Consider the following 288358-nt stretch of genomic DNA (forward strand, 5'->3'; position numbering starts at 1 on the left):
AACTCAACAATAAGAAAATGAACAACCCAATTTAAAAATAGGCAAAAGACATGAACAGACACCTCACCAAAGAAGATATATAGGTGGCAAGTAAGAATATAAAAAGATACTCAACATCATATGTCATTAGGATATTGTAAATTAAAATGATATACCACTACACACCTATCAAAATAGCCAAAATTCGATTCTCTAACAACATATGCTGGAAGGATGTGGAACAACAGGAACTCTTATTCATTGCTTGTGGGAATGAAAAATGGTACAGCCACTTTGAAAAAGTTTGTCAGTTTCCTATAAAACGGAACATCCTCTTACCATACAATTCAGCAATTACATTCCTTGGTATTTACATAAATAATTAAAACATGTCCACACAAAAACCTACACACGGAAGTTTACAGCAGCTTTATTGATAACTGTCAAAACTTAGAAACAAGATGTCTTTCAGTAAGAGAATGGAAAACCATGATACAGACAGACTATGGGATATTTCTCAGCACTAAAAAGAAATGAGCTATCAAACCATGAAAAGGTATAAAGGAATAAGCCTTAAATGCATAATATTAAGTGAAAAAAGCCAATCTGAAAAAGCTAAATACTATGAATTCAACTATATGATACTCTGGAAAAGGAAAAACTATGGAAACAGTAAAAAGATCCATGGTTGCCAGGGGTTGGGAGAAGAGAGTGATGAATAGGCAGAGAATAAGAATGTTTAGGGCAGTAAAACTATTCTGTATCATACTAACATATGGATACATGTCACTAAACATTTGTCAAAATGCACAGAATGTACAACACCAAGAAAGAACCTTTAAGGTAAACTATGGACTTAGGGTGATACTGATATGTCAAGGTATGTTCATCAGTTGTGAAAAATGTAATACTGTGGATGTTGTCAGGAAGACCAAGCAAGGGTGGGAATGGGCAGGGGAACTCTGTACTTTCCACTCAGTTTTGCTGTGAACCTAAGACTGCTTTTTTTAAAAAATAAAGTTTATTAATTAATAGAAAAATCATTATATTATTTGCAGGGAAGGTTTAAGATATTATTAAAATGCTACAGTAAAGACTGAGAGAGAGAAATATACAAAGTCATTAGCATTCCTATAGAAAAGCAATATAACTTCTTAGGAAAGAAACTTTAAAAAGTTGCTTAAGAATACATTCAACAACAGGGGTACAGAGATTTTACAAAGAAAATTCAAAATCTTGAGAAGCTGTACAGGTAACTCCTAAAAGTGTACTTTAACTCAGTATCAGTATCACGGGAGCTTGTTAAAAATGTAAATTCTTGAGTTCTACTCCACACCTAATGACTCAAAATTTCTGGAGAGGGGCCTGGAAGTATGTTTTAAAACAATCCAGAGGACTAAAATTTGAGAAGCACTGTGATCTCTCTCTTAAGATCTAGAATATGATATTCAGTTGCCTACTGAATTTATATACTTGAGTATCCCAAAGATCCAAAATTTAGTAAGTTACAAATTGATATAATCTTTCTTTTTTCAAACTTGCTCATCCTTTTTTTCTTCCAAGAAATAATACCACCAGCATAAAAAGTGATGTCAATCACAATTCCCCCGTCATCGTCATGTCATTTATCTAGTCAATCACCAGGTCTTTCTGAGTTCACGTCCTTACTTTGTTGCCATTTGTATACCTTCTTCCATTCCCTGGACACCTCCATGGTTCAGGTGATGATTACATCTAGATTAGGTTATGGAAACAACTCTTAAATGGCTATCCTGTTTCCTAGGCTTGCTTCCAATAAATCTGTTTCCCAGACTTCAGCCAGAAGGATGTCACTGAAGTGCTCGCCAGCCTAACATCTTTGGATGACTCCCTGTTAGCCTAGGGATGAACTCTAAGTTCATTAATACGGCCTGTAAGATACCTGCATGATCTGACCAGTGCTTCCCAGAACCATCCTTAATTCTCACCATTTTCCTCCTACACTTTATACTTTTGCTCAATCTAAACGGAACCTCATCTTCTCACTTTATTAGCATGATCTTTATGCATGCTGTAACTCTGAGGGTTTTTTTTTCCCCTTCACTTGTAAAATATGCATGGCTCCCAGCGTGTACACATGGAGTAAGTACACTCTGACTGCTCTCCCACTAAGTACAAGTGAAAACCATCAACAGTGCATAAAGGAGCTAGCTGAGCACTCTAAAAGGGTAAATGGTAGCAAGCTGACTGCAGAAGGAAGTCAGAACACAAAGTAACACAACTGGTGGTGAGTTTCTTGTATTTTTTCCCATCTCCACTCTCTCCAGGCCTAAAGTTAAATGCAACCTGAAAGCAAGAACTGGGCAACAGGTAAAGAGCTCCAAGAGAAGCCTCTATTTCTGTCTTATAAATGGGAAAGGGGGTCCATACAGAGAAATCTTATTGTTTGTTCATTTCCCATTCTCTTCTGCTCAAACTCAAAGCATGCTGCAGCAGGGATGGCCATATAGGCAATTAACACTCCAAGGCAGGGTAACATTTCCTCCCTCAGCAGAAACACCTATGGTCCTAAGAGTACAGGGGTAATACCCCTCACCCTGTTTTTTCTCTCCATCCCCTTGTTGCATGGCTACAGAGGCAGACAAAGTTACAGAAGTGCAAAGAGGAACCTAAAGGTCTACTTTCTATCCAGAAGACCTGAAAGAGGGGGCCCTGGGAGCCAAAAAGGAAAGGGGAGATTGTGAAAAAAGGAGCTCAAGAAAGTGATCTCATAAAGTTGTGTATGAAATTTTGGGCTCATCCTTGAGCTGTGCATGCATGGATCTAACCCTAAATAGCATACCTAAAGCTGAACCTACTGTCTAAGTTCCAGAAAGGCCACTAAGAGGTGCTTATGGGGACAAATAAAATAGACCTGCAAAGGCTTTGAAAACCAGACTGTCGTTGGAACCATGTACAGAGAAAACAGGTTAGAACTTATCCATATTGACAGCCTGCTTAAATAAAGTTAATATCTCAACTGGATTTAAATAAGACCCAAAGTCTTAATATTTAAAAAAAAGTTACAACTCAGAGTTACAGGACATAGAGGAATATTTCATCATCCCACAAGGAAAAGATAATCCAGTTATAAACACATTTATGAGTCATTTATATATGGATAGTGCATTAAAACAAAATTAGGGAAAACTGTTATTCTGATGTGAAAATATTCCAATTGTATAGAAAATATCTCTATACTTTATACATGATAATGAAGTACTATATAGTGAAGTGTCAAGATGTCTGTAAATGACATTATTCAGCAAAAAAAGGAATGAGGTGAGGCAAATACAATCAAATGTTATCCAGTATTAAATCCATAACTGACTGTATTGATTTATGCAAAGATAGAAAAATAGAAAAAAAAATAGGGAACCCAGAAACATACACAAAAACTTAACTTTCTGAAGACTGCTTTGGCTATTCGAGGTCTTTTGTGTTTCCATATGAATTGTGAAATTTTTTGTTCTAGTTCTGTGAAAAATGCCATTGGTAATTTGGTAGGGATTGCATCAAATCTGTAGATTGCATTTGGTAGTATAGTCATATTCACAATATTGATTCTTCCTACCCAGGACACAAAAACTTAATTTATGAGTAACCAGTGAAGGAAAGGACAGACATATCAGTAAATGGTACCTTGAGAAATGGAAGACAACAAAGAAGACACCAAAATTGACCACTAAGTCATGTGACACACAAAAATAAATCCAAAGTGAACCATGGATCTAAATGTGAATGGCAAAACGACTAGGCTTTTAAAAAAGAAAATCTAGGAAAACATCATCATGACCTCATGGTAGGGAAATATTTCTTAAACACATCCAAAAAAAAAAACCTCATAAAGGGAAAGACTGATGAATCTGACCACACTAGATTTAAGATTTCTGTTCATTAAAAGAGGATTTAAGGGGAAAAGTAAGTCACATGTAAGAGAAGATATTTGAAGTGAATAGAATTGCAAAGGATTTGTATCCAAAATTTGTAACTCCTACAAAACAAGAAAGGAATACAATAAATGAGCAAAAACTAAGAGGCACTTCATAAATGAGGGTAAATTTATAAAAATTTTAATTTATAAATTATTTTATAATTTTATACTTATTTTTTAAATTTATAAAAATACTCAATAAACATATGAAAAGGTGCTCAACTTCATCAGTAATTGTAGAATGCACATTTAAACTATATTAAGCTCCCACTGCACACACTCCTGACAGGTGTGCTATCTCCTGACAGGTGTGAAGATTGATATCTAATAGTACATGGTGTTGGTAAACATGGGGAGCAAGAGGAACTCACTTATGGTGTCTGTGGGAGTGCAAAGTCAGTAAAAACACTTTGGAAAACATTTTGGCATCATCTAATGATGTGAAAGAGGTACATTATCCTCTGGCTTAGCAATTCCAGTTCTAGATATAAACCACAGGAACCCTGTGCCAGGATGTGCCAGGACCCAAGGACAACAGCAATGTTACTTACAACAGCCCTAAACTGCAAATAACCCAAGAAGCTGTCAATAACAGAATGGATAAACTGGGTTGTATCTACTTGTACAATGAAACAAACTCCTAGATCAATATGCAAAATACCTGAATACTATAATAATTTTGAGAGAAATAAATAAGAACATACATATTATGATTATCTGTATAAAAAGTTCACAAACAGTTTACAGACGTAAACTAGTGACTAGAGACACAAACAGTTGAAAAAGCTATAAAGAAAACCAAGGAAGTTACTATCATTAAAGAAAATTAATTACCTTTGCAGGGGGTGCAGTGGGGGGTGACTGGGATGAGCACCCAAAGAGCTCTTAGGGACTCAGGACTTCTGTGTTTACTGACCTGAGTGGTAGTTACATGGGTGTCTTATAATAATTTAAGCTGCATGTTTATGTTTTATGCCTTATTTCTGTGAGCTGTTTTACCTTTCAAAAAAGTTATGGGGGAACAGTTCCTCAGAACTATTTGAGGTGCTGTCTCCCGGGCTGCAGTGCTCATTTTGCCCCAAATAAAATTTAACTCGCCAAAAAAAGGGGTACTGGAAGGAGCACACAAAAATTTCAAGAGCTATATTAAAGTAGTGGTATTCGAGGCTTTTTATTCAACTCATTCTTTGATGAGGAAGTTTCTGGGCACTTGTCCCACCTTGTGACTTTCAGCCATACGGGACTCTCTTTCCATGTCCTTATTCCTGAAAGTCTTGCTCTCAAAGTCAGAACTCTGTTTTCAAGGCATCTTCTGTCCTGTCACTAGTCCTTCCATTAGCTTCTTCTCTTTAAATGTAAATGTTCACCTGTTATCTCCAGAGGACCACTCTCTAAAGGCCAGTATATTTCCAATAGAGGTCGGCTTCAGAATCAACTACAGAACTTATGCAAATTGTCATAAATACATACAATTTAGGCTCCAAAGGTCGTCTATGTCAGAATCTTAAATGGCGGAGCATGGCCATATTGATTTTTAAAGAGCTTCACCAGCAATTTTATTTCAACGTAACATGAAGAAGGCTTTCAAAGCCCTTCTCAATCAATCTCATTGCTTCTATTTTTTCCTTCTTAATACAAGATTCCCACTTTTACATTCCTAATTTGAATTCTTTTCTAAGACATATTCCAGTAGTCTGTTGCACCTCTCTACTTGGAAATACCGTCCTCTACTCACACCATGCATATCTCAAACTAATTCACCACATTTTCTCAAAAACTGACACTTTTTCTGTCTTTTCTATTTCTGTTATTACTATCCCTATTTGAATTACCCAGGTTTTTAACACCAACTGGAAATTCCTTTCTTCTCATTGTTGAACTGCCAACTTGAGGACCTCTAACCAAGTTATTTACAGACCCACTATCTCACTATGCCATGCCTTCTACTCTCTGAGGCATACTACCTAAGAGAAAGTCTTAATGAGATTAAAAAATAAATATTGTTAATATATTAGTGAAGGAATAAACCCATTAATTAACCAAAGCATAATGAATCACTTAAGAGGGTTAGAACAGCAATATAAAGGAAAAAATATACACCTTTTAACTTAAGACAATAAAAGCACATATGCCAATTTTTGAAAAGAAAGAGAAGAGAAATAAAGTGAGAAAAAGGATGAGAAGAGAACTGAAGGCAGACAGGTAGGTAGGTGTGAAGTGATCCCCTTGCATGGGCAAGACCTCACAGTCCCCTCCCGTATCTCTGGTACCTTTCAAGGAAAACTTTCTATCCAACATACAAAAAAAGTACTGCTTTCTCACTGACTGGTTGGGTTGTTATTTTAAAAAACTTCATTACCAGCTTCTCACTCACTCACCTGGAAACAGCTCTCTGCTTACATCTCCATTCCCCAGCCAGGGCTCTTTCCCTTGCTCCAATAAGGAAACCACATCTGGCTTAGACATGTTAAGACCTGCTTGTGGAAAATGAAATACATTCAAAATTAGTCCTTGAATCCTTACCAAAAAAGAGGCCATTATTAGAAATGCCAGATATAAATATGAAAGATGTCAAAATGCTGGGAGCTGGCATATTGCATATTGAGTGCAGCACTTTCCACAGCATCATCTTTCAGGATCTGGAATAGCTCAACTAGAATTCTATCACTGCTGGGAGCCAGCATGAGGAACTCCGCCCATGGCAAAGGTCATGAGGAAGGAGGCTCGGCATACGCAAAGGTGGGATCGAGCCTCAGGAGTCCCCCTGGAAATTCTCGAGCATCTACCCCCAAAACCAGAGTCTGCCTACTTTCTGCTTTGCCCTCTCACCTACACCTCTGACTTTATAGGGGGCTGTCCCCCACTACCTCTCTTTGAAAAAAGAGTTAGCTTACAGCTCCAGTTAATAATTCCTGGGTGTGACAGTGTTTCAACCTACAAACTCCTTTGGAAGTCCTCTAGCCTGCCTGAATAGGTTTTTCCGGCCACATGTGATTGTTCAGAGCCTCCCAACTGTGAGAGGCAGGAGATGTTCTAAACTGTCTAAACACAGATTCCTTTGAGTAGTTAAAAGATTGATTAGAAATTGTATTGGTGAAGGGTTTTTCACTTGTTGGGCCAATATTTGCTGCTAAGTCTCCATATCCCTTACCTACTGTGTCCTTGGCAGTGTATTGATTGATATAATGGGTGTATAGAAATGTAAGTAGTAGCCTCAATGTTTGTAACCTTGGACCCTTGAGTTAATTCTTTTCTTGATTGAGCCCACCTCACCTTTGCCCTATAGGAATGCAACTTTATCCAATGCTTTTTTGGAGGCTGGTGCCTGACTTTAGAAAAATCACCTTTAGAGAAAAATAAGTTTCTTAAAATGTTAACAGGCCTCCTGGCCAGAAGATGATGTAAATCACCTAAACTTTTGCATATGATAAGTTTGAAAGCCTGGCTTCGATTAGGATCAGGAACTGTTGTCCTTGCATGACTCTACCCCTTCCCCCATTATCCTTTATGCACAACTTAAGGTATAAAACTACTTTGGAAAATAAAGTACGCCCTTTTGTTCACCGAAATTTGGTCTCCCCATGTCGTTCTTTCTTTAACCTTCTAGCTGAAATTTTCCTCTGAGGCGGGGAAGCTCGTCAAGCCTACTAATTTTGCCTGGGCTTCTAAGATCTGACCGGGGAGGCCTTCGTGTCTCCTCTCCTTCGGGAGAATGGGAGGACGCCTGTGGCCTTCGTAGGTGACATAAATTCCCTGCTTTGGAATTTTATTCAGCCTCTTTTCTTCACTGAATTTCTTCGCTGAGCTATCCTTATTTCACCACTCTTTATATCCTTAATAAACGTTTAATTAAGCAGTTGTTTTCTGATCTCGCCGACGCCGTCCCCACTTCGAATTCCCTGGATCCACCGGGGCTGGACCCCGGCATCACAACACTAGTTGAAGTTATAATCCTCCTCTTGGAAGAAAAAACAAAAAACAAAAAAAAATTTCATTCCTTTGGAATATTCAGTCAGATAATCAAGATTCACAACAGTCATCCTAAAGGTCAAGTTCTGCATGAGAGGAGATGAGAGGAAATACCTACCCAGTGACACCAGGTGGCCATAGTTCTCCAACATTACATGTCTGTACAAATCTCTCTGAGCAGGCTGGAGCCATTCCCACTCCTCCCGGGAGAAGTCTATGGACACATCTCTGAATGTCACTGACCCCTGAAATGACATACATACATCTGTACAACCAGCATCTATGCTCCCAAAGGCCCTGATCAAGGAGTGAAATGAGTCCACTGTGGAGGGTGGACAGTGTACGTAAGTAGTGCAGTGACAGTTTTCAGTATTCTGAGTTATTATTAAGAATATAAGTAAGAGCTTAGCTGTTTTGTTTTATTGTATAGTTGAAGAAAAAAAAATATGCTTTGTCCTGAGATAATTTATAATTTTGTGACTGTACATGTGAACAACATGTAAACATTCTTAAGATCTCACAACATTTTATGAATAATGAAGACAATCCCTTTATGTTTAATAGGGGATGTATATTTTCCTTAATACCAGCCTACTTTAGCGGGGGCTTCCCTGATGGCTCAGCGGTAAAGAATCCGCCTGCCAATGTGGGAGGCACAGGCCACATGGCTTCGGTCCCCAGGTCGGGAGGATCCCCTGGAGAAGGAAATGACAATCCACTCCACTAATCTTGCCTGGGGAAATCCTATGGACAGAGGAGCCTGGCAGGCTACAGTCCATGGGGTTGCATAGAGTTGGACATGCATTAGTGACTAAACCAACAACAACATTTTAAAATGATTTGACAAAAATTTCTTCATAGTCACTACTGGCTGTAGCATACAGCAGCAGCACCTGTTTAAGGGACACACACCCAGGTTTATCCCAGGAATCCCCATTTCTGAGAAATAGCTGTGAAACTTGGAGACAATTTCAGCAAAGTCACGGAACAAGAGAAAAAAGACTAAAGTATAAGGACATTCCAGGGTGGAACCTAAAGCTTTTTCCCTCAGGGTTGGGGGAATAATAAGCCCCTGCTTTGCAACACTGGAGTGATCCACATAGCCATTAGGCATGAACGGGATTTTTAAAAGTCCCAAACTAGTAACAGTTCCAGAGGTATGACAGTTATATTTTACAGTTAAAAACAAAAATTCAAGTCCCTATAACTTGTTATAGATTATTGGCTAATAAAGGAAGCTGTTTCCTAATATAATATACTGCACTGGGATCTGCAGTACAGAAGGAAACTGGACTCCCAGCAAAAGTTGGAGAGCCTCTGGATTTGGAGACAAGCATGAAAACAAAGCAGGACAGAGAAATGAAACTGCATCCAGACGGAATAATTTGGACTGGCTGGCCTTCTTGTCCCCCACCTCTGTGAAGCACAACTGCCTGCCAAGCATTTAGCCTCAACGAAAACAATCAATAAAATAATAACAATAAAATAATCAATAAAAACAGGACGAATAAGTGAAAGAACGGCAGCGGGAGAGAGAAGCCTAAAGCACTCCTCATTCCACCCAATTTGTTTGGCAAAAGGAGAACGGGACAGCCAGGTCTACGTTCAGACCCCGCCCACATCGGGACAGCGCCCCCAGCGCCGCGCCCTCAGCGAACCCTCTCACGTCCTCTCAAGCACAAGAGAGGGAGGCAGGGCAGGTACAGGGGTAGGGGTTACAGGAGAAGGAAAGCCTGTGTAAACACGGCTGCACTTAGAAGAAAGGAAACACAATTTACCTGCGACATGGCTCAGGGTAGGGCCGGCTGAGAACGCAGCGTGGAGGGCGGAGCTGGCGGGGAGAGAAAGAAGCTGAGGCACTGCCCGCGGCGCCGTGCGGGCGAACCGGGCCGGGCTGGGGGCCAGTCGCTCCGCAACCACCGCCCTCGTCACGCAGGATCAGGGGCGTCCACGACAGCTCCCTCCCCGCCGCGGCAGGGGCACCCAGCCTGGGCCGGACCCGAGGCTGCAGCGCCGCAGCCTTTAACGGGGCCGCAGCTGGGGCATCTCCTCCGCGCTGCCGGCTGGGCAGCCACGACTTCCAGAGCTCGGGATAAGGCCACTGCCCTTGGTCACCTCAGCCCCGGCGGGTGCCGGCTCGGGCAGGGCGGGCCCTTCTTCTACCTCGGTCAGTACAGGACAGTTCTTGTCTCTGCAACGGGGGCCCCGAGCCAGAGTCCCGCAAACTGCCCCTTCCGGAGCCTCAGCCACCGACCGCGACCAGGCCGAGGCCTCAAACAGCTCTGCTTCCCAGCACCCACCGCGGCCTCCGCGCCTCGCGGGCAGAGAGCCCCCCACACGACAACTCCCAGTACGCCCCGCGCCCACAAGGTGAACGGGGCCTCAAACAACTACACTTCCCAGGGTCCACTGCGGCTTCAGCCTGAGTCCAAGCCATCCACGCTTGGACTACTGTTCCCAGAATCGACTGCAGCCCTTGCCTTTGCTTCCAAGACGTACAGTCCAGACGGCGGCAGTGGCAGGACCCTCCTACCTGAGGGACTCTGACTCCCAAACCCTGGAGTCCGGTGTGGCAGCTCAACCACCGCGGTCGGGGCGGCCATCGGCGATCGTCCCCAAGCCGAGCCCAGATTGGCGAGCTGTCCGCGTGAGCAGAGGCGGCAGCCGGGCTTCTACCCTGAAGCTCCAGAGGGAGCCCCGAAAGCTCTGTTCCTCCCCATGCTGACAGCTCGGTCCCGAGCACACACACAGGACTAAGCTCTGACAGAGCTCCGGGCTGAGGGGATGGGAGGTAGGGCGAGAAGCTTTGTATTGAGATGGGAAGGTTAGGAGAGATTAGGCCCACTGAATCAGGGAACCTTATGCTAGGTGGAGCTGAACAGTTTATGAAAAAAGATTAGAGACAAGAAAGAAAAATGATCTGTTAGCAAACTAAACTTGGATTGGCTCAGCCATCCACAGTACAACCAATCCACGGGAACAGGTTTGTAGTGACAGAAAGTGGTGCTTAAAAGACTCGAACTCCCTGAAGGTTTTCAGTAAGTTTTTAAAGACACGATGAGACAGAGGGTTTGTGGGGTGCATCAGGTTGTGGACATTCTGAATTGCTGGCGGTGAGGTAATTGGGAGTCAGCAGCATCATGGCATCCGGTCCCATCACTTCATGGGAAATAGATGGGGAAACAGTGGAAACAGTGTCAGACTTTATTTTTTGGGGCTCCAAAATCACTGCAGATGGTGACTGCAGCCATGAAATTAAAAGACGCTTACTCCTTAGCTAGCTGAGGAGTAAGCAGAGACATTACTTTGCCAACAAAGGTCCGTCTGGTCAAGGCTATGGTTTTTCCTATGGTCATGTATGGATGTGAGAGTTGGACTGTGAAGAAGGCTGAGCACCGAAGAATTGATGCTTTTGAACTGTGGTGTTGGAGAAGACTCTTGAGAGTCCCTTGGACTGCAAGGAGATCCAACCAGTCCATTCTGAAGGACATCAGCCCTGGGATTTCTCTGGAAGGAATGATGCTAAAGCTGAAACTCCAGTACTTTGGCCACCTCATGCGAAGAGTTGACTCATTGGAAAAGACTCTGATGCTGGGAGGGATTGGGAGCAGGAGGAGAAGGGGACGACAGAGGATGAGATGGCTGGATGGCATCACTGAGTCGATGGATGTGAGTCTGAGTGAACTCCGGGAGTTGGTGATGGACAGGGAAGCCTGGCGTGCTGTGATTCATGGGGTTGCAAAGAGTCGGACATGACTCAGCGACTGAACTGAACTGAACTGATCCCCAACCTTCTGTTTCTAACTGGTCTGGGGTCTAGTACTAGTGGGCACCTTACAGTTAACCTCTTCAACCTGGTGAGGGTTTTGGTATCTGCAAAACAGCTCAAAGGAAGAGGCTTATTAGCATGTTATCTATAGCCCTTGAGAAACTAAAGGTCTTTGACTTTGTTTAATGGCTAATCTATTATTTTTTCTTGCTTGACTGTTTTCCTTTCTGCATTTTCTCACTTCTCTGATTAAATTTGTTCTTTGGAACTTGAGGAAGGCCTAGGAGGCTAAAGTTTTCCTACATTTCTGAATGCATGAACAGGATGAGGGGTGGTGGGGGGAGTTATTCCCGGAAGGCCCTATAAGGTCCTGCTCTGTTAACATTTTACTGCTTTTCTTGGATACTCCTCAGTCTTGAGGGGGAACAGGTGTGGAATAAGAGAGGGGATAAAGTTTAGGATTGAGAGGTTAATTTGAAACTCGGCAGAGGAGCTCAGTTTTAGTTTCCATTTCTGTTTTAATTTTCCCCAACTCTTTGAGCAAATGTGAAACAGCCACTGTGGCTATTTCCTACTAAAGTGCCCTGTAGTCCTGCCTCAATTTGGGGAAATTGGACACAAAGTTGGAAATAGTCTATTTCCCAAGCTTAGCATCAATATTTTGTATTATGAATACATTACTTCTCTCTTTGATTGTTTTGTTATAGCACCAGGACAAACATTTGACAATTAGACAATTACAATAAGGATAATGACTAAAATGCACCCTTGTAGTATTCCTGAAAAGAGCCCTCCTATTATATATGGCAACTGGGAAAATAAGTTTTGGAGTGTTTTTATTTTTTGCCAAAATATAATTTAAAGAAATTTTACTAATGAATACAATTCTGCCTTTTGCTGATAGGCTATAGCTTGAGCTCTTTTGCCACTACTATTTCTTAAGTAGGAGAAAGATTTCATAGTTGTGAGGAGACATTAAGACCATGAGGTTCTGATTGGCAGCTGCTAGCAGATATAATAGCTTTTGATATTTTATTTCAGATATTGTGACTAAGGTCAGAAGTTATGCTAACAGGGAAACATTTCATAGGCTAGGCATTTTGTCATCCATACCCAGTTGTCACAGAAGCATTGTACATGTTCTTTCATCAGTAGACTTTAATGTTTGGATGTTTTGTTAAATGTTTGGTTTTAGTGTTTTGATAAAATGGCTGATGATGTCCTTAAGTCTGATAACGTTTAGCTAACTCAAGTTCTCAGTAATATAGGACTGTGTCTGAACCTACATCCACAATGGCCACCCAGCTCCATTTTGATGTATGAACCACAGTTACTTCATTCTGATTTTTAAATGTATTTTTCCTTACTGGCTAAAGCAGATATTCAGTGCATGTTTAGGCCACAAATAGACTGTTTTGTTTAGCCTAAAGTTAAAATTAAATCATATATAAGCCAGAGTCACTTTCCCATACCTCAACATATGAAAATTTTTTCCATCATTTTCCCCTTTTGATTGCAAATCTTTCAATAGAAAGCATTGATATAATCAACATATCTATCACTCTATACCATGGTGGGTCAGCTGCCTGTCCCAGGTGCCGATCGTCTCCCTTGGTGCTGTGTGTTAGTCGCTCAGTCGTGTCTGACTCTTTGCGACCCCATGGTTCCCTGTCCATCACCAGCTCCTGGAGCTTACTCAAACTCATGTCCATCAAGTTGGTAATGCCATCCAACCATCTCGTCCTCTGTCGTCCCCTTCTCCTCCCGCCTTCAATCTTTCCCAGCATCAGGGTCTTTTCCAGTGAGTCAGTTCTTCGAATCAGGTAGCCAAAGTATTGGAGTTTCAGCTTCAGCATCAGTCCTTCCAATGAATATTCAGGACCGATTTCCTTTAGGATGGACTGGTTGGATCTCCTTGCAGTCCAAGGGACTCTCAAGAGTCTTCTCCAACACCACAGTTCAAAAGCATCAATTCTTCAGAGGTCAGCTTTCTTTATAGGGAAACAATGGGGAAACAATGTTTCACATTGGGAAAACAATGGAAACAGTGACAGACTTTGTTTTTTCCAGCTCCAAAATCACTGCAGATGGTGACTGCAGCCATGAAATTAAAAGATGCTTGCTCCTTGAAAGAAAAGTTGTGACCAACCTAGACAGCATATTAAAAAGTAGAGACATTACTTTGCCAACAGAGGTCCATCTAGTCAAAGCTATGGTTTTTCCAGTAATTTCCACATTAGGGGGAAACTAATCAGATATTGTGACTAAGGTCAGAAGTTATGCTAACAGGGAAACATTTCATAGGCTAGGCATTTTGTCATCCATACCCAGTTGTCACAGAAGCATTGTACATGTTCTTTCATCAGTAGACTTTAAATAGTGCTACACATCATGAGTAGTTATGCTCTGTGAAAACTCCATTAAGAAATCCTTTTTCTATGCTAAACATGCAGGACAACAATGTGGTTAAAAGTGAAATAATAACTTTAACCGTTGATAGGGAGATAAACATTGAGTAAATATCTCAAAGTAGTGTGACTGGTCTTACAGGCCTGATTTGGATTCTTGGGTCCGCTGCCTACCATTGCTGTTGTCTTTTTATCCTTGTATGAATGTTGTTTGAGGTCAGCAAGTCAGCAGTCCTTTCTGTAGACTAGTCCAATGCGGAGGCCCTTCTTAAATGGGAAATAAGAATTTGAGTAAATTCCCTTCAGTTTCTTTGTGCATGGGGTACTTAAGAATACCTGGCAAGAGTATTCTTTCATCTAGGTTGGAGACAGCCCTTTAAATAATGCTTTTTCTAGTATGCATAATCCCCTGTTTATAGGTCAGGGAGCATCTGATTTTCATCTAAAGATAGATTACAGTGATCTTCAAAAACAAGTTTAGAGTATCTTCTTAGTAACTCAGACTTTTCAATAATGTAGCATAGCAACAAAGTTCTTTTTGGGAAGTAAGTTTTAAACAGTAAAAATTGACCTCAATTAACAAAACTTGAATTTAGTATCTATTACAACATAATATTTTTCTTTCTAAATTACCTTCATTTTTACCAAATATAGCCAAATTAAGATCAATTTGTTTGCAAAATGTCTGGTTAATTATTCACAAGGCTTTTTTTTTTTGTTTGTTTTTTTCTTCTCCTTTATCATTTTGTTGTTGTCAATTTTTGTTTTTTTCAAACCCTTGTGTTGAGAGCTGACTTTGGGTAGATTGCAGCAAGGGAGCTGCTCTAATACACAGGAAAACCCCAACCCAGAAGCAGGTCGCCTAGGAAAGGTTTAGCACCAGGTTCCTCACGAACGTGCGGTGCGTGATGGGCAAGGGGGCGGTCACCTTTCCAGATGCACCCCGTTTCCCAGGATGAAGGGCTTTCCTCACCGGACCTGGTCCCGACGCAAGGCGGGGTGGGCCATGCTCGGAGGGACATGGGTAGCAGCCCGCCGGTGGGGACAGCAGGAGACCGGCTATCCAAGGCCTATAGAGGCTCCGGTGGCACTGCCATATGGTTTCACTTGGGCAGGATTCTGACTTAGAGGCCTTCAGTCATAATCCCACAGATGGTAGCTTCGTCCCCTTGGCTCCTCAGTCAAGCACATACACCAAACACAAAGGCTTTTTAAAATTGACCGTGCTGTAACTTTTCTTCAGAAATCTCAGACTGAATTTTTAAAAGGCCTCTCAAGGTTGGGAAAGCCACAGCAAGGCTTTGTCACAGATTCCATCTGTAGATTTAGGTGAATTCTTCTCTCTTAAGGTCCACAAAATATTTTGAGATTCTTCAGTTGTTAAGAGATTACCTTCCTTATTCATCTGATAAAGCTTCTGGGAACCTGAGAGATTCTAATTTCTGGAGGGGTCAGGTAGATATAAAAGATGTATATTTCAATTCCATTTACAATGGTATAATTTACCAAGTTGTTATAAAGTATAATCAGCTTAAAGGGAAATGTTTCCTTATATCTCAGAGACAAAGATTAAAAACCAATTGTGTCAGACAAAATAAAATCATAAAAATAGAAAAGTCATAAGAAAGGCATAACATTATATTTATCAGTTCATTCAATCCAATGTACTTAATTTTTGTCCTGCTTGAGTTCATTTTTTCCCATGAATTTTGTGTACTTTACCTAATGACCAAGGATAATAGTGAGAGTGGTGATCTTCAAGAAGTATGTGAGATTTTGTTAAGGCTCATATGATTTGCCCAGTTGAAGTAGGTACCTTGATCACTAGAGACTGTAGAAGTATACCCCAAGTGAAAAATGGATTTTATAACCATTCATTTTTTCATTTTGAGTGTATCAGCCTTGCAACAAGGGAAGATTTTAACTCATCAAATAAAAAATGAGATTTGCCAGGGAGCCAGGAAGAGTCAAGCAGCTGTCTTGTGCTTCCCATAGCCCAGTTGTTTAAATTCACAACTATTGTTAACAATCTTAATTTCTCTGATTTATGAGCAGATTTTTGCCATGCTGTTAGGACATCAGGATGGCAAAAGTCTGACAATGAAGGGTTAATTTTTTGTGGGAACAGAATGGACTTTATCTACATGTGCCACAGGCTTTACAGATTCTGTGTTTGCCTTTACATGAAAATCCATTAGGGCATTTCCCTAATTCTCAGGTTCAGTCTTTGTGAGCTTCAATTTTGATGACAGATAACATTTTATGTCAGGATATATATGATTTTCAGGAATTTCCTATGATTTCTGGAACACTTAAAACATACATTTTTATAGATATACCATAAAGAAGGTTTAATGTTATGTTTTATTTTACAATTCTACACTTCTTCTGTAATTTAATCTACCAAATAATCCTACTTAAACATTTTTCTGAGATGCCTCAGGGGCCCTTTGGAATACTGAAAGTTAGCTAGAGAAAGAAGATTACAATCTGTTATCAAAGGCAGCTCAATATATCAGGAAAATTTTGTTCTAACACAGACAGAAAAACAAATTCCAGCTTACTGTTAATAATAAAATTCATTTATTTAATGGAATTTAATCTAATATTAATGTTGACAATGTACAAAATGATTTTCTCAAGGATCCTTTTCCACAAACCATTTATAATTTTCCAGATCCATATTTGTCCCTTATTTTTCCATTTCATAAACAAGCAATTCTAGGACAAAATTATTTTTTTTTGCCCAACAAATGTATTTCCAGTCTTTGTATCTTCTACCACCGACAACATAAATCCTGATTTCTTTACACACTGAAATGTTTCCCTTATTTTAGTAGCTTTAGTTACATTGCAATTTTTAACCCTTAAAAAACCTTAATCTCTAATGAAAATCAAGAAGCAAACAATTGTGTACTGTTTATCATATCAGTATTTCCTGATTAGAAAACTTAAGAAAATATTACATAACTTCTAAAAACATACATTTTTTCATAGCATAATTTCTCTTTTTAATGTGGTGTAAGATATGTGACTAATAAGCCCAAGCATCTTAGTTTTTTCTCTTACAAAAAGGAAAAAATACATAAACTTAGACTTCTATAGCAATCAATGATGTAGCATTTTATTCTAATTAAATATGACCTAGACCTCCAATGAATTTTTATCATTTAGGTTAATTTAGTGAAATTCTAACATTTGAAGTTTAGTAAGAATCTGGAAAAACTAAAATATAATTATTTCTACAGAGTTCACCTGAAAGCTCCTATACCATTTCTATTGTATTACTTGTGATAGTATCATCCTACCAAGTTAATTTTCTTGTTGACAAATTTGCAATAGATATAGTATGAACTTATTGACTTTTAGCAAATCTAGGTACAATAAAAGTACCTAGAATTTGATGATTCTAAAGACATGTCTGTATTAATCAACAAACTTAAACTAACTGTAATATCAGATTATTAATTTAATACTGAATATTTCCCAGATCAAGTGAACATGAAATTCATTTGGGTTATTCTCTATTGCATTTTAAAATGTTTGATTTGTAAACATTTACTTTTCTTTAAGCCAGGTAAATAGAGCTAATTTACAAAATAACCTCAGAATATTTTCCAAAGACAAAGACACAATCATGAGACATACTTATATCCAGACACACAGAGGCCTCATAGCCTATTTTAAAACTTATTCCTGAGTCAGTTATTTAAATACAAAACATATTCATTTATAATTAAAAAATATTTATTGGCTGTGTTGGCTCTTAGTTGTGGCACTCGAATCTCTATTGCATCGTGTAGGATCTTTCATTGCAGTGCACGGATTGGCTCATGGACTCCAGTCACAGCACAGGTGGGGCTCAGTAGTTGTGGAGCATGGATTTAGTTGCCCCTAGGCATGTGGGATCTTAATTCCCCCACCAGGGGGATTGTATTGCAAGGTACGTTCTTAAGCACTGGACCACCAGGTAAGTTCCCAATTAATTTATAATTTTTATCTTTTATCCTCTCTCTATTGTAAAACAGCTCTAATTGCACCATGGATGCATAATTTAGGGATCCATTAATGGACAACTTTGAATCTTGGGAGTATTTTAACCAAGCTGTATTACAAAGGAAAATCAACTTTTTATATTTCATTGGCTTGTAACTAAAAGTAGTTCAGTTCTGGAGAACGCACCTCAAGCGGCTGCATTCAGGAAACCAATTTGAGTTTCCCACAGCCAGCACACTTACACACAAGACAAATGCAAACATACACACAAAGAACAAAATTGAATTTCTGCAGGACAAATCCAAAGGGTGAAGTCCAACAGTTTTTTCCTAAATTTTTCCACACGAGGATCCCTCTTTTAAACAACACAACAGGCAAGCAGAAAGACAAGGAATCATGACCTCGTATGTAATGGTAATTCACCTGGCAAATGTAAAACCAAAAATAAATTTACTTATTTGAGTTTTAAAAAGCCTCTTTTCCATCCCGCACCCTTCCCCATGCCTTTGGTTTGAAGTTCTATTAATTAACCCAAGGCTGAAGTCTCAAGCAAAGTGGGCTGTTTTTATATTTCAAATATATGATAAGAGTTAACTTCAAACTTTGTCCTAGAAGTGTGTTTGTTCTTTTGGAGCCAGAATTCTGAAAAAATATTTTATCAAGTCAGCTTTCTATAACTTCATATATATAAACAAAAAAACAATTTGGGGATTTCAAAATAGTTTCATCTTAACTAATTTTCTCTGGAGCCTGAAGAGAGTGTTAAGTCATTCTTTTCCTTAGTCATAGGTTCATAGTGAAAGTGAAAGTCACTCAGTCGTGTCTGACTCTTTGCAACCACATGGACCGTATAGTCCATGGAATTCTCCAGGCCAGAATACTGGAGTGGGTAGCCTTTTCCTTCTCCAGGGGATCTTCCCAACCCAGGGATCGAACCTAGGTCTCCCACATTGCAGGCAGATTCTTTACCAGCTGAGCTATGAGGGAAGCCCCCATAGCTATAATAAAATAGGTTCATAGCTATAATCACTGCAAAATCACTGCAGATGGTGACTGCAGCCATGAAATTAAAAGACGCTTCCTCCTTGGAAGGAAAGTTATAACCAACCTAGATAGCATATTCAAAAGCAGAGACATTACTTTGCCAACAAAGGTCCATCTAGTCAAGGCTATGGTTTTTCCAGTGGTCATGTATGGATGTGAGAGTTGGACTGTGAAGAAGGCTGAGCGCCAAAGAATTGATGCTTTTGAACTGTGGTGTTGGAGAAGACTCTTGAGAGTCCCTTGGACTGCAAGGAGATCCAACCAAACCATTCTAAAGGAGATCAGCCCTGGGTGTTCTTTGGAAGGAACGATGCTAAAGCTGAAACTCCAGTACTTCGGCCACCTCATGCGAAGAGTTGACTCATTGGAAAAGACTCTCAGGCTGGGAGGGATTGGGGGCAGGAGGAGGAGGGGACGACAGAGGATGAGATGGCTGGATGGCATCACTGACTCGATGGACGTGAGTTTGGGTGAACTTTGGGAGTTGTTGATGGACAGGGAGGCCTGGCATGCTGTGATTCATGGGGTCACAAAGAGTCGGACACGACTGAGCAACTGAACTTTGAACTGATAGCTATAATAAAATCATTTCCCCAAAATGTACTCCAGAGGGCATTCTACCAAGACAACAACCAAACACAAGTGTCACCTCCAAAGCCAAATGCTTGCATTCAAAGAAACAAAGAACCGGTTCACAAATAGGGTAGAAGCCTAACAACTATTCCTGACTCCAGCAGGGTACCCCACACCAATACAAAACAAATGGGCTTATTCTGGAGAGGAAAAGCCCAGGGTGGAGAGGAAGGGAGTTTTTGGTTGTATGCACCAAAGTGACTTACCCTCCTACATTAAGTCTGTCAACCACTAAATTGTCAACTGTCAATTGTCTATTAGCAGAGAGACCAAAATCAAAGCCTTGTTTCCTTCATCACAGAATTGAAGGCACTGGGAGCCAGTGACACCTGGTCTGTGGGAGGCACTTGGGGCTGTGCCTGAGACAAAGGTGCTCAGGCAGCTGGGATCCAAGAGCCTCCATCAGCCTGGGACTGATGTGACACAGGGAAGATGCTCACTTGGGACTTCTGCCCCATTGTGGGTACCAAAATTGTTCCTGAAGCAAACCTGGGTCTGCTGGCCCATGACAAGTAAAGCCAATATACTGACACTGGGTTGTGGTGAAGGAAACTGCAGCGTTAATTTCAGGTGGCAAGCAACGAGTACAGTGCAACTAGTGTTTAAAAGGCCTGAACATCTTGAAGGATTTTAGGGAAAGATTTTTTAAAGACAAAAACATGAGGGAGAGGTTAAATGGGGACCATGATCAGCTCATGAACATTCTTCTGATTGCTTGATGGTGAGGTAATTTGGAGTCAACATCATCAACCTTCTGGGGTTAACATGCTTGGTGGGCAGCATAGGGTTAAATTCTACCTGGTGAGGCTTTCACTATCTGCAAAATAGCTCATAGGACTTGGCTCAGAACAGTATCTATAACCCTCATTCAGTTCAGTTCAGTTGTTCAGTTGTGTCTGACACTTTGTGACCCTATGGACTGCAGCACGCCAGGCTTCTCTGTGCATCACCAACTCCCAGAGCTTACTCAAACTCATGTCCATTGAATCAGTGATGCCATCCAACCATCTCATTCTCTGTTATCCCCTTCTCCTCCTGCCTTCAGTCTTTCCCAGCATTAGGGTCTTTTCCAATGAGTCAGTTCTTTGCATCAGGTGGCCAAAGTATTGGAGTTTCAGCTTCAGCATCAGTCCTTCCAATGAATATTCAGGATTGATTTCCTTTAGGATTGACTGGTTTGATCTCCTTGCAGTCCAAGGGAGTCTTCCTCAAAACCACAGTTCAACAGCATCAACTCTTCGGCGCTCAGCTTTCTTTATAGTCCAACTCTCACATCCATATACGACTACTGGAAAAACCATAGCTTTGACTAGATGGACCTTTGTTGGCAAAGTAATGTCTCTGTTTTTTAATATGCTGTCTAGGTTGGTATAGCTTTTCTTCCAAGGAGCAAGCATCTTTTAATTTCATGGCTGCAGTCACCATCTGCAGTGATTTTGGAGCCCCCCAAAATAAAGTCTGTCACTCTTTCCATTGTTTCCCCATTTATTTGCCATGAAGTGATGAGACCAAATGCCATGATCTTCATTTTCTGAATGTTGAGCTTTAAGCTTACTTTTTCACTCTCCTCTTTCACTTTCATCAAGAGGTTCTTTAGTTCTTTGCTTTCTGCCATAAGGGTGGTGTCATCTGAATATCTGAGTTTATTGATATTTCTCCCAGAAATCTTGATTCAAGCTTGTGCTTCCTCCAGCCCAGCATTTGGCATGATGCACTCTGCATATAAGTTAAATAAGCAGGGTGACAGTATACAGCCTTCACATACTCCTTTCCTGATTTGGAACCAGTCTGTTATTCTATGTCCAGTTCTAACTGTTGCTTCTTGAACTGCACACAGATTTCTCAGTATGCAGGTCAGGTGGTCTGGTATTTCCATCTCTTGAAGAATTTTACACAGTTTGTTGTGATCTACACAGTCAAAGGCTTTGGCATAGTCAGTAAAGCAAAAGTAGATGTTTTTCTGGAACTCTCTTGCTTTTTCGATGATCCAGCAGATGTTAGGGAATTGATCTCTGGTTCCTCTGCCTTTTCTAAAACCAGCTTGACCATCTGGAAGTTCACAGTTCATGTACTGTTGAAGCCTGGCTTGGAGCATTTTGTTGCATGTGAGATGAGTGCAATTGTGCAGTAGTTTAAACATTCTTTGGCATTGCCTTTCTTTAGGATTGGAATGAAAACTGGCCTTTTCCAGTCCTGTGGTCACTGCTGAGTTTTCCAAACATGCTGTCATATTGAGTGCCATACTTTCACAGCATCATCTTTTAGGATTTGCAATAGCTCCACTGGAATTCCATCACCTCCACTAGCTTTGTTCATAGTGATGCTGCCTAAGGCCCACTTGACTTCCCATTCCAGGATGTCTGGCTCTATGTGAGTGATCACACCATCATGGTTATCTGGGTCATCAAGACACTTTTTGTATAGTTCTTCTGTGTATTCTTTACCACCTCTTCTTAATATCTTCTGCTTTTGTTAGGTCCATACTGTTTCTGTCCTTTATTGTGACCATCTTTGCATGAAATGTTCCCTTGGTGTCTCTAATTTTCTTAAAGATATCTCTAATCTTTCCCATTCTATTGTTTTCCTCTGTTTCTTTACACTGATCACTTAGGTAGGCTTTCTTATGTCTCCTTGCTATTCTTTGGAACTCTGCATTCAAATGGGTACATCTTTCATTTTCTCCTTTGCCTTTCATGTCTCTTCTTTTCTCAGCTATTTGTAAGGCCTCCTCAGACAGCCATTTTGTCTTTTTGCATTTATTTTTCTTGGGGATGGTCTTGATCACTGCCTCCTGTACAATGTCACAAAGCTCCATCCATAGTTCTTCAGGTACTCTATCAGATCTAATCCCTTGAATCTATTTCTCACTTCCACTGTGTAATCATAAGGGATTTGATTTAGGTCATACCTGAATGGTCTAGTGGTTTTCCCTACTTTCTTCAATTTAGTCTGAATTTGACAGTAAGGAGTTCATGATCTGAGCCACAATCAGCTCCCGGTCTTGTTTTTGCTGACTGTATAGAGCTTCTCCATCTTTGGCTGCAAAGAATATAATCAATCTGCTTTTGGTATTGACCATCTGGTGATGTCCATGTGTAGAGTCTTCTCTCATGTTGTTGGAAGAAGGTGTTTGCTATGACTAGTGCGTTCTCTTGGTAAAACTGTATTAGCCTTTGACTTGCTTAATTTTGTACTCCAAGGCCAAATTTGCCTGTTACTCCAAGTATCTCTTGACTTCCTACTTTTGTATTAAGAAGGACCTAAAAGTCCTTGACTTTGTCTAATGGATAAGCCATTATTTTTTCTTGTTTGTTTTCCTTTCTGCATTTTCTCACTTTTCTGATTAAATTTGTTCTTTGGAACTTTGGGAAGGCCTAAGAGACTAAATTTTTTCTACAAACAAGAGGCAGGTGAAGAACATGGTAGTGGGACTATCCAGGGAGGTCCCTTAAGGTTTTATTTGGTTACAGTCCAGTATAAAAACTGGAAGAGAAAAGAGGAACCAAGAAATTCACTTGCCTGTTTAAAAGAGGGCAAAGGAGAGATAGTATGAAAAGAGAAGAGACTGAAAAAGTTAATCCTTCACAAGGACATGTGAAGGAACATGCATGCTGTGAATGAGAAGACAATGAAGAGTTCTGAAGAGGCTGTTACATCCCATGTACAGTGTGATGCTGAGTATCAACAGAAAAATGTCTTGATCCAGGAACAACAATGAAGGCAGTGATTCTGTATCCTGGAGATCAGGAGCTGGGGACTAAGGTAAACAGGGTCAAGAAAATATTTAAAGGAAGAACTTAAAGGACCTGGTAATGAATTGGACATGGCAGACTGGGGAGATGGAGGAAGTAGGTTTCTTACTTGGGTGAAATGTTTCCAGAAGTTCATTCTTTAAAACCTCTGCTACCACTGTTATCCATTCTTGTGACTTCAACTTCCACTTATACAACTTGCTCAGGTCTTTTAGTAAATCATCATATTTTACAAAGGTGATAAACACATGAAAAAAAAATTTAGGAGAGAAGAAATAGGTTTGTTTGGGAACATGTTGAGATTGACATGTCTATGTTTAATCTCAACTACCAATCTTGTCCAAACTATTATTTCTCACCCACAACCTTGCTATATCTTCACATCCATTTCCTCCAATTTTTTTCTTCATATAGAAGTCAGCCTGATGTTTATAAAAGCAATTCCAAATATATTCCTCTGGGGACTTTCTTGCTGGTTCAGTAGTTAAAAATCCACCTTGCAATGTAAGGGATGCCAGTTTGATCCCTTGTCAAGGAACTAAGATCCCACATGCAGTGGGACAGCTAAGCCTGTGCATCACAACTACTGAGACTGTGCACCCCAACCAGAGAGTCCCTGTGCCACAATGAAGGTTCCCACGTGCTACAACTAAGACCCAATGCAGCCAGATAAATAAAAATTTTAAAAATATATTCCTCTGTTTAACCTAATATGATGGCTTTTGCTTGCTCTAAAGACAATAGTCCTTAGCATAGTCCCCAGTTGTCTGCATGATCTTACCCCTGTCTTTTCAAGGGGACTTTTCTTAGGCCCCTCCTCTCTGAATGTGCTAACCTTCTTTCCCTGTATGACATGCATTGTAGGACCTTTGAGCACGTTAATTTTCTCTATCTCTGAAAAGGTTATCCTTTCATCAGATCAGATCAGATCAGATCAGTCCCTCAGTCGTGTCCGACTCTTTGTGACCCCATGAATCACAGCACGCCAGGCCTCCCTGTCCACCACCAACTCCCGGAGTTCACTCAGACTCATGTCCATCGAGTCAGTGATGCCATCCAGCCATCTCATCCTCTGTCGTCACCTTCTCCTCTTGCCCCCAATCCCTCCCAGCATCAGAGTCTTTTCCAATGAGTCAACTCTTCACATGAGGTGGCCAAAGTACTGGAGTTTCAGCTTTAGCATCATTCCTTCCAAAGAAATCCCAGGGCTGATCTCCTTCAGAATGGACTGGTTGGATCTCCTTGCAGTCCAAGGGACTCTCAAGCGTCTTCTCCAACACCACAGTTCAAAAGCATCAATTCTTCGGCGCTTAGCCTTCTTCACAGTCCAACTCTCACATCTATACATGACCATTGGAAAAACCATAGCCTTGACTAGATGGACCTTTGTCGGCAAAGTAATGTCTCTGCTTTTGCATATGCTATCTAGGTTGGTCATAACTTTCCTTCCAAGGAGGAAGCGTCTTTTAATTTCATGGCTGCAGTCACCATCTGCAGTGATTTTGGAGCCTCCCAAAATAAAGTCTGACACTGTTTCCACTGTTTCCCCATCTATTTCCCATGAAGTGATGGGACCGGATGCCATGATCTTTGTTTTCTGAATGTTGAGCTTTAAGCCAACTTTTACACTCTCCACTTTCACTTTCATCAAGAGGCTTTTTAGTTCCTCTTCACTTTCTGCCATAAGGGTGGTGTCATCTGAATATCTGAGGTTATTGATATTTCTCCCAGCAATCTTGATTCCAGCTTGTGTTTCTTCCAGTCCAGCGTTTCCCATAAGTTAATTGGTACATTTCAAGTTTATACTTCATATTGCAGCCCAAGAAACTCTTCCTCAGAATAGGTTCCTTTGATTGTAAACTCTCCTTGGATTCTATATGTAGTCTCTTTAAAATTTACAATAATTTGCAATTATATTTGTAATTACTTGTGTGTATTTGTGATTATTTTGTTAGTAATTATCTTTCTTACTAGACTAGAAGCACTATGAGTTATACCCATAACTATAGCACATTGCTTGGCACAGAGTGAGGGCTCAGTGAGTGGCAAAAGGATATCATCAAAACTTAATACTCATACGATGAGTTAAAATATCTTGTTTTAATTTACTTTTTTGGTGAGAATAAACAACTGTTTATTGACTAGTTCTTATTTATCTTTGAAATACCTGTTCATGTACTTTGCCTATTTTTCCATTAGTATCCCTGTATTTTTATTATAGATTTGCAGCTGTTCTTAGGGTTCCCCAGGTAGTGCTAGTGGTAAAGGATCCACTTGACAATGCAGGAAACACAAAAGATGCAGGTTCAATCCCTGAGTCCAGCAGATCTCTTGGAACAGGAAGTGCCAACCCACGCCAATATTCTTGCTTGGAAAATTACATAGCAGAGGAACCTGGAGGGCTACAGTCCATGGGTCCAAAAAGAGTCAGACATGACTGAGCACACACATAGGAGTTCTTAGGTGGCTAGATTTTATAACTTTCATATGTATGTTTCAGATACAGCATATTTGCATAAATCATTACTTGTATTTTCCCTTTGGAGTTGTGTGTGTGTGTGTGTGTGTGTGTATACATATGCATGCTGTACATTGAAATCTTTATGCATTCAGATTTATCAGTCTTTTCCCTTCTGACTTTGAATTCCTCTCATTTAGAAAGTGTTTCTGCACACCAAATTTGAAAATATACCCTACATTCTTCTAATACTAAATCCCCTTATATCTATGTCTCTTTCCTCTGTTTTGTCCTATTGATCTATTCCTCTATTCTTATACATATCATACTGTTTTAATTACTATAGCTTTTTGGGAGAGCATGTCCCCCTTTACTCTCTTTCCTGATTTTTCTAGGTTAGTCTTATGAGTTTGTATCTCTGGATAAACTTTAGAATAATCTGGCCTAATTCTCTATACTAATTCACTAGAAACTCAGTTGTGACTATTCAATTTGAAGAGAGAAAAAATATATTCCTTGTAGGGGAACTATTAAATAACATGGATTTCTCATCTGAAACATGGATTTCTCATCTGAAACCACAGAGACCAGAAGGAGATGGCACAGTAATTTTCAAGTGCTGGAAAAAAACCAAACCCAAACTGTAAACTCCTAATTCTGCATCTAGCAAAAATTCTCTTTAGAAATGAAGGGGAAATAAAGACCTCTAGATAATGAAGACCTTCAGATGAAGGAAAATGAAGAATTTGTCACCAGAAGGCCTAACCATAAAGACCAGCTAGAAGAAATTCTATGATTATAAAGGAACTGGTAAAAAGAAGAGGGTTAGAGCCTCAAAAGAAAAAAACAACAGTTTTCAGGGAATGTTTAACAGGAGGATTCCTACGTGCTGTTTCTCATAAATCCTCTGTTCCTTATCAGCTTCTGCCAGAGGCAAGTAGAATTGCATGCAGTTCTCAGGACTGAGGTCATTGTGTGATACAGGCTTGGGTCTCCTTTAGTAAACATTCTCTTTACAACAAAACTGCTTAGTCTTGGCCCCCTTTTCTTGAGATATAGATTGTCTCTTGACCTTGTGACCATTATTATCCCTTGTTCCCTTGGTAACTGTTACTGTACATTTGGTTTTCTGATCTTTATCATTGTCAAAAAAAATTTCTTGTAGTACAGCCTATATATACTCACAGAAAAATCATTAAAGCACCTTTGCTCCATCAGAGCTCAGGTCCCTGTGTCATTTTTGTTTCTTTCTCTCCCTCTCTCTCTATGGCTAATTCTCTGGAGTGTAGAGACACGTTGTGCTCACTTTTCTGTCCGGGCTTCTAAGACCCTCTCGAGAAGGCGCTCTGTGCCTTCACCCCCTCAAGAGGGCGCCTGGTGTCTTCATGAGCGACACAAGCTCTGTACCAAGAGCTTTATTGGTTTTCTGCATAAACCAAGAAATATCAGCCTCTTCCTCTCTTTCACTTTCTTATCGTCAACTCCGGACCACCAGGTTCTGGTCCATTAAAGGACCCCAACAAGTGGTGCCCGAACTGGGACTCTGATATACGTGACATTTCAGGCAGAGTGACTCCAGGAGGTCAGGGCCTATTGAGGTTGGTAAGTACTAAGACATGGGTCAAACGGCTGGAAAGCCCCATCATTTCTCTACTTTACTTCACCATTTGTTTAAAGTTCAGGGACTTCTGGTTTCACACCAACGAATAGAGGCTTGCCTTCAAACAGTAGTCGAACATAATCCCTGGTTCCCTGATAAAGACAGTTTTGATTTAGAAATTTGGCACTGGGTCAAAAAAAAATGTTGAATGAGCCACTGGACAAGGAAAAAATATTCCAATTGATTTCTGGCCTCTATGGGCTCTCATTAAAGCCATAATGTTGCCATTTCAAGATAATTCTAGCCCTCACGATATTCAATGATAGAACAATTATTGCATAAATATGAATTAGATGATAAAACTTTACAAAAGGCCCAATTAGAACAATATAAAATATGTCACCTTTTTCCTACTGGCCCTGCCCTGGCTGCTCCAATTCCTCCTCCTCTGCCAACAGCATGAATCCAAAAGTCTCTCCTTTGTTAAAACATAATGATTCTGACAACGACTCTCCTTAGACGTTTTTTGACACCAAAACTGACAATGCTCTTATAGACAATTATGATAAGTCCTTGACACAGACTCATATTTACAAAAAAGCAACACTCATTCACTCTCCTCCACAACAGAGGCTCTCTAAATTATTGGCTTTACAATCACAAGTTTCTGATGCTGATGGTTTTTCCGTCTTTCCAGTTTTAAAAAATTCTGACACTCAAAGATGCATAATACCTCAATATGACGGTATTAATCTTTTTCACATAAAACAAATAAAAAAGGCTGTAACTATGTATGGCCCACATTCGCCTTTTACTAGAAAGCTTCTAAATGTTGTGACATCTTCTACTAAAAACTTTATTCCCTATGATTGACAAACTTTAATAAAAACTCTCCTTAAACAGAAAAAATATCTTCAATAGACAATGTGGTTTCATGATATAGCCAAAGATCATGCTAACAAAAATGCTCGAGCTGACACGCCCCAAAACCAAATTACTTATAAAATGTTAACTGGCTCCAGACAATTTGATACCATAAAAGCTCAAATACAGTGCCCTCCCTTGTTACATAAACAATTAAAAACAGTGGCCCTTAAAGCTTGAGATCAAATTACTCCTCAAAGGGAAACTACAGGTAGTTACACTAAAATATTACAAAGACCTAATAAAAGTTATACTGATTTTTTAGCTAGATTAGAAACTGCTATTTCCCATACTGTAATAAAAAAAGGCCAAAAAACAGCTAAAAAAATTACTTGCTTATGAAAATACAAATCAAAAATGTCAAAGAGCTATTGCTTCAATTCATGAGACTGAGACTATTATTGATTATTTAAAGGCTTGTCACAATCTAAGATCAAAAACTCAAAAAATACAAATGCTAGTTGAGACAATGGCTGCTGACTTTAAAAAAGAAAATAAAAGATGCTTTACATGTAGAAATAAAAACCATTTAAAAAGAGACTGCCCTAAAAAGGCTAATAAAAAACCTCCAAAAATGTGCCCTCGTTGCCATAAAAAAATACATTGGGCCAAGGATTATAAATCTAAATTTGATACTGATGAAAAACCTATTCCAAAAAACTCCAAACAGGGGATCCCCCCCCACCTCAGGTCCCTTACCACAAAAACCAGAGACAAATTTTATCGTTTCCCTCAAACCCTCAACATCTGACAGTGCTGCCGTTGATATACCAGCCCTAAATGATTTTTTCCTTTACCCTCAAACAGTCCCTTCTAGAGTACCTACCAGACTTTTTGGACCCCTGCCCCCACAAACCTTCAGTCTTTTGCTTGGCCCATCTAGTTTGACTTCTAAAAAAATCACTGTTCACCCTGAAATAATTGATTCAGATTATAAAACTAAAATTCAAATTATGATGTCATCTCAGATTCTATGACAATTCAAAAAGAGAGACAAAATTGCTCAATTACTTCTTTTGCCTTACATTTCTATTAACTCCTCTAATAATGTACAGACAGACAGATTAGACAGTAAAAATCAAAAACAATCCTTATGGACATCATTGGTATCTAAATATGCCCGACCAAATATAAATATCAAAATTAATGGTAAAAGATTTTCTGGTTTCCTCGACACTGGATCTGATATTACTATTATTTCCAAACACTTATGGCCTAAATCCTGGCCCATACAAAAGGTCTTTTGCCAAATTGCAAAAATTTCTCAAACTAAAATACAAAAAGTCTATTAAAGTGTTCAGATATACCCATGTGAGAGACCAAAAGGCCAACCTACAACATTAAGACCTTATGTGATAAATGTCCCCCTTAATCTAATAAAAAGAGACTTATACAATGACAGACTCAGATATACATTCCACAGTTTTCCTAGGGGCCACTGCTCATTTAACAAACAAAACAATTATTAAAATAACTTTAAAAAATGATGAGCCTATTTAAACAGAGTAGTGGCCCCTTACCAAAAAAAAAAAAAAAATTACAGGCTGCTAAAAAACTTATAGACACACAATTAAAATTAAAACATATTGAAAAATCTTACTCTCCTTGAAACTCTCCTATTTTTGTTATATAAAAAAAAAATCTAACAAATGGTGCCTTTTGCTGCTGCTGCTGCTAAGTTGCTTCAGTCGTGTCCGACTCTGTGCGACCCCATAGACGGCAGCCCACCAGGCTCCTCCGTCCCTGGGATTCTCCAGGCAAGAACACTGGAGTGGGTTGCCATTTCCTTCTCCAATGCATGAAAGTGAAAAGTGAAAGTGAAGTCGCTCAGTCGTGTCTGACTCTTAGCGACCCCATGGACTGCAGCCTACCAGGCTCCTCCATCCATGGGATTTTCCAGGCAAGAGTACTGGAGTGGGGTGCCATTGCCTTCTCCGATGGTGCCTTTTAACAGACCTTAAAAAAGTTAATACATCTATAAAACCTATGGGTACATTACAACCAAAAATCCCATCACCTACTAGTATTCCTCAAAATTGACATATTATTATTATTGATTTACAAGATTGCTTCTTTAATATATCTTTACACCCTTTAGACCTAGAGAGATTTGCTTTCTCTCTCCCTTTTCCTAATCACATCGGGCCTCATAAGCAATATCAATAGAATGTGCTGCCTCAAAAAATGATAAACTCTCCCACCATGTGTCAATACTACGTGGCTAAAGCCCTTGAGCCTGTGAAAAAACAATTTCCTGACTTTCTTGTTGTTCATTATATAGATGACATATTGTTTTCGGCTCCATCTGTTTTAAAAATGCAACATATGTTTGATATAGCTCAACAATGCTTAAAAACTCTGGGTTAATCATTGCCCCTAAAAAAATTCAAACCTCTAGACCTCACCATTACTTAAGATTTATTGTTGATAGACAACATATTATTCCTCAATTAACTCAGATTCATACTGATAAATTATCAACTTTAAATAATTTTCAAAAACTCTTGGATGATATAAATTAGATTATACCCTCATTAGACATTGCTAATTATCAACTAACTAATCTATTTAATACTTTAAAAAGAGATCCTAATTTAGATAGCCCTCATTCACTTTCTAAATAAACACGATAAAAACTCTATTTATACAAAATAAATTACAAAAAAGTTTCTTACATGAGATTACATTTACCTCTAAAATTATTTGTACTCCCCTCTCTTCATTCTCCCACAAAACTTCTTGCCCAACAAAAACATCCAATAAAATAGATCTATACCCATTAAAAAAAAATAAAGTCACTTACACCTTACCTTGATTTAATTACTCTCATCATTATCAATAAAAAAACTAAAACTAAAACTCTAATTGGCTTTGATCCTCATAAAATTGTAATACCTATCAATAAATCTCAATTTAAAAGCACATTACAAACTTCCACCGATCTTCCAATAACCTTTCTAAAATATTTTGGAGAAATTTCATTCCATTATCTGTCTAACAAACTATGAAATTTCTTCAAAAATACTAAATTTATTATTTCCCATATCGTCAGCTCACAGCCTATACTACAAGCTAAAGTTTTCTATATAGATTGGACTAAAAACGCCAAAGCCTCATTCTGGTCTCTCAAAAAATAGAAAGTCTCTTACACTAAATTCCATTCTGCTCAACAAAATAAATTATATACTCTTATTCAAGTTATTTGCCTACATCCTTACCCCATTAATATAGTCTCTGATTCCTTATAGTCAGTTTTTGTATTAAAAAATAAAAACCTCTACTATAAACCCCAATCAACCTATTATTCAACAACTTAAAAAAAATTACAATCCACTGTTAAAAGCCATACTTCTCCCATTTATATTACCCATATTCAGACATATTCCTACCTTCCTGGTCCTATGACTCATGGTAATAAACAGACTGATAAACTTGTTTATTTTGCTACTCCTAAAAAATAACATGCTCTGTTACACAACAATGCTGGCTCCCTACACCAGCTATAAAAAATCCCATACCGCCAGGCTAAAAAAATTATTAATAATTGCTCTACTTGTAAACCCCTACATCTTCGACCCATTACACAAGATATTAATCCTCAAAGATTACAGCCTAATAAACTATGATAGATGAATGTAACTCATTGTCCTAAACTTTCTCCATCTTCCTTCCTACATGTCTGTATCTACACCAATTCTTCTTTTATATGAGCCGCACCTCTTCGTGGTAAATCTACACATCACTTTATAACTCACCTATTAGCCTGCTTTGCTATAATAAAAACTCCAAGTTCTATTAAAACAGATAATGGCCCTGCCTACACTTCAAGATATTTCAAACAATTTCTACAATCCTTTTCTATTAAACATATTCCAGACATTCCTTATAATCCACAGACACAAGACATAGTCAAACGAACACATCACACACTAAAATTATTAGTTTTAGTAATAAAAAATTACTAACTTACAAATAAAAAAATTAAAAAATACACAAAACACTGCTGTCTTCCTTATCTAAAACAGACTTTACTAAATCCAACATAAGATATTTTCTAAACCTACAACTATTGCTCAGTTCAGTTCAGTCGCTCAGTCGTGTCCGACTCCTTGCAACCCCATGAATCACAGCATGCCAGGCCTTCCCGTCCATCACCAACTCCCGGAGTTCACTCAAACTAATGTCCATTGAGTCAGTGATGCCATCCAGCCATCTCATCCTCTGTCATCCCCTTCTCCTCCTGCCCCCAATCCCTCCCAGCATCAGGGTCTTAACCAATCAGTCAGCTCTTTGCATGAGGTGGCCAAAGTATTGGAGTTTCAGCTTTAGCATCAGGCCCTCCAAAGAACACCCAGGACTGATCTCCTTTAAGATGGACTGGTTGGATCTCCTTGCAGTCCAAGGGACTCTCAAGAACCTTCTCCAACACCACAGTTCAAAAGCATCAATTATTCAGTGCTCAGCTTTCTCTAGAGTCCAACTCTAACATCCATACATGACCACTGGAAAAATAGACGGATCTTTGTTGGCAAAGTAATGACTCTACTTTTGAATATGCTATCTAGATTGGTCATAATTTTCCTTCCAAGGAGTAAGCATCTTTTAATTTCATGGCTGCAATCACCATCTGCAGTGATTTTGGAGTCCAAAAAAATAGTCTGACACTGTTTCCACATCTATATCCTGTGAAGTGATGGGACTAAATGCCATGATCTTAGTTTTCTGAATGTTGAACTTAAAGCCAACTTTTTCACTCTCCTCTTTCATTTTCATCAAGAGGCTTTTTAGTTCCTCTTCACTTTCTGCCATAAGGGTGGTGTCATCTGCATATCTGAGGTTTTTGACATTTCTCCAGGCAATCTTGATTCCAGCTTGTGCTTCTTCCAGCCCAGCGTTTCTCATGATGTACTCTGCATAGAAGTTAAATAAGCAGGGTGACAATATACAGCCTTAACGTACTCCTTTTCCTATTTGGAATCAGCCTGTTGTTCCATGTCCAGTTCTAACTGTTGCTTCCTGATCTGCATATAGGTTTCTCAAGAGGCAGGTCAGGTGGTCTGGTATTCCCATTTCTTTCAGAATTTTCCACAGTTTATTGTGATCCACACAGTCAAAGGCTTTGGCATAACAATAAAGCAGAAATAGATGTTTTTCTGGACCTCTCTTGCTTTTTCCATGATCCAGCGGATGTTGGCAATTTGATCTCTGGTTCCTTTGCCTTTTCTAAAACCAGCTTGAACATCTGGAAGTTCGCAGTTCATGTATTGCTGAAGCCTGGCTTGGAGAATTTTGAGCATTACTTTACTAGCGTGTGCTGCTGCTGCTGCTGCTGCTAAGTCGCTTCAGTCGTGCCTGACTCTGTGTGACCACAGAGACGGCAGCCCACCAGGCGCCCCTGTCTCTGGGATTCTCCAGGCAAGAACACTGGAGTGGGTTGCCATTTCCTTCTCCAGTGCGTGAAAGTGAAATGTGAAAGTGAAGTCGCTCAGTCGTGTCCGACTCTTAGCGACCCCATGGACTGCAGCATACCAGGTTCCTCCGTCCATGGGATTTGCCAGGCAAGAGTACTGAGATGAGTGCAATTGTGCAGTCGTTTGAGCATTCTTTGGGATTACCTTTCTTTGGGATTGGAATGAAAACTGACCTTTTCCAGTCCCGTGGCCACTGCCAAGTTTTCCAAATTTGCTGGCATATTGAGTGCAGCACTTTCATAGCATCATCTTTCAGGATTTGAAATAGCTCAACTGGAATTCCATCACCTCCACTAGCTTTGTTTGTAGTGATGCTTTCTAAGGCCCACTTGACTTCACATTCCAGGATGTCTGGCTCTAGGTGAGTGATCACACCATCGTGATTATCTGGGTCATGAAGCTGTTTTTTGTACAGTTCTTCTGTGTAATCTTGCCACCTCTTCTTAATATCTTCTGCTTCTGTTAGGTCCATACCATTGCTGTCCTTTAATGAGCCCATCTTTGCATGAAATGTTCCCTTGGTATCTCTAATTTTCTTGAAGAGATCTCTAGTCTTTCCCATTCTGTTGTTTTCTTCTATTTCTTTGCATCAATCACTGATGAAGGCTTTCTTATCTCTCCTTGCTATTCTTTGGAACTCTGCATTCAGATGCTTATATCTTTCCTTTTCTCCTTTGCTTTTTGCTTGTCTTCTTTTCACAGCTATTTGTAAGGCCTCCTCAGACAGCCATTTTGCTTTTTTGCATTTCTTTTCCATGGGGATAGTCTTGATCCCTGTCTTCTGTACAATGTCACAAACCTCTGTCGGTTCATCAGGCACTCTGTGTATCAGATCTAGTCCCTTAAATCTATTTCTCACTTCCACTGTATAATCATAAGGGATTTGATTTAGGTCATACCTGAATGGTCTAGTGGTTTTCCCCAATTTCTTCAATTTAAGTCTGAATTTGGCAATAAGGAGTTCATGATCTGAGCCACAGTCAGCTCCTGGTCTTGTTTTTGCATTAACAACTTGTTTTGTATTAACAACTATTGTTAATACAGGTTTATTTGTTTTAATTTTTTTAAACTTACCACAAGAAGATATCTTGACAAGAACAAAAAGAATTTCAAAAAATTAAAAGACTCGTCTCCTCCTCTGCCCATTTTATATCAAGACGGGTTAAATAAACAATGAAAATCTGAAAAATTAATCTTACAGAAAAAAGGGTATGCTATATTTCCCCAGATAGATCCAACAAACTTACATGGCTTCCTCTTCAAAAGATATGACCCAAGGGGTCCCTGGCTTTTGAGATAGAGACGAAACAACAACCACCCCTCAAAAAAAAAAAAAAATCCAATACGGGCCATGGTGGCTCTAAAGATCTCCAAAAAACACCACCCTTGGTGATATCAACCTTATAATCTCCCCTCTTGGAGACAAATAAAAACCCTTACTAATCAAACTAAAAATCTGGTTTCTCAACAAAAAATGCCTCAAAGTCCTAAAAGCCTCACTATGCTCACTTTGCTTGCTTGCGCCTCCTCTGCTCAAACTGAACCGATTAATCACACTTACTGGACTTACATACCCATCCCCCCTTTACTTCAGGTTGTAAAATAGACAGAAAAACTCCAATCATATTAGCCAATGACTCCATACATATGCCGTCACCCTAGAGCCTTAAAGGGCCCTCACACCCTATAAAAACAAACAAACAAACAAAAAACTAATTAATATCTCTCTAAGTTATAAAGTCCTTTTTTTGTGTATGAGCCCAACAAAATTATACATAAATGTTAGCAAACAAACTTGGGCTTTCGTCCTGTCTCCAAAAAAAAGACTTTCAGACACTACTTAGATTATTTACTGCCCTTTCTTTGTCCATAAACCATGTTTATACTACTAAAACTTTAGAAAAAAAGTTAGAAAAAACCCCTGAAAAACACTATACAAAAAGTTTACTAATAAAAACTTTAAATATATTCCTGTTCATTGGGACAAATGTCAGGCCAAATCAAAAAAATTAATGTTTGTGGCTAATCGTACAATTGTCGATTGGAGACCCCATGGTATGTGGTTATCTAACTGCTCAGATGATATTGACAAAACTATATATGATTATGTTACTCAAGTAACATAAAAGGTTACTAATACTACAATAAAACATTACCACGACAAAAGACTTCTTAGATGGCTTGACGGTAAAATGGCCCCCCCTCGTCCTCAAATCATTCTTGATAAACAGATTGGGCCTGAACAATGAGACATCTAAAAACCTGCTACAAACACTGAAAAACTTGAGACTTAGACCAGACATGTCACAAAAACTGCTGCTGCTGCTGCTAAGTCGCTTCAGTCGTGTCCGACTCTGTGTGACCCCATAGATGGCCGCCCACCAAGGCCCCGCCGTCCCTGGGATTCTCCAGGCAAGAACACTGGAGTGGGTTGCCATTTCCTTCTCCAATGCATGAAAGTGAAAAGTGAAAGTGAAAGTGAAAGTGAAGTCGCTCAGTCGTGTCTGACTCTTAGCGACCCCATGGACTGCAGCCTACAAGGCTCCTCCATCCATGGGATTTTCCAGGCAAGAGTACTAGTCATAGCCATAAAAATTATTTCTTTTGCTATAATCAATCATATTTTATACAAGCCTGTGTTTCACTTCCTTTTGTTATAGCTATAAAAATTTTACAATTCAATCTTTACTTTCTGTAACTTACATAAATTGTAAATTATATACTTGTCTTAACTCCTCTATTTCCTTAAAAAATGACTCCATTTTGATTCTTCAATCTCGACATAATCTGTTCTGTTCGGTTCAGTTCAGTTCAGTTCAGTTGCTCAGTTGTGTCCGACTCTCTGCGACCCCATGAATTGCAGCACGCCAGGCCTCCCTGTCCATCACCATCTCCCGGAGTTCACTCAAACTCACGTCTGAGTCGGTGATGCCATCCATCCATCTCATCCTCTGTCGTCTCCTTCTCCTCCTGCCCCCAATCCATCCCAGCATCAGAGTCTTTTCCAATGAGTCAACTCTTCACATGAGGTGGCCTAAGTACTGGAGTTTCAGCTTTAGCATCATTCCTTCCAAAGAAATCCCAGGGCTGATCTCCTTCAGAATGGACTGGTTGGATCTCCTTGCAGTCCAAGGGACTCTCAAGTGTCTTCTCCAACACCACAGTTCAAAAGCATCAATTCTTGTGCGCTCAGCTTTCTTCACAGTCTAACTCTTGCATCCATACATGACCACTGGAAAAACCATAGCCTTGACTAGACGGACCTTTGTTTTGGTTACCAATAAATCTCCAGCGGCCCTGATAAAAAGGTCCCATGGCTAGACTTGCTTTCTGGTTACTTACTAAATTGCTCTGATGATCTAAACAATTCATTAGATGGCCGATTTTGACATTTTGAAATTAATAGATATTTACACCACTGCTGCTGTCACTGGTGTTGTTTTACAAACCTCAATTCAAACACATAATTTTATTCAAAATTAGACTAAAGATGCTCATACTATGTGGGCCACTCAGGCTCAAATAAATAAAGATATTAAAAAAAACCAAAACTAAACTAAAAACAGCTATCAAATGGGTTAGTAATCAATTAACAGATATACAAAAACAGGTGATGCTAAAATGTGATTAAAATTCTACTCAATTTTGTGTTACTCCTATTCATTTCAATAATAGTGCCTACAACTGAAAACAAAGCAAATTTCATTTACAAAACATACATGATAATGCCTCTCTAAATATACAATTATTACAAAAAAAATTTAAAACCTTTTCTAATAATCTGCCCTCTTCCACTAATTTAAAAACTCTAACTAAACAACTAACTGATCAATTATCAGGGCCAGACCCACACAGATGGTTTCAAAACATTACTCACAACATCAAGTCTTAATTTTAGTGGTTGTCTTGACAATTATATTTCTTATCTACCGTTGCCTTCATACAAAGATTGTTAAAACTAAACAAACTCTTATAGCCAAAACTCTTTTTACACATATTATAAATAAATTTAAAAAATGGGTAGAAATGGGTAGAAGTAAGGGTAAATATGATGGACTATTCTCATGAGTTTTAAAAATCACATTTGATGGTTGAAACAAAAAATTACACCACCATCTGATATGGAAATCCAATGTATGCACTTCACTCAGATGGGAAAATGTCAAAAACCAGTAGACTATGTTAAGTAGGGTGTGTAATATCTAATGAAACCACTAACAAAAAAAAAAAAAGAAAGAAAGCTGCAAAGAGACACTCAAAAATACTTTCAATAATTAACAGTAGAATTCTAAAAAATATTCAAGTAACCCACAGAAAAGCATGAAAATTGGAAAAGAGGTATGATAAACAAGGAGCAAAAAATTTTAAAGTCCCAACTCATGTTTATGTACAAAACCAGTACACACTCATATTTAGCTATGATTATACTGTATTTTTGTTGCTATTTTTCTTCTGTTTCTCAAACATACTAAGATAATTCTTACCGATTTCTCTTTCCTCTGCCTACGACATTCTGTGGTCTCCACCCAAATTTATCTTCTCAAAAGGTTCTTTAAAACTACTCCATCCAAGAGCAGCTTCTCTCATACTCAAATTATTCTATATCATATTGACCTGTTTTGTTTTTAGCATAGCATTTATTTATACTAGATAACTTCTTCTGTTTTTAAAAATTCAATGATTATTGTCTATGTTCCTTCATTAGAATATCAGATCCTGAGAACAGAAACCTTTTCTGTCTTATTTGGACCTTTACCTCATTGCCTAGAACTGTGGTAAATGGTATGTATAGGCTCATAAATTTTTTTGCATAATTGAATATATTCAATAAGTATATTTTTGTAAATGTGCATTCCTTCAATGTATCAATTTACTGTAAATAGTCAAATAGATAAAAGATTTAAATGTTAAAAATAAAACCATAGTCAAGTAATAGAAGACAATTTTATAGCCTATAACATTGAATTTGTGAGGTGAAATCTATGCTTTATAATTGATCTCCTTAATATGCTTTAAAAATCTTTTTCATCCATAATATTATAAGTATCCATATGATTGTATATGATGCTTTTGTTGTGTCTTATATTGCAATTACAAATTACACCTTTTGGAATTGATGTTTTTTAGTGTAACGTAGGGGTGCAATGGGGCTTCCCAGGTGGCACAATGGTAAAGAATCCTCTTGCAATGTGGGAGACATGGGTTCTGTCTCTGGGTTACGAAGATCTCCTGGAGAAGGAAATAGCAACCCACTCCAGTATTCTTGCCTGGGAAATCCCATGGACAAAGGAGCCTGGTGGGCTACAGTCCATGGAGTGTAAGGGTTGGACATGAATTAGAGACTAGATAACAACAACAGCAAGGAATGTAATGCTATTATTTTGTCCAAAATGTTTGGCTGAAGGTCCCAACAACATATATTAATGAAACATCCTGCTCTTAATTTTTAAATTTACTTTTTAGTTGGAAGAAAATTGCTTTACAATGTTTTGTTGGTTTCTGCCATACTATTTAAATTTAAGTGACCCAGAGATTACATAAGGACAAATTAGAAGTCTTATGTTCACATGGGCTCCCAGACTCTGTCACATGAAGGTAAACTCCTGAACAGATTTTTAAGAATAAGAATGTATAGGTACACCCCCTCAGGTTTCTCCTTTTATTGACTTTTTCTTATCTTTGACCTTCAGATCATAGTTTCAGCAAAAGAAACCAGAAGCAAAGACAAATCAAACCTTCATTAAACTGATCTTATGAGCAGGGTATACAAGCTTTTATGGACATTTTCATTTCCCTTGGCCATATAGCTAAAAGGAGAATTGCTGAATCCTGTGGTCAGTTCATGTTAATTTTTTGAAGAAACTGCCAAACTGTTTTTGAAAGTGGTTGCATGTTGTTTTATATCCCCACCAGCTGTGTATGAGGGTTTTACTGTCTCACACCATTGCCAACACTTTGTCTTGGAGTCTTTTACGTCTGGCCGTTCTGAGTATCATGTTGCATCTTTGGTTAATTCTTAAGAGTTGAAAACATGAAACAGTCCAAATGTCCATCAATAGGTGAACGGATGGACTAACTGGTGTAACCATAGAATGAACTACTCAGCAATAAAATAACAGGCTACTGATGCCCACAAATTTCAAAAACATTCAGCTGACACAAAGGATTACTTATTGTATAATTCCATTCATATGAAATTCTAGAAAAGATAAAAATAATCCACAGGGTTGAATGTGAGATCAATGGTTGCGGTTAGCAGTAGGAGTGAGATCTGACTGGGAAGAGGCATAGGAAACATTTTGAGTGCTGGAAAGTTGTACATCTTGGTAGCAGTGGTGGTTATATAGACTCAGACATTTATCAAAATGCATGGAACTCAGGGCTTCATGTGTTCCAGTGGTTAGGATTCCATGCTTCTAGTCCATGCAAGGGGCACAGGTTTGATTCCTGGTTGAGAACTAAGATTCCACATGCTGTGTGGCGAGGTGCCTCCCCACCCCCCCAAAAGGCATGGAACTTGAACTTTATGTTAAAATAGATATATTTTATCAATAAAATTTATTTTTAAAATGTGGTTCTGAAGAAAGAATGAAGATAGGTAGACTAAAACTTGTTAAAGGAACAATTAAAAAAATTTTGATTTATTTTTGGCTGTGCTGGGTTTTCATTGCTGTGCAGGCTTTTCTCTAGCTACAGTGAGCAGGGCCTACTCTCTAGTTGCAGTGCATGTGCTTCTCATTGCAGTGGTTCCTCTTGTTGCAAAGTAGAGGCTCTAGGGCTCTCAGCCATCAGTAGTTGGGGCTCCTGGGCTCTAGAGCATAGGCTCAATAGTTGTGGCTCAGGGCTTAGCTGCTCCATGATATGCGGGATCTTCCTGAATCAGGGGTTGAACCTGTGTCTTCTGCATTGGCAGGCGGATTTTTTTTACCACTGAGCCTCCAGGGAAGCCCTTAAAGGAATAATTTTTAAAATAGCAGGTCTAGCCCCATTAAAAGCAGCAATTGATCAGAGCCTGGGCCCTGTGGAGGACAGCTCCATCACTATTTTGTAAGGGGTAGCAAATACAGATGCACTGGTAACACACATATGCCCCAGAGGTGTAAGGCAAACCCCACAAAGATTTAGAAGCCTGATATCAATGATGTTTTCAGAAGTTTAGTGAACTAGGAATGCTTAGACAGCCCTGTAAAGTAAGGGACAAGTTATTTAAATTCACACCTGACACCACAAAGAGGTATAACACTTAGTGGACCTCTCTGCATTAGGAAGGCATTTTGGAACACACTTGAAAATTCTACTGTGAACAGTTTCCAATTTTGAGTGAAGCTCAGATCAAGAGCTTGGCAGCAGGCCCAGCGTGGGTGCTAGATTTCCTCCAGATGAAACTGTGAGATGCTTCAGCTCTTGCTGTTAGGACAGGAGGGAGATGGGATACTGTGTGGAGTGGACTTCAGTCTCTAATAGATTTACAAAGGCCTCAGATTTGGGAGGAAGACCTTGACTTCTGTGGCAGAGAACTATTTCACTATATCACTGGAGAAATAGATTCTGTGGCAACACACTCTAATAGAGATCAACCTTGTCACCACCATGTGGTCCTTGACCAGTGACAGCCATCCTCAGATGAAGTATCAGGTTTGTTGACTGCTGCTGCATCTCATCATATTGTGGAAATGATCTATTTGGAATTGGGCCCTGGAAAGTCCATAAAGTAAAATGGATAAATGGGGAGTCCAGAGCCCTATGTCATTCATGGGGACCTCCCTATGACCACTGGCCGAGGAGGAGACAACTCAGGCCTGGTTCACAGATACATCAGCACCATATGAAAGGCACCACTGATACGTGGAGCCCCCATTTTGTGAAGACCTTCCTAGTGGTCAAAGCTATGAGCAAGATACTTGGAAATCTGCTTTATGTAGGAGGAGGGATGCCTGGGAACATGGATATGAATCAATTTCTTGGCAGAAGTAATTCACTTGTCTGGTTGTTAGAATCCCAACAGGACACAAAACTGGGACATCAGTGACAAGGAAGTGTGAAGGAAAGCCAATGTGGTTGAACTTGGTACTTTGGTCATGGACATAAAGTGTGTGGAGTTTTGTGTTTCACACTGATGCCTAAGAGACAGAGAAAGCAAACAGGACAGAGAGGCTCATTTTGTGCAAATGCAACAATATATTTTAAGGCAGAGAAAGTGTAGTGATGGAATCATGATCATGGGTAAGTCCACTAGTATTAACATTTATCTGCTACCTAGAAGCAGTTAGTCTGACACACAAGAAAGTGGCCCATTGACTGTTCCTAAATTTTACTGTATGTACTTGTGAACCAATGACAGGGTCGGTCCTCAATGACATCCAACTTCTATATTTTTGATATTACAAAGATAAGTCCTTCATAAGTTGTCCCTCTATTTTGGTCCTTAAGATCCCATGATCAATTAACCACTTCCAAAGACTTCTGTAGGTCAAGCAATTCTGATTACCACAATGACCTTGAGCCCACTGTAGTTGTAACGGATGAGGTAGGCGGACGGCCACCGGAACATGATCATTACCACAAGTCCCTTAAGGAGGGACCATTAACCCAGCAGTTAGAAGTCCTACTAGGTCAATAGTCAGACTTGCAGGGGTCCTGGGTCAGAGAGTTTGGTGAGAGATGGATTGGTGGCCTTCTCCCTGGGGCCCTTCAGACTTTCTGGCCTTGGGACAATGGGTGAACTGGGGAGCCCAGGGACAAGTTTGGGGCCAGCTGGGTCCTGGATACCTGGCTCCTTCAGTGATGATTGCTGGACAAAGCCTGGGGACCTGACCCTGAGGGCCCTTCCAGCTGAGATCTGCCTCCTCAGTCAGGCATGGGCACTGGTGGGAGGACCCAGACTAGGTGCTGGACAAAAACTCTCAATTAGGGTCACCAGTCCACACAGGGAACCCCTGTTCTTAAGCAGGGCCTGGACCTCAGAGGGTGAAAGTCAAGGCTCAGGACCTTGAACAAATAAAGTGAGGGATAATGATGCTGCTTTGCTTACAGGGTTTGCCAAGTGTTAAAAGCTGCAAGGAGGAATGGAGACAGAACTAAATGCCTCCTCTTTTCTTTCTTCTTAACAGAAAATAACATTTAAAAACATATATTTATTTGTTTTTGGTTGCTCTGTCTTTTTTACTACGTGTGGGCTTTGTCTAGTTGAAGAAATCAGGGGCTACTGCCTAGTGGCAGTGTGTGGGCTTTCCATTTCGGTGGCTTCTCTTGTGGAGCACAGGCTCTATGATACATTGCCTCATGAGTTGCAGCTCACAGGCTCTAAAGCACAAGCTCAGTAATTGTGGTGCTCAGGCTTAGTTGTCCCAAAGCATGTGGAATCTTCCCTGACAAGGGATTGAACTGGTGTCCCCTGCATTGAAAGGGAGATTCTTAACCACTAGACCACCAGGGAGGCCCTAACATTTGTTTTGTTAGAGGTTTATAGGCTCATTGTGACCTGACCATGATCTGACCATGACCTGACCTCAATAACTCACATTTTCCTAGGATGCTGGGGATCCCATCACCCAGCAGTTTCTCAGGGCCCTGGCAGACGTGTCTTCTAGTCCCTCTTGGAGGTCAAAATTGGGGAAATTGGTGAGTAAATTACTCATGATAAATCTACATCAACAACCATATTTCCTTCAGTATTTATATTATGCCAGGGCATTTCTAGTATCTTAGTATTGGCCTCTGCCCAGTTCAGCTTTCAGCTAATTAACTAAACAGAAACAAAGGTACCGACAGATGAACAAAATCAAAATCTTGCTCACTGTAAAAGCTAATAGACATACTTCTGCCAAGATGGAATAAGAAAACAGAATTTATTGATTTTATTAATGAAAAATTCAACGTAAGCACAGAGAAGATTCCAGTTAGTAAGAAAATACCTATAACTTGATGTCAATACATCATATAAATTACTAGAAAACCAGCCTACTCAAACTTCCTGGATAATCTATGAAGCAGGGGCTTCCCTTGTGGCTCAGTGGTAAAGAATCTGCCTGCCAATGAAAGAGATACAGGTTCGACCCCTGATCCCATATGCTGTGGAGCAACTAAGCCCATACACTACAACTACTGAGCCCATGCTTAAGAGTAACTCTGAGCCTATTAGCCGAGGCTACTGAAGCCCACATGCCTAGATCTCATTCACCACGAGAGAGGCCACCTCAATGAGAAGCCTGTGCGCCGTAACTAGAGTAGCCCCTGATTGCCACAACTAGAGAAAGCCCATGCAGCATTGAAGACCCAGCACAGCCAAAAATAAACAAATGAAATTATTTTTAAAAAATTTAACAAAAATCTATAAAGCAGTGTGCAGAAATGTGAGTCCTATGGTATCTTCAGTGCTGCTACTGCTGCTAAGTCACTTCAGTCGTGTCTGACTCTGTGCGACCCCATAGATGGCAGCCCACCAAGAATGTCAATCCTGTCCAACAGCAGTATCTTCCACCAGGGCTGATTTGGCCACTACTGAACATCTAAAATAAGAGACGAAGACTGAGTCCCCAATATAGCACCATTACTAGGAGAGACCAACTAGCACTTGACTATTTTGGCCCTCAAAAGGCCAGTGTTTGTCCTCACAGGAAAATCTAATATTCCAGGCATGTGTTTTCTTTCCTGCCCCCAGGGCCTCAGCCGGCACCACTATCCAAAGGCTTACAAAATGTCTGGTCAGCCAGTATGCTATCCCACATACACTGCATCAGTCCAGAGGACCCACTTTGCATTAAAGGATGTGCAAGACTATGTCCAGCACAAAAGGACCCACTGCATGTACCAGAAGCTGCTTCTGCAAGAGAGCTTTGAAACAGCCTAGTGAAAGCACAGTTGAAGCCCCAGCTCAGAAGCAATATTTTGCCAGGACAGGGTGCTGCCCTTCAGAGTCCAGTCTACAAAATGGACAAAAGCCAGTGCTGTGTTCTCAAAGTGTAAGAACCCAGCAGTGAGGGTGGGCCTCACCAACCACCACTACCAAAGACCCTCCAGGGGCCCTTGTGCTTCCTGGACACTCCACTCCAGGCTGCAGAGTTAAGAGGTCTTGAACCCCACAGGAGACATACATTTCACCAGGGACAGAGCATTTTCCACTTAATTAATAAAGACAGAAACGACTTGAGGATTGTGCTCCTTGTAACCAGGGACCTGCAGGAAAGAGGAGCTGTTGTCTATGCAGGGTGTCTGATACATCATGGGGTGAATGGGCTGCTCTCATACACAGGACAGGGAATCTGAGTTGATGCGGGTAACCCACTGAGATCCTTCTTGGAGTTTCCTTGCCCACTTGTGATGGTAACTGGAGAAACACAGCAGCTTGGGTGTGTGAAGGGCATGGTGACCAGGGCCCAGAGCCCTTAGAAATGAGGATCTGGCTCATGCTGATGTCAGCAATGGTGGTAGCTATGAGAATCTGGAATGCACAACAGGTGAGAGCAAACAGTTGCAACAGGAGGGCTGTAGTTCTTCCTTATTTCCCTCTTCTTAGTCTCCCTCTAGACAAACCCAACCTTGGAAGGGATGCTGTGTGCAGTTGTGGAGCTGAACCACCCAGATCCCTCTTCCAGGAACAACCTGATGCCCAGAGGCAGGGACTCCCTCCACTTGCCAGCTTATCCAGAGTTGGTCTCAGGGGAAAAGGGCTGCTTCACCTGAGATCACTCTCTCCTCAGGGCAGCCTGCCTCTACTGACTCACAGCTCAGGATTGTAAGGGCCTGAATGTCATGGCCAAATATGAGACACTTTTACGAGTGATTCTCTTCAGAGCCTTTGCTGGTCTGGCCAAGGTCTCCACAACCTACAGTGCAGTTGTGATTTTCCTCTGACCAATCCATTCCTTTCTCTTCTTCCATTACTTCATGTTGATTCTCAAAAAACATCTTGCACCTCAAAGTTCACCTCTGCTGGGAGCCAGCATGAGGAAATCCGCCCGTGGCAAAGGTCATGAGGAAGGAGGCTCGACATACGCAAAGGCGGGATTGAGACTCAGGAGTCCCCCTGGAAATTCTCGAGCATCTACCCCCCAAACCAGAGTCTGCCTACTTTACTGCTTTGTGCTCTCATCTCTGACTTTACGGGGGGCTATCCCCCACCACCATCTCTCTCTCTGAAAAAGAGTTAACTTACAGCTCCAGTTGATAAAGTTCCTGGGCATGACAAGAGTGTTTTAGTTCACAAACCCCTCAGATGGCTCTCTAACTTGCCTGACAGGCTTACCCGGACTCCTGCAGCTATGCATACAATTGTTTACAGTCTCCCAGCCGCGAGAGGCACGGGAAGCTTAAGATATTCAAATAGTATAGAGCCTCTCGGAGAGTTAGAAATTGTTAGAATAGAACTAGTAGAAGATTTCATTGTTGAGCCAATGCTTGCTGCCAAGTTTCCACATCCCCTGTATTGTATCCTTGGAAATGTATTAATTAATATAGTTGGTATGTAGAAAAAATAAGTAGTGGCCTTGGTGTTAACAACTTTAGGCCCTTAAGGTAATAAATTCTTTCCTTTGTTGTAAACCCACTGCACTTCTGCCCTGTAGGAATCAACTTTATCTAACACCTTCAGAGGATGGCGCCAAACTTTAAAATAATTACTCTTAGAGAAAATAAGTCTTATGGTTGACAAACCTTTATCAGAGTCATAAAATGTTAACAGGCCTTCTGGCCAGAAGATGATGTAAATCACCTAAACTGTTTGTATACGATAAGTTTGCAGAAAAGAAACCCTGGTTTTGATAAGGATCAAAGACTGCTGACTTTGCATGATTTCACACCCCCTATTATCTTCTATGTGCAACTTAGGGTATAAAAGCCCTTGTTGAAAATAAAGCTACGGGCCTTGCTCACCGAAGCTTGGTCTCCTGGTGTTGTTCTTTCTTGTTTCCTTTTCCTCCTTTTCTCTTCTGTTCTTCCTTCATGCCAAAATAATTTGGAGCGTGGGGGTCCTCTGCAACCACTTATTTGCCTGGGCTTCTAAGACCCACTCGAGAAGGTCCCTAAGGGGGGGCATCTTCCGCTATTCGAGAGGGAGCCTGCAGCCTCTGTGGTCAGAGCAAGTTTGGTGTCACGAACTTTATTGATTTCCCGCGTAAACCGGTTATTATTGAGCATCTAATAAATCTCAGCCTTTGCTATCCCTTAATCGTCAATGCCGTCATCCTGAGGGAATCCCTGGATCCAACCAGGGCTGGACCCCGGCACACCTCAGTATCTGCTTCCAGAGGCCCCAACTTATGAGTCTGATCTTGCTGTCAGTGAGGAGCAGCACTTGGGTTGTAATAATGAACACAACTTGAACCAGCTGAAACAAACATGGGGATTTATTATAAGGATATTTAGGATATTTCACAGAAAAATCCAATAATCAAGGCAGGAAAATGGCAGAGATGAACCCAGACTTCAAGACAAGAACCAGATCCTGGAACCCAGCCAGGATGCTCATGACTTGGCTTCCATGGTGGCTTCACACTTCTCTCATTGCAGCTATGCCTCCTCATGTGGTAGAAAACACAGCCACTGACACCACTCACATTTATGTACCAAAGCTTCAGTTGTGAAAATTATATAGACAAACAAGAGAGTCCTAGCTTTCCAGAAGCTTCCTAATGGGAAAGATAAAACATGCAACGATTTTATCACCAGTGAAATACATGTACAGGTTCACATAGGTTGAATAGGTATTTAACAAGGAACAAAGGCATTTCAGTGGCAGTAGATCGACAAAAAAGCACACACACACAAAAGCATAAAATGAGAGATTGTAGAACTCTCAAATAGTTTAAGGACGCAAAAACAAAACAAAACCAAAACTGTAAGAGGAAAGATAAAGTATTCATAAATTATGAACAGGTATGGTTTTGTATAAAAGTCCTCATATACAATGAGGATATTACAGCTTAAGTCCACAATTGTGTGTGTGTGTGCATGCACACACATGTGCTCAGTCATGTCCAACTCTTTGCCACCTCATGGACTGTAGCTCACCAGGCTCCTCTGTCCATGGGATTTGCCAGGTAAGAATACTGGAGTGGATTGCCATTCCTTCTCCAGGTGGATCTTCCTGATCCAGAGACCAAAGCCATGTCTCCTGTGTCTCCTACATTGGCAGGTGGATTCTTTACTGCTCAGCCACCTGGGAAGCCAAGTCTTACAGTTAGCCACATGGTATTTCAATACAAGAGTGTATAGTCAGAATTGCATCTTAAAATAACTAGTATATATATAAGTGCAAAAAATGGACTGAAAGGACGAGAAGGGCAAAAAAATATGCATACAGCTGCAAAAGTCATGGCTGAATTACTTAACTGGCATGCAGGCCAGCACTAGGTGCTCAGCATCTGAAAACTTGTTGGTATCATGTTTGTAGGCTAACAAACTCAATGAAATTGACAATCTGGGCACATACTGGAGTAAATGACCAAATGACTGAGGTCTTGAGTGTAGAGTTCAAATGTCTATGGATGTATACTTTGCTATGTAATGCAGATATTGGTAGATATGTCTGGTATTCTTTGGGTTCATTTCATCTCAGGGTTCTACATGTGATCAAAATGTCACATGAAATCAAAATGTCAGGAACATATAGATTCATACAGATAATGGTGTCTGAAAATATCAGAGCCCACAAAGAAAAGCTGAACACAAGGCAATCCTTGTATAGGTCTCAGAATTCATAGATAGGACCTCCAGAAGATCCAGTACTTAGTGTAATGAATATAATAGAAAGTATGCCCTGCAGGATTGTTTCCACACCAATGGAGGAACCTGGGTGGTGAAAGAGGAAAGGGAAAGAGATGCTCCTCAATTATTGAGCTTCACAAAACCATAGGTAAATCCAGCCTAACTTTAAAATTGGCTTTCTTCTTGATGCAGCATTTGTAGTAGGAATCAGTGATGGGAAATATATTTTTGTGGTTTACCAAGGTGTCTTAAAAATGTAACACTAAGAATCTCTAATTTCAGAATCAGAGGCCTCTTGTGACCCTTCAGAAGACAGAATGCCAGGTGAGTTCTACACCACACACTTGGGATGTGGAACATCAGGTATTTTGATAAACAAAAGCCCTGCTGCCAGCCATCAGCCCTGGCACGGGATGACTGACATCAGACCGTTAGGAAACACATTCGCCCTTGGGATTCAATCAAAAGGCTGGTAAAATTTCATCATCTCATAAAGGAAGTTCTAAGACTAACTGCTTAATAGTTCAAAAATAATCTAGAACAGGAATGAGAAAAACTTGGAAGTTTTTAGACAACAGACTCCTGGGCCCAATCCAAGACCCAACAAGTCAATCATTGGGCTGAGGAAAGAGACCCAGGATAGATGGAAAAGAAAAAATGGAAAACAACAACAACAACCCACAAAGTAAAACACCACACTGTAACTACTTGTTCTTTTACAAAGGTCTGTTTCACCAACCTGGTAAAATGACCTAAGGTATTAGGGAGAAAAGTAGGAAGTCCATAAATTTATGTATGAATAAAAATTTGGGAAATAGGATTTTGTTGAAATTTTGGTACAATAGTTTATGAAATTACCCTTATTTATTTAATATTCCAATTTTCCAACAATGATGTAAAATTGTAGGTAAAAAAATGCTGCTAGAATCAAAGTTACCAAACACCACACTGTTAAAACGACTTGTGCATGAGAGAAGGCCTGATTTTTCCAAGTATGGAAACTAGACTAGACTTTTCTGAATTTCACCATCATACAAAAAACATAGTTGATTTTGTTGAACAACATTATAGAGAGATTACTACAAAAGTCTAAATAGACCTAGGCATGGGTCATGCATTTCCAGAAGGAACACCCTTATAAAATTGTAAGCACACATGGGAACTTTCTCTTGTGCATGATATGACAGTTGAAAGGCAAGTTAAACACAAATATTTCCAATGATAAAATAATAAAAAGCTTGTTTTCTGATACCTGTCTGGTAATCACAGAAATCTGCAGGAAGGCAAAATAGGCTTCCTGGGATACATAAAAAATATGGTTCTCACCACGAAATCTTCTGTATTTTATATTCTCTGGATAGTGACTCTCAAATAACTAGTTTCTTCATCTAATTTTTACAGGATATTTTACAAAACACCAAAAACATAATAGCAGCACACAATATTCATGACAATTCATCACAGTAAATTAAAATACAAGTTGTTCTTGGGTGACATAACACTTAAGATACACACACTGGATGCACGGAGGCACCTTGTTACACAAGGAGGGCATTCTTCTCCAAGTTAATGCCGCTGAGGAGTGCAGAGTCACAGTGCACACTCCTCACAATTCACACGTACCACTAGAATACTTATTAACCAAGTTTTATATAAACTGTTTTTCAGAGTCTAGGATCCAAAAGACTTTATATAATGTTGGCTTTTACTACTAAAGAGAAAGGTCACTGACAACAATAGAGCTTTTTATAAACTAACAAATCATAAGGAAATGTATTGATATTACATGCTACTTATTGAGCAGTAAGACATGTCCTATGAGTTACCATTTTTATAGTATTATTAAAATAGAAAAACCAGTGGCACATAGTATGTCTTGATAGACATCAGAGGCACTACAAGGCATGTGCATCTCATGCTCCCAATTACATTACCATCTGTAATTCCAAAATACAAAACACAGCCTGTGACACAGGAAAATAAGCCATAATTATATACCATGGAGAAATTTTGTATTCCAAAGACTCAATTTATTGACATTTTTAGAAACTTCATACTTGAGCCTTAATATAATTTAGAACCAGTTATTTTTGGTACCCATGTCTATAAAGAGTGCATGGCTTTCTATTATAGCATTATTTCAAGGGGCATGTATTTCTAATGTCTTTAAACTGTTAGGTATACCCACAGGATACAATATGGTGGGGTTACTTGCCGAAGATTGTCCTATATTTAGTATTTTCAAAGAATTCATTCCTGAGGGCATCTTCTTATGTACAATGAGCTGTTATTTCTTGATGAAAATATCACCTCACTTGCTGTATTCATGAAGTTTTCCTTAACTCACTGGAATAGGGTTCATTTTCAGTGGTAATTTTTCCAATGGCTAATGAAATTTGATCTCTGGAAAGCTTTCTGATAGTCACAGTATTCTTCTGTACTGTTAATTTTCTACTGTAAAAGGTTTGACTACGGTTTGAAAGCTTTTTGAAATCCACTGCAATTCATAGGGTCATTCTCCTTCTATGGATTCTAATATAATAAACACATTAGTCTGCTGAAAGCTTCCCTGACATAACCTATTTAGAGTTCCTAACTTAAAAGTGCATTCAGACATATAAAGTGATGTAACTATTATCTGAAAGATTTACCATAACTGATGAAGATCTCTGTCAAAGACTAACATTAACACCATTCTTAGGATTTCTTTACTGTATGAGTTCTCCGATGATTAATGAGCTGTGACTTTTGGGAGAAGGCTTTCCCACATTCACTGCATTGAAAAGGTTTCTCTCCTGTATGGATTCTCTGATGATTAACAAGCTGTGACTTCTGAGAGAAGGCCTTTCTACATTCACTGCAACTGTAGGGTCTCTCTCCCGTGTGTGTCCTCTGATGTGGTATGAGGTGTGACTTCCTAGAGAAGGCTTTGCCACAGTCGTTGCATTCAAAGGGTTTCTCTCCTGTATGTGTCCTCTGATGATTTATGAGACTTGACCTCTCCCTGAAGGCTTTCCTACATTCACTGCATTCATAAGGTTTTTCTCCTGTATGAGTTCTCTGATGTCTAATTAGTTCTGATTTTTCAAAGAAAGCTTTTTGACAAAGACTGCATCCGTACGGTTTCTCTCCTGTATGAATTCTCTGGTGAGTATTGAGCTGTGACTTCTGGGAGAAGGCTTTTTCACAGTCCCTGCATGCATAAGGTTTTTCTCCTGTATGGGTTCTCTGATGTGTTGCAAGGCTTGACTTTTCACCAAAAGCTTTCCCACATTCACTGCATTCATAGGGTTTCTCTCCTGTGTGTGTCCTCTGATGTGATATGAGATGTGACTTCTGACAAAAGGCTTTCCCACACTCACTGCACACATACGGTTTTTCTCCTGTATGAATTCTCTGGTGATTAGTGAGGCTTAATTTTTCACTGAAAGCTTTCCCACATTCGCTGCACTCATAGGGTTTTTCACCTGTATGAGTTCTCTGATGCCTGACAAGCTGGGATTTCCTACTGAAAGCCTTCCCACACTTAGTGCATACAAAAGGTTTCTCTCCTGTGTGTGTCATCTGATGTGATAAGAGGTGAGATTTCTGGGAAAAGGCTTTCCCACACTGGATGCATCCATGAGGCTTCTCTCCTGTATGGGTTCTCTGATGGTTAATAAGACTAGACCTCTCTCTGAAGGCTTTCCCACATTCACTGCATTCATAGGGTTTCTCTCCAGTATGAATTGTTTGATGTCTAATTAGCTCTGATTTCTCAAAGAAGGCTTTTCTACAGTTGCTACATCCATAGGGTTTTGTTCCTGTGTGGGTCCTGTGATGTGTGACAAGCTGTGACTTCCTGCTGAAGGCTTTTCCACATTCTCTGCATTCAAAAGGTTTTTCTCCTGTATGAATCCTTTGATGATTGATGAGATTTGACTTTTCACTAAAGGCCCTCCCACATTCAGTGCATCCATAGGGTTTCTCTCCTGTGTGTGTCCTCCAATGTGATATGAGATGTGACTTCCGGGAGAAGGCTTTCCCACACTCACCACATTCATATGGTTTCTCTCCTGTATGTGTCCTCTGATGGGATGTCAGCTGTGACTTTTGGGAGAAGGCTTTCCCACACTGGCTACAATGGTAAGGTTTCTCTCCTGTATGAGTTCTATGATGTGTAATAAACTGTGACTTCTGGGGGAAAGTCTTGCCACATTTACCACAGCCATAGGCTATTTCTCTTATATGTCTGCTCTGATGTTTAATGAGACTTGATTTCTTACTGAAGCGTTTCCTACATTCACTGCATTCATAGAGCTTCTCCCCTGAACGACTTCTGTGATATATGATGATCTGTGACTTCTTATAGCTAACTTTATCACATGCATAATATTTTAACCAAGTATCAGTTGCCTCAGTCTTGGTATGGAGAAATAATTTATCAAATATGTTTAAGTCAGCTGGTTCCATTCTTACATAGTTTGCTTTCGGAATAAGAAAATCTAAATGATGTTTTAAAATTAATCCATCTATGTCACCTTCTTTGTTTGATTTCCTTAAAGGAATAAAGTTCGTGCTCAGATTAAACTTTTTTCCAAGTGCATCACATTCATGATCTTGTTTCATATTTTTAAACTTCTTGTTATCCTTGTGCCAAGTCATGTGACCATTTACTTGAAAGACTTGATCTATGAAGGAAAAAAAAATCCCATAAGTCTTTCCATAGTCGTGTTTATTGAATAAAAACCTAGAAATGCTATTTGAGGGAATTAATGCCTTTTAATGTTTCGTTTCCTAGTATGACTGCAATGTCTAACCTCTAGGTATTGAAAAACACTTTAAACACTGTAAACAAGAACAGAAAGCAGACAGTAGATTAAGTTTAAATGAAACTGACCACCAATTTGGAGCAAAGGGAGTAACTGCTGAATAGGCTACATGGGCTCACTCCACAGGTCCTCAGTGTCATCTGCCCCTCTTCAGCCACACTCAGAGGACACTGCAGCTCAGGTCAATTGTGGGGCCCAACCAGCGTGCCCACATTGTTCCACCACGAGATGGAGAGATGGGCTGCAAGTGCATTCTTGGGCCATATTCAGGGATGCCAGATACTCTGGAGCCCTAATATTCCCTGGGGCAATACTCAGTCACTAAGAGACAGGAGGCAGAGGGTGGTACTAGCTTTCTGGTTCCTCAGAGGGTTCCCAGAAGCACACTGTTCATGCATTCCTCTCTCACCCCATCTCACTTCCCCTTCTCCCACTGACACTGTGGAAATCACAGTCCCACTAAGTATCTCAGGGTCTGCTTTTGAGGGACCTTGAATTAAGTCAGTGTCACACAATAGGAAATGAGGAGGAGGGCCCAGCTGATCAGAGCAGTGCTGGATGCTTGGTGGTGCCACGTAACTCACAAAAGAAGGTGAGAACCGGGATCTACACTAGCTAGTAATTTGGGAAGTTCAGACTAGCCTTAGTTTTAAGTGTGAATAGAGAAGTCTTTCAAAAGATGTTTTCCAAAGGTAAAAAACTTAGTAAAAAAAAAGGTAGAAAAGAGGTAATTCCATATACTCCATGTCTTAGCTACAGAAAAAGCACAACAGAACTTGACCAACTAGGGGAGAAGTGGACCAACAGTTTGGGAGGAATGATAATCCACTTTCTGACATAATAAGGCTGAACAGAGAGGGTTTCACATCAGAGACACCCAAAGCGAGGAAAAATAAAGCCCTGATAGTCAAGCACAGGTGTCTTTGACCACAGAGAGAAGGGAGGACAAAAGGAGATTAACCACATCAGGAGACAGAATACCTAACAAGAAGTCAAAGTCCCAGATGTGAAAGACTGGGAATAACGTCATGGGCCAAATCAGCTGGAAAGATTTCACTTCAAGCTACAAGCAAAGAAGCCATATGTACTTCAAGCTATGAGCAAAGAAGCCACATGTAATGTGATTTCACTTCAGTAGCTCGTGTTAACTGTTCTGAATCACTGTTAAAGGTTTGAGATTTTGAACAGAGCCCTCTAAGGCACATTTCAAGGATGCCAACCACCACCCCGCTGAGAATGACTTCCACCTTCTCTCCTCTGCCTGGTCTTCATACACTCACCTATTGAGTCTGAACTTGGAATTTCTCCATCTCCTGTCCATGGGTCTTCTCCTTGCTCCAATTTAAGGATGACACCAGGTTTCATAACTTCATACCCTGTTCAGGGAAAATCACAAAGACCTTGGCCTCTACTGCATGGCCTTTGAGGCCTCTGAAGAAGGAGCAAGGTTTGGAATTAGTTGACCCAGTGAAGCCACCCACATGAATACCAACAAAGTAAACAATCCTCAGAGGAATGGTAACAGTCTCCCCAGTGGATAATATGGTCTAAGAATCTTTGACTTCTATAACTCAAGTCCAAAACCATAAACCCTTCAGAGGCTCTGTAGTTGGTCTGCCCTGGTTCAAATTCAGGCTCTTTCATTTCCTAGCTGTCAGGCCTTGGGAAAAATACTTAACTTTTTTCTTTGTCTCAATTTCCTCATTAGAAGAAGAAGAAGAAAAAAAAAAAGAGTGCAACACATCTGCCACACAGGATTGCTCTTACAATTGAGTCAATATAAGAACAGTATGTGAAATTCGGTAAATTACATGTCTCAGGAGCTTTGTTGTTGTTCAGTCACTCAGTCATGTCCAACTCTTTGTGACCCCATGGACTGCAGTATGCCAGGCTTCCCTGTCCTTCACCATCTCCCAGAGCTTGCTCAAACTCATGTCCACTGAGTCAGTGATGCCATCCAACCATATTCAATCTTTCCCAGAATCAAGGTCTTTTCTAATGAGTTGGCTCTTCACATTAGGTGGCCAAAGTATTGGAGCTTCAGTTTCAGCATCAGTCCTTCCAATGAATATTCAGGATTGATTTCCTTTAGGATTAACTAGTTTGATCCTCTTGCAGTTCAAGTGACTCTCAAGAGTCTTCTCCAACACCACAGTTCAAAAGCATCAAATTTTCAACACTCAGCCTTTTTTATGGTCCAACTCTCACTCACATCCATATATGAAAACTAGAAAAACCATAGCTTTGACAATACAGACCTTTGTTGGCGAAGCCTCAGGAGCCTAATTACCACTATTACTATTAGCTTCAGAGGTGGCACAATGAAATTAAGACTTCATTATTGGAAAGTGAGGTTCAAATACTTTCCCTGGGACTGTCCTAGTCCAAGAACTTTGATCTCTAAAATTTAGGTCCAAAATCATTAAAAATTTTGCAAGTCCCAGAACTCTCAGAAACTAAAAAAGAACAAGCAAGGTACTAGATACAATATGAGGTCTTCTGGGAAGTTTTTCTTTTTTTGGCCATGCCACAAAGCTCTCAGGATCATAATTCCCTGACCAGGGATTGAACCCAGGCCCTCCTGAAGTAGAAGCACAGAGTTCTAACTGCTGGACTGCCAGGGAAATCCTGGGTAGCTTTTCTTACCTAGTGACACGAGACTGCTATAATTCTCCAACATGACATCCTTGTATAAGTCCTTCTGATGGGGGTCCAGTAGCTGCCATTCCTTCTGGGTGAAGTCCACAGATAAATCTTCAAATGAGAATGACCCCTGTAAGAGCACAATCCTAGTGAATCAGAAGCAGGAATCACTAGGTGATGTAGGAAACAAGTACCAGAGCTTAAACACATCATTCTTATCATGGCAAGTTACAGAATGTCTATTGGGTCCCAACTTTTGCACTCTATTTTGTGAGATAAAAAGCAATTACGCATTCTTTCATCCTCTCATTTACATGAGAACTGAAATACATGACTTTAAATTTTCCAAACCACCAACAAAGTTTTCACTGAATGTCAAATTTGGCACCAGAAGAGGCAGTGACAAAAGAAAGATAATAAAACAATATCCTCAAAAACTTCTTAGGTTGTAGACATACACAAATGTGTACACTTATAAATAAAGCAAGTTGCTTTAAGAGTTGAGGCAGAAAGGCCAGAGAGGGCATGACATGGGTCAGAGAGGGAGCCTAGCACTCCATCTATGGTCACATCAGTCTCTATTGAAGAGGTGATACATGAAATAAAGTTTTAGGAAATTAGTAGTGGTTTCCATAGAAAAGGGGGTACAAAAGCATTCTGAGTGACAGCAGGTCCAAAATGGGGACCCAAACTGCTAGGGGTAACACAGTATAAACAGTTCAGTCAGACAAGGTCACAGGGTACATTGTAGTGACTGGACTGCAGGCCACAGTGGGAGCAAGGCAGATGTGGTTACCACACCTTATCACTGCTGACAATTAGCCATTAGAGCTTTTACAGGATGGAAGTGATATAACTTAATTTAGGTTGCAGAAAGATATCCAGATATTTTAAAAATTAATTTTATTTATTTATTTTTATTTTTGACTGCTCTAGATCTTTGTTGCTGTGCTTGGCCTTTCGCTTGCTACAGTGTACAAGGTGCTCAGTGTGGTGGCTTCTCCTGTTGCAAAGCACAGGCTCTAGGGCACATGGGCTTTTGGTAGTTGTGGCATGCAGGCTCAGTAGTTGTGGCATGCAGGCTCTAGAGCAAGCAGGCTTAAGTAGTTGTGGCTCGCAGGCTCTGGAGTGTAGGCTCTGTAGTTGCATGGGCTCAGTTACCCCATGGCATGAGGAATCTTCCCAGATCGGGGATCGAACCCCTATCTCCTACATTAGCAGGCAGATTCTTAACCAATGGACCACTAGAGAAGTCGTGGTATCTGGATTTTAAATCAAGATGGATTTCTGTCCCAAAGTCTTCTAAGATGACAAGAAAGCATAAACATACTCTTTTAAAAATTCAAAATACCACCAGAAAATAAGAAACCTGACTGTAAACAGCACATCACACACTTTGAGAGTGATGAAAGGGAAAAATCTACAATCAAGAATACTTAGCCTATCATGGAATCTTGTTCAGATTTGACAGAAATCAAAAACTTTAAAGACTAAAGAAAACCTAAAAGAATTCAGCACCACCAAACCAGCTTTACAACAAATGACAAAGGAATGTCTCAAGGTGAAAAAGAAAATTAAGAAATGAGAAAGTCCACCAGTAAAGGCAAACACACAGTAAAGCTGGTAATCCACACATAAAGCTGGTAAGGTTAAAAGACAAAGCTAGTAAAATCATTTATCAATAAGCAGTTAAGGGATCATAAAATAGATGTAAAATATGGTAACAACAGTAATTGTGAGGGGAGGAGAACACAAATGCAGGCTTTAAAAAATGCATTTGAAATTAAAAAGATGAGCAACTTAATCACTTATATATATAGATTGCTATACAAAGACCTCATGGTAACCACAAATCAAAACATCTGTAATAGATATACACACCAGAAAAGAAAAAGGGATACAAGCCTAACATTAAAGAGAGTCATCAAATCACAAGAGAAGAGAACAAAAGACAGGAAAAAGGAGACCTACAGAAACAAATCCAGAACTTCTGTGTTACAAGACAAAAGAGGACACTATATAATAATTAAGGGGTCAATCCAAGAAGAAGATATAATAATTGTAAAAATATACACCTAACATAGCACCTCAATGTATAATGCAAATGTTAACAGACATAAAGGGAGAAACTGACAGTAACACAATAATGTGCTGTGCTGCTGTGTTCAGTCACTTCAGTCATATCCGACTCTTTGCAACCCTATGGACTGTAGCCCACCATGCTCCTCTGTTCACTGGATTCTTTAGACAAGAATACTGGAGTGGGTTGCCATTTCATTCTCCAGAGGATCTTCCTGACCCAGGGTTTGAACTTGCCATCTCCTGTGTCTCCTGCATTGCAGGTGGATTCTTTACTGCTGGGCCACTGGTTTTATATATTACACACACACACACACACAAACACATAAAATAGGGGACTTTAACACCTCACTTACATCAATGGACAGATCATGTAGACTAAAGAATCAGTAAGGAAACACTGGCCTTAAAGAACACATTAGACTAAACTGGTTAATATAAATATAGAGAACATTACACTCAAAATCAGCAGAATATACAATCTTTTCAAGAGCATGTGGAACATTCTCCAGATCACTGCAAAACAAGCCTACATAATTTTAATAAAACTAAAATCATATCAAGCATCTTTTGCAACCACAACATGGTTGAAGAAATCAACTGCAAAGAAAAAAAAAAAAACTGCAAAAAATACAAGCACATGGAGGCTGTAATATGCCAGTGATTCAATGGACCACTGAACAAATCAAGGAGGAAATAAAAAAAAATACCTAGAGACAAATGAAAATAAAAATATGATGACCCCAAACCTACGGGATGCAGCAAAAGCAGTTCTAAGAGAGAAGTTTATAGTGATACAAGCTTACTTCAGAAAACAAGAAAAATCTCAAATAAACAAGCCAACCTTACATGTGATGCAACTAAAGAAAGAAAAACAAAATCCAAAGTTAGTAGAAAGAAATCATACAGATCAGAAGAGAAATACCGAAATAGAGATAAGGAAAGAAAAAAAAAAAAGGAAAAGATCAATGAAACTAAAAATTGGTTTTTTGAAGAGATAAAACTGACAAACCTTTAGCCAGACTCATCAAGAAAAAAGGGGAGAGGGCCCAAATCAATAAACTCAGAAATGAAATTACAACCAACACTACAGAAATAGAAAGGCTCACAAGAGACCACTACAAGTAACTATATGCCAATAAAATGGTCAACTTGGAAGAAATGCAAGAAAAAGACATACAGAAAGGAAAAATGGTTGTCTGCGAAGGCCTTGCAGATAGCTGAGAAAAGAAGAGAAGCTAAAGGCAAAGGAGAAAAGGAAAGATATACCCATCTGAATGCAGAGTTCCAAAGAATAGCAAGGAGAGATAAGAAAGCCTTCCTCAGTGATCAGTGCAAAGAAATAGTGGAAAACGATGGAATGGGAAAGACTAGAGACCTTTTCAAGAAAATTAGAGATACCAAGGGAACACTTCAGGCAAAGATGGGTTCAATAAAAGACAGAAATGGTATGGAACTAATAGAAACAGAAGATATTAAGAAGAGGTGGCAAGAATATACAGAAGAACCATACAAAAAACATCTTCCTGACCCAGATAACCATGATGGTGTGACCACTCACAAAGAGCCAGACATCCTGGAATGCAAAGTCAAGCAGCCCTTAGGAAGCATTTCTACGAACAAAGCTAGGGGAGGTGATGGAATTCCAGTTGACCTATTTCAAATCCTGAAAGATGATGCTGTGAAAGTACTGCACTCAATATGCCAACAAATTTGGAAAAGTCAGCAGTGGCCACAGGACTAGAAAAGGTCAGTTTTCATTCCAATTCCAAAAAAGGGCAATGCCAAAGAATGCTCAAAGTACCACACAATTGCACTCGTCTCACACGCTAGCAAAGTAATGCTCAAAATTCTCCAAGCCAGGCTTCAGTAGTACGTGAACTGTGAACTTCAAAATGTTCAAGCTGGATTTAGAAAAGGCAGAGGAGCCAGAGATCAAATTGCCAACATCTGCTGGATCATTAAAAAAGCAAGAGAGTTCCAGAAAAACATCTACTTTTGCTTTATTGACTATGCCAAAGCCTTTGTGTAGATTACAACAAACTGCACAAAATTCTTCAAGAGATGGGAATACCAGACCACCTTATCTGCCTCCTGAGAAATCTGTATGCAGATCAAGAAGCAACAGTTAGAACCAGACATGGAACAACAGACTGGTTCCAAATTGGGAAAGGAGTATGTCAAGGCTGTATATTGTTACCCTGCTTATTTAACTTATATGCAGAGTACATCATGTGAAATGCTGGGCTGGATGAAGCACAAGCTGGAATCAAGATTGCAGAAAGAAATATCAATAACCTCAGATACGCAGATGACACCACCCTTATGGCAGAAAGTGGAGAGGAACGAAAGAGCCTCTTGATGAAAATGAACGAGGAGAGTGAACAAGTTAGCTTAAAACTCAACATTCAGAAAACTAAGATCATGGCATCTGGTCCCATCACTTCATGGCAAATAGATGGGGAAACAATGGAAACAGTGACAGACTTTATTTCAGTGGGCTCCAAAATCACTGCAGATAGTGACTGCAGCCATGAAATTAAAAGATGCTTGTTCCTTGAAAAGCATCTTTTCAAGAAAAGCTATGACCAACCTAGACAGCATATTAAAACGCAGAGACATTACTTTCCCAACAAAGGTCCATCTAGTCAAAGCTACGGTTTTTCCAGTAGTCATCTATGGATGTGAGAGTTGGACTATGAAGAAAGCTGAGCACCAAAGAATTGATGCTTTTGAACTGTGATGTTGGAGAAGACTCATGAGTGTCCCTTGGGCTGCAAGGAAATCAAGCCAGTCAATCCTAAAGGAAGTCAGTCCTGAATATTCATTGGAAGGACTGATGCTGAAGCTGAGGCTCTAGTACTTTGGCCACCTGATGCAAAGAACTGACATTAGAAAAGAGCCTGATGCTGGAAAGATTGAAGGCAGGAGGAAAAGGAGACAACAGAGGATGTGATGGTTGGATGGCATTACCAACTTGATGGACTTGAGATTGAGCAAGTTGCAGGAATTGGTGATGGACAGGGAAACCTGGCATGCTGCAGTCCATGGGGATGAAGAGTTGGACACGACTGAGTGACTGAACTGAACTGGAAGAAATGGACAAATTCTTAGAAAAGTATAATCTCTTAAGACTGAACCAGAAAGAAATAGAAAATATGAACAGATCAATTACCAGTAATGAAATTGAATTAGTAATTTAAAAACTACCAACAATAAAAGTCCAGGAGCAGATGACTTCACAGGTGAATTCTATCAACATTTAAAGAGTTAATACCTATCCTTATGAAACTATTCCAAAACTTGCAGAGGAACACTTCCAAACTCATTCTATGATGCCATCATCACCCTGATACTTAAACCAGACAAAGGTATCACACACAAATAAAGAGAATTACAGGCTGATATCACTGATAAACATAGATGCAAAAATCCTCATCAAAATACTAGCAATGTGAATCCAACAATATAGTAAAGGGATGGATCATACACCATCATCAAAAGGAGTTTATCTCAGGGAGAGAAGGATTTTTCAGTATCTGCAAATCAATCAACATGATATACCACATTAACAAACAATAGAATAAAAACCATATAATCATCCTAATAGATGCAAAAAAGGCTTTTGACAAAATTTAACACCCATTTATGATAAAAACTCCACAAAGTAAGCATAGGGGGAACATACCTCAACATAATAAAGGCCATATATGACAAACCCACAGCTACCATCATATTCCATGGTGAAAAGCTGAAAGTATCCCTTCTAAGATCAGGAACAAGACAAAGATGCCCACTCTTGCCACTTTTATTCAACAGTTTTGGAAGTCCTAGCCATGGCAATCAGAGAAGAAAAAGAAATAAAAGGAGTCCAAATCTGAAAAGAAGAAGTAAAATTATCAGTTTGCAGAAGATATAATACTATACATTGTTGTTTAGGTGCTCAGTCATATCTGACTCGTTTGCAACCCCATGGACTACAGCCCACCAGGCTCCTCTGTCTGGGATCCCATGGGATTTCCCAGACAAGAATACTGGAGTGGGTTGCCATTTCCTTCTCCAGAGTATCTTCCCAACCCAGGGATTGAACACTTGTCTACTGCCAAGTCTCCTGCAGTGCAGGCAGATTCTTCACTGCTGAGCCACTGGGGAAGTCCCTGATACTATACACAGAAAGTCTTAAAGATGCCACCAGAAAACTACTAGAACTCATCAATAAATTTGGTAAAGTTTCAGCATACAAAATAAATACACCAAAATCCATTGCATTTCTATATACTAATAATGAAATATCAGAAAGAGAAATTAAGAAAACAATCCCATTTACCACTGCATCAAAAAGAATAAAATACCTAGAAATAAACTTATCTAAGGAGGCAAAAGACCTGTGCTCTGAAAACTACAAGATGCTGATGAAAAAAATTAAAGGTGATACAAATAGATGGAAAGATACACTATGTTTTCTTGCATTGGAAGAATCAATACTGTTAAAATGACCATAATACCCAATCTACAGATTCAATGTAACCCCTATGAAATTAGGGCATTTTTCACAGAACTATTAATAGAACAAATAGTATTAAAATGTGTATAGAAACATAAAAGACCCCAAATAACCAGTAAAGAATCTTTAATAGAGCTGGATGAATCATACCCTCTGACTTCAGACTATACTACAAAGGTACAGTAATCAAAACATTATGGTACTGGCACAAAAGCAGACATATACATCAATGGAACTAGATAGAAAGCCCAGAAACAAACCCACACACTAGGGTCAATTAATCTACAACAAAGTAGGGCAAAACATACAACAAAGAAAAGATAATCTTGTCAATATGCAGTGCTAAGAAAACTGGGCAGTTACACGTAAATGAATGAAAGTAGAACCTTCTCTAACACCACATACGAAAATACACTCAAAATGGATTAAAGACCTAACTGTGAGACTGGATACTATAAAACTCCTTGAGGAAGACACAGGGAGAATACTTTTTGATATAAATCTCAAAAAATAGTTTTTTGGATCTGTCTCCTAGAGTAATGGAAATACAGCAAAAATAAACAAATTGAATCTAATTAAACATAAAAGCTTTTGCACAGCAAAGGAAACCAGAAACAACATTTAAAGACAACCTACAGAATGGAAGAAAATATTTGCAAATGATGTGACTGACAAGGTCTTAATTTCCAAAATATACAAACAGCTCATAAAGTTCAATATAAAAAAAAAAAAACAATCCAATCAAAAAATGGGGCAGAAGACATTAGTAGACATTTTTCCAAAGAAGACATATAGATGGTCCAAAAGCACATGAAAAGATGTCTAATTATTATTTTTTTTAAGTGCAAATCAAAACTACAATCAGGTATCACCTCACAGCAGACAGAATGGCCATCATCAAAAAGTCTAAAATAATAAATGCTGGAGAGGGCATGGAGCAAATGAAACCCTCCTACACTGTTGGTTGGAATGTAAATTTGTGTAGCCATTCTGGAAACCAGTATGGAGGCTCCTTAAGAAACTAATAATAGAGTTACCACAGATTTGGCAATCTCACTCCTGGACATATATCCAGAAAAGATGAAAACTCTTATTTGCAAAGATACATGCACCTCTTAAGTTCATAGCAGCACTATTTACAATAGCCAAGACATGGAAGTGACCTCAATGTCCATGGAAAAATGAATGGATAAAGATGTGGTACATATATACACAGTGGAATACCAGTCACAAAAAAGAATGAAATTATGCCATTTGCAGCAACATGGATGGACCTAGAGATTATCATGCTGAGAAGTAAGTCAGACAGAGAAGGACAAATATTATATGACATCACTTATAAGTGGAATCTAAAAAAGTAATACAAATGAACTTACTTATAAAACAGAAACAACTCACAAATATAGAAAACAAACTTATGGCTAACAAAAGGGAAAGGAGGGAAATGTGAAGCGATAAATTAGAAGTTTGGGATTAACATATATACACTACTATACATAAAATCCCATTGATAATCAACAAGGACCTGCACAGGGAGCTATATTCAATATCTATAATAACCCATAATGAAAAAGAATCTGAAAAAGAATATATATATGCATATAGATACAAATGCTATAACCTGAAAGTAACACAACATTGTAAATCATCTATACTTTGATTAATAAAATACTTATAAGTGATTGTTCATATTAGTACTACTTATAAAAATTATATTTATATAACAAATATACCAAAAAGTATAAATATTCCAAGTGTCCATCAAGTGGTGAATGGATAAATAAAAAATGATATATTCAACATAATGGAATACTATTCAACAATAAGAATGTGTTTCTGACATATACTAAAACATAGATGAACCTCAAAAATACTATGCTAATTGAAAGAAGCTAGAAACAAAAGATTTCACTTTTATAAAAATCCATTTATATGATATTTCCAAAAGGAAAACCTGCATAGACAGCAAGAAAATTAGTGGTTGCTTCAGGCTGGGGATGGGAGGAGGAACCGACTGCAAATGTCACAGAGATTCTCTTGGGATGATAAACCCTTCTAATACTGGACTGCAATGATGGTTATACAATATAAAGTTACTAAAAAAATTACTGAATTATACACTTGTCAGTGATGTCAGTGGATACTACTGACATAGTTCAATAAAGGTGTTAAAAAGATAACAATATTAATCAATTTATGCCAACATACATGACAACTTAGATAAAATAGATATATTTCTTCAAAGACAATGTACTCAAAAGTGACAGAAGAAAGAAGGTCTGAATTAGTCCTTTAACTATTACAGGAATTCACCCTTACAATTTAAAACCTTCCTTCAAAAAACCCACAAGTTTTAGATGGTTTCAGAGGTGAATTCTTCCCAACATTCAAGGAATAAATAAAATGATCTCATATAAATTCTTTCAGAGAATAAACAGTGCAAACTTCTCAATTCATTTTATAAGGCCAGCAGACCTCTAATCCCAAATCAGACATGAACACAACAAAAGAACATTACAAGCTCTTAGAGAATCAAAATTCCTAACAAAGTGTTAACAAATAGAATTTAGCCATGCAGAAAAGGGGCTTCCCTGGTGGCTCAGACAGTAAAAAAATCTGCCTGCAATGCAAGAGACCCAGGTCTGATCCCTGGGTTGGGAAGACCTCCTGAAGAAGGGAATGGCTATCCACTTCAGTATTCTTGCCTGGAGAATCCCATGGACAGAAGAGCCTGGAGGGCTACCATCCATGGGGTTGCAAAGAGTTGGACACGACTGAGCAACTAACACATTCACATGCATAAAAAGTATAATGTGGCCTGACCAAATGAGGTTTCTTTCAATTATGTAAGATATTGATTCTGAAATCACTATTATATTAACAGAATAAAGGAGAAAAGCCATTATCATTTCAAAATGCAGAAAAGGCATATTGTGAAAATCTGTTCATTGTAAAATACTATCAACAAACTAGAAATAGAAGGAAATTTAATCTGATAATCATAATCTATAAAATATGTACAGCTAGCATCATACTTAATGGTGAAACACTGAGTGCTTGGTCTCTGAGGACTAGAACAGCACTGTCCAACAGAATTTCTTTTGACGACAGAAATGCTCATATCTATACCATCCAATATAGTCACTGGCAGCCACCAGTGTCTACTGAATATGTCAAAGGTGACTAGAAACTGACTTTTCTATTTTACTTAATTTTAATTAAGCAGTGTGTGAAGCTAATGGCTATAGGTTATACAACTGGTTTTTGTGCCATTTTTTTGGGATGGCAGATTTCTGTGCTATTAGTGGTGGGTCCCTCCTGAGTTTATGGAACAAGGTAACTCATGGTGGGCTGCTGGAGTCTCCAGGTGGGCACTGGCCATGCTGGAAAACCAATCACTGGATTGGAGGGTTGGGGCTTTCAGAAAGATGCTATCAGTCCAACCTCCATGGAGCAGACAGGGCTGGAGGCTGAGTTCCATCAAATGGCCAGGGTTTAATCAATCACACCTACACAGTGAACACCCAATAAAAACTCTGGATATTTCTGCCTCAGGTTAGCTTTCTGGCTGGTAAGCAGACATAGGCCAGGAGGATGATGTATCCTGATTCCACCGGGAGAGGGCACAGCAGCTCTGTGTTTGGGACCCTGCCAGACCTCACTCTGTGTCTCTTCATTTGGCTGGTCCTAATTTGTGTCCTTGTAATAAAACTAGTTTTAGGTATAGCACTTTCCTAAGTCTTGTGAACTGTTCCATCGAACCTGAGGGGGTCATAGGAACCCCCCCAATTTGCAGCCAGTTGGACAGAAGTGTTGTGTGTGGCCTGAGGACTCTTGAACTTACAGCTATCAACTAAAGTGAAGGCACTCTTGTTGGGGATGGTGCTCTCACTCTGCAGAGTCTGTGCTAATTCCAGGTGGCTGGTGTCAGAAGTGAGCCCCTGTGATGTGCAATGTAGTGGACAGTGCAGGCCTGGGTGTTCCTAAGGAGACAAGGGTATTCCTAATGCCATCTCTAGTCCACAAAGTACTGCAGGAGGTCAGAACAATACAATGCGAGGAACAAGTATAAATATTGAAAACAACATGTAAAACTGTCATAGATGGCATGATTGCGTAAAGAAAATCCAAAAGACCCTACAACAACTAGAATTAGTTCATTGTGGACATTCTTCTTTGATATCACATCAAAACTAATCAACTGGTCTCACAAAAATGAGCTGCAATGTAGAATCTTCATTCATATTGGTGAACTTCTCACACGGTCACATTAAAATCTATTGTTTTATCTTGCTTCTTAAATGGATCATTTACTCATTAATGATTTTACAAATCATGCATTGGCCATGTGGAAAACTGGTTTCCTGAATTTAAATCTCACAAAAAAATGGCTTTACTAGTTAATTTTATAAACATTTAATGCTGAAGTAATTCCAATTTTACTAAACTCTTCTATAATGTGGAAGCAACTTTTGATAAACTTTTTGACACTTACATGATCTTGATAACAAAACTCAATAGGGATACTGCTAAGAAGGGAAAAGCAAAGGCCAAGTTACACATGAACACTGATTTGAAAATCCTAAACAACATCACCAAAGTACTATACTGAACAAAATATAAAGAAGAAAATATATCAAAAATAAGCTGGAGTTTATCCCCAAAATTCAAGGTTGATTTAATACTTAAAAAAAAATCATTGATATTTACTATATTAATAGATTAAGGAAAAACATATTATCATCTCAGTAGATACAGATAAAACATATCTGTAAGTGGAAGAATGTACATCACAAGAGCTACAAATAACAGAAAAATCTAACAGCTTTAAAAAAGCACATTTATGTTTTTCAAAAAGAAGGACTAGATTTCATAAGGGAGAATATAAAAGTATGAAAAAGAACAAACAGATGAAACAACACATCAAAAATTGAAAAATAATCAACATTTATTTGTTATAGAAAGTCTTAGCAAACTAGGAAGTCAGTGGAATTTCTTTTTATTAAAAAAAAAGTATTGCTGATATTTTTATAAACATGGAAATCTAACCAAATCTAAAGAAAAATTATTAGTTAGTTTAAATGGGCTTATGAAGTTCCTGAATACCAAGCCAATAAGCAAAAATATAGTATATTTCTATGTTTTGGCCATACTTTAAAAATTATAACAAAATTTTATGATAACTAAATTTTAAGCTACTAATTGTAGGGCAGAAGATGTATAAACTGAGCCTTGATGTATATTGTGGTACTAGAGAACAGGATTCTAGTTAGTAAATAAGAAAAATGTTACAAGGAGGGTGTTATCATTTTGCAGCTCCTAATGAAATGATCCATACAAGCAGTGATCATTTAAAGCCATAGCAAGACAAAGAGAGACCTGTGGGCATTGTGCAACTCCTGAAAGAAGCACGACAACAACTTCTGAAGCATTCTTGCCAAGAAGTCACACTTGAACCTGATCAAACCTCAGGGTGGAACTTGCTGTGATGATGGAAACGTTCTTTACCTGTGCTACCCAGTTCATGGCTGTCCAATCTGTGGCTACTAAGCACTTGAGCGGGGACAACTGTGACAAAAGGATTTAACTGAATTAACTTAAGTTCAGTCCTATGTGGCCGGTGGCTTCAGTACTGGACAGCACATCTCTGAATCTACCAATTTATAGGAAACACAGGTGACAACACACCAGTAACACCATGGGCATGTATTACCACCACATCACTTATTCAGAGCCTTCAGATAGTGAGAAACTACAGATCAATGGCCTGGCCTCTTCAACAAATGATTTGGATAGAAAAAAATACGCAGTGTCAAGATTAAGAGACAGATTAACTGCACTGTATGAACTTTACTTGAGTCTGATGCAAACAAATGACAATTTATGAATTTATGAGACTAATGGAAACTTGATAATGGCTGGATTTGATGGTATTAAGAAGCTGCCTTCAGGGACTTCCCTGATGGTCCAGTGGTTAAGAATCTGCCTTGCAATGCAGGGGACAAGGTTTGAGTCCTGGTTTGGGAACTAAGACCCTACATGCTGTGGAGTAACTAAGGCCACACAACGCAACTACTGAGCCCATGTGCCACAACCAGAAAGTCTGTGCACTGCAATGAAAGATCCTGAAAAGATGCAGGAAGAACCTGCATGCCACAACTAAACACCGACACAGCCAAATAAATAAACTTTTTTTTTTTTTAAAGCTTTGAAAAAAATAAACTGAGGAAATTGAATGTATATTTCTTAAAAAAAGAAGAAGCTACCTTCATTGAAGAGCTTGCAAACGCAATGAATCTCAGAAACAAATGAAAGTGAAAGTGAAAGAAGCAAAACACAAATGAGCATGCACAACAGCAGACAAAACCAACTGCAGTGTTTGCGGATAAACACTTAGGGGTAAAACTAAACAGACAAGCAAGGAAATGGTTACAGAAGCTAGAGTCCTGGTTCCCTCTGTCAGGAAGAAACTGTGATTGGGACTGAAATTGTGATTTCAATTTCTTGAAATGAAATGGTGGTTTCACGGGTATTCATTTGATAACACATTAAGCTGCACTTTAATATTTTATGAACTTTTCTCCATGTGAATTCTGCTTCACGACTAAAGAGGTAAATAAATAAATAATTATGGTGATTAAGTTTGGCTTTGGCATACTACCCTTGGGTCACATTCTGTGGAAAACCATGAAAAATGGCTACAATACTCTTGTATTTATTACCATGTTTCTCCTGAGGACATTACCACTATATCATTTATTTAAAGGCTTCCCCAAGGAGTGACCAATAAATACTTCCTTTCCATGAAGAATTTTGCTTTTTCCTTTAGATAATACAATTCATATATTTATTACACTTGTCGAGAATTTGAGAAGTTTATAGCTCATTCAATAATTATGTAGGACACTAAGGCTTATAAAAATTGAAACTTTAAGAACTTGTCAAGGCCCTATAGTTATTGCATCACTGCTTTGATTTTGTCCCAGTTTGGATCTTCCATTCTGAGGGTAATCTTCCCCTGACTTCTTAACAATGTAATATTTCCTTTTTCATTCTTACATACTCCTTCTAATCCCCTGGAAAAATAATGAGGAATAAACACAAACTCACCTGTAACACGGTCATTTCTGCAGCCTGTGTGAGATGATCAGCAAGTCTGAGTTTTGTTCAGTCCTGTGGCCTCTGCTTCTACCCTGAAGCTCTGGAGTGAGGTCTTTAACACCAGGAATGAATTTCTCTGCTGGGAATGCCTTTCTTGTCTCACACGAGCAGGCTTATTTGTGGGGAACCAGGATCTGTGAACCTGGGGACCAATGCACTTCAATTGGTATATTCACAGTGCACCTAAAATCCCTTCCTTTCTTGCTAGGAAATAGGAATTGATAATCATCTAATGCCAGAGTGTGTTTTCTGTATAACTGACACAGGACTACCAGGGATAGAAATAGAATGTGATACAAAAGAATGGCAGAAGTGTATGTCTCTACACACAGATAAAGATTACTCAGCAGAAGTAATCCTGAGATTCAGTTAATGTCCACTGAGGACACTGAGGGACAGTGCTGGGAAGCACAAGGCAGCTTTGTGTTAGACAGATAGACTTTTGGAAAGCTTATGTGATTTGTATTAAAACAGATCTAAGTTTTAATCAACTTTTTCCTTTTCCTGGCTTTGTGACTTTGGGTAAGAACAAATAGGAAACTAAGGTTTAAAATCTATAACCTCCCTAATTTATGTCTGCCAATCATATCAATTTCTAAAGGAAGTATGTTAAATTCTCCCAATACTATAGATTGGCCAGTTTTTCCTTGTACTTCTGTTGATGTTTTGATTATATGCTTAAAGTTATGTTGTTTGAAGCATAGAGATTATATATTTCTGGAGAATTAATCTTTAGTTGCTATGTAATGCCATGGGGATTCTGAGGAATAAATGAGATATTAAAGGGAAAGTGACTAGTTCCTGGCAATAACAATAGCTCTCACATCTGAGTGTTTTCAGTATATAAGACAAAATACTAAACACTTTATAACAACCCTCACAGACAACCCAAAAGGCATTTGACAGAAAAGCATTAAAAATCTCCATTTTATAGAACAAAAAATGAAACTTAGAGTATGCCAATGACTGAACAACTATTAAGTATCAGCAATGAATGCTATTCTCTTTTTTGCTATGTTCAGGGTTGTTGTCATTTAGTTGCTTAGTCGTGTCTGACCCTTTTTCAAATTCCATGGACTATAGCCCTCCAGGCTCCTCTGTCCGTTGGATTTCCCAGGCGAGAATACTAGAGTAGGTTGCCATTTCCTTCCCCAGGGATCTTCCTGACCCAGGGATCAAGCCTGCATCTCCTCAATTGTCAGGTGGATTCTTTTATGACTGAACCACCTGGGAAGCCCTACATTCAAGATATTTACTTCCAAAATCATAAAGTTATTGTGTGTATTCATGTATAGATATGTTCACACACTCACCATACATCCCAGAATTAGCTCTTATTTCCATGCACATATTCTGTCACCTTAGTTCCAGAGAAACACAAATGAAGAACAGCCTGCTCATCCCTATGACACACTAAAGCAGCACTTCAAACACCAACCTCTTCCCTTTCATGTCTTCCTGTGATTCAGCCCTTGGGGTCAACTCAGAAATATATATTGAAGTTCTTTCCAGTTACACAAGAAATGATTTCTTTATATACCCTAAATTGTGAAAATATATTCATTTTAGAACTGGAACTGGCACACATAAGAACTCAACAAAGAGAGACATAATTATTATTACAGAAGTAAAATATGATGACAAAACTTAGAAATGTATATAAACTAAATAAGAAAAATTTCTTTCTTGTGACCAAACATAACCACTCTTAAGAGGTGGTATAAACAAGCTGGATATTTTTAACAAAAATATAAGGTCACATTTAAAAACTGTTTTTGCTTTCTTCCCACTATGCAAACCATCTTTCCAGATCAACAGACAGTACTGTAATATCAACAGCCTTCTTATTTAAACAAATAAAAAGGTAGAAAAAAAATCTATGTATATCAGAAAAAATACATAAAATATAGAAATATACATGACAAGAAATGTACACAGTTCATAGGCTAAAGCAAACTAAAACCACCAATGGGGACTATAAAAATAGACTTCCTCACACACAAATTGGTCTTTCTAGGACAGAAAGACTTCATAATTCAGCCCTGAATGACTTATATTTTTAGTCAATTTCAATCACAATGTGAAAAAAATTTTTTTAACAAGCAATTCTAAAGTTCACCTGGAAGAAAAAAAGGTACAGGAACAGCTTTGGACATTTTGGGAAACACAAGATAATAAGTGTAAATAGGTCCATGTAATATTAACATATATTGTAAAATTACATTAAAAAAAAGTATTTCATACTGTCTCCACAAAAGATTTACAGCTAAATAAACCGTAACAGCCCAAATATGTAAATCTCTCATGCAATAAATGTGGCACTTCACACCCAAAGTAAAACCCGATTACTTAATGAATAGGAGAAGTGATTAACACTTGAAAGAAAATAAAGCCAGATATCTATCTCATATATTACAACAAACTACAGTTGACCCTTGAACAATTTGAGGGTTAGGGACACTAACCCCCCTCACCACCCATGCATTCAAAAATCCTCACATAATATTATAGTCAGCCCTCTATATCCACGGTTCATATCTGCAGATTCAACCAACCTCTGATCATACAGTACTGTGGTATTTATTGAAAAAAAAACTGCATATAAGTGGACCCACGCATTTCATACCCCTATTTTTCAAGGGTCAAATGTACTTTCAGAGGGATCAGAACTTAAAATAATGAAAACCATGATAGTGCCTAAAGAAACACAAGTGAGTATTTGTGTAGTTTGGGGGAAAATGTCCCTACACATGCTACGAAGGCAAAAGTAAAAAAATGTTACTTAAAAGCCAATAGATTTAACCATTAAAAAATGTAATAACCTCTGTGTGGTTCAAGAAAAGTCAATCATAATACAAACATACACACAAACCCCAGACAAGGATGATACACCTCTAGTAAATAAATAGGTCATTTCCTTTGTGTTACTCTTTCACTTTATTTCATGGAATAAAAATTAAGCAGACAGCCAAATTCACAATGTGATCTTTAAATTTCCTTTGTCAGAAACTACTTGGCAAAGTTTAGTTGGGTTTCAGAGAAAATTTATCAAGAGTAGAGAGAAATGTTGAAATGAGGCATAAGAATTTGAGGTGGAAAAAGTGTGATAAGCCATAAGTGTGGTAGTTTTTAAAAATTTGATGCTAACTGCTCAGCACAATAGATTCGACCTTATTTTCATTTAATTTAAACAAATATTTTTGCAGGTTGGCTCTTGAGAGAGCTCTCCCTGAGTGCTCTTCCCCTTGACTTCCATGTATTCCTTCAGCAAATGGAAGCCTACCCCTCCGCTATAAAATTTGACCCCTTTTAACTTCATGGGTTTGACTTTACCTCAGCAGTTTCCTGCACAGCACTGCAGTTCTCCCCATGACATGCTCACGTTCACCTGCAGGAGGAAGGGGCACCTTCATCATCATCCCGAAGTTCCCACTCAGCATCAAGTCCTGTGGAATTACAAGGGAAAAAGAACAACGAAAAGTGACATTTACTCACACCTATCATGTGCCAGGCTTCCCTGGTGGCTCAGTGGTGAAGAACTTGCATGCCAATGCAGGAGACACAGGTGGGATCCCTGGGTTGGGAAGATCCCCTAGAGAAGGAAATGGCAACCCACTCCAGTAATCTTGCCTAGGAAATCTTGAGGACAGAGAAGCCTTGCCCACCTGCAGTCCATGTGATCCCAAAAGAGTCAGACACAATGTAGCAAGTAAACAACTATGTGCCAGATGTTCCATATACCATGCTGTCTTTTTTGATGCATTCAGCATTCATTACAGAAGTAATACTGCACAAAAGTTCATGTGCCCCAAACAGATGATATATGCACGAATGGTAGATTGGGGCCACTGGTTTCATGCAGTCTACCCCAGGGCCTGTGACCAAAGATCCACAACAGCAGTAGAAAGAGGGATGGGCAAATGTCTTGGGCGTCCCTGTTTATATTCCCAGTATACGCATGATAGAGTCCCCTGTCCAGAGATGATGGCAGCAGGGCAGACTAAGGAGAAAAATAAGAGAAAGAAAAGATCTCAGGGGCAAGTTGAAAGAACTCCCCCAGAAAGGTCAAACTCCCCACTTGGGACAAAATATTTCAACTTAACATATTTGTGATAGATTGTAAGGGCTTTAAGCAGGATATGTAGCATATTCCCAATTTTGTTGTTTTTTTCTTAAAGGGAACAACTAAGATTATTAACAATATACACACATTTATTGACTAAAAGATGTACAAAACGTTAGCAGTGACTATTTCCTGTTGATGGGATCATGAATGATTTTCATTTGAATCTGTTTATCAATACTCTAAACTGACGACAGTGAACATATTTTAAAATCCTTAACCCAAGAAAACAGGCAAGCAAAGTAGTTTCAGTCCAGCACCATGTGGTTGAAACAAACAGTAAGGAATCAATAAGTAATCAATAAAATAATGTGTTTTAATGACTGCAAAAAGCTTCCAAGCTAGGGAAGAAAAGGTCATTTCTTGCCACTCCCTCGGTTTCAGATGAAAAGCCTGAGACCCAGGAACTGTGAGTTGACTGTTTCAAGTGGCAGTTGTGGGTCAAAGTCAGAGACAAGGCTTGAGGCCAACGCTGTCCTCACCGCATTAGCAACTGTCAAAGTTGTTTGGCTTTTTTGTTACTAGAGACGCCTCGGAAAAAAATCCTACTGATAAAAGCAGAGGCAAGCTGGGTGGAGCCGGGATGGAGGCGAACAATCGGGTCGCCCCGCGTACACGCCCAGGGTGCCCACACGACTGGCTGTGTGTCCCGAAGGTCGCGCGCGGCCGGGCACGCGCGTGGGAGACACCACCTGTACGAGCCGGTCTGGAAGGAAACGTCAAGGTGCTCAGCACTTGCAGCGGCGGAGGAAGGGCCTCCCCCCACCGCTAGAGCCCACCGGTGCCCACCGCAACCCAGCCACTGAGATCCAGGCCGAAATGAGGACGCCCACTTGCAGCCCTGGCACGACCCCCAACCCGGCCCCCACGAGCCCTCTCAGTCCCCGCCGCCCGCCCCACAGGGATCCAGCCCCGGAACCTGCAAAAAATGCCTCGGACCACGGACGCGCCGGACGGGGACCTGGACCCAAGTGACCGCCCCGCCCCCGGGCTTTGCGCGACCCGGGCAGATCCGCGGGATTCCCGACGGCCTGGAGCCTAGCCGGGGAACAGCGCGCGCACGAGCACGCGGACACTTGCACAGTGGCCTCTCGCGTGGTGGCGAAGGACAAAGAGAGGGGCCAAGCCGGCTGCAGAGGGTTGCGCGTGCGCGCGGGAAAGGCCCTGCCGAACTACACTTCCCAGGAGGCCTTGGGACACGCAGCGTCAGGAGTCGCTGGAACGCGGGTCGGTCTTGGAGAAAACAGAAAAATAATTTTAACACATTTATGGAAAACAGATAGTAAAGCACAAAAAAAGCGAAGTTAATATATAACTCAAGTGCAGTGGGGTAGGTTATAATTTTCACTATTTTTTTTTTAAAAGAGTGAAAGGTAGGATGAAAAAAGAAAATGCGGAGCCATAGACACTTAAGAGATTAAGAATCCACTCTGTATTAATAAATTCTAAATTCTTTATGGTTCTCAAGGAGTAGATGTGTCAGATTTGATCCGAGAAACGAGAAAACCTGGACGTGAATAAAAATGAAGGCAGTATCAGGGAATCTGTGCCGAAAAGTATCCATCATTGCGTTTCCAATGAATTCTTTCAAACATCCAGTGATCAGAGAACTCTTATATTTAAATAGTTTTAGAGGAATTAGAAGAAGGAAAAGTTTCTATTTATTTAATAGCATAAAGGTACCAAAATGGACAAATTATGATTTAAAAGGAAGCACAGACAGAACTTGATTATTGCTGCCCATGCAAAAATACTGAGAAGTTATTAACAGATAATTTTTTGTAGGGTATTTTGTTAATATTTTGTAGAAATAGAAATATTTTCGTAGACTGGAAACCAAGTGGATTCTACTCTAGAAATATAAGGGCAATCAGGGTATATATTGACATAAGTAAATAAGTTAAAGGGAAAAACTGATATTACCTCGACGAGATGAAAAAAATGTTTAACTGAAAAAATACATTATAGGTTTTAAAATATAAATTAAAAAAAATTGTTTCCTAATTTAGCCTGATAGAAAAAATATCCATTTCAACTATTAAACCACTATGCTGCTTAAAGGTGGAATATCATTAGGAGTTAGGAACAAGGGATCCATACTCAGGATTCAGATTTTTTTTAACCAGGCTAATACTGGTAATTTCCTGGTGCTCCAGTGATTAGAACTCCTTGCTTCCACTGCAGGGAGCTCGGGTTTGATCCCTGGTTGGGGAACTCACCAAGATCCCACAAGCCTGAGTGGCATGGCCAAAACAAAGCACCCACCTCCCGGAAAAATAATTAAATCACTATAATTTAATTATTTTATTCACGGAAAAACTAAACTAATACTTAAAATGCAGAACACAAGCGAGTCCAAGTTCATGCTGGCGGCTGCATGACAGGGCAGTAAATCCAGAGGTGAGTTGCTGGGGCGCTGAAGAGTGACTTTATTTGGAAGGTCAGTAGACAGAGAAGATGGTGGACTAGTGTCCCAAAGAACCATCTTGTTGTTGTTGTTCAGTGGCTAAATAATATCTGACTCTGTGACCCCCATGGACTGTAAAGCATACCAGGCTTCCCTATCCTTCACTATCTCCCGGAATTTGCTCAAACTCATGTCCATTGAGTTAGTGATGCTGTCTAACCATCTCATCCTCTGCCGTCCTCTTCTCCTTTTGCCTTCAATCTTTCCCAGCATCAGTTTTGTTTTTGTTTTTCCAGTGAGTCAGCTCTTCTTATCAGGTAACCAAATTTGGAGCTTCAGATTCAACATGAGCCCTTCCAATGAATATTCAGGGTTGATTTCCTTTAGGATTGACTGGTTTGATCTCCTTACAGTTCAAGGGACTCTCAAGAGTCTTCTCCAGCAGCACAATTCGAAAGCATCAATTCTCCGGTGCACAACCAAAGAGTCATGGTCCAACTCTCACATCTTTACATGACTACTGGGAAAACCCTAGCTTTGACTAACAGACCTTTGTCAGCAAAGTGATGTCTTTGCTTTTTAATATGCTGTCTAGGTTTGTCATAGTGTTCCTTCAAAGGAGCAAGTATCTTTTAATTTCATGGCTGCAGTCACCATCCACAGTGAATTTGGAGTCCAAGAAAATAAAGTTGGTTACTGGTTCTACTTTTCCCCCTTCTATTTGCCATAAAGTGATGGGACCAGATTTCATGATGTTAGGTTTTTGAATATTGAGTTTTATAAGAACCATCTTACCTGAGTCAGAATTCAGGCTTCTTTTATAATGAAAGGAGAGGGGGAGTGATTGGTTTTTTCAAACTTCTTAGTGTTGGAATCCTTTGTTCTCAGAGCTGTTCACGTAGGTCTGGTCAAATGTTCACTTAAACCTCCAATAAGAGAAATGTTATTCTTCTGCAACTTTTTATCTCTATGAATAGAAAAGTGTTATACCTTTAAAGGTCAGAGACTTGAGAATGGGTTATCCTGTAAATTTTAGACTATAGGCAACACTATTTTAGCAAAAGCAATAGAATACAAAGATTAAAGTAAAAGAAACAGATCAAATATGGAGTCAGATTTGTTCTTCCCTATTTTACAAGGATGTGTGTCAACAATCACTGGTGAAGCATACACATTTTTACACCACTTGAGGCTTTTATTCCATAAATTGTCAATTATCTTTGCCATTTTTCAATTGTGTTATCTGTTCATGGAGCTGAATGTATATTTTTACTAATCCTCAATATGCAATATATGTTTTAATTTTTTCTGTCAATATATGCTTGACTTTGTTTATAAAATTGTTGATCCCATAGGCTTTATCTTTGACATAAAATTTATCTAGCTTTTCCTTTATCATTTCATTTGTGGTTTACTTATGTGTTTTGTTAAGAAATCTTTCTCAATTCTGATATCATAAAGGATTTCCATGTATTATCTTTTAATAGTTTCAGTGTTTTGCTTTCACATTTAAATTGTATTCTGTCTGGAGTTGTATGTGTGCACATAGTATGAGATACTGTTCCAGTTTCATTTGTTTCCACATGGGAAGCCAATTTCCTCATCTCCAGTTTGTTTGGTTGCTAGAACCGCCATAACAAAATATCATAGATGGGTGGGATAAACATCAGAAATTTATTTTGTCACAATTCTGGAGACAGGATATCATGATTTTGTAGCTTTGGTTTCTTCTAAGGTCTCTGCTTGGCTTGCAGGTGGCTGTCTTCTTCCCATGCCCTCACATAGTCCTCCATCTGTGCATATCCTTGTCTTAGTCTCCTTTTTTTCATCAGTTGTATTGCTATATAACTGACGTTATTGACATATACAGCACAGTATGCATTTCAGCTTTCCTGGTGGCTCAGAGGGTAAAGAATCTGCCTGCAATGCAGGAGATGAGGGTTTGAACACATCTCTGGGTCGGGAAGGTCTCCTGGAGAAGAGAATGGCAACCCACTCCAGTATTCTTGTCTGGAGAATTCCATGGACAGAGGAGCCTGACGGGCTACAGTCCATGGGATCACAAAGAGTCAGACACAACTGAGCAACTAACACTTTCACTTTTTCACAATACACAGTTAAGGTGTATAGCATAATGATTTGATTTAAATACATCATAGAATGATTATGACAAGTTTAGTGAACATCCATCACCTCATATAGATACAAATTTAATGAAATAAAATATTTTTCATTGTGATGAGAATTCTTAGATTTACTCTCTTAAAAACTTTTATATATAGCATACATCAGTGTTGATTATATTTATCATGTTGTACATTACATCCCTGTCACGAAGCATTTAACAGGAGGCTTCCTGTGTGCTGTTTTGGATCTGTCATGAATCCTCTGTCCCTTATTAATTCCTGAATATTCAGGAATTAAGTGGGGGTAGCAAACTACTCCCAGGGGCTGAAGTATGCATGCATTTCCTTCGTTAGTTTTTCCATACGGCGATAAGTAACTATTTATGACCCTCTTCCTTTTTATGAACCATATGGTAAAAGTGATTATTTATAACCCTCTGTCTTTGATATGGATCACCTTATGATAATTTGTAAGTCTGGACTTTTGATTTTTATCTTTTCTGAAAATAGTTACCTTGTAAGACAGTATAAATACCCACACTATGTTGAAATATTGGAGAAGGACATGGCAACCCACTCCAGTGTTCTTGCCTGGAGAATCCCAGGGACGGGGGAGCCTGGTGGGCTGCCGTCTATGGGGTCGCACAGAGTCGGACACGACTGAAGTGACTTAGCATAGCATGTTGAAATAAACAACTTTGTTCCATCAGAGCTTGGGTCCCCATGTCTTTCTTTCTTTCTCTGTCTCTCTCGGGCTAATTCTCTGGAGTGCAGAAGCTCACTGAGCTCACTTTCTTGCCCGGGCTTCTAAGACCCTCTGGTGAAGGCACACTGTGCCTTCACCTCCTCGAGAGGGCTCCTGATGCCTACGTGTAGCAGTGCAAGCCTTGTGTCAAAGGCTTTATGGGCTTTCTGTGTAAACCAAGGAATATCAGCCTCTTTCTCTCTCTCTTTTAATTTCTTATTGTCGACTCTGGACCACCAGGTTCGGGTCCATTAAAGGACCTCAACACATCCCTAGTACTTGTTTGTCTTATAATTGCAAGTTACTTCCTGTTAAACAACATAATGACTCTGTTACCACCTTGGGTCCTTGGACTCTTTAATGGATAGAAATTGGTAAGTAACCAGATAAGGAGTTCAGACAAGGCTTTATCGGGACTCACACTGCAGAACAAGAAAAAAAGTGCCCTTGCTTGCTTTCTGAGATAGGGTAAGCTGGTCCCTTAAATGGGGTGAAGGTAGGGGTGGATCAGTGGGTTGGGCCAAATGGGTGGCTTAGGGTGGCCTACCCACCCACTTTGTTCAGGGATCATGCACAGTATCCTTCTTTTGCTCACTGCACCTAGAACTAGCAGTTATTTTTGGCCTTTATATGTCTTATTATTCATAATTTTTCCCAATTTCACATGTGTACAGTTATTTTTAGTCCTTTATAGTTTCTTTGTTTTCCGTTGTTCAAGGAGATCTTTGTCCATGTGCAAATGCTCCCGGGTGCCAGCCTATCTCAATTCAATATTTTTATACATTTAAAAATGATCACCACGTTGTTACCTTACAACAGGGGTCCCCACCCCCTGGACCACAAACCAGTGTCAGCTTGTGGTCTGTTAGGAACTGGGCTACATAGCAGGTGGTGAGCATCGCAAATGAGCAAAACTTCATCTGTAGTTACAGCTGCTCTAATGGCAGCATTAGATTCTCATAGGAGCTCTAACCCTACTATGAACTGCACTTGCAAAAGATGATTTGAAGTGAAGCTGAGGCAGTGATGTTAGTGCTGGGGAGCAGCTACAAATACAGATTATCATTAGTACAATAAATGTTGTACACTTGAATCATCCCAAAACCATTCCCCACCCCCACACCCCAGTGTGAGGAAAAATTGTTCTTCCATGAAACCAGTCCCTGGTGCCAGAAATTTTGGCAACCGCTGCCATACAGGATATTACATAATTATTGATAATATACTATACAGTGTATATTTCATACCCATGACTGATTTATCTTGTAACTTGAAGTTTGTACCCTCACCTATTTGTATCCTCCCACTCCCCCATTCTGTTTTTTCTGTCTGTTTATTTTGGCTATACTATGCAGCATGTGGGATCTTACCTGTGCCTCTTGCATTGGGAGCAACAGAGTCTTAATCACTGGACAGCCAAGGAAGTACCCCCTACCATGCTGTTCTAAAGAGAAAACTATTCGAACTAATAAATGAATTCAGTATAATTGCAGTAGAAGGTTGTAGATATCCTTTATCACCTTAAAAGAAAGTTACTTTCCATTTTGAATTTGTTAAGGACTTGATCCTGAAGAATGGCTGGAATATATTGAATATTCTTCTTTAGCTATATAGGTAAATAAATATGTATTTTATAATAACCTATTTCTGCTTTAAGATTAATATGATGAATATATTAATAAACTTCAATATTAAAGTATCTTGTGTCGGGAGCTGCTTTAGGCATTACTGACAAATGGAGGCATGGCCCCAACTCCCTCTCCTTGTCCCGCAGGCATGGACCCGGGATGAAGGAGTTAGGCCTTGTGATCCTGACTTGTTTTTTCCTCTCCTCAGCTGAGTTGACTGAAAAGAATATTAAGGTGCTTATTGTTCTTGAGAGGAGCATGAGAAGGCACAAAGCCTTCTGCAGCTGTGCTCAGAGAATAATTCATAAAGTTAATCTTTGACATTCATTCAAGGACCTTTACAAAAGAGTGTTCCATGATGAGCACGTAGACCGCAGCTTGAGGCCATGGGAGGGATTGCTATCTGAAACCTATTTGTAAGGGAAATGTTTATGGCAAAGGAGTTTGCTGAATTTAGGGCTTAGGAATAATTAAAATAGTTAGAAGCTAAAGATTTAAGGAATGTTGTAATGTTAGCATATTTTACTATAGCTTCTAGAGATTAGGAATTTTGGAGATATTAGTGGTTAGAAGCCTTTTAGAGAAAGTGAGCTCAGGATACTAGGGGCAAACAGGATTTAGAAAGATAAGAAATAAACTGAGGAATGTGGTATGCAGCCCAGACATTAGCATGAGTTACTATGTATTCACAAGGACACATGAGAAGAAGTAGATAAGAGAATCGCTGAGGCAGGAACTCCTTTTGAGGGGCAACAATGATTTATGGAGACAACAAATCTGGGTCAGGGGGAACTGAAAATGTCAAACCTCTGACCTAATGCTTTTGTAAAAGTATAAAAGAGAATCTTAAGCTTGAAATAAATATTCAGTCCAAGAAAACTGAGAGGCTGCATCGTTTCTCGTCGACACCACCCATCCCTTCAGGCCAATTCCCTGACTGCTGGAGCTGGACTCTGGCAATCTTGAACATATTATTTACTTATAAAGTTGAACAATACTGTCCTTTTGTGTGTTGGTCCAGTTGTTGTTCAGTCGCTATGTCCAACTCTTTGTGACCCCATGGATTGAAGCATACCAGGCTCTTCTGTCCTCCCTCCAGTATCTCCTGCAGTTTACTCAAATTCATGTCCATTGAGTCAGTGATGGCATGCAAACATGTCATCCTCTGCCACCCTCTTAAATCTTTCCCATCATTAGAGCTTTTCCCCCCAGTGAATTGGCTCTTATTGGAGCTTCAGACTCAGCATCAGTCCTTCCAATGAATATTCAGGGTTGATTTCCTTTAGGATTGACTGGTTTGATCTTATTGAAGTCCAAGGGACTCTCAGGAGCCTTCTCCAGTGCCACAGTTAGAAAGCATCAATTCTTCGCTGTTCGGCCTTCTTTATGGTCCAACTCTCACATTCGTACATGACGACTGGGAAAATCATAGCTTTGACTAATGAACCTTTGTCAGGAAAGTGATGTCTTTGCTTTTTAATATGCTATCTAGGTTTGTCATAGCTTTCCTTCCAAGGAGCAAACATCTTTTAATTTCATGGCACCTGTCACCATCCACACTGACTTTGCAGCCCAAGAAAATAAAATCTGTCTCTGCTTCCACTTTTTCTCCATCTATTTGCTATGAAGTGATGGGACTGGATGCAATGATCTTAGTTTTTTGAATTTTGAGTTTCAAGCCACCTTTTTTATTCTCCTCTTTCACCAAGAGGCTCTTTAGTTTCTCTTCACTTTCTGCCATTAGAGTGGTATCATCTGCACATCTGAGGTTGTCTATACTTCTTCCAGCAATCTTGATTCCAGCTTGTGATTCATCCAGCCCAGCATTTTGCATGATGTACTCTGCATATGTGTGTGCTCAGTCGCTCAGTTGTGTCCAACTCTTTGTGACCCCATGAACTGTAGCCTACCAGACTCCTCTGTCCATGGTATTTTCCAGGCAAGAATACTGGTTTGGGTTGCCATTTCCTTCTCCAGTGAGTACTCTGCCTCTAAGTTAAACAAGCATGGTGGCAATATACAGCCTTGTCATACTCCTTTCCCAAACTGGCATCAGTTTTTCCATGTCTGATTCTAACGGTCCAGTTACTCTTCTACATAATAGATCACATCACAATTTAGTGGCTTATTATATCTCACACTTTCCTGGGTCAGAAATTCAAGATAACCTCAGCTAGGCAATTTTTGTCTTGGGATCTTTCATGTGATTGCGATCAGTTGATAGCTGGAGCTAGAACAGCAGGTGCTGTAACACTTGGGGTGGTGTAGGCATCTCTCACTCTTCCAGTAGTCTCAGGCCTCTTTAGTTCATCTCTTTGTGTGGGCTTTTGCACCTCTTCATAGCACAGCAGCCTCAGGGCAGTTGGACTGCTTACCTGGTAGCTGAAATTCTTCATCAAGAAGAGCTTCTGTGAACAAGGTGGGAACTGCATCTCCTTTTATGACCTGGGCTTGGAAGTCTCACAGCTTCATTTCTGCTGCAATCTGCTGTCTATGAACAATTCACTAGCCCATCTGGATTCAAGAGGTAGGGGACACAGACCTCTCCTCCCCATGGAAAAAGTGACAAAATCATATTGTCACACTGAAAGAGGTTGCTGTGTAAGAGGTGCTCTTGTAGTCATCTTAGGGATACACAACTTACCACAGTCCTCTGGCTTTGACAGTTTTTATCTGCAAACTATAACTATCTTCTGTTCCAAGACTCCAAATGTCTCATTACATTGTGGCATCAGATTGATCAATCTCATTCTAGAAATCAGGCCCTGCTTGGGGTAAGGCTCTTCAGGACTTCTCCCTTGGATACAACTCTTACGTGCTATTTCTCTCAATCAAAGTACCTGTTATCTTCATCTTACACACATGTAATGCAATAGTAAGACACTACTATTCCAAACTGGGGACAACAGGAGTCCTCATACAGCAGTTGCTGGGGATAGAGCAGCCACTGATCCATAGAAATTCCAAATCATGCTAGGTATATGTTACCAGTTCACTGCTCATGTAGAGTTCTCCATACCTCTTAGCAGCACCTTAGATCTTGGTTCTGCTGAGTCATCCTTCTTTATTCATAAAATGTGATCCATGTTTGCCATTGAGTATCTTTTTCAGCCTCCTTCCTGTCCAAAAATGATTGGGAGCCCAAAGATCTCTTTTTTATTTTGTCCAGCATTTGTCTTTTTCAGTTCAAGGTAATATGGCTGTTTTTATTTAGTTTTCATTAAAAATTTTTTATTTAGTTAGTTATTGTTTTGGCTGTGCTGGGTATTTGTTGTTGCATGGGCTTTTCTCTAGTTGTGGTGAGTGGGGACTACTCTCTAGTTGTGGTGTACAGGTTTCTCATTGCAGTGGCTTCTCTTGCTGCAGAGCATGGGCTCTAGGGTCTGGGGGCTTCATTAATTGTGGCTCCTGGGCTTTAGGACACAGGCTCAATAGTTGTGTCACTAGGGCTTAGTTTCTCCACAGCATGTGAAAACTTCCCAGACCAGGGATTGAACATGTATGTGTCTTCTGCATTGGCAGGCTGATTTTTTATCACTGAGTCACCAGGGAAGCCCCAATATGGCTTTTTAAAAAAACTTTGTGGTGTATATGTATATATTTATACTATCTTTCTGTTTACAATTAGCTTTCACTTGTTCCTCTTCTTGCTGGGAACCCTACAATTAGCCATTGTTGTTTAGTCTCTAAGTTGTGTCTGACTCTTTGGGACCCCATGGACTATAGCCCACCAGATTCCTCTGTCCATGGGATTTCCATTACTTGTGGTTGGAGGCATGCTAACTAAAGGGATAAAATGAGTGTCTAATAAAGAAAAATGGTGAAATTGGAACTTGTTTGAGTAGAAAGAAAAATACAGGACAAAATTACATAAGTATGGCTAATTGTAGGGCTTCCCAGGTGGATGATTGGAAAAGAATCCACCTGCCAATGCAGGAGACACAGGTTGGATGCCTGAGTTGAGAAGATTCCCCTGGACAAGGAAATTACAACCCATTCCAGTATTCTTGCCTGGGAAATTCCAGAGGAAACTTGTGAGCTACAGTCCACTGGATCACAAAAGAGTCAGATATGACTGAGTGACTGAGCAGGCATGCATATATCCTCAAAATATTATTTTAGGGATAAGACTTTGTCTTAGGGATAAGTCTTTGTTATCCCATTCTTTGTCATGGAAGGTCTGTTTTTTTATGAGAAATTTCACAGAGGCTTTCTTGTAAGATCTTTTTTTTCCCTCTGAAGGGGTACATGAGGTACCCTCTGAGATTTTCCTGAAATCTTCCCTAAGGATCTTTTGATCCCTGCGGACCTTTCTTGCTTTAAGAATGCTTTCCTGGAATAAAAGACTGTACTGAGCCACTGATAATTCCTCATGGAGTGGTTCATTTTTCAGTTCCTCTCTCCACTCTCATATTATTATGAAAAGTGAAAGTATTTAGTCATTCAGTTGTGTCTGACTCTTTGTGACCCCATGGACTGTAGCCTGCCAAGCTCTTCTGTGGAATTCTTCAGGCAAGAATACTGGAGCAGGTAGCCATTCCCTTCTCCAGGGGATCTTACTGACCCAGGGATTGAACCCAGGTCTACCTGCATTGCAGACAGCATTCTTTGATGTCTGAGCCACCAGAGAAGTAGCATGAGAATAAGACAGGTAGCACAGTAACACTGTGCATAGAAAACTCTCAGCTCTACCATTAGAGGTCATTATGTTATTGAACCGAACTTGGGTCCACTTGCTACCACCCAGCAAAGCCAATCTACTGACACCAGGTTGTGGTGAAGGGAAGTGCAGTGTTTACAGCAGGTGCCCAATGTGGGGCCAAGCAAGGTGCATGGTTGGCTATTGCTTGATGGTTTTCAGGGAAAGTTTTTAAAGATAGGGTGAAGGAGAGGGATTACAAGGTTTGTGACCAGCCTGTGGACATTCTTCTGATTGGTTGGTGGTGAGGTAATTGGGGGTCAACATCATCAGTCTTCTGGTTCCAATCTGTCTGGGGCCTGCGTCCTGGTGTTCAGCATATACTTAACTTTTCCGTCTGCTGCAGGTTTCAGTATCTGCAAAACATTTCAAAGGATATAGCTCAGAACATTATCTATAGCCCCTGAAAGAAAGAAAGAAAGTGTAGTTGCTCAGTCGTTTCTGACTCTTGGTGATCCCATGGGCTTTAGCCTTCTGGGCTTTTCTGTCCATAGAATTCTCTAGGCAAGAGTACTGGAGTGGATTGCCATTTCCTTCTCCAAGGGATCTTCCTGACCTAGGGATCAAACCTGGGTCTCCAGCATTGCAGGCAGATTCTTTACTGTCTGAGCTACAAGGGAAGCCCCTGAGGAGGAACTAAAGGTCTTTGACTTTAGCAGCTAAACTATTATTATTTTGTCTTGCTTGACTGTTTTCCTTTCTTTCTGCATTTTCTTACTTCTCTGACTAAATTTCTTCTTTGGAACTTGGGGAAGGCCTAGGAGGCTAAGGGGCTTACCTTGTGGCTCACACGGTAAAGAATCGGTCTGCAATGTAGGAGAGTCAGGTTCAATCCCTGGGTTGGGAAGATCCCTTGGAGAAGGAAATGGCAATCCACTCCAGTATTCTTGCCTAGAGAATCCCATGGACAGAGGAGCCTGGGAGGCTACAGTCCATGGGGCTGCAAAGAGTAGGACACAACTGAGTAACTAACACACACACATACACTAAGAGGCTGAAGTTTTTGTACAGATAAGAGGCAGGGGGAGGACATGGATGGGAGTGGTGTTCTGTTTTGGGAAGACCCCATAGGGTCCTGCTCGATTCATTAAATGACAGTACTGAGAAACGTTATGTGGCTTATAACAAAACACCTTTTCCCCCATGTTCCCATAATGCTTTCCTCATATCCCTTTAAGCCTCCATCAACAACCTCCTTTAGGATCTTTAGGCTCTTCTAATACCCTTCCAAAGGGCCCTTCAGTCTTTCACTAATATTTGCCTCAGAAGTCTGCCACATTCTTCTCACCGCCCAGAGCCAAAACCAGTGGCAGATGTTTTAAGATTTTTGTTTCAGTAGTATCCCACTTCAAAGAACAAATTTCTATTCCAGTCAGTACTGCTGCCTAAAGTGTCACCCCAAACTATAGCATAGACAACAACAAAGGTGTTACATCTCTTGTGATTTCTGTGGATCAGGAGTTCAGGGAGGCTTCCTCATGCATTTGCTGTCCTTACGTGGCTGGAGCTGGGGAGGGTGGTGCTGGAGGATGTGGGGGATGAATGAGCATCTTTTCCTCTCCATGGAGCCTGAGCCCAGTCTCTCTCCCGGGATTCTCGGAGGTTTCTCCGTGATGGGCTGCTCACAGGGCCACATAAGCTTCAAGAACACGTGTTCCAGTGAGGAAAGCAGAAGCACTTTCTCCACGTTCTTTTAGCTACAGACTAATCACCAGCCAACAAGACTCTAAGTGGGAGGACTGGCACAATCACATTTTAGAAGAAGATGCAAGATGGGACATATTGTTACAGTTAACTTTGGAAAATAAAATTTGCCACATATGTCAAAAATGGTTCATTTTTGGTAATTTCATATAGTTCAACCTAATACAGACATGAACAAATGTGTGGGGAAAGAAACAAACTCGAATTCCATTTTATTCAGAAGTTTTAAATCTATTAGGTTGTCCTCTAATTTTTTTCTATTGTGTCTATCCAAGAAACATAATTTTCTATTGTGTCTATCTTTTGGTGTGAAGGTTATGGAGAATTGTAAAATGAATTTGAGAGTAATCTATTCTTTAAAAAATTTCTAGTACTGCTTGTATAACATAATGGTGATCAAGTGTTTCAATGTTTGGTAACAGTTTACTGTTCAATAATCTAAGCTTGTTACATTTCATTGAGGGAAGTTTTTGACTGCAATTCAGTTTCCTTATTTGCTATTGATTCATTGTTTTAGTTTTCTGCTTTGTCAATTATGGTAATGTATAATTTGCAAGAAAATTGAAAATTTTAATCTAAAATTTCATATTTAGTGGCCTGTGGTTATCCTTAGTATTTCCCTATTATTTTAAAAAATCTAAATTACCTGTATTTATGTCCCTTTTTATGTAATTTTAGTTAAAAGGCCTTCTCATGAATGTTCATGAATCTATCTGAGAAACAGAAAATTACAAATTATTAATATTTGGAATCTTTATTTGCAGTTCCTCCTTTTCAACTTACCTCTTCATCACAGAGGCAGACACTATCCTAAATATTTTAGTTATCATTATCTTGCTTTTTATTTCATCATCTTATCACTTACATATATGTGCCTAAGTAATATATAATTCCATTTCACTTTATTGGCCTTTAACTTTGGTGTTATGTTATACACAGCCATCTGAGAATGACTTTTCTCAATACTGTATATCTAGGACATAAACATATTGTTTATTCAATTGTAGTTTATTTCATAGTTATATAATATTCCATTGACTATTTCATTGACTGTACATAATAGTTTATTCATTCTCCTTTTACATCTTTATTAGATTTTGTTTTAATTGAAAATTTTATTGAGATAATTGCAAATTCACCTGCAGCATAAAAAACACAAAGAGATCTCTTATACAATTTGCCCAGTTTACTCCAATGTTAACATTTTGCAAAACTAGAGTATAATATCACAGCCAGAGTGTTGACAGTGATACAATCCACAAGACTTAACTGTTTTCCAGTTTTACTTAACACTCATTTGTGTGTGTATTAAGTTCTATTTTATCACCTGTGTGTTTATGTAGGGTTTCACAGGTAGCATGAGTGATAAAAGAACCCACCTGCAAGATGCAGGAGATGCAGGTTTGATCTCTGAGTTGGGAAAATCCCCTGAAGAAGGAAATGTTTATGTATTAATGACTACACTTAAGATACAGAGCAGTTCCAAAACTACAAAACTTATTTTGTATTTTGATACTTTTGAAAATGAATTCAGTGTATTAAATCCTATTTTATGAAAACTTTGTGGTGTGTAGAAGTATTAATAGAATTGATGTGGATAATCTGACATGACATCCAAAGATCTTGCTAAATTCATTTTTCTCTTCCTACCTGTATCATTTAAAAATAATTTCATGCTATTAAAAAGTTGAATAAATACTACAGAAACACAGAATTTAAAAAATTGTAAAGAATTCCTAAATACCTTTTATCTATATTTACACAACATTTACATTTGACCACATCTGCTTTCTCTATAAAAGAACATATTTTTCTTGAAAGGTATGCGCATGAGTTGCAGGTGTGAGTCCTCTACACTCCCCAAAGCTTCAGTGAGTGTCTCCAACAAGGTCGTTCTATTATCTAATGACAGTAAAATTATAAAATTGAGGAAATTAATACAAACACAGCACTATTATTTAGCATACAAAATTTATCCAGATTCCATCAGTTGCCCAAAAAATGTCCAAGAAACAATGTGGGTTCATTGTGCAGCGCCCTGTACCTTTAAGTGTTTAAACTGGAGCAGCCTTTCAGCCTCTGTCTTTTACATCCTCAATATTTTAAAAATTGCATGTCATTGTCATGGTAAATGGCCCAAACTTGGTGTTTGGTATTGCCTCATAATTTAGATTCAGGTTATGCATTTTGGGCTGGAATAATATATAAATGATGTTGTGCCCTCCTCTAAGAATCAGAGCAACCAATTCCCTGATATTTGATTGTACCAATAGTTGCAATATTAATTTTGTTTAATTAAGGTGGTAAATGCCAGATTTCTTGTTTTCCAACTATAAGCAGTAAGCATTTTGTGGAAAGATGTTCTGAAACTAATAAAACTGTCACCTAGTTTTAGCATTCATGGATGACTCTGGCCTTAAAGAATCACTGTGCTGGCTACCAAGCTGTAAGTTTCTAATCTGTCATTTCCTTTTGTATTTATTGATAGTCAATTTTTAAGTTTTCCCTTCTTCTCTAGTTGTTTATACATATACAATTATATATCAATGCAGATATATGCATTTTTATTTTATTCTTTTGAGTTGTAACCTGTTATTATTTGGTCCCAGTTTTGACCAAAGCCTTAGAGCTGTTTGTGATACCCTTTGGGGCTTGTTCTGTGGCCTAACGTGTGATCTGTGCTGCACAATATTTCACAGTATTTGGAGAGTATGCATTCTTCTGCAGTGGAGCAGAGTGGCTCACATGTCTGTTAGGTCCAGCTGGTTTAGAGTATTGTGCAAGTTGCCTGTTTCCCTGTCAAGTGTTATGGGTTCAGTTGTTTCACCGCAAAAGAGATATGTTGGCGTCTTCACCCCCCACCTCAGAATGTGACTTTAGAGACAGGGTCTTTATAGGGATAATCAAGTTCAAATGGTCATTAGGGTGGGCCCTAAACCAATTAAACTGGTGCATGCATGTGTGTGTTCAGTTGTGTACAACTCTTTGCAACCCTGTGGGCTGTAGCTCACCAGGCTCCTCTGTTCATGGAATTTTCCAGGCAGGAACTGGAGTGGGTTGCCATTTCCTTCCCTAATATGACTGGTATCCTTATAAAAAGAAAAAATTTAAAACAAGTTAGACACACATAGGAGAAAATGATGTGGAGAGACAAAGGGAAAAGATCAATATCCAGAAGTCAAAGAGAGGCTTGGAGCAGATTCTTCCCTCAGAATCTGCCAACTCTGTTGGCACCTTGACTTCAGATTTCTGGCCCCCAGAACTATGAAATATATGAAAAATAAATTTTTGTTGCTTAAACTACTTGTTTTGTAGTACCTTGTTACAGCAGTCTAGAAAATGTAAAAGATTTTGGTTGCAAAATAAGGTGTTGCTTTAGCAAATACATAAAAATTTGGAAGTGGCTTTGGAATTGGCAACTGATGGAAGAGTTTTGAGGTACTTGATAGAAAAAGCCCAGATTGCTTTGAGGGCATTATTGGTAGAAATACGAGAATGTTAAGGTACTACTGGTGAGATGTCAGATAAAAATGAAGGACATGTTATTGGAAATTGGAGAAAAGTGGAAGATAACTTGACTGACATGTGTTTCAGTGTTTACCAGAGGACAGAACTTGTGAGTGATGAATTGGGATATTTAGCTGCAGAGATTTCTAAGCTAGGTGTTGAAGTCATGACTTAACCTTTCCTTGATGTTGATAGTAAAACATGGGAGGACAGAGATAAACTGAGACTGTATTGTTAAGCAAAGGGAACTAGACTGCAAAGGTTTGGAAGACTCTCAGCTTACTCATATTGCAAAAAGCAAGAAAGCAAGCTCTGGAGAGAACACCAAGCATGTGGCCACTGTTTGCTCAAGAGATTATGGGTATGTGACTTATGAATCCAATCAATCATTTCGGTAGAAATGCTACCAACTTGGACTCAAAGGAATAGAAAAGTTAAAATGAAGGAACTTTGTCAAACTTCTGAGATTCTACAGGCAGGAAACAGGTTGATAGAGCTATCTAGCTGTGGACACAGACCGAGGGTGGGGCCACTTTCTTGGTTCCAGAGGGCGAAGCCTCCTTTTCAATTCCAGAGAGCTGCCCCACTATTCAGAATTGAAGATTCAGGGCCACCATCCTACTGGGCTTAGAGGACAGAGCATTTAGCCACAGATGATTATTCTCAGACCTTAACATCTAATGGAATTTACCCTGCTAGTTTTGGGGCTTCTCTGGGACTCATAACACCCCTTATCCTGACAATTTCTTCCTTTTGAAATGGGAATGTCTATCCCATGCCTATCTGATTATTGTATTTTGGTAGCAGTTAACTCTTTTGGTTTCATAGGTTCACAAATGGAGAGGAATATTGCCCCAGGATGAATCATATCCCAAATCTCACCCATATCTGATTTGGATGAGATTCTGGATTTAGAGTTGATGCTGGAGTGGATTAACATTGGGTGGGGAGGAAATGTTGGGCAGGGGTGAATGCACTTTGCATGTGAGAAGGACATGAATTTGGTGGGGTTGGGCAGGAGGGCTGACTGTTATGGATTGAATTGCATCCTGTCAAAAATACATTGAATTCCTAACCCCCAGTATCTCAGAATGTGGATTAGAGACAGGGCCTCTACAGAGATAATTAAGTTAAAATTAGGTCAATAGAATGAGACCTAAATCAATATGATCAATGTCCTTATAAAAAGAGTACATTTGGACACAGCTGGTAACTGAAACATGGGGTACTGGAAGAATAAGCTTCCTCCTACAAGGAATGGTCCACTTTTTCAGGGAAGGAAGGGCCTCTACATCAGGAGTTAGCAGGTTCTGGGGTAATACTGTATCTGCCACAACCACTCAACTCTACTACTGTAGTGTATAAGCAATCTACAGCCAGGTTATGGCTGGCTGTGTTCCAATGAAACTCGACTGATGGACACTGAAATTTTAATTAAATAATTTTGTCATTTCATAGTTTGGAAAAATTTTAAACCATTTAAAAATGTAAAAGCTTCTTAGCTTGCCATCCATAAAAGTATCATCAATCTGTATTTGGACCGTGGTCTGCAGTTTGCAAACTTCTAGGCTGTATCCCCGAGTGACAAGCATACAAAGTGTATCATGAGTTTGCTAGGTTGAGTCCTCAGATTCTTCACAGGATCCTCTACTCAAATGATTATCAAGAGACACTTTTTCTAACATGTATACATAAGGGATTGGTGCACTTAAGGTAGATGACTCTGTACTTCAGCAACTGTGTCTTTGATTTCCATCATCTCAACCCTACAACTCTTGAGTAAGCAATTATTTCCACAATGTCAGAGAGCTGCTGACAACACTCTGCACTGAGATGAGATTCAGGCCTTCAAGTCTGGCCTTGTGTTTAAGAGCTGATGGAACCAGAACTAGCCATTTCGTCTGATGTTCCAGATTTCTTCATAAATTTAAAAGTTTTCTAGGACAATAACTCCTGAGTGTTGTCAGAATCTTACCAACAGAGTCCACGAGGTTCTTGGTGTACATAAGCAACAACACTATTTCATACTATGAGCTAAAAAATCCACTTTGGAATATAAGTAGAAATCTGAAAGATTTTATTCTTGTTTTAGGAATAAACCTAATCCACAAACCCCACTTTTCTTTAACAGTTTACTAACCAACAGTTTACTAACAGTTTATTCCAGCAACACTATTTACCAATTAAAGACTTTCAGTTACAAGAAATAGAACTCATTATTCTTAACATTAGCAGAAAATAATATTTTTATTGCAAATATGAGGAAGCACACAGAACACCAGAAAACTAGGTTCAGAATATCCAAAGTTATCCTGAGAAATTGAAATAGCAGGAACTAATTGATGGTCTTAAAACTGTGGTACAAGAATGAATTCTGGTATTTCCCTTCTGGTTCATGTGAGACTGAATTAGAGACTCAAACTCCTGGAAAAGAGGTTATCATGACTCAACCGTGGCAGAATGCTCACCTATGGCTGGTGGGAAGGACACCCTGAGAGACACACCACAAGGATGTGCACAACATAGGAGGAGTATTTCTCCAGAGAATTCTAAGCCACTCTTATCAATAAATAGGGAGCAGACACCGAATTGCTAAATACAATCAATCTTCATTACCATGAGTGCCCTTGGAAAGCAGCCCTGTAATAATGGACAGACCCACTTACTGAATAAGTAAAATCATTTGGAGTAAGATAAAATCCTTTCATTTATTAAAATTAAAACTATTTTAGTTATATTGCTAAGAAATAAAGAGACAATACTGATACTTAGCATTTAATATAAAGAATATTGGAAGATGTTATTCCACAAATTATCAAATATAACAAGTTACATTTAAAAATAAAATACCAAAATTTAAAAAAATGCTATGCAGTATTACTCAGGAAAGTCACACTCCATGCCCCTGAACCTTCAAAATATGTTCTTTGCTATTTTCCTATTAGTTACATATTAAAAAATAAAACAAAACTACTTTATCCTCCACCAAGGACTTTCTTCACTCAAAAACAGCATCAAATCTGGAACATGACTCCCCATGTAACACATCTTCTATGGAAAAGTGCTTTCCTGATTTATTAAATTCATATGGACTTAATCTGCATTTCCCAAATTAAATCTTCATAATTATGGTACTGTATATGATACCATTACTGCTCTTTATTCCTTCAACCATTCTCCTGTGTATAAAGATTTGCATGACTTATTTCTGAAAGCTTTTGCATATTCATTCCAAATATGATTGGTCTCTCTCCCACATGACTAATTTGATTAGAATGTATTTTTAGGTGTTCCTACTTATATATCCTGCTTCTATTATCATCTGAATTCTCTTGAGGATCAACTTCTGTGAGTATGCATCCAAATCTATTCTGTTCTGATTTCTCACTTGTGAGTTTTTCGATGTATACGAAGCCCTGAATTCCAACAGAAGGATTTCCCACACTCAGAGCATTTCCATGGTTTCTCTCCTGTATGAACTCTTTGGTGTTCACTGAGAGATGACTTCTGAGTAAATGCTTTCCCGCACTCACTGCATTTAAACGGTTTTTCTCCTGAATGAGTTTTCTGGTGTATCTGAAGTGATGCCTTCCTGGGATAGGCTTTTTCACATTCGCTACATTCATAGGGCTTCTCTGTTGAGTGAGTTCTTTGATGTATAATTAGCTGTGACTTCCCACAAAAGGCTCTCTCACAGAAACTACATTCATAGGGTCTCTCTCCTGTGTGTGTTCGCCTGTGTATAACGAGGTATGATTTGCTGCTGAAAGCCTTCCCACACTCACTGCATCCATAAGGTTTCTCTCCTGCATGAGCTCTCAGATGTGCAGTGAGCTGTTCCTTCCTGCCAAAGGCTTTCCCACACTCACTGCATTGGTAAGGATTATTTCCTGTATGAATTCCCTGATGCACAACAAGTTGTGTCTTCATATTGAAGGCTTTGCCACAGTCACTGCATTGATAGGGTTTTTCTCCTGTGTGCATCCTAATGTGAACAAGGAGGTATGACTTACTCCTAAAGGCTTTCCCACATTCACTGCATTTATGGGGTTTCACTCCTGTATGAGTTCTCTGGTGCACAACAAATGGTGACTTCAAACTAAAGGCTTTCCCACATTCACTGCATTCATATGGTTTCACTCCTGTATGGCTTCTCTGGTGTAAAATCAGTTGTGATTTCCAGCTGTAGGCTTTCCCACATTCACTGCACCCGTAAGGTTTCCCTCCTGTGTGAATTTCCTGGTGGACAATGAGTTGTGACCTGAAAGAGAAGACTTTCCCACATTCGAGGCAAGAGTAGGGCTTTTCTCCTGTGTGGACTCTCTGATGAGCATTGAGGTTTGACTTGGCACTGAAGGCTCTTTCGCATTTAGTGCACTCATATGGTCTCTCTCCTGTATGAATTCTGAGATGTACAATGAGCTGTGATTTACAACGAAAAGCTTTCCCACATTCGTTACATACACAGTTTTTTTCTATACTATGAGTTCTTTGATGCTTAATAAAATATGATTCTTTATACCCATGAAATTGATCAGTATTCTTTCTTAGACAGCTTGTGCCTGAAGCTAAGTTTTGTGTCAAACTTTTTCCATGTGTTTTATATTTAAGGAGTCTTTGTCTTGAAGAAATGTGGGTTTTGCTCAGATGAAGTTTTCCAAATGCATTACAAGCATAGCTTCTCTGAACACTTTCAAATTCATTATGATTTTTCTGGTACCATTCTTCCCAACCGTCTAAGAAAAAAAAAAGCAACATTGTAATTTAAAAATCATAAATAAACCTGATATAGAATTAAAACACTTTAGAACTGCTATTTAATGAGTATTTTTCTTCTGGTCCAGGCCTCTGACAATGGTTCAAAAGAAAGAATGGCCAAGTGCACACACACCATATAACCAAGTGTGGGGGCAAGGGGAAGTGAATCAAACCACAATAAATCCCTCTACAGAAATGGGCAGCTGATAAGCAGTGATGAGAACTGTTTTTTATATAGAAGTTTAAAAAATTTAGCCTGCACTTACTGATAAAATCCATTGCCAACTATTTATGCCAATTTTATCATTTCAGTTTACTCAAAAGGTGAATTAACAGGGTACATAATAGCTAGGTATAACGTTTAAGATGGTACAATGAGATATTAAAACAGGGATTGAGCCATAAGAAAATTAAGGTAAAAACATTTTAGAAGCAAGAGAAACTCCTCGATTTGAGACTTGAGAAGCAGGAGGTACTGTTCTTTGAGACTGAAAACACTGGGAGAGAGACATGTTTGGAGAAAGACAAAGGACTTTGTTTTGGATCTTATTATACTGGAGATCTTCATTAAATATTCAAACACAGAAGCAGGTAGGCAGTTACACCTAAGTTCTGCTGCTGTTGCTGCTGCTAAGTTGCTTCAGTCGTGTCTGACTCTGTGCGACCCCACAGACGGCAGCCACCAGGCTCCGCCATCCCTGGGATTCTCCAGGCAAGAACACTGGAGTGGGTTGCCATTTCTTTCTCCAATGCATGAAAGTGAAAAGTGAAAGTGAAGTCACTCAGTCGTGCCCAACTCTTAGCGACCCCATGGACTGGAGCCTACCAGGCTCCTCCGTCCATGGAATTTTCCAGTCAAGAGTACTGGAGTGGGGTGCCATTGCCTTCTCTGCACCTAAGTTCAGTGCTCAGTAAAAATTAGGCATCAACAGCACATACAAGGTATTGAATGACACGAGGGAAAGAGCCCTGGAGAAGGTCACATTTAAGGTTGGACAAGAGATGTAGAGAAAATGGGAAAGTCTATCTGTGAAGCCTGAACACTGTGATGATGAGAGTTATAGAAAGGCAAGGTTAAAGGAAAGCAGCAAGAACAGGGCAAGGTCTCGACAGCACCCATCAGACACAAGCCTCAGTCACCCTAGGACATGACTGCTGTACTGGGGACCTCAGAAGCTGTCCTGTTTCCTCAGGACTGCTTGATAAACATTTTCTTCCCCAAAAAAGAAAATGGTGGGAAAACTGAAGAGGAAAAGCAATTTCAGAAGTGTCTTCCAATTTCTGCCACTGAGAATGCAGAATGGGAGCTCAAGAGCTCTGTCCTGAAGCATATAAAGCTGGAACCAGAGTGCAGGAAGAAGAGAGGAGGGGATGACAGCTCTGCTGTTACAACACTGGGAGAAAAAAGCTTCAATTTTCAGGATGGAAGAGTCCTTCCAGAGTTGCAATATAGAGGAGAAGCCCAAACTTGGACAACTTGAAAGGGAGAGGAAGAGTAATCAGGGAAACAAATATAAGGTGCTAAAAACCACTTAAGGCTAGGTTTCAGAATTCTTTTCAGAAAAGTGCCCAAGGGACTTCCCCAGTGTCTGGTGCTTAAGACTCCATGTTTCCACTGCAGGGGGTATGAGTTCTATCCCTGGTCAAGGAACTAAGATCCTGCAAGCCATGAGGTGTGGCAAAAAAGAAAAAGAAAGAAAAGTGCTCAAGAAGGTAAGACTTGTAATTTCCAAATGACTAGTGTGAGAAGAGTGAAGGAAGCAATGAAACCTCCTAAGATGGTCAAGAGGCGAGAAGGAGAAGACTGCAGGTAAAGTTGAGGGAATTAACTGCAAAGGCAAAAGGGAAAATAAGGCCCATGACCACAGTAAGGAATGTGCTTGAGGGAAGGAAACTAACCCAGAAAGCAACCTTTGAGCAGTGTGTAGAGAACAGCCCATCAGCCTCTTGGAGTCATGGGAGGAAAGTGATAGCCCTCACCTGAGGACTCTTGGGCTCATCTTGAGCTGCTCCAATGGTACAAGAGGTTAGAGAACAGTTCCCACACATGACACTGCCTGAATGCCAGCACGGTTTACTCCCCACCTCTCATCTTCATGGTATCTGCTTACCCACCTGGACAGCTCTGATGGGAAACCTCCAAGTTTATGATCCATGGCTCTTCTCCTTGCTCCAACTTGAAGATTAAATCAGGTTTGGTACCATGATACCCTGTTAAGGGAAAGTCATAGAGAATGTAGCCAGACTGCTGAGGACTAAGAGGTCAGGAGGGAGGAAAGAAAGCAGCTTGTTTGCACTTGGGGAAGATGACAGTGAGGAGCTGAGGGTTCAGTAGGGGCTAAAAACATGTGACCTCCAGAGGCTTCAGGGTAGATCAACAAAAGAAAAGGCAATGGTGACTTATGACTCATGATCTGGGCTTGTACAGGCTCATGAAGCTGTACTTACCTACAGACACCAGGTTACTATAGTTTTCCAGAGTCACATCCCGGTACAGGTGTTTCTGCACAGAATCAAGCAGCTGCCACTCTTCCCAGCTGAACTCCATAGATATATCCGTGAATGACAACAACTCCTGTAACAACACACACATTACTCAATAGGCTGCAATTACAGTTGGAGCATGGAGAAGATGTAGAGGACCCAGGAAAGGAGAATATCCTCCACAGTCTGCCTCCTGTGCCCAGGCCACCACTTCTTTTGAGAGGGAATTAAAAATACTACTAATAATTGAGCCTCCATGTGCCACATAATCTTTTGGGTTCTGAAGATTTCAGGATGAGTGAAACCCATTCTAGTCTCAAGAAGGTTTTAGTCTTGTAGAGGGAAACAAACATCTATGCTGGGGCTGGGGTGGGGGTGGGGGAAGCAGTCAACCAGGAGCCCTATTTTAAGCCTTTTACTATTTTTAAGCTTGATAAAAATAAAATACAAAAGAACTACTAAAATTTTTTTAATGGGACAAGCATAATCAAGAAATAAGGATAAGAAAATTATTATGACCAAGACTGTGTGCATAACTCTAGGATATAGAAGCGATTTTAAAATTTGCAAGCAATCACTATACAAAGGCAGTTCTGCTATAATGTGGTATGTATTTACAAAAAAAAAAAAAAAAAATCACCACTATGAAAAGTCTCAGGCTTATGGGAAGAACAGGGCTGGGGTGTAACACCTTTATCACCACACATGAAAAAAAGAAAATAAAAAATCTTAATAAAAACAGTAGAGTTTTATACATGTTTAATGGTTAAGAAATATATAAATACCACCACGAATATGGCACTGTACCTTATAAAAGACCTGATGTTTGTGTCAGAAGCCCTGTAGTTTATTATAAAATGGTGAAAATAGGCTTGCCTGAAATCAGAAAGCTCACAGCATTCCCTAACATATTGAAACAAATTTACATTTTTAAAGCAAACATGACAGCAGAATTGACTGTATTTATACATTTGTTCCAATAAATACGAAAACTTAGAAGAGATAGAAACTTTCCTAGAAAATGAAAGTAGTCAAAATTTTCCCAGAAAGAATTAGGAAGACCAGACTGATTAGTCCATGATCATAAAATACACTGAAATTGTAATCAGAGGTATACCCTCTCCATAAAGTAAACAGCCCCACACTATCTATAAAAGTAAGTTTTATCAATATCCAAGAAACAGAAAATTTCTCCCATAGATGTAGAGCCAGGAAATGATGGTAAACTCATTATACAAACTTGTATAATCTCACAGAGAAGGCAAGACAGCACAACTTGCACAATTTCATTTGTTAAAAATACCTAGGGCTTCTCTAGGCGTCCAGTGGTTAAGACTCTGCCTCCCTATGCAGTAGACACAAGTTCGATCCCTGGTCTGGGAAGATTGACATGCCACAGAGGAACTAAGCCCACGATCAATAACTACCGAACCCACGCTCTAGAGCCTGTGCTCTGCAACAAGAGAAGCCACCTCAGGGAGAAGCCCAAGCACTGCAACTAGAGAATAGCCCCCAATTAACACAACTAGAGAAAGCCCGAGAGTGGCAATGAAGACCTAGCACAACCAAAAATAAATGAATAAATAAATCCTAAAATAAAAACCCAAAACCTAACAGGGACTTCCCTGGTGACCTAGTGGTTAAGATTGTACTCCCAATACAGGGGCCCTTGGTTCAACTCCTGTTCAGGGAACTAGATCCCAGTGGTGCAGGGCTTCAGAGAACAGTTCCCACACATGACACTGTCTGAGTGCCAGTGCAGTCAAATAAGTAAAATGAATATTTTTTAAAAACCTAGATAAAAATACTAACAAATATTTAGATAAAAACATTAAAATGAATCCTATACGTGCATAAACAATAGTTTACAAAAGAAATTATTCCCCAAAATTAAAGGACAGTCCAAACTTTACAAAGAAACAAAACTGTAACAAAAAAATAAGTAACATTAGTACATTAATGGAAAACAATCATCTCAATGGAGAAACAAAGTACTATGATGAAACTTAACACCTTCAAAAATCAGAATTCAGTTCAGTACAGGTAAAAGTAATTTCCCTAAGCCTATAAAAAATATCATACTTTGTGTGAAACATTAGAAGTGTTCCCTCTAAAATCAGGAACAATTTGAAATTGTTCTTCAGAAACAAGTTGAAATCTTCATATCAACTCTACTAGCCAGTGCTGTCCAAGAAGACCCGGCACAGTGGGCACAAAGCAAAAAATACCAGTGATAAACATTAAGCAAGGAGGAAAAACTACTCTCATTGTCTAAAAACATGATTTTCTGACTAAAAAACCTAAGAGAAACAGCTGGCATAACATGAAAACCAATAAGACACATCAAGAGGGCAGCAATTTTTTAACAAAATCAACATGTAATAGCTATTTGAAACATCAACAGTAACCAACTTGAAAATGTAATAAGAAAAACAACAACACAAATTGACATAAAGTATTCAGGAATAAAACTTAAAAATAGAGAAAAACATAACCAAAAATATATGTGATAAAATACATAAATATAGAGAAAAAGAAAACACAATAGGGTACAAGATGGTGGAGGAGTAGGTGGATGTGGAATACATCTCTTTCCACGGATACATCAGGAATACACCTTCAGACACAGAAGTGCTTGCAGAACACCAGCGGAGAGCAGACAGGAGTACCTGACCACTGGAAAAGAATATAGAGAACCACGCAAAACTTCATAGGATGAAGGAACTAGGGGGAGAGACAGGTGTATTATCAGGACTGGACCTGCCCTCAGAGGGTGGGGGAACTGAAGCAGGGGTCCGATCTCCACATTGGGGCAACTGTCTGGGTCAGAGGAGAAACATTTAAGGCCAAGAGTGAAACAGCTGATCTGTGGCAGCTTAAATGGAATGAGAATCAGACAGTCCTTGCCACAGCCATATGTACCCTGGACAGGGACACAGGCCCCCTAGAAGGCACAGTGGCTGGGAGCTGGTGCATAGGATTGTGGAGCAATCCCAGGGCGAAGGCTGCTGTTGACTGCAGAGAGATGGACCGAGGGGATGTGAGGGAGGAGACTGTGGTGGGAAATACCTGTGGAGGAAAGATAGGCAGCCATGGAAGCAAGGCGATACTGCTGAGTCATGTGTAGTGGGTGGAGCCATCGCCATAGCCTCTCTCTCCCTACATGCTAGCATTGGCAGCTGAACCCATCAAGCTCCTGACACACTGAACTACAGAGTAGGACCCCACCCAGGGTGCTCCTTTAAGTGACTGATGTGCCAAACTACAGAGTAGGACCCCAGCCAGGGGGAACCCTCTATGTGCCTGACGTGCCCAACAACAGAGAAGGACCCTAGGAAAGGGAGCCTTGTAATGCCTGAACAGGTGGAGCTATAGAGAAAGACTAGCTAAAAGGCCTTCTGATAACCAGCTATCAAGGTCTTGAAAAAGACTCTGATAGGGCCAATAACTCCTGTGGCTGAGGCAGTCCGTGTCCCTGCACACTTGGCACCACCAGGGTACCCACTATCCAAACAGCTGCACCACCTTCACATTCAACCCTCCCCTGGGAAGAGCTGCGACAAGCGAAAAAGTCTTGCGTCTATGCACGTGAGGTCGCTTCGGCCATGTCCAACTATTTACGACCCTGTGGACTGTGGCCTGCCAGGCTTCTCTGTCAGTGGGATTCTTCAGGCAAGAATCAGATCAGATCAGTTGCTCAGTCGTGTCCAACTCTTTGCGACCGCATGAATCGCACCACGCCAGGCTTCCCTGTCCATCACCAACTCCCAGAGTTCACTCAGACTCACGTCCATCGAGTCAGTGATGCCATCCTGCCATCTCATCCTCTGTCGTCACCTTCTCCTCTTGCCCCCAATCCCTCCCAGCATCAGAGTCTTTTCCAATGAGTCAACTCTTTGCATGAGGTGGCCAAAGTACTGGAGTTTCAGCCTCAGCATCATTCCTTCCTAAGAAATCCCAGGGCTGATCTCCTTCAGAATGGACTGGTTGGATCTCCTTGCAGTCCAACGGACTCTCAAGAGTCTTCTCCAACATCACAGTTCAAAAGCATCAATTCTTCAGCGCTCAGCCTTCTTCACAGTCCAACTCTCAGATCCATACATGACCACAGGAAAAACCATAGCCTTGACTAGATGGACCTTTGTTGGCAAAGTAATGTCTCTGCTTTTGAATATGCTGTCTAGGTTGGTCATAACTTTCCTTCCAAGGAGTAAGTGCCTTTTAATTTCATGGCTGCAATCACCATCTGTAGTGATTTTGGAGCCCAGAAAAATAAAGTCTGACACTGTTTCCACTGTTTCCCCATCTATTTCCCATGAAGTGATGGGACCGGATGCCATGATCTTTGTTTTCTGAATGTTGAGCTTTAAGCCAACTTTTACACTCTCCACTTTCACTTTCATCAAGAGGCTTTTGAGTTCCTCTTCACTTTCTGCCATAAGGGTGGTGTCATCTGCATATCTGAGGTTATTTATATTTCTCCCAGCAATCTTCATTCCAGCTTGTGTTTCTTCCAGTCCAGCGTTTCTCATGATGTACTCTGCATATAAGTTAAATAAACAGGGTGAAAACATACAGCCTTGACGAACTCCTTTTCCTATTTGGAACCAGTCTGTTGTTCCATGTCCAGTTCTAACTGTTGCTTCCTGACCTGCATACAAATTTCTCAAGAGGCAGATCAGGTGGTCTGGTATTCCCATCTCTTTCAGAATTTTCCAGTTTATTGTGATCCACACAGTCAAAGGCTTTGGCATAGTCAATAAAGCAGAAATAGATGCTTTTCTAGAACTCTCTTGCTTTTTCCATGATCCAGTGGATGTTGGCAATTTGATCTCTGGTTCCTCTGCCTTTTCTAAAACCAGCTTGAACATCAGGAAGTTCGTGGTTCACATATTGCTGAAGCCTGGCTTGGAGAATTTTGAGCATTACTTTACTAGCGTGTGAGATGAGTGCAATTGTGCGGTAGTTTGAGCATTCTTTGGCATTGCCTTTCTTTGGGATTGGAATGAAAACTGACCTTTTCCAGTCCTGTGGCCACTGCTGAGTTTTCCATATGTGCTGGCATATTGAGTGCAGCACTTTCCAGCATCATCTTTCAGGATTTGGAATAGCTCAACTGGAATTGCATCACCTCCACTAGCTTTGTTCGTAGTGATGCTTTCTAAGGCCCACTTGACTTCACATTCCAGGATGTCTGGCTCTAGGTGAGTGGTCACACCATTGTGATTGTCTGGGTGGTCAAAATCTTTTTTGTACAGTTCTTCTGTGTATTCTTGCCACCTCTTCTTAATATCTTCTGCTTCTGTTAGGTCCATACCATTTCTGTCCTTTATCGAGCCCATCTTTGCATGAAATGTTCCTTTGGTATCTCTGATTTTTTGAAGAGATCTCTAGTCTTTCCCATTCTGTTGTTTTCCTCTATTTCTTTGCATTGATCGCTGAAGAAGGCTTTCTTATCTCTTCTTGCTATTCTTTGGAACTCTGCATTCAGATGTTTATATCTTTCCTTTTCTCCTTTGCTTTTTGCTTCTCTTCTTTTCACAGCTATTTGTAAGGCCTCCCCAGACAGCCATTTTGCTTTTTTGCATTTCTTTTCCATGGGAATGGTCTTGATCCCTGTCTCCTGTACAATGTCACAAACCTCATTCCATAGTTCCTCAGGCACTCTATCAGATCTAGGCCCTTAAATCTATTTCTCACTTCCACTGTATAATCATAAGGGATTTGATTTAGGTCATACCTGAATGGTCTAGTGGTTTTCCCTACTTTCTTCAATTTCAGTCTGAATTTGGCAACAAGGAGTTCATGGTCTGAGCCACAGTCAGCTCCTGGTCTTGTTTTTGCTGACTGTATAGAGCTTCTCCATCTTTGGCTGCAAAGAATATAATCAATCTGATTTCGGTGTTGACCATCTGGTGATGTCCATGTATAGAGTCTTCTCTTGTGTTGTTGGAAGAGGGTGTTTGTTATGACCAGTGCATTTTCTTGGCAAAACTCTATTAGTCTTTGCCCTGCTTCATTCCATATTCCAAGGCCAAATTTCCCTGTTATTGCAGATGTTTCTTGACTTCCTACTTTTGCACTCCAGTCCGCTATAATGAAAAGGACACCTTTTTTGAGTATTAGTTCTAAAAGGTCTTGTAGGTCTTCATAGAACCGTTCAACTTCAGGCAAGAATGATGGAGTGTATTGGCCAATACTGGTTGCAGTCCGTTTCTAGAGCACTATATTTCCTGCTGCCCTAGCTGCCAACCCCCCTGAGTACCTGATGCTTACAAAACCTCTGTGACTCAAGCAGCTGCCCTACTTCCACACCTGGCCCTCACTGGGGCAGACCCAAGTCCTCCAAGGCAGACTCAGGAGCAAACCCCAGTGGACAACCCACATGCAGAGGTGGTATTAAAACCACAAATGAAACCCAGGAGCAGTGTGGCTAAGGAAGAGGACCCAAAACCTTCCCACCAGCTGTACCAGCTGCAGATTAAATCCACATGATCAGCTAGGCAGACTCTGTATCTATGGAATATATAAAAGGACGTTGAGAGCTCCCACAAAAGAAAACACACTAGTTCTGATAGTTGTGGACACTAGAGACAATAACACAGAGGAGCAGGACCAGATTAGAGTCTGAGCTGCCCCCTACATCAGGTCCAGAAACCAGTGCAGTGTTGGAAGGTACCCTCGTGGGGCAAGGTGGACTGTGACTCCCAGCATGGGAAAGAATGCTGACAGCACTGACTCAAGAAAAATATTTACTATTCTTATATTTTTACTTGTTTGGTAGTTTCTTTTGGATTTCTTTCTTTTTCCCTCTGTTGTAGTTGCCAATTTTATTAGCCCTATGAAATCTAATTAAGCTTTTGAGATTTTTTTTTCAGTCACACTTTTTATTGTTGTTACAAAACTCTGCCTCTATGTTGGCCTTTTGCGGTTCTGTGGAGTTTTGCTTTTATTCTCTTTTTCTCTCTCTTTTTTTAGTTTTAATTTAAAAAATTAAGCCTGTTATTATTTTTTCTACATTTACTCACTGTTTGCTTTCCCTATTGTTCTTTTTCCCTTACAATTAATCTTTAATGTACATAAATCTTCTTTATCTACCTCTGTTTAACTTTACATATCTATTCTTTCTTTTTTTCCCTTTTTTCATATTTGTTAGTTTTGGTTTCACTGCTTTATTTCCCACTTGCACCTTGCATTAGTTTCATTTTCCAGTTTGTGGTTTAGTTAAGTTTTGTTAACTGGTAGATATCATTTTTGTTTTCTTTTGTTCACTAGGTCAATCTATTGTACTTTATTTTTGTTGGACTGTTTTGACTGTGCGTATAGGTGTGTTTGTATATTCCATTATTTTAATTATTATTTGCCTGATTTTGTAACTGTCATTTGTCTGGGGTTCATCTTTGGTTTCTTGTTTTCTGGTATTTGTTTTAATCTCACCTAATGCCATAACAAACCACCTATGGAATCTTCATTCCTGGCCAGAGATCAAACCCTAAGCCTTTGGAGTGGGAGCACTGACTCCAAGATCCTAGACTACCAGAGAACTCCTAACTCTAGGGAGTATCAAATAGTGAGGACTCACACAAAGGAAACCACTTGAATACAAGACCTGGCATCACCCAAACGCCAGTAGCACCCTGTGCAGGATGCCTCATTCAAACAAACAAGACAAAAATACAAACCCAATCACCAGCAGACAGGAGTACCACCTCACTCGCCCTCTGCACAAATCTCACCCTATACAAAGCTTACACAAACCACCTTACCTTAGGAGGTAAGGACCAACCTTAGGAGGGCAGAAACCAAAAGGAAGAAAGAATTCAACCTTGAAGCCTGGAAAAAGGAGACCTCAAACACAATAAGTTAAAATAAAAAAACACAATGAAAGGCAGAGAAGTACTACACAAATAAAGGAACAAACTAGAAACACAGAAGTTCAAATAAATGAAGAGAAAATAGGAAAAATACCTGAAAAAGAATTTGGAATAATGATAGTAAAGATTATCAAAATCCTCGAAAACAGAATTGAGAAAATGCAAGAAACAATTAACAAAGACCTAGAAGAATTAAAGAATAAACATACAGAGAAAAACAACACAATTACTGAAATTAAAAATACTCTAGAAGGAATCAGTAGAAGAATATCTGAAGCAGAAGAACGAATCAGTGAGCTGGAAGATAAAATGGTGGAAATAACTTCTGAAGAGCAGAATAAAGTAAAAAGAATGTAAAGAGTTGAAGACAGTCTCAGAGATCTCTGGGACAATATCAAACACACCAACATTTGAATTATAGGGCTCCCAGAAGAAGAGAAAAAGAAAATGTGTGAGAAAATTTTAAAAGAAATTATAGCTGAAAATTTTTCCAAGATGCAAAAGGAAATAGTCAATCAAATCCAAGAGGTGCAAAGAGTTCCATACAGAATACACCCAAGGAGAAACACGCCAAGACACATACTAATCAAACTAACAAAGATTAAACACAAAGAAAGAATATTAAAAGCAGCAAGGGAAAAGCAACAAGTAACATACAAAGGAAACCCCATACGTTTAACAGCTGATCTTTCAGCAGAAACTCTGCCAGCCAGAAGGGAATGGCAGCATATATTTAAAGTACTGAAAAGGAAAAGTCTACAACCAAGATTACTCTACCTGGCAAGTATCTCATTCAAAATTGATGGAGAAATCAAAAGCTTTTCAGACAAGCAAAAGTTAAAGAGAATTCAGGACCACCAAACCAGCTTTACAACAAATGTTAAATGGACTTATACAGTCAAGAAATACAACAGAAGAAAAAAGATCTATAAAATCAACCCCAAACAATTAGAAAATGGAAGTAGTAACATATATATCAGTAATTACTTTAAACATGAATGGATTAAATGCTCCAACAAAAGACAGACTAGCTGAATGGATACAAAAGCAAAATCCATATATATGCTGCCTACAAGAAATCCACTTCAGACCTCAAAACACATACAGACTGAAAGTGAGAGAATGGAAAAATATATTCCATGCAAATGGGAAGCGAAAGAAAGTTGGAGTAGCAATCCTCATATCAGACAAAGTAGACCTTAAAATAAAGAAGATTACAAGAGATAAGAAAGGTCACTATATAATAATCAAAGGATCAGTCCAAGAGGAAGACATAACAATTGTAAATATCTATGTACTCAACATAGGAGCACCTCAATACATAAGACAAACACTAACAGACATAAAAGGAAAAATTGACAGTAACACAATAATAGTAGGAGACTTTAACACCAATGGACAGATCATCAAAACAGAAAATTAATAAGGAAACACAAGTCTTAAAATGATACATTAGATGAGATGGATCTCATTATCTTCAGGACATTCCATCCAAATGCAGAAAAATACACCTTCTTTTCAAGTGCACATGGAACATTCTCCAGGATAGACCACATCTTGGGTCACAAATCAAACCTCAGTAAATTTAAGAAAATTGAAATCATATCAAACATCTTTTCTGGCCACAATGCTATGAGACTAGATATCAATTACAAGAAAAAAACTGTAAAAAACACAAGCACATGGAGATTAAACAATATGCTTCTAAGTAATGAACAGGTTACCGAAGAAATCTAAGAGCAAATAAAAAAATTCCTAGAAACAAATGACAATGAAAACGTGACAACTCAAAACCTATGGGATGCAGCAAAAGCAGTTCTAAGAGGGAAGTTTATAGCAATACAATCCAACCTCAAGAAACAAGAAAAACATTGAATAGACAACCTAACTTTATACCTAAAACAACTGGAAAAAGAAGAACAAAAAAACCCCAAAAAATCAGTAGAAGGAAAGAAATCATTAAGATCCAAGCAGAAATAAATGAAAAAGAAGTGAAAGAAACAATAGTAAAGATTAATAAAACTAAAAGCTGGCTCTTTGAGAAGATAAACAAAATTGACAAACCCTTAGCCAGACTCATCAAGAAAAAAAAGAGAGAAGAATCAAATCAACAAAATTAGAAATGAAAAAGGAGAGGTTACAATAGACAACGGAAAAATACAAAAGATTATAAGAGACTATTATGAACAACTTTATGGCAATAAAATGGATAACCTGGAAGAAATGGACAGATTCTTAGAAATGTTCAATCTTCCAACACTGAACCAGGAAGAAACAGAAACTATGAACAACTCAATTACAAGCACTGAAATTGAAACTGCAATAAAAAATCTCCCAAAAAAACAAAAGCCCAGTACCAGATGGCTTCACAGGAGAATTCTATCAAACATTTAGAGTAGAGCTAATGCCAATCCTTCTGAAACTCTTTCAAAAAATTGCAGAGGAAGGAACACTTCCAAACTCATTTAACAAGGCCATCACCCTGATACCAAAACCAAACAAAGACAACACACAAAAAAGAAAACTACAGGCCAATATCACTGATGAACACATGAAAAATCCTCAACAAAATTTTAGCAAACAGAATTCAACAACACATTAAAAAGGTCACACACCATGATCAAGCTGGGTTTATTCCAGGGATGCAAGAATTCTTCAATACATGCAAACCAATCAATGTGATACACCATATTAACAAACTGAAGGATAAAAACCATACAATAATCTCAACAGATGTAAAAAAAGCCTTTAACAAAATTCAGCACCCATTGATGATTAAAACTCTTCAAAAAAATGGGCACAGAAAGAACTTACCTCAAAATAGTAAAGTCCAAATATGATAAGCTCACAACAGACATTATTTTCAATGGTGAAAAACTGAAAGCATTCACCCTAAGATCAAGAGCAAGACATGGGTGTCCACTTTCACTGCTATTATTCAACATAGTTTTGGAAGTCCTAGCTACAGCAGTCAAAGAAGAAAAAGAAATAAAAGGAATCCAGATTGGAAAAGAAGAAGTAAAGCTTTCACTGTTTGCAGATGACATGATACTGTACATAGAAAACCTGAAAGAGACTATCAGTAAACTACTAGAGCTAATCAGTGAATATAGCAAAGTTGTAGGATACGAAATCAATACACATAAATCACTTGCATTCCTATATACTAACAATGAAAAATCAGAAAGAGAAATTGAGGACTCAATCCCATTCACCATTGCAACAAAAATAATTAAATATCTTAGAATAAACTTACCTAAGGAGACAAAAGAACTGTACACAGAAAATTATAAGACACTAATGAAAGAAATCAAAGATGACATAAACAGAAAACAGATGGAGAGATATTCTGGGTAGGAAAAATCAATATTGTGAAAATGACTATACTACCAAATGCAATCTACAGATTCAATGAGATCTCTATCAAATCACCAATGGTATTTTTCATAGAACTAGAACAAAAAGGGAGAAGGCAATGGCACCCCACTCCAGTACTGTTGCCTGGAAAATCCCATGGATGGAGGAGCCTGGTAGGCTGCAGTCCATGGGGTCACTAAGAGTCAGACACAACTGAGCAACTTCACTTTCACTTTCCACTTTCATGCACTGGAGAAGGAAATGGCAATCCACTCCAGTGTTCTTGCCTGGAGAATCCCATGGACGGAGAAGCCTGGTAGGCTGCAGTCCATGGGGTCGCACAGAGTCGGACACGACTGAAGCGACTTAGCAGCAGCAGCAGCAGAACAAAAAATGTCACAATTCATTTGGAAATACAAAAGACCCTGAATAGTCAAAGCAGTCTTGAGAAAAAAGAATGGAGGTGGAGGAATCAAGCTTCCTGACTTCACACTATACTACAAAGCTATAGTCATCAAGACAGTATGGTACTGCCACAAAAACAGAAATATAGACCAATGGAACAAGATAGAAAGCCCAGAAAGAAACCCTTGCACCTATGGGTACCTTATTTTTGACAAAGGAGGCAAGAATATACAATGGGGCAAAGATAGCCTCTTCAATAAAAGGTGCTGGGAAAACTGGACAGTTACATGTAAAAGAATGAAATTAGAACACTTCCTAACACCATACACAAAGATAAACTCAAAATGGATTAAAGACCTAAATGTAAGACCAGAAAATATAAAACTCTTAGAGGAAAACATAGGCAGAACACTTGATGACATAAATCAAGGCAAGATCTTCTATGACCTGCCTCTTAGAGTAATGGAAATAAAAACAAAAGTAAACAAGTGGGACCTTATTAAACTTAAAAGCTTTTGCACAGCAAAGGAAACTCTAAGCAAGGTGAAAAGGCAACCCTCAGAATGGGAGACAATAATAGTAAATGAAACAACTGACAAAGGATTAATTTCCAAAATACATAAGCAGCTCATACAACTCAATGCCAGAAAAACAAACAACCCAATCAAAAAGTGGGGAAAAGACCTAAACAGACATTTCTCCAAAGAAGATATACAGATGCTTAACAAACACATGAAAAGATGCTCAACATCGCTCATCATCAGAGAAGTGCAAATCAAAACTACAATGAGATATCATCTCACTCTGGTCAGAATGGCCCTCATTAGAAAGTCTACAAACAACAAATGCTGGAGAGGGTGTGGGGTAAAGGAACCATTCTGCATTGTTGGTGGTAATGTAAATTGATATAGCCATTATGGAAGACGGTATGGAGATTTCTCAGAAAGCTAAGAATAAAACCACGATATGACCCAGCAATCCCACTCCTAGGCATATACCCTAAGGAAACCAAAATTGAAAAGGACACTTGTATCCCATGGTTCACTGCAGCACTATTTATAATAGCTAGAACATGGAAGCAACTTAGATGTCCATCGACAGATGAATGGATGAAGTTGTGGTACAAAAACACAATGGAATATTACTTGGCCATAAAAAGGAATGTGTTTGAATCAGTTCTAATGAGGTGGATGAACGTAGAGCCTATTATACAGAGTGAAGTAAGTCAGAAAGAGAAAGATAAATATCATATACTAATGCATAAATATGGAATCTAGAAAGATGGTACCCCACTCCAGTAATCTTGCCTGGAAAATCCCATGGATGGAGGAGCCTGGTAGGCTCCAGTCCATGGGGTCGCTAAGAGTCAGGCACAACTGAGCGACTTCACTTTCACTTTTCACTTTCATGCATTGGAGAAGGAAATGGCAACCCACTCCAGTATTCTTGCCTGGAGAATCCCAGGGACAGAGGAGCCTAGTGGACTGCCGTCTATGGGGTCGCACAGAGTCGGACACGACTGAAGCGACTTAGCAGCAGCAGCAGCAGAAAGATGGTACTGAAGAATTTATTTGCAGGGCAGCAATGGAGAAACAGACATAGAAAACAGACTTATGGACATGGGGAGAGGGAAGGAGAGGGTGTGTATGGAGAGAATAACATGGAAACCTACATCACCATATATAAAATAGATAGCCAACAGGAATTTGCTATGTGTCTCAGGAAACTCAAACAGAGGCTCTGTATCAATCTAGAATGGTGGGATGGGGAGGGAAATAGGAGGGTGGTTCAAGAGGGAGGGGGTTGATTCATGTTGAGGTTTGACAGAAAACGACAAAATTCTGTAAAGCAATTATCCATCAATTAAAAAATAAAAAAAGAAAACACAATAGCCCAGATACAGGAAGCAATGTATCTACTGACAGATGAATGGATAAACATACAACACACAGACACACACACATACTAGAATATTACTCATCCATTAAAAGAAAACCCACAATCTTGCCATCTGTAACAACATGGCTAGAACTAGAAGGTATTATGCTAAGTGAAATAAATCAGACAGAAATACAAATACCATATGACCTTACATGTGGAATCTAAAAGATTAAATGAACAAATAAACAGAAGAAAAACAGACACATAAATACAGATACCAAAAAGGTGGTCGCCAGAGGTGGAAGGATGGTGAAACAGGTGAAAGGGATTAAGAGGTACAAATCTCTAGTTATAGAACAAATTAGCCACGGGGATTCAGCATAAGGAATATGGTCAATAATATTATATGGGGACAGATTACTAGACTTGGGGCAGAGATCATTTCATAATGTATGCAAATGTCAAATCACTATGTAGTACATCTGAAAATACCATAATATCGTGTATCAACTATATTTCAAATATATTCATATTTTTTTAAAAAAGAAAAAAGAAACCAAAGGACCTGAATAATTGAGTAACATTTATGATATATAGATTCAATATGGTATAAATATCTCAACAAATTAATTTATAATTTCAATGTATTATCAAAATACGAAGATATTGCACTTTATTTCATCTAATGGTAAGTATTTTCTAATACTCATTCACGATAAATAAAATTATACATTTGGACTACAGCTGCTACAACTAGAAAATTAATGGTAAATTACAATCCATGAACATCGAGACCCACGGATGAAAGGAGAACTAAATGAGCTAAATTCCAAAGAGGGGAGAGCTCTTCCAAGATAAGCTAAGAGTGCTCTGGCTGTTTACTTCGCTGAGGGCATTTGTCCAGCCTGCGAATAGGCAGGGTGGGCTCAGCTGAGATAGAGGATGACACCAAGAGAAAAAGAAACCAGTAGACCCTTCGTGCCCACCCTGGACAGCAGGCTCTTCCCACCGAGTGTTTGCTGAGTGTGGTCAGTGCAGGAACTGGGCAGGAAAGGCAGACTGATTCTCCCATGGTTTCAAGGCACCAAGGACACAAAGTACGCAAGGAAGGAGCCTGCGATCAGCACACCCCTTGAAAACAAGGTGATCCAAGTTCAACTAAAGCAGCAATCCAGTCCCAAACCAGCTTGATGCCTGTTTAGATGAAATGATCAGTCACTCCCCATCTGCACAACAAAGCAAAGGGGAAACACACTCTGGTAGAAAGTAACATTGAACTTCAGTCTCTGTGGTTCTTTTTATACCAATTCACATACACAAACACACACATACACAAGTAAAGAAAGAATAACAGAGCTAACTTGGCAAAATAACAATGGGGGAATCTGGGTGAAGAGTGGTTTTTTTTTTTTTTTAATATAATACAGGAGGTTATTTTATTCTACTTTTGCCACTTCTCTAGTTTTGAAATCATTTCAAAATAAAACATAAAATACAATAAACTCCTTGGGCTCTCCAGATGATCGTTTGCATACTTAAAGGGCCCTTCACAAGCTAGCCCTCCTCTCACATGCTCCCCATTCTGGCCATATGCCTTCTTTCCACTACACAATGCATCTGCTGGTTCTCACGGCAAGGCCACCAACTTGGCTGCCTCCAAAGCCTGGAATGCGTCATGTTCTGTGCCTTCATCTGCCCATGATCATCAAGTTGTCGTTCAGATTCTGCTTAAATGCTGCCCCAAGACAAGTAGCCACCCAGCCACTCTCATGTGCAGAAACACCCACAGTTTTGTTCATGATGTTCCTCTGATATGTCTTACCACCTCCCACACCCTCCATGGGGTTATGGGCCCTGTTAATCTTGTTCATCCCTACATATCCTAGAAAATTACCTGGCATAAGAGTCAATAAATGTTTGCTAAATACATGCACTCAAAAATAAGGAAATACAGTTTACGTTTGTCAAAGTCTCTTAGGTCCTAAGGGCAATAAGAGCACAGACTCTGAAGACATTCTGCGTGGGTCTAAATCTTAGCTCTGCCACCCTCGTCTCCTTGTTTCCCTTACTAGTTTGGGACTGTGGGCAGCCTCACCAGTTTCCTCAGCTGTACAATGGGGACATACTTGCCTCACAGGGCCCTGAGACTTTAATGACGTCACACACACAAAGTGCCTAGGCCAAGAGTGGTGTCTATTAATGTTATTCAATAGTTGTAAAGTCTTCTTTATTAATAGGTCCTGTACACTTATAACGGAGAAGGCAATGGCAACCTACTCCAGTACTCTTGCCTGGAAAATCCCATGGATGGAGGAGCCTGGTAGGCTACAGTCCATGGGATCGCTAGGAGTCAGACATGACTGAACGACTTCACTTTCACTTTTCACTTTCATGCACTGGAGAAAGAAATGGCAACCCACTCCAGTGTTCTTACCTGGAGAATTCCAAGGAAGGCGGAGCCTGGTGGGCTGCTGTCTATGGGGTTGCACAGAGCTGGACATGACTGAAGCGACTTAGCAGCAGCAGTACACTTATAATGTTCATTTATTTTATATTTCTTAATTGCTATCGCAAATACATTCTCTCATTGTACTTTCTGTATAATTATTGTTTAAAGACAAAAAGTTAATTGATTTTTGAGGTTAACTGTATCCCTCAGGCCACCTTAATGAAATCCTTTCCCCCTGACACCAAAACCCTTCCTGTCATACTTGATCACCTAAAAAAAAAATACTTTACTATACTATTACTAATTGCTTCTTTACATCCTGCTGTCCATGTGCTAAGTCGCTTCAGTCATGTCTGACTCATTCTGACCCCATGGACTCTGGCCCACCAGGCTCCTGTCCATGGGATTTTCCAGGCAAGAATACTGGCAAGGGTTGCCATTTCCTTTTCCAGGGGATCTTCCAGACCCAGGGATCAAACCTGCATCTCCTTTGTCTCTTGCAGTGGCACTCAGGTTCTTTACCATTAGTGCCACCTACACTCCTAAAGGAAATCAACCCTGCATATTCACTGGAAAGACTGATGCTGAAGCTGAAGCTCCAATACTTTGGCCACCTGATGTGAAAAGCCGACTCACTGGAAAAGACCCTGATGCTGGGAAAGACTGAGGGCAGGAGAAGGGGGTGACAGAGGATGAGATGGTTGGATGGCATCATGGACTCCATGGACATGAATTTGAGCAAATTCTGCGAGATAGTGAAGGACAGGGAAGCTTGGTGTGCTGTAATTCATGGGGTTGCAAACAGTCAGAAATGACTGAGTGACTGAACAACCAACACCACCTATACTATTACTAATCACTTCTTTACATCCTGCTGTCCACAGCCTAATGCAATTCCTTCACCTCTTAGGAGGTGAATATCTGTAGCACACCCGGTATTCTGTTTGCTCTGGAAAAAGTGCTTTAGACCTGTAAATTCTGAAATCCAAGAAGCACCTTTTGGCCTTATGAAATACTTTTAAGGAATTTCACATCATGGCTTCTAAGAAGTTCTCTTTTCTCAAGTTTGTAGGGGAAAAACCACTCTCCAAATGTTCTCTCACCTCTCCTGCACCCCAGCCCCTCTTTAATGCAGCCCTTGTCATTGTCCTGAGGCCTCTATTTGGTCCTTTTTGGTGCTCTACTCCTATACCTATAACTCCTATAGTTAAAGGCACTAACATAGGTGCCTTTAATCGGTACATGTTAGTTGAAAACTCCCACCTGAGCTACAGACTCGACTGTAGGCACCACATATTAAAATACCTACAAAGCTACACTCTGAGGTCTAGTGGTAAAGAATCCACCTGCCACTGTAGAGGACATGGGTTTGATTCCTGGTCCAGGAAGATCCCACATGCCTCGGAGCAACTAATCCCTTGCACCTCAACTACTGAGCTCCCGCTCTAGAGACCAGGGACCATAACTATTAAGCCCACATGTTGCAACTACTAAAGCCCGCTTGCCCCAGAGCCTGTGCACCACAAGAGAAGTCACCGCAATGAGAAGCCCAGACGCTGCAACTAGAGAGTAGCCCCCACTCACTGCAACTAGAGAAAGCCGGGGCAGCAAGGAAGACCTACCCCCGCCACCACCACCCCCAGCCACAGGCAAAGACAAATAAATCTTAAAAGAAGGAAAGGGAAAAATAAAAAAAGCTACATACACTCTGTCCCTGGATACTTCTTCCAACAGTGTTCTCAAGACCGGACACATCACCGGTGTACCAACAGCTCAGGATTTCAGCATTCGCTGTTAAGTCTCCCTCTGGTTCAGTCCTCCAACCACCTGCACGGTCCAGAGGGTCCACTGGCTCTCTCCTCTCACAACACTGCTCCTTCCCGCTTTGAATCCTTAAACTCCTTCCCCGCCATCCTGCCCAACGACTCTGTGCGCCAGACCACAGCTCCTCTAAAACAAAAAACGTACGTGATTTCTTTGCACTGCCAGCATCAATCTCTGGATCCAGCTCACGAGGGTACTCAGTATACAAACATCTGAACAAGCTAATGAAAAGGAGATAATTTCCCTGCTGATGCCCTGAAAATGTGGACGCGAAGACAACTCTATACTTGTGTGTGGAAAACCTGAAACGATAGAGGATCATTTCCTTCACAAGGGCCCCTCACTGCCCTCAGAATTCAGGGTCCGCTGTAGACAACAAAGCAGAGTAACTGCGCACGGACAGGGCACCGGACACCAAGTGCCAGAAGACAAGGAACGTTTATGGAGACTCAGGGGGATGGCGGGGAATATGTGAGTTCAGGCCCTGGTGTGACCGTGAAGGGATGAAGAGGTCCGCCCTCACGGCCGAGTCAGCTTTCTTAAGTGAAAAAGTCCCTACTTACCGAACACGAAGCTGTCGGGAACCTGGTGGCCATCCCGGGCTGTTTCGTGCAGGCTGCGGAGGAGAGAACCGAACTCAGGATATCCCTGCTGGTCCCACCCCGCCCACCAAGAGGGGGTCCGCGGGCACCAGGCACCTGCCCCTCCGGGGCTGAGTCCCTCTTAGGGAAGGGGCCTCCGGGCCCGGGCAGAGGGAACTTGGACAATGAGTTTGTACCGCTCTGTAGCCCTGATGCGGGAGGGACCGAGGCCGGGCTGGCTGCTTCTACGCCGGGATCGACCGTGGGGGCTCAGCTGATCAAGATCCTGTTTCGCACAGGACGTTTCTGGGCCAGGGTAACTTCGCGTCTCAGCTAGCTCCGCAGTCTCTGAAACAGAACGCCCCCGCCCCGCCCCTGAGCACAGAAGCCCTGACGGATACAGCCCTTTAGGCGCGTACTCCTTTACAGCCGCAGGGCGGCGCAGGCGGAAGTACGTCACGTGACGACCAGCGGCAGGCAGAAAACTACATCTCCCAGATTCCTCTGTGGAGGAAGAGGACCTGGATAGACGGGCGAGGCCTCATGGGAAAGGCGGGCGGGCTCTAAGAGAGTCGGTATAGGTCGTTTCCGCCGCTGCTCAGAGAAGAGCTAGCGTCTGGGCAGTGGCCGGTGGTTCGGTCTTGTGGCCAAACCAGGTAGAGTTCGTAGAGGAAGGCACAGCCGAGAACGACACCGTGTGAGACTATGAGATGCAGTGCACAGGGTTATAAAACAGTATGTCAGTGTTATACTGAATATCAGTGCACGAAATAATAGTTACCAACTTTATAGAGGAGAAAGTATAGTAGATGAGAAGTAGAAGGACATCAATATTGGGACACACAAACGTGCGGTTGTCCAAGACAGAGCAAACAATAGTCAACTGGAAAAAAATGCACAACCTGAAAGTTTAGTGTTCTGTTTTATTCTGTGGGCAAAACTGAGGACTTAAGTCTGGGACACAGCAGCTCAGATAACTCTGAGAAGGGACTGCTCTGAAGAGGCAAGGGGAAGTCAGGATAGGTAGGAGTTTTTGCAACAAAGATCTAGTCGTTGGAACATCAAAAGATTATTGATTAAAGAAAACTAGATAGCTCAAGTTAAGGGATTTACTGCTTTTCCATCTATGGGAAGATACAATAGTCTGTGCTCACTGAAATCATTCCTTTGATACGCTCCTCAGCTACCTGGGGCCAGTAGTCTGTGTTTTCTCATCCTGAGACCCCCTCAAGGCTCACAGTCAAGTAGCTGTAATGTGATGGCTTGAAGGCTGCAACATCCTTTGTTTACTGATATACTAGGCAGTATTTAACTATAAATTGAAAGCATAATTTAAAAAGGTCTTTCTGTCTGAAAAAAAAAATTGTTTTTAAAAAGTCTTATCTTCAACTGACAGCAAATGAAATAGGGAAATACAAAACTGTAGACAACACTATGCATTAATTTGTGGGAGAAACTAAGAGCAATGATGACAGGAAATTTCATAATCTTAAGTAATTATATGGAGTAGGAAATGGCAATCCACTCCAGTATTCTTGCCTAGAGAATCCCATGGCCAGAGGAGTCTGGTGGATTACGGTCCATGGGATCGCAAAGAGTTGGACACATCTGAGCGACTAAGCATAGCATAGCATAAGTAATTATAGTAGTTTAAACAGTAAAAACAAAACAATAAGAATTGAATTCTCAAAAAGCTAAAGAACAAAGTAAGCCTAGGGCTTCCCTAGTGGTCCAGTGGTTAAGAATCTGCCTTGCAATGCAGGGGACATAGGTTAGATCCTTGGTTTCAGGAAGAGCCCACATCCCTCGGGGCAACTGAGCCCAGGCGCCAGAACTATTGAGCCTGCACGCCAAAGGAGGTGAGCAGCAACTCCTGCCACCACTTGGGGAAACTACTGAAGCCCAGGCACCTACAGCCTGTGCTCTGCAACAAGAGAAGCTAGTGTAATGAGAAACCTGTGAACCACAACTAGAGAAAGCCCCACACAACAATGAAAACCTAGAGCAGGCAAAATAAATAAATATATATATATTAAAAAAAACCCCAAACAAGGTAAACCTAAAAAAGGCAAAGCAGAGGAAATAGTAAAGATAAAAGAAAAAAAATTATCCAAAATTAGCAAGGACAGAAAAAAAGTGAAATAATACTGTGAATCCACTCAAAGTAACTGACATATATAGAACACAGTAACTAAAGATATTAAATATACATAACTTTTACATGCACACGGGGCATTCTCCAAGATAGGTCCTATGTTGGATCACAAAATAAATCTCAATAAATTTGAAAAGGCTGCACCCATTAAAAGTATATTTTCTGACAATGGTAGAACTAAATTAGAAATAAACCCTAGAAAAATGTAGGAAGTCCCCAGGTTTTTTGAAATTAAAAAGCACAGTTTCAAGTAATTGCTAACTCAAAGAAGAAATCACAGGAAAATTAGAGAATATGTTGAACTGAGTTGAAGTGAAAATGCAATGTACTGTAAATGTCTACATCACTAGAAATCCAAATCCTGAGCTCTTTCTTTTATTCCACTTACCTTCAATTTAATCTTCCCTTTCTATCTGAACCCAGAACTGCTCAGTCGCTATTATGATCTCATAAAATTCCCAAACAAACTGTATTCTTAACAAATCCCTAATGCTCTATGCCCTGTTCTCTGATGGAAGGAAACTCAGCATTTAAGATCTTTCTTAGGCTGTTCTCCCATTTGAATTGTCATTTTATGTCATTTAAGTAAATTTAAATGAATAATCCCTAATCCTACTGTCTTTTGAGATCTTACCATATTAGACCTTAGTCTAATTCTAAGGGGAATTGGATTAATTCCCCTTATTCATAATTCTGAAACTTTTGTTATGATCTAAAACTGCTACTGCCTTAAAACAGTGCAGAACTATTTTTAGGGAAGAGGTCCTAGGATTGATATTGGTTTATAATGAAATGGCAGGAAGTCTTGGGAAAGTGTGTGACAGAAATAGACAGCTGTAAGAATAATTAATGACAGTGTATAGCAAAGAGGAAACTAAGGAGAACATTAGAGTGTGTAAGGTATGATAGAATACAACACAGAGATAACCATTCTGTTCATAGAAGATCAGGGACAGTGATAGGGGCAACTGCATGCAAAAAGGAAGTAAAGCTACAACAATGAATAAATGCATACCTATTTGTTTCTGTATTTTTCAGCGATTTAGCTTAGGTTTTTGTTATCGTTTGTTTTAATTGGCATGGGAATTGATGCTGGAAATGAAGTAGAAGGTAGATGGGCTACAGGGCTGAGCAGCTGGAATTTGTCAAGCTGAGTAAATTGAAGTTTTGTTTTCCTTGACACTAAAAAGGAAACAGTTTAAGGCAGGAGCCGAACTCTGCTGAAGAAAATAGATAAGATGACCACGTCTATCACTTTTGAGATCAAGGAGACCTGCCCTGACCGCGCATGCACAGAAAGGCTCCTCTGGGGTCAAAAAGGAAGGGTGTGCTATCCCATAATAGGCTAAAAGATGTACATGCATATTGGGGAGAGCTCTGGTCCAGGTCAGATGGGGAGAAGGAAGCGAGATAATTGGCCAGAGAAAAACAAAGACCCAGAAGAACTACCCTCGGATGGCACACTCCTTGTTAAGCAGGATGCCCGCCCTCTTCTCTGGGTGCATATTTCTGCCCTGTTTTTGTCTTAAATAAATAAAATGCTTCTCTGTGTGCTCTCTCACATGTTATGCTGTGTCCCTAGTAATAAATCTTGTGCCTGTTTTCAAGTTTTTGTCTCCCTGAAACACTTGTTTTCAACAGGGACAAGAGCCAGAGAAGCTTCAAATCTAGCCTCTAGCCTCTGGTGGTTAGAATTCCTGGTTTTCACCCCAGCTACCCCAGGTTCATTTCTTGGGCAGGGAACTAAGATTCTGGTTCAAACCACCACTCACTGTTGTCTCTGTGAGATCAGAAAAACCATGCTTAATTAATGCATTAAAATTTTTAAGATTCGTTTGGATGCAAATGCCAGAAATATAGCTCAGATTAGCTTAAACTAATAGAGAAAATGTATTAGCTCTCATATATTAATGTATATATATAATATATAAACGTATATGTAATGTATATAAATGTACTTTCTTTCCCCCTCACCACCTGGGAAGATATCATAAATGTATATAACATAGGTATTATATATCGCTCAGTCGGATCTGACTCTCTGCAACCCCATGGACTGTAACCCACCAGACTCTTCTGTCCATGGGATTTTCCAGGCAAGCTACTGGAGTGGGTTGCCATTTCCTTCTCCAATATAATGTGTAAATTATAAAATAAATTATAGGTTTTATATAATAACTGAAAGGAACAGGCAGTAGGCTTCAGGAATGACTTGACTCAAAACTTCAATCAGCATTACACTACTTTCTCCCTTTCTCCGTTCTTTCCGGTTGGCCTCATTTTCAGTCAAGCTTTCCTCATGAAGTAGCAGAGGAAAACTGACATTTCTTTCATCATAGTTCTGGAAAATATATGGGGATTGACTCTCACAGAGTCAGTCTCCTTTCCCTGAACAAGAGTCACAATGACCAATGATCTAGCCCTTGGCTTATTGTATAAAACCAATACTTCATTGTCTGGAGCTCCACTGAAACCACACAGATCAAGCATAGGAGAAAGCTTGTTTCCTAAAGAGAAATTGAGATAAATTATCAGAAGAAAAGGAATGGATGTAACGAAGGCAAAAATAAAATTTCTTAGGTCCTCTATTTCTAGAATTACTGATTCCCCTGATACGTGAATTCATCCTGGGACAGTCACAGCATGAGGAAGCACTGTGTGACATTTTCAATGCTCAAGTCATATTGCAAAGCCTCAAAATTCATTCTTGTCTGCCCCAGTGAATTTTGATCTCACCATATTTATGAACTGCAGTAGGACTTGTAATCTGAACCATGTAAATTATTCTTATGGCCTTTATAGCACGTCATTCTTTGTTTCCTCCTTGCATGTCTAATTTTTTTTTTCTACTTAAGTTCTAAGCTTTGGGTAAAAAAGTACTCCTATTTATTTTATTCCCAATCTTGAAAACAGATTATTTTAGATATTGAATTTGTTCATTGATTTATATGGAATATGCCTAGAAAAATTATTTCTCCATTTAAAAATTGTCTTTTTTATAACAATTTCTTCTCAGTCTCAGCTTCCCTGATCTTCCATTCTCTTTCTGTGGTTTTGAAATGGAACAGGACCCTAGAGTCCTTACCCACCATGTCCTCTGTCTGCCTTTTGTCTGTGGAAAACTTTAGTCAAAGAATAAGTTTAATTGGAGAAATGAGAAATGCAGAAACAAAGGAAAACAGTCAAAGGAGATCAAATAATAATAATATAGTCATTAAGCATAGTCAAGGACCTTCAGTTCTTTCTCAAGGGCTATAGATAATATTCTGAATCATATCCCGGGAGCAGTCTTATAGCTACGAAAAACACCAGGGTGAAAAAGTTAACTACATGATGACCAGACTGTACCCACAGCATAATGGGTCCTGTTGCCACAGTGCGGAGAATTGGCCTCAAAGAAATGGGAACAAATGTACCCTGGAACTGAAGATTAACTGTACCTAAAACAACCAATGGAGAAGGCAATGGCAACCCACTCCAGTACTCTTGCCTGGAAAATCCCACGGACGGAGGAGCCTGGTAGGCTGCGGTCCATGGGGTCGCTAAGAGCCGGACACAACTGAGCGACTTCACTTTCCCTTTTCACTTTCATGCATTGGAGAAAGAAATGGCAACCCACTCCAGTGTTCTTGCCTGGAGAATTCCATGGACGAAGGAACCTGGTAGGCTAAAGACCATGGGGTCACAAAGAGTCAGACATGACTGAAGCGTCTTAACACTTACGCATGATCAAAAATGAAAAGGACTGTGTGCAGATTATGAAGGAAGCGCCCCCTGTATCTTACAGCTCAGCCACAAAGCGTTTTGCAACAGGAAAGCGCACACCTGTCCCTCAGAGGGGCGCGCCGCAAGCCCCTCTGGGAAATGTAGTTCTAAAGCGAGTGGGACTCTGGGAAATGTAGTTCTGCGTGGACACTACCGAGGCCCAGCCGCGTCCGCCTCGGTTCTGTAGACCAGAGGGGTAAGGTTGTGGGGGGCTGGGGCTGGGGCTGGGGCGGGGACGGGGCTGCGGGCTGGTTGTGGCCTCTGCGTCCGACTGGGGCCGTGTGATGACCCCGGCGCGGACCGGCTTGGGGCGACGCCGGCGTGTGTACGAACCAGCTCCGGAGCCGGGAACTGGGGGAGGCTCGGAAGGATTTTCCTGCTGCGCAGGCTTCGATTCCGGTGCAGGTGCGGGGGTACGTTGCGGGTGAGGCTGTGGGGGAGGGGCATAGGGCTGCATGGGGGGCGGGGCGGCGCGGGGTAAGGGCTAGAGATGGCAGAGCAGCGCGGAGGCGGGAGGGAGCGGGATGAGGGGCAAGGTTTGGAGGACTGGGGTCTGTAGGGTTGGGTGTAGGTATCGGTGGTGTGGGAGTCTGGTGGGAGATTTGGGGGTCCGGGAGAGGCCTCCGGTGGTGGTGGGCGATGAAGGGACTGTGAAGCAGACCGTGAAGCTGATTAATTTGGGGGTCACTTGAGAGTTGAGATATTGGAATGTCTGTGGAAATCAATAATTTGGGGTTAGGGAGGGGTGAATTGTTGTGAAACCAGTGGAGGGAAGGATTTTTTTTGGGGGGGCGGGCGGGGGTGGCGACAGCAGGCGCTGGGAGAGAGGGAGCCCAGAGGTCACCCTCTGGAGTGAATGAAGGGCTGCTTGGTGTCATTGTGCACTGGGGAAGTGGATTGAGGGTTTGTAGGAATAGTTAAGGCTCTAGTGATCCATGATTTGGGTGCCTTGAATTGGGGACTGGACCCAAAGGGATGAATGATAAGGCCCTTGAGGGGAGTCTGTTTGGGCAATGTTGAGAGGGCTCCGAGTGGTTGAACTGAGGATTTCGTTGACAGGCCTTTTGGTTGCTGCAGTGTTAGACTTTGTTCCCTGTGCTCCTGGAAAACAGGAAGGTTAAGAAATGTTCCCCTTTCCAGGGTTCAAGGAAACCCCTCCTTCCAAGAACCCTGTTCCCCTCACAGGACTCCCTTGTTTACCTGTGACAAGGCCATAGATAAATATGATACCAACTCCTCTCATCCTTTACCTCATCAATGATTAGCTGAACCGTTTGTCCTCACACATCAAAGCAGTTGTTAACCAAACTTCTTTGGTTCAGCTTCTCTTTTTCCTGCAGTTTACTGAACTTTGGTGCACTGCAGCTTGAGCAGCCTTACAGCCCTGACACCCCGGCCCACCACCCCCGGCCGCCCGCCCATTGAGAAATGGCCAGCCTCTGGTGAAATGTCCTGTCATCTGCCATCTGGTCACCCTGCCCTTTGATCCGGCATCCTGACACCTTGCCGAGATGCTTCTACCTCTTAGGGCCACAGCGTTTTCCCTACTTCAGCACCCCGCACCACCCACGATAATAAATTCTTGGAGTGAAATATTTCTTTCCCAAGTCTGCATTTTTTAAAAGGTTCACTTATTTATTTTGGCTGTGCTGGGTCTTCGTTGCTGCATGCAGGCTTTCTCTAGTTGTTGCAAGTGGGAGCTGCTCTTCAGTTGTGCTCAGGCTTTTCCTTGTGGTGGCTTGTCTTGTTGTGGAGCCTGGGCTCTAGAGCGCATGCTTCATTAGTTGTGGTGTGTGGGCTTAGTTGCCATGAGGCATGTGGGATCTTCCCCGACCAGGGATTGAGCTGGTGTCCCCTAAATTGCAAGGCAGACTCTTTAACGACTGGACCCCCAGGGAAGCCCTGCATTTATTTTGGCCTGACAGTTTAGTGGTAGCTTTTTTAGTGGAGGGGAGTGACTAGGGTGGCCCAGGCTGGTGAGTGGTCTGAGTCTGTGTTTGGGGATCTGGTGACCGAGATGTCAGGTTGGGGGCTGTGTATCAGTGTTGGGGGTCTGCGCTTAAGTTGATAGGTGGCCTGTTGGGGGTTATGAGAGTGGAAAATGGGGGTGGTATTTGGCATTGTTGGAGGGGCTGGGGGTGTTGGTGTTTGTATGGCTCTGGAGGCCCTTGCAGAGTGATGAGCTGTGGGGATATCAGCAAGTGGTGGGTGAGCACAGGGTGGACTAGAGAGTGGATATCAAGGAGGTGAGTGGCTGGCAGCCCTATGTGATGAGGGGCTGGGGACCACTGGGGGGTTAGTGATGGGGGCTAGTTTAGGTGGTAGGTCGTGATGGGATTTAGCAAGCCTGCACCTGTGAAGGTGAGTGGGTGGGTACCCATAGAAGGGAGTGATGGGAGGTCTGCAGGTGTCCTTTGGGACTCAGCATGTGAGATTCCAGTGACAGTTTCTAGTCAACGAATAGCCTGGAGATTGTTGAGTGGAGTTTGGAGGAGCCAGTGATGGGGTTTCTTGGTGGCATTGAGAAACCTGTGGGAATTGGAGGTAAGGGGCTCTGGGGTTTTAGTCAACTGAGGGGTCTGTTGGGATACCTGTGGCTATGCGCAGGGCTGAGTGAGGGAGAGCCTGCTGTGACCAGGAGCAAACGGTTCTGTACTGTCTGATTGGGGATTGAGCTGTGGTGAGAGACTTTGGGATTCATTGATTCACATACTTCTGTGGATTGGTTTTGTCACTGGTGGTTGGTGATTGGGAGCTTTGCTAGAAGAGTGTTGGGGACCCACCGTGTGTGTAACTGATGGCCCAGACACCCTGGAGGGATGGTGGACACGTGGGGGTCAGTGGTTTGTGTTCAGTTATTGGGGCTGGGGAATTCTCAGGTGGTCAGTTAGTGTGATTGAGGTGGTCTTTGGAACGTGTGTTTGAGGGGCTGTGGGTGTTGGTGATTGCAGGGCCTGTGAGCGTGGTGTTTTGGGGTTTGAATGGATCATGTGTGGGCTCAGGCAAGACTCTCAGGTTGTGACCTCTGTTCAATAACTATGTTGTCTTTTGTTCTTTAGCCCCTCTCATCCAGCACCTGTGTGGCCTTGTTGGTGAGTGATGGCTCCTTTTACTTGAATGTTTTCTTAAGAATTCTCAGTGACCCCATTGACTCTGAATCCTCCCACTTGTGTCTGATGCACCTTCATGGGTGTGGTTGGCCTATGGCCTTCCAAAGGGCCTTGAATTTAGACTGAAACAGTGGGCCTTCCTCCACCTCCTCAGGGCTCAGCTGAGAGTCATCTCCAAGGAGTATCCTCCATCTACCCACTTGTCTGTCACATTTGAAGTTTCTTCTGAGCGCTCTGACAATCAGAAATTTTGTTGATGTTTGTATCCCACCCGAGAGGGCAGGGATCATCTGTCTTATTTTGTGGTCTCTCCCATGTGTCCAGAGCAGGGCCCAGTAGAAAGAGACCCTTAACAAATTGTTGCTTTCCTGAGCCATAAATGAGACTGTGAGTGTGTGTGTATGCACTGGGGTGTGTGTGTGTGAGACAGAGTGTGAGTATGAGTGTGTGAGTGAGAGAGATCTGGTGTGGATGTGAGAACAGAGTGCAGGAGTATGTTGGATCCTGGGGGAGAAACAGAGTGACTGTTTTGGGTGTTAGTACAGTCAGCACGTCCCCTTTTCCAGAGAAGCTGCAGGAGGGCTCCTGTGCATCAACCCAAAAGGGGTCCAGATGAGATAGACGCTTCCAGGGCAGGTGGGCCTGCATCTCAAGGACCCCAGGTTTGAAAAGCATTGACTCTGGAGTCTCTTCCCTCAGCCTCCTAGACCACTGGGACACGCCCTTGCCCAGGAGCCCCAAAGAGCTCCCTGCATGTCCCAGGAGGAGGTGCTTTTCCCTTGGGTGTCACTCTCTGCTCTCGAAGGATGTTTTTCTTGAGAGACCTGTTCTCAAGCACCACGCTTTTCACACTGGACTGAGGAGAGTCCAGTCTCATTGGGGGACATTGATCTTTGTGTCCGCTGCACCCACACGTGGGCAGAACCCATGGCATTACTCTCCCTTCCCACCAGTAGGAGTTCTTCCTGCCCTGGATGCCCTTGCTCTGCCCTCTACCACTGTTTCAGTCAAAATTCAAAATCCAGTCTGTCTTTCCAGCCTCGCTGGTTCTTGACTCACTGCAGGTCCTCTCTGTACCTGGTCCACACTGGGACCTGCCCTCCCTGCCTGGCCTGTGTCTTCTCTTGATTCTCTCAAGGCCCTCGATCGACGATGCTGGGAGCTGGTTTGTGGTCTGGCCGGCATTGAGCAGTGTTCCTGGGTTTCCTTTCTCTTTCCCTTGCTGACTGAGCAGTTTGGGGCTCCTAAGCAGGTGGTGATGAAAGCAGACTTCCTTTGTCTGATTACAGCCCTCAGCCCAACCCTGAGGGTGGCAGGAAGGACCTCAAAGGGGCCAGTGTTCTCTCCACTCTTGTTAGTGGCCCTGGAGCAAAACCTGGCAGTGTGCTGACACCCAGGCATAACTTTCTGCCCTCACTTGTGGAGGACGAGTCCACACATCTCTCTCTGTTCAACTGGGACACTTAGGATGCCTCCTTCCCCTTCCCGCCATTCTTAATAGAACAACAGGCTCCTGCGCTGGATCTCCTATAGGAATTATGTTCTCTTCTTTCTCAGTTTACTTTCTAGAAAAGTGTCCATTGATTGTCGATCACATCTGGTCTTCCTTGCAGCCTGTCAGCCTGTGGGGACCAAGCCAGGAGCACAAACATCTCAGGGGGCGCCCAGCAGTCACTCCCAGACCACAGGTTTGGACCACAGCACTGGACAGATCTCAGTAAGGAGATGGAGTTTGTCCCTCGTGTCCCCAGGTTTACCAGGAACTGTGTTTTTGGACACTTCCTTTCAGGTGTACCCTCATGAAGGAAATCACATCCCTGTGTGACCCCGCCCCTGTGGCGTCCTTGGCTCTGATCCGGTGTCTGGCTGATGTCAGTGACCTGGCTCATGAGTGGTGGAGAAATTGAAAGTGTAAGTATTTGTGTGCATGAATATGTAGTATTTTATTTGTGATCATGCTGATCTTAACTGTTGGTCCATCTGTTCCGATAATTCTGCCTAAGGTGATCTCTTTTTACAGTTTGTGATCTTTTAAAAAGTTTTTAAAGTAGTGGTTGTATTTATTTATGTGGTTATTTGATTCTATGTGGATATAGTTTAACAAACCAATCCAGAAAACTTCTCCACAAAAATAGAAGAGAAAGAATAGTTTTATTATTGAATAAAAATTAAACCAGAATGTGATGTCCACTTTAGACAATCTGCTAAAAATATTGCAAGAGACAGGAAGAGATGGTGTTCTTTTCTGTAGCCGCGCAGGTACAACCTGCTAGACAGACCTGCAACACAGTCTTAAGGGATCATCTGTCACACAGAGTTCATCCTAAACTTACCTGATAGTTGGAATGGCTACTGTTTTAGCTACTTGCCTTCACCCAAAGGAAAAATACACTTCTCATGTCTTTATGATGGGAGGTAATTTTCCAGCTTGGACCTGGGTGCCACAGTCAGGCCAGTCAGGCTGCTGTCCTCCTAGAGACCAGGAGATAGGGATGTGTCTACCTGGATGATTTCAGAGACACCTCCTAGGTCCATAAGAAAGACACTGATGAGTTGTTAAACTTAGTTTTAGAAAAGATTTACGTACATCCCAAAGGGGCAGAGAAAGATTTTGTAATTACACATTTTCTACAGTAAATGCTCTTGAAATAGGGATCTGAGGGGTCTTTTTCTTTTTGTTCACCCTCACAGGCTCTGAGCTGGATCACCCTAAAGGTATTATCTGTCTGCTCTCCTGCTCCAGTAATTGTATTAGAGAAGGGCTGAGACCAGGCCTTGGAAGCAGAGGGGAGGGAAGGGGCCCCAGGGCCAGCAGTGTTGACCTCAGAACCATTGGATAGCCCCATATCACCCCCTCTGCAAGCAGCTCTTCTGAGCAGGGACCAGAGACCTTAGAAAGAAGCAGGCTGTGGAGCAGTTCTCTAGGGTACATGGGAAGGTGGGAGATGCAAATGTGCCTGAAGGCAGCTGGGAGCCTTGCCAGTTCTGTGATGCCTAAACTCAGCAGGGATTTTGATCTGTCTCCTGTCACCCCTTGGGAGCCCATGGCCTGGGCTGTTGTGCTGGTTTCTGAGGGAGGAGCAGGCAGTGTTTGCCCGAGCGTGAGGTGAGAAAGAAAGGATGGTAAAGGTTCCTTTAGGCCTCTCTTCTTGTGGTGTCTGCTCTGGGTTGTAACCCTGTGGATCAGCTGCAAACCCACACCCAAGTGTCAGCTTCCCCAAGGCCTGTCTCCCCTGAGGTCTCACACCTTTTGGCCATTTCTTTTAGTTCCTCTGATCTATACTTTCCTTTGGCTCCAAGACTGATTTTGGAGTAGAGGGCCAGCACCCCAGGATGCTTCTCCATCTTGATCTAAAAGCCCTTTCCTGTCCCCTATCTTGCCTGGAAGTGAATTGCATTTTATTCTGTAGCACCAGTGCCAGGCATTTCATTTAAGTGCCCTCAGGAAAAGATGCTGCAGGGTCAGTGAGCCAGGACTGTCTTTCCAGACTTTATTGCTGCCTCTGCAGAATGGTTTGAGGTGTTAGGCTCCCCTGGAGCCTTTGGTTGAACCAACAAGGCAGGTGGCTCCCGTCAGGCATTCCCAGGTGGGAGCTGGGCTGCAGAGCACAAAGTGTGCTGCAGGCCTGGCCTGGCTGTGGTTGGCTCGATTGACATGTGCCAGTAGCTCACTCTCCATCTTGTTCCTTAGCGCTAGCAAATAGCCCGTCTGAGTTCCCAGTTATAGAGAACCAAGATTGAGGTCCCCAAATGAATGACATCATCTCAAATAAGATTCCCATTGCAACTCTAGGCCATGGGTCTCAGGATCAAGACTTGTGTGAGATAAGAAAGAAGAAGCCTCAGGACTTGGGGTGCATTCCCATCTTTGACCAGAGGTTCAGAGTATCAGGACAGAGAGAAGTCACAGAGAGAGCAGATTTTCCAGAACTGGGGAAGATGATGAAGTCACAGGTAAGTTGTTTGTCCTCCAGTCGTTTTATCTGTGGGTGGATGAGGCTTCCAGGCATTTCTTTCTTTTTTTTTATTTTTTATTTTTAAACTTTACAATATTGTATTGGTTTTGCCAAATATTGAAATGAATCCTCCACAGGTATACATGTGATCCCCATCCTGAACCCTCCTCCCTCCTCCCTCCCCATACCATCCCTCTGGGTCGTCCCAGTGCACCAGCCCCAAGCATCCAGTATCGTGCATCGAACCTGGACTGGCGACTCGTTTCAAACATGATATTATACATGTTTCAATGTCATTCTCCCACATCTTCCCACCCTCTCCCTCTCCTATAGAGTCCATAAGACTGTTCTATACATCAGTGTCTCTTTTGCTGTCTCGTACACAAGGTTATTGTTACCATCTTTCTAAATTCCATATATATGCGTTAGTATACTGTATTGGTGTTTTTCTTTCTGGCTTCTTTCACTCCTTATAATAGGCTCCAGTTTCATCCACCTCATTAGAACTGATTCAAATGTATTCTTTTTAATGGCTGAGTAATACTCCATTGTGTATATGTACCACAGCTTTCTTATCCATTCATCTGCTGATGGACATCTAGGTTGCTTCCATGTCCTGGCTATTATAAACAGTGCTGCGATGAACATTGGGGTACACGTGTCTCTTTCCCTTCTGGTTTCCTCAGTGTGTATGCCCAGCAGTGGGATTGCTGGATCATAAGGCAGTTCTATTTCCAGTTTTTTAAGGAATTTCCACACTGTTCTCCATAGTGGCTGTACTAGTTTGCATTCCCACCAACAGTGTAAGAGGGTTCCCTTTTCTCCACACCCTCTCCAGCATTTATTGCTTGTAGACTTTTGGATTGCAGTCATTCTGACTGGCGTGAAATGGTACCTCATAGTGGTTTTGATTTGCATTTCTCTGATAATGAGTGATATTGAGCATCTTTTCATGTGTTTGTTAGCCATCTGTATGTCTTCTTTGGAGAACTGTCTATTTAGTTCTTTGGCCCATTTTTTGATTGGGTCATTTATTTTTCTGGAATTGAGCTGTAGGAGTTGCTTGTATATTTTTGAGATTAGTTGTTTGTCAGTTGCTTCATTTGCTATTATTTTCTCCCATTCTGAAGGCTGTCTTTTCACCTTGCTAATAGTTTCCTTTGTTGTGCAGAAGCTTTTAAGTTTAATTAGGTCCCATTTGTTTATTTTTGCTTTTATTTCCAATATTCTGGGAGGTGGGTCATAGAGTATCCTGCTGTGATGTATGTCGAAGAGTGTTTTGCCTATGTTCTCCTCTAGGAGTTTTATAGTTTCTGGTCTTAACGTTTAGATCTTTAATCCATTTTGAGTTTATTTTTGTGTATGGTGTTAGAAAGTGTTCTAGTTTCATTCTTTTACAAGTGGTTGACCAGTTTTCCCAGCACCACTTGTTAAAGAGATTGTCTTTAATCCATTGTATATTCTTTCCTCCTTTGTCAAAGATAAGGTGTCCATATGTGCGTGGATTTATCTCCGGGCTTTCTATTTTGTTCCATTGATCTATATTTCTGTCTTTGTGCCAGTACCATACTGTCTTGATGACTGTGGCTTTGTAGTAGAGCCTGAAGTCAGGTAGGTTGATTCCTCCAGTTCCATTCTTCTTTCTCAAGATAGCTTTGGCTATTCGAGGTTTTTTGTATTTCCATACAAATTGTGAAATTATTTGTTCTAGCTCTGTGAAGAATACCGTTGGTAGCTTGATAGGGATTGCATTGAATCTATAGATTGCTTTGGGTAGTATACTCATTTTCACTATATTAATTCTTCCAATCCATGAACATGGTATATTTCTCCATCTGTTAGTGTCCTCTTTGATTTCTTTCACCAGTGTTTTATAGTTTTCTATATATAGGTCTTTAGTTTCTTTAGGTAGATATATTCCTAAGTATTTTATTCTTTCCGTTGCAATGGTGAATGGAATTGTTTCCTTAATTTCTCTTTCTGTTTTCTCATTATTAGTGTATAGGAATGCAAGGGATTTCTGTGTGTTGATTTTATATCCTGCAACTTTACTATAATCATTGATTAGTTCTAGTAATTTTCTGGTGGAGTCTTTAGGGTTTTCTATGTAGAGGATCATGTCATCTGCAAATAGTGAGAGTTTTACTTCTTCTTTTCCAATTTGGATTCCTTTTATTTCTTTTCCTGCTCTGATTGCTGTGGCCAAAACTTCCAAAACTATGTTGAATAGTAATGGTGAAAGTGGGCACCCTTGTCTTGTTCCTGACTTTAGAGGAAATGCTTTCAATTTTTCACCATTGAGGATAATGTTTGCTGTGGGTTTGTCATATATAGCTTTGATTATGTTGAGGTATGTTCCTTCTATTCCTGCTTTCTGGAGAGTTTTTATCATAAATGGATGTTGAATTTTGTCAAAGGCTTTCTCTGCATCTATTGAGATAATCATATGGCTTTTATTTTTCAATTTGTTAATGTGGTGTATTACATTGATTGATTTGCAGATATTGAGGAATCCTTGCATCCCTGGGATAAAGCCCACTTGGTCATGGTGTATGATCTTTTTAATGTGTTGTTGGATTCTGATTGCTAGAATTTTGTTAAGGATTTTTGCATCTATGTTCATCAGTGATATTGGCCTGTAGTTTTCTTTTTTTGTGGGATCTTTGTCAAGTTTTGGTATTAGGGTGATGGTGGCCTCATAGAATGAGTTTGGAAGTTTACCTTCCTCTGCAATTTTCTGGAAGAGTTTGAGTAGGATAGGTGTTAGCTCTTCTCTAAATTTTTGGTAGAATTCAGCTGTGAAGCCGTCTGGACCTGGGCTTTTGTTTGCTGGAAGATTTTTGATTACAGTTTCAATTTCCGTGCTTGTGATGGGTCTGTTAAGATTTTCTATTTGTTCCTGGTCCAGTTTTGGAAAGTTGTACTTTTCTAAGAATTTGTCCATTTCTTCCACATTGTCCATTTTGTTGGCATATAATTGTTGATAGTAGTCTCTTATGATTCTTTGTATTTCTGTGTTGTCTGTTGTGATCTCTCCATTTTCATTTCTAATTTTATTGATTTGATTTTTCTCCCTTTGTTTCTTGATGAGTCTGGCTAATGGTTTGTCAATTTTATTTATCCTTTCAAAGAACCAGCTTTTGGCTTTGTTGATTTTTGCTATGGTCTCTTTTGTTTCTTTTGCATTTATTTCTGCCCTAATTTTTAAGATTTCTTTCCTTCTACTAACCCTGAGGTTCTTCATTTCTTCCTTTTCTAGTTGCTTTAGGTGTAGAGTTAGGTTATTTATTTGACTTTTTTCTTGTTTCTTGAGGTATGCTTGTATTGCTATGAACTTTCCCCTTAGGACTGCTTTTAAAGTGTCCCACAGGTTTTGGGTTGTTGTGTTTTCATTTTCATTCATTTCTATGCAAATTTTGATTTCTTTTTTGATTTCTTCTGTGATTTGTTGGTTATTCAGCAGCGTGTTGTTCAGCCTCCATATGTTGGAATTTTTAATAGCTTTTCTTCTGTAATTGAGATCTAATCTTACTGCATTGTGGTCAGAGAAGACGCTTGGAATGATTTCTATTTTTTTGAATTTACCAAGGCTAGCTTTATGGCCCAGGATGTGATCTATTCTGGAGAAGGTTCCATGTGCACTTGAGAAAAAGGTGAAATTCATTATTTTGGGATGAAATGTCCTATAGATATCAATTAGGTCTAACTGGTCTATTGTATCGTTTAAAGTTTGTGTTTCCTTGTTAATTTTCTGTTTAGTTGATCTATCCATAGGTGTGAGTGGGGTATTAAAGTCTCCCACTATTATTGTGTTATTGTTAATTTCTCCTTTCATACTTGTTAGCATTTGTCTTACATATTGCAGTGCTCCCATGTTGGGTACATATATATTTATAATTGTTATATCTTCTTCTTGGATTGATCCTTTGATCATTATGTAGTGACCGTCTTTGTCTCTTTTCACAGCCTTTGTTTTAAAGTCTATTTTATCTGATATGAGTATTGCTACTCCTGCTTTCTTTTGGTCCCTATTTGCATGGGAAGTCTTTTTCCAGCCCTTCACTTTCAGTCTGTATGTGTCCCCTGTTTTGAGGTGGGTCTCTTGTAGACAACATATGTAGGGGTCTTGTTTTTGTATCCATTCAGCCAGTCTTTGTCTTTTGGTTGGGGCATTCAACCCATTTACGTTTAAGGTAATTACTGATAAATATGATCCCGTTGCCATTTACTTTATTGTTTTGGGTTCGAATATATACACCGTTTTTGTGTTTCCTGTCTAGAGAATATCCTTTAGTATTTGTTGGAGAGCTGGTTTGGTGGTGCTGAATTCTCTCAGCTTTTGCTTGTCTGTAAAGCTTTTGATTTCTCCTTCATATTTGAATGAGATCCTTGCTGGGTACAATAATCTGGGCTGTAGGTTATTTTCTTTCATCACTTTAAGTATGTCTTTGCATTCCCTCCTGGCTTGAAGAGTTTCTATTGAAAGATCAGCTGTTATCCTTGTGGGAATTCCTTTGTGTGTTATTTGTTGTTTTTCCCTTGCTGCTTTTAATATTTGTTCTTTGTGTTTGATCTTTGTTAATTTAATTAATATGTGTCTTGGGGTGTTTCGCCTTGGGTTTATCCTGTTTGGGACTCTCTGGGTTTCTTGGACTTGAGTGATTATTTCCTTCCCCATTTTAGGGAAGTTTTCAACTATTATCTCAAGTATTTTCTCATGGTCTTTCTTTTTGTCTTCTTCTTCTGGGACCCCTATGATTCGAATGTTGTAGCGTTTAATATTGTCCTGGAGGTCTCTGAGATTGTCCTCATTTCTTTTAATTCGTTTTTCTTTTTTCCTCTCTGATTCATTTATTTCTACCATTCTATCTTCTAATTCACTAATCCTGTCTTCTGCCTCTGTTATTCTACTATTTGTTGCCTCCAGAGTGTTTTTAATTTCATTTATTGCATTATTCATTATATATTGACTCTTTTTTATTTCTTCTAGGTCCTTGTTAAACCTTTCTTGCATCTTCTCAATCCTTGTCTCCAGGCTATTTATCTGTGATTCCATTTTGATTTCAAGATTTTGGATCAATTTCACTATCATTATTTGGAATTCTTTATCAGGTAGATTCCCTATCTCTTCCTTTTTTGTTTGGTTTGGTGGGCATTTATCCTGTTCCTTTATCTGCTGGGTATTCCTCTGTCTCTTCATCTTGTTTAAATTGCTGAGTTTGGGGTGTCCTTTCTGTATTCTGTCAGTTTGTGGAGTTCTCTTTATTGTGGCATTTCCTCGCTGTGTGTGGGTTTGTACAGGTGGCTTGTCAAGGTTTCTTGGTTAGGGAAGCTTGTGTCGGTGTTCTGGTGGGTGGAGCTGTGTTTCTTCTCTCTGGAGTGCAATGAAGTGTCCAGTAATAAGTTATGAGATGTCTGTGGTTTTGGGGTGACTTTGGGCAGCCTGTATCTTGGAGCTCAGGGCTGTGTTCCTTTGTTGCTGGAGAATTTGCTTGGTATGTCTTGCCCTGGAACTTGTTGGCCCTTGTGTGGTGCTTGGTTTCAGTGTAGGTATGGAGGCATTTGATGAGCTCCTGTCAATTAATGTTCCCTGGAGTCAGGAGTTCCCTGGAGTCAGGGTTTGGACTTAAGCCTCCTACTTCCAGTTATCGGTCCTATTTTTACAGTCGTTTCAAAACTTCTCCTTCTATACAGCACCACTGATAAAACATCTACGTTAAAGATGAAAAGTTTCTCCACCGTGAGGGTCACCCAGAGAGGTTCACAGCATTACATGGAGAAGAGAAGAGGGAGGAGGGAGTTAGAGGTGACCCGAATGAGATGAGGTGGAATCAATAGAGGAGAGAGTGGGCTAGCCAGTAATCACTTCCTTATGTGCACTCCACAACTGGACTGCTCAGAGATGTTCACGGAGTTATACAGAGAAGAGAAGAAGGAGGAAGGAGACAGAGATGGCCAGGAGGATAAAAGGGGGGAATGAAAAGGAGGGAGACAGATCCAGCCAGTAATCAGTTCCCTAAGTGTTCTCCACCGTCTGGAACACACAGAAGTTCACAGAGTTGGGTAGAGTAGAGAGGGGTTAGGAGACACAGGCGACCTGGTGGAGAAAAAGGAGAGTCCAGAGGGAGAGAGAGCAGTCAAGCCAGTAATCTCGCTCCCTAGTGAAAAATGAGTACTGAAGATTGGGTTCTTAAAGGTACAAAATTGGTAACAAATATGTAAAAGCAGAAATTAAAAATCTAGAGTAGAGTTTGGAATTTCAAAAATACAATGTTAAAGAAAAGAAGAAGGAAAAGAAAGAGAGGAAAAAAACAAACAAAAACAAAGTTGCAAAATTATAAAGAAAGTATAGGTACAAAATTGATAACAAATACCAAAAAGCATAAATTAAAAATCTAGAGTAGAGTTTGGAATTTCAGATATACAATGTTATATAAAAGAAGAGAAAGAAAGAGAGGAAAAAAAAGTCACAAAAATTATATATAAAAAAAAATATAGGTACAAAATTGATAACAAATACCAAAAAGCTAAAATTAAAAATCTAGAGTAGAGTTTGGAATTTCAAAAATGCAATGTTAAAGAAAAGAAGAAAAAAAAAAGTCAAAAAAATTATAAAAAAAATATATAAATGAAGTTTGCTTTAAAAAAATAGGGTCTTTTTTTTTTTTGCTAAGTAATAGTAGGTTATAAAAGTGAAAATTAAAGGAATAATAGAGGACTTAAAATTCTTTAAAAAATTAAAAAAAAAAGAATGATCATAAAAATAGTAAAAATATATTTAGGACTTTCTCTAGTTTTGTTGTGGGTATTGTGGGTTCAGTTCATTTTTGGCTAGTTCCTTGGTCCGACTTATATTTCTCAAGATCTATAGGCCCCTTCCTACATAGTCGGTACTAACCACAGGGTTTTAATCTATTGCCTGTAGCTTCCAAGGCGGTTCCCTCTGTTATAGATTCTTCTGTTTGCTGGTCTCTTCAGTGTCTGGTTTCCGCCCTGACACAAAGGGGACAGTGGAGGACACTTTTTTTTTTTAGGCTCACTTGTTCAGTCACGCTGTGGGGAGGGAGGGATGCTGAAAACAAATAACACTGGTGTGTGCTCGCAGTGCCTCACTGGGTCTGCCCCTGCTCACGGCGCGTGAGCCTCCCTGCCCACACTGCTCAGGCTCTAGGCTGCTCCGCCGGGAACCATCTGTGGCCGGCCCTGGGCTGCTTGCACCTCCCAGGTCCAAGCTGCTCAGGTTCAGGCACTCCGGTAGTCCTCAGAGGCGCAGACTCGGTTGGGCCTGCGTTTTGTGCCCTTCCCAGGTCCGAGCAGCTCAGGTGACGAGGTGTTTGGCAAGCACGATTGCTGTGACTTATCGCCTCCCCGCCGCTCAGTTATCTAGGTGTACAACTGGCGCACCTTCTCAGGCAGATGTTGACCGTCCAGACCCCCAAGAAGTTTTAGTTAGCAAAGAAGCCTGCTTACAGTTTTATAGATAATGTCTCTCTGGGGCTGCGAATGCCCCCTTCCGGCTCTGGCTGCCTGTCACAGGAGAGGGATGGTCTGTAGCCGGCTATCTCTGTTAAGTCCTTTGTTCTGTGTGCGGGCCTGAAGGTGTCTTAGGTTAGGGCTGGCTTTTTGCATGGTTAGATATCCCACAGTCTGGTTTGCTGGCCCAAATTATTTCGCTCAGATAGCGCTCGGGGTATTCAGGCCAGATCCTTACTCTAAGCGATGCAGTCCGCGCCGCGCCTCCCTGCCCAGCCCCCGCTTGCTAGTGGCGTGTGCAGGCGTCTGCGCTGCTTCTCCACTGGGGGAGTTACATAGGGCTCGTAATCTGTGGTTTTTAATTGTTTATATATTTTTCCTCCCTGTTATGTTGCCCTTTGTGCTTTCAAGGCCCGGCACAGATTCGGCAGCGAGAAGGTTTCCTGGTGTTTGGAAACTTCTCTCATTTTAAGACTCCCTTCCCGGGACGGAACTCTGTTCCTCCCTCTTTTGTCTCTTTTTTTGTCTTTTCTATTTTTTCCTTCCTCCTTTTGAAGACTTGGGTTGCTTTTCTGGGTGCCTTATGTCCTCTGCCGGCATTCAGAAGTTGTTTTGTGGAATTTACTCGGCGTTTAAATGTTCTTTTGATGAATTTGTGGAGGAGAAAGTGTTCTCCCCGTCCTACTCCTCCACCATCTTCCTTCCAGGCATTTCTACAACCAACAGGAAAGGTTTAAATACATTTAAATTATAGCCAGAGAAAACGTAAACTTGGAAAGGAAGGTGGTCAAAAGAAATACAAGGTGGACCATAGAATCATACAAAAATCTTGAAGTTGGGACACAGACATGTGAGAGGTAAGGCCCTGCACTGTTGGAATTGAGCCGCAAGCTTCCTTAGGTGTCCCCAAAAGCTGCCATAGAAAGAGAAACAGGAATAGCTGCGTGGTTTTCTCTGTCAGAAAGCAGACCATTACTGACTTAGCAGAAGCAAACATTTCCTGATGATTACATGTAAAGAAAATGCTTGGATAACTGTTTATGTAGATGGCATGGTGAATGATGTCCTGGAATGGGTGAACATATTTCCGAGGGCTATTCCTTGCGGGGATCCTCAGTGTAGGTGGAGGACATGGGAGTGGACAGCAGGCCTGGGCACACACCCTACTTCTGTTCTGCTTTTAGGGAAGAAAACCTGAATCATCTTGCAGAATTGGTTGTTACAAAACCTTAAAACGGCCTCCATAAATATTCTCTCAGTTGGAATTTCAATACATTAAAAAAAAATTTATTTATTTATTTTGGGCTGTGCTGGGTTTTCATTGCTGCACAGGCTTTTCTCTAGTTGCAGAGAGTGGGGGCTACTCTCTAGTTGTGATGAACAGGTCTCTTATTGCAGTAGCTTCTCTTGTTGAGGAGAAGTGGAGTGGCTACTGTATTAGCTTTTTGCCTTCACCCAAAGGAAAAATACACTTCTCATATCTTTATGATGGGAGGTAATTTTCCAGCTTGGAACTGGATGCCCCAGTCAGGCCAGTCAGGCTGCTGTTCTCCCAGAGAACAGGAGACAGGGATGTGTCTTCCTGGATGATTTCAGAGACACCTCCCAGGTCTGTAAGAAAGACATTCTTGAGTTATTTAACTTCGTTTAGAAAAGATTTGGTTGTTAACAAGAAAAAAGATCTGGGGCATGCGGGCTTCAGTAGTTGCGGCACATGGACTCATAGTTGTGGCTCCCAGGCTCTAGAGCACAGGCTCAGTAGTTGGGGCATATGGACTTAGCTGCTTCGCAGCATGTGGGATTTTTCCCGATCAGGGATCAAACCAATGTCTCTTGCGTTGGCAGGTGGATTCTTTACCACTGGGCCACCAGGGAATCCTTCAGTACATTTTAGCTAGGAGTTTTTTGGCTTCTGTTGGCAAAAGCTGGACAGGAAGATGTCTGCTTTTAGCTCCTTTTCCTGACTTTTTTTTGATCTACTACGTATAGGTGATTTACAGTGTTGTGTTAGTTTCTTCTATACACCAATGTGAGTCAGTTACACATTTATATATATGTGTGTGTATGTATGTATGTGTGCTAAGTTGCTTCAGTTGTGTCTGATTCTTTGTGACCCTGTGGACAGTTGCTTGCCAGTCTCCTTTGTCCATGGGATTCTCCAGGTAAGAATACTGGAGTGGGTTGCCATGCCCTCCTCCAGGGGATCTTCCTGATGCAGGGATCGAAACTGTGTCTCTTACATCTCCTGCATTGGCAGGCGGACACTTTACCACCAGTGCCACCTGGGAAGTGCATACACACATGCGCACACACACACATACACACACATAGTTTTCATATTCTTTTCGGTTATGGTTTATCACAGGATATTGAATATAGTTTTCTGTGCTATTCAGTAGAGCCTTGTGGTTTATCTATCCTATATGTGTGTGTGTGTATATATATATATATATATATATTATAGCTTGCATCTGCTAACCCCAGACTCTCAATTCATCCCTCCCCACCCCCTCTTCCTGACTTTGTTGACTCAAGAAACAGGACTGTAGTGTCCCTTCAAAGCGATTCCTATCCACCTAGCTAACCTCCATACTCTTTTCCTCCCTCCCTTTCTTTCTTTTAAAAATTCTGTTGTTTAAACTACTGTAGGCCTTTCCCTGTTCCTGCTGTGTTCTGAGTCAGGAGTTCAACAGAGCTGAGAGGGCTGAGCTGCTGATAACTGCAGCATCAGGGTGATGGTATCAAAGCCTCTAATCGCTGTGATGGCACAGGCGAGAACCAGATGCTGATGAAGGGGCTAACTTCCCGTTACCTTTTCCTGAGGAGTGAATGGTGCCTTGACCGTGTGTGGATAGCTCAGCACGGTTGTAGAGGTGTCTTGCCCTCACTGCCTGGGAGCCGTGAACAAAAGGTTCCGGCAGGTTTATGGACTTGGGGGTTAGAAGGAGGGGAAGAGGAGGTGGGAGTGGAAAGTACAGGATACTGGGTCAGAGTAGGGACAGTGTCTTCAGGTTCCCTGCCTGCCATCCCACTCTGTCCTGCCACCACAAGGGGATTTTAGTGAGGTACCCAAGAAAGGCCTGTGCCAGAAGCTCCAGGTAGACATAGTACACCCCTCACCCCTCGAGTCTCTGGGGAGAGCACAGGTTGTGCTTCAGGTCTGGGGGTGGAGGTGGGGGCAGCATCACCCAGGAGGCCTGGAGAAACCCCTTGTGGCTTGTGGTGAGACCTGAGGATTCACATGTAGGTTTTTAACCAGGAGCCAGACTCCTCTGTTCCACCGCTTGATTTTTTCAGGACCTGAGTGAGAAACAGGCTCCCCATCATGAACCTGAGCAGGTCAGACTTGGAGGGACTGAGACAGGAACCAGGGAATTAACCTGGGGCAGCAGCAGACAGGGCCCTGAGGAAGACCCTGGAGCAGGGTGATGAGGACTGCCTCCCAGGTGGTCTTAGCTGTTTCTGAATCAGGAAGGCTTGTCTCAGTCCATCAGGAGGCTTCTAGAGTTGCTTTGTGAGTCTTTTGTGATCTGGCACAGGACAGTGGTTCACTTAGCACAGCCCTGGAAGCAGGTAGAAGCTGGCTGGAATGCCTACCTGCCGGGGCTGAGACAGTGGGGTTCCCATAGCTGGGGCTACACACCGGGAGTGCAATCCCAGAGTCCCCAAGCAGGATACGTTTTCATTAGGCAGTGAGGTTAAGCAGGGCCTTTCTGTGGGCCTCCCAGGACATCAGCCTGGTCTGAATAATTTAGTTCAGTCCTTGGTTTGTGAGGGACTGCCTGGGGTGCTTAGTTCCAAACTGTTTGTCCAGGACCTCCCACCTCATGGGGTGGCAACAGCACCCAGGCGGTGGTGTCTGGGAAGTGCACGGGCCAAGGCCACCCTGTGCTTCTGGCCAGCAGCCCCATCAGGACAGGAAGACCAGAAAGGTGTCAGTCTGCATCCAGACAGAGCAACACAGGAGTCGTTTCTTTTGTTTCTTGTTTTTTTTTTTTTTTTTCCCCCAGAAGAAAGGGAAAGCTCTAGGAGCAAGTCTGAAAAACAAAGATCATTTATATCCTTCTCCCTCCCCTGTGCCTCTCCTGGTGCTGGGATTTATTTTCTTTTTTCTGTTATCATCACTGTATCCCATATGATAATCAAAACTTTGAAAGAAATCATCTTCTGTTTTTATCCAGACTCTGTCTGGAAAGACTCTTTGTCCCTACACAGAGGAGCAGATATTTTTATGTAATTTAAGTGGAGCGATCATGTTTAAGAATTGGTTAGCAGAAACTCCTGAGATTTTAAAAGATTTAAAAATGGTTTTACGTGGGCACTTCCCTGGCAGTCCAGGGGTTAAGACATCATGCTCCCAATGTAGGGGGCACAGGTTTGATGCCTGGTCAGGGAACTACTAAGATCCCACATACTGCACAGCATGGCGTAAATTTTTTAAATAATGTAAAATTAAAAAAAAAATTAAATAAAATGGTTTTACATTATCTCCCACTTGATGAGTCTTCAGGATGGCGTGGTAGGGAGTGGAAGGCTCTCACAGTGGCTCCCACAGAGTCTGAGGTATCAGCGACTGTGAAAGGAGGACTGTGATTGCAGACAGCCTTTCCAGGCATCCAGCACAGTGAGAAGGGCCCTCGTGGGAGCTGCTGCACTGGGTCCCAGGCTGCCTTTCTGGGCTCTGTGCTCCAGACTGGGGTTACCTTGACCTCTTATCAGCCCCTTAAGTCTCTCCTTAAACTGTTAATTAAGACACTCACTGAACCCCACAACAAATCTGGGGCTGTGATCAGATGCAGTGAATTCAAAACCCAAAAAGGGAGTAAATGTGGTCAGGTGGAGCCTGAGAGTGTGATTTGCATTGGGGGAACCCACGAGGATGGCCAGAGCAGACCCCAAGAAAGTGTCAGGGTCCAGTGAAACCCTTTAGATGGGATGAGAAGCCTAGCGAGGTCCACCTGTTGACATCCTGGAACAGGAGCCTGTCCTGGGGCAGTGTTTTCCACCTTGTCCAGCATCTGGAAGGTGGGACAGCTTTCCTCAATGTTTTGGCCCGTTCTGACAACATGGCAGCACACGCATATGTGCCCAGCCTGGGACAGTGTCAGTCTCCACAGCATCCTGTCCTGGATCCAGAAGGGATTGAACATGTCTCTTGCTTCGGACGGGGGCAGTTCCAGACTCTCTTTGGTGAGCATCCACACAGCTGACATCAGTCTTGTTAGGAACAGAACTTGGTTTCGTCCAAATGTGTTACCCCCACGGGGGGCTTGTTTTATGTGGGTTTGAAGTTTGCTGTGGGGTCAGCTGTAGCTCATGAGGCGAGAGACTCAGCGTCCCCAACATGCCTCTGTGTTCCAACCCTGACCGTGGCAGTCTCCACAGTCTCCATCACGGCTGGGGGTGGAGGCCAACAGGGGCACACAGATACTCCATCAGTGCCAGTTGCACACTCAGTAATGGGGCCCAGGATAGTTATCTTTGGAGCTGGTGGCGCCCTTAAGGCTGGGTGTCAGGTTTGGGGTGGGAGGGCAACTTCCCGCCCTACAACCTGTCAGGTAGAGCCTTTGTAATTGCTTGTGGTTAAGCCTGAAAAATTCTGAGCCGGAATTCTCATAAGTTTTAAAACATGTATAAATTCATGTAATTAACCTCACAGTCAGGACTCAGGATAGTTCTCTCTCTCCCAAAATTCCTGGGTGTCACCTTCCTGCATCCCTAACCTCTGGCAATAACTGATCTGTTCTCTGTCTCCATAGTCTTGCCTTTGCCAGAATGTTAGATAATGTAACCATGAGTGTATAACCTTTCATACTGACTTTTTTGCTCATTCTTCAGTAGTTTGTCCCTTTTTCAAAAGATGCAAACTCCCTGATGGATTTCAGGGAAGAGTTCTTTTTTTTTTCTTTTAGCTGTGCTGGGTCTTCATTGCTGCAAGGCTTTTCTCTAGTTGTGGAAAGTGGGGGCTACTCTCTAGTTGCAGTGCCAAGACTTCTTGTTGTGGTGGCTTCTCTTGTTGCAGAGCACAGGCTCTAGGCACACAGGCTTCAGCAGTTGCAGCTTCCAGGCTCTAGAGCACAGGCTCTATAGTTGTGGTGCACGAACTTAATTGCTTCTTGGCATATGGGATCTTCCTGGATCAGGGATTGAACCTGTGTCTCCTGCATTAGCAGGAGGATTCCTTACTGTTGATCCACCAGGGAAGCCCCAGTTGGTCCCCTTTCATTTGCCGAATGGCTTCATACAGTAGGTCCTATGTGTGGAGACACTGGTTTGCTTCTCTGTTTGCTGGTGCAGGACGTCCTGGTTGCCTCCAGTTCTTAATAGGCTGTGTTCATCTGCATATAGGTTTGAACATAAGTTTTTGGGTGAGCCTAAGTTTTTAGTTTATTTGGGTAAATACCTACGAATGGTCTTGCTGGGTAGGTGTATGTTCAACTTTATGAGAAGCTATGAAAGTGTCCAGAGTCCCTGCCCTGTGTTCCCACAGCGTGAACTGGAGTTGCTGTAGCTCTGCGTCCTCACTGTCATTTGTCAGTTCTGTTCTGTTACTTTTTCATTTTAGCCATTCTGATAGGGATGGCTAGGGATAGTAGCAACTCAATATTGTTTTAATTTGCATTTCCCTATTGACAGATGATATTGAACATTTTTTCATATATTTTCCATCTTACATCTTTTTTGGTGAAGCTTGTGGTAAGATCTTTTGCCCATTTTTTTAAAACGATGTTAGTTTTAGTGTTGTTAAGTCCCGTTAACATGCTTTCTCAGATAAGTGATTTGCAACTATTTTCACCTAGTATGTGCCTTGTCTTTTCTTTCTCTTAATGGTGCCTTTCATAGAGAAAAAAAAACTAATTTTGAAACAGTTCAGTTTTATTAATTATTTCTTAAATGGACCATGTGTATTCAGTGTTGTATCTAAAAACTCATTGCAAAATCCAGTCACCCAGGTTGTCTCTTGTTTTCTTCTAGAAATTTCATTGTTTTGTGTTTCACATTTAGGTCTGTGTTCCTTTTTTAAAAAAATCTGTTTATTTGTTTTGGGCTATGCTGGGTCTTTGTTGCCGTGCGGGCTTTTTTCTAATTGTGGTAAGTCGGGGCTACTCTGTAGTTATGGTGCATGGGCCTCTCATTGCGGTGGCTTCTCTTATGACTGAGCACAAGCCCTAGGGCTGGTAGGCTTCAGTAGTCTCAGTATGTGGGTTCAGTAGTTTCAGCTCCTGGGATCTAGAATACAGGCTTTATATTTGTGTCACACAGGCTTAGCTGCCCCATGGCATGTGGAATCTTCCTGGATCAGGGATTGAACCTGTGTCTCCTACATTGGCAGGCAGATTCTTTATCACTGAGCCACCAGGGAAGCCCTGTGATTCTTTTTGAGTTGATTTTTTGGTAAGGTGTAGTGTGTATCAAGGTTTGTTCTTTTGCTTGTGGGTATCCAGTTACTTTAGCTCATGTGCTGAAAACTCCCTGCTCCGAGGAATTGTATGTGCACCTCTCAAAAGCCAGGGAGGTTGCCTTTGGGGGTCCACTTCTGGGCTTTCCATTCTTTTCTGGTCACCAACATCTGTAACCTCTCACTGATACCACCTTGTTATCGTGTGCATTTATAGGAAGTCCTGAAACCAGGTAACGTGAGTCCTGCAATGTTGCTGTTCTGTTTCCAAATTGTTTTGGATATTCTGGTTCCTTTGCCTTTTATCCCCATACCCTGAATGTACTTGTATCATGGCCTCTGTAATGCCTTATTGCCTCTGGCCAGAAAAGACTGAAAAGTATAGGAGAATATGATGTTTTTCTACTCATCTTTATATTTCTAGCACCTGGCATAGTTCCAAGCCCCTTAATTGCTGGAAAAAACATGCGTTCTAAAGGATAGCTAGTTCCTACTTCAGACCAGTACTGTTCAAAGGGAGGAGAGTGTTCTAGAAAGGTAGATGTGGTTTTAGTTCTGACAGTGACTGAGAACCATTCCTGTCCCTTAGGCCTCACACTGCATGGGGCAGACGTGCCCAGCTAAGTGGTTTAGTCGCTCAGTCTTCTCCAACTCTTTGTGACCCCATGGACTGTAGCCCACCAGGCTCCTCTGTCCACTGCAGTTGCCATTTCCTTCTCCAGGTAATCTTCTCGACTCAGGGATTGAACCCACATCTCCTGTGTCTCCTGCACTGCAGGTGGATTCTTTACCCACTGAGCTCTCGGGGAAGCCCTTGCTCAGCTAAGAATTATTCCCAAATCCCAGTGGCACCTTCTTTGAGAAATACTGCTTGTTTAAAGACAGCCTATTCCAACTTCTTATCCTATGGATAGATGGGTGGATAAGTTTATGAATTCATAATGATGAATATTTTAATAACTCTTTTTTTTTCTGTCAAAGTATAATAATGCAAGATTAGGATATCATTTTACTGTGCAGAGAAAATTATCCCAAACCTCAGTGGCTGAAGTTTAAACATTTATCGCAGTTTCTGTGAGTTAGGAATCTGCCAGTGGCTCACCCATTTGGTTCTAGTGGAGAATCTCACACGACCCTGTCTTCAAAGTGTTGAGAATTGCTGGGGTATGAAGGTCACACCCTTCACGCTTACTCACATGGGTGTTGGCAGACCTCTGGTCCTTGCCATGTAGGCTTGTACACAGAGCTGCCTCACCATGTGGCCCTTGGACTTGCCCAAAGAGAGCAGGAGAGGGTTCCCAAGGTAGAAGTCACGTTCTCTTATAACCTGGTCTTGGAAGGGAGATTCCCTTACTTCTACCCTATTCCATTCAGTGGAAGTGAGTTGATAAATGCAGCCCATATTCAGGACGTGGGGCAGTGAGGGTTAAACAAAAGCACATTTCCAGGAGTTGGAGATCATGGGTCCAGCTTTCAGGCCACTTGTTACTGTAGAAAAGAAAGCCTACATTCAGCAAAGAGAATAACTTCAGATTTAACAGGGATTGTACTTTTTTAGATATCATTTGAAGATGTGGCTGTGAATTTCACATTGGAGGAGTGGCAGCTGCTTAATCCTACTCAGAAGACCTTGTACAGAGACGTGATGTTGGAGAACTATAGCAATCTAGTTTTATTGGGTAAGAACATTCTCATGTAGTACAGTGCACACCCAGTAACTGGATATGCACATACCTCTAAGATATTACTGACTTTGGATTTAAGTTTCAGATGTCAAAGAGTCTTTGATTTTGACACCCAAGTGAAAGGTTTTTATATGCTTTCTTTGTTTTATAGCCTCTGAGGTGAAATAGTCTTCATATTTAAGAGTCCCCTCAGCCCAAGCAATTGGGACTCTCTGTGTTTCCAATTGACAGGTTATCAAGTTATCAAACCTGAGATGATCTTCAAGCTGGAGCAAGAAAAGCCATGGTTATTAGATGAAGAAATCCTAAGTCAAAACTTCTCAGGTGAGAAATAATCAGTTTAGTGGCAGACAGTGAAAATTAAATCTCAGGTTTTTGATGATAGATTGGTACTTTTGAAATGTTATTTGTAAATAACTCCGGTTAAAGCTTCTCCATCTTTGGAGTTGACTCAGGACTCTGTGTCCTGGGCTCCACATCAGGATGTGTCCCCTTTGGAGCTGGTGATGAAATGTGCCTCTAGTGGCACAGTCACTTAGGACCTTGCATTCTTGATCAGACCCTTCTTTGAGTTTCCCCAGTTGACTTTTTCTTCTCTCCTGCCCCGGTCCCATCTGCAGAGGTAGGCTTCTTTTCTCCTCTTGAAGAATTCATAATTTTTTCCTGTTTTAGGTGATGCTGTTACCTTTGAATTTCCTTTATTATTTTGCTTTTCTCTCCCTAATTTATCAAATTTCTGTTTCAAACCCACATAGAGTAGACTGTGAGTCTATGGACAGAGGATAGAAGTCTAATGCCTAAAAGCATTCTTCTTGTCTCCTTGCATATAAGAACTTCAGGGTCAGCATCCAGGGCATCTTTCTGGTGCCTTTGATGTTTAGCTTCTAAAGCTTCTTGTTTATCCCTTCAAATGGTCTGTGGGGGTTTAAGACTTGCTATGTGATATTTTACCTCCATTTGAGTTGAGGACCCTCACAGTATGGCAGCATCTTACCTGTGAAATTTTTTCCGGTGCCCAGAGGTCACAGTTGACTCCAATTGAAGTAATTCCTTCCTTGTGTCTTTCACATATGTTTCTCTGCATGTGGGCTTTTGTGCACACTTTTTCAATTAGATACCCTCCCCCTCTTTAAGCTCTATTTTTTCACTTCCACAGTGTTTCTTAACTCCCAGCCTTTTCTGAAATCTCTACCTACTGAGCAGTATTGTAGGAACCTGGCTATGATCACACATTATCTAGAATTTCTTAACTAATTAGGTCTTGAGGTTTTTTCCCTACATAGAAAGATGGTAACTAACTTATTATTCTCTGTTCTCTATGACATTTATGCTGTGTAATTACTAAATATTTCATTAATTGGTTGTTGTGAGGCCAGGTAAAACAGGATCTGTCTTACTTTTCAAATAATTTCTTTAGTACAAAGGTTTTCATCTAAGTAAGTGTTTCAGCTTATTTGGGAAAATACTTCAAATTACAGATGTCAGCACCATTCACATGGATGATTAGGACTGGGTATGTGTAGTTTGGAAAAGCTGTCAAGATGGACTTTATATTCCTCCATTAATTTAGAACCACTGCTATTTTGTGAAATGAGAGGAGTTGAGATAAAGTATGAGTCATGAAATAACATTGCAGGACCAGGGAATTTTAATTTAGAAGATAATATAAAATAATTCAGTTTGAACATAATACATTTGTGTCAAAATGCAAAGTTCATTATCAGGATTAACTATATAGAAAGGAATTGCTTTAGAAGTTTAATGATAAGTGAATAGGGTTGTATTGAGGGCTTGTTATGTACTATGTAGTGGGAGTACATCAGTGAAAAACTCAAACCTGTTCCCTACCTTCATTACATTCCAGTGGGAGAGACAGAAGTAAGGTGATTACCTATCTGATAAGTGCTATGAAGAGAATAAACAGGGTGTTAGTGTGCCCTTAAAATGATATGAAATAGGCATACTGGCAGCTGGGCAGGGAGAGGCTTTTGGGGTCATTGGGGGCAGGGAGGAGCCCAATGTTGTGAGAGGAAGTTGAGGGCTGGAAGGAGCCAGGCATGCAGGGGTGTGTATGCTGTGTTAAAAGCCCAGATTTATCAAAGGTTTTTAAGCAAGAGGTTTAAGCAAAAGGTTAGAGTACATTTTCTAAAGATTGATGTGTGGAGACTAGAATTGGGAGGGCATGAGCCTGGAAGTGGGAATATCAACTGAAAAATAGGATGAAATGAAGGCTGAATGAATCAGAGTGTAATGGAAACAGAGATGTGGGGAAACAGACCTGTACCCCTACCAAGGATGATGCTAGTAAAACATGGTCTATGTGTTTGCCAAAGTGCCAAGATTTTTAAAAAATTTCTTTAATATTTTTTTTGGGTACAGTTTAACCTCAGTATGGTTTTATATCATTTAACTTATTAATTTGGATATATATCTTAATCTTATTCCTTGATTTGAATTAAAATTTATTTTTCTTTACTCTTACATTTCATGAAACAATTTTTTATAAACTCTTAAGGAGTATCTCACACTTACATGTCTGTAGGACATATAAGTGTCTCACACTTATATGAGAAGCTTATATAAATGGTATCTAACATCCCTCTCTAGTCTTTAAAATGCCCATGAACAGTGTTATCATCTTGTACTCACTGAAGCTCAAAACGTTGAATCTTTTTTTTTTCTCCTCCATATCCACAGCTCTAGTTAGCTCTTCCTCTGAAATTCTGATATATCTTAGAGTTGTTAGATGAGGCTTTTTCCCTCCCCAGATAAATTATCCTACAAAAAAGGAGTGATTGCTTTATATTTGAGATCTTGCCATATTTTTTTCATCTTGGGAGTATTATCTCACAATTCCTAGTAAAGAATATCATAAAGTAAACAAGCTTAAAAGATCATTAAGGGAGATCACAGATAACTGTACTTACATGGTAAAAAAGAAAACTGTGCTAATGTTATGCAAAGCATACTTGTGGTTTTGAGTAATTTACATCATATACAGATTCAGTATATAGATGATGATTCAATTAAAGTATCAGAAACCTTAATAAAGATGTTGATGCTGAGCTCTGGAGAACTCTTAGATAATTCCAAAAAAGCAGTTCTCATGATGGTGAAATTACAGATATCAGTGATTTGGGTGATGATTTTGAATGAGGATGCTTTTTGAATGTACTGATAGTACAGAAAACTAACATATCTCACCTTTCAGACATGAAAGTTGATATCCTGTGTTTGCTGTCATTGTCTTCAGTGTTTCTTCCTGTGTGACATTCAGCACTGTGTATTAATCTTGCTCTTCTCTGCACTGTGATACTCAGTACATCTGATACTGTGATACTCAGAAGTACTCAGTCTTCTCTCATGGGAGTACCTACTTGCCTTTTTCTGATTTCTGTTAATAATGTCTGGGCATATAGAAGATAATCAGTAGGTTATTGTGGAATGAGCAGTGTTTGATTAGAAATTGTTTGTCTTTTTTATCTCATCATGATCACTTGAATATATTTCATCTTTCCTTATTTTAAAGTTTGTGTTTATAAACATTTGTAATTTCAAAATCTGTTTTCATTTCTATTAAAAAGTTCAAAGCCTAATAAGTAGATATTGTATGTGGGAGATTTTTTTTTTATGGACTGGGCTCATGCTCCATTTCCGATTTGTTCAATAAGCTTAATGATTAGGGAAATTTACACAGTATGGTTCATTTTTTCCTTTTTAGAAAAAGTCTGGCTAGATAATAATCTCAAAATGTGGCATCAGGATAATCAAGACAAGCTTAAAAGTTTGGAGAGAGGCCATGAATATGACATCTTTGAGAGAATGTTTCATTTAGGCATTAACTTTGATCATTTAGGAATGAGATCCCATAAATGTGGCACAGGTGAAAAAAGTCTGAAGGATCCTTTTGATTTTCTTATTCCAAAAAGTAACTGTGAAAGAAAGAAACTTGATGAGCTTAATAGGAAATTATTATTTTGTATTAAACCTGCCAGAACTTATGGTGGAATAAAATACTCTGATGGCAATACATGTAGAAAAGTCAGCAGTAAAGAGCCAGAACTCATTATGAGCCATATACCACACACAGGAGTCTGTTTGTGCATGGAATGTGGCAAGGTTTTTAATAAAAAGTCACAGCTCATTATACATCAAAGAACTCATACAGGAGAGAAGCCCTATGGATGCCGGGACTGTGGGAAAGCTTTCTCCCAGAAGTCATTGCTCACTATTCATCAAAGGACTCATTCAGGAGAAAAACCATATGGGTGTGGGGAATGTCAGAAAGCTTTCAGTAGGAAGTCACTGCTCATTTTACATCAGAGAACTCACACAGGAGAGAAACCGTATGGCTGCAGTGACTGTGGGAAAGCCTTCAGCAGGAAGTCACAGCTTAAAAGACATCAGATAACCCATACGATAGAAAAGCCCTATGGCTGCAGTGACTGTGGGAAAGTCTTCTCCCAGAAATTAAAGCTCATTACACATCAGAGGACACACACAGGCGAGAAGCCCTACAGATGTAGTGATTGTGGAAAAGCCTTCTTTTGGAAGTCACAGCTTATTACTCATCAGAGGGTTCATACAGGGAAGAAGCCATATGCCTGTAGTGAATGTAAAAAAGCCTTCAGCAGGAACTCACTCCTCATTAGGCATCAGAGGATCCATACAGGAGAGAAACCCTATGAATGCAGTGAATGTGGTGAAGCCTTCATCAGAAAACCACAACTTGTTAAACATCAAATGACTCATACGGGAGAGAAGAATTATCAGTGCAGTAATTGTGAGGAAGCCTTCTTTAAGAAGTCAGAACTAATTAAACATCAAAAGGTTCATTTAGGAGAAAGACCCTATAGATGTGTTGAATGTGGAAAAACCTTCTTTGGAAAGTCACAGCTCCTGACACATCAAAGAACTCACACTGGAGAGAAACCTTATGAATGTAGTGCCTGTGGGAAAGCCTTCACCCAGAAGTCCAGCCTGGTGTCCCATCAGAGGACACATACAGGGGAGAAACCTTATGAATGCAGTGAATGTGGGAAAACCTTCAGTGAGAAGTCAAGTCTCATTCACCATCAGAGAACCCATACTGGAGAAAAACCCTTCGAATGTGGTGAGTGTAGGAAAGCTTTTGCCTGGAAGCCACAGCTTCTTAGGCACCAGAGAATTCATACAGGGGAGAAACCCTATGGATGCAGTGAATGTGGAAAGGCATTTGTTCAGAAAGTACAGCTCATTAAACATCAGAGAAATCATACAGGAGAGAAGACCTATGGATGCAATGACTGTGCAAAAGCTTTCTTTGAGAAGGCACAGCTCATTATACATCAGAGAATTCATACAGGAGAGAGACCCTATAAATGTGAGGAATGTGGGAAGTCTTTCACTAGGAAGTCACACCTTATGAGGCATCAGAGGATCCATACAGGGGATAAGTACTATGGATGCAGTGAATGTGGGACTGTCTTCCACAGGAAGGCGCAGCTCCTGATTCATCAGAGAAGTCATATGCTGTAGACATGGGGTGAATGTGGTGAGTGTGGGGAGTCTGCCATCAGATATCAGGTCCCTGACACTCCAAGGACATGTATGGGAGAGAAACTCTGTCACTGCAGTGACTGTCTCACCACATAGAATTTAGAAAGAGAACCTTTTTTTGTTGTTGTTGTTAAGTAGACAATATAGGAAAGTCTTCTCCCAGGAAACACAACTTGTGACATATTGATGGCTCCTCAGTGTGGAAGTCTTATCAGTATTGTGATAGGTATAGACCTTTCAGTCAAAAGTGCCAGGCTATTAAATTTTAGAAGATATAAACAGGAGAAAAACTCAGTTGTTGTAATGAGTGAGTGAAAATTTCATTGGGAAATGGTAGCCCAGAGTACACTAGATGATACATACACAAAGGAAGTAACGTCTCATGCAGAGGAGTAGTCCCAGTACATTGAAGAATTTGATAAGCATGATCCCTGTTGAAAATTCTTTAAGGAGGTTATGTTTATTGTATATAAATTGTAAGAAAATAGGCATTTTTAAAGTGGTAGCTGTGTTTGAGGTGTGAAGACTTCTTTCTGCTTTCTGTTAGGGTGGTATAATAAGAACCACATAAACTCTCTTGCTTTAAACAGCTAGAAACTACCATTTATTAAATAGTGGTTTTTAGATATATGTCAAGTGCAGGTTTATGATCCCTGGCAGGAGGTGGACAAAATGAGGACAGCCCCACGACTGCCCAGCCTACTACCTGGGGGCCACTGTCAAGGCTGCAGGTCAGGGAGTTGAATGAACATGGTCTTGCTGAACCGAAGAGGGTTTCTGAGTTGGCATTTGAGGAACCTCGGTAGCTAGAATTTGCAGGTGAAGGGTGCTGGGTAAGAAGGAGCTTCCCAGAGAGGAGGCTGTATAAATCCTCAGTGAGTCCCTCTTTGAGTATTTGGCTTTAGCCTTTATTTGCATGTGTGTGGAAGAAAACTGAGACTCTGAGAGGAGCTAGGCAGCAGGGAGCTGAATAAGCCCTGGAGCTTAGCACAGGCTGAGACAGTTTATGTTCCCACCAGCCACTTGGAGGCAGCTTTTTGCACAGGGGCATCAAGGGGAGTTCCCAGAACTGAGTTGTCTTGGGAAGGGTGGAGAGTCACTTAACCTAGATTAAAAGCTACTCTGGACCCACAGTGTCTGACATCCAGAAACTTACCTGGCACACCAAGAGGCAGGAACATATGACTTGTAACTACAAGAAAAATCAGTCAATAGAAAAAGGAAAGACTGAATTGATGGGAAGTAGTAGACAAGTATATTCAAATAGCTACTGTAAGTATAAAGTAGAAGAAAACATAAATTTGACAAAACCTGGAGTGTAAGGTACACTTTTAAAAGCTCAAATGGAACTTCTCAGGTTGAGAACAACTCTGAAAAATAAAAAATAAAAAAACCCAACTGGAATTAAGAACATATTAGACATAGAAGAAGGAAAGAAATCAATGAATCTGAAGAGTAAGAATGAAAATTATCAAATGATATACACAGAGAAAAACATGTGGGTGGGGGGAAAGGAAGACAGGAAATTAGTTAAAAGTGGTGTAATATACATGTAATGGAAGGTCTAGAGGAGAGAAGTGAGAGGCAGCAGAAAAGGGATTTGAATAAATGATGGCTGAAAAATACCCATTATGATGAAAAGTATAAACGCACTTATTCAAGAAGTTCAAAGAACCCAACACAGAAGAAACATAAAGATGCCAATGGACATCACAGTCAGTTGATGAAAACTGGAGTTAAAGAGAACAATTGTTGGGAATTCCCTGGTGGCCAAGTGGCTGGGAGTCTGCCTTCCAATTCAGGGAGTGAAGGTTCAATCCCTTGTCGGGAAACTGAGATCCCCCATGACGTGTGGCGCGGTCAAAAAAAATTTTTTTTAATTGAGCAATTGTAAAATGCCTGGAGAAAAAAGGACAGGACACACCCACAGAGCAAAAAAGTACAATATACTTCTGGTCAGAAACTATGCAAACTATAGGACAGCAGAATGACGCTGTTAAGTTACAAAAGAAAATAAAGAACCTCCCCTGCCCCACAGCCTGGAGTTCAATTGCCTGTCAAAAACATCTTTCAAAAATGAAACCAAGAAGGACTTCAAAAAAGCAAAATCAGAGAGAGTTCCTGCCTTCAGGAAACATTGAAGGAAGTTTGGGGACAACAGGAGAACACAACTCTGGAAATGAAAGGTTCTGGAAATGGTGAATGCATGGGTGAATATGAAAGATTTTTGTCTTTATTTTAAAATTCTTTAAAAAGGTAATGAACTGCTTTAAACCAAACTAATGACAGCATACCTTGGGTTAAGATCTACTTAGAAGTAAAGTGCTACAGTAGTACTTAAGTATGAATCTATAAAAATAGTTGAAGATACTTGTGTTGTCTGAGTCAGAGATGTGGGATGACTTGTATCTATAGCAGCTACATGATGAAAAGTGTCTGTGTTATGGATCTGTACATGTGCTCATGTTCTGAGTGTTCTCCATGTCCACACCATTTTCCTCCTTTCTCTGTATGCCCAGAGGGAGTGCACTGCTTCCTAGGATTTCTGCTTAGGTTTGGACAGGCGAGGTGTGTGTCACCCCTGCCTCTCTCCTGCTGGCACACATCTGGGGGTGTCTGTCCATGTGGCTGAAGCTCCTATGTTCACCACAGACCCTCCCCCTGCTCATCAGACATAAGGGTGTTGTTAACTGCTTCTGGGGACTTCACCATCGCTGGTTAATTTTCTTAATTCTAGACACACTTCTGTAAATAGTTTGTTTATTAAATATTCTTGAGTTAATAATTTTGAGTATAACGTTTGTTACAAATGATGAACGTTTGACCAAATTTTGAGTATCAGTTACTGGTCCATGGGGCATAGGCTGACATCTGTTGAGATTTCTCACACTCAAGATCAGTATTTTCTCTTTGTATTTTAATAATTCAGTAAAAATTATAAATTCTTTGTGTGTTTTGTTTTGTTTTGCTGCAAACATAAATGACTCTGGAGATTGTTACCATTTGCTCCATATGCCGGTGGTCTTGCAGCAATAGACTGAACATCATGAGGTCTTTGTGCTACCTCTGGGTTGGTTGACCTTACAAGAAAGCATTATTATTTTTGTTAAATATGTATGGGCAAGAAGAAGGTAACTCATTACTGAGTGAAGAAAGAAAGGAATGATGTACTGTACTTCCCTGTACTCTTATTTTAAAAACTTGTGCTGTGCAATTAAAATACTCTTATTCCATATTTGGCTTTTTTTAATTCTGTATAATTCACAATCTGTCATCTGTACACATGATTTCCCATTTCAGGATTCAGAATCACCCCCAGAAAACCTCTTCAAAGGCTCCATACTAGATTCCATCACAGACACCATGCCAAATTGAAAATCAACTTTCCTAAGATTAAAACTGAGGTTCTTAAGGTATAGATTCGTGTGTGTGTGTGTGTGTGTGTGTGTGTGTGTGTGAGAGACTCTTTGTGACCCCATGGACTGTAGCCTCTCCAGGCTCCTCTGTTTATGGGATTTCCCAGGCAAGAAAACTGGAGTGGGTTGCCATTTTCTTTTCCAGAGGATCTTACCAACCCAGGGATTGAACTGGCATCTCCTGCATAGGCAGATGGATTCTTTATCACTGAGCCACTTGGTAAGCCCTCCATGAAGCATAATAAGTTAGGCTGAAGTAGACTGTTAAGAGGCCAGCATAGATCCAGTGTAGCACCCTCCCTGTCATTTATCAGGTATCCTTTTGCACCCATTCTCTGCTCCTGCACACAAACGGCCTGTCTGTAATAGTACTCTGTGATCTGTTTATGATAGTGAAATGGTTTCCCCCATTGAGATTCTCCCCTGACCCTTATTGGCCACATAGTGAAGGGAAAAGCCCTTCTCACTCTGATTATCTTAGAAAATTCTGTTTGTCTCCTGATGTCTGTCTATAACTTAGAAGCAGGCAGTGTGACCTTGATATGTCATGATTAGCTCAAAAGAATGAAATGCAAGTTAAAGTGTGCTTTTCTTCCACATGGGATAGATTCCTCTCAACACTGCAAGCTCAGTCTCCATATCAAGTCACCTTGGTAAGTAGTGGATTTGTTCCAGGGCCAAGTCTGCAGATTTGGTGATGCTATATGATTACTCTTTATTTTCTCTGTGGGCTCTTTGTAGCTTTTTTTCACAATTACTACACAATTCATCCAGGCAGTTTTGACATCTTGTTATCAAGACTCTTAAAATGCTAAGATGAAATACACTAGGAACAAATTTATTTAATGCCTGAATACCTACATCATTATATTTAGATATTTGTGCATGTGTGCTCAATTGCTCCTTCATGTCCGACTCTTTGTGACCCCATGGACTGTAGCCCTCCAGGCTCTTCTGTTCATGGGATTATCCAGGCAAGAATACTGGAGTATGTTTGCATTTCCTCCTCCAGGGCATCTTCCTGACACAGGGATAAAACCCGTGTCTCTTGCATTGGCAGGTGGATTCTTTACTCCTGAGCCACCTGGGAAGCCCCCAAATCATTAAAGGTGCCCAGCAAAGATAATGTAGCTGTGAATCAGTCACTGGTGAGATGAAAAGGAGAGAAACACAAATGAGGTGACGTTTGTAAATTGAGGGTCTCAATTAAAGCACTACTCTCATTTAAATTTTTCATTAAAAAACACATCAAGCTCAGACTCACAAAAAGATGTGCAAAGTGGATTAACTTTCGCGTGCTTGTTAGAGACCATGTGAAGGAAACAATGACAGTGTTTGAGGTTTAAAAATAAAATAAAATAAAATAAAAAAAAGAAAAAAAAAAAAAAGGAAACAATGAAACCAGAGATGAGATGCTGGTACTGCAGCCATCCAAAGTGGTATGGATGTGTCCTCAAACCAAGACATCACCAGACAGCTATGAGTGCAAAAGCAAATCATATATTTTTGTCCTCCTGGGTATAACATTAATAGAAAGCAGAATGCATCCGGTGATGGTGATGTCTACAGTCAGGACCATGTGCTCCGGTGTGAGGGTGGGGTCAGTGGTTGATGATGAAGCCAGGCTGCTGCCCCTTGTTGAGGAGCAGGTTCTGCCCTGACTTGGGGCATCCAGAGATCAGAACATGGCTGTGTCAAATCATGCCTGCTGCTGATACTTCCTCAGTGCTACATTTGAAAGGAAAACATCTGTACCCATATATATATACTGAGTAAACAGTTTGATGAATTAATATGTGTGAGTGTGATCATTAGGAACAGTAAACTTTAGTTTCCTTGCCAACGAGGTATTGCAAACAGTCTGAACTCACACCACTTTCCAACCTGTCATGATGCAGATACACTTGTCACAGAGAAAAAGCAGTTGGTAGTGATGGTATGAGTTCATACTCTGCCCAGAACTTAGCTCACCTGCGTGGGTCCTGGGGTCTGTACAGAGGAAAATAGTCTGTTTCTTTTACAAACTAATCTGGGGACTCCCCTAATTCTCTGAGTTTTAAAAGAGAAGGATAGGGCTTCCCTGGTTTCTTAGTGGTAAAGAATCTGCCTGCCAATGCAGGAAACATGGGTTTGATCCCTGATCCTGAAGATTCCATCTGCCACGGATCAAAACCTGTGTGTCACAACTACCGAGCCTGTGTTAGAGACCCTGAGAACCATAACAAGAGAAGTGACTGAAATGAGAAGCCCACACATCACAACTAGAGAGTAGCCCCCACTTGCTGTAACTAGAGAAAAGTTCAAGCAGCAAGAAAGATGCAGCCCAGCCAGAAATAAATAATTTTTTAAACAAGCATAGGATACTTAGAGATTAGCCATACCAAGAGCATAACTTTCAAGAAAAAAGAGATGAAACATATATAATAAGGTTCACCCACACCTACCTTCCACCTTCTGAAGAGGAGGGTCTGGGTAGGGCCATAGACAATTCAAGCTGGAAACCCATCAGATGCTGAATCCACATCCCCACTGAATATAGGGTAGTCTTACCAGGGATGTCACAGCTAGGCCCAGATTCTACATCCCACGTCTGGTGCTGTCCTGTCTTAATTTCCTTGCTAAATGAAAAAAGGCAAAATGGTTGTCTGAGGAGACCTTACAAATAGCTGATAAAAGAGAAGTGAAGGGCAAAGGAGAAAAAGAAAGATATGTCCATCTGAATGCAGAGTTCCAAAAAATAGCAAGAAGAGATGAGAAGCCTTCCTAAGTGATCAATGCAAAGAAATAGAGGGAAACAATAGAATGAGAATGACTAGAGATCTCGTCAAGAAAATTAGAGATACCAAGGGAACATTTCATGCAAAGATGGGCACAATAAAGGACAGAAACAGTATGGACCTAACAGAAGCAGAAGATATTAGGAAGAGGTGGCAATAACACACAGAAGAGCTATACAAAAAAAAAGATCTTAATGACCCAGATAACCATGATGGTGTGATCACACACCTACAGCCAGACATCCTGGAGTGCGAAGTTAAGTGGGCCTTAGGAAGCATCACTCTGAACAAAGCTAGTGGAGGTGATGGAATTCTGGTTGAGCTATTTCAAATCCTAAAAGATGATGCTGTGAAAGTGCTGCACTCAATATGCCAGCAAATTTGGGAAAACTCAGCAGTGGCCACAGGACTGGGAAGGGTCAGTTTTCATTCTAATCCCAAGGAAGGGCAGTGCCAAAGAATGTTCAAACGACCACACAATTGGAGTCATCTCACATGCTAGCAAAGTAATGCTCAAAATTCTCCAAGACGGGCTTCAGTATGTGAACCGTGAACTTCCACATGTTCAAGCTGGATTTAGAAAAGGCAGAGGAACCAGAGATCAAATTGCCAACATAGAAAAAGCAAGAGAATTTCGGAAAAACATCTGCTTCATTGACTACACTAAAGCCTTTGTATGGATCACACAAAGTGTGGAAAATTTTAAAGAGATGGGAGTACCAGACCACGTTACTTGCCTCCTGGGAAACCTGTATGCCGGTCAAGAAGCAACACTTAGAATCGAACATGGAACAGAGGACTGGTTCCAAATTGGGAAAGGAGTACGTCAAGGGTGTAAGCAGGTCACCCTGCTTATTTAACTTATATGCAGAGTACATCATGTGAAATGCCAGGCTAGATGAAGCACAAGCTGGAATCAAGATTGCTGAGGTAAATATCAATAAACTCAAATATGCAGATAACACCATCTTTATGGCAGAAAGTGGAGAGGAACTAAAGAGCCTGTTGATAGAGGAGAGTGAAAAAGCTGGCTTAAAACTCAACATTCAAAAAACTAACATCATGGCATCTGATCTCATCACTTCATGGCAAATACATGGGAAAACAGTGGAAACTGTGACAGACTATTTTCTTGGGCTCCAAAATCACTGCAGATGGTGACTGCAGCCATGAAATTAAAAGACACTTGCTCCTTGGAAGAAAAGCTATGACCAACCTAGACAGCAGAGACATTAAAAAAGCATCAGAGACATTACTTTGCCAACAATAGTCCGTATAGTCAAAGCTATGGTTTTTCTAGTAGTCTTGTATGGATGTGAGAATTGGACCATAAAGAAAGCTGAGCATCGAAGATGTGAGAATTGGACCATAAAGAAAGCTGAGCATCGAAGAATTGATAAGCTGAGCATCGAAGAATTGATGCTTTTGAACTATAGTGTTGGAGAAGATTCTTGAGAGTCCCTTGGACTGCAAGGGGATCAAACCAGTCCATCCTAAAGAAAATCTGTCCTGAATATTCTATCGAAGGACTGATGCTGAAGCTGAAGCTCCAATACTTTGGCCACCTGATATGAAGAACTGACTCATTGAAAAAGAGACTGATACTGGGAAAGATTGAAGACAGGAGGAAAAGGGGATGATAGAGGATGAGATGGTTGGATGACATCACCGACTCGATGGACATGAGTTTGAGCAAGCTCCTGGAGTTGGCGATGGACAGGGAAGACTGGTGTGCTGCAGTCCATGGGGTCACAAAGGCTAGGACACAACTAAGAGCCTGAACTGAACTGAACATCAGGTCCCATCTTTGACTCATGCCTGAGTATGGGTGTTATATGTCACTCATTTGCCTTGTTGAGAGCTTTCCTTATGGAAGCAATGAGAAACCACCTGCTCTGGTGCAGTCAGTGCTGTGCTGGTGACAGGTGAGCTGTGTCTGGTGCCTCCCTTGTTTCTCCTACATTTATCTATTTAGTGTGCTGCTCCACACTCGCTCTAAGCTATTTTGATACCACAGTCCCACCAGGTGGCAGGATTGGGCGTGAACTCCTCCATCTCCCTAGACATGAAGTGCTCTCTGTTATACTACTGTTAATTATGCTGTTTTCATCCCTGTATAAATCAGCTAATTTATTCAGATACCTCAAAGTCCTTACTGGCATTTGTCACAAGCTAAAGCTGGAAAGGTTGAGGGTCTGAAAAAATTAAGATCACAAAAGGCATATCTCATTTGGATTATTAGCCATTTTACTATTGCATAGTTTTTGACAAATTAAACTTTTTTGAGCTCTAGTTTCCTATCTTTAAATTAAAATGGGGTTGTGGAGTCTTGCAGTGTGTGTCCAGTCCATTCATCCTGTTCTGGGGCCTGGAATCCTGGCACGCTCTACTTACTTTTGGGCAGCACTGTGGCCTGCCTAGCTGCAGCTGTATTCTATCCCAGTGGTGAGTGACTGCCCATGTTTTGGGCAGGTGACTCAAGAAGTGTATTTACCAAAACCATATAAACAGGTGCTGAGAAGTGACCTCACTCTGAGGGCAGAGCTGCTCTTATCCATCCCCGCTCCTTGCAGGGAGAACCCAGCCATCAGCCAGGATGGAGAGTTGTAAGACTTAAAGTGAAGTAGAGGGCTTCCCTGGTGTCTTAGTGCTAAAGAATCTGCCTGCCAATGCAGGAAACATGGGTTAGATCCCTGATCCGGGAAGATCCCACATGTCATGGAGCAACTAAGCCCATGTGGCACAACTATTGAGCCTGTGCTCTAGAGCTTGTGAGCCACAACAAGATAAGTTACTGCAGTAAGAAGCCCACACACTGAAACTAGAGAGTAGTCCCCACTCACCGCAGCTAGAGAAAAACCCACGCAGGAACGAAGACCCAGCAAAGCCAAATAAATAAATAAGTAAAATCATTATCAAGAATGAAGCAGAGATGTGACTCTAAGGAAAGTCCCTAGTGTCGTTTGAGGTCTGGACCCACTTTTCCCTGAGGTAGCTACACTCAAATTCCCTGTTTCCTAAGTTTCTTTTCTGCTTTAGTTGCATTTTGTCTCTTGCAATCAAGAGAGTTTTGACTAAAATAGGTATTACACGTGCTTCACTGTTTCCAAGGTTCTTCATAAGACTGAGGTAAAAAATAGTGCATAGGCCTCTTACTTTTTTATGTGTAAAAACTGTGCTAACATACATATAATATAAAATGTACCACCCTAACTATTTTAAGTCTGACAACAGCAGAAGAGTTGATGCTTTCAAATTGTGATGCTGGTGAAGACTCTTGAGAGTCTTTTGGACTGCAAGGAGATCACACCAATCAATCCTAAAGGAAATCAATTATGAATATTCATTGGAAAGACTGATGCTTAAGCTGAAGCTCCAATACTTTGGTCACTTGATGCAAAGAGCCGACTCGTTGGAAAAGACCCTGATGCTGGTAAAGACTGAGGGCAGGAAGAGAAGGGGGCGACAGAGGATGAGATGGTTAGATAGCATCATTGACTCAATGGACATGAATTTTAGCAAACTCCAGGAGATAGTGGAGGACAGGGAAGCCTTGCATGCTGCAGTCCATGGGGTTGCAAAGAGTTGGACATGACTTAGTGATGGAACAACAACAATTCCAGTGTGTTAAGTATATTCATAATATTTTGAATATATTACCACCATCCATCTCAATAGCTCTTATCATCTTGCAAAACTAAACTTCTGTACCCATTAAATGTCCCAAGGCCCCTTCCACCAGCCTCTGGTTACCTCCTCTCTACTTTCCACATTAGGTAACATTCAAGTGAAATGGTAAAATATTTGTCCTTATGTGACTGCCTTATTTCACTGAACACAGTGTCCTCAAGGTTTATCCATGTTGTAGCAAATGTCAGAATTTCCTTTGTTTTAAGGCTGGATAATATTCAATTGTATATATACATCCCATATTGCTAACCCATTTATCCATTGATGGACACTTGAGCTGTTTACCCATTTTAGCTGTTGTGAATGATGTCAGTGTTAACATGGGTGTACAGATGTTGCTTTCAGGCCCTGATTTTATTTATTTATTTTTTGGCTGTGCTGGGTCTTTGTTGCTGCGTGGGCTTTTCTTTAGTTGTGGCAAATGAGGACTACTTTCTAGTTGTGGTGCATGGGCTTCTCATTATGGAGGATTTTCTTGTGGAACACAGACTCTAGGGCACATGGGCTTCAGTGGTTGAAGCTCCTAGACTAGAGCACAGGCTTAGTAGTTTTGGTGCATGGGCTTAGCTTCTCTGAGGCATGTGGCATCCTCCTGGATCAAGGATTGAACTGGTGTCTCCTGCATTAGCAGGTGGATTCTTTACCACTGAGCCACCAGGGAAGCCTCTTGAATGTTGAGTTTTAAGCCAGCTTTTTCACCCCTGTCTTTCACCCTCATCAAGAGATTCTTTAGTTCCTCTTCACCTTCTGCCATTAGAGTGATATCATCTGCATATCTGAGGTTGTTGATATTTCTCCAGGCAATCTTGGTTCCAGCTTGTAATTCATCCAGCCCAGCATTTTGAGTGGTATACTCTTCAGCAGTTAAATAATCAGGGTGAAAATATACAGCATTGTCATACTTCTTTCTCAATTTTGAACCAGTCTGTTGTTCCATGTCCAGTTCTAACTGTTGCTTCTTGACCTGTGTACAGGTTTCTCAGGAGACAGGTAAGGTGGTCTGGTATTCCTATCTCTTTAAGAATTTACCACAGTGTGTTGTGATCCACACAGTCAGAGGCTTTCATGTAGTCAGTGAAGCAGAAGTAGATGTTTTTCTAAAATTCCCTTGCTTTATCTGTGATCCAGTGTAGGTTGACAATTTGACCTCTGGTTCCTCTGCGTTTTCTGAACCCAACTTGTACATCTGGAAATTCTCAGTTCATTTAGTGCTGAAGCCTTGCTTGGAGAATTTTGAGCAGTCTTGCTAATATGTGAAATGTGTGCAATTATACGGTAGTTTGAACATTCTTTGGCATTGCCCTACTTTGGGATTGGAATGAAAACTGACCTTTTCCAGTCCTGTGGCCACTGCTAAGTTTTCCAAATTTGCTGGCATATTGAATGCAGCACTTTAACAGCATCATCTTTTAGGATTTGAAATAGCTCAACCAGAATTCCATCACCTCCACTAGCTTTGTTCATAGTAATGCTTCCTAAGGCCCAATTAACTTCACACTCCAGGATGTCTGGCTCTAGGTGAGTGATCACACTATCATGGTTATCTGGGTTATTCAGACTTTTTTTTTTTGTATAGTTCTTCTGTGTATTGTTGCTACCTATTCTTAATATCTTCTGCTTCTGTTTCTGTTAGGTCCTTACTGTTTCTGCCCTTTATTATTCCCATCCTTACATGAAATGTTTCCTTGATATCTCTAATTTTCTTGAAGAGATTTCTAGTCTTTCCCATTCTGTTTTTTCTCCTCTATTTCTTTGCATTGTCCACTTAAGAAGGCTGTCTTATTGCTCCTTGCTATTGTCTGGAACTCTGCATTCAGTTGGGTATATCTTTCCTTTTCTCCCTCACTTTTTGTTTCTCTTTTTTCTCAGCTATTTGTAAAGCCTCCTCAGATAACCACTTTGCCTTCTTGCATTTTTTTCCCTCTTTGGGATAGTTTTGGTCACCGCCTCCTGTGCAGTGTTACAAACTCTGTCCATAGGTTTCAGGCACTGTGTCTACCAGATTTAATCCATTGAATCTATTTGTCACCTCCACTGCATAATTATAAGGGATTTGATTTAGGACATACCTCAATGGCCTACTGGTTTTCCCTCCTTTCTTCAACTTAAGCCTGCAAAAAAGAAAAAGAAAAAAAAAAGAAAAAATTAAGTCTGAATTTTGCAATAGGGAATGGTTGGCTTTAATAATAGTAATAATAATAAATATATCAATATTAGTGCATCAAAGGTAACAAATATACCACAGTAATTGTTGACTGTTGTTGTGTGTTGTTTAGTCACTAAGGCGTGTCTGATTCTGAACGACCACATGAACTGTAATCAGCCAGACTGTTCTGTCCATGGGATTTCCCAGGCAAGAATACTGGAGTGGGGTGCCTTTCCTTCTCCAGGGGATCTTCTCTACCCAGGGATTGAACCTGCATCTCTTACATCTCTTGCATTGGCAGGCAGACTCTTACCCCTGAGCCACCAGGGGAGCCCTATACTTCAATAATATAAAAGTGTATATATGTGTGTATAAGTGTATATATAAAAGCTATATATGACAAACCCACAGCAAACATTATCCTCAATGGTGAAAAATTGAAAGCATTTCCCCTAAAGTCAGGAATAAGACAAGGGTGCCCACTTTCACCACTACTATTCAACATAGTTTTGGAAGTTTTGGCCACAGCAGTCAGAGCAGGAAAAGAAATAAAAGGAATCCAAATTGGAAAAGAAGAAGTAAAACTCTCACTGTTTGCAGATGACATGATCCTCTACATAGAAAACCCTAAAGACTCCACCAGAAAATTACTAGAGCTAATCAATGAATATAGTAAAGTTGCAGGATATAAAATCAACACACAGAAATCCCTTGCATTCCTATACATTAATAATGAGAAAATAGAGAAATCAAGGAAACAATTCCATTCACCATTGCAGTGAAAAGAATAAAATACTTAGGAATATATCTACCTAAAGAAACTAAAGACCTATATATAGAAAACTATAAAACACTAGTAAAAGAAATCAAAGAGGACACTAATAGATGGAGAAATATACCATGCTCATGGATTGGAAGAATCAATATAGTGAAAATGAGTATACTACCCAAAGCAATCTATAGATTCAGTGCAATCCCTATCAAGCTACCAACGGTATTCTTCACAGAGCTAGAACAAATAATTTCACAATTTGTATGGAAATACAAAAAAACCTCAAATAGCCAAAGCAGTCTTGAGAAAGAAGAATGGAACTGGAGGAATCAACCTACCTGACTTCAGGCTCTACTACAAAGCCACAGTCATCAAGACAGTATGGTACTGGCACAAAGACAGAAATATAGATCAATGGAACAAAATAGAAAGCCCAGAGATAAATCCACGCACATATGGACACCTTATCTTTGACAAAGGAGGAAAGAATATACAATGGATTAAAGACAATCTCTTTAACAAGTGGTGCTGGGAAAACTGGTCAACCACTTGTAAAAGAATGAAACTAGAACACTTTCTAACACCATACCCAAAAATAAACTCAAAATGGATTAAAGATCTAAACGTTAAGACCAGAAACTATAAAACTCCTAGAGGAGACCATAGGCAAAACACTCTCTGACATACATCACAACAGGATCCTCTATGACCCACCTCCCAGAATATTGGAAATAAAAGCAAAAATAAACAAATGGGACCTAATTAAACTTGAAAGCTTCTGCACAACAAAGGAAACTATTAGCAAGGTGAAAAGACAGCCTTCAGAATGGGAGAAAATAATAGCAAATAAAGCAACTGACAAACAACTAATCTCAAAAATATACAAGCAACTCCTACAGTTCAATTCCAGAAAAATAAACGACCAATAAAAAAATGGGCCAAAGAACTAAATAGACATTTCTCCAAAGAAGACATACAGATGGCTAACAAACACATGAAAAGATGCTCAATATCACTCATTATCAGAGAAATGCAAATCAAAACCACAATGAGGTACCATTTCACGCCAGTCAGAATGGCCGTGATCCAAAAGTCTACAAGCAATAAATGCTGGAGAGGGTGTGGAGAAAAGGGAACCCTCTTACACTGTTGGTGGGAATGCAAACTAGTACAGCCACTATGGAGAACAGTGTGGAAATTCCTTAAAAAACTGGAAATAGAACTGCCTTATGATCCAGCAATCCCACTGCTGGGCATACACACTGAGGAAACCAGAAGGGAAAGAGACACGTGTACCCCAATGTTCATCGCAGTACTGTTTATAATAGCCAGGACATGGAAGCAACCTAGATGTCCATCAGCAGATGAATGGATAAGAAAGCTGTGGTACATATACACAATGGAGTATTACTCAGCCATTAAAAAGAATACATTTGAATCAGTTCTAATGAGGTGGGTGAAACTGGAGCCTATTATACAGAGTGAAGTAAGCCAGAAAGAAAAACACCAATACAGTATACTAACGCATATATATGGAATTTAGAAAGATGGTAACGACAACCCTATATGTGACAGCAAAAGAGACACAGATGTACAGAACAGTGTTTTGGACTCTGTGGGAGAGGGCGAGGGTGGGATGATTTGGGAGAATGGCATTGAAACACGTATAATATCATATATAAAAAAATAATAAAAGTGTAAATATAGGGGACACTGTCTGAAGATAGGGGATGGAGGATATAAAGGAACTTTTTGTACTTTACAATCAATTTTTATGTAAAACTGACACTGCTCCAAAAAATGGTCTAGTGATAAAAATACTACACATGGGCCTTAAAAAAAGAATTTTACAAGTTTGTCTTTGTCATAAATATAGATTTTTAAATCCTCAAATGTGAACAGAAGTTGATCAGGCAATACACATGTGATTTTATATGTACACAATAGACATTTTTATGTACTTGCATACTGCTAAGTCACTTCAGTCGTGTCCGACTCTGTGCGACCCCATAGACGGCAGCCCACAGGCTCCTCCGTCCCTGGGATTCTCCAGGCAAGAACACTGGAATGGGTTGCCATTTCCTTCTGCCATGCATGAAAGTGAAAAGTGAAAGGGAAGTTGCTCAATCGTGTCCGACTCTTCGCGACCCCATGGACTGCAGCCCACCAGGCTCCTCCGTCCATGGGATTTTCCAGGCAAGAGTACTGGAGTGGGGTGCCATTGCCTTCATATATTAAATAAATAACATATAAATAAAGACTTTCTGAGAACCTATAAGCAAAAGTTCTTCACAGAACATGTGAACATTGGACTAATGGGAGCTCTTATCCATTGCTGGTGAATATATATCCCTGGATACTAATTCTGTGTAATTATTGTAAATTCCTTCTGATGTGTTGCTAGTCTTTCCATTTTGCTTATGGTGATTTTTTGCTGGTGAATACACATTCATGGACTTGCCTGGTGGCTCAGATGGTTAAAGAACCTTCCTGCAATGCAGGAGACCAGGGTTCAATCCCTGGAGCAGGAAGATCCCCTGGAGATGGCTACCCACTCCAATATTCTTGCTTGGAGAATTCCATGGACACAGTAGCCTGGAGGGCTACAGTCTGTGGGGTTGCAAAGAATCAGACACGACTGAGTGACTAACGCACACACACAGACAGGAGGACAAGGAAATGTGTAAGATTGTTCCTGGAAACAGTGTTGAATCAGTTGCAAAAGTAAAATTTAGAACAAGGTGGCAGGGGAGTAGGTGGATGTGGAATACATCTCTCTCCATGGATACATCAGGAATACACCTTCAGACACAGACGTGCATGCAGAACACCAGCTGAGAGTGGACAGGAGTACGTGACCAGTGGAAAAGAATATATGGAACCACGCTAAACTCGGTAGAATGAGGGAACTAGGCGGAAAAACAGGAGTGTTAGTAGGACTGGATCTACCCTTGGTGGGTGGGGGAACTGAAGCAGGGGTCTGATCCCCACAGCAGGGCAGTTGTCTGAGTCAGAGGAGAAACGTTTAAGGCTGAGAGTGAAACAACTGATCTGTGGCAGTCTAAATGGAGTCAGACAGTCCTTGCTAAAGCCATACATATGCCGGGCAGGAACACGGGTCTCCTGGAAGGGACAATGGCTGGGAGCTGGAGTTTGGGATTGTGGTTCAATCCCAGGGCGAGGGCTGCTGTTGTCTGCAGAAAGACAGATTGAGGGGATGTGAGGGAAGAGATTGGGAAATGCCTGTGGAGGAAAGCCAGGCAGCCATGGAAGCAAGGTGATACTCCTGAGTCACATGTAGAGGATGGAGCCATCACCATGGCCTCTCTCCACATGCCAGCATCGGCAGCTGAACAATAGAGAGGCTGGCCCATCAAATGCCTGATGTACTGAACTACAGAGTAGGACTCCACTCAGGGTGCCCCTTTAAGTGCCTGATGCACTGATCTACAGAGTGGGACCCCAGGCAAGGGATCCCTCTAAGTGCCTGAACAGGCAGAGCTATGGAGAAAGACTGGCCAGAGAGGCTTTCTGATGGCCAGCCAAGAGAGGCTCGAAAAAAGACTGGTAGGGCCATAACTCCTGCCACGGAGGCAGTCTGTGTCCCTGCACATTTGGCACCACCAGGGTCCTCACAAGCCAAGCAGCTGCGCCACCTTCATGCTCAACTCTCACTGGGGCAGAGCTGCCACAGGCCAAAAAAAAAAAAAAAAGTCTTGTATTTATGCGTGCAGTGTCACTTCCGTCTTGTCCGACTGTTTGTGACCCTGTAGACTGTGGCCTGCCAGGCTTCTCTGTCAGAGACGGGGTTCTCCAGGCAAGAATACTGGAGTGTATTGGCCAATACTGGTTGTCGTGCCCTTCTAGAACACTATATTTCCTATTACCCTAGCCACCAATCCTCCTGAGTACCTGATGCTGCCAGAACCCCTGCAACCCAAGCAGTTGCACTACTTCCACACCTGACCCTCACAAACCCAAGCCCTCCAGGGAAGCTTCAGGAGCTAAACCCCAGTGGACGACCAACATGTAGAGGTGGAAATAAAACCACAATTGAATCCCAGGGGCAGTGTGGCTAAGGAAGAAAACCCAAAACCTTCCCACCAGCTGACAAGCTGCAGATTAAATCTACATGATCAACTAAGCAGACTCTGTGTCTATGGAATATATAAAGGGCCATTGAGACCTCCCACAAAAGAAAACATACTAGCTGTGATAGCTGTGGACATTGGAGGCAAGAACACAGAGGAATAGAACCAGATTAGAACCTGCCCCCACAGCAGGTCCAGAGGTCAGTACAGTGTTGGAGGGCATCCTAGGGAGGTAAGGTGGACTGTGAGTCCCAGCATGGGAAAGGACTCTGACAGCAGTGGTGGAAGAAAAACATTTATTATTATTATTTTTTGACTTGTTATGTAGATTCTTTTGGATTTTTTTTTTTTCTTTTTCTTTCCCCCCCTCTGTTGTTGTTGTTGATTTTTTTTGGCACTAAGAAATCCAATTAAGCTTTTGAGCTTTTTTTTTGCTTCTTCCTCAGTCACATATTTTATTGTCATAAGTCTCTGCCTCGACGTTGGGCCTTTGCAGTTCTGTGGAGTTTTCCTCTTTTTTCTTTTCTGTTTTTATAATTTTAATTTTTTAAACCTATTTTTTTTCCTACATCTATTCCTTTGCTTTTCCTACTGTTCTTTCCCCCTTGCAGTTAATCTTTAATGTATATAAATCTTCTTTATCTACCTCTATTTAACTTTGCATATCTATTCTTTCTTTTCTTTATCTCCTTTCCTTTCAACATATTTGGTAGTTTTATTTTCATTGCTTTATTCCCCAGTTGGCACTTTGCATTAGTTTTGTATTCCAGTTTGTGTTTTAATTAGTTTTGTTCTGGTAGATATAATTTTTGGTTTCGTTTGCTGGGTCAATCTATTGTACTTAATTTTTGTTGGACTGTTTTGATTTTGCTTATGGGTGTATATGTATATGTGTATATGCAGTCACAGTTTCTATTGTTATAACCCTCTGCCTCTACATTGGGCTTTTGCAGTTCTGTGGAGTTTTCCTTTTTTCTTTCTTCTTCTGTTTTTTCCTCTTTTCTCTTTTTTATTTTAATTTTTAAAAACCTATTATTTTTTCTACATTCATTCCTTTGTTTGCCTTTCCTACTGTTCTTTTCCCCTTGCAGTTAATCTTTAATGTATATAAATCTTCTTCATCTACCTCTGTTTAACTTTGCATGTCTATTCTTTCTTTCCTTTCCTCTCAACATGTTTGTTAGTTTTGTTTTCATTGCTTTATTCCCCCACTTGGCACCTTGCTTTAGTTTTATTTTCCAGTTTGTGATTAAGTTAGTTTTGTTCTTAACTGGTAAATATAATTTTTTATTTCCTTTGTTCACTAGATCAATCTACTTTATTTTTGTTGGACTGTTTTCACTTTGCTCATGGGTGCATATGTATATGTGTATATTCCATTATTTTATTATTATTTGCCTGATTCTGTAACTGCCATTTTTCTGAGGTTCATCTTTGGTTTCTTGTTTTTGGATATTTGTTTTACTCTTCCTTAATGTCATAGCAAACCACTTGTGGAATCTTCATTCCTGACCAGAGATCAAACCCTGAGCCTTTGGAGTGGGAGCACCGACTACAAGACCCTAGACTACCAGAGAACTAACCCTAGGGGATATCAAATAGTGAGAACTCACACAAAGGAAGCCCCGTGAATACAAGACCTGGCATCACCCAACCACCAGTAGCACCCTGTGCAGGATGCCTCATCTAAACAATAAACAAAAATACAAAGCCAATCATCAGCAGACAGGAGTACCACTTCACTCAGCCTTGCCCATCAGAGGAAAAACAAACAAACAAACAAAACCTCAGTACAAATCTTACCCTATACGAAGCTCATCTAAAACCACTGGACCAACCTTAGGAGGGCAGAAATCAAAATGAAGAAAGAATTCAACATTCTTCAAGGAAAGAATTCAACTTTCCTTGAAGCCTGGGGAAAGGTGACCTCAAACACAGTAACATTTAAAAAAAAAAGAAAGAAAAAGAAAAGGCAAGAGAATTATTGCACAAATGAAGGAACAAAGCAGAAACAGAAATCCAAATAGATGAAGAGGAAATAGGAAAATTACCTGAAAAAGAATTCAGCATAATGATAATCAAGATGATCAAAAACCTTGAAAACAAAATGGAGAAAATTATTCAATGGAGAAAACAAGAATCAATTAACAAAGACCTGAAAGAGTTAAAGAATAAGCATACAGAGACAAACCACACAATTACTGAAATTAAAAATACTCTAGAAGGAATCAATAGCAGAATATCTGAAGCAGAAGAACGAATCAGTGAGCTGGAAGGTAAAATGGTGGAAATAACTTCTGAAGAGCAGAATAAAGTAAAAAGAATGAAAAGAGCTGATGATAGTCTCAGAGACCTCTGGGACTATATCAAATGCTGCTGCTGCTGCTGCTTCTGCTGCTAAGTCGCTTCAGTTGTGTCTGACTCTGTGCGACCCCATAGACAGCAGCCCACCAGGCTCCCCCGTCCCTGGGATTTTCAAGGCAAGAACACTGGAGTGGGTGCCATTTCCTTCTCCAATGCATGAAAGTGAAGAGTGAAAGTGAAGTCACTCAGTCGTGTCTGACTCTTAGCGACCGCATGGACTGCAGCCTACCAGGCTCCTCCATCCATGGGATTTTCCAGGCAAGAGTACTGGAGTGGGGTACCATTGCCTTCTCCAATATCAAATGCACCAACATTCAAATTACACAGCTCCCAGAAGAGGAAGAGAAAAAGAAAGGGTAAGAGAAATTTTTGAAGAGATTATAGTTAAAAATTTCCCCAACGTGGAAAAGGAAATAGCCAATGAAGTCCAAGAGGTGCAAAGAGTCCCATACAGGATAAATCAAGGAGAAACATTCCAAGACACATACTAATCAAACTAACAAGGATTAAGCACAAAGAAAGAATATTAAAAGCAGCAAGGGAGAAGCAACAAGTAACATAGAAGGGAAACCCCATACGCTTAACAGCTGATCTTTCAGCTGAAACTCTGCCAGCCAGAAGGGAATGGCAGGATATATTTGAAGTAATGAAAGGGGAAAATCTACAATGAAGATTACTGTACCCAGCAAGGATCTCATTCAAAATTGATGGAGAAATCAAAAGCTTTTCAGACAAGCACAAGTTAATAGAATTCAGTACCACTAAACCAGCTTTACAACAAATGTTAAACGGACTTATATAGTCAAGAAATACAACAGAAGAAAAAAGATCTACAGAATCAATCCCAAACAATTAGAAAATGGCAGTAAGAACATATATATCAATAATTACTTTAAATGTAAATTGATTAAATGCTCCAAACATAAGACACAGACTGGCTGAATGGATACAAAAACAAGACCCATTTATATGCTCTCTAAAAGAAACCCACTTCAGATCTCAAGACACATATAGACTGAAAGTGAGAGGACGGAAAAATATATTCCATGCAAATGGGAAGCGAAAGAAAGCTGGAGTAGCAATCCTCATATCAGACAAAATAGACCTTCAAATAAAGAAGATAAGAAGAGATAAGGAAGGACACTATGTAATGATCAAGGGGTCAATCCAAGAGGAAGCCATAACCATTGTAAATATCTTTACACCCAACATAGGAGCACCTTAATACATAAGACGAACACTAACAGACATAAAAGGAGAGATTGACAGTAACACAGTAATAGTAGGAGACTTTAACACTCCACTGACACCAATGGACAGCTCATCAAAATAGAAAATTAATAAGGAAACACAAGTCTTAAAATGATACATTAGATGAGATGGTTCTCATTGATATCTTCAGGACGTTCCATCCAAATGCAGAAGAATACACCTTCTTTTCAAGTGCACATGGAACATTCTCCAGGATAGACCATATCTTGGGTCACAAATCGAACTTCAGTAAATTTAAGAAAATTGAAATCATACCAAGCATCTTTCTGACCACAATGTCATGAGAACAGATATCAATTACAAGAAAAAAAACTAAAAAACACAGGGACGTGGAGATTAAACAATATGTTTCTAAATAATGAACAGGTTACTGCAGAAATCAAAGGGGAAATAAAAAAAATTTCTAGAAACAAATGACAATGAAAACACGAGAACTCAAAACCTATGGGATGCAGCAAAAGCAGTTCTAAGAGGGAAGTTTATAGCAGTACAATCCGACCTCAAAAAACAAGAAAAACATCGAATAGACAACCTAACTATAATACCTAAAACAACTGGAAAAAGAAGAAAAACAAAAAACCCCTCCAAAATTAGCAGAAGGAAAGAAATCATAAAGAGCAGAGCAGAAATAATTGAAAAAGAAATGAAATAAACAATAGTAAAGATTAATAAAACTAAAAGCTGGTTCTTTGAGAAGGTAAGCAAGATTGACAAACCTTTAGCCAGACTCATTAAGAAAAAAGAGAGATGAATCAAATCAACAAAATTAGAAATTAAAAAGGAGAGGTTATAATAGACAATGCAGAAATACAAATGATTATGAGACTATTATGAACAACTGTATAGCAATAAAATAGATAACCTGGAAGAAATGGACATATTCTTAGAAAAGTTCAATATTCCAACACTAAACCAGGAAGAAATAGGAATTAGGAACAACCCAATTACAAGCACTGAAATTGAAGCTGTGACCAAAAATCTCCCAAAAAGCAAAAGCCCAGAACCAGAGGGCTTCACAGGAGAATTCTGTTATTTAGAGAAGAGCTAATGCCCATCTTTCTAAAACTCTTTCAAAAAATTGCAGAGGAAGGAACACTTCCAAATTCATTCTATGAGGCCACCATCACCCTGATACCAAAGCCAGACAAAGACAACACAAAAAAAGAAAACTTCAGGCCAATATCACTGATGAACATAGATGCAAAAATCCTCAACAAAATTTTAGCAAACAGAATTCAGCAACATATCAAAAAGCTCATACACCATGATCAAGTTGGGTTTATTCTAGGGAATGCAAGGATTCTTCAGTGTACGGAAATCAATCAATGTGATATACCATATTAACAAATTGAAAGATAAGAACCATCTCTCAATAGATGCAGAAAAAGCCTTTGAAAAAATTCACCTAGTTATGATTAAAACTTCAAAAAATGGGCATGGAAGGAACCTATCTCAACATAGTAAAGGTCACATGTGATAAGCTCAAGTAAAGGTCACATATGATAAGCTCACAGTAAACATTATTCTCAATGGTGCAAAACTGAACGCATTCCCCCTAAGATCAGGAACAAGCCAAAAGTGTCCACTTTCACTACTGTTATTCAACATAGTTCTGGAAGTCCTAGCTACAGCAATCAGAGGAGAAAAAGAAAAGGAATTCAGATTGGAAAAGAAGTTAAGCTTTCACTGTTTGGAGATGACATGATACTATACATAGAAAACCCTAAAGATAGTATCAGAAAATTACTAGAGCTAATCAGTCAATTTAGCAAAGTTTCAGGATACAAAATCAATACACAGAAATCACTTGCATTCCTATATATTAACAGTGAAAAGTCAGAAAGAAATTAAGGAATCAATCCCATTCACCATTGCAACAAAAAGAATTAAATATCTAGGAATAAACTTAGCTAAGGAGATGAAAGAACTGTACACAGAAAATTATAAGATACTAATGAAGGAAATCAAAGATGACATAAACAATTGGAGAGATATTCCATGTTCCTGGGTAGGAAGAATCAGTATTGTGAAAATGACTATACTACCAAGTGCAATCTACAGGTTTGATGCAATCCCAATCAAATTACCAATGGCATTTTTCACAGAACTAGAACAAAAAATTTCACAATTCATATGGAAATAAAAAAGACCCTGAATAGCCAAAGCAGTCTTGAGAAAGAAGAAGGGAGCTGGAGGAATCAACCTTCATGACTTCACATTATACTACAAAGCTACAGTCATCAAGACAGTATGGTACTGCCACAAAAACAGAAACATAGACCAATGGAACAAGATAGAAAGCCCAGAAATAAACCCTTGCACCTATGGGTACCTTATTTTTGACAAAGGAGGCAAGAATATACAATGGGGCAAAGACAGCCTCTTCAATAAATGGTGCTGGGAAAACTGGACAGCTACATGTAAAAGGATGAAATTAGAACACTTCCTAACACCATACACAAAGATAAACTCAAAATGGATTAAAGACCTAAATGTAAGACCAGAAACTATAAAACTCTTAGAGGAGAACATAGGCAGAACACTCGATGACATAAATGAAAGCAAGACCCTCTATGACCCACCTCCTAGAGTAATGGAAATAAAAATAAAGGTAAACAAGTGGGACCTGATTAAACTTAAAAGCTTTTGCACAGCAAAGGAAAGTATAAGCAAGGTGAAAAGACAGCCCTCAGAGAGGGATAAAATAATAGCAAATGAAACAACTGACAAAGAATTAATTTCCAAAATGTACAAGCAGCTCATACAACTCAATGCCAGAAAAACAAACAACCCAATCAAAAAGTGGGGAAAAGACCTAAACAGACATTTCTCCAAAGAAGACATACAGATGGCTAACAAACACATGAAAAGATGTTCAACATTGCTCATTATTAAAAATCAAAACTACAATGAGATATCTATCACCTTACACTGGTCAGAATGGCCCTCATCAAAAAGTCTACAAACAATAAATACTAGAGAGGGTGTGGAGAAAAGGGAACGCTCATGCACTGTTGGTGGGAATGTAAATTGATACAGCCACTATGGAGGATAGTATGGAGATTCCTTAAAAAACTAGGAATAAAATCACTGTATGACCCAGCAATCTCACTCCTAGGCATAAATCCTGAGGAAACCAAATTTGAAAGAGACACATGTATCCTATTGTTCATTGCAGCACTATTTACAATAGCTAGAACATGGAAGTAACCTAGGTGTCCATCGATAGATGAATGGTAAAGAAGGTGTGGTATGTATACACAATGGAATATTACTCAGCCATAAAAAAGAAATACATTTGAGTCAGTTCTAATGAGGTAGATGAACCTAGAACCTATTATACAGAGTGAAGTGAGCAAGAAGGAGAAAGATAAATAACCAGATTCTAACACATACATACAGAATCTAGAAAACTGGTACTGAAGAATTTATTTACAGGGCAAATTTATTTATTTCTCTTTACAATGGAGAAGCAGACATAGAGAACAGACTTATGGACATGGGGAGATGGGAGGAGAGGGTGAGATGTATGGACAGAGTAACATGGAAACTGACATTACCATATGTAAAATAGATAGCCAATGGGAACTTGCTGTATGGCTCAGCAGACTCAAACAGGGGTTCTGTATCAACCTAGAGGGGTGGGATGGGGGAGGGAGATGGAGGGAGTTTCAAAAGGGAAGGGATATATGTATACCGTGGCTCAGAGGTTAAAGCGTCTGCCTCCAATGTGGGAGACCCGGGTTCAGTCCCTGGGTTGGGAGGATCCCCTGGGGAAGGAAATGGCAACCGACTCCAGTACTTCTGCCCATGGAGAGAGGAGCCTGGTAGGCTACAGTCCACAGGGTGGCAAAGAGTCCAACACGACTGATCGACTTCACTTTCACTTTCATGGCTGATTCATGTTGAGGTTTGACAGAAAACACCAAAATTCTGTAAAGCAATTATCCTTCAATAAAAAGTAAATTAATTAAAAAAAACTAAAAAAAAGTAAAAATTACTTTGGGACTTCTATGGTGTCTCAGTGGAAAAGAATTTGTCTGCCAATGCAAGAGATGGGTTTGATCCCTGATCAGGAAGACCCCACATGCTGTGGAGCAACAAAAAGCCCATGAGTCACAACTATTGAGCCTGTGCTCTAGAGCCCTTGAGCTGCATCTGCTGAACCTAGGAGTTCACATTAATCTTTTTTTACAATGCTGGTTTATCTTGCTAGTCATAGGATTTTATTAAATCCCAGGGTGGCTGGCCAGACCTCCTCCAGGGGCTCAGGAATCCCAAGACCCACTCCCTATCTTATCTATTTTGACTCTTGGCTTGCACTCGCTAGCTTATATGTAGTCAGGGCAGAGTCCAGGCAGGTCAGAAGCAAGATTAGAGGCCTTCTCTGCTTTCCTGTCTCTCTAGACTGAACACGATTGCTTCCACTTAATTTCCCTTACAGTGGCCCTCAACTTGTGTGCATGCTGGCCCTCTTCTGCCCAGATGACTGCTCCCAGTACTGATAGGATTTAAATAACTTCAGCCTGTGTGCCATCCCCAGCTGTCATGGTTGGAGGATCCCTCAGATTGAGAGCTCTTGGACCCATTGCAGGTTCAGCAGCAAGTATGTGTGGGAGTATCCCTCTGCTAGAGCCATGTTACAGTGAGACCTGGTGTTGTGCCCTGGTATCTGACTTGGATCCATGTTTTGTTGGCAATCCCACACCCCTTATAGCAGCATTCAATCCATTTCCCCTACTGCTTTTCCAGTGCCTATCCTCTTTCCCAGCCTTATCACCTCTCTCTATCCATCAGGTCTGCTAACTTCAGTGCCGTGCCCTTCAGTGCCTTGTTTCCTGGGCCCACCAAGACCCCCCTCCATGTCCATTGCTGCCTCCAGACTGCTGGAAGCATTGTGTGGGAGATGGACTGCCCACCCTTGACTTGCCTGGCTCTGGTGAGCTCTCCTGTGTGTGAGTTCAAGATGGGTTCCAGCCAGTTTGTGATTGGTCACACTGCCCACTGTCCACACAAGAGCAGTTGATATGCTGGCTAGACTTGAGGAGATGGTGTGGTGCCCCAGTCCCACTCCATGCCATAAAGGGGCTGAGCCTGGGGATGGCACCAAGGGATTCTTCTTTTCTTCTGGGTGGTTAGCCATCCTTGATCTGGGCAGGGTGTTTATTTGGTCGGGCCACAATGTTTCCCTTCCTCCTCTCTCACCTTGAGGTGAGTGCTGCCACCCACTGCTGCATTCCCAATGGCCTGCGTTCCATATGCCTGGGATGTTTTTGAGCTGATTCTCTGGGTCCTTGCAATGCACACGACCTGGTTGTTTCTGCTGTTAGTGTATACTAGTCTCAAAGATTAAAGCATGTATAAGTATGCATGGGACTAAAACAGTGTATGACTCACTAAATCAGTGATTCTTTTGGTCACTCACTTGTCTCCTACTTGGATAATAGGCAATGCTAGAGTTGACTACAGGCCAATGAGTGATGACTACTTTCACACCAGAGTAATGCATGCATTTATCAGATCCAACAACACTCTCCCCATGGCCATGACTGGGGGAAGTGTACCATTGGCTGTGGTGATTCATTAAAATGTTTGCCTAATCAGCCTTTGATGGTAGTTCTCATACCTACTTATGAGTGATGGGAATCAGGGTTTGAGTCAGGAGAGGGACCCTGATTAATTGCTCCCACATTCAAGGAAGGCAGCAGGTATGCAAATGACAGATACCTGGCCCAGAAAAGTAGTGATGAAAGGACCCTCTTTGATTTTCTAAGTCCTATAAATGACTGCTTTAAATCATTCCACAAAAAAAGAGATAAATTCCACAAGAATCCACTGAAGGGCAGTCAGGAATTCTATCTACAATAGGGCATATTAGAGATGTTGCAGTTAAAACACGTCTGGCATGAATTTGGGAGTGGGCATCTAGTCCGTCATGAAACAGAGTCATTGCCCATCCCTGCCTCTTGGTACTCCTCAAACTGTTAGCCAAATGTCTGTGGGTCCAGAAGCATTTGCATTGAAAAAGCTAGGGTGTTCAAAGCAGGTCTGAGCCATTGGGATATCACAGCTAGGAATAATGGAATACAACTGTGGTCCTATTTTGTTCATTTTCAATACAGGCCACAGTTAAGAGATACTGGAGTATTCTTATTACACACTGTAGGTGAAATTCTTGAACTGGTGTGAGATGGACCAGAGAGCTGTGCCAAGAATGTTTTTATTACTCATGAATGAAAGTTGGAGGTTCGAAGAAGATCAGACACCATCATGATTCTGACCATAGCTGATTGGGACTGACAATGTGGCTGTGTTCTTCTCATATCCTGCTGGACAGCTGAAGGGAAATGAAAGTTTTTGGTTTCTTGGGGGGTATGGTTGCAAAGCTGCAACTTAAAAGAATTGGTGGAAGGGCATCACCAGGAGTGGAGTGGAGCTGGAGTTAATGTCTTAACTTGACTCAACAGAGGAAATCTGACATGGACAGGATTGTCAAATAGCTCTTTAGCGATTTTGTGGGTGGTGCTGCATGGCCACTGGTTGAGTGATTTCTGATTAATTCCAATAATGAAAGATACTCTGGTATGCCAACTCATTATATGATCCCTGAGCAGTGTCTTCTAAAGTTCTTAGAGATACAGGTGGCATTTGGCCACCCCGAATTGAAGAAAAACAGGTCTGTGATGGTTTTAGATCGCTAGGGCTATACACATGATACACTGAATGGCTGAACATGTGCCTACACTCTATCAGCAGGTGGCGGTAACCCACTGAACCCCTTTTGTGATGGAGATCACAGTTATTCATGATTGACGAGTTCCCAGGCCCACGCTGCTGAGTTCTCTAAGTGCAGGTTTTAAGCTTGTGTTGAGTCCCTGTTTTCTGGTTCTTACCACCCATCACTACTACTGATAAGAATGTTTTGGTGAGGCCCTCTAAGTGGCTTCTCTGGGGTTGGCCAATGGCCCTGATGTAGTGCCAGGTGGTGATAGTTGAACTTTAGAGGAAGTAAAAATAACAAGGTTTCCATAGCTTGTTTCCACAGGTCAGCCTGTGAAAGGATCATTAGCAAGAGCATAGCAGTATCAGTGCTAACTTGGGCCACTGGGGAGCCTCCACCAGTGTTGCATGGAAAGGAAGGAATGATGTGTGGAGACTATCCTTCCACCTTTGTGGTAGTGTTAAGGGCAGGAAGAGATGGGGTGGTGGGGAGGGGACTGGTGGGGGGAGGCTTCTGGCCGTCTCCCTACTTGTTTTCTCAATGTTCCTCCTCGATTCCCATCTTAGATGTTGAGGGCAACCATGTGCATGAGACCTTTGATATGTCTTCTGCCAGGTCACCCCACCTACTGGGAGGTGGGTTGAGGGTTTGGGGACTGTGTCTCCTGTACCTTTGTTTCTGGCCTGGTCACCCCTGATTTTTGACTGCCCACATGTTGACTTTGGGCTTCTTAGGTGATGCTAGTGGTAAAGAACCTGCTTGCCAATGCAGGAGACCTAAGAGACCTAGGTTTGATACCTGGGTCCAGGTTTCCTTCCTGGAGGAGGAAATGGCAACCTACTCCATTATTCTTGCCTGGAGAATCCCATGGACAGAAGAGCCTGGTGGGCTATAGTCCATGGGGTCGCAAAGAGTCAGATACAACTGAGGTGACTTAGAACCAGCAGCACCAGCACGTTGACTTCAGTACTTCTTTGGATGTGTGGTACAATCCCAGAGGGCTTTGACATCCATGTGGCTACTACTGCCTGCTGCTGTCTACCTTATACTGGTTCTCTGGTCATCAGCTCTGATGCTGCCACCCTTACATTTCTCCTCAGCCTCTAAACTTCAAGACTGACCCTGTCTGACTGTATTTCCCATTGTGCTCTGCTGACTTGTGACCCACTTCCTGTTCCAGTCCCCACTCTCTGTTGCAAGACTTGGGGTAGGTACAGGGAGAGTTGAGAGTTAAGTGTGAAAGATCATAGGGGCGCTTGCATTTTGGGGTAGCACTGGACAGCAGCAGGACTGAGAATGCAGTGTGATGGTGCCTCTTGGGCCCTAGTCAGAGGCCCAAATTGCTGAGGTCTGCTTCCCTTGGGTGGCCACAGAAGCAGTGTGGTTGTCAGTGGTGAGACAGAGGTTGTGGGGTGTTCCATACCTGCCTTGTCTGACTTACTCTTTCTAACTACCTGGCACTACACAGGTGTGGAGGTTTAAAGTCTCCTGAGAGTTACCCTCCTTGGGTGTCAGGGAAGTTTCGCCAAAGGGCAGTGGGGAGGCCTGTCCCTGTTCCCACAGCCCATGTGCCCAGGCTGGAGCACCACACTACCATGGCCACACTGTGTGCACACATGCTCTCCATCTGGGGAGATGGGCCCCCGTGGAGTTTGTGGGGCATCTGAGGTTTACCTGTGTGAGCAATCCTTGTTTAATTATCACTTACGTTGTGTGCCTTCATGGGGTTGTGGATTTGGTGGTGACTTTGCAGGGCCCATGGGCCCTCAGTCTGCATAAGTGCAGACATGGTGCCCCAAAGCACAGCACACCAAATTTTCCTTTGACTGACTACTGCTTGCTTGAGGTACTTTTGGCAGGGAAAGCAGTGGTGCTGCTTTCAATAAGAGAATAGTCATACACACTGTCAGCCATGATCAGGGCTTTCTGTGCATCCAGGGTCCCTTTCTTGACCCCACCTGAGTGAGTCATGTTTGGGCAGGAGGTTTGCTGCTATGTGAATGGCTGTGCCCCAGGACTCTGTGCCTAGCAGTGAGATGTGAGATAAACCTGTTTTTCACCATACCATACTTTTTGCATGCCAGTTTGGGGCTGGGAGTAATTGGTGTCCATCGCTTGCTGGGCTCTCTCATATGGCAAAGAAGAAATGTAGGAGGGTTTGTGGTGGAGAAGGAGGCCCTGGCAATTGCGGTCTACCAGTGGAGGTTTTTCAACCTGCTGCAGTCAGGAAAATGTAGCATCATCTGACCCCCCTCCACCCGTCTCCTACGGCCAGAGTCTAGGGCCTAGCTTTTCTTGTGTTCATTTCCCACGTACCTACAGCATTTCTTTAATGGGGGTTTGAGTTCCAGAGAATTCACACACTAAGCTGGACTGCTGATCCAGGGTCTACCTGGAGTCCACAAGCATTCAGGACTTTTTATGGTGCAACCTCAAACCCACCCCCTGCCTCCTTCGTCCCCGCTCCTTCCCTCCCTCCCTCCTTCTTCCTTCCGCCCCCTCCCTCCTGAAAGTCCGTGGGCGTGGGGAAGCCCCGGGATCTCGCTCGTACCTTTCTGGGCAGCCCGTGACAGCCGCATCGGGTCTCGCTGGCGTTTCCTTGGACTTTTCCCCCACTCAGGAATCGCTTGGGGAGTGTATCTCCTTCGTGGCAGACTCCTGGTGATATCTTCCCAGCCCTCCCCTACCTCCCTCCCAGCCCCCTCCGTGGCATCGCACAGTACTATATTGTATCTAGCCGAGTCATGGGTAGCTCAGAGGAGGACTCCCTGAAAGAGACTCAGCATTTAAAAGGCCCGCCCTGCTGAGTTCTCCGCGGCCTTCGGGCCATGGGATTCTTCCTCAGGACGGTTTGCGCCTGTTGTCGGGCGCCATCTAGCGGCCACTTTATATCTGCTCTTCCCTCTGGAGTGGAGCAATTTTTCTGAGATCCTAAAAGATGATGCTGTTAAAGTGCTGCACTCAATATGCCAGCAAATTTGGAAAACTCAACAGTGGCCACAGGACTGGAAAAGGTCAGTTTTCATTCCAATCTCAAAAAAACCGCAATGCCGAAGAATGTTCAAACTACTGCACAATTGCACTCATCTCACATGCTAGCAAAGTAATGCTCAAAATTCTCCAAGTGAGGCTTCAACAATATGTGAACCAAAAACTTCCATGTTCAAGCTGGATTTAGAAAAGGCAGAGGAACCAGAGATCAAATTGCCAACATCCGTTGGATCATAGACAAAGCAAGAGAGTTCCAGAAAAACATCTATTTCTGCTTTATTGATTATGCTAAAGCCCTTGACTGTGTGGATCACAATCAACTATGGAAAATTTTAAAGAGATAAGACTACTAGATCACCTTACCTGCCTCCTGAGAAACTGTATGCAGGTCAAGAAGCAACTGTTAGAACCGGACATGGAACAATAGACTGGTTCCAGATTGGGAAAGGAGTACATCAGGGCTGTATATTGTCATCCTGCTTCTTTAACTTATATGCAGAGGACATTATGAGAAATGCCAGGCTAGATGAAGCACAAGCTGGAATCAAGATTGCCAGGAGAAATATCAATAACCTGAGATATGCAGATAACACCACCCTTGTGGCAGAAAGTGAAGAACAACTGAAGAACCTCTTGATGAAAGTGAAAGAAGAGAGTGAAAGGCTGGCTTAAAACTCAACATTCAAAAAACTAAGATCATGGTATCCGGTCCCATCAATTCAGTTCAGTTGCTCAGTTGTGTCTGACTCTTTGCAACCCCATGAACTGCAGCATGCCAGGCCTCCCTGTCCATCACCAACTCCCGGAGTCCACCCAAACCCATGTCCATTGAGTCGGTGATGCCCTCCAACCATCTCATCCTCTGTCATCCCCTTCTTCTTCTGCCCTCAATCTTTCCCAGCATCAGGGTCTTTTCAAATGAGTCAGTTCTTCGCATCAGGTGGCCAAAGGATTAGAGTTTCAGCTTCAGCATCAGTCCTTCCAATGAATATTCAGGACTGATTTCCTTTAGGATGGACTGGTTGGATCTCCTTGCAGTCCAAGAGACTGTCAAGAGTCTTCTCCAACACCACAGTTCAAAAGCATCAATTATTTGACACTCAGCTTTCTTTATAGTCAAATCAATATAATTAATATTGACATGATCTCATTTATCATTTATCAGATTCAAATTTATCCTGTTTATTATTCTATTTGAAATGTCTTATTTTATAAATTAAGTGTATATATATAAGTCCCCCTCTTAAGAACATCTAAGTTAATCAACAACTCTTATACAGTTTCAGGTTTTCATTCTTTCATTCTTTTATTTATTTTTGGCTGCATCTGGTCTTAGTTGCAGCATGCAGGCTGTTAGTTGTGATGCATGGGCTTCCCTCTAGTTGTGGTGCACGGGCTTCTCTCTAGTTGTGGTGCAGTGCTTTCTAAGCATGTGGACTGTGTAGTTGTAGTGTGTAGGCTTAGTAGGCCCATGGTATTCAGGATCTTAGTTCCCCAACCAGGGATTGAACCCATGTATCCTGTATTGGAAGGTGGATTCTTAACCACTGAACCTCAAGAAAGCCCCTGCAGTTTCAGTTTTTACATTTGTGTTTCAAATCATGCTGATGCCAAGTGATTTCTTGAAGTAATACCCAGTAACTTAAATTTTAGGATTTCATAATCTAAGTCTGGCATGGCCTGTCAAATGTACCTGGGAAAGATGATGCCCCCTTATTTCAGAGCCTTATGTAGTTAGTACAGCAGTCTTCCATTTAACAACTAAGTTATGCTTTACTTGTAGTCCTAGGAATTTCTGAAACAGTGAAAGCAAGACCCTGGCTTTATTTAATACCTGTAGAAACTAGAAACCAACCTGTGATTCCAGCAGCACCCAGGCCTGTAAAGTGATGTTCTGATTTCTGTTCCAGGGCTCAACTCTGGACCACACTGTCCCAGGGGGTGGCAGCCGCTGTGACTACCTGCCACTTCACAAACCATGCAGGAAAGGCCTTCTGCTTTCACCCTTCATGCCTCCATCACATCCTTCAATCCCTGCTGTCACAGTAAATACAAAACTGCCTTTCTACTCTATCATTGGCTTGCAGATGTACTTCCTGTGATGTGATTTGGATCATCACAATTCTATTGACATCCCAAAGGAGCCCACACAGCCACAGCATTGTTAAATGTTTCAGTTTGTCATTCTGTTACCCAAGATCCCTTTTACCACAGGCCTCAAATAACTGTGATCCAGGCATCTCTAACAGGATAAAATGGTAAGCAGGTATCTTGATAGATATCAAGATATTTTGCCATATGAAACAAATCTTGTTTGTTTCATATGGCAGGTGAACTTATTAAGAGAGAAATATTTAAAACCAAAGACTGAAAAATAATCTTTTATCTGAAGATAACATCTTTCATTTGGAAGTATCTCAAGTTGCTTTTCTCAGGTATAGGAATTCCAAATTACTGCCTTAAAAGTAAAATATGGGAACAGAATGATTAATTTCCCTGTAACTGAAGTATGTATTTCTTTCAGAACAACTTTAAAAAATTTCCTGCTCCTTTAAGGTAATTTCACCCTCCATGTCCATGGCCCATATTTTCTTCTTTATAATGGCTTGCATGAAGTCCATATGACCAGTTGGAAATATATGGCCATCAATCTACCACCCATGTTATTTTGTTTATAAAGAGTAGAAACTCTCAAGTTCCCAAATGGGTGGATTGCTTTAAGAACAGATAGAAAGCATCAAGGAGATGGTCATGTTCCTCAAAGCCTTGGGGAGAATCCAGAACAGAGCAGAGTCTATATATAAGTGTATATAAATATTTATATGTATATAGATATTTGCATCTGTATGTGTAGAGATATTTATGTCTATATGTGTAGAGACATTCATGTCTATATGTATAGAAACATTTATACTTACATATAAAGAGATATTTGTATCAAAATGTATGCATATGTGTGTGCTAGGTCAGTCATGTCCAACTCTTTGCCACCCTATGGACTGTAGCCTGCCAGGCTCCCCTGTCCATAGGATTCTCCTGGCAAGAATACTGGAGTGGGTTGCCATGCCCTACTCCAGGGGATCTTCCTGAAACAGGGATGGAATCTGCATCTCTTAGGTCTCCTACATTGGTAGGCAGGCTCTTTAGCACCATGTGGGAAGCCCATACCTGTATATATAGAGATAGTTACATCTACATATGAATAGAGATGATCATATCTGCATATAGAGAGATATTCATAATTATATGCATATAGATTTGGGGGATGAGGAATAACTTAAGAGGTTGGGATTAATATATATACACTTTTTAATAGAAAAATAGATCATCCACCAGAGCCTACTGTATACAGTGGAGGACCATATTCAACACTCTGAAATAACCTATGGGGCAAAGTCTTCTGAAGAAGACTAGATATTGGTCTATATCTATAGGTCTATAATCTTGTTTCTGTACACTTACAATGAACACAACATTGGAAATGAACAATACTCTAATATAAAATAACCATTAAACTGAGAAATAAAATAAAATGCCTACTATATTCCCCTCAGGCCTCTGTTACCTTGGCTGGGATCACATTGTTGGAGCCTCAACAACCTTGAGACCCAAGGGTACATTGTCCTCGGGCTGAGGGAACTAAGGATGTGCCACCAAATGAGCCCTCAATGGGCCTGTCTTGTTTATCCCCTCTGTATGAAACCACAATCTCCAGACCAGGACTGGCCCTCCACAGCTAAACCAAAACTAATGCCCCCAAAGGATGCTTGGAACCTTTGGGCTAAAAGAATTTCAAAAATTCATCTGGTCTGCACATCTCCTTTAGTTGGGTTTCCCAACTCCAGCCTCCTTCCTTAGAGTTGCCCCAATTTTAGACCATAACAACCACAGTAGGTCTGTATGCAGGTCAGGAAGCAACAGTTAGAACTGGACATGGAACAACAGACTGGTTCCAAATAGGAAAAGGAGTACATCAAGGCTGTATATTTTCACCCTGCTTATTTAACTTATATGCAGAGCACATCATGAGAAATGCTGGACTGAATGAAGTACAAGCTGGAATCAAGATTGCTGGGAGAAATATCAATAATCTCAGATAAACAGATGACACCACCCTTATGGCAGAAAGTGAAGAAGAACTAAAGAGCTTCTTGATGAAAGTGAAAGAAGAGAGTGAAAAAGTTGGCCTAAAACTCAACATTCAAAAAACTAAAATCATGGCATTTGGTCCCATCACTTCATGGGAAATAGATGGGAAAACAATGGAAACAGTGACAGATTTTATTTTGGGGGCTTCAAAAATCACAGCAGATGGTGACTGCAGCTATGAAATTAAAAGATGCTTGCTCCTTGGAAGAAAAATTATGACCAACCTAAACAGCATATTAAAAAGCAGAGACACTACTTTGTCAATAAAGGTCCATCTAGTAAAAGCTATCGTTTTTCCAGTAGTTATATATGGATGTGAGAGTTGGACTATAAAGAAAGCTGAGTGCTGAAGAATTGATGCTTTTGAACTGTGGTGTTGGAGAAGACTCTTGAGAGTCCCTTGGACAGCAAGGAGATCCAACATCCATCCTAAAGGAAATCAGTCCTGAATATTCATTGGAAGGACTGATGCTGAAGCTGAAACTCCAATCCTTTGGCCACCTGATGCGAACTGACTCATTAGAAAAGACCCTAATGCTGGGAAAGATTGAAGGTGGGAGAAGGGGGCAACAGAGGATGAGATGATTGGATGGCATCACCGACTCAACGGACATGGGTTTAAATAAGCTCTGGGAGTTGGTAATGGACAAGGAGGCCTGGCGTGCTGCAATCCAGGGGTAGGCTGTGAATTAGAGTGGAATGTACTAGATAGCATATTCAAAAGCAGAGACATTACTTTGCCAACAAAGGTTCGTCTAGTCAAGGCTGTGGTTTTTCCTGTGGTCATGTATGAATGTGAGAGTTGGACTGTGAAGAAGGCTGAGCACCGAAGAATTGATGCTTTTGAACTGTGGTGTTGGAGAAGACTCTTGAGAGTCCCTTGGACTGCAAGGAGATCCAACCAGTCCATTCTGAAGGAGATCAGCCCTGGGATTTCTTTGGAAGGAATGATGCTAAAGCTGAAACTCCAGTACTTTGGCCACCTCATGCAAAGAGTTGACTCATTGGAAAAGACTCTGATGCTGGGAGGGATTGGGGGCAAGAGGAGAAGGGGACGACAGAGGATGAGATGGCTGGATGGCATCACTGACTCGATGGATGTGAGTCTCAGTGAACTGCGGGAGTTGGTGATGGACAGGGAGGCCTGGCATGCTGTGATTCATGGAGTCGCAAAGAGTCGGATACGACTGAACGACTGATCTGATCTGATCATTGATATACAATGTGGTGCAGGTTGTAGGGAAACAGAATGTGTTTTCAATTTTATATGCTCTTCTCCATGGTAGCTGTTACTAATTTACAGTCCCACCAGTGGTATAGGAAGGTTTCCTTTTTCCCAGGTCTTCTCTAGCACTTATTGTTTGTAGATTTTTGATGGTGGCCATTCTGACTGGTGGGAGGTGATGGTGTGTGGGGGTTTAGTTATACAGCTGTGTCCAACTCTTTGTGACCCCATGGACTGTAGCCCACCAGGCGCCTCTGTCCGTGAAATTTTTCAGGCAGGATCACTGGAGTGGGTTGTCATTTCCTACTCTAGGGGATCTTCCTGAGTCAGGGATCATACCTGCATCTCCTGCATCTTCTGCATTTGCAGGTGGATTCTTCACCACTGCGCCACCTGGGAAGTGTGGGAAAAGTCATTGTATCTTTGATTTGGACTTCTCAAATATTGAGTGATATTGAGGAGCTCAACATTCGGAAAACTAAGATCATGGCATCTGGTCCCATCACTTCATGGGAAATAGATGGGGAAACAATGGAAACAGTGTCAGACTTTATTTTTTGGGGCTCCAAAATCACTGCAGATGGTGATTGCAGCCATGAAATCAAAAGATGCTTACTTCTTGGAAGGAAAGTTATGACCAACCTAATTATCATATTAAAAAGCAGAGACATTACTTTGCCAACAAAGGTCCATCTAGTCAAGGCTATGGTTCTTCCAGTGGTCATGTATGGATGTGAGAGTTGGACTGTGAAGAAAGCTGAGTGCTGAAGAATTGATGCTTTTGAACTGTGGTGTTGGAGAAGACTCTTGAGAGTCCCTTGGACTGCAAGGAGATCCAACCAGTCCATTCTGAAGGAGATCAGTCCTGGGTGTTCATTGGAAGGACTGATGCTGAAGCTGAAACGCCAATACTTTGGCCACCTCATGCGAAGAGTTGACTCATTGGAAAAGACCCTGATGCTGGGAGGGATTGGGGGCAGGAGGAGAAGGGGACGACAGAGGATGAGATGGCTGGATGGCATCACTGACTCGATGGACATGAGTTTTAGTAAACTTCGGGAGTTGGTGATGGACAGGGAGGCCTGGCATGCTGCGATTCATGGGGTTGCAAAGAGTTGGACATGATTTAGCGACTGAACTGAACTGAAGTGAGGAGCCCTACATGTGTGGGTTTTTTTTTAAAAAAAATTTAAGCTGTGTGAGTAAAATGTACGCATTAACATTGGCTTCTTGAGAGCCTGCCTTGTTTTGAATTCTTATGCAGTTACCCACCTCAGGCCATTTCTTGAAGGCAGGAGTCATTGACAGGCCTGCAGACCTTGTGAGTATTAAGTTCCCATCAGCACCAGTTGTAAAGGTGGTGTTACAAGAAAACGACCACAAGGCGGCAAGATTTCTCCATTCTCCATTGAAACACAAGAGCTTTAGAGAACGTCGTATTTCTGGCTTCAAATTAGAGTGGAATATGCCACAGCACACACCCAAGGGTTAGTGCCTCATTACTTGTTCCCCATTAGTTTCTCCCAACACGCAGGACAAATTCCAACTCCTTATATCTACTCTGCTGTGGGTCAGTTCAGTTCAGTTCAGTCGCTCAGTTGTATCTAGCAAGCCAAGCCTTCCTGTCTATCACCAACTCCTAGAACTTACTCAAACTCATGTCCATTGAGTCGGTGATGCCATCCAACCATCTCATCCTCTGTTGTCCCCTTCTCCTCCTGCCTTCAATCTTTCCCAGCATCAGGGTCTTTTCAAATGCATCAGCCCTTCGCATCAGGTGGCCAAAGGACTGGAGTTTCAGCTTCAGCATCAGTCCTTCCAATGAATATTCAGGACTGATTTCCTTTAGGATGGACTGGTTGGATCTCCTTGCTGAAAGGCAAGGAGAGTGAAAGGCTATTGTGAAAAACCTATGAAGAAATAATTGCAGAAAAGACAACAAAAGGCAATTGGAATTACCTTCAGAAAGTAAAAATAGAGCTGCTAGGACATCATGCAGACTCAGTCTGAAGAATATCGGCAGAGAAAACCAGATTTTATAAAGGTACATGTTGCAAAGTGTGCACTGGACTATTTACAATAGCCCATAAATAGAAGAAACCAAATGTTTATGGAGAGATGAAGTATAAAGAAGTGATACTTGGACCAATGCACTTTGACTCAGGTATTGAAAAGAATGAAATAGTGATATTTTCAGGAACATAGATAAAATTAGGTAATCAAGTTACGAGTGTCAGAATCAGAAAGATAAATATAAGATATTACTTACAGGTGGAATTTAAAACTAGATACCAATGAATTAATTGACAAAACATAAACACACACAGAGACTTAAATAACAAACTTAAGGTTACCAAAGAAGAAAGAAGGGGGCAAAGAACAAATTGAAAGTTTAGATTTAACAATTACAAACATTACCTAAAAAGAGATAATCAACAAGAACCTATGTATCCCAACAGAAGTCTATCAATACTCTAGTTAACCTATATGGGAAAAAAAATCCTTAAATGAATAAACACATGTATATGTATATAACTATTCAACCCACCCCAGCATTTTTGCCTGGGAAATCGCATGGACAGAGGAGCCCGGCTGGGCTACAGTCCATGGGGTCACAAAGAGTCAGACACGACTGAGAGACCAAGCACATACACCCACAAAAAAGAACCTTGTCTATCAATGTTACTATAATAAGAAATAAATGTTAATTTTTTAATTAAAAAAAGAGGGAATGAAGTCAAGAATTTAGCTGTGTATTTTGGTATACTGCTAAGTCACTTCAGTCGTGTCCGACTCTGCGACCCCATAGACGGCAGCCCACCAGGCTCCCCCGTCCCTGGGACTCTCCAGGCAAGAACACTGGAGTGGGTTGCCATTTCCTTCTCCAATGCATGAAAGTGAAAAGTGAAAGTGAAGTCGCTCAGTCGTATCCGACTCTTAGCGACCCCATGGACTGCAGCCTACCAGGCTCCTCCATCCATGGGATTTTCCACGCAAGAGTACTGGAGTGGGGTGCCATTGCCTTCTCCGATATTCGAGTATATTCCACTCTAATTTACATCCCCAAACTAGGACCTGCATTAAGGCTTTCATTGTCAGAGTAGCCAGTTTGGTAAGAGGAAACACTGCCACCATGTGGATATTTCCCAGAACAGCAATTTTAAAACTATTGTTTGCTGCTCCTACTGCTAAGTTGCTTCAGTCATGCCGGACTGTGTGCGACCCTATAGACGGCAGCCCACCAGGCTCCTCTGTCCCTGGGATTCTCCAGGCAAGAATACTGGAGTGTGTTGCCATTTCCTTCTCCAATGCATGTGTGCATGCTAAGTCGCTTCAGTCGTGTCTGACTCTGTGCGACCCTATGGACAGCAGCCCACCAGGCCCCTCTGTCCACGGGATTCTCTAGTCAAGAATACCGGAGTGGGTAAACTGTTGCTTAAGGGCGCTTAATATTCAGAACAACTGCTGTGCTGTGTGAGTCAGTTCAGTTCAGTTCAGTCGCGGCAGACTCTGCGAACCCATGGGCTGCAGCACCCCAGGCTTCCCTGTCCATCACTAACTTCTGGAGCTTACGCAAACTCATGTCCCTTAAGTCGGTGATGCCATCCAATCATCTCATGCTCTGTTGCTCCTTTCTTTTCCTGCCTTCAATCTTTCCCAGCATCAGGTTTTTTTTTGCAGTGAATCAGCTCTTTGCATCATGTGGCCAAACTATTGAAGCGTCAGCTTCAGCATCAGTCCTTCCAATGAATATTCAGGACTGATTTCCTTTAGGATGGACTGGTTTGATCTCCTTGCTGTCCAAGGGACTCTCAAGAGTCTTCTCCAACAACACAGTACAAAAACATAAATTATTTGACATTTAGCTTTCTTAATAATCCAACTGCCACATCCATACATGACTACCAGAAAAACCATAGCTTTGACTAGATGGACCTTTGTTGGCAAAGTAGTGTCTCTGCTTTTTAATATGCTGTCCAGGTTGGTCACAGCTTTTCTTCCAAGGAGCAAGGGTCTTTTAATTTCATGGCTGCAGTTACCATCTGCAGTGATTCTGGAGCCCAAGAAAATAAAGTCGGTCACTGTTTCCATTGTTTCCCTATCTATTTGCCATGAAATGATGGGACTGGATGCCATGATTTTAATTTTTTGAATGTTGAGTTTTAAGCCAGCTTTTTCACTCTCCTCTTTCACTTTCATCAAGAGGCTCTTCAGTTCCTCTTTGGTTTCTTCCATAAGGGTGGTGTCATCTGTTTATCTGAGGTTATTGATATTTCTCCCAGCATTCTTGATTCAGCTTGTGCTTCACTCAGCTGGGCATATTGCATAATGTACTGTGCGTATCAGTTAAATATCAGGGTGACAATATACAGCCTTGATGTACTCTTTTCCCAATTTGTAATCAGTCTGTTTTTCCATGTCCAGTTCTAATTGTTGCTTCTTGCTCTGCATACAGATTTCTCAGGAGGAAAGTAAGGTGGTCTGGTATTCCCATCTCTTTAAGAATTTTCCACAGTTTGTTGTGATCCACACAGTCAAAGACTTTGTCATAGTCAATAAAGCAGATGTAGATGTTTTCTGGTATTCTCTTGCTTTTTTGATGATCCAGTGGATGTTGGCAATTTGATCTCTGGTTCCTCTGCCTTTTCTAAATCTAACTTGAACGTCTGGAAGTTCTCAGTTCACATACTATTGAAGCCTCACTTGGAGAATTTTGAGTATTACTTTGCTAGCATTTGAGATGAGTGCAATTGTATGGTAGTTTGAACATTCTTTGGCATTGCCTTTCTTTGGGATTGGAATTAAAACTGACCTTTTCCAGTTCTGTGGCCACTGCTGAGTTTTCCAAATTTGCTGGCATATTGAGTGCAGCACTTTAACAGCATCTTCTTTTAGGACTTGAAATAGCTCAACTGGAATTCTATTACCTCCATTAACTTTGTTCATAGTGATGCTTCCTAAGGCCCACCTTGACTTCGCCTTCCAGGATGTCTGGCTCTAGGTGAGTGATCACACCATCGTGATTATCTGGGTCGTGAAGATCTTTTTTGTACAGTTCTTCTTTGTATTCTTGCCATCTCTTCTTAATATCTTCTGCTTCTGTTAGGTCCATACCATTGCTGTCCTTTATTATGCCCATCTTTGCATGAAATGTTCTCTTGGTATCTCTAATTTTCTTAAAGAGATCTCTAGTTTTTCCCATTCTATTATTTTCTTCTGTTTCTTTGCATTGATCACTGAGGAAGTCTTTCTTATCTCTCCTTTCTCTTCTTTGGAATTCTGCATTCAGATGGGTATATCTTTCTTTTTCTTCTTTGCCTTTAGCTTGTCTTCTTTTCTAAGTTATTTGTAAGGTCTCCTCAGACAACCATTTTGCATTTTTGCACTTGTTTTTCTTAGAGATGGTCTTGATCACTGACTCCTGTACAGTGTCACAAACCTCCATCCATAGTTCTTCAGGCCCTCTTACTGTAAGATCTAATTCCCTGAATCTATTTGTCTCTTCCACTGTGTAATCGTAAGGGATTTGGTTTAGGTCATACCTGTATGATCTAGTGGTTTTCCCTACCTTCTTCAATTTAAGTCTCAATTTTGCAATAAGGAGTTCATGATCTGAGCCACAGTCAGCTCCTGGTCTTGTTTTTGCTGACTCTATAGAGCTTCTGCATCTTCAGCACAAAGAATACAATCTTATTTCAGTATTGACCATCTGGTGATGTCCATGTGTAGAATCATCTCTTGTGTTATTGGAAGTGGGTGTTTGCTATAATCAGTGCGTTCTCTTGAAAAACTCTGTTGGTCTTCACCCTGCTTCTTTTTATACTCATTTTGTGTATGATACCTGCCCTCAAAGTTTTTAGGGGTAAGTAAATTCAATTTAAAATGTTTAATTAAAACTCTACATGAAATATTGCTAAATATGGTAAATTGTTAGCAATATGAAAATAAAAACTACAATGAGTTATTACCTCAGAAAAGACAATTAGGCCACTAACAAAAAATCTAGAGACAAGAAACGCTAGAGTGGGGTTAAAAAAGGAGACCCTTTAATGATGTTTGTGGGATGTAATTGGTAACAGTCATTATAAGGACCACTAAAGAAGAGCCTTTTAAAAGTAAATATAGAGTTACCATATGATCTTGGAGTTCCATTCCTAGGAATATATACAGAGAAAACCTGATTTTGAAAAACACACACACCCAAGCATGCACTGCAGCAGCATTTAAAACAGCCAAGACATGAAAATAAACAAATTGTACCTGGACAGATAAGTGGACATAGAAAAAGTGATGCAGGTATAAATGGACTATTTCTCAGCAATGAAAAAATGAAATAATGTCATTTTCAAAGACATAGATAAATCTAGAGATAATCATAGTATGTGAAGTAAGTCAAAAAAACAAATACCATATAGTACCATTTATAGGTGAGATGGAAAAAATTCATACCAATGAGTTAACTTACAATAGACAGATAGTCTTAGAAAACAAACATGGTTCCCCCAAAAGAATAATGTGTAAAAGGGGTGAATTAGGAGGTTGGGATTAATTTATACCCACAAATATCTATAGAATACCTAATCATAACTGGTGATATACTAAGCACTATGTAATAACTGATATGTGAAATAAAGCCAAGATGATTAGATATATGTATGGGTAAAACTGAAGAAAGTTTCTGTACACAAACAAAAAACACAATATTGTAAGTCAACTTTGCCTCAATAAAAATAAACATTAATGTAAATTAACACAAAACAAAAGAAATAATGAAACACAAGTTTTAGTGGCTTTTTGCGCCATATTCCACACTACTGTACAATCAGAAACTGGGACCAAACTTAAAACTCCGGTTACCATAGTAACAAGAGAAGTACATGAAGCAACTCTGCCACCTTGTGGCCATTTCTACCAACAGCAACCTTAAAACTAGTACCGATACGACCGTTTTATAGGCACAAGGAATGCTGCACTTTAAATGATTCCTGCACTTAAAAAATTTCCAAGGATAACTAAATAGAAAAAAATTAAAAACTGGATACTATCAAGAAGAAAAAAATCAACAGTAACTTTTACTCATACTGTTTAAAAAAAAAACCCATGGAAACATGCTGAATATTGTGAATTATTGGAAATATGCAAGCAAAACTACCATGAGAGATCACTCAAAACTATAATGAGAGATCACTCTGCACCAGTGTGAAAGGCTATTTTCAAAACTCTATAAAGAATAAATCATAGAAAGGACATGGCGGACAGAGAACTCATTTATGGCACTTGAGGCATATAAATGGTGAAAGTCACTAAAGACAGTAGTATGGAACTGCCCTAAAATGTAAAAATAAAGCTACCATGAGATCCTGCAAATCCACTCCGAAGAGCACAGGAAGATAAAACCTGATTTTGGAAAGACATATACAGCCATATGCCCATTGGACTATAGTTTACAATAGTCAAACATGGAAGCAAAGAAAATATTTATAGTGAGATGAATGGACAAAGAAGTGATACATGTAAACAAAGCTATATGACTCAGCAGTGAAAAAGACTGAAATAATGTGATTTTCAGCAATCGAGATAAGCTTGAGATAATCAAACTAAGTTTAAACAAATATCATAAGATACCACTTATAGATGGAATCTAAAAATATACACCAAGGAATGAAATGAGAATACATAAAGTCTCAGAGATGTAAAGAACACACTTATGGTTATCCAAGAGAGAGAAGGGGGCAGGTTAAAGTTGGAGGTTGGAATTAACATATACCAACTATTACATATAAAATAGACAATCAACAAAAACATATTTAATTCAAGTGAGGCCTATCAACACTCTGTAATAAGCTATATATATATATATATATATATATATATATATATATATGAAAATTCCAAAGATGAAAAGACATATGTATATGTATAAGTGGAACACCATTCTGTATTCCAGTAACACACAGGACCATGTATATCAATATTGCTACAATAAGAAATACAAGTGTATTCAATTTTAAAAGGGAGAATGAGACACAAACTTCCAGGTGTTACTTCTGGCACATTCCACTCTAAATCACAATGCCAAATCAGCACTTTCACTAAAGCTCTGATTGCCCTATAAGCAGAGCTGGCAGGAGGAAATCCTGGCACCTTGTAACCATCTCCCATATCAACTTTTACACCAGAGTTGAGCGGCACTTAATCTTCTCAAGGCCTGCAGGGCTCTACATGAAACCTGACCTCAAGAAATGCCATGGGGTAAATCATTGATAAAAAAATTTCAACAGAACTGACGTTCAAGAAGTCAGTTGCAAGAAGTATATTTTACTCACATTTTATAAAATATAAACACATGGAAAGATACTAAACATAACTAATTATTAAAGAAATGCTCATCAAAATTACAATGAAATACCACCTCCACTGGTCAGAATGCATAGTCAACAGAAATCTACAAAGAATAAATGCTAGACAGGCTGTGTGGACAGAATCCTCCATTGTTGATGGCGATGTAATTTGGTGCAGCCACCATGAAAAATAGTATGAAGGTTTCTTAAAATCTAAACATAGAGCAACCCTATGATCAGCCAGTGCCACTTCTGGGCTGAGATCCAAAGAAAATAAAAATTCAAAAAATTCAAAGGAACCATCCTGTTTTCAGGGTGGCAGTATTTATAATCACTAAGATATACAATCGACCAAAATGTCCACGGACAGAAAAAATGATGACAAAGTGGTACAGCTATACAATGTAATTCTACTCAGCCATAACACAGAATGAGATAACACCATTGGCAGTAGCATGCAGGGACAGAGAGGTCTCATAAGGTGCAGAGTAAGTCAGAAACATCTTATATGTTAAGAAATCACTTGCAGGTGGAATGTATACATGCATACAAAGGAACGAATTTACAAAATAGAAACAGACTCACAAACTTAGAGAAACAACTTATTCATCTGAAGAAAATCTTAGGGAAGAGGGATAAATTAAGATTTTGGAATTAACATATTCACACAATATCTATCAAATGGAAAATCAAAAAGTACTATTGAATAGCAAAGGGACCTCTACTGGACAGACTCTAATTATCTGTATAGGAAAAAAGCATGAAAAAAATGCATATATGTTTTTTATGTATACTGAATCAAGCACCTTTGCACCTTAATCAATTCCAACTCCACCCCAGTATGAAATACAAATGAAACTGCCAAAAAAAAAAAAAAAAAAAGGTATGTCTAAAGCCTTTGACTGTGTGGATCATGACTAATTGTGGAAAGCTCTTAGAGAGATGAGAATACCAGACCATCTTACCCGTCTCTTGAGAAACCTGTATGTGGGTCAAGAAGCAACAGTTAAAACCCTGTATGGAACAACTGATTGGTTCAAGATCAAAAAAGAAGTATGACAGGGCTATCTTCTGTCATTCTATTTGTTTAACCTATATGCTGAGTACATCATGAGAAGTGCCAGGCTGGATGAATTACAAGCTGGAATCAAGATAGGCAGGAGAAACATAAAAAACCTCAGGCATGTGGATGATACCACCCTAATGGCAGAAAGTGAAGAACTAAGGAGCCTCTTGATGAGGGTGAAGGAGGAGAGTGAAAGAGCCAGCTTAAGACTAAATTTTAAAAAAGACTAAGATCATGGCATCTGGTCCCATTACTTCATGGCAAATAGAAGGGGAAAAGGTGGAAGTAGTGACAGATTTTCTTTTCTTGGGCTCCAAAATCACTGCAGACATGAAATCAGAAGACGATTACTTCTTGGCAGGAAAGCAATGACAAACCTACACAGTATTTGAAAAGTAGAGAGATTACTCTGCTGACATAGGTCCATATAATCAAGGCTATGGTCTTCCCAGTGGTCATGTACAGTTGTGAGAGTTGAACCATAAAGAAGGCAGAACACCAAAGAATTGATGCCTTCAAGTTGTGTTGCTTGAGAAGACTCCTGAAAGTCTCTTGGACAGCAAGGAGATCAAACCAGTCAATCTTAAGGGAAATCAACACTGAATATTCACTGGAAGGACTGATGCTGAAGCTGAAGCTCCAGTATTTTGGTCATCTGATATACAAACTAATGGCTCATTGCAAAAACTGAGGGCAGAAGGAGAAGAGGGTGTCAGAGGATAAGATGGATGGATGGCACCACTGATGCAATGAACATGAACCTGGGCAAACTCCGGGAGATGGTGAGGGACAAGAAGGCCCGGCATGCTGTAGTCCGTGGGGTTGCAAAGAGCTGGACATGACTGGGCAACTGAACAACAATGGCACATGAAGCAATGCTGCCACCATGTGGCTGTTTCCCATAAAAACAACTTCAAAAGCTGTACAGATGGGCTGTTAATAGTCACAAGGCCTGTGGGACTGTAAGAAAAAGAAAATCACCTGCACTCAATAAATGCCCATGGGGTGATCATCAAAAAGACATTCCAAACAGGGCAGACTTCAAGAAGCCAATTTCAAGAGGTAAGTTTGACTCACACCTTTGACAAAAAATCACATGAAAAGATGTCATATTTGCTAGTTATTAGAGAAATGCAGAGCAAAACTACAACAAGGAATCACCACACACCTGTTATAATGGCCATTGTCAAAAACTTGACAAACAAAAAGTGGTTAAGATGGTGTGCAGAAAAGAGAACCCTCCTCCACCAATGCTGGGAATGACAGTTGGAAGTAGCCATTAAAGAGGACAGTGTGAAGGTTCCTGAAACAATGAAAATGAGAATGAAATTAGAATACTCTCTAACAATATGCACACCAAAAAAACCTCCAAATACTTTAAAGGCCTAAATGTAAGGGCAGATACTATAAAACTCTTGAGGAAAATATAGACAGAACATGCTCTGACATCAATCACAGCAATTAAAAAAAAAATACATCTCTTAGAATCATGAAATGTAAGCCAAAAAGAAACAAATGGGACATAATAAACCTTAAAAGCATGTGCACAGCAAAGAACACCATAAAAGAAAGAAAAGGACAACCCTGAGAATGGATAAAAAATATTTATAAATGAAGATAAACACCAGGAATTCATCTGCAAAACATACAAACAGTTCATATAGTTCACTATATAAAACAGTGCAACAAAAAAATGGGCCAAAGACCTAATTGGATATTTCTCTGAAGAAGGCATACAGATGGGCATTAAGCACATGAGAAGATGCATTACTAACTATAAGAGAAAAGCAAATAAAAAGCCCAATGAGGTATCACCCCATTCTTTTCAGAGTGATCATCTCAAAAAATCTCCAACAGTCTATACTGCAAAGGTTGTGGAGGGAAGAAAACCCTCCTGCACTCTTATAGGGAATTCAAATCAGTTCATGCACTAAGGAGGATAGTATAAAGGGCTTTTAAACAACAGATCATAGAAATAAATGGGACCCAGCACTCTCATATCTAGGCATAGATCTGAAGAAAACCAAAAATTTAAAAGACACGTGCACCCTTATCATCACAGTGGCACTAGGTACCATAACTGAGACATGGCAGCAGTCTATTTGTAGGAGGACAGATGAATGGATAAAGAAGATGGGGTACATATACACAATGAAATATTACTCAGTCATGAAGAATGAAAAAATGCCATGTCCAGCCACAGGGAAGAAAGTAGGCATAATCATACTAAGGGAAGCAAGGGAGACAGGGAAAGAAAAGTATCATGTGATATCACTTCTATGTGGACTCTACAGATGGATCCATATAAACTTCTTTACCAAAGAGAGATAGCTTTATAGATTTAGAAATTTGTGGTTACCAAATAAGAAAGGTGAAGGAAGGGACAAATGAGCTGGTTCAGATATCATAAACACACTGCTATTTACAAAACAATCCACAAGGACCCACTGTATAGCACCAGGAACCCTATTTAACACTCTGTAATAATCTATATGGGAAGAGAACATGAAGATCAACATATATACCTCTGTGTATGTATGAATCCAGTTGCTGTATTTGGAAAAGAAAAAAAAAACACAATATTTTAAGGCATCTATGTACTCTAGTTTAGATTATACTACTGAAAAAAAAAAAAAAAGAAAGAAATGCTGACTCCGTTTTTGCCTTTGTGGGCTAGGCTGATGTCTCATCCCTGGAGCCTCATCAGGCTTGGGTCCCAAGTGTGGAGTGTCGAGGTGCTGGTGAGGATGTGTTAGCCAATGTGCCCCCAGCCCCAACAGACCTGGACTGCCTGCTCCCTTCTGCATGAGCTCACAACCTCCAGATCCAGGCCAACCCTCCTGCAGTGAAAACAAGCCTAGGGCACCCAAAGAATGGTTGAGCTTCTGGGCTGGAATTGCTTTGAAAAATCCCCTGGGTTGTATGTCTTTTGGTGATGGGGTTCTGCCTCAGGCTCTTTTCTTAAGGTCACACCACCTATAGATGAGGGCATGTTCCCCAAGTGGTGTTGCAGGAATTGGGATGTGTCCCAGAAATAAAGTGGTAGAGGGAAGAGGTGATGAGACACAAGCCTTTGGTGTTTCTTCTGGCACATTCCACTCTAACTGACACTAGTTGACTGAGAAACCAGAGTAGGACATGAAGAAATATTCTGGTGTTTCCTGTAATGAAAACTAAAAGTGGTGCTGATAGGCTCTTACAAGGTCTGTGGGGCTATAAGTAATAAACACCTGCACTCAAGTAATGTCCTGGGATAAATCTTTGAAAAGGAATTCAAAACAGGGGGCTGACTTTCAAGAAGCCAATTTCAAGAGGTACATGGTACTCACACTATATAAGATCAAATAGCTCCTGGAAAGACACTCCACCTCACTCAATATTAAATCAGTGTGAATCAAAACTACAATGAGGAATCACCTCACACAGATCAGAATCGCCATCATCAGAAAGATCTTTGAAAAATAAAAGCTGCAGATGCTGTACAGAAAAGGGAATCCAACTATATTCTGGTGGGGATATAAACAGGTACAGCCACTTTGGGGAACAACATGGACGTTCCTTAATTAACTAAACATAAGGGACTATATGATCTATGAAATCCACTTCTGGGCTTATATCTGGAGAAAATCATAATTCAAAATGGTACTTGCACCCCTGTTTCCAGGGCAGCATTTTTTTTTTTTTTACAGTAGCTGAGGCATGCAATCAACCAAAATGTCCAGAAAATGATGACTAGATGGTCCATCTATACACTCAGCCATAACACAGAATGAAGTAATGCCATTGCCAGCAGCATGCATGGACAGAGAAATTATCATAAGGTGTGAAGTAAGTCAGAAAGAGAAAAACAAATATCTTAAGATACCACTTGCAGGTGGAATGCAAAAATTCACACAAATGAGCTAATTTACAAAGCAGAAACAGACTCACAAACTTAGAAAAGCAACATATGTTCATCCAAAGAAATGTTAGGGGGTAGGGATAAATTAAGATTTTGGAAATAACATTCACATTAATATATATCAAATAGGTAATTAAAGAGAACAGTACAGGGACCTCTACTGAACAATCTGTAGTAATCTATGTGGGGGGGGGACCCAAAAAAGAATAGGTGTATGTTTATATATCCCCACTCCAGTCCTCTTGCCTGGAATATCCCCTGGGTGGAGGAGCCTGGTAGGCTGCAGTCCATGGGGTCGCTAAGAGTCGGACACAACTGAGCGACTTCACTTTCACTTTTCACTTTCACGCATTGGAGAAGGAAATGGCAACCCACTCCAGTGTTCTTGCCTGGAGAGTCCCAGGGACGGGGGAGCCTGGTGGGCTGCCATCTATGGGGTCGCACAGGGTCGGACACGACTGAAGTGACTTAGCAGCAGCAGCATGTTTATATATGCTGAATCAAGCACCTGCACACTTTTAAAAAAGCCCCACAACATTGGAAATCAACTCTATTCCAATATGAAATTAAAATGAAATTGCAAAAAAAAAAAAAAAAAGTGGAGCATGAAGAAATGACTTTTCCATAACAACCTCAAAAGCTGTATTGATGGGAACTTAATATTCGCAAGGCCTGTCAGGCTGTATGTAAAGATCACCTGCCCTCAAGAAATGTCCTGGGGTGGTCATTGAAAAAGCATTCAAAACAGGACAGACATTCGAGAAGCTGATTTCAAGAGTTAAGTTTAACTCACTCCTTTGAAAAAAATCACATGAAAACATGTCAACATTAATAATTATTGGAGAAGAGGAAAGCAAAACTACAACAAAGTATAATCATGCACTGGTCAGAATGGCCACTGTCAAAACCTCCACGAACAACATGTGCTATAGAGGATGTGCAGAAAAGAGAACACTTCTCCACTGATACTGGGAATGACAATTGGGTACAGCCACTGTGGAGGACAGTGTGCAGGTTCCTGAAACAATGAAAAAGATCATGAAATTAGAATACTCCCTAACACCATACACAAAGTAAACGGCAAACAGTTTAAAGATCTAAATGTAAGGATGGATACTGTAAACCTCTTGAGGAAAATAGAGGCAGATCACGCTCCAACATAAATCACAATTTTTTTTTAAATCCACCTGTTAGAATCATTAAAAACAAACCAAAAAGAAACATATGGGACAGAGTTAACTTTAAAAGAAAGTGCACAGTAGAGGAACCCTAAATGGAAGAAAAGGAGAACACTCAGAATGGGTAAAAGATATTTGCAAATGAAGTTAGCCACAAGGAAATCATCTCTAAAACATAAAAGTAGCTCATGCAGTTCAATATCAAAAAACCCAAACAACTCAATTTAAAAAATGGGCCAAAGACCTAAATGGACATTTCTCTGAAGAAGGCATACTGATGGTCATTAAGCAAATGGAAAGATGCTCAGCATCACTACTTATTAGAGAAAGACAAATCAAAAGACCAATGAGATTTCACCTCACACCAGTCAGAATGGCTGTCCCCCCCAAATTTCCAACAATCAATGCTGGAGAGGGTGTAGAGAGAAGAAAACACTCCTGCATTCTTGTTGGGAATGTAAATCAGTACATGCACTAGGGACAACCGTATGGAGGTCCTTTAAACAATGAATCATAAAAATAAATGGGAGCCAGCAATTTCATACCTGGGCATGCTGCTGCTGCTGCTAAGTCGCTTCAGTCGTGTCCGATTCTGTGCAACCCCATAGACGGCGGCCCACCAGGCTCCGCCATCCCCGGGATTCTCCAGGCAAGAACACTGGAGTGGGTTGCCATTTCCTTCTCCAAATACCTGGGCATAGATCTGGAGAAATCAACACTTTAAAAGACAGTTGCACCCTACAATCACAGCAGCACTGGGGATCATAGCCAAGACGTGGAAGCAACCTATGTGTAAGAGGACGCATGAATGGATAAAGAAGACAGGTTATATACACACAATGCAATATTACTCAGCCATAAAGAAGGAGAAAATAATACCAGGTCCGGCCACAGGAAAGAAAGTAGAGATTATTATATAAAGGGAAATAAGTGAGACAGGGAAAGACAAATATGGTATCTCTTCTAGGTGGCTTCTGCAAATGGGTACACATGAACTTCTTTACCAAAGAAAAATAGCCTCCTAGAAAAGAGGCTTGATGTTATCCAGGTCAGCCTTCAGGATTTGTTGATAAATAAAGTAGAATTTCTACTTCTTTTTTTGCTGTATGTGGGTGTTTGCTTCTCTGTGCTACTTCTGAAGCCTCTTAACAGAAAGACAGTGTCTACTTACTAAAGCTTTTAGCCTAAAGGGACATAAAATTACCAATGAAAAATTTCAGTTGGCCCAAACTCAGATTTGATACTTAGACCATCTAACATTAGGAGAAGGCAATGGCAACCCACTCCAGTACTCTTGCCTGGAAAATCCCATGGATGGAGGAGCCTGGTAGGCTGCAGTCCATGGGGTCACTAGGAGTTGGACACGACTGAGCAACTTCACTTTCACTTCTCACTTTCATGCATTGGAGAAGGAAATGGCAGCCCACTCTAGTATTCTTGCCTGGAGAATCCCAGGGACGGGGGAGCCTGGCGGGCTGCCATCTATGGGGTCGCACAGAGTTGGACACGACTGAAGAGACTTAGCAGCAGCAGCAGCAGCAGCAGCATCTAACATCAGAACAAAGACAAAACCTAGATCCAGATAGACCTCATGGTGTCCTAAATTTTGCATAACCCCAAACTAAGCACTAACTGTGAGATTTTCTTGGGCTAGTTGGTTATTGCTGAAATTTGATTCCAAAATTCTCTCTTATGACTAAATTCTATATGTTTTACTCAACAATAACAACCCCAACTCCATTTTATAAGAAGAACAAAGTGACTTAGCTTTCAAGCACTTAAAAGAGAGTCTGATGAACATATCTGTCCTTGGGAATCCCAAGGATTAGATTTCCTTTTCTTTTTTGTATGTGAAAAGCAAGTGATTTGCCCTTGGGACAGTCACTGAAAAACATAGTGACCAGCATCAACCCACAAGTCATGACAGCCAGCAGCTGGACCCTGTAGCACAGAGCTACTCTCCTTGCCTTAGAGCCATTATGGGCACTGCCCTTTTGGCTAGAGCCACAAAGGAAATTTTTGTGGGGTATGTTTTAACCATTTTATACCTCTTTCGGTAGAATCTCTCCTGAGTTCTCATCATACTCAAGATTTCTCAGCCAGCCACCTCACCTCTTATGAAATCCTGTTAACTGTCTCTAACATAATTCTTTTACATCATAATAAACTTAACCCAGATACTTTGCTCCACACCATCACCAACAAAGTTTTATATGACTCTTTATTGCTGATGGACCATCTCCTCACTCCTTGTCATGATCTACAGGAAATTCCATTGGGTAACAATAACTTCTCATAGTTCACTGATGGTTCTTATTTAAAAGGTGACAGAGGCAAATATTGTGCTGGCTATGCTATTACAGCTCATTTTGATGTGTTAAGGCCGCATTTGAACCTATGACTGCTTCAGTGCACTGTGCTAAATTAAATGCTATTACATGGATTTGTATTTTAGTCAAGGACAAAACTGCCAATATTATTCTGATAGCAGATATACTTTCAGAGTAGCTCCTGATTTTGTAATGTTGTGGAAACAGGGCTTTCTTACTTTTTGTGGAAATAAAATTTATCTCTAAGTTCAGAAATTATTAAATACATTACTTTTACCTTTCACTTTAGCTATTAAGATTTCTGGGCATTCTATGGATTTCTAATTTATATTCACTCAAAACTTTGATATAGTTCCACATATTTTGGCATCTAGTATTACTTGTAAAAGTTTAAAAATTATATTATTTTAGTGATCCTTAAACATTTTTTTAAATGAGACTTGAAACTTCTAATCCAATCTTGGGAATATAAAGAAATAGCTACACTGTTAAAAAAAAAAACCCAGAAAATTAACATGTGATACAGTATTATTAACTAAAATACAGATATTGTTTAAATTTCACAAAATTTTATGCTAGTGTCCATTATTTGTTTTCATACCTTATTCAAGACTCCACATTGTATTTAATTGCACTGAGCAGCTTTAGTGGCATGGAACAATTTCTGGTAAATTCTCTTTTCATTTTTATTCTATTACAAATATTTTCTATTTCCATTTATGGCTTATTAGCTACCCCATCATTTAAAAGTAGACATTTAATTTCCAAATTCATAGGGTTTTAAAAATATCTCTGATGTTAATGTCTCATTTTGATAGTAGTTTCTCATTTAAATGCTTTCTTCTCTCCAATTATCCTCTCTGTTTTTTCAGTCTTCTAACTTTACTGAAGCTTTCAATGGCTAAAGTCAAAGATCTCTCTTGGTAGATACCACATTGCACCTGAAAATATGTGGGTTACTTTCAAACATCTTTTGATATTGATCTTTAACATAATTCCAAAGTGATAAGAAAACAGACTCTGTATGATTTCAATATCTTAAATCATCAAATTTTTGTGCCTGGTCTTATGTCCCTGGATATGTTCCAGTGTCTCCTAGTTTATAGTTTATGGGAACTTGAATAGAATTTGTATCCTACTGTTGTGTGAAAAATTGTTTAAATCTTAATTATGCTGAATTGGTTCATAGTGCTTTTCAGGTCTACTATATTTTTCTACTTCTCTGTCTATTTGTTCTATTAACTGTTGAGAGTTTGATATTGAAACTCCAAATAAAAATCTTAATTCCTCTACTTAAAAGTTGTAATATATATTGGAACTGTATGTAACCTTGTTCTGTATTTTTCAGTTTCCTGTGTGTTACTATATTTTCATAATTAAAAAAAGATTAAATGATTTCAAGGCATTCTAAACTTGACTCTCTGGAAGCTAAGGAAAATCATCTTGCTGATATTTTTACAAGGAATCATGCCTTTAAAGAAACCAATAGCAGTAAAATCTCTGTCATGGTCCAAAGGGATATGTCCCCAAATGGTAATTTAGAAAGACTGCATAGGGAGGCCCAAAAATTGTCCTCAGAAAAGAAAAACAAGATTGAAAATTCAACAACTGTTGGGTTGATAAAAAGCTCTAGTTTCTCTGGAGTTCCACTAGAGACTCTGAAATTCCCACTCCTCTCCTCACCACTGTACATGTACTAAACCACTTGTCTACTGAAAAACAATGGTAGCATTCACAAATCTATATTGGTGGGGGAATAAAACAAGGCTGCAGAAAGTCCCTCACCTTTCCCACTTTTCCAAAATACAATCCAGGGAAGCCTAATCATTCTGGACATTTTAAACTGTCTAAGGCTATGGTTTTTCCAGTGGTCATGTATGGATGTGAGAGTTGGACTGTGAAGAAAGCTGAGCGCCAAAGAATTGATGGTTTTGAACTGTGGTGTTGGAGAAGACTCTTGAGAGTCCCTTGGACTGCAAGGAGATCCAACCAGTCCATTCTGAAGGAGATCAGCCCTGGGATTTCTTTGGAAGGAATGATGCTAAAGCTGAAACTCCAGTACTTTGGCCACCTCATGTGAAGAGTTGACTCATTGGAAAAGACTCTGATTCTGGGAGGGATTGGGGGCAGGAGGAGAAGGGGACGACAGAGGATGAGATGGCTGGATGGCATCACTGACTCTATGGACGTGAATCTGAGTGAACTCCGGGAGTTGGTGATGGACAGGGAGGCCTGGCATGCTGCGATTCATGGGGTCGCAAAGAGTTGGACACGACTGAGCGACTGAACTGAACTGAACTGAACTGAATGGACCATTCAAGATTTAGAAATGAATTCCATACACAGTCCTCTATCTATTGAATAAAAACATGTTTTAGTCATGATCTGTATGTTTTCATGCTGAACTGAACTTATCTTATAGAGAGGTTACTGCCTATCCTGAGGCTAAAGTCCTTTTGGAAAAGATTATCCCTATTTGAGGAACTCCTCTCAAAGTTCATAGCAATCAAGGAACCTGTTTAACTGGCTAGGTGCTTTAACAAATCTGTGCTGTTGGCCGGTTTTACAACACTTTAACTGTGCTTACCACTAGCAGCATCAAGACTCAGAATTTGTAGAGGCCCTCCAAATACCTTGGCCAAAAGCATTGCTGTTTGTTCTTAAAAACTTCATATTCACTCCTTTTGAAACTCAGAAATTCTCACCTTTAGTCAGAATGCCCAATGAACTTGTCTCCTGCTTCTTTTGACCGCAGTTGATAAAAGGAGAGAAACTTCAATTTGCAAATGCCTAATTCCTTCTATTAAAATTGCCTTTGTTTGGTAGACAACAAAGATCTTAAGCATCACACCGTGCTACCTAGAAACTTTGTCTTTTGGAAAAGACACTCCCTGAAGTATTCTCTCCAGCTTTACTGGAAAGGCCGCTATTAAGTACTGTTAACCAACTCTTATGCTACCAAATTCCAAGGAATAGGCTCTTGGATTCATGTGACACTCTTAAAGAAAACACTAAACCTTTACTGGACCAGCACTGTCATGTGGTGCCTGAAAAAAAGATTTCTCAGAATCAAAGCATATGTCATGATGAGACAGTTTTCCCAGGGTATTTGGACCAGGCTTGCTGGAAGTTTATTGTCAAACTTTGACAATGACATAAAGCTTCAGATTATCTTCAGTGTCTATAATCTTGATAATATATGAAGTTTAGATAAAAAATGCCTGAGAGTTCTCCTTCCTTGTTACTTGAATGACCCTATTAGGTTCCCTATTTGTGCACTTCCCTCCCACATGAGACCCTAGAAGCAAGGGAGGGTACTCCTGACATTGAGGGATAAAAAGCCACTGAAACTAGAAAACCTAACTCTTGATCAGTGGTGCTTTCAGAGAAAGATCTTGATCAAAAGGGGGAAATGTAAAAAATTGATAAATATAAATCCCAGTTGAGTGGAGTTTGGAGCCCAGAGGGGGAGCTCTGATGCTTTCTAATGATAGCTGAGACCAAGAGGAGAATGAATCCTCTTCTTTTCTGACAAGGACTCAGTCAGTGAACAATCCATGGATTGTTTACTTAAAGCCCTTTCACCTTCCTTTTTCTCTCTAAGAAAGCATTCTCCTTCCCTTGCTATTAGGGGACTTGCATGCGGCTCACCATGGTTGCAGATCTTGAATTGCAATTAACAACTGATCCCAGAAAAAAATCCATCTTTGCTATAGATATATCTGTTAGTCTATTTGTTTAACGTCAGCACAAGTATTGGGGTCAAAATTTTTCCATCAAACGAACTTAAAAAAAAATGGACTAGGTCCATTGTGTTCTGGAAATGTTTCTCCTCCATTAGGATTTAGAGCCAATTAAACTGAATTATGGTGGAGAGGTCTGACAGAATGTGGTCCACTGGAGAAGGGAATGGCAAACCACTTCAGTATTCTTGCCTTGAGAACCCCATGAACAGTATGAAAAGGCAAAATGATAGGATACTTAAAGAGGAACTCCCCAAGTTGATAAGTGCCCAATATGCTACTGGAGATTAGTGGAGAAATAACTCCAGAAAGAATGAAAGGATGGAGCCAAAGCAAAAACAACACCCAGCTGTGGATGTGACTGGTGATAGAAACAAGGTCCAATGCTGTAAAGAGCAATATTGCATAGGAACCTGGAATGTCAGGTCCATGAATCAAGGCAAATTGGAAGTGGTCAAACAGGAGATGGCAAGAGTGAACATCAACATTCTAGGAATCAGCAAACTAAAATGGACTGGAATGGGTGAATTTAACTCAGATGACCATTATATCTACTATTGCAGGCAGGATCCCTTAGGAGAAATGGAGTAGCCATCATGGTCAGCAAAAAAGTCCGAAATGCAGTACTTGGATGCAATCTCAAAAATGACAGAATGACCTATGTTCGTTTCCAAGGCAAACCATTCAATATCACAGTAATCCAAGTCTATGCCCCAACCAGTAATGCTGAAGAAGCTGAAGTTGAACGGTTCTATGAAGACCTACAAGACCTTTTAGAAATAACACCCCAAAAAGATGTCCTTTTCATTATAGGGGACTGGACTGCAAAAGTAGGAAGTCAAGAGATACCTGGAGTTAACAGGCATATTTGGCTTTGGAGTACAAAATGAAGCAAGTCAAAGGCTAATAGACTTTTGGCAAGAGAACGCACTGGTCATAGCAAACACCCTCTTCCAACAACCCAAGAGAAGACTGTACACATGGACATCACTAGATGATCAACACCAAAATCAGATTGATTATATTCTTTGCAGGCAAAGATGGAGAAGTTCTATACAGTCAGCAAAAACAAGACCGGGTGTTGACTGTGGCTCAGATCATGAATTCCTTATTGCCAAATTCAGACTTAAATTGAAGAAAGTAGGGAAAACCACTAGACCATTCAGGTATGACCTAAATCAAATCCCTTATGATTATACAGTGGAAGTGAGAAATAGATTTAAGGGCCTAGATCTGATACACAGAGTGCCTGATGAACTATGGACTGAGGTTCATGACATTGTACAGGAGACAGGGATCAAGACCATCCCCATGGAAAAGAAATGCCGAAAAGCAAAATGGCTGTCTGAGGAGGCCTTACAAATAGCTGTGAAAAGAAGAGAAGTGAAAAGCAAAGGAGAAAAGGAAAGATATAAGCATCTGAATGCAGAGTTCCAAAGAATAGCAAAGAGAGATTAGAAAGACTTCCTCAGTGATCAATGCAAAGAAATAGAGGAAAACAACAGAATGGGAAAGACTAGAGATCTCTTCGAGAAAATTAGAGATACCAAGGGAACATTTCATGCAAAGATGGGCTCGATAAAGGACAGAAGTGGTATGGACCTAACAGAAGCAGAAGATATTAAGAAGAAGTGGCAAGAATACACAGAAGAACAGTACAAAAAAGATCTTCACGACCCAGATAATCACGATGGTGTGGTCACTGACCTAGAGCCAGACATCCTGGAATGTGAAATCAAGTGGGCCTTAGAAAGCATCACTGTGAACAAAGTTAGTGGAGGTGATGGAATCCCAGTTGAGCTCTTTCAAATCCTGAAAGATGATGCTGTGAAAGTGCTGCACTCAATATGCCAGCAAATTTGGAAAACTCAGCAGTGGCCACAGGACTGGAAAAGGTCAGTTTTCATTCCAATCCCAAAGAAAGGCAATGCCAAAGAATGCTCAAACTACTGCACAATTGCAGTCATCTCACATGCTAGTAAAGTAATGCTCAAAATTCTCCAAGCCAGGCTTCAGCATTATGTGAACCGTGAACTTCCAGATGTTCAAGCTGGTTTTAGAAAAGGCAGAGGAACCAGAGATCAAATTGCCAACATCCGCTGGATCATGGAAAAAGCAAGAGAGTTCCAGAAAAACACCTATTTCTGCTTTATTGACTATGCCAAAGCCTTCGAGGGTGTAGATCACAATAAACTGTGGAAAATTCTGAAAGAGACGGGAATACCAGACCACCTGACCTGCCTCTTGAGAAACCTGTATGCAGGTCAGGAAGCAACCATTAGAACTGGACATGGAACAACAGACTGGTTCCAAATAGGAAAAGGAGTACATCAAGGCTGTATATTGGCACCCTGCTTATTTAACTTATATGCAAAGTACATCATGAGAAACGCTGGACTGGAAGAAGCACAAGCTGGAATCAAGATTGCCAGGAGAAATATCAATAACCTCAGATATGCAGATGACACCACCCTTATGGCAGAAAGTGAAGAGGAACTCAAAAGCCTTTTGTTGAAAGTGAAAGAGGAGAGTGAAAAAGTTGGCTTAAAGCTCAACATTCAGAAAACAAAGATCATGGCATCTGGTCCCATCACTTCATGGGAAATAGATGGGGAAACAGTGTCAGACTTTGTTTTGTTGGGGGCTCCCAAATCACTGCAGATGTTGATTGCAGCCATGAAATTAAAAGACACTTACTCCTTGGAAGGAAAGTTATGACCAACCTAGATAACATATTAAAAAGCAGAGACATTACTTTGTCAACAAAGGTCCATCTAGTCAAGGCTATGGTTTTTCCAGTGGTCATGTATGGATGTGAGAGTTGGACTGTGAAGAAAGCTGAGTGCTGAAGAATTGATGGTTTTGAACTGTGGTGTTGGAGAAGACTCTTAGTCCGTTGGACTGCAAAGAGATCCAACCAATCCATTCTAAAGGAGATCAGTCCTGGGTGTTCATTGGAAGGACTGATTTTGAAGCTGAATCTGCAATACTTTGGCCACCTCATGTGAAGAGTTGACTCATTGGAAAAGACTCTGATTCTGGGAGGGATTAGGGGCAGGAGGAGAAGGGGACGACAGAGGATGAGATGGCTGGATGGGATCACCGACTTGATGGACATGAATTTGAGTGAACTCCGGGAGATGGTGATGGACAGGGAGACCTAGCGTGCTGTGATTCATGGGGTTGCAAAGAGTCACACGACTGAGTGACTGAACTTAACTGAACTGAAACTGAATTTTTTTTTAACTATCAGATTAGCTACTTGAAATCTTAAAAATGACACCTATAAGCTGAGTGGGACCTATTAAATATACAAATTAAGGACCTTTAAAGGTATTAAATCTGAGACGCCATGAAAAACTCCAATTTACTGTTCATTTTGTTCTATTTCAAACATCTATATCTGAACATCAAATAAAATCAGGCATTTTAGAGGAAAAAGCTTTTCTTGAGTTGTTATAGATCTGAAAATAAATCTCTTTAAAACTATGTTTAAAGATACAATGAAATCTGTGTATTCAATCAAAATGACTTTATAAATAAAAATACTAATTAATTTGTGAACTTTCTTCTTAAAAACTTAATCACTTTTTTTTTGTGGGAAGACCGCTAAGAAAAGTTTTTGTAATTTAATACAATTTCTTGGTAACTAAAGTAATTTTTCAGGAAATCACTGTGGAAAATGTATTTGTAAAATCTCTTTCAATTTATTAAAAAATATGAGTGTGTTTTCCATCAAAGTTTCCCACTTTCACCAATATTCATTTGTAAATCTTGTTTCTCTGTACTTTTACCTGTGAAAATATAACAGTGCAATAAGTTTAATGAGAATTGAAAATATCAAAACAAGCAACTGACTCAAATTTGTAACTCATCTATTTTCTGATTTGAGTAAAAATAAAGCATTGAATATTAATGTTTCTTTTATAATTATCATTGCTCTGTGTCTAGATTTTTCTGAAATTTTAGATAGCATTAAAGAACAAGTTTTTTGACTATTTGTTGCTAAGTCACTTTAGTTGTGTCCGACTCTGTGCGACCCCATAGACAGCAGCCCACCAGGCTCCCCCGTCCCTGGGATTCTCCAGGCAAGAACACTGGAGTGGGTTGCCATTTCCTTCTCCAATGCATGGAAATGAAAAGTGAAAGTGAAGTCGCTCAGTCATGTCTGACTCTTAGCGACCCCATGGACTGCAGCCTACCAGGCTCCTCTGCCCAGGGGATTTTCCAGGCAAGAGTACTGGAGTGGGGTGCCATTTTTGACTATACTAAGGTATTATTTTTAAAATAAGAGGGACTTCCTTGGTGGTTCAGTGGTTAAGACTTATCTTCCAGAGCAAGGGGTATGTATTTGATCCTTAGCTGGGGAGAAAAGATCCCATATGCCTCGTGGCCATAAAACCAAAACATAAAACAGAAGCAATATTGTTGCAAATTCAATAAAAACTTAAAAAATAATCCATATAAAAAATCTTTTAAAAAAGTGAAAAATAAAATGACATAAAAAAGTATCACTTTTGAACTCAAATTCTTCATGCTTCACTTGCTACTGAGAATAAAGTTATTTACAACAGAATCCCAAATCTGGAGATGCTCTAAGCCACTGTACACTTGGCATGCAGAAAATTTTGTGTTTCTTTTTTGGCGCCCTCTCCATTACTCAGGATTCATTCTACCTGCATTTCCTGAGAGGGGACAAGCATGAGAGTCTGCCTGAAGATCTTTACTTCCTCTGTTTTGATATCCATGGCTTTTGCTACTCTCCTGGGGTGACCCCCTGGAGAAGGAAACGGCAACCCACTCCAGTATTCATGCCTGGAAAATCCCATGGACCGAGGAGCCTGGTGGGCTACAATCCATGGGGTCGCAAAGAGTTGGACACGACTGAGCGACTTCTGTCTGTGTGGGGTGACCCCCAACTCCTCTGGCTGCCTGCCCTCTTTCTGTGTCCTCCAGCAATTTTCTCTCAGTCTTGCAGCTCCTGCTTTTCTTCCATCAGCTGTTAGGTATGTTTCTTACAGCAGAGCTGGTGGACACAGCTCTTTCCTTCAAAACACAGTCATCTCCTTCCCAGAGCATGCAGAGCTGGTGGGACTGGGGTAAGATAGGATGAGTTGAGACAGGGCCACTGAGGGAGCAGGCTGCACAGGATGTTGGAAGCACAGTCCAGCTTGGTACCAGAAATGAATCCCCTTCTTGCCCTGCCCTCACAATATTTCTGTCTTGTGTCTCACACCGGCAACTTCATACTGTAATTTTCCCTTCCTTCCGTTTTTCCTTCCTTCAATATATTCTAAGCACTTATGTGCCACGCATTATGCAGAACCTTTCACAGATAAATAAAAATACTATTACAGTAAATTGTTCTCAATCTAAACATAGCTGCATCCCAGTTAGAATAGCTTTCATGCTCTTTTCCATAAGATTTCTGTGTCATACAGAAGTCTTAAACACACTGTGAATTTTGGGAAGAGGAAGCCTCTTATTCTCTCAACAATAGCAGCAAATTCCCTTTTCAGTCCCAATGGAATTGGAAAACAAGGACACAAACCTTTCAAATCGAGGGATGTGTCTCAGAAAATCTTCCAATATATTTGAAACACACACAGAACCTTTTATTTCAGGGAACCAGCCCATACTAAAGGAAATAAATCCTGAATATTCATTGGAAGGACTGATGCTGAAGCTGAAACTCCAATACTTTGGCCACCAGATGCGAAGAACTGACTCATTTGAAAAGACCCTGATGCTGGGAAAGGTTGAAGAAGGGAGGAGAAGGGGACAACAGAGGATGAGATGGTTGGATGCCATCACCGACTCAATGGACATGCGTTTGAATAAGCTCTGGGAACTGGTGATGGATAGGGAAGCCTGGTGTGCTGCAATCCATGGGGTCGCAAAGAGTGGGACATGACTGAGCGACTGAACTGAACTGAACTGAACCCATTCGTGCTGTGCCCACCAAAGATCTCTAGGGGGCAGTGTGGTCCAATGCTGCAGCTCTCAGGGATGTTACACATTCAAAACCTCAGGATGATTTTTATGGATTGGTTTCTCTCAATTTGGCTAATGAACCGTTTCTAGGGAAAAGGTCACCAGAGGAGAAAGCAAGTTGTGTCATTTTATCATTCCCTCTTTGTCCCGCTTTTCTGGCAGATGATAAATGGAAAGAGAGACTTCGGGACACAGAGTTCTACTTACTTCGGGGAGTGGAGGGAGAGGAGCATTTAGGACTGATGGCAGAGCATTGAATTCAGAGATTTTTTTTCTTTTTTCTTTTTTTTGCTGTTGTTGTCAAGTCTCCTTGGGGATGCCAGAGGATGAGGGTCAGCATTTCTGATGTTGGTTGAGAGGATGGCTGGCTTCTCTTTCCTAGTTTTTAGGGTGAGTTTAGAGCATTTCTTGACTTAGAAAGGTGCTTACGTGTCTGTGTTTCCCATGAGGTATCCGTGAGTCCACTCTGAGGAAAAGGGACCAGTTAGAAGGAATGAGGGTCTTGAGCAGAACCATACCAGGTTCACTGCTGAGACCCTGCACAGAAAAACCTGACCCCTGTGGTGATCTCTGTGGCAATTCAAACACAATGGGGCATCATCAGACCATTATTATAATATGGATGTTGTAGATGACAAAAACTTGTTTGGTACTGTATTATTTAAGAACGCCTAGAAGTTTTTGGAAACTTAAAGTATGGGCAACTTATGGACTCATAAGTCAAGAGTTTTCATTCAGTTTATTTAACTAAATAAATATTGGATTGTGTTGGCATTTGTGTGCTAAGTGGCTTCAGATGATTCCACTATTTGCGATCCTGTGGACTCTTCGTGATCCAGCCTCCTCTGTCCACGGGATTCTCCAAGCAAGAATACTGGAGTGAGTTGCCATTTCCTACTCCAGGGCATCTTCCTGGTCCAGGGACTGAACCTGGGTCTGCTTCATTGCAGGCAGATTCTTTACTGTCTGAGCCACCAGGGAAGCCCATGTTGGCTTAAAATAGATGTGCAAATATAAGGATAGATTGTGTATATGATGAAGTTATCTCAAAGAGAATGGGCATTTAGAACACACAAAACCTGCTGGTTAGCAAAGAAAGTGATTTCCAAAGTGAGTGTGGAAGTTTCTAAAATAACTGTAATGCTTAATATGTAGAATTTTTTGAGGATGAAATTAAATGAAATAATGTATGAAGATATCCTTTGCTAATTTTAAAGCACTATTAGAAATACAAGGAGCTCTTATTGCTATTTTTAAGTACTATTCTAAATTTTAAATTGGTGTATAGTTGATTTCACTATTGTTTTAGCTTCAGATGTACAGCACAGTGATTCAGCCATACATTTACATATATGTGCATATATATGTACATATATATATATATATATTCTTTTTCAGATTCTTTTCCATTATAGGTTATTACAGGATATTTGAGCAGAGTTTCCTGTGCTATACAGTAGATTTTTTTGTGCATCTATTTTATACATAGTAGTGTATACAGACATTCATTCCAAGCTTCTAATTTATTCCTCTCCCCTCCTAAAATTTTCTTTATGAACTCCTAACCTAAACAGCACATAGTGGCTGTTCAAAAATGTATTTATTTGAAAACGTCTGTGTAACTTGAGATTTTTGTTTGCAGCAATAGCCTCTAATAATTATAACCATCAATGGAAAATATGATTTGATATATATTTGCTTTACATTTGACTTTACATAAAGGAGCCAGTACTTAATAGTAGAACAAATTCATGACTGAAAGCTATGTTTACTCTTGAGGTGTAAAGTACTTCTTGTCTCTCAAGTCCTTTTTTTCCCCTTTAAAACTTTTCATTAAAATCAGACAATCAAGGATTTCCCTGGTGGTCCAGTAGCTAAGTCTCCATGTTCCCAATTCAAGGAGCCTGGGTTCAATCCCTGGTCCGGGAAGTAGATCTCACGTGCAGAAACTAAAGATCCTCCACATGGCAACTAAGACCTGGTGCAGCCAAATAAACATTAAAAAAAGAAAAAAAAAATCAGAGAATCAGTTTTACAAATTATTCTGGTTATCATTTTCACTGGTGCAAATTTTCTACTAGATAAAAATAATCCTTAAATGTGTTTATTACTACAGCTTGGAAGAATGTTAAAAAAACATAAAAAATGGGCAACAACTTGAAATTTTAAATAATAAATCATCAGATAGTCAAGGCAGCAGATACAAGAAGCAGCTTAATAAATAAAAAAATTGTACTAATAATTATATATAAATAGAATCTAACAGTATGCTATATTAAGAGACTTTGGTTATATATGTCAATCACAGGTTATTTGTTGGTTAAGTTGCTAATATATGATCATTGTCATTTATGCTTGATTAATAACCCCTGAACCTTTTTCTTTTTAGATGATTTTATCTGCAGCTTCAGATTCTCTTCTGCAAAATACAAATATTAACTCAAAAGCAGTGGTTGCTTTATTTTTGAGGGGAAGGGCTCAGGAAATTTATTAGGTAAATTATCACATGGATTTTTCAAGTGCTCAGATACATTAGGAAGCTATGTGTGTTATTCTAATCTTATCTTGAAAATACCAGATCTGTTTTTTAAAATTTTAATTTATTACTTATTTTTGGCTGAGCTGGCTTTTTGTTGTTTCACACAGGCTTTTCTCTAGTTGTGGCAAGCTGGGGCTATTCGTTGCGGTAGATGGACTTGTCATTGTGGTGGCTTCTCTTGTTGTGGAGCATGGACTCTAGGGCTTGTGGACTTTAGTAGCTGTGGTGCACCAGCTTAGTTGCTCCGTGGCATGTGGTATCTTCCTGGACTAGACATTGAAGCCTCACCCCCTGCACTGAAGTATATTTACAGCATAGTTCAGAAACTACTGCATCATTTATATGAAAGTAAATAGGAGCTTAAGGAAGTATTTTTAAGAGATAAAAACTGACATGAAAGATTGCAAAAGCAAATTCTCTACAAGGTCAAGGAGGTGGTGGGAAAGTCATTAAATAACAAAAGTTGCTAGAAATAAGATATGTAATAAAGGACAAAATGATAAGTGCAAAGAAAGCTGCTACACAAATAGCGAGAAACCAGTATGGGATGTGGTGACTGAGGGTGGGCTTGTGCTGGCTTTGACACATAAGTACAGAGAAGAGGGACACAAAGATTATGCATTAAGGCTCAAAAAAGGAAAAGAAATGCTAAAAAGCAGGCACTCATTATTTTTAAGAGTAAGTGAAAGATTCCTTTTCTGTGAAGCAGTGAGAAGTGTGTGGTATGTAAACTGAATCAGGCTTCCATGCCTGACAGAACAAAAATTCCTATTCCTTAAAAAATATGAAGCTGCACTTCTTCTAGAGGGATGAAGTAAACATGTTTTTCCTGATTTCTCCCATTAAGTAAAACTAAACCCTGTTCATTTATATGTAAGACAAACCTCAGAAGACTTTGAAAGGTGGAGAGAGGAAGGTAGCCCAGCTAAGAACCTCAGGATGCCGGAACAGCATGGCTATAAGTGGCTCGTGCTTGCTTTTTGCCTCATTAACCCAGACTGGTCATAGCAAACACCCTAGCAAACACTGTCTTGCAACAACACAAGAGAAGACTCTACACATGGACATCACCAGATGGTCAACAACGAAATCAGATTGATTATATTCTTCGCAGCCAAAGATGGAGAAGCTCTATACAGTCAGCAAAAACAAGACCAGGAGCTGACTGTGGCTCAGACCATGAACTCCTTATTGCCAAATTTAGACTTAAATTGAAGAAAGTAGGGAAAACCACTAGACCACTCAGGTATGACCTAAATCAAATCCCTTATGATTATACAGTGGAAGTGAGAAATAGATTTAAGGGCCTAGATCTGATAGATAGAGTCCCTGATGAACTATGGATGGAGGTTTGTGACATTGTACAGGAGACAGGGATCAAGACCATCCCCATGGAAAAGAAATGCCGAAAAGCAAAATGGCTGTCTGAGTAGGCCTTACAAATAGCTGTGAAAAGAAGAGAAGTGAAAAGCAAAGGAGAAAAGGAAAGATATAAGCATCTGAATGCAGAGTTCCAAAGAATAGCAAGAAGAGATAAGAAAGCCTTCTTCAGCGATCAATGCAAAGAAATAGAGGAAAACAACAGAATGGGAAAGACTAGAGATCTCTTCAAGAAAATTAGAGATACCAAGGGAACATGCAAAGATGGGCTCGATAAAGGACAGAAGTGGTATGGACCTAACAGAAGCATAAGATATTAAGAAGAGGTGGCAAGAATACATGGAAGAACTGTACAAAAAAGAGCTTCACGACCCAGATAATCACGATGGTGTGATCACTGACCTAGAGCCAGACATCCTGGAATGTGAAATCAAGTGGGCCTAAGAAAGCATCACTACGAACAAAGCTAGTGGAGGTGATGGAATTCCAGTTGAGCTCTTTCAAATCCTGAAAGATGATGCTGTGAAAGTGCTGCACTCAATATGCCAGCATATTTGGAAAACTCAGCAGTGGCCACAGGACCGGAAAAGGTCAATTTTCATTCCAATCCCAAAGAAAGGCAATGCCAAAGAATGCTCAAACTACTGCACAATTGCACTCATCTCACACGTTAGTAAAGTAATGCTCAAAATTCTCCAAGCCAGGCTTCAGCAATATGTGAACCGTGAACTTCCTGATGTTCAAGCTGGTTTTAGAAAAGGCAGAGGAGCCAGAGATCAAATTGCCAACATCCACTGGATCATCAAAAAAGCAAGAGAGTTCCAGAAAAATATCTATTTCTGCTTTATTGACTTTGCCAAAGCCTTGACTGTGTGGATCACAATAAACTGTGGAAAATTCTGAAAGAGATGGAAATACCAGACCACCTGACCTGCCTCTTGAGAAATTTGTATGCAGGTCAGGAAGCAACAGTTAGAACTGGACATGGAACAACAGACTGGTTCCAAATAGGAAAAGGAGCACGTCAAGGCTGTATATTGGCACCCTGCTTATTTAACTTCTATGCAGAGTACACATGAGAAACGCTGGGCTGGAAGAAGCTCAAGCTGGAATCAAGATTGCCAGGAGAAATATCAATAACCTCAGATATGCAGATGACACCACCCTTATGGCAGAAAGTAAAGAGGAACTAAAAAGCCTTTGATGAAAGTGAAAGAGGAGAGTGTAAAAGTTGGCTTAAAGCTCAGCATTCAGAAAACAAAGATCATGGCATCCGGTCCCCTCACTTCATTGGAAATAGATGGGGGAACAGTGTCAGACTTTATTTTTCTGGGCTCCAAAATCACTGCAGATGGTGACTGCAGCCATGAAATTAAAAGACGCTTACTCCTTGGAAGGAAAGTTATGACCAACCTAGATAACATATTGAAAAGCAGCGACATTACTTTGCCGACAAAGGTCCGTCTAGTGAAGGCTATGGTTTTTCCAGTGGTCATGTATGAATGTGAGAGTTGGACTGTGAAGAAAGCTGAGTGCCAAAGAATTGATGGTTTTGAATTGTGGTGTTGAAGAAGACTCTTGAGAGCCCCTTGGACTGCAAGGAGATCCAACCAGTCATTGGAAAAGAGCCTGATGCTGGGAGGGATTGGGGGCAGGAGGAAAAGGGGATGACAGAGGATGAGATGGTTGAATGACATCACCGACTCGATAGACGTGAGTTTGAGTGAATTCCGGGAGTTGGTGATGGACAGGGAGGCCTGGTGTGCTGCAATTCATGGGGTCCAAAGAGTCTGACACGACTGAGCGACTGAATTGAACTGAACTGAACTGAACCCAGACTTAGAGCTGAGTAAACCAGCCCCAGAAACACCAACAGACAAATGAATAAATAGATAAACCTCCAAAGAGAAGCTTGCTCTCTCCAGCCAAAAGACCAGGAAAGGAGAAGTTTTGAAGACAGAAAACGTTCAGCCAATCACACACAGGAAAGGCATGACTCCATCCTCATTCACACCCATAAAGGCCAAGTGGGAAGCCCAACTGTCCACCCCAGCCAGACTGTGAGGAAGCTCCCATCTACCTCCCAGGGTAACGTCAGAGAGCTTGGGAGGGACCTGGGCTTTGATCTCACTGGGTGGTGAGGGGTCCACATGGTGCTGGCAGTGTTGATGTTAGTGGTGCTAATGGAGTTGTTAGCAGAGGGCGAACAGGAGCCATAGCAGAGCCCTCTTATCAGTCCCATCCGAGTCGCACTGGAAACCCAGTGAGTGGGAAGCAGGCCCTCAACCCTGCCTTGCAGTCTAGGACCCTTCTCCAACTTGACAGCCAATGGGGCCCGCAGGAAAACCTGCATTCTGGACCATTTATTCCAGAGCAGTGAAGACATGTAGTCACCCCAAAACCTTTACACAAATATTTCTAGTGGCTTTATTTAAAGTAGCTAATAAACTGGAAACAACCCAGGTGAGTGGCTAAACAAAGTAGTACATCCATATGTTAGAATATTATCCTGCAGTAAAAACCAAAGAACTGTTGATACATGGAGCAGCCTGGATGAATCTCCAGAGGTTTACTCTGAGTGAAAAATAGCAAATCCCAAAAGGACTGGTTGCATTCTCATTTAAATCTCACACTTGTCACCTGTATTCTCATTTAAATCTCACTCTTGAAGTGACAAAACTACATAAATGGAGAACAAATGAGTGGTTATCAGATGTTAGGGAGAGCGTATTTTGCTACTAAGGGCAACACGAGCGATCCCCCTGGTGAGTACCGTGACTGAATCAACAGCAATATGCTGTTGATGATATGGCTTTGCTTTGTATTTTTGCATTGCCATAGTTTTGTTGGTGGACATTTGATGAAGGCCACATGGGATTTCTCTGAATTATTTCTTGCAATTCCATGTGAGTCTACAACTATTTCAAAATTAACATAGTTTTAAAAATGTGTGGGATTAACAGATACAAACTGTTATATATAGAATGGATAAACAAGAAAGTCCTATGTGTAGCACGGGAAACTATATTCAATATCCTGGGATAAACCATAATGGAAAAGAATATGAATATATGTATATATATATATTTTCACCTTACTGTACAGCAGAAATTAACACAGCATTGTAAATAAACTATATTTCAATAAAATCTTTTAAAAAACAGGGACTTCCCTGGCTGTCCAGTGGTTGAGACTTCCAATGCAGGGGGTGCAAGTATGATCCCTGGTTGGGGAACTTAGATCCCACATGCCTCATGGCTGAAAAACAAAACCATAAAAAAACAGAAGCAATATTGTAACAAATTCAACAAAGATTTAAAAATGGTCCATATTAAAAAAATCTTAAAAAAAATGTGGAGCTAATTAGGTGATTTTTCTGTTTTTCAAAAAGTGAAATGAAGTTGCTCAGTCATGTCTGACTCTTTGTGACCCCATGGACTTTACAGTCCATGGAATTCTCCAGGCCAGAATACTGGAGTGGATAGCCTTTCCCTTCTACAGGGGATCTTCCCAACCCAGAGATCGAACCCAGGTCTCCCGCATTGCAGGAGGATTATTTACCAGCTGAGCCACAAAAAGTAGCAACATAAAAATGGATTAGAAGCAAAAACCTGAAGGAAGAGGACCAAATACGAGACCAAAATTAATTTATCAACAATTAGTCCCTTCTCCTGGAGGAAAACAACTCATTATACATATTTCAGTATTGATGGCATCACCATCATAGTGCTTCATAAGAAGAGTTGATGGTGTTAGTGACACAGGGTTGCAGCTACTACATGCCAAGCTACCTCTGTCCTTTACCAAAAAGAGCTCAATCTCCTAAATAGTCTTGTGCTCTGTGATGCTCAAAGGCCAGAGGAATGGGAACACTGGTTAAAACACACAGACCACGTTTAGCTCTAGGTCATTTTATTTATTGTAGCAAGGGCAGATACGGAATAGTCATTAGATTTTACCATAAACATATACTTTTTAACCAATAGGAAGTATATATGAAGTATGAGTATGTCCAGTGACACAAATGTACTTTAAGCATTATAGTCTTCATCTAATCTTAAAATGTACCAAGATGGTTGATGTTTGGCTAGTTATCTGTGAATTAAAGGAAGAGATAGGGAAGATGTGAGAAAGGTTTGTGATATTTCTGTTACATAGTATATTTCAGGTATACATATATAATTTTTATTTGAAAGACAAGTTGGTTTGCTGTTTGCCTGTGTTAGCAACATTCTTATAGTATGTGACATGTGAGTCATTGACCCAAAGGATTGGCATACATGAAGGTTTAATAGTACCAGGTTACATATATTTTATTTGGACATAATACCTGCACATGAGAATAATGTAGTTTTCAATTTTACTTAATGGTACTGAGTGGAACATGCAGCATCAAATGCAGGAGATGTGCCATTTCATCGTTGATGTTCAGAAGTTCTCAAGGAGACCAAGTAAAGAATAGAGAAACAAAAATAAAATAAAATAAAGTACTGTTAGCCCTGTAACTTCGATGCACGATACTGGATGCTTGGGGCTAGTGCACTGGGACGACCCAGAGGGATGGTATGGGGAGGGAGGAGGGAGGAGGGTTCAGGATGGGGAACACATGTATACCTGTGGTGGATTCGTTTTGATATTTGGCAAAACTAATACAATTTTGAAAAGTTTAAAAATAAAATTAAAAAAAAAGAAAAACACTATCAAACTTCTGCATTCTTCCTTCTCCAATCCCTTTTCAAGTGCAAATATTTTTGGTTTATTTTAAAAATCAATTTATTTTTATTTGCATTAAAAATTGATGACACATTTTGTACAGCATTGAATTTTTTTTTTCATATGACATTTTGTGGCAGATCCAATCCCATCTTCCTTATCCATGCTCATGTTATTTCTGTGCAGAGAGCTGACTGTGGAGTCCAGTTCTGCTTGTTGAGATGTGAGGAGAGGTTACTGGAGACTGTGGGGAAGACATACTCTGATTCTGTGCTCAGAGTCAAGCACAAAGGAAGAAAATCTTTCGCCAAGCTTACTATCTTCCCCTCTGCATTGGCACTTGATTTTGATATTCATATATCAATATATGCATATTCACTATAGCATATTCAAAAGCAGAGACATTAGTTTGCCAACAAAGGTCCGTCTAGTCAAGGCTATGGTTTTTCCTGTGGTCATGTATGTATGTGAGAGTTGGACTGTGAAGAAGGCTGAGCGCCGAAGAATTGATGCCTTTGAACTGTGGTGTTGGAGAAGACTCTTGAGAGTCCCTTGGACTGCAAGGAGATCCAAGCAGTCCATTCTGAAGGAGATCAGCCCTGGGTGTTCTTTGGAAGGAATGATGCTAAAGCTGAAAGTCCAGTACTTTGGCCACCTCATGTGAAGAGTTGACTCATTGGAAAAGACTCTGATGCTGGGAGGGATTAGGGGCAGGAGGAGAAGGGGACAATGGAGGATGAGATGGCTGGATGGCATCACTGACTCCATGGACGTGAGTCTGAGTGAACTCCGGGAGCTGGTGATGGACAGGGAGGCCTGGCGTGCTGCAATTCATGGGGTCCAAAGAGTCTGACACGACTGAGTGACTGAACTGAATTGAACTGTAGAGGCCAAATTGGGATCATAAGGTTATAAGTCAAAAAATGAACAGTCAATGGGATGTATGTAACGGAGCATAAAAACGGAGAGCCTGGCTTCTGGATGTCTTTGCTGAGCAGCTGAACCAGAGCCAGCCAGCAGCCACCTACCTTGGACAACTCGTTACATGGGAAAAGTAAATCACAATCTGTTGAAGTCGCTAGTAATAAGGTATCTGTTATGTATTAGGTATCTACACACTTGAAGCAAGTGTGACCTGAGTATGATTATCCACACTACTGGATAATTTTCACATAGGTAAGCTTAAATTGTATGGAATATTTCAGAGCAGATTCACCACAGCTTTTTTGTTTTTTTTGGTTTATCTGCTTTTAGTGTACTGGAGATCTTTATATTTTATAGAAAAGAGGGAACACCTCTGTGCATTACTGGTTTCCTGGCCTTAAATCTTTAGGTAACATCACTGACCGCACAATTGCACTCATCTCACATGCTAGTAAAGTAATGCTCAAAATTCTCCCAGCCAGGATTCAGCAATACATGAACTGTGAACTTCCTGATGTTCAAGCTGGTTTTAGAAAAGGCAGAGGAACCAGAGATCAAATTGCCAACATCCTCTGGATCATGGAAAAAGCAAGAGAGTTCCAGAAAAACATCTATTTCTGCTTTATTAACTATGCCAAAGCCTTTGACTGTGTGGATCATAATAAACTGTGGAAAATTCTGAAAGAGATGGGAATACCAGACCACCTGACCTGCCTCTTGAGAAATTTGTATGCAGGTCAGGAAGCAACAGTTAGAACTGGACATGGAACAACAGACTGGTTCCAAATAGGAAAAGGAGTACGTCAAGGCTGTATATTGTCACCCTGCTTATTTAACTTCTATGCAGAGTGCATCATGAGAAACGCTGGGCTGGAAGAAGCTCAAGCTGGAATCAAGATTGCCGGGAGAAATATCAATCACCTCAGATATGCAGATGACACCACCCTTATGGCAGAAAGTGAAAAGGAACTAAAAAGCCTCTTGATGAAAGTGAAAGTGGAGAGTGAAAAAGTTGGCTTAAAGCTCAACATTCAGAAAATGAAGATCATGGCATCAAGTCCCATCACTTCATTGGAAATAGATGGGGAAACAGTGGAAAGAGTGTCAGACTTTATTTTTCTGGGCTCCAAAATCACTGCAGATGGTGACTGCAGCCATGAAAGTAAAAGACATTTACTCCTTGGAAGGAAAGTTATGACCAACCTAGATAGCATATTGAAAAACAGAGACATTAGTTTGCCAACAAAGGTCCATCTAGTCAAGGCTATGGTTTTTCCAGTGGTCATGTATGGATGTGAGAGTTGGACTGTGAAGAAAGCTGAACTCCGAAGAATTGATGCTTTTGAACTGTGGTGTTGGAGAAGACTCTTGAGAGTCCCTTGGACTGCAAGGAGATCCAACCAGTCCCTTCTGAAGGAGATCAGCCCTGGGATTTCTTTGGAAGGAATGATGCTAAAGCTGAAACTTCAGTACTTTGAACACCTCATGTGAAGAGTTGACTCATTGGAAAAGACTCTGATGCTGGGAGGGATTGGGGGCAGGAGGAGAAGGGGACGACGGAGGATGAGATGGCTGGATGGCATCACTGACTTGATGAGCATAAGTCTAAGTGAGCTCCGGGAGATGGTGATGGACAAGGAGGCCTGGCGTGCTGCGATTCATGGGGTCGCAAAGAGTCGGACATGACAGCGACTGAACTGAACTGACTGAACATCACTGAATTTGCTAGTGTAAGAATTTGTAGTGTAATTTGCTAGTGTACGGCTTTCCATACATTTAAGGTAGATAGTTTTATTCAGTATTACTGAAGAAAAAATAAACTCTTTCAGGGTTATTAAATGATTTGCTTAAGTCCACAAAGAATATCCATGACTTAAAGCCAAGCTTTCAGGTTCTGATTGTTTCATCTTTCCATAACATGTACCCCTCTACAGTAAGTCCTAGGGAGTAGCTCATGGAGACACTCAGCTACAGAAGATGTTAAATATGAAATGCTCTTAAAACTTTCCACTTTTCTGTAACTGTGTTTCCCTTTTGCTTATCTCTTAGCCTCCATCTGTGAAACATTTTCTGCTAAGGTCTCCAGGGGGTCCAGCCAAGACCTCACTGCTCAGGGTCATCTGATAGATTGCATCTCTCAGAGTATTCATCTTTGGCAGTAGTTAAACTCTGACCACAGAACTCTAGACCACAGGTCTCTGAAATCATTTGAAGGGATCCATGAGGTCAAAACTATTTCTATAGCTTATTTGCCTTTTCACTATGTTTTATCTACAGTGATGGTGTAAAAGCAGTGATAGGTAAACTCCTGACATCTTAGTATAAAACAAAGCATTGACACCAACATATATTAGTATTCACTGTACATTTTAGTGCCACAAGTTAACAGTTTTTTTTTTAGAAAAGGTCAGCTTCATTTAAGAGTGTCCTTGATGAAGCAATAAACATTAAATTTCAATCCTCGAGGGCAAGTTTGTTTTTTTTTTTTAACATTCTGGATGACAAAATGGCAAGGTCCCATAAAAAAACTTCTTGCATACCAAAGTAGAATGATTTTCTTTAGAAAAAGCCCTTGTGTGATTAAGTTGTAAGCTGAACTAGCTGCTTCTTTATTAGTAACACATTTTTACCTGGCAGAATACCTGTCAGAATAACTGAAAAACTATGGCTATTCACACTTGGGTGTTTGACAGATATTTTTGTGAAAATGAGTCAAGTGAACTAAACAGTATTGTTGTCAATGATAAAATTAAAGATTTTAAGCAAAAACTAGAGTTTTTTAAAACTCAGAACCTGAGAGCTTGGCATCCTCTTAATTGTTAAGAGGATGATGAGATTGATGATGATATTAGTGACCATGATGTTCTGATATTGTATATTTAATTTGGAAGATCCTTATAATTTAGCAACCAGTGTTTTTCAAATGATCAGTATATATATTGAATTATGAAATAAAGCAAAAGAGAAGATCCATTCAAATTACAACATAAAACAATGGATTTTAATGGATCAGAATACAAAAAGTTATTAATGACAAACTCCATATTGCAGTGGCCTTTAAAAAAATGCTGGTTGCTAAGTTTTGGCATAGTATCAAAAATAATATCCACAATTATCTGAAAGGACTATTAAAATACTCTGTTTCTTTCCAACTAAACCTGAGAGAGGTCAGATTCTCTTCAAGTGCTTCAACTAAAGCAGCACATTAAAATAGATGGAGTACAGAAGTAAATATGAGAACACGGCTATAATCAGATCAGTCAGACACTGAAGACATTTATGAAATGTAAAGCAATTCCACACTTCTCAGCAATTTTTTGTTTGGAAAATGTATTTTTCATAAAATATGTTATTTGTCAATACTTACCATGTTTGTTATTATTTAAAACACATTAAGAAATATTTTTCATGGCTGGCTGCATGAAATTAAAAGATGCTTGCTCCTTGGAAGAAAAGTTATGACCAACCTAGACAGCATATTAAAAGGCAGAGACATTACTTTGCCAACAAAGGTCCGTCTAATCAAGGCTATGTTTTTTCCAGTAGTCATGTATGGATGTGAGAGTTGGACTATAAAGAAAGCTGAGTGCTGAAGAATTCATGTTTTTGAACCGTGGTGTTAGGGAAGACTCTTGAGAGTCCCTGGACTGCAAGGAGATCCAACCAGTCCATCCCAAAGGAAATCAGTCCTGAATATTCATTGGAAGGACTGATGCTGAAGTTGAAACTCCAATACTTTGGCCACCTGATGCGAAGTACTGACTCATTTGACAAGATCCTGATGCTGAGAAAGATTGATGGCAGGAGGAGAAGGGGATGACAGAGGATGAGATGGTTGGATGGCATCACTGACTCAATGGACATGAGTTTGAGTAAACTCTGGGAGTTGGCAATGGACAGGGAGGCCTGGCATGCTGCAGTCCATGGGATCTCAAAGAGTCAGACATGGCTGAGCGACTAAACTGAACTAAACTGAAGAAATATTTTTAAATTACCTCATTTTTAATTTCTAACATTGTCTCTGTGTATACCCTACATAAACAAAAGTCTTTGGGTTTCTCAAAATTTTTTAAGAGTATAAAAGATTTCTGAGATCAAAATCTTAAAAAACTTGGTCTAGTATATTTGTTCTCCAGGTAACTTGTGTTTTTACTGCCTCCTTTTACTTTTTTTAATCCAAAGTAGAGAATTTTAGCAGTCTTTCAAATATGACTGTGAACACAAGGGAAGTAGTTTTTATTAAAGAATGTTTTAATGCCTCACTGAAGCATCTTTTTCTGCAGAAGCATAAAATCATCCTTTGGAACAGGGCTTTCCTCATCCTCCACTTTTGAACTAAACCTCAGATGAGTAAAGAATCTGACAGGATTGGCCTGTTTCTCTTATAACTTCCAAAAAAGAGATGATAGAAAAGCTAGAGCTGGACTTATATCTACAAATAGAAAGAGTCTTAGAGAACTCAGTCCCACTCATTTGCTGTGTAAATACAGTACTCGAAGCCCAAACGTGCTGTGTGACTCCTACAAAGACACACGACAATTTGGCACATCTCAAACTAGAGCCCAGGTTCCTTGACACTGTGTCTGTTTTAATTGTAATTCATATTTGCAAAATGACTTTTAAAAAAATTGTATTTTTGCTTTTCTACATTATGATGGGGTTGACCTTAATCTCATCTCAATTTGATGATTTCACCCTTCACATGATTTCTTGTGGGTAGGATATGACACAATTACTGGTAGTACAGCATACATTCCAGAGCTATTGTTAACTTGAAGTGATGAGTAAGTACAGGATGACCTTTGCTAATCAAATATAGAAACAGAAGACGCTCCTAGATTGTGCGAGTATTTACGCACATCTACGTGCCTACAGGTCTGCACAAGCTTTGGGAGTCCCCATGAATCCACATCAGTGCTTAACTCAAGGAACTTGTGGCTTGACTTAACTTTTCTGTGTCCGTCCTTATTTCTGCCCCATGACGTGGTTGAGACTAAAACGTATTTTCTCTACAGAAGCTATGTCACATGCAGAAAGCTATGTTCCATATTACATGTTTGGAAGTCATGCAATCTTTATCACTGAGAATATTTAAGGTGCTGAAGAGCAAACTAATTTAATTAAAATAAGAATAATCACACCAACTGGATTTCTTCCTAAATAGGTTTATTTTTGCTGTCTTGTGACCATATATTAAGCCCATAACTTGGAACAAATTCTCACAGAAGCATGTAATTGATCATAAAGTAAATAAACAAGAAAGTGTGAACAGAAATAAAGTATATATAAAGCCACAAATGAGGAAAAACAACTCAGAAGTGTATGTCCCAGTATTTATGAGGCCCTAGCAGCAGCTACGGAGAAGGCGATGGCACCCCACTCCAGTACTCTTGCCTGGAAAATCCCACAGATGGAGGAGCCTAGTAGGCTGCAGTCCATGGGGTCACTAAGAGTCAGACACGACTGAGTGACTTCCCTTTCACTTTTCACTATCATGCATTGGAGAAGGAAATGGCAACCCACTCCAGTGTTCTTGCCTGGAGAATCCCAGGGACGGGGGAGCCTGGTGGGCTTCTGTCTATGGGGTCACACAGAGTTGGACACGACTGAAGCGACTTAGCAGCAGCAGCAGCCGTGCACACATGCAGCTGAATATAACCACCAAGGAAGGGAGTATGCAGCACTATGTGATGTGAAGTTTAGACAACCACCTTTTTAGTTTTATTAGTCTGGACTATCCAATAGTTTAATTCAGAGACAGATTTGCTTTGAAAATCAAAAATACCAGTATCTGGTGTGTGTGTGGGTGAGGTGGTAGTGGGGTGTGTGATATGTACACTAGAAAATAGCCAGCATGTCACCATATGGTCTCACAACTCAGTTATTTTGAAGAGTTGGGAAAAAAAATCTTGGAACATTCAGGTAGTCAAATGATCTTCTTACACTGCATCTGATAAATTACTTGATGCTATTGTGGGCTTAACCATATAAAAATAACTGGTGCCCCTCCTGCCTTTACTTGCCAACACACAAATACCCATAGAAACTCAATATTATCCTAGGATGAAAACCAACACATTTTCTCTAAGATTATTTGTATTACTTATATGGCCAAATTTTTTTTTTTGATAAATATCCTTGGTTATTTTTAGTGATCGGCAAGCTCATTCTGTTCTCTGAAAGAATATTTTCTTCAGAGCTCTGCTATCTCTGTTCGATGGATTCCTCATACATTGGAAAGAGGCAATAACATTTTTTCCCCAAAGTAGAGTTTAATAAAGTTAGTATGTCTGAACTCTATTGTAAAGGTATCAATTATCCAAAAGATGAATGAGATTTTTTTTATAAGGCAGTCTCCTCTACAGCTAAAGATAGAATTATAGAAAGGCTTTGAGTACAAGTTGTTAATGTTTCTTTTAAAAATAAAAAATTTAAAGCCAAGAGGATCTTTTTTTTAAAATTTAATTTAATTTTTTTTACTTTACAATATTGTATTGGTTTTGCCATACATCAGCATGCATCTACCACGGGTGTACACGTGTTCCCAATCCTGAACCCCTCTCCCACCTCCCTCCGCATACCATCCCTCTGGGTCATCCCAGTGCACCAGCCCCAAGCTTCCTGTATCCTGCATCGAACCTGGACTGGCTATCTTAATGAACACATTTTTTAATTATTTAGGACAAAGATGATAAATAGAAAAGCCTACTCTGATGATATGTTCTTTCCATGCTCATTTATCTGAACACCTCAGCAGAACTGCCAATAATTATATATGTCTATATTTAATATTAATTAAGATGTCTGACCTTTGGGCCAGAAAATGAAAAGAGCTGCTCTATTAGGCTGCTGATTCGAAGGCTATGTTCTTTCAACCTATGATAGCATTGTTTTGGGTCTTTAAAACTCTCCAGCACTTCAATAAACTCAAAGGTAAAAACAATGTTAAAATGAACTATAAAATTTTTATCCTTTGTCACTCACTCATTTGAGCATTTATTGTCCACGTACAGTGTGATAATTACTCTTCTAAGCATTGACATTGATATTTATTTATTGGCTGAGCTGCTAAGCAGGTGGGATCTTGGTTCCACAATCAGGGCTCGAACCCAGATCCTGGCAGTGAAAGCCCTGAGTCCTAACCACTGGACCACCAGGGAATTCCCCTGATACCTATATATGTATTTTTAAAAAGGTATGGCCTCTGCCTTCGAGGAGCTTACAGTCCAGTAAAATTCAGAAGCCTCAGTGGCTAGGGAATTAGCTCCTCAGATGGCTTTGTCAGTGTCTGTGTGTGTGTTATTGTGAATTCTGCCTGGAATGTGTCTAGGGTCAGTTGGGAAGAGCAGGTTGAAGGAAGGTAAAGAGGACTGAACGCAATGCATTGATTTCAGTTTTACAATGTCCAGCCCTCACAATGGTCTCCCCACTGTCTTTGCCCTAAAGTTGGTTAGAAGAAACCAAAAAGCAGGGAATAAAAGTACATTAAAAAAAAATAGCTACAAGAAAGAAATGCAGAGCACAATTGCTGGAAGAGGCATTGTCAGGGCACAATTTGAGAAAATATAATTTCAGTCCTGAAGTGATTGCCTTCAGAAGAGCAAGACAACCTACCCATTAAAGATCTTTGACATGAGAAAAGCTGAAGTCCTCGGAGGAGAGTTGAATGGTCTCTGATATTTTGATTTACTGTTTGAAAACCATTTTAACCATAGGAAACATGTCCCAGAGTAGGCTTACCAAGGACTGGAGTATGATGATTACTAAATGGGAAAGTTGTGTGAATACTGGTCACTGATGCGATCTTGCTCTGAGGCCCTGCTGCATGGTAGCCTCCAGTATCTGGTGTGTGTTTCTTCCTCCCAGCCCCTACCCTGGCCACGCCTTCCTTTGTCTTGTCAGTCATCCTTTATGCAATTGTTTAGGTAAAATGAGCTGCTTGGACACTCTCTCAAAGGATTCTGGATGTGATAATAACTCTGCTTGGATGATCAATCCTTATATGCTAAAATCCATATATGATCCATATATGATCAATCACATATATGCTAAAATCTTGGTGCAGTGACATCATAGGGCAAGAAACAGATCAACATGAAGATCCCTACTAAACTTTCAGTCCTTGCCTAAAATTAAGAGGATAGTTATAGCAATGGTGGTGGCCAAGGAGAAGAGGAAATGGGAAGCACTGTTTAAAAAAGAAGAAAACATTTCTTGGAGCACATATGTTTATTCAAGGGAAGCTCAGTTTTCAGTTTAGATTCCAAGCAAAAAATTTCTCATTCCCCTGATGATTATGGAATAATCCTCAACACTCTGCCCTCATACAGCATTGCAACACAGAAGTCCTGTTCTTAGGGGCCTGGGGAGTCTGTGATCTGGGATCCCCGTCTGCTGGGCTTTGGGGAATACAGAACTCTTTGAAATGTGAATTTTGTGTGTGTAATGTATATTTTGTACTGAAAAGGTTTATAGCTTTTATTAACAGCTCAAGAGACTCTCTGACTCCAAAAAGTTTAAAGTCGCTGTTGCTTATGAAGCACTCTTCATCAAAAAATACAGATATAAAGCAAAGGATTCATTACAGCTAAAGACTGTTGCAATATCCCCCAACTAGACATTTTCAGAATACAATTTCTACAGAAATGTCTGGATTAAGAGAAGCTGCTCACAAGTTGACTTTTAAACAATACATGAGCAACTCCCTAGATTCATGAGCTCCTAAGCAGGAATTATTCATAGTTACGCACCAGCAACACACATGAGGGGCTTCCCAGGTGGCGCAGTGGTAAAGAATCCACCTGTCAGTGCAGGAGATGCAGGAGATGTGCGCTTGATCCCTGGGTTGGGAAGATCCCCTGGAGAAGGACATGGCAGCCCACTCCAGTATTCTTGCCTGGAAAATTCCATGGAGAGGGGAGCCTGGCGGGCTACAGTCCATGTGGTCACAAAGAGTTGGACACAACTTCTATCTGGCTGCTATTTCTCATTTATGTAAGGGACAAGAAAACCAGGGAAAATTCTACAAAATTCTTGCCCTGAATAATTATACCTAGAAAATATTTCTGTCATTTTAACTGAAAATATCATCCTTTGTATGCATGGCTGTTTTGTGGGAAATTACTTTCAATGAACTGGTTTAAAAATTAAAATATTAATGTGATATGTTAAGGGAAAATATGTCAATATTTTAGTTGTGGATGGTATTATAGAAGTATAGTTTGTCACAGAAACTATCCACTTCCATCAAAATAGTCTAAGGAAACAGGTGTAGAATAGATTATATTCCATTTAAAACATTGCTTGCTTTATTGTTTTTAAATAGGCTTATGTGAAACTGTGCCTGCTGGGAAAAAATGAAATCCGAATGAATCATACACCCAAAGGTCATTGATCTAAAAATATAGGTCCTGTGAAATGGATGAACATATTCTACTTAGTGGAAGTCATCGAGTGAGAGGATTTTAGAATCCTTCCAAACCATTTAAGTCTCTGAGGTTGTTAATTAATTTATTAGGAACGGAGAAGACAGCCACTGTCTAGGGCAGTGTGTCCATGGGGAGCAGAGCAGATGAAAAGTGATCCTACTGAGGGGGGACAGAGATCAAGGGGCTTCCCTTCTCACAGAAGGAAGGGATAAGCATCTGCAAAGGCACGGGAGAGCCAAGCCTTGGTACCTGGGGTTCTCTGTGAAGGTGGACTTGGCAGGTGATCAGGAAATGCTGTGGATGATGTGCTGGGAGGATGCACTTTTGGAGCAGAAAACTAACTGGTGGAAGTAGGCCAGCATGTGTTGCCATCCAGACAGCAAACATGGTCTCTAACGGGAATGAGAGAGTTGGGTGTTCCTCCTGTAGATGCTTCTACAGTTTTTATGGACAAGGATGCTGCTGCTGAAGGAACGGGGGCCTCTTGTGCAGAGGGAGGTAACAGGAATGTGCCAGTTTGTCTTTTAAAAATTTTTACTTTGTAACTGAGCCCTAACCAGGAGATGTTCTCTGATAAATATCAGAGCAAATATTAGGTATGTATTTCAGAGTTTGGATGGCTGTCTTGCTGTGGACGCTAGCAGGGTAAATCTCTTTTACAGGGATGCTTCATTGTGAGAAAACTGTCTTTGGATAATACTGCTTATTGGTGAATAAATACACATAATAACGTGGAGTTACTTCCTCAGGATTGGTTCCAAAACCCCTGCGGATACCAGAATACAAGACCTTTATGTAAAATGACCCCTGATATCCGCGGTTCCATATACACAGATTCAACCAACCAAGGACTGTGAAAATGGAGGGCCGATAGTATATGTGCGGGTTTGCACACACACACTCACGTACAAAGACCCACATGGAGATCTCACTTCACTGAGAAGTTTATTCACATCAAAATTGGGAAAATGACCTTCTCAAGTTCAAGCATGACCTGGTCCAGGGCTCAACACTAGTCTGACAAAAAATCCTATCATGTCATTGAAAGGATAACTGTGAAATATATATTTAAAAATGTTATTATTTCTTTTGTAATAGAGTTGATCCATAGGGTTGATCTCTTAAGTCTATGAGGTGAATCTCCAGTTAGTAGATGAGAATGTTATATATTATAGTAACTAATTTTCCCAATGTCATACAGTTAGTAAACTGCAGGGTAGGAAATTTAATTCAAGTCTTCTGAATCTAATAGTTTACTATGAGTATAACAAAATATTGATTTAGTAAAGTTTTATTTTCATAAATTCAGCAATTTTTAAGTAAAATTTTATTATCTCAAGTTAATATAAGTAAACATATTTAGGTATTTAAACTTACATATAGGTATATAAAATTCACCTCATTTTCTTAGGCACATAGAACAAAGGAAAACAAGTATTTTAAAATTGATTTTATTTAAATTCTAGCCAAAGTTTTCTTTGCAAGACATGTGAGGTCTATGAAATTGCAGATGCCCAAAATAGCTTGTCATTTATGAAGACATAAATATAAAATACTTACAGTCACAAGTGTATATGTTCTCTCATGTGTAATTGTGTTTATGAGTGTATGTTTCTGCTCCCTATGATATACTTAATCAGTCAATAGCACATCATCTCTGAGTTGTTAATATTACAGAACTTGTAATGAGTAGAATTCAAGAAATGCATTCTAACTGAGACTACCAGAGGATAATATCTGAAATACCTAATCAACAAATACAAATCTCTAAAATGCTCAGTAATAGGAAATTTGTCTTCAATGTTGAATTCTTTTAGTCTAAAAATGAGTCTAATTTAATTAGTTTTAGAATAAGCATAGGGATAACTTTGAATGTATTAAAGGAAACATTGCTTACATAATCATTGCTGTGAGTGGACTCCTTCAAGGTATACAGTCAATGGGAAAAGCGGACAAGTAAACCTGAATCTACTTATCTTTTGGTTCAGTGCTCTGTAAAGAGCCTTGGCAGCATGGGGGAAAGACATTCACAGCCAATCAACTGTCATGAAAAGTTGTCTGATCTGGGTTGTGAAGTTGAGGGTTTCCTTCCTAAAGGAAAGAAGAAGGAGGGGAAAAGCTGTGATTGAGACAGAGGGAAATATCATAGCTATCATGAAGGCATCATGGAGCCTGGTGAGTCTGGGGAAAACAAGTTGGTTATGGTTATATCATCGGTTGATCAATGAGGAGGAGCAGATGCTAGGTGATGTGGAAAGTAGACAGATCTAGTGTGCTAGGAGAAGGAATTTGAATTTATTTTCTATTTATGGGGAAGTAAGACAAAAACTGATAATTCTCATCCAAAATCTCTTCCTTTTGGGGTCATTCCCTCTCTCAGAACAGAGTGAGGCCATGTGACTGAGTTCTAGTGAATGGAAAGAGCAGAGACGGATGTCTGTCCTCTGGATGTGTCCAATCTCTCTTCTCGTGGAAGTGTTGGACATTATGTGTTGAAGGTGTGAAGACCTCTGTCAGCCTAATTGCTATCATTAGCACTTGATCTAAACTATTATGTTACCAGTGCTTGGTCACTACAACGAGTTCTAGATATTACAGAAGTTTGGACAACCCTAACTAAACTGGATACACTGGAATATTTCAATTTTGGAACTATAACTTTGGCAACAAGGGGAGGGAATCATTTAGGAGACTACTATAATAGACTTGAGAACCTGGACTCAAAAAGACAAAGCGTTTATCTGATGGACAAAAAGTTTCCCACCCCAGCTGCTATCTCTTCCACCTGTCCCTTCCTCCTTCACTTCTTTTTAAATCTGGGAGATATGATGATATATAAATGCCACACAAAAAGTCAATGGCAATTAAGATAAATGGAAAACTCACAAACTCAAGATCTTTAGCAGGTAAATTTGTAAGCGCTTGTGATGGATTTGATATGGTAGATGAATTACACAAAGACAGCTAGAATGAGGGTTTCCCTGGTGGTCCAGTGGTTAAAAACCTGTCTGCCAATGCAGGGAACATGGGTTCGATCCCTGGTCTGGGAAGATCTCACATGCCTCAGGGCAACTAAATTCATGCCCTGCAACAAGAGAAGCTACTGCAATGAGAGGCCTGTGCACCACAATGAAGAGTAGCCCCTGTTCACTGTGGATAGAGAAAGCCTGAGTGAAGCAATGAAGACCCAGAGTAGTCAAAAATAAATAAATGAAAGAAAGAAAGAAAGAAAGAAATCTATATGACTCACAAGTATGGCTCATGTGAGTGATTAGATACCATGTAGGAAATTTAGAAAAGGAACATGACTAAGGAACAGTAAATAAATATTAAGCACATTGACTTTGATTTGGCTGTAAACCACTGAATAACTGAGGAAGACATGTCTAAAAGGTAAGTCAGTTTGGAGTTTAGCCAAGAGGTCTGGGCTGTTGATAACTTTGCACGGTCACATTTGTGTGAAGCGATGAAAACTGGGTGAGGGAATGGCACAAGCCCTCGAGCTGGTGATGGGAAATTTTGATTTAAAGATGGACAGAAGGAAAACAGATGCCCTCAGGGAGTAAAAGGAGTGGCCAGAGGGATGGGATAAAAAACAAAATAGCAGGGGATGAATCACCAAAGCTAAAGCAAAAGAGCATTTCAAGTTCCAAAATTCCAAAAGCAACTTGGATAAGGACAAAAAATAATTCATTAGATAATGCATCAAGAAGGTCATTGTTGACTTTACAAAGAGCAGTTGGCAAGAAATGCTGGTGACAGAAGTCTGATCCCAGTAGACTAGGCCACGGCTGGATGAAGGACAGCACAGGACAGACAGCCTCCCCCATCCCGAAAAGCTGATGACTAGATGATAACCATAGGGGAGGTCAAGTCAAGACAGAGATTAGTGTTTTTTTGCTTTGAATGGAGAAGCCTTTATCATATTTACACTGCGAAAGATAAGAACAGTTCTGCAGATCTAGAAGGAGAAATGACACATGATTGAAGTCTCTAAGGCCAGGGCGGAGAAAGTATGTATCTTTGACTTGGGCGGAAGTGTTCCTTCTCCATCTACTGAGGGGAGGCAAAGTAAGAACTGAAGTTTATGCACATTATGTAGCAAGACTTTCAAGAGGGGCCTCCTTTGAAGGTATCTCTGTGAAAAAATAAAATGAATAAAGTGAAAATTAAATGATACAGAAAAGGAAACTGTGAGAGAGAAGTGATGGGGTGGTAGGTCTGGACATTCTGGTCATAATTTGAGAAAACATTCTGATCATAATTTGAGAGAAAGCACACTGGCAAGGGCATAATGGAATTTGCTGGGTTGCCCTGAGGACTCCGATGGGGCTGGACACCATGGCTTTGTAAGGGCACGTACCCTTGTGTGATTTTCTCCAGGCAGCAGGATAGCTGGAGACATACTACCGAACACCCAAGGTAATAGTTCCAATCCAGAGTGAGGTTTCCAGGGCTTTTTAGATGAATAAACAAGGCAGCAGGAGAGGCAAGTAATGGTGAGTGGAGTCTCTGCTAAAATGTCATGTCCAACTCTTTGCCACCCCACTGACGATAGCCTGCAAGCCCCCTCTGTTGAAGGGATTTCTCAGGCAAGAATACTGGAATGGGTTGCCATTTCTTCCTCTAGGGGATCTTCCTAACCCAGGGACCGAATCTGTATCTCCTGTGTCTCCTGCATTGGCAGACAAATTCTTTACCACTGGAAAGCCTTGTAGTTTATAATGTTGGCTAGTAATTTGCTTTAGATTATGTTACACATGGTGTGGGCATAATGGGTTGGCACACAGTGTGGAAATGCAGTACCAGAGGGACAAAATAAAAGTTTGTTTTAATCACTGACTTTTAGTCCATAAAACTTTATTTGAAGCATAAAGGATTTGCCAATGTATTTTACTGCAGCAGTCTTTAAGTGGGCATTTGGTACTGCCCTAAACTCAGAGTTATGTGTCTAACAACTTCTCCAAAGATGACAGTAATTCCATCCTGATGTGCTGGTTTGCCTTCCTATAAAAACAGCCTAAGTTCCTGAACTTGAAATGGTGATAACATATTTTTGCTTTTCACATGTCATGGGTTTTATTTAGCTTCATCTTGCTCTCAGGAAAGGACAGAGTACCCAAGGGAATACAATCTTTTTGAAAAATTTTCTCTTGGTTTTCTTAGCTGACCTACTGCTCATGATGCAAAATCATTCGATCTGATATAAAATTGTCAGAGTGTAAAATGTCATGATAGAAAGGAGCATGGTGCTAAATTTAAACTGGAAAAGGACTTCATCATCGAAGAGAGATTCTATTTTGTGCTCTTAGTAATAATGGGGAGTGACACGTCTTTGCCACTAGCTGGCTTTTCTGTGTTGCTTCTGTTGCCAATAGCCACACTGCTCCATGGTGATCTTAATGGATGTGACACATATTGTTGACTATGTTGATATAAATTCTTCTAACGCCCCTTCTTTATGAATAGAGGATGGGATGGGGATGTTTCTTGTTGTTTTAACTATGTGCCAAGCCAAATATCACTTATATTCTTAATGATTTATGTTAGAGTCTATTCACTTGTGTGGTATGACTGTTTAGTGTTTTGTGTGTTTATAAATCTCTTAGTTGGATATAGCTATGTGTATATGTACATCGGTTTGTGTTCTTTGCAGCTAAAGTCCTAACATTAACTAATTATTTGCCACAGTCAATAAAAATAACTGAGCAGTTATTGAGCACTGCTGGACCAGTTGCATCACTAAGTCAGATGCATACGATAGAATCACATTTCAACTTTATTGACATGGAAGCTAAGGCTCGGTCACCTCTCAAAATAGGTATATTAGGTTCAGAGCTGACCCTAAAATCCACGTTTTAAACATGTACTCAATTATTCTTCTTAAATTGTTCTCAAACTAGCTGGTAGGATTGACTGCAGATAATTGAGCAAAGAAAATGAATCCCTTTCCCCAAGTTGTATATATTTGAATTTTGTAATCTGTGATATTAGGTAACAAAACTTGGTTAACACTTGCCTACACCAAATTATACAATTAACCTTGCCTTGGGGAAAACAGCTGTAAATGCAAGTATAATTTAAAGCTATGTTCTTCTCGTTTTTATTTATTTATTTATTGTTGGCGGCCCTGGGTCTTGGTTACTGCGTGAGGACTTTATTTAGTTGCAGTGAGCGGGGTCTGCTCCCTAGTTGTGGTATGTGGTCTTCTCACTGTGGGGCTTCCTTGTTGCAGAGCTCAGCCTCCGTAGCTGTGGTGCGTGGCCTTAGTTACCCTGTTGCATGTGGAGTCTTCCAGATCAGGAATCGAACCTATGTTCTCTGCATTGGCAGGTGGATTCTTTACTACTGGACCACTAAGGAAGTCCTTCTCATTTTTAAATAGATTATTTAATTTAGTTATATGCATCATTTTCATTTGCCTTTTATTTATGATGCATGGTCAAAGATTAAAGAATTTACATGAGAATCAAAAGTCAACAATAATTTAATATTATCTAGTCAATTTAACTGTTATGTTGAAGACTATTGTGTGGGGCTTTAAGATCTTCAACAGAAGTTACTTTCTAAAAGGGAAATAATAGTAAGAAATAACGCCTACGCTATCAGGTTGATAAAGGGAAATGTTCCCCAGTATACTATGATTTTAGACTATATACTAATTAAGATTTGGAAATGTAGAAAAATAAGGTGATTTAGTTTATAGCCTTCTGACTGGAATGTCTAGGGACATCAGTCAGAAACAATGTTCTGCAAAAAAGAAGAAAAACACTTTTTTCATATGAGGCACTGGACATGTTTGGGTTTTGTTGTTGATTTCATAATCTCAAAGTTCTCTGAACAAGATATTATTGCTCCCATTTTAGGTGAGGAAATTGAGGTTTGAAAAGATTTTGTTCAAGATTACAGAGCAATAGCATAATTTGACTCTAAGGTCATGTTTTTAATCCCATGTCCATGCTACCTTCCATGGATTATATAAAAATTAAAAAAAAATTATTGAAATATAGTTGATTTACAATGTTATGTTAGTTTCCAGTGCACAGCAAAGTGATTCCATTATACATACATATATATATATTTATTATTTTTCAGTCTTTTCTTCCATGTAAGTTATTATAGAATATTGAATAGAGTTTCCTGTGCTATTCAATAGGTCCCTGTCATTTATTTATTTTATATACAGTAGTTAGTGTATGTATGTTACTCCCAAGCTCCTAATTTTATCCTAAAATTTACCTTGTTATCATGGAATTGAGAAGTCATGAAAGAGCTTTGATTATCAAGCTCATCAAAATCTATATCAATAAGGATTTTTATTGTGCTTTCAGAGCTGTCCATCAAAAAGTGTTTTAGTCTGTCTAGTAGTTGTACCCTTGTCACCTTAAAAGTGTTTGCATATATTTTGATGAACCTGATAAAAATTGCTCTTTCATAATTCCATGATAACAAAGTAATTTTTGGTAATTTCATTATCTACTCTCCTTATTAGATGAAGGATGCATGAATCATTTATAAGAGTAAGAATTGGGATTGGATTTATCTAACAATGTTTTATAAATGTGGATCAAACACGTTGGTTTTTCTTTGCCTATTGCCCCTTTGTTAGATAACAATATGTTTCTTTACCGCAAAGCTAAACACCACCTTCTAAACCACCGTGACCATCAAGGATCGCACTGCCCTGTGAAGGCTAACTTGCACTGGTCCTTCGACTTTTAACTTCTCTGTCTTTTTAACTCAACGGGTCACATAAATAAATATTGACAATAGGTTGTCATTCATTTTTGTTGGTCAAAAACCAGCTCGAAGGTGTGTGAGAAAGAAGAGTGTGGACAATTATGCTTGAAGTCAGAGGAGCAGGAATCAAACTGTGCAGGATGTGGGTCTCTTCAGATTCAGTTATTTTAGTCATCAGCTCCTCTGAATCAGAATGTCCTAGGACACTGTGAGAAGTTCTTGCTTCTCCACCTAAACGTGTTATTATAGGAACTGAGTATCCTTTAAAAATTGTCATTGAATTTCCTGTTGAAAGTTGACAAATTCCATAAAAAGTATTAAATGCTCTTGCTTATCAAAGTGCCCATTCCTCTGCTAGACAAAATAAGTCTCCAACACAAATAAAGTTTGAGATGACATTGAAGAGAACTTTTCTAAAATGACCTTAATGATGTGTGGCATTGATTTACTTTCATTCTCCAATTATAAATAAATTGCAAACAATTTGCATTATTTTTTCTTGACAATGGAAGGAAAATAGTAAAGAAAAACAACTGAGTTATACATGCTGGTCCATTTTTATTTCATTTAAGCTGCTGCTGCTAGGTTGCTTCAGTTGTGTCTGACTCTGTGTGACCCCATAGACGGCAGCCCACCAGGCTCCCCCGTCCCTGGGATTCTTCAGGCAAGAATACTGGAGTGGGTCGCCATTTCCTTTTCCAATGCATGAAAGTGAAAAGTGAAAGTGAAGTCGCTCAGTCGTGTCCGACTCTTAGCGACCCCATGGACTGCAGCCCACCAGACTCCTCCATCCATGGGATTTTCCAGGCAAAAGTACTGGAGTGGGGTACCATAGCCTTCTCCATTTAATGGAGGGCAAATTGGATGGAGAGCAGAGTAAGGTTCTTAAGAATTATCATCCCTAAAGTGACAAGACAGAGTATTTTCACTCTGATCATCATTATGGTCTCTGCTGCAGGGAAGGCTGTGGTGCATCCTGGTGAGAACTCACCAGCTCCCGCACATGCTCACTGTATCATCCTGGCTAAGTTTCTTTTAACATCTCTATGCCTCACTCTCCTTGTCTGTCAGCAAGAAAAATACCAGAGATGCTATTTTTATATGAATAAATGTTACGGATTAAATGTTTGTGTTATTGATATGTTGGACCCCATCCCCCTAAGTGAATGTCTTAGGATATGGGGCTGTTGGGAGGTGATTAGGGTTGGGTGAGGTCTTGAGGATGAAGCTCTCAGGAATGGCATCAGTGCCTTTCTGTTAGGACAGACGAAGAGAGTTGAATTCTTCACTCTCTGCCGTGGGAGGATAGGAGGAGTCCGTCTGTGATCTGGAAGAGGGCCCTCACCACAACTCGACCACACTGGCTCTGTAACTGCGGTTTATAAGGCACACAGCTATGCACTTTGTTACAGCGAGCCAAAACTTAACTAAGACAAATGTTTTAGTGTCCTGAATGTGCTCAGGACAGCGCTTGGCACAGAAGGACTGTGCACTGACTGTGAGATTTTAGCAGCTTTGTTGTTGTTGTTTTTTTCTTAGTAGCTAAGTTGTGTCTGACTCCTTCTGCGATCTCACGGACTGTAGCCCACCAAGTTCCTCTGTCCAGGAAACTCTCCAGGCAAGAATACTGGAATGGGTAGCCATTCCTTTCTTCAGGGGATCTTCCCAGCCAGGGCTTGAACCAGAGTCTCCTGCACTGGCAGAAGGATTCTTTACCACTGAGCCACCAGGGAAGTCCATTAATAACTTTTTATCAATAGCAGCTTTGCTTCACTGGGAAAAGTGCAGAATTTGCCTTTCATTTCCACTTGTCTAGTCATACCATTTTCCTGGAATCAAGTGAGATAAGATGAGTTTTTGTTGTGGCTCCATTTTGCTCAAATCGTCTCCTCTGCTGGCCACACCCTTTCTAGCCTCAACGGCCCCCCTCCCCTCTACTTCCCTGTGAGGCTGTTACCTCACTTTTCCAAAGACCACTTCAAACACACCTCCTCTGTGTCATTCTTACTATTGCTTATTGCAAGGTTGTGTTAGTTTCTGTGTTGCTGTAACAAATTGCTACGAAGTTGGTGGCCTAAGACACCAGAAATATACCTTCTCACAGTTCTGCAGGCCAGAAGTTCAAAATTAAGGTGTCAGGAAAACTGTGCTCCTTCCAGAAGCTCTAGGGAGAATAAGTCCCTGGTTCAAGAGCTTCTGGTGGTCCTGGTGTTCTGAGGGTCATAGCAGCATCTCTCCAGTCTTTAAGACCAGTATCTTCGAGTCTCTCTCTGTTGGTCTTCACATTAACTCTCTCTTCCTCTGTGTAATCTCCCTCTGGTTCTCACTTGTGATGGTTGAAGACCCACTCACTTAGTTCAAGATAATCTCCCCAAATCGAGATTGTTAGCTTAATCACTTCTTCAAGGCCCTTCTTCCTGGTAAGGCAAGATTTACACATTCCATTGATCAGTATCTGGTATTTTTATTTTGGGTGGCCATTTTTTGGACTACTGCATAGTGATCTCTGAATATGCAAATGTGTTGATATTTTTCTAATAGCACTAATCTCATTAAGAAATAATTATATGTCTCACACGTGTAGTTACCTGTTGCATTGTTTTTGATGTATTCTAAATCTGCTTTTATTATATTCAAGTGCTAGGCCTTAGGTTTGCCAAACCAAGAAGACCAGATTCTTACATGCAAAGAGCTTGTAGCCTAGTTGGAGAGATGGACAAGTGGAGAAATAATTGCAAACAAATGTGAGGATGCTAAATATGCAGAGAAATCAGAGAGCGGCAGTCCCCTGGGGTCATGTACCTGTTCAGAGCACATGGACCTAAAATTGCTTCCAATATAGAGGTTATATCCAATTCATATATTTCTGAACACTAATTACTAGAATCTTGATTGAGGACTTTCAATATTACTAACCTGAAATGTGCACAATATGTAATTAAAACCTAACCTTTTAGTGACTGTGACCCTAATTCTTATCATGGGTATTATGTAGAATAAAGGTATTATGCAGAATAAAGGCCTCTACACTGTCTCCTTTTCTTTAAAAACATAATTCCATTTGACTACAATTTCTTGTTCTTTGCTAAGATGATAGGGAAGCATCTTATATCTTGGTCTATTGACTTATTTATCTCCCTCCCTTTTGAAATAATTGCATCCTCAAAGGAAAGTAGGATTGTCTTACAATCTCTGCTCAACCTTCTGAACTAACCCTTAAGTTAATATCTAAGTGGCATGAAAGAGCTTTGATCTCTTCATTCTGATCCTCTGGTGATTGGCCCTCTGATGTGGAGGAATAAGCATAGTTGCTCCTATCATGATCCACCTTTTAGGATTTTTTTCCTCCAAGGGCCTCAAGTACATTGACTTTAGGTCAGAAGTGTTGCAGAGTTACAAAAGTTACAATCTGGTTACAACTACATGTTCACTTATGACAATTTTCTCTTCCAATACTTTATTCCCACCTGTGTAAACAACAAGGATAATCTTTTTATTTGTGTGGTTTAGTCTTAATAGAATTATTATATCCTGATTTTTATTACATTTTATACTACTTCTGCTCCCTTCACTCAAAAGCATCTTCTGTTCTGTGTGTCTCCCTGATAAAAAATTCTCACTTTAGTTAGATAACCATAACTACAGTAAACTGGCTTGTTTGAACATACAGAAAAATTTTTTATGACATTTAGTAAAGAGAGTAAAGAAGACTTTATTCAAGAGGGGCTCCTGAACTAGACAGCAGGCTCAGCTTCTGAATAAAGAAAAGTAGGAATTCATAGCCAGGAAACAGGGTGAGGGGTAGTGAGTAGAAAATCACTAAGAGGAAGCAGGAAATTCTGGAGGGATGAACCAGCTTGAAAGGATTCCTGTTGAAGGTGGGTCAGAGTGATCAGCTGTCCAGGGTGGGGATAAGGAATTTGATCTGACATTTAGGGTGGTCAGATATCAACAGTGGGTGATTCTGGCTGAACTGACCTAGTGGGATCCTTGCTAAAATTGGACCCTACAAGGATAGAGACAGGAACCCCAGAGAGACTTTGGATGAGCAGACATCTCAGAGGGGTAAGATGAGAATTTGATCCAAAAGAGATTCTCTTTTCTAAACATTCATGAGGATATTAAAAATATATGACAAAATCTTTCACCATCCCATCCTTGAAGGTAACTTATGCCTGCAGATACTATGTGTTTCATGCACTGCAGGCAGTAGTTATTGCCATTCTTGAGTTAGATATAAGGACACTGAGGCTCATATTTGTAATTTATAGATATATGACATCATTAGGGCTTCCCCAGTGGCTCAACAGTAAAGAATCCACCTGCAATGCTGGAGATGCAGGAGACATGGGTTCAATGTCTGGGTGGTTCAATGTCTCCATTCCCTGGAGGAGGGCATGGCAACCCACTCCAGTATTTCTGCCTGAAGAATCCCATGGACAGAGGAGCCTAGTGGGCTACAGTCCACAGGGTCATGAAGAGTTGGACATGATTGAAGTGACTGAGCACAGCATGTGACATCATTACTTTCTAGTAAATATATGTAAAGTAGCATTTAAGTGAAACAACAACAACAAAAAAGAACACTGAGGCTCAGAAAGGCTAGGTAGACTTTCCAAGACCCAACAACTAGGAGGTGCTGAAATGAACTAGTTTAGGATGACCTGGGATCACCAGTGCATAATTACCATGGAGACACTGGGAGTCGGAGAAGGTAGCCACAAGGAGCAGGTCATCTGCTGTGATGGAAGGGACCTGGGGCTACAGTGGTCTGGCTCCACCCTCTTCCTGCCCCCAGCTTCCTACAACAACTTCCATTGGCCTAATCCATCAGGAAGGTAGGGGACAAGGGAGCTTTTCGATGTAGTCCACATGGGACATGGCCCAAAGTGGAGAAGAGGGAACTGATATAGGGGAGCAAACAGAAGTTATCCATTTGAGGGGTGACAAAGTTAGGGTAATCTGTGTTCTGGGTTCAATGTTTGTATGTTAAAGCCCTCATATCCAGTAGCTCAGGATGTGGCCATATTGGGAGACAGATGTTTAAAGAGGTAAACAATTTTTAAGAATGTGGCCATTAGGTTGGACCTAATCTAATTTGACTGGTATCCTCAGAAGAACTTTGAACACAGAAAGGAATAGAGGGAAGATGACATGAAGATTCAGGGGAAAGATAGCCATCTGCACACTGCGGAGAGAGGCCTGGAGCAGGTCTTTTGCTGATGGCCCAAGGTAGGAGCCAACTGCGATGCCTCAATCTCAGACTCCAGGCTGTGATAAAGGGAAGTTATTCTGTTTACTCCACTCAGGCTGTGGTACTTTGCTGTATCAGTCCTCAGTTCAGTTCAGATCAGTCGCTCAGTCGTGTCCGACTCTTTGCGACCCCATGAATCACAGCACGCCAGGCCTCCCTGTCCATCACCAACTCCCAGAGTTCACTCAGACTCATATCCATAGAGTCAGTGATACCATCCAGCCATCTCATCCTCTCTCATCCCCTTCTGCTCCTGCCCTCAATCCCTCCCAGCATCAGAGTCTTTTCCAATGAGTCAACTCTTCACATGAGGTGGCCAAAGTACTGGAGTTTCAGCTTTAGCATCATTCCTTCCAAAGAAATCCCAGGGCTGATCTTCAGAATGGACTGGTTGGATCTCCTTGCAGTCCAAGGGACTCTCAAGAGTCTTCTCCAACACCACAGTTCAGAAGCATCTATTCTTCAGCACTCAGCTTTCTTCACAGTCCAACTCTCACATCCATACATGACCACTGGAAAAATCATAGCCTTGACTAGATGGACCTTTGTTGGCAAAGTAATGTCTCTGCTTTTCAATATACAATTTAGGTTGGTCATAACTTTTCTTCCAAGGAGTAAACGTCTTTTAATTTCATGGCTGCAGTCACCATCTGTAGTGATTTTGGAGCCCCCAATAATAAAGTCTGACACTATTTCCACTGTTTCCCCATAATTTCCCATGAAGTGATGGGACCAGATGCCATGATCTTCATTTTCTGAATGTTGAGTTTTAAGCCAACTTTTTCACTCTCCTCTTACACTTTCATCAAGAGGCTTTTTAGTTCTTCTTCACTTTCTGCCATAAGGGTGGTGTCATCTGCATATCTAAGGTTATTGAGATTTCTCCCAGCAATCTTGATTCCTGATTGTGCTTCTTCCAGCCCAGCGTTTCTCATGATGTACTCTGCTATAAGTTAAATAAGCAGGGTGCCAATATACAGCCTTGACATACTCCTTTTCTTATTTGGAACCAGTCTGTTGTTCCATGTCCAGTTCTAACTGTTGCTTCCTGACCTGCATATAGGTTCCTCAAGAGTCAGGTCAGGTGGTCTGGTATTCCCATCTCTTTCAGAATTTTCCACAGTTTATTGTGATCCACACAGTCAGTCAACAACATAAGAGAAGACTCTACACATGGACATCACCAGATGGTCAACACCGAAATCAGACTGATTATATTCTTTGCAGCCAAAGATGGAGAAGCTCTATACAGTCAACAAAAACAAAACCAGGAGCTGACTGTGGCTCAGATCATGAACTCCTTATTGCCAAACTCAGACTTAAATTGAAGAAAGTAGGGAAAACCACTAGACCATTCAGGTATGACCTAAATCAAATCTCTTATGATTATAAGTGGAATTGAGGAATAGATTTAAGGGACTAGATCTGATACATAGAGTGCCTGATGAACTATGGACTGAGGTTTGTGACATTGTACAGGAGACAGGGCTCAAGACCATCCCCATGGAAAAGAAATGCCAAAAAGCAAAATGGCTGTTTGGGGAGGCCTTACAAATAGCTGTGGAAAGAAGAGAAGTGAAAAGCAAAGGAGAAAAGGAAAGATATAAGTGTCTGAATGCAAAGTTCTAAAGAATAGCAAGAAGAGATAAGAAAGCCTTCCCCAGCGATCAGTGCAAAGAAATAGAGGAAAACAACAGAATGGGAAAGACTAGAGAGCTCTTCAAGAAAATTAGAGATACCAAGGGAACATTTCATGCAAAGATGGGCTCGATAAAGGACAGAAATGGTATGGACCTAACAGAAGCAGAAGATATTAAGAAGAAGTGGCAAGAATACACAGAAGAACTGTACAAAAAAGAACTTCACGACCCAGATAATCACGATGGTGTGGTCACTGACCTAGAGCCAGACATCCTGGAATGTGAAGTCAAGTGGCCCTTAGAAAGCATCACTACAAACAAAGCTAGTGGAGGTGATGGAATTCCAGTTGAGCTCTTTCAAATCCTGAAAGATGATGCTGTGAAAGTGCTGCACTCAATATGCCAGCAAATTTGGAAAACTCAGCAGTGGCCACAGGACTGGAAAAGGTCAGTTTTCATTCCAATCCCAAAGAAAGGCAATGCCAAAGAATGCTCAAACTATCGCACAATTGCACTCATCTCACACGCCAGTAAAGTAATGCTCAAAATTCTCCAAGGCAGGCTTCAGCAATACGTGAACTGTGAACTTCCAGATGTTCAAGCTGGTTTTAGAAAAGGCAGAGGAACCAGAGATCAAATTGCCAACATCCGGTGGATCATCGAAAAAGCAAGAGAGTTCCAGAAAAACACCTATTTCTGCTTTATTGACTATGCCAATCAGAATGGCCACCATCAAAAAAATCTACAAACAATAAATGCTGGGGAGGATGTGGAGAAATGGGAACCTTCTTGCATAGTTGGTGGGAATATAAACTGATACAGCTGCTATGGAGAATAGAAAGGATATTCCTTAAAAAAATACGACTAGAACTACCATATGATACAGTAATCCTACTACTGGGCATATACCCTGAGAAAGCCATAATTGAAAAAGACACATGTACCCCAAGGTTCATAGCAGCATTATTTACAATAGCTAGGACATGGAGGCAACTTAGATGTCCACCAATAGATAAATGGATAAAGAAGATGTGGTACATATATACAAGGGAATATTGGATGTGTGCTAAGTTGCTTCAGTTTTGTTTGACTCTGCCATCCTTATGGATTGTAGCCTGCTATGCTCCTCTGTCTGTGGGATTCTCCAGGTAAGAATAATGGAGTGGGTTGCTATGCCCTCCTCTAGGGGATCTTCCCAACTCAGGGTTTGAACCTGCTCTTCTTATGTCTCCTGCATTGGCAGGCAGATTCTATACTGCTTGTCCCACCTGGGAAATCCACAATGGAATATTACTCTGCCATAAAAAAGAACAAATCTGAGTCAGTTCTACTGAGGTGGATGAACCTAGAGCCTATACAGGCTGAAGTAACCTATACAGAGTGAAGTAAGTCAGAAAAACAAATAATGTATATTAATGCATATATATGGAATCTAGAAAAATGTTATTGATGAACCTATTTTCAGGGAAGGAATGGAGACTCAAATGTACAGAATTGACTTGTGGATGCAGTGGAGAAGAAGAGAAGGGGATGAATGGAGAAAGTAGCATCGGCATATATACACTACCATATGTAAAACAGCTTGTGAGAAGTTGCTGTATAACACAGAGAGCCCAGCCTAACACTCTGTGATGCTCTAGAGGGGTGGGAGTGGGGAAAGGAAGGGAGACTCAAAAGGGAGGTGATATATGTTTAACTATGGCTGATTTCCATTGTGGTACATCAGAAATCAACACAACATTGTAAAGCAATTTTCCCCAATTAAAAATAAATTAAAAAAATAAGTGAAAGTCGCTCAGTCATGTCCACCCCTTTGTGACCCTATGGACTATACAGTCAGTAGAATTCTTCAGGCCAGAACACTGGAGTGGGTAGCCTTTCCCTTCTCCAGGGGATCTTCCCAACCTAGGGATTGAACCCAGGTCTCCTGCATTGCAGGTGGATTCTTTACCAGCTGAGCCACAAGGGAAGCCTAAAATTAAGAATAAAAAAAAAAAAAAAAGAAAGAAAAAGAAAAATGCTAAATCCCTTAACTTGGGATATGTTTTTTTTTTTTAATTTACAATAATTTTTTGATATTCAGACTACCTGCCTTTTGTTGCAAAACTTCTATATAACCTGGCTCCTTCCCTCCCCTCCTCAGAGCAGTTCTCTCAGGGTTGCTTGAGGTGCTGTCTCCTGGACTTGAAGTCTCAAACATTCCCATTGAATAAAATGTAACCCTCAACTTTAAGATTGTGAGTATTTTTAAGTCCACATCTCTTTGCCTTCAAACAATGATTTATTAGCTCTAGAAACACCACTCTCATCACTCTCCTCTTCTCTCGCCATGCTTACTGATAGTCCCCAGTGAAAGCTCTAGTCAGCTTTTTTATGCACCTCCTACAGGTAAAGGTAAACTTTCAAAGGCAAGTGGTCTATTCAAATATGTTACTATAATTAATTTCTTCCACTGTGAACTGGCCACCTGAGAGCAGAACCATAGTTTATTAAACACTAAATAATTCAACACAATATAATTAAATATTTTTAATATAGGAATAATAAAAATGATGTATTCCTCTTACTGGCAAATCCTTGGTTTAATAAACATAAAGACAAAAGAGAGCACAATTTTGAGAGCTTGTATCTAGCATTTAATATTTTGTTTATATGAATGCACTTCTTTATCTTTCCTTGAAGTTCAGCTCCATATTTAGAGTTAAGGGAAGTAAACTGAGATAGGTGTTATGACTGGAAACTAGGTGACTTACAATTTTACTATTTAGAAATGCTCTCTGTTCTAAACTAATTTTTAATATGATGCTTTATGAAGATTAAAATAAGAGTGGTACTCAGGTAGATATGCCCCAAAGCAGAGCTGTGTAAACATTTCCCTGATGTTGGCTCTGGGAGCATTGACTTTATTCTAAACATTCAAGTTTGGCATCACAGGATGGCTGGAAAGGCTAGAAGTTCTCAGAGTGTGGCTTCAGATTTCACTTCTCATTTATCTCAAAGTGAAATCAAACATTGCAGAACATGCTCTCACAAATAGACCTTTTAACATTTTGAATTAAAAGCATACAACCTGAGGCTAGAAACTGGTTTTGAAATACTTGTCCCAGAAAAATCAATTGCTTATTTTCAGTTAAAATCTAGAAACAGTTTAAAGTGGAAAAAGTTAAGGCTCCATTACAAGAATCAGAATTTTCTATGTAATTAATTGTTAGTCTTTACTGTTACATTAATGAATCATTTCCCTAAAGCATAAGGAAGTATAAAGACTTCTATCTATGGATGCCAAGAATAGACCTGTATAGGTCCAAAATAAAAAATAAATACAATTATCATTTAATGCATCAGTCTCTTTCAAACTTGTCATTTTCATTTGTGGTATCACAGATAGAATACTCATAGTTTTTTTTTTTTTTTTTTTTTTTTTTAAATCTACCTATATAGTGATCACAATGTAATCAGCCTGGTAATTCAGAAATTGCTATCAATGTTACAATAGTTTTTTCAACATTTAATCATGCTTTTGAACTTTACACAGACGACTTCAAATTCTTTTAAAAATTAAAACCTTTTTTTGTTTGTTTAAAAGAAAAATTCAGGAGGCAAACGGTAGACACACAATACAAATGACCTTTTGGGAAGTTTTAGCTCAAATGGAGAAATAGTAAAATGAGTGGTGGTTGGTGGAGAAAGTGGGATCAAAATAAGATTTTACTTTTTTTTTTTTTTGAAGATGAGAGAAGTAACACGTGCTTGTATGCTGTTGGAAATACTTAAATAGAGGGAGAAAATTTGGGGAAGCAGAAAACAGCAGGAAGATTGCTTAGTACACACATGGAGGAATGAAATTTAGATAAAAACACTGGTAGTTCAGTGAAGGCAAAGCTTATAAGACAGTGCTGGTGAGTGGAAGATATGAAAAGGGAATCTGGAGATTCTTTTCTGATGGCTTCGGTTTTGTCAGTAACAGAGAATGAAGCTTCCCGACTGGGAGTGATGAAGAAGGAAGTGTGGGAAGTTTGAAGAAAGGAAGTAGGGAGGGTCCTCAAGGGAGCAGCAGAGGGAATACCTCCAGCTTAGTCTCCCGTGGGGTCCACGGGCACATGATTTCCTGTTTTCCATCAACCACATTCAAATGCTTTGCTGTAGGTGTGTAATGGGTGGAGAGTTGGATTAACTGCTGTTGTGATTTGCTAAGTGAGAGAAAGAGAGCTGAGGATGATTTCATGGGAGTGATTAATGACAGTGGAATTTAAGCTGAATAAGGGGCTTTAAAAAGGAAATGAAGAAGATGAAAGTTAGTGAAAAAAGCTAGGATCATGGGATTAGACATTGCAGCAGGTTTTTAAATCAGAGAACTACTGAGAATGTGTGGGAAGAAAAGGAAAGGAGACGGTGGTAAAAAGAGTTGAGTGAAGGGAACAGAGATCACAGGAGGGCTGTGTTTATTAGTGTTGACAAGGCCAGGGTGGTTGAGACATGTGGAAGAGGAGAGCTACAGAGGAGAGAAGTTTAGAAATTGAGAGCCCAGGGACTTGGAAGAATCTATGTGTAAGTTGATAACCAAGAACTCAGACAAGATACAGAATCAGGAGCAAATATTGGAGATACGTGGGCTTGAGAAACCATTTCTACAGATGACAGCCTCAGTGAGGAATGAGATTTAAAAGTGCAGGATTGTCCATAGAAGGGAGGAGGTTTGATCTGAAAGCTACATCAGGAACAAGTAGAACACCTGTTCCAGTTCCAAGAAGATGATGGTTAGGGGGCTGCAACGGGTAAACAAAACACAAGCCGTCATGCTTGGAGAGGGCTATAAGGACATGGTTTCTCAAGGGATAACACTGAAGAGCAAAAATAAAGTTATAATCTTTAATGAAACTGTTAGCTCATTAATTTTGACAAGGTCCATAGCATGTAGCACAATGCATTGTGCTTAGTAGGAAGTCTTTGTTGAATGTTTTATCTTTGTCTTTAATTTTTGTCATTTTTAATCCTATGCATCTTGTGTCTCGGTGTGTTCCTCCTAGGGTTTATCCTCCCTGGGATCCTCTGTGCTTCCTGGACTTAGTTAGCAATTTTTTTCCCCCATGTTAGGGAAGTTTTCAGCTATTATCTCTTCAAATATTTTCTCAGGTCCTTTTTCTTGCTCTTCTTCTTCTGGGACCCCTATAATGTGAATGTTGGTGCATTTAATGTTGTCCCAGAAGTCTCTTAGGCTGTCTTTGTTTCCTTTCATTCTTTTTTCTATACTCTATTTTGAGGCAGTGATTTCCACCATTCTGTCCTCCAGGTTATTTATCTGTTCTTCCACCTCAGTTATTCTGCTATTGATTCATTCTAGTGTATTATTCCTCTCTGTTTGTTTGTTCTTTAGTTCTTGAGAGTCTTTGTTAAACATTTTTTGCATTTCTCCATTGTTTTCCTGAGATCCTGAATCATCTTCACTGCTATTATTCTGAATTCTTTTTCTGGAATATTGCCTATCTCCACTTCATTTAGTTGTTTCTCCATGATTTTAGGAACCTGGAATGTTAGGTCCATGAATCAAGGCAAATTAGAAGTGGTCAAACAGGAGATGGAAAGAGTGACATTTTAAGAATGTTGACATTTTAGGAATCAGCGAACTAAAATGGACTGGAATGGGTGAATTTAATTCAGGTGACCATTATATCTACTACTGTGGGCAAGAATTCTTTAGAAGAAATGGAGTAGCCATCATAGTCAGCAAAAGAGTCCGAAATGCAGTATTTGGATGCAATCTCAAAAACGACAGAATGATCTCTGTTCGTTTCCAAGGCAAACCATTCAATATCACAGTAATCCAAGTCTATGCCCCAACCAGTAATGCTGAAGAAGCTGAAGTTGAACGGTTCTGTGAAGACCTATAGGATCTTCTAGAACTAACATCCAAAAAAGATGTCCTTTTCATTATAGGGGGCTGAAATGCAAAAGTAGGAAGTCAAGAGACATCTGGAGTAACAGGCAAATTTGACCTTGGAGTACAAAATGAAGTAGGGCAAAGGCTAATAGAGTTTTGCCAAGAGAATGCACTGGTCATAGCAAAAACCCTCTTCCAACAACACAAGAGAAGACTGTACACATGGACATCACCAGATGGTCAACACTGAAATCAGATTGATTATATTCTTTGCAGCCAAAGATGGAGAAGCTCTATACAGTCAGCAAAAACAAGACCAGGAGCTGACTGTGGCTCAGACCATGAACTCCTTATTGCCAAATTCAGACTTAAGTTGAAGAAAGTAGGGAAAACCACTAGACCATTCAGGTATGACCTAAATCAAATCCCTTATGATAACACAGTGGAAGTGAGAAATAGATTTGAAGGACTAGATCTGATAGACAGAGTGCCTGATGAACTATGGATGGAAGTTCTTGACATTGTACAGGAGACAGGGATCAAGACCATCCCCAAGAAAAACATGTAAAATGGCTGTCTGAGGAGGCCTTACGAATAGCTGTGAAAAGAAGAGAAGCCAAAAGCAAAGGAGAAAAGGCAAAATGGCAAAAAAGCAAAATGGCTGTCTGAGGAGGCCTTACAAATAGCTGTGAAAAGAAGAGAAGCCAAAAACAAAGGAGAAAAGGAAAGATATACCCATTTGAATGCAGAGTTCCAAAGAATAGCAAGGAGAGATTAAAAAGCCTTCCTCAGTGATCAGTAAAAAGAAACAGAGGAAAATAATAGAATGGAAACTAGGGATCTCTTCAAGAAAATTAGAGATACTAAGGGAATATTTCATGCAAAGATGGGATCGATAAAGGACAGAAATGGTATGGACCTAACAAAAGAAGAAGATAATAAGGAGAGGTGGCAAGAATACACAGAAGAACTGTACAAAAAATATCTTTACAACCCAGATAATCACAATGGTGTGATCATTCACCTAGAGCCAGACATCCTGGAATGTGAAGTCAAGTGGGCCTTAGGAAGCATCACTATGAACATAGCTAGTGTAGGTGATGGAATTCAAGTTGAGCTATTTCAGATCCTGAAAGATGATGCTGTGAAAGTGCTGCACTCAGTATGCCAGCAAATTTGGAAAACTCAGCAGTGGCCACAGGACTGAAAAAGGTCAGTTTTCATTCCAATCCCAAAGAAAGGCAATGCCAAAGAATGTTCAAACTACCACACAATTGCTCTCATCTCACACGCTAGTGAAGTGATATTCAAAATTCTCTAAGCCAGGCTTCAGCAATACGTGAACTGTGAACTTCCAGATGTTCAAGCTGGTTTTAGAAAAGGCAGAGGAACCAGAGATCAAATTGCCAACATTCCCTGGATCATTGAAAAAGCAACAGAGTTCCAGAAAAACATCTATTTCTGCTTTATTGACTAGGCCAAAGCCTTTGACTGTGTGGATCACAATAAACTGTGGAAAATTCTGAACGAGATGGGAATACCAGACCACCTGACCTGCCTTTTGAGAAACCTGTATGCAGGTCAGGAAGCAACAGTTAGAACTGGACATGGAAAAACAGACTGGTTGCAAACAGGAAAAGAAGTACATCAAGGCTATATATTGTCACCCTGTTTATGTAACTTCAATGCAGAGCACATCATGAGAAACGCTGGGCTGGAAGAAACACAAGCTGGAATCAAGATTGCTGGGAGAAATATCAATAACCTCAGATATTCAGATGACACCACCCTTATGGCAGAAAGTGAAGAAGAACTAAAGAGCCTCTTGATGAAAGTGAAAGAGGAGAGTGAAAACTTTGGCTTAACACTTTCTAATACCATACACAAAAATAAACTCAAAATGGATTAAAGATCTAAACGTAAGACCAGAAACTATAAAACTCCTAGAGGAGAACATAGGCAAAACACTCTCTGACATACATCACAGCAGGATCCTCTATGACCCACCTCCCAGAATATTAGAAATAAAAGCAAAAATAAACAAATGGGACCTAATTAAGCTTAAAAGCTTCTGCACATCAAAGGAAACTATTAGCAAGGTGAAAAGACAGCCTTCAGAATGGGAGAGAATAATAGCAAATGAAGCAACTGACAAACAACTAATCTCAAAAATATACAAGCAACTCCTACAGCTCAACTCCAGAAAAACAAATGACCCAATCAAAAATTGGGCCAAAGAACTAAATAGGCATTTCTCCAAAGAAGACATACAGATGGCTAACAAACACATGAAAAGATGCTCAACATCACTCATTATCAGAGAAATTCAAATCAAAACCACTATGAGGTACCATTTCACACCAGTCAGAATGGCTGCGATCCAAAAGTCTACAAGTAATAAATGCTGGAGAGGGTGTGGAGAAAAGGGAACCCTCTTACACTGTTGGTGGGAATGCAAACTAGTACAGCCACTATGGAGAACAGTGTGGAGATTCCTTAAAAAACTGGAAATAGAACTGCCTTATGATCCAGCAATCCCACTGCTGGGCATACACACTGAGGAAACCAGAAGGGAAAGAGACACATGTATCCCAATGTTCATTGCAGCACTGTTTATAATAGCCAGAACATGGACGCAACCTAGATGTCCATCAGCAGATGAATGGATAAGAAAGCAGTGGTACATATACACAATGGAGTATTACTCAGCCATTAAAAAGAATACATTTGAATCAGTTCTAATGAGGTGGATGAAACTGGAGCCTATTATACAGAGTGAAGTAAGCCAGAAAGAAAAACACCAATACAGTATATTAACGCATATATATGGAATTTAGAAAGATGGTAACAATAACCTTGTGTACGAGACAGCAAAAGAGACACTGATGTATAGAACAGTCTTATGTACTCTGTGGGAGAGGGAGAGGGTGGGGAGATTTGGGAGAATGGCATTGAAACATGTATAATATCATGTATGAAATGAGTTTCCAGTCCAGGTTAGATGCATGATACTGGATGCTTGGGGCTAGTCACTGGGACGACCCAGAGGGATGGTATGGGGAGGGAGGAGGGAGGAGGGTTCAGGATGGGGAACACATGTATGCCTGTGGCGGATTCATTTTGATATTTGGCAAAACTAATACAATTTTGTAAAGTTTAAAAATAAAATAAAATAAAATAAAAAAATAAAAAGCAGAGACATTACTTTACCAACAAAAAAAGAAAAAAAAAAAAAAAAAGCTCAACATTCAGAAAACTAAGATCATGGCATCTGGTCCTGTCACTTCATGGCAAATAGATGGGGAAAAAGTGGAAACAGTGGCTGACTTTATTTTTCTGGGCTCCAAAATCAATGCAGATGGTGACTGAAGCCATGAAATTAAAAGATGCTTACTCCTTGGAAGGAAAGTTATGACCAACCTAGATATATTAAAAAGCAGAGACATTAGTTTGTCAATAAAGGTCCGTCTAGTGAAGGCTATGGTTTTTCCAGTGGTCTTGTATGGATGTGAGAGTTAGACTATAAAGAAGGCTGAGCACTGAAGAATTGATGCTTTTGAACTGTGGTGTTGGAGAAGACTCTTGAGAGTCCCTTGGACTGCAAGGAGATCCAACCAGTCCATCCTAAAGGAGATCAGTCCTGGGTGTTCATTGGAAGGACTGATGCTGAAGCTGAAACTCCAATCCTTTGGCCACCTGATGCGAAGGGCTGATTCATTTGAAAAGACCCTGATGCTGGGAAAGATTGAGGGCAGGAGGAAAAGGGGACGACAGAGGATGAGATGGTTGGATGGCATCACCGACTCAATGGACATGGGTTTGTCTGTCCAAGAGTTGGACACAACTGAGCGACTGAACTGAACTGAACTGAATAGAGGGATCAGAGTGTCCAACTTATTGTTCCCATACAAATTGCTAAGCTATTTTAAATAGCTTTTTAAAATATTTTCAATACGAACAGATGTGTCACTTAGAGAATTTTACTATTAATCAGTTTGCCTTTATAATCTATTTTCTACACTAGATTTGCATGCAAACATCATACCAGGAAACCCTAGAAGATACTAAAGCTAATTAATTGCCAAGTCTTTGGGGAGGTGATATCTGTCTAAGCTTAGAAGTGACAGTGATCACAAAAGAAAAGGACAGATTGGACTCTTTAAAAATTGAAAAATTTTGTCTGTCATAAATTATGTCATAAACCCATAATCAAACATATCCTAAAGCAAAAAGAAAACAAAAGAAAAAAAAAGAAAACAAAAGAATGATAAAAATCATACAATGAATAGTTAATTTACTCAAAATATAAAAATAGAGAAGAAAAAATTTAAGTATGAACAATCATGTTTGAACATTCATTAACAATACATAAAACTATTAAAAAAACATTATTTGCTAGTACCATACTAGTCAAAAAGGACATACAAATTGAAGCATAAATGTGGGAGCATTTTCACCAATTAAATTAGCCAGGCATATAGAATAAAAAAAATAACCAATGCTAATCATTAGTGATAGCTATATTTTCATACCAAGGGAATATTTCATGCAAAGATGGGCTCGATAAAGGACAGAAATGGTATGGACCTAACAGAAGCAGAAGATATTAAGAAGAGATGGCAAGAATACACAGAAGAACTGTACAAAAAAGATCTTTACAACCCAGATAATCACGATGGTGTGATCACTGACCTAGAGCCAGACATCCTGGAATGTGAAGTCAAGTGGCCCTTAGAAAGCATCACTACGAACAAAGCTAGTGGAGGTGATGGAATTCCAGTGGAGCTCTTTCAAATCCTGAAAGATGATGCTGTGAAAGTGCTGCACTCAATATGCCAGCACATTTGGAAAACTCAGCAGTGGCTACAGGACTGGAAAAGGTCAGTTTTCATTCCAATCCCAAAGAAAGGCAATGCCAAAGAATGCTCAAACTACCGCACAATTGCACTCATCTCACACACTAGTAAAGTAATGCTCAAAATTCTGCAAGGCAGGCTTCAGCAATACGTGAACCATGAACTTCCTGATGTTCAAGCTGGTTTTAGAAAAGGCAGAGGAACCAGAGATCAAATTGCCAACATTCCCTGGATCATTGAAAAAGCAACCGAGTTTCAGAAAAACATCTATTTCTGCTTTATTGACTAGGCCAAAGCCTTTGACTGTGTGGATCATAATAAACTGTGGAAAATTCTGAAAGAGATGGGAATACCAGACCACCTGACCTGCCTCCTGAGAAACCTATATGCAGGTCAGGAAGCAACAGTTAGAACTGGACATGGAACAACAGACTGGTTCCAAATAGGAAAAGGAGTACATCAAGGCTGTATATTGTCACCCTGCTTATTTAACTTATATGCAGAGTACATCATGAGAAACGCTGGACTGGAAGAAACACAAGCTGGAATCAAGATTGCCGGGAGAAATATCAATAACCTCAGATATGCAGATGATACCACCCTTATGGCAGAAAGTGAAGAGGAACTCAAAAGCCTCTTGATGAAAGTGAAAGTGGAGAGTGAAAAAGTTGGCTTAAAGCTCAACATTCAGAAAATGAAGATCATGGCATCCGGTCTCATCACTTCATGGGAAATAGATGGGGAAAGAGTGGAAACAGTGTCAGACTTTTTTTTTTCTGAGCTCCAAAATCACTGCAGATGGTGACTGCAGCCATGAAATTAAAAGACGCTTACTCCTTGGAAGGAAAGTTATGACCAACCTAGATAGCATATTAAAAAGCAGAGACATTACTTTGTCAACAAAGGTCCATCTTGTCAAGGCTAGAGTTTTTCCTGTGGTCACGTATGGATGTGAGAGTTGGACTGTGAAGAAGGCTGAGCGCCGAAGAATTGCTGCTTTTAAACTGTGGTGTTGGAGAAGACACTGGACAGTCCCTTGGACTGCAAGGAGATGCAACCGGTCCCTTCTGAAGGAGATCAGCCCTGGGATTTCTTTGGAAGGAATGATGCTAAAGCTGAAACTCCAGTACTTTGGCCACCTCATGTGAAGAGTTGACTCATTGGAAAAGACTCTGATGCTGGGAGGGATTAGGGGCAGGAGCAGAAGGGGACGACAGAGGATGAGATGGCTGGATGGCATCACTGACTCGATGGAAGTGAGTTTGAGTGAACTCTGGGAGTTGGTGATGGACAGGGAGGCCTGGCGTGCTGCGATTCATGGGGTCGCAAAGAGTCGGACACGACTGAGCGACTGAACTAAACTGAACTGAACTGAGTTGGTATAGCACTGATTAGAAATCAACATTATAATATTAACAGCAATAAAAAAGACATACTGACATAGCAATATCATTTCTGGAAATCTATCCTAGGAAAATAATTATAAATAAGAAAAGTTAGGTACACAAAATGCTCATTTTGCATCCTTGACCTACTGTAAAGTGTACATGTGCCCATGCACTTCTGTGTATGTGTATGTATATGTGTGCCTGTGTGCACAAAAAAGACAGTGTGTAAGAGAAAAAGAAGAGGGATAAATGAAAGGTATTCAAAAGATAAATTTGCTCTTTACCTAATGGGCTAAATTAGGCAAAATATGTATTCTATGAAAAAATCTATATGATTTGTTATATTTAAGTGGAAATAAGGAACTATAATTTAAGTGTTTTGCCAGAATACAAAATAATATATTAAAATTGGAAATCCCAAATGTCATATCCTTATTTGGATAATTATGTAAATTATGATAAAGCACAGAATACAAATGCAACTTTTAAGTATTATAAGTAACATGTTTGTGAATGAAATATGAAAAAGTTGATAAGATAAAAGGCTTATATGGATAGTATAGTGAATATATATTTTGTAGAATCAGAACCAATGGAATCAAGGGGATTAATAAGTTTTGTATTTTTTATTTATTTTAAAAATTAATTAAACATATGGTTTGTTTGTTTTTTTTTTTTCTGTGCTGGGTCTTCATTGCTGCATGTGGGCTTTCTCAGCACAGTCGGCTGTCAGTTTGTGGCGCACGGGCTCCCACTGCAGTGGCCTCTCTTATTGCAGAGCATAGTCCTCCACGGTTGTGGCATGTGGGCTCCGTGGTGATGGTGTGGGCCTAGTGGCCCTGCAGCATGTGGGATCTTTTTGGACCAGGGATGTAACAGGTGTCCCCTGCATTGCAAGGCGGATTATTAATCACTGGACCACCAGTTGAGAAGCACTAATCAGTTTTTCAAGTGGTATAAGAAGGCAGAGGCTGTCAGTATTTTTTTTAAGTGTTTGTATAATAAGGACTAAAAAATGTGACCAAATCCAGACTTGGTAAAACAGATTAGAATGAAAGATATATAAAGCTCCATTGGTTGGAGTGTGGTGAAACTAGGACTCTTCTGCTGGTAACAGTAACTTTGGGGGCAATCTGCCAAAACTATATTAAAATCTACATACTCTTCAATGTAACAAGTTCAGTTTTAGAAGTTCATTCTAGTGCTATATGCCAACCAATGCATAGAATTTATATATAAGGATACTGTTTTTTAGTGCATTGTGAATAGTTTAATTTCAAAATCTGGTGCATCTATTACCTTAAATATTTTACATTATTTTAAAAATTCCTAGAACCATAGAAAATAGTGTATCCATGTGTATGTTGGTGGGTTTTATTTTTTCATTTTATAGCTTTATTGATAAACAGTTCATGTACCATACATGTGTGCTCAGTCCATAAATTCACTTATTTAAAGTTCACAGTTCTGTACATTTTGTTATATTTACACAGTTGTTCATCCATCACCATGGGCTAATTTTAGAACATTTCCAGCACTCACCTAAAACATCCTGTACACATTGACTGTCTTTCCCCAGGCCCCCAACATCCCTCCCCTAGGCCAGAGCCCAAGCAATCACCAAATTCTATCTCTGTGGATTCACCTATTCTGATTATTTCATATAATTGAAATCATAGACTACATGGCCCTTTATCACTGGCTTCTTTCGTTTAGCATAATATTTGTAAGATTTATTCATGCTCTAGCATGTATCATGACTTCATTCTTTTTTATTGATACATAGTATTCATTATATGTGCTTCCCTGGTGGCTCAGACAGTAAAGAATCCACCTGCAATGCAGGATACCTGGGTTGGATCCCTGGGTTGGGAAGATCCGAGGGCATGGTAACCCATTCCAGTATTCTTGCCTGGAGAATGCCTATGGACAGAGGAGCCTGGAGGGCTACAGTCAATGGGATCACAAAGAGCTGGATACGACTAAGTGAATAAGCACAGCACGGCACATTCATTATACAGATATACTGTATTCTGCTTATTAGTTTTGCTGAATTTTAGCATGTGGTGATAGTCATTCAGTCATGTCCGACTCTTTGCACCCCGATGGACTGTAGCCTGCCAGGCTCCTTTGTTCATGGTATTCTCCAGGCGAGAATACTGGAGTGGGTTGCCATTTCCTTCTCTGTTTAGCATGTAACAGCATACATAATAGGTTGTTTTCTGCTAATTTAAACAAGATCATTTTTATCTATCCTACTTACATGTGAAAAGAGCATATTTTAGAAAAATGCTTTAAAATAAACAGTTCCCAGAATTTTCTAAAGCTGTGAGCTTTTATGAAATCAATGAGAATAATTCATGATGACTGGGAAGAAGAAAAAATAAGGGATATGTTGGTAAGAAAAAGAAAAAAAGAAATTATTTGCTCTTATATTCTGTGAAATTTTCCTTTAAATTAATTCTGGGGTTTATTGTGTTAGAAGTTTACATTTTAATGAAACTAGGGAGCTTTCCTGTCTCCATTATTTCTTTAAGATAACAAAGGAAAAATTGAACATAAATGACATTTTCCTAATAATCCCTAAATGTCTTGGGACACATTTTAATTTTCTTCACTGTGGCTAACAAGTTAATTTCTAGTCTCCTCCCCAGCTTACTTTTTAGAAGAGAGTTTTATGAACAGTGTAAAAGTCAAATTATAGTGGAGCTTATGTGCAAAATGTAAGGAACATTCATTTCAAAAGGAATCATGTACTTGAATATATTCCTCTTTCAAGTCTCATTTAATTTTGGTAATCTAGTGAATAAATCTAGAGTATACCATATTATCGACAACTAATTTTTAGTTGGAAACAATATACTGCATTGTACTTATATTTAGGTAGTAGTATCTGAAGTTCTGTACCCAGTGGGGAGAGTTTTTCCCACATCACCAAGCAATCCTCTGACACCAGTCCCACAGGACTCTCCCCATCCCTCTTCAGATGCCAATCACAAGCCCAGGTTGTCACCTGTGCTTCTGACCAGCTGGCTATAGATTGGAGATTTGATTTACTAAAGCAGCTCACAGAACTCAGAGAAACATTTTTCTTTCAAAATGACTGATTTCCTATTTAAAAAAAAAAAATGACTCAGGAACAGCTGGATGGAAGAGAGAGATGCACAGGGCAGGTGTGGGGAAAAGGTGTGGAGTGTCTTGCTCCCTCTTCTAGCATACTACCCTTCCCAAATCAGCATGTGCTCACCTGCCTCACACTTTTTGGGTTTTAAGAAGACTTTATTACAAAGGGAAATTGATTAAGTTATTGTCCATTAGCAATTAATTCAATCTGTAGCTCCTCTCCCACCCCTGAAGTCAGGGGATGGGGCTGAAAGTTCCAATTCTCTGATCATATGGTTGGTGTTCTTGGTAACCAGCCCCCATCCATAGGTGAGGTCCAAACCACCCCATTAACAAAGCAAGACACTTTTGTCAATTTCACCACTTAGTAAAAATTCCAATGGTTTTAGGCATTCTGTTTCAGAATCAAAAAGACAATATATTTCTTAGTATAAATGACATTATTACAGTACTTCATTTTAAAGTACTTCATTTAAAAGTCTCTCGTAATAGTTCTACTACATTTACTTTTCAATGAGAATATATCAGAGCAATACCAAGACATGTAAAAATCATTCTATAAATTAATTCATAATTAGAGTATTAATCTATCATAGGTTAATAAATAAGATAAAAGAGAAACAAATAATTATGAAAGATAAAGGAAACAATGTGGATGAATAATTTATAGTCAAAAGTGTCCAGAACCACAGAACACTTATTTTAAAAAATTTTGAAACATCATCATCAACAACAACAAAACTATCAGGTCATGGACCATGTTTATAGACTTGCTCAGTATTTGCCAGTTCTCAAATGCTGTGTCTAATGTGGTAGAATTTATATTATTCTTCCTTTATGACACACACTACTTCATATGCATTGGAAAATCTCTTCATATGGCTTCCTTTTCCTATTATGTGTGTCTATGACCAACCTAGACAGAATATTAAAAAGCAGAGACATTACTTTGTCAACAAAGGTCCATCTAGTCAAGGCTATGGTTTTTCCAGTGGTCAGGTATGGATGTGAGAGTTGGACTATAAAGAAAGCTGAGTGCTGAAGAATTGATGGTTTTGAACTGTGGTGCTGAGAAGACTCTTGAGAGTCCTTTGGACTGCAAGGACATCCAACCAGTCCATCCCAAAGGAGATCAATCCTGGGTGTTTATTGGTAGGACTGATTCTGAAGCTGAAACTCCAATCCTTTGGCCACCTGATGCGAAGAGCTGACTCATTTGAAAAGACCCTGATGCTGGGAAAGATTGAGGGCAGGAGGAAAAGGGGACGACAGAGGATGAGATGGTTGGATGGCATCACTGACTCAATGGACATGGGTTTGGGTGAACTCCGGGAGTTGGTGATGGATAGGGAGGCCTGGCGTGCTGCGGCTCATGTGGTCGCAAAGAGTCGGACACGACTGAGTGACTGAACTGATGGGTGAAGATTCATCTTTAGAGCCCTAGCCATCAACGTGCCACCCATGTTTTAGGCAGTCAATAAGGGATTACAGAATAGAATGTTGTGTGGGAAGAACTCTGAATAAGTCCTCAAGAGATCCAAGTTTCAGTGTGAAAATTTGAATTTGTGTCTGTGTTTCTTCACATCATTTATTTCATTCCATATCTGAAAAATAGAAGAGTGCACTGAAGAATTTAAAGATACCTCCATGTTCTAAATTTGAAGTCCTTTTTCTACACTATTTACATTCTTTTGGAAGCTTTTCTGGACAGACTGTTTCTCTTGCTAGCTTTACTATTGCTTTGAGTACACATATCTTTAAACAAAGAGATGGATTCTGTGTATATATTTTTTATCATTTGTAATTGTCTGTGTTTAGTCTCTTGTGTGGGGACCTGGTACCAAAATTATAAGCTTTCATTCTCAGCCTAGTATTTATGCAACCTGTAAGTATGAGTAAATGTCAGTTGCCTTGAAAATCTAGTTTATTAGTTACCTCTTTATTTTTTTCCACTAAGGGAAGGTTTCTCTAACTTGTTCCCAGGAGAATTTAGTATTTCAGATGGCAACTTTCTGAGAGCAGCTCCTCTTCTTTATCACAGACTTCACTTTGGAAAACCAACATTTTCAGAGCCTGTTCTAATACTCAAATTGATAGGGAGAAGCGTGATGCTCCCTGATCTAGTGTTTCTATCTGGCATTGTGATGATCTGTGTAGTGGACCTGTATAACCAGAGTATGCTAAGAGCTGGAAACTGCCAGTGGGGTTTTTTTCCCACTGATGAAAAAATAAACAATGTTCTCCTTGGTGAAAGCAAAAATTTTTTTGCACACACAGTATTCTCTAACTAATTTTCATTCCACTTTCAGTTATGAAGTGTGTCAAACCATTAGCTTACATCTTAAAAATATAATCACTTAGAATTATACAAAGGATTTTATATATATATATAATATACACATGCATACATACACATATATATGTGTATACACACAACACACACACAAACATACACATGCGTATTTTTTTTATCTTCTCCAGGACTTTTGAATGTATTGGGGAGAAAAAATTTCCTCTACTCTTCTAGGTCCTTCTGGATGATTATTAAATTGACATGAAACAGATTAATGGGAGAAATTAGAATTTTAATTTCATAAGTACTAGAGTTTACAGAAATATGAGACTCAAAGGAGTGACCAAAGCACACAGCTTTTAGACCTTTTAGATAAAGGAATAATAAATTTGAGAAGAACTGAGAAGACAGACAAACTTAAGCTTGGGTATTAATTAGTGAAGAACTAAGCAGAGTTTGTTTATGTAGCCTTCTTGGCCCTGAATTCCTGATCTCCAGCAATAAGGCTGCTTGTTTACCTCCTGGTGGGAGGAGGATATCTTTCACTGGAAGATGTATTTCATACTTCCAGGGGGAACAGACAAGATGATCAGAATATCCTTCTTGCTTTTGCTTGAGTAATTTTATTCAAAATAGTGAATCTGCCAAGAGGCACGTTTTGAGCTGGGCTTTTCATTTTCTTTTTTAAAATTTATTTTTATTTGGAGGATGATTGCTTTACAATGTTGTGTTGGTTTCTGTCATACATCAACATGAATCAGCCATAGGTATATATATGCCCTCTCCCTCTTGAACCTCCCTCCTACTCCATCCGATCCCTCTAGGTTGTCACAGAGTGCTGGGTTGAGCTCCTTGTGTCATACAGTAAATTCCTACTGGGGAGTATACATTAAATATGTAACATTGTACAGAAGGAAGTGACCAAACCATCCCAAAGAAAAAGAAAGGCAAGAAGGCAAAGTAATTGTCTGAGGAGGCTTTACAAATAGCCAAGGAAAGAACAGAAGCAAAAGTCAAGGTAGAAAGGGAAAGATATACTCGACTGAGTGTAGAGTTTCAGAGAATAGCAAGGAGAGATAAGAAGGTCTTCCTAAGTGAACAATGAGAAGAACTAGAGGAAAACAATAGAATGGGAAAGACTACAGATTTTTTTCAAGAAAATTAGAGATACCAAGGAAACAGTTCATGTAGAATTGGCATGATAAAGGACAGAAATGGTAAGGACCTAGCAGAAGTAAAAGATATTAAGAAAAAGTGGCAAGAATACACAGAAGAACTATACAAAAAAGGTCTTAATGACCCAGACAACCATGATGGTGTGATCACTCACCTAGAGCCAGACATCCTGGAGTGTGAAGTCAAGTAGGTCTTAGGAAGTATTACTGTGAACAGTGGAGGTGACAGAGTTCCAGCTGAGCTATTTGAAACCCTAAAAGCTGATGCTTTTAAAGTGTTTCATTCAATATGTCAGCAAATTTGAAAAACTCAGCAATGGCCACTGGACTGGAAAGAGTCCAGTATTCATTCCAATCCCAAAGAAGGGCAATGCCAAAAAATGTTCAACTACTGTACTATTGCAGTCACTTAACACACTAGCAAGGTAATGCTCAAAATCCTTCAAGCCAGGCTTTAGCAGCAAGTGAACCGAGAACTTCCAGAAGTACGAACTGGGTTTAGAAAAGGCAGAGGAACCAGAGATCAAATTGCCAACATTAGTTGGATCATAGAGAAAGCAAAGGAATTCCAGAAAAACATCTACTTCCACTTCATTGACTATGTAAAGCCTTTGACTGTATGGATCACAACAAACTGTGGAAAATTCTGAAAGAGATGGGAATATCAGACCACCTTGCCTGCCCCCTGAGAAACCTATATGCAGGTCAAGAAGCAACAGCTAGAATCAGACATGGAACAACTGACTGGTTCCAAATTAGGAAAGGAGTATGACAGGCTGTATATTGTCACTCTGCTTATTTAACTTATATGCAGAGCACATCATGTGAAATGTCAGGCTGGATGAATCACAAGCTGGTATCAATGTTGTTGGGAGGCATATCAACAACCTCAGATACGCAGATGATACCACTCTAATGGCAGAAAGTGAAGAGGAACTAAAGAGCCTTTTGATGAAGGTGAAGAGGAGAGTGAAAAAGCTGGCTTAAAACTCAACATTCAAAAAACTAAGATCATGGTATCTGGTCCCTTCACTTTATGGAAAATAGAAGGGGAAAAAGTGGAAGCAGTGGCAGATTTCTTAATCTCCAAAATCACTTTGGATGATGAATGTAGCCATGAAATTAAGATGCTTCCTCCTTGGAAGGAAAGCTATGACAAGTCTAGATAGTATATTAAAAAGCAGAGACATCACTTTGCCTTCAAAGGTCTGTATAATCAAAGCTATGACTTTTCCAGTAGTCATGTATGAATGTGAGAGTTGGACCACAGAGAAGGCTGAGTGCCAAAGAACTGACACTTTTGAATTGTGCCAGAGAAGACTCTTGGGAGTCTTTTGGACTGCAAGGAGATCAAACCAGTCAATCCTAAAGGAAATCAACCCTGAATATTCATTGGGAGGACTGATGCTGAAGCTGAAGTTCCAATACTTTGGCCACCTGATGCAAAGAGCTGACTCATTAGAAAAGATCCTGATGCTGGGAAAGATTGAAGGCAAAAAGAGAAGGGGACAGCAGAGGATGAGATGGTTAGAGAGCATCACTGACTCAATATTGGGATAAGAATTTGAGCAAACTCTGGGAAATGGTGGAGGACAGGGAAACCTGGTGTGTTGCAGTTCACGGGGTTGCAAAAAGTTTGGACATGACTTAGCGAGCAAAAAACAACAATAAATGTTGTATATGTTTCAATGCTGCTTTTTCAGTTCATCCCACCCTTTGTCCACAGGAGATCCCTGCCTTTGTTCACAAGTCTGTTCTCTGTTGCCGCCCTGCAAATAAGTTTGAGCTAGCCTCTTCTGAACCTCATCAGTTTCCTCTTCTGAAACTTCCCTGAAAGTTTCATACTTACAAGTTGAGCTGGTAGCTGTGAAGCAAGAATTAGGCTAGTAGCTGAGTTATTGATTGTTCCATGCTTCTTTTTTCCATGGATTGATCCATGGTTCCATGCTTTAAACCAAAAATTCAGTCCTGAGAATAGGTTAGTTCAGTTAAACAGTTGTGATTCATAACACGGGGCGCATTTTAAGACAGTATTATATAATACCAATAACGCAATCTCACTGCCATGTTTGAGGGCCTCAAGAGCCAAAATTGCAGCAAAAATAATCTTAAGGGACAAGAGATTCAACTTTAAATTTGTACTTGATATAAATTTACCAACTGCTTAGATGGAAGTTGAGGCAGCTGAGTGAAAAGAGCAGACCAGTGCAAATAAAATTTGTGGTGTTTTTCTTTTTTTAGCAGATGAAAAAAAATTAAGGTACAGTTTTATATAAAAATACTATTGACATTAAAGCTTATTTTCAAAAGCCTTATAATAAATTTATTAAATTGTATTCACCTTGAACATGCATAAAATTACTTTCCCAAGATTTCTTTTTCACAAACCTATAAATTTTCATGTCCACTTTGGTTTGTCCTTGATTTTTCAGCCTCTTCAGAAATAATAAGCTTTACTTTAGGAAAAATTACTTTCTGTTTCCTCAGAAAAATGTATCTCCATTCTTCATACCCTTTCTTAACAAAAAACATATGGTCTACTTTTTTTTCCAAACACACATTTGTTTCCCTCATTAGTTCTAGTAATTATAATCAGATAACTCATTAGAATTTTTTAATCTTAAATACATGAACTTCCAGTGATATCTAAGAAGTAAGCAAATGTGAACTGTCAATTTTTTCTATACCAGCAGTCTTTATATTGGCAGATTTATGTGTTTATGTGCTTCCTGTAAGTACAATTTTTCAGTGTGGCATAAGTTATGTTTCCTGAGACCCAAGCATCTTTAGTCTCTGTAATAAGAGGTCAAAAGTTGTTAAACTTAGATGTGTTTAGCATTTAAGATTTCATTATCTTATCTTACTTAAAATAATCTGGACTTTCAATGAATCTCCATCATTTAATTAACTTAGCAAACTTCTAAGGATGGAAGTGACCAAAGAGATTTGGGAAACTATGTAAGGAGATAGATCATAAAATAGTCATTGCTAAAAATCTACCTTAAAACTCTCATCTTGCTTATATCTATTTAATTCATCTGTTTTTAACAATTATGCTCATGAACACTTGATAAGATATTAAAGCAGTTAGCCATCCTTTTATATTATTTTTCTTGCTGACAAATTTTGTAACAGAATTAGCATGAGCTTATTTGACTTTTAGTGAACCTACGGTAGGATAAAAGTATAATTCTTCATGTTGATTACTCTAAAGCCATATCTGTATTACTTAAACCAACAAACTACTTTCTATTTACTGAAAATTATTCTATAAAACATGAACTTCGAAAACATTTAAGTTGATTTCTACTATATCTCTGAAATTTAGAAATACTTAATTCATAAGCATTTATTTTTAAGCCAAATAGAGCCCTTTCTCAAATTAATATTGGTAATACCGTCCAGAGGTAGAGGAGTACCATAACTCTAATGTGTATACATAGATGTACATACAAACACAAAGCTCTTATAGCTTTTGTTGTAAAATTTTAGCCATGAACCAAGTATAACAATATAAAACTCATGAGTCTGTAAATAACAGTTGAAATAAGTTGTTTACCTGTTCATCTGATTGAAGCTTTCCTCTATTTGCGGAGGATGTTTTTAAGAATCATATTTATCTTTGGTATCAATCATATTGGTAATTACCAGTCATACTGGTAATATTAAGGAGGCTGTGAACTGGATTTTGAAAAAAGACCTTTCTAGCAGTTTGTATTTTAAAAGGCTAGATTTCCTCTTCTTCTTTTCTTTTTTCCCTTCAGACTTTACTGACTGAGCTAGCCAGACTCAGTTGCAGGCAACTGTGAGAAGGAGTGTTTATATTTAAAAACATGGTACAAGTTACAATTTTAAGGGACAGTGAAAGAATGAATTTTTCTGAGCTCCCTAAATCTGGTAAAAATCCCCTGAAGTGAAGGTAAAAGGGTTTTATAATTTAAAGAGTCTGCTGCTGTCCAGGGATGTAAATTCTTTGGGGGTCTAAGACTTATTCACAAAAGATATTGCATAGGAAAGTCTGAAGCTGGCAGGACCTGATTATAGAATCCAGGAAAACAGATCTTATGGTTGAGACTTAATGCTTGTTCTGAATGTTTCTGTTAAATTTATATCCTGACTGGTAATATTTACATGAATGACCTGTATATCCTAGGTCTAGACATTAGGCTGTTGTGTTCTCTGTAAATCCTGTAGTGAAGCGAAGTTAAAATAGCAGCTGGGTGTTTATTGTTTTTTTCTAGGGAAAATTTAGGAGTTTGGGGAGTAAAGGGAATTTGCTAAAGAGATGTGTTCAGATTTCAACAAAAGGAATTTATATTGAATGGGGACTTTAATTTTGTTCCAAGTTTTATTTTCTGTTTTTTTTTTTTTTTTTTTTTTTTTTTTCCACGTTGTTAAGAGAGTTCCTAAGGCTAGCTGTTACATTTGTGTCCTCTTTCTAATTTGGCCATCCCATTTGTACCAATAAGACAATTTTTGAGAACAAGAGCTTTCCTTTTCAAAAAATATTTATTTATTTGGCTACACCAATCTTAGTGTCAGCATGCAGGGTCTTTAGTTGCGGCATGAGAACTCTTAGTTGTGGCATGTGGGATCTTGTCTCTGACTAGGAATGGAACCCGGGTCCCCTTGCATTGGGAACATGGAGTCTTAGCCACTGGACCACCAGGGAAATCCCAAAGGTGTGTGTGTGTGTGTGTGTGAGTCACTCAGTCGTGTCCAACGTTTGCGACCCCATTGACGACAGCTCGCCAGGCTCCTCTGGATGAGAGCTTTCTAAAAATGTTTTCTTTCTTTCTTAAATATAATCAATTCAAAGAATCTATCATCTGGCCATTGACAAGTCAGATCTTTTAATCTCAATAGTGACTCAAACTGATAAGACTTTTTATGGCTTAACTAAGGGCTCAAGACGGAGAAGGCAATGGCACCCCACTCCAGTACTCTTGCCTGGAAAATCCCATGGATGGAGGAGCCTGGTAGGCTGTAGTCCATGGGGTCGCTAAGAGTCAGGCTCAACTGAGCGACTTCACTTTCACTTTTCACTTTCATGCATTGGAGAAGGAAATGGCAACCCACTCCAGTATTCTTGCCTGGAGAATCCCAGGGACGGGGGAGCCTGGTGGGCTGCCATCTATGGGGTTGCACAGAGTCGGACACGACTGAAGTGACTTAGCAGCAGCAGCAGCAAGGGTTCAAGAGGAGTCTGGGTTTCCCAGGTGGCTCAGTGGTAAAGAATCTGCTTACATTGCAGGAGACACGGGTTCGATCTCTGGGTCAGGAAGATCCTCTGGAGAAGGAAATGGCACCCACTCCAATATTCTTGCCTGGGAAACCCCATGGACAGAGGAGCCTATTGGGTTACAGTCCACGGGCCTCACAAGGGTCCGACACAAATTAGTGACTAAACCACCACCACCCAAGAGGGGTCCACTATAAACTGCAAGAGCTGTACCCCTCACAAGATCCATTCATTTCACTCCCAAAGATAGCCTAAGAAATCAAAGGCTTTGTCATACAGGTGGTAAGGATGCTGTAGAGAAAAGAATGTCTTCAGCCCCACATAGGAAGTTGTAAAGCCTCCAGTTACAGGCCTGCTAATCTCTAACTGGGGCAGATGCTACTGGAATGGGGATTTTTCTAGCCTCAGGAAACGAAGGTTGAGACTATAAAGGTCTCTTATGGACCTGATGTTCTCACAGGTCACAAAGCCAAACTCTTAAGACAAAAAACAAGGCAAAAGGAAAACTTCATCTTATAGTTTTCCTCCTTATGACAAATGACACAACAGACAACAAAACACATGGAAAATGGTCAATAGAAAACAAAAAATCTCAATTTTTTTACCAGAAGCCAAATAAGCTAGTTCGACAAATATTTTCTCCTGCTAATCTAAATTTAGCAAAAGGAAAGAAAAGAATTCTCACTATTCTCATTTCCATGGGGCCCTGCAGGCAGAGATTTAGGAGACCAACAGGTGTGAATCCTTACCTTCAGCCTGGGCTCCTCAGAAGTCCCAGGTTTCTCAGCCGCAGTAGCCTCAGGGCAAACAGCATTCAGCTAGTGATGTTTATCCTGCTGACTGTTTATCCAGCTGTTGGGGAAAATTTTTTCTCTACACTTCCAAGTTTTTCTGGCTGGTCTAACAATTAAATTCACATGAGACAGATTACAGAGGAAAATCAAATTTTAATTTTGTACTTTCAGTTGTTTATAGAAATATGGGACTCAGAGAAATGATCAAATCAAGCAGCTTACATACAGTTGACCCTTGAACAACACACATGTTTTAACTATATGGGTCCACTTACACACCAATTTGTTTCAATAAAAATTTGAAACAAATTTTTTGTTGGCCCTCTTTTTTCAAATTCATGGGTTTTGCATACATAGATTCAACCAACCACAGATCAAAATTTCAAGCCATGGTTGGAAGAATTCATGGGTGAGAAATCTACAGATATGGAAGGCTGTCCCATTTTATATAAAAGACTTGAGCACTCATGGATTTTGGTACACACAGTGACTCCTGGAACCAATTCCAATGGGAATAGCAAGAGACTACTGTAACCTTTTAGACAAAGTAGAAATTAAATTTTGAAGAACTGACAAGACGAAGAAATTCAGGCCTGAGTACTAGTTAGTATAAAAGCTGAGCAGAGTTTGTTCATGTAGTCTTCTTGGCCCTGAACTTCTGATCTCTAGCAGTAACGATGTCTATTTCTGGTGTGAGGAGCGTACCTTTCACATGAGAGAATTTTCCTTCTCTCAGGAGGATGGAGGCGGGTCAGAGCATCCTCCTGTCACTAGCTGTTTTTTAAGTAACTTTAATTCAAAATGATCAATATGCCAAAGTGGCATATTTGGGGTGGCCTGCTCTGACCCCCATAAAATGTCTCTCATTTTCTAGAGATGAATGGGTCTAACTCTCTCTCTCTCTCTCTCTTTTTTTTTACATAGAATGCCTAGAGAGAAACCAATGAAATTGCCCTTGATTGCCCTTGAGGGAAATGGTGATGAACGAAGTACAGGAAGGGAGCCAAAGAGAGGCAAAAAAGTGAGGAAGGAAGGAAAAGATTTATAACTATTTACAAATATATGGTAAAGGTGATGTAAGGAAGACCTAACCCTGGGGAAATAACTGAAGTTTGGAAGTCTCAATAATGAGTAGTTACATTCTTCAATTCTAGGGAAATGATAATTGCCCCAAACGACTACTTTCTAAAAATCTCTTACATTCTTATGTATAAATGTAGCATTCATATATATGTTTTTTAACTGATGATGTTTATAATCATGCTTTTCATTAATACACTTCTAACTCCAATTCTGACACTGCTCAAAATAAAAATTTGTTATTATTTTATGCTCACAAAGTGGATACCCACAGTAAGCTTTTAGGTAATATAGAGTTCCATGATTTAATTTAGAAGTACATTTAACTCTCCTCCTCCCCCCCTCCCCCCCCCCCCCACCGAGGCCATTTTGATGGCATCACGTTGATGTCATTTAGCCTTTTGGAGGTGAGAAAAAGACATCCTTAATCTCTAATCCTAGAAAGTCAGCTCAGTGACCTAGGCTGATGGAAGTTTGGGAAGGGTGGCTTGTAGATAACATACAATTTTTTTAATCAGAGATAAAAATCCTGAGTGATTTGGGATTGTTCAGTTATAAAGTGTTTGGTGTCTTTTTGTGGGTTGAAAGAGAAATCATGGTTGTTCAATGAACCCTAACCTCAAAATGAAGACACTTAACAAGCAAAAAAAATGAATGAACAGAAGCTTCACTTTGTTGTTTCAGAACTTTTATATTCAAGAAGTACACCAAAAATATAAATGAACAAATATGGAACCAAAGAGAATTTTCAATATACCTTGAAGATTTGTGTCATATTTGCATTATGGTTAAGAACTCTTCCTAGATTCTTGTTTTTAAGTTTCATTTGTAAATTAGTATCATCTTCTCCCTTTAGTTTATGCCTCTAAGATACCTGGCTCAGCCCTTCCATAGTCTAGAACACAGAGGCCATGTAGAAATACATCCCTTTCAGATATAAGTATCTTTTCTTACCATATCTCCTCCTTCAGCACCAGAAATCTAAGACAATACTCTAGGGGCAATCTGGCAAATTTGTCTCTTTGTATGCCGTGGCTGTGCGGGCACAGGAGGGCCTAGAGGAGCTATCCCACGTTGAAGGTCAGGAAGGGTGGCAGTGAGGAGATAACCCTCGTCCAAGGTAAGGAGCAATGGCTGCGCTTTGCTGGAGCAGCCGTGAAGAGATACCCCACGCCCAAGGTAAGAGAAACCCAAGTAAGACGGTAGGTGTTGCAAGAGGGCATCAGAGGGCAGACACACTGAAACCATACTCACAGAAAACTAGTCAATCTAATCACACTAGGACCACAGCCTTGTCTAACTCAATGAAACTAAGCCATGCCCATGGGGCAACCCAAGATGGGCGGGTCATGGTGGAGAGATCTGACAGAATGTGGTCCACTGGAGAAGGGAATGGCAAACCACCTCAGTATTCTTGCCTTGAGAACCCCATGAACAGTACAAAAAGGCAAAATGATAGGATACTAAAAGAGGAACTCCCCAAGTTGATAAGTGCCCAATATGCTACTGGAGATCAGTGGAGAAATAACTCCAGAAAGAATGAAGGGATGGAGCCAAAGCAAAAAGAATACCCAGCTGTGGATGTGACTGGTGATAGAAACAAGGTCCAATGCTGTAAAGAGCAATGTTGCATAGGAACCTGGAATGTCAGGTCCATGAATCAAGGCAAATTGGAAGTGGTCAAACAAGAGATGGCAAGAGTGAAAGTCGACATTCTAGGAATCAGCAAACTGAAATGGACTGCAATGGGTGAATTTAACTCAGATGACCATTATATCTACTACTGTGGGCAGGAATCCCTTAGAAGAAATGGAGTGGCCGTCATGGTCAACAAAAGAGTCTGAAATGCAGTACTTGGATGCAATCTCAAAAACCGCAGAATGATCTCTGTTTGTTTCCAAGGCAAACCATTCAATATCACAGTAATCCAAATCTATGCCCCAACCAGTAATGCTGAAGAAGCTGATGTTGAATGATTCTATGAAGACCTACAAGACCTTTTAGAACTAACACCCAAAAAAGATGTCCTTTTCCTTATAGGGGACTGGAATGCAAAAGTAGGAAGTCAAGAAACACCTGCAGTAATGGGCAAATTTGGTCTTGGAATACAGAATGAAGCAGGGCAAAGACTAATAGAGTTTTGCCAAGAAAATGCACTGGTCATAACTAACACCCTCTTCCAACAACACAAGAGAAGACTGTACACATGGACATCACCAGATGGTCAACACCGAAATCAGATTGATTATATTCTTTGCAGCCAAAGATGGAGAAGCTCTATACAGTCAGCAAAAACAAGACCAGGAGCTGACTGTGGCTCAGACCATGAACTCCTTATTGCCAAATTCAGACTTAAATTGAAGAAAGTGGGGAAAACCACTAGACCACTCAGGTATGACCTAAATCAAATCCCTTATGATTATACAGTGGAAGTGAGAAATAGATTTAAGGGCCTAGATCTGATAGATAGAGTGCCTGATGAACTATGGAATGAGGTTTGTGACATTGTACAGGAGACAGGGATCAAGACCATCCCCATGGAAAAGAAATGCAAAAAAGCAAAATGGCTGTCTGGGGAGGCCTTACAAATAGCTGTGAAAAGAAGAGAAGCAAAAAGCAAAGGAGAAAAAGAAAGATATAAACATCTGAATGCAGAGTTCCAACGAATAGCAAGAAGAGATAAGAAAGCCTTCCTCAGCGATCAATGCAAAGAAATCGAGGAAAACAACAGAATGGGAAAGACTAGGGATCTCTTCAAGAAAATCAGAGATACCAAGGGAACATTTCATGCAAAGATGGGCTTGATAAAGGATAGAAATGGTATGAACCTAACAGAAGCAGAAGATATTAAGAAGAGATGGCAAGAATACACAGAAGAACTGTACAAAAAAGATCTTCACGACCCAGATAATCATGATGGTGTGATCACTGACCTAGAGCCTGACATCCTGGAATGTGAAGTCAAGTGGGCCCTAGAAAGCATCACTATGAACAAAGCTAGTGGAGGTGATGGAATTCCAGTTGAGCTCTTTCAAATCCTGAAAGATGATGCTGTGAAAGTGCTGCGGTCAATATACCAGCAAATTTGGAAAACTCAGCAGTGGCCACAGGACTGGAAAAGGTCAGTTTTCATTCTGATCCCAAAGAAAGGCAATGCCAAAGAATGCTTAAACTACCACACAATTGCAGTCATCTCACATGCTAGTAAAGTAATGCTCAAAATTATCCAAGCCAGGCTTCAGCAATATGTGAACCGTGAACTTCCTGATGTGCAAGCTGGTTTTAGAAAAGAAAGAGGAACCAGAGATCAAATTGCCAACATCTGCTGGATCATGGAAAAAGCAAGAGAGTTCCAGAAAAGCATCTATTTCTGCTTTATTGACTATGCCAAAGCTTTTGACTGTGTGGATCACAAGAAATTGTGGAAAATTCTGAAAGAGTTGGGAATACCCGCCCACCTGACCTGCCTCTTGAGAAACCTGTATGTAGGTCAGGAAGCAACCGTTAGAACTGGACATGGAACAACAGACTGGTTCCAAATAGGAAAAGGAGTACAGCAAGGCTGTATATTGTCACCCTGTTTCTTTAACTTATATGCAGAATACATCATGAGAAACGCTGGACTGGAAGAAACACAAGCTGGAATCAAGATTGCCGGGAGAAATATCAATAACTTCAGATATGCAGATGACATCACCCTTATCGCAGAAAGTGAAGAGGAACTCAAAAACCTCTTGAAGAAAGCGAAAGTGGAGAGTGAAAAAGTTGGCTTAAAGCTCAACATTCAGAAAACGAAGATCATGGCATCTGGTCCCATCACTTCATGGGAAATAGAGGGGGAAACAGTGGAAACAGTGTCAGACTTTATTTTTCTGGGCTCCAAAATCACTACAGATGGTGACTGCAGCCATGAAATTAAAAGACGCTTACTCCTTGGAAGGAAAGTTATGACCAACCTAGATAGCATATTCAAAAGCAGAGACATTTCTTTGCCAACAAAGGTTCGTCTAGTCAAGGCTATGGTTTTTCCAGTGGTCATGCACGGATGTGAGAGTTGGACTGTGAAGAAGGCTGAGCGCCGAAGAATTGATGCTTTTGAACTGTGGTGTTGGAGAAGACTCTTGAGAGTCCCTTGGACTGCAAGGAGATCCAACCGGTCCATTCTGAAGGAGATCAGCCCTGGGATTTCTTTGGAAGGAATGATGCTAAAGCTGAAACTCCAGTACTTTGGCCACCTCATGCGAAGAGTTGACTCATTGGAAAAGACTCTGATGCTGGGAGGGATTGGGGGCAGGAGGAGAAGGGGACGACAGAGGATGAGATGGCTGGATGGCATCACTGACTCGATGGACGTGAGTTTGAGTGAACTCTGGGAGTTGGTGATGGACAGGGAGGCCTGGCATGCTGCGATTCATGGAGTCGCAAAGAGTTGGACAGGACTGAGTGACTGAACTGATCTGATGACTAATATTAGAGGTATTTCTATATTTTCAGTCAAAGGGAGCTTTGTTATAATTTCCACCCTTAGATTTTGCCAAAATCATGGAAAATTATTTTAATCTTTCATCTAGACTACTATCCTTCAAATATTTGAGGGCAATAAGGCTTCTATTTTTATGTTATATACAGTCATATAGATTAGAGTAACCCCAATTTCCTTTGACCATTCTCCATATGGAAAATTTTCAAATTGTTACTGTTTACATCCGGAAAACAGCCTCTTGAGCAGGTGGTGCTCTCAACATGGATGGAATGTCAGTTACTCTCAGCCTATGTTTATCAATAAAGCCTGAAACAGCATTTGCTTTCTGGAGAGCTTCTTCATTACAGTAATTTATTTTAAGCCTAAAATTAAATGTCTCTAATTCTTTGTCACAAGCTGTACTCTTAGATAACTTTTCCTCACTCTGTATTTATCCAGAAGATTTTGTGACCTAAATGTAGGGTTCTGCGTTCATCCATGCATTTCTTCCTGATTTCATTTTCTTTGTTTCAGCTACCATCTCAAGCTATTTGTTCAGTGGTGGTGAACCTACAATTGACTTCCTACAATGTATTACAGTAAAAACTGCAAACCTCCCTGTGGATTAGTGGCAGGAGGTGGTTACCCGTGATTTCTTTGGTCCTCTTTGGAGATTAGTGCACAGTTGGTGCCAACAGCTATTAGGCAGCATGAAATAACATGATTTAATTATTGAAAATGTTTGGATACAGACTAAAAGTTTCTTGTCTAGTGTTGTAATTGAATTCATCAATGCCTAAAAATAAAATAACAATTTGTGAGCTTTCAAGTTTTGTCTTTTCATGAGATTTTATAAGAATTACTTTTTCCCATCACTTTTATGAATTATTTTACTGGTCTGATACTCAAAGCTGAATTGTATATTGTAGAATTATGGGATGGCTCTGCTGACTCCTGACTCATGCCCTAAATTAAGGAATGGCTCCGAATATTTTCTCAAGGGTAACTTCTGCTTCTGCATTTGAACTACAAATTAAGACAGGCTTTCAAAAAAGATGCTAGGGCTTGAAGAACATTTTCAAGGACAGAAGTGTAAAAAGACAAGCTGTTATTGATAGATTCAAAATGAGATGCAAATACTGGCCTGCAGAAAATTTGTCCTTCATAGGGAAAAAGTTCAGGAAAAAATCCTCTGTGATTCAAGCAGACTCTAGGGAAAGTTGCAGGACTTTTTTCTTTTTCTATCTCACTTTCAGCATTTTTAAAATGCCTTATGGTCCTAACTTCAGTAGTATTAATTAAAGCATCTCACCTGTAGTCTTGACTTAGTTTCCTTTGCTTTGATCTGAGAATTCAAAAGGGATTGTGTGAAAGCAGAGGTTTGGCACATTTTTTTTTTTTATATTTAAGCATCTCTTGTGTTTAAATCCTTCCTTCAAAACCCAGCAATGGAGAAGTTGGGCAGGTTGTGAAATTTACTTCTGGAAATTTAGTTTTCTCCATGTAACATGGGTTTTTCTGTGAGTAGAAAATAACATAACACATCTAAGTCACCTGATAGAGTGTCTTGTATATTGCAATCATTTGCAAATTTTTGTCCTTTTCTTCTAGGTTCAAGCATTCTTACAACACTCTTCTATTTTACCCCTATACAGATGAAAAAAAGAGTTTTGTTTAAGAGAGCTTGTTATAAAATATTAACAAGCTTACTATAATAGATTCTGTTTAAAGTAGCACTGGTATTCCAGTCCATATTTCTTAGATGCTTTAATTTGTTTTGTTATCATTTTTTTTATTGCATAACTTTGTTTCTCAATAACAGGAAGAAAATTAATCTGCCCACTTTGAAAATGAAAAGAACATTTTGTCTGACTAGAACTAGAAGTCTACTTACATCGAAATGATTTAGATGCTGTTTTAGAATATTTGATAAAAGGAAAATACCTTCTCTTTGGAAGGAGGAAAACAATAGGGTTAATAACAAGGACAATGGCTGTTCATTGATGATAGAGGATATTTATTGATGTGACTCTACTTGGGAAATACAAATGACCATGGATTTCTGATACCTTTTAGTGGAATAAGGAAGAGAGAAGAGCTGCCTACCAGGGTTTTTATTATTGTTAGGTTGAAGTCCAGAAAAGGCGGATCCAGTATTTGCCTTCCCAGTGAGGTATCTACAAAAAAGTTTAAAAATATGCTAAAATTCACTTCTTTCTGAGTTTTGAAATATAAATTAAAGATAAAATTAGACACTTTGGTGACAAGTGACATTCTGTAAAAGCTACTTAATTATAACTCTGTAAGTTCTAAGACTAATTTTTAAGATAACCCTATTCTAATATTTTTCATCACCAAAATTCCTTCTTCCCTTGCTATATTTTCTGTCCATATTCCAAAACCAAGACCAGGCAGCATTGTATATGCTCTGATCTCAACCTGTACACACTTGCCCTGTCTAGTTTCCCAGAAGAAAGGTTCTGTCCTTGACTAAGAAGTAAAGGAAGTTCTTTACATGCCCTCACAACCTGCACAAAAATAAACACAGAATGGCTTAAAGACTTAAATATAAGACAGGACGCCATAAAACTCCTAGAAGAAAGCATAGGCAAAACATTCTCTGACATAAATCATAGCAATGTTTTCTTAGATCAGTCTCCCAAGGCAAGAGAAATAAAAACAAAGATAAACAAATGAGACCTAATCAAACTTACAAACTTTTGCACAGGAAAGGAAACCATAAAAATGAAAAGACAGCTTACAGAATGGGAGAAAATATTTGCAAATGATGCAACTAATGAAGGGTTAATCTTCAAAACGTACAAACACCTCACACAACTCAACAACCAAAAAACCAACCCCGTAGAAAAATGTACTGAAGACCTTAATAAGCATTTCTTTAAAGAAGACCTACAGATAGCCAACAAGTACAGGAAAAGATGCTCAGCATCACTAATTACTAGAGAAATGCAAATCAAAACTACAATGAGGTACCACCTCACACCAGTCAGACTGAATAACATAAAAAGTCTATAAATAACAATTGCTGGAGAGGTTGTGGAAAAAAGGGAAGCCTCCTATGCTGTTGGTGGGAATATAAGTTGGAGCAGCCACTATGGAGAACAGTATGGAGGTTCCTTAAGAAACTAAAAATAGAGCTACCATGAGATCCTTCAATCCCACTCCTGGGTATATAATCCCAAGAAAACCATAATTTGAAAAGATACATACACCCCCATGTTCATTGAAACAGGAATGCTTCCAGGTTGCTTCCAGGACATGGAAGCAAGCTAAATGGGGGAGGGGAGGGAGGGAGAGGGCTGTTTTAGGAGATTGGGATTGACAGTTGGGAACTATTGTACAGAGAATGGATAAACAGCAAATCCTACTGTTTGGCACAAGAAACTATATCCAATTTCCTGAGATAAACCATAGTGGAAAAGAATATTTAAAAAAGAATGTATGTATGTATGTATATAACTGGGGCTTCCCTGGGGCTCTAGGTAAAGAATCTGCCTGCAATGCAGGAGACCCGGGTTCGATTCCTGCATTGAGAAGATCCCCTGGAGAAAGAAATGGCAATCCACTCCAGTATTCTTGCATGGAAAATCCCATGGACAGAGGAGCCTGGCAGGCTACAGTCCATGGAGTCGCAAGAGTTGGATATGACTTAGTGTCTAAACCACCACACATATATCATTGAGTCATTCTGTTGTACAGCAGTGATTGGCACAACACTGCAAATCAACTATAATTCAATAAAATAAAAATTTTTAAAAAGAAGTAAATGAAATTCTTTAAAGAATTTCAAGGTTTTCCTTTGTCAAGATATGATTAATAAAAGACACAGAAGGACTGATGCTTGCACATGATTGAAATCAGTATGATTTTAATCACTGTTCAGATTCTCTATGGAACAGAAACGACAATAGTTATACAATTAGAGGATTCCGGCCCTTTTGCGTCCTTTTACTTCTCTGTGATGGTCTTCAGTGCCCATTGCTCTGGTCACCCTGCTCCAGTACAAATCTCTCAGGACCAACTTGACAAATTCATTTTCAATGGATAATAAAGCACTGGTGTGGGGAAGAGATTTGCATTTATATATCACCAAATGTCTATTAAATTTAACTCATTGTGAAGCATTAACAGGAGGGCATATTTTTTAGGTTAACAATGGATCTGCCTCTCACTAGGGAAAGTAGTGGAAAAGCAGTGCTCCAGGAATGTCAGGGTCAGTCCCACAAATTTACCTGCTCCCCTTGGTCCTGAAATGCCCCTCAGCTACATCAGTTCTGTAAACTGTTAAAGAACTTGCAAGGGCTCTGTTTACTCTGAGTGAAGTTTACTCTGCCTCCTAGTATTTAGTAGGATGATTTTTTTTTATTTTTTTATCAGCTTAACCCAAATAAGCAGCGCTTCTTAACTTTTCTGAGCAACGGACTCCTTTTTAAAGGATACGGAAATTATAGAACTTTTCTTCAGAAAAATACTCACACGCTCATACATGATATTGTTCTGAATTTCACATTATCAATGGACTATTTAGAGTATGGCAAAGAGACTTGAAAGAAATGATGCCTCAAATATTTCAGAGTCCTGGAGAGCCTGGGTCTAGGACAAAAGGTTTAACCAGCTTCCCTCGGTGAAGATGGAGGCTGATCACCATCAGTGACTGTTTTGATTGCCGGGCATCTGTTCTGATAGAGCCTGATTCTCACAGTGCCTTGCCTTTCTATTTTGGGGTGTGTTAATTTTGCCCCTTAATAAGGGAAACATCTTTGGATGAAGGAGGTCAGGGAGAAAGGCCAAAGATGAGAGAGTGTGGGGGGTACCATGGAGGATGAAGAGGAATTAGAGAGGGTATCACAGCTCTCAGTCCACTGGGAATTGCCCCCAAACCCGGCTTGGGCCCAGTGACTCACGGTTCAGGAGGAGCGAGCATTACATGCTGGGCTGCAGGTCCCAGGTGGGCTCTAGTGACTGTGAAAATATCCTTCCTCCCACTCCACCCCCACTCTCTGCCACATTTATACTCTTTGCAATATGATTTTTCTGCTTTTTCAATCATGAAGTAGAATCTATTTTTAATACTCTGAAACTGGCATGAGCTTATGACTTGCTTTGGCCAAGGGCATGTGGTAGAAATGTGCATGGGCCAGTTTTGAGGCTAAGCTTCAAGCTCTGTCTCCATCTCCCCTTTTCTCCATCTCCCGTCTCTCCCTCACTCTTCTCTTTCCTCTATCCCTGTCAAGAAAATATCCTCAGATGAGCCTGCTGGATGAGGCACACTGGTCAGATACCCCAGAGCCTGTATGGGAAAGAATGTCCATCTGAGATGCGAAAACCTGCTGCTGACCATGGACACCAGAACAAGGTTTGTTGAATCGAGCTGGGATCTCTAGCAGCACCCAGGCAACTTGTATATACACGACCTGAAGTAAATACTTGTTACAACTCATGCTGGTGAGGCTTTCTGGTCCCGTGTTATGCAGCATTACTACAGAATTAAATAACTCATACAACCAGGCTGGTTAGATATAGATCTGAACACTCAAGAGGATCTTCAAATGGACTCATCTTCCTCATAAGGCTTGATGTCGTGATCATGTCATATGGAAAATTGGGATCATTTTTTTGAGAAGAGCAGTCCAGGCTTGGCACAGTCAAGTAGAGCATCCACTTAACATGATCATGCCAGGAATTGCATTTGGCTTTCAGGACAAGATGGTGGTGGGGGGCATGACTAGTTCTGGGTTATCTTTTGGTGGAGCTTGGCTCAGGTTTACTTCAGGTCTTTAGTCCTGCTTTAGGGAAGCCAGTTGTTATTCCTTAGACATTGTGTCTGTTCTATTCCCAACCAGAATTGTACTTCACAGGCATTTCTGGAAGATTCTACTGGCAGTAGTTCTGGGTGGGAACAAAGCTGTATGAGTGTAACCTCTTCGGAAGCTTTACTCTTAACCTGAAAGTGAACTCCAGCAAGAAAATCCCTAAAAGGAAAGAAAAAGCTGCCAACTATTTGATGGTTTGACAAACTTGTGGTTATATTTCTGGGCTATGATTTATTTACATTTTGTTAGCTCTTATCTTCTTTCAGGTTTTAAGCACTTGGATGATGATTCACATGAGGTCAAACACTGTTTCTTCCAAAACACAAAACTCTCGAGTGGAAGATGTGGGAAGACTGAGTGTCGGGTTTTCTGATCTTTGGTCCAGTGCTCTGCCTCTGAGTTGTGTCATTCAAGGGGAATTATTTGACCTCTTTGATCTGGTTTCCTCCTCGGAGACATTTCTTTAATGATGATTTGATTGCCTCATACAAGGAATCATGGAGAAAACAATGCTGTTGAGAACTTTGAGAGTTCTGTCTCACTCTAAAAAATAATGCTACTTTCTCTAATATTAAATTGAGTGTTTTTTTTTTTTCCTTTTTTCAATCTGCAGAAATAAATGGCATAGAGATTTCTCTGGTGGTCCAGTGGTTAAGACTTCCCCTTCTGATGCAGGGGCCTCAGGTTAGATCCTTGGGTCAGGGAGCTAAGATCCCACATGACTTGGGGCCAAAAAACCCAAACATAAAACTGGAGCGATATTGTAACAAATTCAGTAAAGACTTTAAAAGTGAAACTTGCCTGGTGGTGCAGTGGTTAAGAATCTGCCTTACAGTGCAAGGGACACCCGTTTTATCCTGGTCCAGGAAGATTCCACATGCCTCAGAGCAACTACTGAGCCCATGCCCTGCAACTACTGAAGCCCTAGAGCCTGGGCTTTGTGTCAAGAGAAGCCACTGCAATGAGAAGCCTGCACATGACGATGAAGAGTAGCTCCCACTCTCTGCAACTAGAGAAAGTTTTAGTGCTGTGATGAAGACACATCACAGCCAAAAAAAAAAAAAAAAAAAAGACGTTAAAAGTGGTCCACATAAAAAATCTTATTAAATTAATTCAGAAAAAAATAGAAGTTAATGCCACAGACAGCTGGTTTTACTATCCAGCTCTTATTAGGTAGGAATGGCAAACACACAACACACAACACACACACACATGTACACACACTTCTGCTTGCCATTAAGCATATCTACATTCATTTAAAAATTACGTTTATTTTCTTTCATTTATATTAATGGAATGGAATTTGTGAATGGAATGTGAGAAGGAATGTGGAGGGCTTGAGTTTCCTGGCATCCTTCAGGATAAGGTAAGTCCACTGGGAGCATGTGTGAGCATCAGAGCTGCATGCCACACCTTCTGTTAACACTTTAAAAAGCAGGAAGTCTTGGTTTGTCACCATTCTCAACTTAAATATGTGATGAAGTTCACTTATAGGCTTTGAAATGGCACAGATGAAAAATGAATATGCTAAAATATTGCTTGTCTGTAGTTATAAATAGGTAACATGCAAACAACAAAAATAGAAAATCTGGTTTATGATATGTGCTAGTCAGGCCTGGAGAAGCAGAATCAAAAGGCTATACAGAGATATTTATACAACAGATTTGTGATAGAAATTTGCTCATGAGATTATGTAGGCAACAAAGTCCCAAGATCTGCAGTCTGCAAGCTGGAGGACCAGGAAAGCTGTTCAGTCCAAGTGCAAAGGCATGAAAATAGAGAATCCACATCCAAGGGCAGGAACATGTGGATATCTGAGCTCAAGCAGAGATAGGATCTGTCCTTCCCCCACATCTTCCCTCTATTCAAGCCCTCAGTGTATTGGATGGTGCCTGCATGTAAGAGTAAGAGCCATCTTCTTAATCTACTTTTGAAATGCTAATCTTGTCTGGAAACTCTCTCATAGCCACACCCAGGAACAATGTTTCACCAGCTCTCTGGGCACCCCTTAGCTCAGTCAAGGTGGCCCTTAAAATTAACCATCACACTATGTTCTGTCTTGATCCTGGGCAATGAAAAACCATTTTTTGGCCCAAATTTCTTATCTACAATAGGGATTTGGGGCAGGGCATTACTATTTTTTTTTAATTTTTCTGCTATGGTTCTTTTTTGAACTAAATAGCCATGCATTCCTAGAAAATGTCAGGCTTTTTGGTCTTCGTGTGGTAATTTTTAATTTTTGACATTAACTGAACTTACAGAATGTAATATAAATTTTTTCCCATCTTGGTATTTTGCAGCATGAAGAAGAAAATAAAGGGAAAGCAAAAGACTATGAGAAGCTGTTTTAATCTGGATAAACTCAGTATCACAGCAAATGTCATTTTCATACGACCTTTCTTATTGAACAGAAAGCTAATAAAAAATTTACTAGATGTCACTGACATTTGATTTCATTTTAACTATGAATCATTGGTTTCTGGGTGCTGGATTCTTTAGCACTTAGGTTTCACACTGTGTTTTTCTGATCATGAATCAATTGATTTCACATTATATCCCAAAATACATAGACTCCATGGTCAAATATAGAATTTGTGTCCTCTGAACAGAGCAACATTAGACTAAATTCCACAGCTCTACAAAATGGTTTGTTGCAAATTCATAGTTTTCAAACTCAGCTGAGCATTTGAACTACTTATCAGATATGGTGACTGGGAGGAACATTTGAAATCCGGACTCTCCTAGAATATCTAGGAAGAAGATCAAAGTTCAGTGTATGGTATGAAGATATGACAGCTGTCAAGAATTCTATGTTGAGAGAGGTTGCCAGAGATGAGATCTTTTTTTTTTTTAATTAATTTATTTTTTATTGCAGGATAATTGCTTTACAGAATTTTGCTGTTTTTTGTTAAACCTCAACATAAATCACCCATAGGTATACATATATTCCCTCCCTTTTAAAACTTCCTTGCATCTCCTACCCCATCCCACCCTTCTAGGTTGATACAGAGCCCCTGTTTGAGTTTCCTAAGCCATACAGCAAATTCCCATTGGCTATTTACTTGACATATAAAGTTTCCTTGTAACTCTTTCCATACATCTCACCCTCTTTTCCCCTCTCCCCCTGTCTATAAGTCTATTCTCTATGTCTGTTTCTCCACTGTTGCCCTGCAAATAAATTCTTCAGTACCACTTTTCTAGATTCCATATATATGTGTTAGAATATCATATTTATCTTTCTCTTTCTGACTCACTTCACTCTGTATAATAGGTTCTTGGTTCATCCAACTCATTAGAACTGACTCAAATGCGTTCCTTTTTATGTCTGAGTGATATTCCATTGTGTATATGTACCACAACTTCTTTATCCATTCATCTGTCGATGGACATCTAGGTTGCTTCCATGTTCTAGCTATTGTAAATAGTGATTCAGTGAACAATGGGATACAGGTGTTTTTTTTCAATTTTGGTTTCCTCAGGGTATATGCCTAGGAGTGGAATGCTGGGTCATATGGTGGTTTTATCCTTAGTTTTTTAAGGAATCTCCATACTGTCTCCCACAGTGGCTGTATCAAATTACATTCCCACCAACAGTGCAAGAGTGTTCCCTTTTATCCACACCCTCTCCAGCATTTATTGTTTGTAGACTTTTTGATGAGGGCCATTCTGACTGGTGTGAGGTGATATCTCATTGTGGTTTTGATTTGCATTTATCTAATAATGAGCGATGTTGAGCATCTTTTCATGTGTTTATTAGCCATCTGTATATCTTCTTTGGAGAAATGTCTGTTTAGGTCTTTTGCCTATTTTTTGATTGGGTTGTTTTTCTGGTGTTGAGTTGTATGAGCCCCTTCTATATTTTGGAAATAGATCCTTTGCCAGTTGTTCATTTGCTATTATATTCTCCCATTCTGAGGGGATGTCTTTTCACCTTGCTTATAGTTTCCTTTGCTGTGCAAAAACTTTTAAGTTTAATCAGGTCCCACTTGTTTACTTCTGTTTTTATTTCCATTACTCTAGGAGATGGGTCATGGAGGATGTTGCTTTGATTTATGTCATTTAGTGTTCTGCCTATGTTTTCCTCTAAGAGTTTTATAGTTTCTGTTTTTACATTTAGGTATTTAATCAATTTTGAGTTTATCTTTTTGTGTATGGAGTTAAGAAGTCTTCTAATTTCATACTTTTACTTGTAGCTGTCCAGTTTTCCCAGCACCATTTATTGAAGAGGCTGTCTTTGCCCCATTGTATATTCTTGCCTCTTTTTTCAAAAATAAGGTACCCATAGGTGCATGGGTACCATGGGTTTATTTCTGGGCTTTCTATCTTGTTCCATTGGTCTATATTTCTGTTTTTGTGGCAGTATCATACTGTTTTGATGACTGTAGCTTTGTAGTATAATCTGAAGTCAAGAAGGTTGATTTCTCCAGCTCCATTCTTCTTTCTCAAGAAAGCTTTGGCTATTCGGGATCTTTTGTGTTCCCATATGAATTGTGAAAATTTTTGTTCTAGTTCTGTGAAAAATACCATTGGTACTTTGATAGAGATTGCATTGAATTTGTAGATTGCTTTTGGTAGTATAGTCATATTACAATATTGAGTCTTCCTACCCGGGAACATCTGTTCCTGTCACCTTTGATTTCTTTCATTAGTGTCTTATAATTTTATGCTTACAGTTCTTTTGTTTCCTTCGGTAGGTTTATTCCTAGATAATTATTTTTGTTGCAATGGTGAATGGGATTTATTCCTTAATTTCTCTTTCTTTCATTGTTAGTATATAGAAATGTAAGTGATTTCTGTGTATTGATTTTGTATCCTGAAACTTTGCTAAATTCTCTGATTAGCTCTAGTAAATTTCTAATACTATCTTTAGGGTTTTCTATGTATAGTATCATGTCATTTGCAAACAGTGAGAGCTTTACTTCTTATTCTCTGATCTGGACACCTTTTATTTCTTTTTC

The 288358-nt window shown here is 40.1% G+C and overlaps 4 protein-coding genes and 1 long non-coding RNA gene across 44 annotated transcripts in view; 1 reads left to right on the forward strand and 4 right to left on the reverse strand.

The window, feature by feature from the left end:
• The window catches only part of ZNF140 (zinc finger protein 140), a 13525-nt gene extending 3055 nt beyond the window's left edge, over positions 1–10470 (reverse strand). The window contains exons 1-4 of one of the 4 annotated variants that reach the window (XM_025267954.3): positions 10064–10470; positions 9679–9731; positions 8019–8145; positions 6310–6408 (exon numbers count right to left, since the gene is read on the reverse strand). In XM_025267954.3, the coding sequence (XP_025123739.2) occupies positions 6310–6408; positions 8019–8145; positions 9679–9687 (235 nt within the window). In that variant the 5' untranslated portion in view covers positions 9688–9731; positions 10064–10470. Of the gene's footprint in view, positions 1–6309; positions 6409–8018; positions 8173–9678 lie in introns of those variants that run through there. The other 3 variants (XM_045163132.1, XM_025267956.3, XM_025267955.3) reach the window with 3 other exon arrangements.
• Positions 10471–47280: 36810 nt separating this feature from the next.
• Positions 47281–75138, reverse strand: ZNF84 (zinc finger protein 84). Of its 12 annotated transcripts, none has more exons than XM_044930345.2 (6): positions 74919–75138; positions 73190–73302; positions 69806–69998; positions 56116–56242; positions 54750–54845; positions 47281–53328 (listed from the first exon to the last, which is right to left on the reverse strand). In XM_044930345.2, exons 3-6 carry the CDS (start codon positions 69818–69820, stop codon positions 51356–51358), a joined length of 2211 nt encoding a protein of 736 aa, XP_044786280.2. In that variant the 5' UTR covers positions 69821–69998; positions 73190–73302; positions 74919–75138; the 3' UTR covers positions 47281–51355. The 12 variants fall into 12 exon arrangements, with proteins under 12 accessions (XP_044786280.2, XP_044786277.2, XP_006078291.2 ...); XM_044930342.2 differs by having other exon boundaries at positions 69806–71397; XM_006078229.4 differs by having other exon boundaries at positions 74899–75138.
• Positions 75139–92851: 17713 nt separating this feature from the next.
• ZNF26 (zinc finger protein 26) lies at positions 92852–116750 on the reverse strand. Of its 2 annotated transcripts, XM_006078235.3 has the most exons (5): positions 116606–116750; positions 116391–116443; positions 98002–98128; positions 97669–97764; positions 92852–95531 (listed from the first exon to the last, which is right to left on the reverse strand). In XM_006078235.3, exons 2-5 carry the CDS (start codon positions 116421–116423, stop codon positions 94180–94182), a joined length of 1608 nt encoding a protein of 535 aa, XP_006078297.1. In that variant the 5' UTR covers positions 116424–116443; positions 116606–116750; the 3' UTR covers positions 92852–94179. The 2 variants fall into 2 exon arrangements, with proteins under 2 accessions (XP_006078297.1, XP_025123736.1); XM_025267951.2 differs by having other exon boundaries at positions 116391–116749.
• A 5675-nt stretch (positions 116751–122425) lies between these two features.
• Positions 122426–154722, forward strand: ZNF605 (zinc finger protein 605). Of its 25 annotated transcripts, none has more exons than XM_044930357.2 (10): positions 122426–122524; positions 125388–125420; positions 127052–127126; positions 127228–127349; positions 128130–128153; positions 129232–129392; positions 139517–139638; positions 145825–145945; positions 146183–146275; positions 149673–154722. In XM_044930357.2, exons 7-10 carry the CDS (start codon positions 139603–139605, stop codon positions 151466–151468), a joined length of 2046 nt encoding a protein of 681 aa, XP_044786292.1. In that variant the 5' UTR covers positions 122426–122524; positions 125388–125420; positions 127052–127126; positions 127228–127349; positions 128130–128153; positions 129232–129392; positions 139517–139602; the 3' UTR covers positions 151469–154722. The 25 variants fall into 25 exon arrangements, with proteins under 25 accessions (XP_044786292.1, XP_044786302.1, XP_044786306.1 ...); XM_044930351.2 differs by lacking the exon at positions 122426–122524 and adding an exon at positions 122542–122741; XM_044930364.2 differs by lacking the exon at positions 122426–122524 and adding an exon at positions 122542–122733.
• On the reverse strand, positions 154518–157649 carry LOC123329955. The gene is made up of 2 exons (XR_006545596.1): positions 157350–157649; positions 154518–156050 (listed from the first exon to the last, which is right to left on the reverse strand). It is a non-coding gene; the product is annotated as an uncharacterized LOC123329955 (long non-coding RNA).
• Between the last annotated feature and the right edge of the window lie 130709 nt (positions 157650–288358).

Source organism: Bubalus bubalis, chromosome 17 (assembly GCF_019923935.1).
Source record: "Bubalus bubalis isolate 160015118507 breed Murrah chromosome 17, NDDB_SH_1, whole genome shotgun sequence".
Lineage (NCBI taxonomy): Eukaryota > Metazoa > Chordata > Mammalia > Artiodactyla > Bovidae > Bubalus > Bubalus bubalis.

Coding starts and splice junctions, on each gene's coding strand:
- ZNF84 (XM_025267918.3), bottom strand. CDS start 61,933: ATGGAATATGATGGTAGCTGTGGGTTTGTCATATATGGCCTTTATTAT. Junction 56,243..61,879: donor ATGGCCTTTATTATGTTGAG/GTATGTTCCCCC, acceptor GTGCTCTTACAG/GGGTCATTCTCATTTGAAGA. Junction 54,846..56,115: donor TAGCAGTCTCGTGTCACTAG/GTAAGAAAAGCT, acceptor TTCCCTGAACAG/GGTATGAAGTTATGAAACCT.
- ZNF605 (XM_044930357.2), top strand. CDS start 139,603: ATGGTATCAAAGCCTCTAATCGCTGTGATGGCACAG. Junction 139,639..145,824: donor TAATCGCTGTGATGGCACAG/GCGAGAACCAGA, acceptor GTACTTTTTTAG/ATATCATTTGAAGATGTGGC. Junction 145,946..146,182: donor TAGCAATCTAGTTTTATTGG/GTAAGAACATTC, acceptor TCCAATTGACAG/GTTATCAAGTTATCAAACCT.
- ZNF26 (XM_006078235.3), bottom strand. CDS start 116,423: ATGGCCACCAGGTTCCCGACAGCTTCGTGTTCG. Junction 97,765..98,001: donor TAGTAACCTGGTGTCTGTAG/GTAAGTACAGCT, acceptor TTCCCTTAACAG/GGTATCATGGTACCAAACCT. Junction 95,532..97,668: donor TTCCCATCAGAGCTGTCCAG/GTGGGTAAGCAG, acceptor TTTTTTTCTTAG/ACGGTTGGGAAGAATGGTAC.